We start from the raw sequence: 288,358 nt of genomic DNA, 5'->3' as shown, positions 1-288,358 counted from the left end.
GGTCTGTACCATTGGACTGGCGTATAGCAAATGTGGTGCCAATATTCAAAAAGGGGACAAAAACTGAACTTGGAAATTATAGGCCAGTAAGTATAACCTCAACTGTGGGTAAAATCCTGGAGGGTTTTCTAAGAGGTACTATACTGGAGTATCTGGAGAAGAATAACCTCATGACCCAATATCAACATGGGTTAACGAGGGACCGTTCCTGTCAGACTAATCTGATAAGCTTTTATGAAGAGGTAAGTTCCGGACTGGACCAAGGGAATGCAGTGGACGTGGTGTACATGGACTTTTCAAAAGCTTTTGATACGGTGCCACACAAAAGGTTGATACATAAAATGAGAACAATGGGGATAGGGGAAAATATGTGTAGGTGGGTTAAGAGCTGGCTCAGGGATAGGAAACAAAGGGTGGTTATTAATGGAGCACACTGGGACTGGGTCACAGTTAGCAGTGGGGTACCACAGGGGTCAGTTTTGGGCCCGCTTTTTAACATATTTATTAATGACCTTGTAGGGGGCATAGAGAGAAGAATTTCAATATTTGCAGATGACACTAAACTCTGCAGGGTAATCAATACAGAAGAGGACAATTTTATATTACAGGAGGATTTATGTAAACTAGAAGCTTGGGCTGATAAATGGCAAATGAGCTTTAATAGGGATAAATGTAAGGTCATGCACTTAGGTAGAATGAACAAGATGTATAATTATGTGCTTAATTGTAAAACACTGGGCAAAACTGTCACTGAAAAAGACCTGGGTGTATGGGTGGATGGCAAACTCACATTTAGTGGCCAGTGTCAGGCAGCTCCTGCAAAGGCAAATAAAATAATGGGATGCATTAAAAGAGGCATAGATGCTCATGAGGAGAACATAATTTTACCTCTATACAAGTCACTAGTGCGACCACACTTAGAATACAGTGTACAGTTCTGGTCTCCGGTGTATAAAAAAGACATAGCTGAACTGGAGCGGGTGCAGAGAAGAGCGACCAAGGTTATTAGGGAACTAGGGGGTCTGCAATACCAAGACAGGTTATTACACCGGGGGTTATTTAGTTTGGAGAATCGAAGGCTTAGGGGTGATCTTATTACAATGTATAAATATATGCGGGGACAGTACAAAGACCTTTCTAATGATCTTTTTACTCTTAGACCCGTGACTGGGACAAGGGGGCATCCTCTACGTCTGGAGGAAAGAAGGTTTAAGCATACTCACAGATGCGGATTCTTTACTGTAAGAGCAATGAGACTATGGAACTCTCTGCCATATGATGTTGTAATGAGTGATTCCCTACTAAAATTTAAGAGGGGACTGGATGCCTTTCTTGAAAAGTATAATATTACAGGGTATATACACTAGTTTCCTTAATATTGCGTTGATCCAGGGAGCTAGTCTGATTGCCGTATGTGGAGTCGGGAAGGAATTTTTTTCCCCAATGTGAAGCTTACTGTTTGCCACAAGGGGTTTTTTTTGCCTTCCTCTGGATCAACATGTTAGGGCAGGTTAGGATAGGATATGGGTTGAACTAGATGGACTTAAAGTCTCCCTTCAACCTTAGTAACTATGTTACTATGGTGCTGACCTTTTCTTCTTCTATGGGTTGGATGTTATCTTGATCTTCCATTCTTTCTTTTAGCTGATCAGGACATAATTTCAAATGATCTCTTGAGATTGCTGTTGAGGTTTCCCCTCCATCTTTACTAATAAGGCACACCTCGGTATTGTCAAAGTTTGAGGGTAGAATGGTGTAGGGTTCAGCTTCCCATTGGTCATCCAATTTATGCAGTCTTCTTTTCCTCTGGAGAACTTGTTCTCCTGGTGACAAGGGAACTGCAGGTGCATGCTGATTGTAGTTCCTTTCTTGCTTTTGTCTTGCCTGAGCTAAACTCTTTTCCACACATTCTTGTACTCTTCTGTACTGTTGCTGCCTCTCTGTATCCCAGTCAGCATCTGGTGATGTTACTTCAGGTGTCAGGACTCCCATGTCCAAATCAATAGTTAGTTTCCCAGGCCTTGCTCTCATTAGGTAGGCTGGAGTACAGTTGGTGGAATTCACAGGAATGTGGTTGTAGAGGTCTACCGGATCTGGCAACTTTTCTGGCCACAGATTCCTCTCCTCCAAAGGCAAGGTCTTCAGTAGGTCAATCACTACCTGGTTCATCTTCTCACACATGCCATTGGTCTGTAGGTGGTACGGTGTGGTCCGGATCTTATTACAACCATACAAGTTACAGAATTCCTGGAACACTTCTGCCTCAAAGGCGGGACCTTGATCTGTAAGCACTTGCTCAGGATATCCATGTGGTCTACAGAAGTGCTGTTTGAATGCTCTGGCTGCTGTCCTGGCTGTTTGATCTTTGACAGGCACAACTACCAGGAATCTTGAGTAGTGGTCCACAATGGTAAGAGCATAGATGTAGCCTGACCAGCTTGGAACCAGCTTCACATGGTCCAGGGCTACCAACTTGAGGGTCTGTTTGGTTACTATTGGCTGCAGAGGAGCTCTCTGGCTGTTTTGATCCTTTCTGCGCAGGTTACATTGTCCACACTCCCGGCACCACTTTTCGATGGCTTTCCTGATACCAGCCCAGTAGAATCTCTCCCGGAGTAATGCTTCCAACTTCTTCCATCCGAAGTGTCAAGCTCCATTGTGGTATGCTTCCAAGACCATTGGTGCCTCTCTCTTTGGGATTATCACCTGCCAAATCAGCTCATGAATGCGGGCATTGATACTCCTCTGACACAGCTTTCCTTCATAAATGAACAGCCGACCTCTTTCCTTCCACAACCGCTGGGTTTCCTCAGGAGCATCCGGCTCTGGGCGAGAGTCAGCTTGTGACAGTAGCTCCTTCACCAGGCAGACTGCGGGGTCATTATCCTGAGTTTCTGCCCAATCGTGATGGGGCAATGGATTTAGGGTGACCTCTTTCAAGCCAGACCGTCTGTTTCTCACTCATTGAGCACACTGGGCCGCAAGTGGCCGGTGGAAGGGAGGTAACTCTATTTCTTCAAGAGCCTCAGGGTCTTCTCCTGCATCTGGCAGATTAGGCATTCTGGACAGCGCATCAGCATTGGCATTCTTGTGCCCTGCCCGGTACTTGATGATAAACTCATAGTTAGACAGCCGAGCCATCCATCGCTGCTCCAGTGCACCTAGTTTTGCAGTGTCCAAGTGAGTCAACGGGTTGTTGTCCGTAAAGATGGTAAACTTGGCTGAAGCTAGGTAATGCTTGAATCTTTTAGTCACAGCCCAGACTATGGTGAGGAACTCCAGCTTGAAGGAACTGTAGTTGTCATGGTTCCTTTCAGTGGGACGAAGCTTCCTGCTGGCGTAGGAGATCACTCTTTCTCTGCCATTCTGCACCTGTGACAGGACTGCTCCAAGTCCCACGTTGCTGGCATCAGTGTTATGATTGAGTCACCGTAGGAGGCAAAAACAGAAATGCTAGCTAAGTCCAGAAAACCAGAGAAGTTGGCAACTATCAGATTGCAGACCCCTGAACCTATCAACACAACTAGCAGTAGCCGTGGGGGGTTCCTACGATGACCTAGACCCCTCGATCACAGCCGGAGAGATACATAGGCCTAAAGAAGGAAAGGGGAAATCTAACTGCTCCAGAGCAGACCCCAAAGCAATAGGCAGCCCCCCACATATAATGACGGTGAAGCAAGATGAAAACACTTACACAGACAGAAAGACAGGCTGAGCAAAGACGGGGCCCAAAAACTACCTAGATAGGAACGGATAGGAAGGCTGCTGTCTGCAATCTGCCAAAACCCTATCAGAGACAAAAGCCAACAAGCTGATATAAAAATGGCCCTGAAGCAACTAAGCTTCAAAAACTAAATCAGCACTCAGGTCCTTTCAGAAGACAGAGCTAACTGAACACTGCACACTCCAGCAGGGAGTGGCAGAATCCAAAAAGCAAGAAAAACAAAAACAAATCTTAAATGCAAAAATGCAAAACAGAAAACTTAGCTTTAGGAGAGCAGGAATCAGACTGGTGTCCAAGAGTCCACAGAGAAATCACCCGCAGGGCAGAAAGGGCGTAGGCTGCCTTAAATCCAGTCAGTGACTCCACTCAGCCAATCGTCTTCATCAGTCCCAGGTGCCTGATAATCAGGCTCACTACCTTCCTTCACTAGAATAGGGAGTTCACCAGGCCTCAGTGACGGAGGGGAAAATGAACTCACAACAGTACCCCCCCTTGAGGAGGGGTCACCGAACCCTCAACAACACCACCAGGGCGATCAGGGTGAGCCCGATGAAAGGCACGCACCAATCTTTTGGCATGAATATCAGAGGCAGAGACCCAGGAATTATCCTCCTGACCATAACTCTTCCACTTAACCAAATACTGGAGTCTCCGTCTAGCCAGACGGGAATCCAGAATTTTCTCTACCTCATATTCCAAGTTACCTTCAACCAATACAGGGACCGGAGGTGCCACCTCAGGCATAACTGGCTCAACAAACCTCTTCAACAAGGACTTATGGAACACATTATGGATCTTAAATGTGACAGGAAAAGCCAAACGAAAAGAGACCGGATTAATAATCTCCAAAATCTTGTAAGGTCCAATAAATCTAGGCTTAAACTTAGGAGAAGCCACCTTCATAGCAATATTTTTTGATGATAACCACACCATATCACCAAACTTAAACTGGGGACCAATGGTCCTATGTCGATTGGAAAACCGCTGGGCCTTTTCCTGGGAGAGAGATAACTTATCCACCACTTGGTCCCAGATCTGGTGCATTCTCTCCACCACAGTGTCAACACCTGGGCAGGCAGAGGACTCCACCTGCCCTGAAGAAAATCGAAGATGAAACCCAAAGTTACAAAAAAAAGGTGACATCAAAGTGGCAGAACTAGCTCTATTATTTAAAGCAAATTCGGCCAAGGGCAAAAATGAAACCCAATCATCCTGATCAGCGGAAATAAAACATCTCAAATACGACTCCAAGGTCTGGTTTGTTCTCTCTGTCTGCCCATTGGTCTGAGGGTGAAAAGCAGAGGAGAAGGACAACTGAATTCCCAACTTGGAACAGAACGTCCTCCAAAATTTAGACACAAATTGAACTCCTCTGTCAGATATAATGTTCTCAGGAATCCCGTGCAAGCGAACCACCTGTTGTAAAAACAGGTGCACCAACTCAGAGGAAGATGGCAACTTAGGGAGTGGTACAAGATGAACCATCTTAGAGAACCTATCACAAATCACCCAAATAACAGTCATTCTTTGAGAGACCGGCATATCAGGGATGAAATCCATTGAAATATGGGTCCATGGCCTCCTGGGGACCGGCAAAAGCATCAACAACCCACTAGAGCGAGAACAAGATTTAGACCGGGAGCAAGTCCCACAGGACTGCACAAAATTCCTGACATCATGAGACAAGGTGGGCCACCAAAAAGAGCGACTCACCAGATCTCTAGTACCAAAAATACCTGGATGACCAGCCAATGCAGAGCAATGAACTTCAGACATCACTCTCTTCTTCCACTGGTCAGGAACATACAACTTTCCACTGGGGCAACGCTCAGGTTTGTCCTCCTGGAACTCTTGCAGAGCAAGTCTCAAATCGGGCGAGATGGCAGAAAGAACTACCCCTTCGCCTAAGATGGTAGCAGGCTTGGTCACCACAGGAGAATCAGCAAAGAAACTCCTAGAGAGGGCGTCTGCCTTGACATTCTTAGTTCCAGGAAGAAAAGAGACCACAAAATCAAAACGTGTAAAAAACAAGGCCCACCTAGCCTGTCTAGGGTTCAAGCGTTTAGCCGACTCTAGGTAAATCAAATTTTTGTGGTCAGTGAGGACCACAACTTGATGTTTGGCTCCCTCCAACCAATGTCTCCACTCCTCAAATGCCCATTTCATGGCCAACAGTTCCTGATTCCCCACATCATAGTTACGTTCAGATGAAGAGAACTTTCGGGAAAAGAAAGCACAGGGATTCATTTTAGATGTTACCGGATCCTTTTGGGACAACACTGCTCCTGCACCAATCTCAGAAGCATCCACCTCTACCTGAAACGGGAGTGAGACATCAGGTTGCTGCAGAACCGGGGCGGAGGTAAATCTACGCTTCAGCTCCTGAAAGGAAGCAACCGCCTCCGGAGACCAATTCAACACATCCGCACCCTTCCTGGTCAGGTCAGTCAATGGTTTGGCAATACTAGAAAATTTTGCAATAAATTTCCGATAAAAATTAGCAAAACCCAAAAACTTCTGGAGGGCCTTCAAAGAAGTGGGCTGAACCCAATCATAAATGGCCTGTACCTTGGCCGGGTCCATTTCAATAGTTGACGGAGACAAAATAAATCCCAAAAAAGAAATTCTCTGTACTCCAAAAAGGCATTTTGATCCTTTGACATACAGAGAATTCTCTCTCAAGATCCGGAATACAGTCCGAATATGTTCCACATGAGCATCCCAATCCTTGGAGAAGATCAAAATATCGTCCAGATAGATAATCAAAAATTTATCAACAAAGTCTCGGAAAATATCGTTCATGAAGCACTGGAAGACAGAAGGGGCATTAGTGAGCCCAAAAGGCATCACCAGGTACTCAAAATGTCCCTCCGGAGTATTAAACGCCATCTTCCATTCATCCCCCTGCTTAATGCGGATAAGATTATACGCCCCCCTGAGGTCCAGCTTGGTAAACCAGCAAGCACCTCTGACTCTAGAGAATAGATCCGAAATCAGGGGTAACGGATACTGATATTTAATAGTAATTTTATTGAGGGCACGATAATCAATACAAGGTCTTAAAGAACCATCCTTCTTGGCCACAAAAAAAAAAACGGCACCTAAGGGTGAAGAGGATGGTCTAATATGACCCTTCTCCAACGCCTCCTTAATATAGGACCGCATAGCCTCGTGCTCGGGTACAGATAAATTGAAGAGCCGACCCTTAGGAAATTTAGACCCCGGACTTAGTTCAATTGCACAGTCATAACTCCTATGAGGAGGCAAGGACGCAGACTCATTCTCACTAAATACATCATAGAAGTCCGCCAAATAGTCAGGAACCTCATGCGACTGAGGAGAGGTGGAAAAAACCAGAGCCTCACTAAAGGTACACCGGCAACCCCAACTCACCACAGACACAGACTTCCAATCCAAAACTGGATTATGAATCTGCAACCAGGGAAACCCCAGAACAACGGCATCATGCAGACCATGCAACACCAAAAATCTGCAATTTTCTTGGTGGTCTGGGGCGACCCGCATGACCAACTGGGTCCAAAACTGAGGTTTATTTTTAGCCAGAGGGGTAGCATCAATCCCCCTCAAAGGGATAGGCGTCTGCAGAGGTGTCAACAGAAATCCACAACGTTTAGCAAAATCCAAGTCCATTAGGTTTAGCGCTGCTCCCGAATCCACAAAAGCCTTGGCGGAAAATGTGGACAGGGAACAGATCAGAGTAATCGCCAAAAGAAACTTAGGCTGAACCCCACCAACAGAAAACGTGTGTGCGAAGCGTTTCTCACGTTTATGACAAACAGAAATAATATGTGAGGCATCTCCACAGAAAAAACACCGCTTATTACGCCTTCTGAATTCCTGACGTTGCGCCTTAGACAAAACTCTATCACATTGCATAGGTTCAGACGTCTGTTCAACCGGTGGCAACACCTCTTGTGTAATCCTGCGTTCACGTAAACGCCGATCCACCTGAATGGCTAAAGACATAGAATCGTCCAGACCAGAGGGAACAGGAAATCCCACCATAGTATCTTTTACGGCTTCTGACAAACCCTTCCGAAAGAGAGCAGCCAAGGCACTATCATTCCAGGTAGTAAAGACCGCCCACTTTCGGAACTTTTGACAGTACAACTCTGCAGATTCTCGACCCTGGTTCAATGCTAACAGGGTCTTTTCAGCCTGATCAATAGCATTAGGTTCGTCGTACAGCAACCCCAAGGCTTGAAAAAATGCGTTCACATTAGTCAGAATAGGGTCATCTGGTTTCAAAGAAAACGCCCAATCCTGGGGATCGCCGCGCAGCAAAGAGATGACAATTTTAACCTGCTGCGCGGGGCTCCCTGACGAGTTAGGCTTCAAAGCAAAAAATAATTTATAATTATTTTTGAAACTCAAAAATTTAGATCGATCCCCAAAAAATACATCAGGTGTGGGGATCTTTGGTTCAACAGCATGTGAACGAGCAAGATAGGCGGAAATTCCTCGCACTTCAGAAGCGAGCTGCTCCACACGATCAGACACTTGCTTTATCTCCATTGAGAGAAAAAAAAATTCCCCCTACGGCCTCAGAGATATAGAGGAAAGAATATACACACTTTTTTTTTTTTTTTTTTTAAACACAATTCTTTCCTGCTATTGAGTACCCAAGGATCTGCGGTTTGGCAGGTGATTCTGTTATGATTGAGTCACCGTAGGAGGCAAAAACAGAAATGCTAGCTAAGTCCAGAAAACCAGAGAAGTTGGCAACTATCAGATTGCAGACCCCTGAACCTATCAACACAACTAGCAGTAGCCGTGGGGGGTTCCTACGATGACCTAGACCCCTCGATCACAGCCGGAGAGATACATAGGCCTAAAGAAGGAAAGGGGAAATCTAACTGCCCCAGAGCAGACCCCAAAGCAATAGGCAGCCCCCCACATATAATGATGGTGAAGCAAGATGAAAACACTTACACAGACAGAAAGACAGGCTGAGCAAAGATGGGGCCCAAAAACTACCTAGATAGGAACGGATAGGAAGGCTGCTGTCTGCAATCTGCCAAAACCCTATCAGAGACAAAAGCCAACAAGCTGATATAAAAATGGCCCTGAAGCAACTAAGCTTCAAAAACTAAATCAGCACTCAGGTCCTTTCAGAAGACAGAGCTAACGGAACACTGCACACTCCAGCAGGGAGTGGCAGAATCCAAAAAGCAAGAAAAACAAAAACAAATCTTAAATGCAAAAAGGCAAAACAGAAAACTTAGCTTTAGGAGAGCAGGAATCAGACTGGTGTCCAAGAGTCCACAGAGAAATCACCCGCAGGGCAGAAAGGGCGTAGGCTGCCTTAAATCCAGTCAGTGACTCCACTCAGCCAATCGTCTTCATCAGTCCCAGGTGCCTGATAATCAGGCTCACTACCTTCCTTCACTAGAATAGGGAGTTCACCAGGCCTCAGTGACGGAGGGGAAAATGAACTCACAACACATCAGTATACAACACAAAGGGTTTGTCATAATCTGGGTAGGCCAGAACTTCATCTCCTGAGAGCCATCTTCAGTCTGGTGTAGGACCTCTCCAACTCCTCAGTCCATTCAAATGTGGAACTTTTCTGCTTGGCTTTCTTGGACTGTCCCACCAGGAGATTTTGCATAGGAGTGGCTATTTCAGTGAAGCCTTTGATGAACCTTCGATAGTAGCCTACCAACCCGAGGAATTGGCGTACTTCATGGAGGTTGCAGGGCTTCGGCCAGTCCCGGATGACTATGACTTTGTCAGGGTCTGGTGCCACACCTTCTGCACTCACTACATGACCGAGGTACTGTACCTTGGGCTTCAGGAGGTGGCATTTGGAAGGCTTCACCTTAAGGCCAAAGTTGGACAAGGCTTCAAACACTTCAGTCAGGTGCTCCAGATGGTCTTCATAAGTCTTGGAGAAAACAATGACATCATCAAGGTACAACAGGACTGTCTCAAAGTTCATGTGTCCCAGGCAGCACTCCATCAGCCGTTGAAATGTTCCTGGGGCAGTGCAGAGCCCGAATGGCATATAGTTGAACTCACAGAGACCCATTGGAGTGGTAAATGCTGTTTTCTCCTTGCCTGCCTCTGCCACGGGAACCTGCCAATACCCACTAGTGAGATCTGAGGTGGAAAAGTAGTTAGCAGTTTTAAGTGCGGCTAATGACTCTTCAATTCTGGGTAATGGGTGGGAATCCTTATGTGTAATGCTGTTAATTTTCCTGTAATCAACACACATACTCATGGTACCATCCTTTTTCTTTACAAAAACTATTGGAGCTGCCCTGGGGCTACAACTGTCTCTGATGACCCCTGCTTCCTTCATCTCTCTCAACATACCTTTGGCACATTGGTATTGTGTTGGGGGTATAGGCCGGTACCTTTCTTTAATGGGTGGATGATCTCCAGTGGGGATATGATGTTGAACCCCTTTTGCCTGCCCAAAATCTAGTGGGTGTTTACTGAATACCCGCTCATATTCTTGTGTCACTCTGTAAACCCCATTTCTCTTGTATGAAGGTGTAGAGTCAGTCCCCACCTGCAGTTGCTGGCACCACTCCTCCATCTGTTTCACAGAGCCATTGTCCTCCACCTGGTCAGATGAGACCAAGGGCTCTGCTGCCTGCAAAGAGTTGTTATTAACAGTGAGCAGCTTAGCAACAGTGGCGTACCAAGGTATTGTTGCTTCCTCCTCCCCACAATTCAAAAGGCGTATCAGTACTCTCCCTTTACATACATCAACCACCTCTCTGGCTGTCAGGACAGTGGGCCTGCTATCAGAGTATATTGGCTCTACCAATGCCTGGTAATCTTTTCCTCTGAGGCCTATGGCTGCCCGATACCAAATCAACATTTCACATCTGGGGGGGTTTTGCAATGGGGAAAGCATCACTCACTCTGATACTACCAATTTCTCCGCCAGAGAGTTCTACCTGCTGTCTTTGCATCAGGGCCTTGATCTCCTTCTGCAGGACTCATTGTTCACTGGAAACAGCAGTCTCAGCCACCTGTTGCAACAAGACAATAACCTCGGAAAGACAATTTTCAATTACATTCGTACCAAGAGTCATCATGGGACTACATTCACGTCAATCAATATCCACAACTATCAGACCTTGAGATTTTAACTCCACCCTCCCCACTTTAACAGTATTTTCTTTACATCCCACTTGTGGTAAAGACTGACCATTACTGGCAACTACTGTTAGTTCATCAGTTGGGCCACGGGTGAGTTCAGAGTCAGCCCAATACCTCTTGTAGAGGATATAGGACATAGTGGTCACCTGGGAGCCAGTGTCCAGCAAAACGTTCATGGGGATGCCGTCAATCACCACAGGAAGGACCGGTCTCCCTCCAACATACTTGGCTCGCCAGTTCCATGGGCCTTGTGGTCCTATTCCTGGGGGTTGGCCCTCTGCCCCAGGGGTTGCTCGTTTAAAGGACAAAATCTTGCAAGATGACCTGCCTTGTAGCAGCGACGACAGATGGGACATCCGTCCTGGTCATAGCGGTCGTTGTTCCTTCCTCGGAGTGGCGGGGTTCTCCTCCTCCGGAGCCACGGGACATCCTCTGGACTGGAAGCAAGCTGGATCTTCTCTTTGGAGGACACCTGCAGGGACTGCACGGTTTTAGTAATTGCAGCCATACCTCTAGTCAACTCCTGGACCTGAAGACGCAGCTCCTCAGTTGGATCTTTATCCAGAGTCTGTGCATGAGCCTCCACAGGGATGGAAGGAAAAGATGTTGCTTCCTGATGGTAAGTGATCACTGGGCGCCTAAGGGGCGCTGGATGGCTGTCAGTTGATTCCTGCAGGACCCAAATAGCCCTGTCCTTAAAATCAGCAAAGTCCAGATCAGGGTTTTGTAGGGTTATGATGCGCAACTTCCCTCTGTGGGTACTGGATAGGAGTCCTTCAATGAACTGCTCCTTTAACAGTTTATCTTCCTCTTTCACACTGTCAGGATCAACTTGCTTAACTGCTCGCAGCGCCTCCTGCAGGTTAAGAGCATAGTCCCTTATACTGTCCTGTGTTCTCTGCTTACATCCAAAGAATCGCATCTTGATTTCAGCTGCAGTGTGGGTGTCAAAGGTGCTTCTCAGCTTGGCTAGAATCATTTTAACAGTCTCTTTGTCAGTGCCCTGCCAGGCTTTCACCTCTCTCTGTGCTGCACCTGTTAGCTGTCCAATAAGGATGCTCACTTTCTGGCTTCCAGACAGAGGGTATACTTTAAACAAACTGCAGTCTCTCTTTAAATTCACTCAGGGTATGTGACTCACCCGAGTACTGCGGTAGCCAGGCCTCTCCCGGAAGATAGGGCATAGACAGCGGCATTATGGGGACCGCTGCGGTGGGCGCTACTCCTTGCAGCGCTGAGGGGTTGGCAGCGGCGTCCACCGCTGCATTGCTGCTTGGCACAGACATTCTCCCCCCCCCTAGTTAACGTTAGCCAGGGCCGGGGGTTGAGTGAGCTTACCGGCGGCCGCTTCGCAGGCCCAATGCTCCGGGCTGTAGGCCTCAGCTCCTCCCCTTCTCGCGCGCTGTCCTCTCTTCCCGCGTGGCACTTCACTTCTTCGCGCTATGCGTCAGGCTCCGCCCATGAAGGCCTACCCCTTTTCCTCCCGCACGCACCAATCAGCGGGATAATGGCGGCAATGGTGCCAATTTTGCACACAGTCTATAGCACACAACAGTCTCTGGCACATAGGACCCGGGGATACCAGGTTCCGTAATCCTGTTCGTGACGCCAAGTTTGAGTCGCCCTCCCAAGGCTGTGGGGTACTCGGTACCGGGCCGGTGTCAGCAGGATGTGTCACAGCAGTGGTGACCCGGTCCATGGCCCTGGGCGCCCAATTAATAGGGGAAGTTTGAATGGTGGAATGTAGTTGATTAAATAAATAGTTCGTGACGCCAACTGTGGTGATCGGCAAGTGAGATGTTAAGCCGACGCTACAAGCACATCCACTGGGACTGATGGTATGGTTCAGCAAAGATGTAAAATCTCCCCACAGGTGAAGCTGTAGTCCTAGGGCAGTGTAGATGTGGTTGGCACGGGGATGTGGCAGTGCCGGAAGGGTAGGAAGCAGACAAAGACACAGCAGGGTGCAATTTCTGTACCTTTACTTGATAAATGCAGTCCAGGGTCCTGGTACCGGAGCAGGCTAGCCTGGAAGCAGCTCAGGATTCTCTCTCAGCAGATGGGCTGTGCAGTCTCCTTCCCTAGCGCTTATTTGAGTGAAGTACTCCTAGTACTGAGTTACACTGAAGTTCCTCCTAATTCTCTTCTACTAGCACTCCTCGTATGGCAGACAGCTGTAGCCACTATTCCTCTCTTGGCTCACTCCATGCTGTTGTGCCTCCGAGTCTTAGATGGGGTTAGGGCATTTACAGCCTCCTACTTCTCTGGTGTTTGTTGCAGGACCATTAGTATCCGTACAACCGTGGAGACCAGGCTCCAGTTCATGCGCTCTCACTGGGAGGGAGCTCTCTCTTTCCTCAGCTCAACCTACAGCTTCTCTCCACACGTCTACACACGTGGCCCTCCTCACACTAACTGACCACTCCTTCCTCCTGGCCCTCAGAGAGCACTCCCTTCAATTCCAGTTCAGAGTCCCCCCTGCTGGCCTGGAGTGGAACTGTGTTGCATGTATAGGTTAACTGGGAGAGAGACCCTTCACTGCTTCCAAGCCTGGCATTACCCTCCCTGGAGGAAGGCAAAGCCACTGTGGCGGCTATACTCCTGGGGGCGCCACATTTGTCATGTTGGCGCTGCATACACCTCTGTTCTCCCAGTCTCAGACCATCTCGCTAAGCTGCCTTGTGCAGCACTGCTACATCCTCCTGTTGCTCTTTAGTCTCCACTGACTATAAGGAGGCATGGCCAGACTCTGCAGGGACTTGACACCACTGTGTGCTGCAGAGTTTAGCTTCCTTGGCCTATCCTCTGCCAGCAGTTGGCATTTTAGGAAGCTCATGTCTCCACACCTTGCCTGCGCATAGGCCCTCACTGTTGTGTCAGTAGTTCTTGTCAAGGAGCATTATTTTTCAGACTCGCCTATTACTGACCTGGCATGTCTTTCGTTTTGTCTGACCTCTCCACTATTGAACCTAGGCTACCCGCCCTGGCCTCGGACTGTCTGACCACATTTCTGTCTTTGACAGCTGTTGTTAGGTTGAACAATAAGAAATGTTCACTAGTTGCCTGCTCCTGGCCCAATGGATACGGATCAGTGCGCACTAAAGAAATCACACCAGAGAATGTGTCGGATGTAACCTCTCTTTGATCAATCTATGGCACAGCTTCAAGACAGCAAGAGAGAGAGCTTTATTAATCAAAACATAGGTTTATACATCCCCTGTAAGGGGGCTCGGTTAAGTCTAAAATGGGAGTGTTCGGATGTATTCCATTGGTTAGTGGGTTGGGCAGTGAGCTAGTCTGTGGGCGGATCCATGAGGTCATCTGACTGGGTTGGTCCACGATGTCATCAGAGTAGGTTCATTGTGGGCGGATCCATGGAGCACATGGTGTGTGGTGAAACAGGAAATGGCAGCCATCTTTAGTGTCACACTTTGATCTGAAAAAGCTCATGTAAGGTGAGATAATATACTTTTTGGGTAGTTCCCCTCAATCTCTTATGTCTTGAGGTTAATTAAGTATTTGATCTTAAGGCTCTCCTCAACAGTCCCCCCTAAATACTTTATTAACCTTTTTTCCTTGATCCTACCCTGGTTCCCTAACCCATCAGTGTAAAGTGTCACTATGACATGAGAGGCAGCATGGCAATACGGATGCTATAGACACCTAAGAATTTGTGACCAATTATGGGTATATCAGGAGGTATATAGGAGCGCGCTACCTGCGTACTCAGGACTTTCCTACCTGCTGGGTCCATTACTCTCCAATCTCCCATCACCATGGTTACAAAGAATACACCTGTGACTAACCCTGATGTACACATCCTAGATCTGACTGTCATCCGGGAGGGGGAAATTGAAGTCTTCACCAGTTTGAGACAAGTTTTCCCTTGTGGAAAACCTCCCTTTGTAGCTGGACTTTGACAAGCAGGTCAGACCCTACTCTGTCCCTACCTGTCTGACAAGTTTACAGTATGAGAGGTGGATCCAGGAGGGAGGGCCGGTTTTAGGCAAAGTGGGGCCCTAGACAAAGTTTAAAATGGGGCCCCAAATGCTAACATATTGCACATCACACAGAAGCATTTCGGTTGTATTTACATGTGCTGAGTTCAGGCCGCTAAACGAGTGTGATCGACAATATTGAAGTCGTTCAACACTTGTTTCCCGGTCTCGATCCACCATCTGAGGAAGAATGATGGGAACAGAACAATAACTAACAGATCATACAGTATCATGTTATCAGCAGCACATCTACAGTTTACACCCCATAGTCATCCATATAATATAATGTCCCCCACATTCCTCCATATTGTATAATAAACTCCCTATTGTCCTCCATATTGTATAATACACTCTCTATACATTAGTCCTCCATATAATGTAATGTGCCCCATAGTCTTCCATATTGTATAATACACTCCTCAGTCCTCCATATAGCATAATACACCCACCAAAGTCCTCCATTTATTAAAATACACTGCTCAGTCCTGCATACAGGTCTGCAAACCCTGTCTTATGAGGAAAGGTTGCAGGATTTGGGAATGTTTAGTTTGCAAAAGAGAAGACTGAGAGGAGACTTAATAGCTGTCTACAAATATCTAAAGGGCTGACACATTGCAGAAGGATCAACTTTATTCTCATTTGCACAAGGAAAGACTAGAAGCAATGGGATGAAACTGAATGGGAGGAGACACAGATTAGATATTAGAATCAGACGCCGATATAGTTCAATGCAGCGGCGGGGGGAGTTGGCACAGGGGGAAGATGGGCCCCCCTGCCTCACAGGGGTCCCATAGAGGCTGCGTGATGTGCCGCTAGCTGGGGGCCCCTGGGGGAGCAGGGGCACTAGGCAGCTGCCTGGTCTGCCTGCCCCTAACGTCGGCCCTGCCAGGAGGTCATCAGCCACCCTGAAAAGAAGTTAACAGGACAAGCAACATTATGTAGAAGGTTCTGATGGAAGTATGAACTTCTTGCAGTGAGAGGCGTGTATTCACGTAGGTCTTCCTTCAAGCTTGACTGGCGTAGAAGTTGTCAAAAGCACTTAGTAGGGACCCTAAAATCTCAACTCCAGGGAAGCCTTTCTGATCAACTTTACCAGCACGTAGTCATCAGGTTGGAAAGTATGAGTACCTTCAATGGAATCTGGATCTGGAATGGATGATAAAACTCGTGTATGTGTTAGTGACAGTTCTTTAGTAAGGATAATGACATAATTTACAAGAGTATTACTTCCTAAGGCTGGCTGTTGTGGAAAATATTGACCCAACCTTGGAGGCCCCCAAGAAGAATCTCGTATGGTGTGAGTTTACTGGGACCCTTTGGAGTGTTTCTGACTGAGTATAAGGCAATGGGCAAAAATGTCTGTCCAAGGAAGTCTGACTACCTGACTGGCTTTCAGTATTTTATCTTTCAAGGTGCCATTCAGTCTACTTTTCCACTTCTCTGAGGGTGATATGGAGTATGTAAACCTAAATCAGCCCCTACTAATGTCCATAATTCCTTAGTCAGTGCTGCAATGATTGTGGGTCCTTGGTCACTCTCAATTACCTCTGGGACCCCATATCTGCATACTACCAGGGCCGCACCTATAATGAGGCCATTTGAGTGATCTGCTCAAGCGGCAGGCAGCAGGGGGCAGCATTATGTGCTCTGCTACCAGCAGCACCTACAATTTAGCCTGAACGCTGGTGCTGCTTGCAGCGTGCAAAGGCTTGTAAGGGTATGTGCACACACTGCAGATTCAACCTGCGGGTTTTTTCCTGCGGAACCGCAGGTAAAACCGCAGGTAAAGTGACCTGCGGTTTTGCTGCGGTTTGGCCTACGGTTTTGCCCTGCGGTTTGACACCTGGACAATGGAATAGGTGGCAAACCGCAGCAGAATCCGCAGAAGCAATTGACATGCTGCGGAAAAAAAAACGCAGCTTTTCCGCAGGTAAAAAACCGCAGCATGAGCACTGCGGTTTTGAAAACCCATAGGCTAACATGGTAAAGTACCATGTCTGCGGAACTGCTGCAGTTCTGCAGGGCCAAAACCGCAGCAAAACCGCAGCGTGTGCACATACCCTAAGTGATGAGATCACAGGAGGGAAGAAGTCAGCCAGGGCCCCCGATCATGTGACCTCATCACAGGTCCTGTGCGCACAGCACAGAGCACTGAGAGCAGCCATATATGTGGAGTGCGGCTCTGCGGGTGGAGGTTGGTGCTGAAGGCTCCATTATTCTCTATGTGGAGTGCGGCTCTGCGGGTGGAGGTTGGTGCTGAAGGCTCCATTATTCTCTATGTGGAGTGCGGCTCTGCGGGTGGAGGTCGGTGCCGGAGGCCCCATTATTCTCTATGTGGAGTGCGGCTCTGCGGGTGGAGGTCGGTGCCGGAGGCCCCATTATTCTCTATGTGGAGTGCGGCTCTGCGGGTGGAGGTCGGTGCTGAAGGCTCCATTATTCTCTATGTGGAGTGCGGCTCTGCGGGTGGAGGTCGGTGCTGGAGGCCCCATTATTCTCTATGTGGAGTGCGGCTCTGCGGGTGGAGGTCGGTGCTGGAGGCCCCATTATTCTCTATGTGGAGTGCGCTCTGCGGGTGGAGGTCGGTGCCGGAGGCTCCATTATTCTCTATGTGGAGTGTGGCTCTGCGGGTGGAGGTCGGTGCTGGAGGCTCCATTATTCTCTATGTGGAGTGCGGCTCTGTGGGTGGAGGTTGGTGCTGAAGGCTCCATTATTCTCTATGTGGAGTGCGGATCTGCGGGTGGAGGTTGGTGCTGAAGGCTCCATTATTCTCTATGTGGAGTGCGGCTCTGCGGGTGGAGGTCGGTGCTGAAGGCTCCATTATTCTCTATGTGGAGTGCGGCTCTGCAGGTGGAGGTCTGTGCCGGAGGCTCCATTATTCTCTATGTGGAGTGCGGCTCTGCGGGTGGAGGTCGGTGCCGGAGGCCCCATTATTCTCTATGTGGAGTGCAGCTCTGCGGGTGGAGGTCGGTGCCGGAGGCCCCATTATTCTCTATGTGGAGTGCAGCTCTGCGGGTGGAGGTCGGTGCTGGAGGCTCCATTATTCTCTATGTGGATTGTGGCTCTGCGGGTGGAGGTCGGTGCTGGAGGCTCCATTATTCTCTATGTGGATTGTGGCTCTGTGGGTGGAGGTCGGTGCTGGAGGCTCCATTATTCTCTATGTGGAGTGCGGCTCTGAGGGTGGAGGTAGGTGCTGGAGGCTCCATTATTCTCTATGCGGAGTGCGGGTGGAGGTCGGTGCCGGAGGCCCCATTATTCTCTATGTGGAGTGCGGCTCTGCGGGTGGAGGTCAGTGCCGGAGGCCCCATTATTCTCTATGTAGAGTGCGGCTCTGCGGGTGGAGGTCGGTGCCGGAGGCCCCATTATTCTCTATGTGGAGTGCGGCTCTGCGGGTGGAGGTCGGTGCCGGAGGCCCCATTATTCTCTATGTGGAGTGCGGCTCTGCGGGTGGAGGTCGGTGCCGGAGGCCCCATTATTCTCTATGTGGAATGGGGCTCTGCGGGTGGAGGTCGGTGCTGAAGGCCCCATTATTCTCTAAGTGGAGTGCGGCTCTGCGGGTGGACGTCGGTGCTGAAGGCCCCATTATTCTCTAAGTGGAGTGCGGCTCTGCGGGTGGAGGTCGGTGCCAGAGGCCCCATTATTCTCTATGTGGATTGCGGCTCTGCGGGTGGAGGTCGGTGCCGGAGGCTCCATTATTCTCTATGTGGAGTGCGGCTCTGCGGGTGGAGGTCGGTGCCGGAGGCCCCATTATTCTCTATGTGGAATGGGGCTCTGCGGGTGGAGGTCGGTGCTGAAGGCCCCATTATTCTCTAAGTGGAGTGCGGCTCTGCGGGTGGACGTCGGTGCTGAAGGCCCCATTATTCTCTAAGTGGAGTGCGGCTCTGCGGGTGGAGGTCGGTGCCAGAGGCCCCATTATTCTCTATGTGGATTGTGGCTCTGCGGGTGGAGGTCGGTGCCGGAGGCTCCATTATTCTCTATGTGGAGTGCGGCTCTGCGGGTGGAGGTCGGTGCCGGAGGCCCCATTATTCTCTATGTGGAGTGCGGCTCTGCGGGTGGAGGTCAGTGCTGGAGGCCCCATTATTCTCTATGTGGAGTGTGGCTCTGCGGGTGGAGGTCAGTGCTGGAGGCTCCATTATTCTCTATGTGGAGTAGAGCTCTGCGGGTGGAGTTCGGTGCCGGAGGCCCATTATTCTCTATGTGGAGTTCGGCTCTGCGGGTGGAGGTCAGTGCTGGAGGCCCCATTATTCTCTATGTGGAGTGCGGCTCTGCGGGTGGAGGTCGGTGCCGGAGGCCCCATTATTCTCTATGTGGAGTTTGGCTCTGCGGGTGGAGGTCGGTGCCGGAGGCCCCATTATTCTCTATGTGGAGTGCGGCTCTGTGGGTGGAGGTCGGTGCCGGAGGCCCCATTATTCTCTATGTGGAGTGCGGCTCTGCGGGTGGAGGTCGGTGCTGGAGGCTCCATTATATTCTATGTGGAGTGGAGCTCTGCGGGTGGAGTTCGGTGCCGGAGGCCCCATTATTCTCTATGTGGAGTTCGGCTCTGCGGGTGGAGGTCAGTGCTGGAGGCCCCATTATTCTCTATGTGGAGTGTGGCTCTGCGGGTGGAGGTCGGTGCTGGAGGCTCCATTATTCTCTATGTGGATTGTGGCTCTGCGGGTGGAGGTCAGTGCCGGAGGCTCCATTATTCTCTATGCGGAGTGCGGGTGGAGGTCGGTGCCGGAGGCTCCATTATTCTCTATGTGGAGTGCGGGTGGAGGTAGCTGCTGGAGGCGCCATTATTCTCTATGTGGATTGCGGGTGGAGGTAGGTGCTGGAGGCTCCATTATTCTCTATGTGGAGAGGGGCTCTGCGGGTGGAGGTTGGTGCTGGAGGCACCATTATTCTCGCTGTGGAGGTCGGTGCTGGAGGCTCCATTATTCTCTATGTGGAGTGCGGCTCTGCGGGTGTAGGTCGGTGCTGGAGGCTCCATTATTCTCTATGTGGAGTGGGGCTCTGCGGGTGGAGGTAGATGCCGGAGGCTCCATTATTCTCTATGTGGAGTGCAGCTCTGCGGGTGGAGGTCGGTGCTGGAGGCTCCATTATTCTCTATGTGGATTGTGGCTCTGTGGGTGGAGGTCGGTGCCGGAGGCCCCATTATTCTCTATGTGGAGTGCGGGTGGAGGTCGGTGCCGGATGCCACATTATTCTCTATGTGGAGTGCGACTCTGCGGGTGGAGGTCGGTGCCGGAGGCTCCATTATTCTCTATGTGGAGTGGGGCTCTGTGGGTGGAGGTCGGTGCTGGAGGCTCCATTATTCTCTATGTGAAGTGCGGCTCTGCGGGTGGAGGTCAAGGCCCCCATTATTCTCTATGTGGAGTGCGGCTCTGCGGGTGGAGGTCAGTGCTGGAAGCCCCATTATTCTCTATGTGGAGTGCAGCTCTGTGGGTGGAGGTAGGTGCTGGAGGCTCCATTATTCTCTATGTGGATTGTGGCTCTGCGGGTGGAGGTCGGTGCTGGAGGCTCCGCTATTCTCTATGTGGATTGCGGCTCTGCGGGTGGAGGTCGGTGCTGGAGGCTCCGTTATTCTCTATGTGGAGTGCGGCTCTACGGGTGGAGGTCGGTGCCGGAGTCTCCATTCTCTATGTGGAGTGGGGCTCTGCGGGTGGAGGTCGGTGCCGGAGGCGCTCCGGACATCCTGGTGTTACACGTCGGGGGTAACGACTTGACGGTTCGGGAATTGATAAGCGACATTAAGCAGGACTGTTTGCTCCTGTGGTTGCTATACCAAGGGGTCACTATTGTTTGGTCTGACATCGTTCCTCGTAGGCGATGGCGTTCCATGAGGTCTTTAACAAAGGTCAACAAGGCCACTATAAAGGTAAACAGGGCCGTCTCTTCTTTTGTCATCAGGAATGAGGGAGTGGCTGTGCGACACTTTGATTTGGAAAAGGGCAAGGGTGATTTTTGGTTGGCCAATGGGGTCCATCTGAATTCAGTGGGCTCCGATATTTGGGCTCTCGGTCTTCAGTAGGGCATAGAGCAGGCCATAGCATGGCGTGTTGGGGGGGCCTCGGGCCGTTGAGGTGTTCAAGGGCTCTCGTTGTGGCGGTTTGGAGAGGTGGGGAATCCTTGAAGTCGGGTGAAAATTGGTTTTGGAGACTCAGTGTCTAGGGTCTCCTTCGTTCAAATGTATGTTGGTGGTGATCTGGTGAAAGGTGGATGGGGAGTTTCCAACAGAAGTGGGCGAATCCCCAAGTAGCTTAGTGGACAATATATATCGGTGTTGGTTCTCCCGAGCCAGTGGCTGGGAGCAATCATGATGGGTTTTGTCCACAGCATTTCGGGCTTCTTCACCAAGATCTTGGGGCTTCAAGGACTCCTTCTCAGTGTTCACGTTATTGTATTTTATGTGATTTATGATTCACTGTTTATTGTTTGGTGTTTAATAAAGGCTGCTATGGCCATAAAATTCCAAAAGAAATTCCTAGTCTCCGTGTTTTGGTGAGAGGCGTAATGAAGCTTACACAGGGGGAGGCTAGGTGATGCTGTGATGCTCGTTTCCAATCAGGTAAACAACTTGACACTACCAACGTCAAGGAATGGCCGGAGCTGAGCCTCCCCACCCTCCCACAGGAGGCATAGGCGGAGGCCAGCATGATAGGGGTGGTCAGGAGCAACAGGGGGAGTACCCGGGAGGAGGGGTGTTGGGGAGTATATAGGGGAGGGGCGGGGTGTCCCCCTCCCCTTTCGGATCCTGCTCCCCAGCGAACAAGCAGTCCCGCCCTCCCTCCCTGTTTCTTTGATATGTGATGATGGTTACGTTTATCTTGGGTCATGGCGGTTTGGAGAGGGGGGGGAGTCCTTGAAGTCTGTTGAAAATTGGCTTTGGAGACTCAGTGTCTAGGGTCTCCTTCGTTCAAAGGTATGTTGGTGGTGATCTGGTGAAATGTGGATGGGGAGTTTCTGACAAGTGGGTGGATCCCCAAGTAGCTTAGTGGACAATATATATTGGTGTTGGTGCTCCTGAGCCAGTGTGGTAACGGTTGGGAGCAATCATGATGGGTTTTGTCAACAGCATTTCGGGCTTCTTCACCAAGATCTTGGGGCTTCAAGGACTCCTCAGTGATCAAGTTATTGTATTTTATGTGATTTATGATTCACTGTTTATTGTTTGGTGTTTAATAAAGGCTGCTGTGGCCATAAAATTCCAAAAGAAATTCCTAGTCTCCGTGTTTTGGTGAGTGGCGTAATGAAGGTTACACAGGGGGAGGCTAGGTGATGCTGTGATGCTCGTTTCCCCTCAGGTAAACAACTTGACACTACCAACGTCAAGTTTTTGCTGTTTTGTTAGCAAAGAAGTTCACCCTTGCTTCTGGAGAATCCAATCTCCCAGGAGCTTGGATCTTGATCACTGCAACCTCCGAAGGTAGATCTAGAGTGACCACAAGTTCTTGCATGGTAGCAGCATGTTTTACAGGAGTTCCACTGGACGTTAGATATCCTCTGGCTGCCCAGATACTGCTGAAGTCATGAGCCACTCCGTAAGCATATCTTGAATCTGTGTAGATGTTGACCACCTTCTCCGTCGCTTCCTGACAAGCCAGTGTCAAAGCCTTAAGTTCCGCTTCTTGTGCAGACATGTGCGATGGTAGGGATCTGGCTGAGATGACCTGGTCATGTGTAACCACGGCATATCCCATATGGAGCCTTCCTGTTTCGTCTGCAAATCTAGAACCATCAGTGAAGAACGTCAGGTCAGCATGTGAGAATGGGTCTTCTTCAGACATGTTTTTCTTGGACACAAACAAAAAGCACAGAATGACAAATGTGCAAAAATACCTTGCAATAAGACATAACAGTAGTCAGCAAGTGCTGATAAAAGGTAATAACAAACACAGGGTATTTAGTCTATACGTTTTTTTGCAAAAAAATGTATACCAAGCTGCCTCACCAACGTCAAGGTAACCCGTATTGAAGCAGTCCCTATCTAATGTATTTAATACCTGAACATATGAACTGTGTCTAAATGAGCAGGATTAAGATAGGCGCTTTCTGGTATGGGCACGTGATGCAAGACAGCTCCTTATGTCACATGTGTGTTTTTTATCCATGTTTTTCTTGGAGGCTGCTTCTTCCTGCATTTGTTCGAGACAGTCATGATCCTCTAAGCGTGTAAAGGTGTCTTCACCAAGAGCATCAGTATCATCCACATCCACCCTGGAAAGAGGAAGCAGCATGGACGGGTTGAGGATGGTGCAGCGGATAAAAGTGACATTATCCGGAGTCAAGATGGAACATTGAAGTCTCATATGACGCTGTAGCGACAGGTGTTTAGGTTGGTGTCCTCAAACAGTCCCATCAGATAAGCCACGCTGGCCTCCTGCAGGGCCATCACTGTCAAGCTCTGAAAGCGCAGGGCGGTCTTGAAGTCCTGGGCGATCTCCCTCACCAGGCGATGGAAGGGAAGCTTACGGATCAGCAGCTCGGTGAACGGTGATAACAACGGATTTCACGGAAAGCGAATGTTCCTGGCCGGTAATGGTGTGGCTTCTTCACTCCACCAGTGGCAGGAGCGTTCTTCCTGGTGGCCTTAGTGGCCAACTGCTTGCGGGAAGCTTTCCCTCCTGTGGATTTATGAGTGGTCTGCTTAATTCTGGCCATAGCTCTGTACAGAAGAGAACAGATGTAATCACTTGTGTATGAGAAGCAGAAGGAAGTAACAGTCCTGGAATGAGGGGCTCCATTTAGGCTGCTCCAATATCATGGGGGAGTCCAGGTGATGCAGGCAGTCTTAGAAGCTTTAACAATCCTGTCCTCATTACTAATTTACCTGATTTCGGAGAGGCATCAAATGCTTGTGGGGGCTACATTTGTTCATTATATTTCCAACAATTTCTCTTGTACATGCATGAACAGGGAAACCAAAAATGCCAACACCAATAGCACCAATCCAATAACATCAATGGATATTGATCAGTGCGCACTAAAGAAATCACACCAGAGAATGTGTCGGATGTAACCTCTCTTTGATTAATCTCCAAGAGAGAGAGAGTTTTATTAATCTAAACATAGGTTTATACATCCCCTGTAAGGGGGCTCGGTTAACTCTAATATGGGAGTGTTCGGATGTATTCCATTGGTTAGTGGGTTGGGCAGTGAGCTTGTCTGTGGGTGGATCCATGAGGTCATCAGGCTAGGTTGGTCCATGAGGTCATCAGAGTAGGCGTCATCATGGGCAGATCCATGGAGCACATGGTGTGTGGTGAAACAGGAAATGGCAGCCATCCTTAGTGTCACACTTTGATCTGAAAAAGCTCATGTAAGGTGAGATAAAACACTTTTTGGGTAGATCCCTTCAATCTCTTATGTCTTGAGGTTAATTAAGTATTTGATCTTAAGGCTCTCCTCAACACTGTGCCTCATATTTCTGCCTTGTTCATATGCTACAGGTTCGTGGACTGCCCTGTGACTACCCTAATGATGCAAACCTATCCTCGCCATCAGAGGCTAGTGAAAACCAGGCAGTCACTTGGTTGCATCCCTCCAGGGTAAGCCTGACCATTGGTGCGGAGGTTCCACACTGTCACGATCCATTTTTGGATCGATGTCAGATCTGGATCCTCATATATAACTTTTTTTCCTTTCAGGCCATTGGGTGTTAATATCAGTTTTTGCCCCAGGTGGCCGCTGGTGTAATTGCATGGCTGGTCTATCTGTTGAGGCAGGTGGAAACCACTTCCACCTTCCTATATAAGCTCACCAGGTGCACCAGCTAACTGTTGGTGATATTATTCCTCTTTGGAGACCAACCAAGCTGGAGTTCAGGAGCTGGCAGAGTTCTGTGGTGCTTCAGTTGTATGCTGTTTTCAAGTGGCTAACTCTGCTGTCCAGGAGCATTGCAGCAGAGCAAGCTAAGTGTTGTTTTATTTTACCCTGTCTGTTATTTTCCTTGGTGTTTTATTAGTACAGTGGTGGGACCAGTGTCTGCACTTGCCAGTTCCCTAGTAAGGGATAGGTGCAGGGCAAGTGAGGGACTGAGGTATCCTGGTCGGCGACAGGTTGAAAGAACCTGTATAGGGAACGTAAGAAGAGTTCAGGGCACTTCCTTAGGAGAGTGCAGGAGGTGTCCATTTCCCCGTTCCTTATTGCAGGGCCCAACATTGTAATAGTGTCCCCTTGTTTGTCTTTGTTGGTTTTGTGACCTACCGATCGTTGGATCGCGTCACACTGGGCAAGTCACTTCATGACATTATCACCAACCTGCACAATTTTTTTTCTGGTGAGCCATGGCTCAAATGAAGGCTTTTGCCCAACTGCTTCAGACCCTCACTGATGAGCTTAAGGTGCTGTGGGGTGAGGTGGTGCAGCAACTGCAGCAGATGGTGGGGTTCTGGGCCTCGGCTCAGGTACACTGTAACGGGGTCTACCAAGCTGGGGTACCCCTTTCAGTAACACCCCGTGTTTTCGGAGGTCCGCTCTGCATTGGCTGGAGTCTGAATGAATCACGCTGGCTGGAATTCCTCTGAGTGCATGGGCGCATATAAAAGATCACTGCTTCTCCATGTATTTCCAGTCTGACAACACTTTACTCACAGGACACAGAATATATCACACAGATACAGAGGGCCGGCCAATAGACAAGCGTCAAGCCAGACATGCATTACAAAAGCCGCAGGTGGCCGGAGCCTGCGGATGATTACTGTGGGAATTACAAAGGTGGGGGGAGGGCGGACACTGCTGATACATTAGGGACATGCATCTCACATGGAACCTATTATATATACATATAACTGCACAACATATTCTGGGCGCTGAGTGGTTCTGTAACACGGCTCCCCTTTTCAGCGACGCGATTGGCATACACAGTCTGATCCTCATCGGATCGGTTTGGGGATGACCGAAGTTTATGGGGTTGGTACAAGTTCTGTTTGTCGACTTAGTCCATCGGCGTTACCATTTTCTTTGCCGGGTCTGTAGTGGATGGTGAAGTCCAGAGGTTGTAGGGCTAAATTCCACCGCAGCAATCTGGCGTTGTCTCCAGAGACCCGATTAAGCCAGACTAGGGGATTATGGTCCGTTAGGAGGGAAAACTGTCGTCCATACAAATATGGTTGCAACTTTTTGAGTGCCCATACTACCGCCAGGCACTCCTTCTCGATGGCCGCATAGCTTACTTCACGGGGCAGTAGTTTCCGACTCAGGTAAGCTACCGGGTGTTCTTGGCCGTCCGGCCCAACTTGGCTCAGTACTGCCCCCAATCCAAACATAGAAGCGGCTTTATGAACAAGGAAACGTGTAGTTGGATCGGGTGTGGCCAATACAGGGGTATTGGTGAGGGTGTCCTTTAGTTTGCGGAAGGCTTCCTCACACTCTGAGGTCCAGGTTACCTGGCGGGGTTGGTTCTTACGGGTCAAATCAGTGAGGGGCTTGGCTACGCTGCTGTAATTGGGAACGAATATCCTGTAATACCCCGCTGTCCCTAGAAACACCATGACCTGGGTTTTAGTGCATGGCATGGGCCATTTGGCTATGGCCTCAATCTTGGCTGGTTCTGGTCGCTGTTTCCCACTTTCCACCCAATGCCCTAAATACTGAACCTCTGCTTTGCCCACGTGACACTTGTTTGGGTTCAGGGTGATTCCGGCCTGGTGGATCCTGTCCAATACTGTTTCTAGGTGATTTAGATGCTCTTCCCATGTCGCACTGTAGATGGCGATGTCGTCCAGGTAGGCACAAGCATAGTCCTGGAGACCATCCAGAAGCCGGTCAGCCAGCCTTTGGAAGGTCGCCGAGGCATTCTTCATCCCGAATGGCATAACTTGAAACTGGAATAAACCGAACGGGGTGACAAATGCCGACTTGGGAATAGCGTCAGGACTAAGGGGAATCTGCCAGTAGCCTTTGCATAGATCGATGGTGGTCAAATACTTTGCCCCCGCCAGCCGGTCTAACAACTCATCCACACGCGGCATGGGGTATGCATCTGTCACTGTTTTCTCATTGAGCTTACGATAGTCTACACAAAACCGTGTAGTCCCGGGGATGCCCAGGGACTATCTGACTCTTCAATGACCCCTAAACGCAACATCTCTTGTATCTCTTGTCGCATCCCCTCTCGTACAGACTCAGGGACGCGGAAGGGGTTTTGTCGCAGGTGGGTCTGATCCTGGGTCTCAACCTTGTGTTGTGCCAGGTGAGTGTACCCCGGTCTCTCTGAAAACATCCTCTGTCACAGCCTCAACAACGCCTCCGCCTGCTGTCTCTCCCGGGGGCCTAGGTCTTCACCCAAGTGTACCTGGTCCCATGTTTTAGACTGAGTCCTTTCCCCTAAGTCATCCGGCAAGGGAAGTCCGGCTAAATCCTCTGCTTCAGGTGCACAGATGGCCACTACCTCTTCAGGGCGCTCCCGGTAGGGCTTCAGCATATTCACGTGGAACATGCGGATAACCCTGGGTCGTCACAATCGGCGACATTATAGGCTGTGTCGGCTATTTTCCCCACTACCTGGTAGGGCCCCTGCCATGCAGCTTGAAATTTATTCTGCTTAGTGGGCTCTAACACCAGGACCTTCTGTCCTATTTCCAAGGTGCGCTCTCTGGCCCTCCGATCGTACCATATGCGCTGGCGCCGCTGGGTCGCCTGCATGTTCTCACGTACAGCCTGAGTCAGCTCCTGTAGGCGGTCCCGGAATTCCAGCACATAGGGTACAATCGGTACCCCTTCTATGAAGCCCTCCCCTTCCCAGTGTTCCAGCACTAAGTCTAGGGGTCCCCTTACCCGTCTCCCGTATACCAGCTCGAACGGGGAGAACCCTGTGGATTCTTGGGGCACCTCCCGATAGGCAAACAGGAGGTGTGGCAAGAATTTCTCCCAGTCCCTGTAGGTCCTGGTAAAAGTCCCAATGAGCTGTTTTAATGTCCCGTTAAAGTGTTCACACAACCCATTGGTTTGCGAGTGGTACAGGGCACTTCTAATGGACTTTACGCCGCACAGCTTCCACAGTTGGTTGGTCACCTCTGCTGTAAACTGGGTACCCTGGTCCGAGATAATCTCCCGGGGAAATCCAACCCGTGAGAAAACCTGGAGCAGGGCGGCCGCCACCGTCTCTGCCAGTATGTTAGGTAACGCAACCGCCTCTGGATACCGTGTGGCATAATCTACCACTGTCAATATATACTTTTTCCCGGACGGACTGGGTTTGGCTAACGGCCCTATCAAATCGACCTCTACTCGGCTAAATGGTTCCTCCACAATGGTGAGGGGGCGTAATTTGGCCTTGCATCGATTCCCCCCTCTTGCCAATGCGCTGACAACTGTCACAGGTCTGGCAGTACTGACGAACATCATAGGTTACCCCTGGCCAAAAGAAGTTTTGTGTCAGACGATGCCTGCTGCGACTGACGCCGAAGTGCCCGGCCAAGGGTATATCATGAGAGATTCGCAGTAACTCCTGCCTATACTTCTTGGGAACTACCAGCTGTTGTTTTATAGTGGGGCTCGTCCCTGTGTGGTGCTGCTCTGTTATCCGGTAGAGGAGTCCCTGCTTCCATACAAACTGTTCCCCTTCTAGTACTCCTCTCCCCTCCTGTGCCTTCCCACGATATCCCTCCAATGAAGGATCCTCAAGTAACTCCCTCTTAAATTCATCTGGGGTGGCCCAAGAAATGTGTCTGGCTATGGGAATACGTGCAGGGCTGGGATGTCTTACCTGGGCCTTCTCTGAGTGTGATTCCGCCTCCGCAACTCGAGCTTGTCTCCGGGTGGTCACAGGATAGGTCTCAGCCAGAGGGGCCACCGAGAATGCAGACAACATGGGCCCCAAGTCATTTCCCAGCAAGACGTCTGCAGGCAAATCCTCCATCAAGCCGTCCTCAACAAGGCCATCCCCGACTTCCCAGTTCAGGTGAATCCTGGCAGAGGGTAGTCGATGTATGGCTCCCCCTGCTACACGGACTGCCACTGTCCGGTCCGTCTTCTCTTTTTCCCGGACGAGATGAGGCTTCACAATGGTCAAAGTTGCTCCGGAATCTCTTAGTCCCTGCATACGTTTCCCATTAACCCACACGACCTGTCGATGCTATTGTCGATTATCTGCCCGGGCTGCCTGCACGGGGTCTACTTCATGCAGCACTTCCTCCATCTCTTCCACCCCTTGGTTAGTCGTAGCCCCCAATGCTGGGTCAGCTTCGCCTTGGTAGCAGTGTACAGCAGCCCGGCTGAAGGTAGCTGTTCCCGCCTTTGGCCACTGGGTATGCTGAGTCCGGTTGGGGCATTGTCTTTGCATGTGGCCCAGCTGACGGCAGGTGTGGCATCGCGCCCCAGGGGGACTGTGGTAGGCCGGGTTTCTAGCTGATCCCCCTACAATCTTCGGTGGTTTGGGGCCCTCCAGGTCCATGGGCGGGCCCCTAGTGACCACCTTTGATCCGGACAACTGCGGCCTCCTGGCATCATGATGTTCATTGGCCAGACGAGCGACTTCCTCATGAGTCGTTGGCCGCCTGTCCCGAAGCCATTCCTGTGTCTCGGGGTTTAGTCCATTAAAGAATCGTTCTAACAGGAAGAGCTGGAGGACGTCCTCCTTAGTGGTTGCTTGGCTCCCTCGTACCCACTGTAGCAGTGACCACCGTAATTTACAGGCCCATTCAGTGTGAGTATCGGTTACGCGTTTTATAAGTTCGCGGAACTTTTGGCGATAGGCCTCTGGTGTCAGCGCATACCGGGCCAAGATAACTTCTTTGATCCGCTCATAGCCCATACAGTCCTCATCAGGTACCGTGCGATAGGCGTCCGCTGCCCGGCCTGTCAGCTTGCTGGCCAGAATCTGAACCCGTTCCTCCGGCTTCACTTGATGAAGGGCACACTGCCGCTCAAAGTCCTGCAGAAAGCCATCAATGTCTTCCTCTGCCTCCCCCAACTGTCGAAAGGCATTGTACTGGATCTTTTTGTGGCTTACTGTTGAAGGTACCTGGTCGAAGGCCAGAGCTCCCCCTGCTCGCTGACTCTCCTCTCTCCGCTCTGCCATCTCCATCTTGGCCAGCTCCACTTTGGTCCGCTCTGCCATCTCCATCTTGGCAAGCTCTATCCTGGTCCGCTCGGCCATCTTTTCCTTCAGATCAGTACGCACATCAGCCATCACCTCTCGTATGATCTCTACTGCAGGGTTTGGGCCATAGAACGCCAGTCTGTTCTTTACCTCCCTCTGGAATTCGGTCTCCTCCACGTTCACATTGGGGGCGCTGCACCGTCGTGTTCCATGATGGCTGCTATCAAATCCGCTTTTGTTTTGTTGCTGGCGATCAACCCTCGGGCTTCCACCAGATCTTTTAATGTAGTCCTCTTTAACTTCTGGTAGTTATTTTCCATTCATTCCTTTCCTCCTGTAGAAGGGGTATCAAATCCCGTTGGCTGCCACCAGTGTAACGGGGTCTACCAAGCTGGGGTACCTCTTTCAGTACCACCCTGTGTTTTCGGAGGTCCGCTCTGCGTTGGCTGGAGTCTGAATGAATGACGCTGGCTGGAATTCCTCTGAGTGCATGGGCGCATATAAAAGATCACTGCTTCTCCATGTATTTCCAGTCTGACAACACTTTACTCACAGGACACAGAATATATCACACAGATACAGAGGGCCGGCCAATAGACAAGCGTCAGGCCAGACATGCATTACAAAAGCCACAGGTGGCCGGAGCCTGCGGATGGTTACTGTGGGAATTACAAAGGTGGGGGAGGGCGGACACTGCTGATACATTAGGGACATGCATCTCACATGGAACCTATTATATATACATATAACTGCACAACATATTCTGGGTGCTGAGTGGTTTTCAAGTGGCTAACTCTGCTGTCCAGGAGCATTGCAGCAGAGCAAGCTAAGTGTTGTTTTGTTTTACCCTGTCTGTTATTTTCCTTGGTGCTTTATTAGTACAGTGGTGGGACCAGTGTCTGCACTTGCCAATTCCCTAATAAGGGATAGGTGCAGGGCAAGTGAGGGACTGAGGTATCCTGGTCGGTGACAGGTTGAAAGAACCTGTATAGGGAACGTCAATAGAGTTCAGGGCACTTCCTTAGGAGAGTGCAGGAGGTGTCCATTTCCCCTTTCCTTATTGCAGGGCCCAACATTGTAATAGTGTCCCCGGTGTCCCCTTGTTTGTCTTTGTTGGTTTTGTGACCTACCGATCGTTGGGTCGCGTCACACTGGGCAAGTCACTTCATGACATTATCATCAACCCGCACAATTTTTTTTCTGGTGAGCCATGGCTCAAATGAAGGCCTTTGCCCAACTGCTTCAGAACCTCACTGATGAGCTTAAGGTGCTGTGGGGTGAGGTGGTGCAGCAACTGCAGCAGATGGTGGGGTTCTGGGCCTCGGCTCAGGTACACCCTCAACCAAAACCCAAGAAATCTCCTGTACAGGTTTTCTGTGGGGGGAGATAAATTTCTGGTTTTCCAGGAGGCCTGTAAATTGTACTTCAGGCTCCGCCCCCGTTCTACAGGGAGTGAGCAGCAGCGTGTGGGGATTATTATCTCCCTTCTCAAGGGTGATCCCCAATCCTGGGCCTTCTCCCTGCCGACCAATTCGCCATCTCTACGGTCGGTGGATGGGTTTTTTGTGGCTCTGGCGCTGGTGTGTGGAGATCCTGATGGCGTCTCCCTGGTGGAAACCCGACTCCGTAAGATCAAGCAGGGGGGCCGGCCTGCTGAGGAGTACTTCTCAGAGTTTAGGAGGTGGGCCACTGGCACACAGTGGAATAACCCTGCCCTTAGGAGTCATTTTGTGCAGGGTCTGTCCCCAAAGTTGCAGGATACTCTGGTGCAGTACGCCACCCCCAGGTCGTTAGAGGCCGCCATGTCCCTTGCCATCCAGGTGGATAGATATCTCAGGGAGAGGCATACACCAAATGTGCCCCCTGTAGTCATTGCTAGGGAGGAGGACTCATCGGTGCAGATGGACGAACCCATGCAGGTCGGAGTAGTTGGTCCCCAAACAGGGTTGACTGCAGTTCACCGTGGTGTGGGGGCATGTTTTTACTGTTGGCAGACTGGTCATTTCAGCAGAGTCTGCCCAGCACTCGCCAAATCTTCTGTACCAGCTAAGAAGCTGCGTCCCCCTGGTCGTGTGGAAGGAGGCAACCAGGGAGTGTATATTTCCTCCATTTCTTCCCCTCACTGTAACCTGTCTGCGGAAGTGGTGCTTTGCGGGGAAACTGAGGGTCTACCAGTGCTTGTGGACAGTGGAGCAGGAGTCAATCTGGTGGATGCTCACTTTGTCCGGACCCATGGCCTAAGGTGTAGGATGCTAGCCAAACCCCTAAGTGTCCAGGCCATTGACTCTGTCCCACTTAGCCACAGGAGGTTGACCCAAGATGTGGATAACATACATCTGCGTATAGGGACTCATCATGAAGAGTCCCTGTCATGCTATATCAAGGAAGGAATGCCAGCACCTATCATTTTAGGTCTCCCGTGGTTGAAAAAACAACCCGGTAATAGATTGGCGGTCTAGGAAAGTAGTCGGCTGGGGTCAGTCGTGTCAGGGCTGTTGCCTGGGGTCTACTGTCTCTGCCGTCTTTCTACAACCGTCCCCTTCTTCTCCAGTGGGGGCAGCAGAGGTGCTGCCAGGGAGTAGGGGCAAGTCTCAACCCTCGCCATTAGCCAACCCTGAGAGAGGAGTCCTCATAGGAGGAGGGGTCGGAGGAGGGTGGTGGTTCCCTCTGTGAATTGTAGGAATGTGAGTGTTGTGATACAGGGGGACGCCTCTGTTGTCAGTTCCTGGAAGAGTTCACCGCCTGTGGCAAATGAGTGTGTGGCAATAGATGTTCAGGTCCGGACCTGTGTGTGAATGAGTATGTAGGGGTGTCCACCAAAAACATCCGGTGGAAGTGTGTTGCTGGGGTCTGGCGTTCTCGGGTGATCGGGCTGTATTGGGTGTCGGCCATTCTAGGCCTGGGGACTTACCAGCTGGAGTTACCCCCAGTAATGCCCGTACACAACTCACTCCCCAGGTTGGCGCTCTGGAGATTTGTGGCGCCTCCGGAGCATACGTTGCCACCTCCATCAGTCCATGTTTGTCATGAACCTGAGAGTCAGGTGGTTGCTGAGGTGGACTCTGGTGGATCTAGTCATCCTCATTTTAGGTTTTCTGGTGAGGTGCGGTGTTGAGGGTCCAGAAGCGATCGATGTCAGATCTGGATCCTCATATATAACCTTTTTTCCTTTCAGGCCATCGGGGGTTAATATCAGTTTTTGCCCCAAGTGGACACTGGTGTAATTGTATGGCTGGTCTATCTGTTGAGGCAGGTGGAAACCACTTCCACCTTCCTATATAAGCTCACCAGGTGCACTAGCTAACTGTTGGTGATATTATTCCTCTTTGGAGGCCAACCAAGCTGGAGTTCAGGAGCTGGCAGAGTTCTGTGGTGTTTCAGTTGTATGCTATTTTCAAGTGGCTAACTCTGCTGTCCAGGAGCATTGCAGCAGAGCAAGCTAAGTGTTGTTTTGTTTTACCCTGTCTGTTATTTTCCTTGGTGTTTTATTAGTACAGCGGTGGGACCAGTGTCCTCACTTGCCAGCTTCCTAGTAAGGGATAGGTGCAGGGCAAGTGAGGGACTGAGGTATCCTGGTCGGCGACAGATTGAAAGAACCTGTATGCGGAACGTCAGGAGAGTTTAGGGCACGTCCTTAGGAGAGTGCAGGAGGTGTCCATTTCCCCATTCCCTATTGCAGGGCCCACCGTTGTAATCGTGTCCCCGATGTCCCCTTGTTTGTCTTTGTTGGTTTTGTGACCGACCGATCGTTGGGTCGTGTCACACTGGGCAAGTCACTTCGTGACACACACCCACCGTTGTCACAACAATATTTCAGTACTAATGGTTCAGAGCATCAAAAGAGTTGAGTCTGAGGATGGGAACATCGATGTAATCTCCAAGATAGGGCAGCATTTTGGATGTTCAAGATAAACCTTGGCAGTCCGACCAATATAATGGCACTTTATATGGCAAACTTATATTACGATTACCACATTTCTGTTTATGCCGAATGCATCCACGTGCTCCATATTCACAATGGGCAGTGCTTGGGCCACGTGACGACAAGTGCCACATTGCCGCTAATGTGTTTTTCTGGTGCTGCGCTGCAAACTGCAGAGACTCGAATGTTTCCAAATGTGAGGATTGTCAGTCACAGTCTCAGTCCGCAACTCAGCCTGTCAGGGGTTTGGTGTGGGTTAGATATTGCCACATCATGGGCATAACTAGATGTCTTTTCATCCATTGGTTTTAAATGTTTTTATTGAGCTTTGCTGTGTTTTTTTTGCATGTGTTGTCATTGTTCAATAAAATTTAAAGCTTTTTGCCTTTCATAAATTGTGGGTGTTCCCAAGGTTCTATGCATGCTTCTTTGCTCTTTTGTTTCCTTCCACATCCAGATGGATGATGTGACTGTGATATTTATGATGTCACTGTGATATTGATGGTGTCACTGCAATATCCAGATGGATGATGTCACTGTGATATTGATGGTGTCACTCAGTGGAGTAACTACAAAGTTATGGGCCCCGGTGTGAACTTTCAAATGGGCCCCCCATGCCAAAATACATGCACATCTCCGCTTCGCACATCTTGTACATGGGCAGCTCCGCACACCTAGTACACACGCGGCTCCGCTCTGTACACCTCGTACACACACATCTCCGCTCCGCACACCTCATACACGTGCGGCTCCGCTCCGCACACATCGTACACACGCGGCCCCACACACCTCGTACACATGCGGCTCCGCTCCGCACACCTCGCACACGCACAGCTCCGCTCTGCACACCTCGTACACATGCGGCTCCACTCCGTACACCTCATACACGTGCGGCTCTGCTTCACATTCCTCATACCCGCACGGCTCCGCTCCACACACCTTGTACATGCGCGGATCCGCTCCGCAGACTTCGTACACGTGGCTCCACTCCGCACATTTCGTACACGCATTGCTCCGCACTCTTCGTACACGCACATCTCCGCACACTTCGTACACGCGCGGCCCCGCTCCGTACACACGTGGCTCCTCTCCGTCCACCTTATACACATGCGGCTCCGCTCAGTACACTTTATACACACACGGTTCTTCTCCGTCCACCTCATACACATGCGGCTCTGCTCCGTACACTTCGTACACACACGGCTCCTCTCCGTACACCTCGTACACACACGGCTCCACTCACATCGTACACACATGGCTGCACTCCATACACTTCGTACACACATGGCTCTGCTACGTACACCTTGTACACACACAGCTCTGCTGTGTACACCTCGTACACACACGGCTGCGCTCCATGCACTTCGTACACACGGCTGCGCTCCATACACTTCGTACACACATGGCTCTACTGCATACACCCTGTACACACATGGCTCTGCTTCGTCCACCTCGCACACACACGGCTCCACTCTGTCCATCTCGCACACACACGGTTCCACTCTGTCCACCTCATACACACACGGCTCCACTCCGTCCACCTCGTACACACATGGCTCTACTACATCCACCCTGTAAACCCCTCCTGACCCCACACATAAACTTACCCTCATCCAGCACCATGACAACCAGCACAGCAGAGTCCTGCATACATGGAGGCTCCTGATCATGTGACCTCTGACTCCTCCCCTCCTGTGACCTCATCACTGGTCCTGTGTGCACAGAACAGCCATCGCATCAGGCCAATTGCAGCCTGGCAGCCAATCAAAGCACAGAGCTGCTAGCCAATGAGCGGCTGCAGCTTCCAGAGGCTGCCACTCCCCTATCACACCCACTACACAGCTCACCTTGGGAGTGCAAACTCGCGATCGGCCCCTAAACACTCCTGGCCCCGTCGCAGCTGCAACCGCTATGACCACGGTAGTTACGCCCCTGGTGCCACTTCAATATCCAGATGAATGATGTCACTGTGATATTGATGATGTCACTGTGTTATCCTGGTGGATAATGTGACTGTGATATTGATGATGTCACTGCAATATCCAGATGGATGATGTCATACTGGTGGATGATGTACTGTCATATTGATGATGTCTTTGTGTTATCCAGAGGGATGATGTCACTGTTATCCTGGTGGATGTCACTGTGTCATCCTGATGGATTATGTCACTGATATTGATGCTGTCACTGTAATATTGATAATTTCACTGTGTTATTCTGATGGATGATGTCACTGTGATATTGATGATGTCACTGTGTTATCCTGTTGGATGACGTCACTGTTATATTGATGATGTCAATGTGTTAACCTGATGGATGATGTCACTGTGATATTGAAGATGTCATTGTGATACTGATGTCACTGCAATAGCCAGATGGATGATGTCACTGTGATAGTGATGATGTCACTGCAATATCCAGATGGTGATGTCACTGTGATATTGATGATGTCACTGTGTTATCCTGGTGGATGATGCGACTGTGATATTGATGTCACTGTGATAGAGATGATGTCACTGCAATATACAGATGGATGATGTCACTGTGATGTTCGTGATGCCACTGTGTTATCCTGGTGGATGATGTGATTGTGATATTGATGATGTCACTGCAATATCTAGATGGATGATGTCATACTTGTGGATGATGTCACTGTGACATTGATGACGTCACAGTCATATTGATGATTTCACTGTGTTATCCTGATGGATGATGTCATTGTGTTATCCTGATGGATGATATCTCTGTGTTATCCTGATGGATGATGTCACTGTGATATTGATGTCACTATGTTATCCTGGTGGATGACGTCACTGTGATATTGATGATGTTACTGTGATATCCTGGTGGATGATGTCACTGTGATATTTTTGATTTCACTGTTATCCTGGTGGATGACGTCACTGTAATATTGATGTCACTGTGATATTGATGATGTCACTGTGTTATCCTGATGGATGATGTCACTGTGTTATCCTGATTGATAATGTCACTGTGATAGTGATGATGCCACTGCAATATCTAGATGGATGATGTCACTGTGATAGTGATGATGTCACTGCAATATACAGATGGATGATGTCACTGTGATAGTGATGATGCCACTGCAATATCCAGATGGATGATGTCACTGTGATAGTGATGATGTCACTGCAATATACAGATGGATGATGTCACTGTGATAGTGATGATGCCACTGCAATATCTAGATGGATGATGTCACTGTGATAGTGATGATGTCACTGCAATATCCAGATGGATGATGTCACTGTGATAGTGATGATGTCACTGCAATATACAGATGGATGATGTCACTGTGATAGTGATGATGCCACTGCAATATCCAGATGGATGATGTTACTGTGATAGTGATTATGTCACTGCAATATACAGATGGATGATGTCACTGTGATGTTGATGATGTCACTGTGATAGTGATGATGTCACTGCAATTTCCAGATGGATGATGTCATACTGGTGGATGATGTCACAGTCATATTGATGATGTCATTGTGTAATCCAGATTGATGATGTCACTGTTATCCTGGTGGATGTCACTGTGATATTGATGATGTCACTGTTTTCCTGATGACTGATGTCACTGTGATATTGATGATGTCACTGTGATATTGATAATTTCACTGTGTTATCCTGATGGATGATGTCATTGTGTTATCCTGATGGATGATGTCACTGTGATATTGATGACCCTGCCCTTGCGGGCTTACATTCTACAGGATGGTGGGGAAGGAGACAGTAGGTTGGGGGGATGCAGCAGCTCCAGTGTTGGTGAAGCGGTAGCTCCGGTAGTGGTGAGGAGGAAGCGGGGTCATAGCAGGCTGTAAGTTTTCTTGAAGAGGTGGGTTTTCAGGTTCCATCTGAAGTATCCAAATGTGGTTGATAGTCGGACATGCTGCAGCACAGAATTCCAGAGGATGGGGGATATTCGGGAGAAGTCTTGGAGGCAATTAAGTGAGGAGCGAATAAGTGTGGAGGAGAGAAGGAGGTCTTGGGAGGACCAGAGATTACGTGAGGGAAGATATTGGGAGATTAGTTCAGAGATATATGGAGGAGACAGGTTATGGATGGCTTTGTAGGTCAGTATTAGTAACTTGAACTGGATACGCTGAGGGAATGGGAGCCAGTGAAGAGATTGGGGGGTTGCAGCAACTCCGGTGTTGGTGAAGCGGTAGCTCTGGTAGTGGTGAAGAGGCAGCGGGGTCATTGCAGGCTGTAAGCTTTCCTGAAGAGGTGGGTTTTCAGGTTCCATCTGAAGGATTCGACTGTGGTTGATAGACATGCTGCAGCACAGTATTCCAGAGGATGGGGGATATTCGGGAGAAGTCTTGGAGGCAATTAAGTGAGGAGCGAATAAGTGTGGAGGAGAGAAAGATGTCTTGGGAGGACCAGAGATTACGTGAGGGAAGATATTGGGAGATTAGTTCAGAGATATATGGAGGAGACAGGTTAAGGATGGCTTTGTAGGTCACTATTAGTAACTTGAACTGGATACGCTGAGGGAATGGGAGCCAGTGAAGAGATTTGCAAAGGGGATAGCAGAGGAGTAGCAAGAAGAGAGATGAATTAGTTGGGCAGCAGAGTTAAGGATGGACTGGAGAGGTGCGAGAGTGTTAGCAGGGAGGCCACAGAAAAGCATGTTGCAGTAGTTGAGGCGGGAGATGATGAGGGCATGCACAAGCATTTTAGTAGATTGAGGGTTAAGGAAAGGACAGATTCTGGAAATATTTTTGAGCTGGAGGCAACAGGAGGTGGAAAGAGCTTGGTTACTCCGAGGCACGGGGGTATGGTACGGGGGAAAGCGTGATGTCAATAATTGTGATAGATCAGGTAAGGAAGATCTGTGAGATGGAGGTAAGATGATGAGTTCATATTCGTCCACATTGAGTTTGAGGAAGCGAGAGGAGAAGGAGGAGGATATGGCTGATAGACACTCTGGACAGCGGAGAGGTGACGTCTGGGCCAGAGAGGTAGATCTGAGTGTCATCAGCATAAGGCTGTGTGCACACTCTGCGGATTCTGCTGCGGATCCGCAGCAGATTTGGCCCTGCGGATCCGCAGCAGTTTCTGCTGCGGTGTACAGTACCATTATTCCCTATGGGAAATGGAAACCGCAATGCAGATGCTGCGGAATTTTCCACGTGGATTTTCTGCGGTTTATAAACCGCAGAAAGAATTGACATGTCAATTCTTTCTGCGGATTCCGCAGCGGTTTACCATCTCCATTGTGGAGATGGTAAAACCGCAGGGCAAAACCGCAGGATAATCCGCAGATAAACCGCAGGTCTTTTGACCTGCGGATTTATCTGTGGATTTGGAAAATCCGTGCAGATCAATCCGCAGCATATTCCGCAGCGTGTGCACACACCCTTAAGGTGGCGCTAGAATCCATGGGACATTATGAGTTGTCCCAGACCAAGTGTATAGATTGAGAAGAGTAGGGGTCCTAGAACAGAGCCTTGGGGGACTCCAACAGAGTGTGGGAGTGGAAGACACTGAATGTGCAGTTGGAAAGGTATGAGGAGATCCAGGATAGGGCGAGGTCTTTAATGCTAAAGGAGGAGAGGATCGGTAGTAGGAGGCAGTGGTCAACTGTGTTGAAAGCAGAGGACAGGTCTAGAAGGAGGAGTATATTGTTTGTTAGCTTTGGCTGTCAGTAGGTCGTTAGTAATTTTGGTCAAGGCAGTCTCAGTGGAATGATGGGGACAGAAACCAGATTGTAGATTGTCAAAGAGCAAGTTAGATGAGAGGTGGGAAGAAAGTTCAGCGTGGACATGCTGCTCCAGGAGATTGGAAGCGAATGGGAGCAGCGATATTGGGCGATAGCTGGACATAGCAGTTGGGTCGAGGGTTGGCTTTTTAAGTATAGGCGTGATTGATGTCACTGTGTTATCCTGGTGGATGATGTCACTGTTATACAGTTCATACACACCGCAGTGTCAGGCATTTTCTCTCTTTTTCTGGAGCGGAGTTGTCAGACCGGTAGTAGTGACTCTGTGCAACACTCATTAGCAGGCCCATATCCGAGCTCACCTCTCTGCAGCCATTGATTTCAAACTCTTGGCAGACTTAGGAGCTGATAATGAAAACTGAAGAAAATTGGAGACAAACTCTGAAATAAAGATATAATAATATGCATAGTCTGACGCCGGTGGAAATAAATAAGACATTCTGTGACCGAGTAAGCAGCAATTTACTCCATAAGATAAGTGTTACCTGTAGTCACTGTCTGTGGTCACAAGCAGATCTGCAGAGACTGTGAAATATGCTGACGCTGTGGCTGTATGACAGTGTAATGTAAGTGATACATGCTGACACTGTGGCTGTATGGCGGTGTAAGGCTCGTTTCACACTAGCGCTTTTGAGCGCAGCGACGGCCTGCGCACGGCCGCCACTAAGCCCCGCCCCCTGCTGCGACTCCTCCGGTAGCTCCGCCTACCGGCGCATGACGCTGCATGCGTCCTGCATCCCCTATCTTTATCACTGGGGGCGCAGGCCGTGCGCAGTATGCGTTTGGCGGCGCATGCGCCTTTTTGACGGTGCACCGAGCGCAACCAAACTGCAGCAGGTTGCGTTTGGCGCAGGTCGGCGCACCGTCAAAAGGATGCATGCGCCGCCAAACGCATACTGCGCACGGCCTGCGCCCCCAGTGATAAAGATAGGGGACGCAGGACGCATGCAGCGTCATGCGCCGGTAGGCGGAGCTACCGGCGGAGGCGCGGTAGTGGGCAGGGCTTAGTGGCGGCCGTGCGCAGGCCGTCGCTGCGCTCAAAAGTGCTAGTGTGAAACTAGCCTTATGTATGTGATGCATGCTGGAAATGTGGCTGCATGACAGTGTAATGTATGTGATGCACGCTGACTCTGTGGCTGTATAACGGTGTAATGTATGTGATGCATAGTTGGGTCGCCCTCCCAGGGCCGTGGGGTACTCGGTACCGGGCCGGTATCAGCGGGATGTGTCACAGCAGCGGTGACCCGGACCGTGGCCCTGGGCGCCCAAGTAATAGGAAGAAGATGTGAATGGTGGAATGTAGTTAGATGAATAGTTCGTGATGCCACCTGTGGTGCTCGGCAAGGGAGGTGTTAAGCCGACGCTGCAGACAGATCCTCCGGGACAGATGGTGTGGTGCAGCAATGATGTTATAGCCCTCCACAGGCAGGGCTGTTGTCCCAGGGCAGTGTAGATGTGGAGACACTTAGATGGTGTAGTGTTTGGTGCAGGGGATGTAGCAGTGCCAGGCGGGCAGACGCAGGAAGGAATGGAGGACACCAGGGCATGTAGTTCCAAAGCTTTACTCAATCTGTAGTGCCCGCTTCTGTGCCGTGTCCTCCGGGTCAGGGACTCAGTCAACCTCCAGGCAAGATGGAATGCTCTCTTCCAACACTCCGCCAACTTATGTGCCTTTTCTGAACGTCTCCTCTATAGAGCCTTTAAGTGTGAAGATCTCCTAGTACTGAGTTACACTGGAATTCCTCCTGTCAGATGTTCCCAAGAACTCTACTTGTACGGCAGACAGCTGTAGCCTGCTTTGGGGACTCTCTACTCCAGAATCCCGGCACTCTATCCGTGTTGCTGTTGTGCCCCCAAGTCTTAGATGGGAGTAGTGCATTTACAGCCCACTACTCCACCGGTGTCTGCTGCAGAACCATTAGTGTCCATACAACCTCGGGGACCGGGCCCCGGCCTTGCGCTTAGAGCTTCTAGGCAGGGTTCTTCCTCTAACCCATGTCCACTGTGTTCCCTTTTACTCCTACGTTCCGTACTTGTCCTTTCCCTTCTATGGAAGTTCAGGCTTCAGTTCAATGTCTCTCTCCTTCTTTCCTTTCCCGTGCCAGCTGGCTCAGATCACTGAGGCAGCTGCAGCACTCCTTCCTCCATCCCTCTTCCAGGGATCCCCTCTCCCCTCCGAGTGGCTTCCTCCCTCAGACTCTGGCTGTATGACAGTGTAATGTATGTGATACATGCTGACACTGTGGCTGTATGTGTGGCGCCCCTGAGGGTTCAGTCGCCACAGAGGTACTGCACCTCCTCCTGAGGTGTGGTGCCCCATCATCCAGGTAAGGTGGAGACACCTGACCATGCTCCCAACAACTGCATCCCACACAACATAGTAGTGTAGCAAAGCACCTTTGGTGGCTCCCTGCTTGGAACACGAAGAGTACTGGCAGGTGGGTGGAGCTTAGTCTGCACAAGAGAGTGGGAGAATATTAGGACTAGGTCAGTCTGTGAGAGAAGATCCCCGGAGAGGGATGGATTAAAGGAGGTGCTGCAGCAGTCTTCAGTGACCTGAGGCTGCTGGCACGGGAAAGCGCCTGTCGCCACCTCCACGCTGCAACCGCCGCTGAGCGCTGCCTGCCAGGAGGAGTTACCCGAGGGCCGGGGAGCTGAGGAGGAAGAAGCTGTGCTCCTGCCTGGACCTAGCGTGGCTGCGCAGGTCCCGCTGGAGGCCCCTGCGGACCCAGAGACGCCATCCGATCCACCATCGTCCCCGGCCTCTGACCAGGCAGCTCCAGCAGCCACCGCTGCCACCGGCTGCTGTCCAGTACCGGCACCGGGAAGCATCAGGTATGACCGCCGCCATTGCAACCGGGTTGCCCCCTGAGTTCCTGTACACCGCGTGCAACGGGCCAGTACCCCGCATGGGACAAATGGAAGAGCTGTGTTCTCAATTCCAAGGCACTAAGCTGTCTGCGATGGGGAAGTGGAAGAAGGCTCTGCTAAAAAGTGCAAAGCTGGAGCGGGTGCTTCCCTTTCGACATCTTCTGATCTCAGCAGAGGAGTCTGAGCAGCTGATGGGTGTTACTATGCATCATGGGTTCCCCCTTCCAGAGATTCATGATCCTCGCGTTTCACCCTACAAGCTGCCACAGGCGAAAGTTTCACCCGCGGTCCGACCAAAAACCAAGGCAGCAGAGATACCACCTGAAGCTGAGGTACAACACCCCCAAGTACAAGTTGCCACCCCTGCTGTACCACAGGCAGCAGTTCAACCAGCTGCCACCTCATCTACACATCTACACAGGCAGCCACCAACCAAAGGAATACCAACAATTCATTAACCCACTAGGAGGTGGAAAAACAGACAGTCTTCCCTGGAAGCAAAATAAACCAGCTTCCACTACCCCAGGAGGGGACCACCAATAAAGAACATGCTATAATAATTGTTTAAACTGTTACCCAGGAGGGTATGGGCACCGTTGTGCCCTCATTTGTTTCTGTTTTCCCCAGTTGACACCAGTTTTTATTGAACGGAGAGATCATGAACAATGACTGATCCAAAAACTTTGTTGTAAATAGTTGCACCTCTTAAGGTGCCCTTTCTTGGTTTTACATAAGTCTTCTTTAGATAAGAACTACCTCAACCTGGAGCACTGCTCCAATCCTAAAGACACTGCAAGAAACCCTGGCTGGACCAGCATTTATATCACTTAATAATGATTGCACTTTAATGTCTTGATAAATAATGTTTAGTATTTTATAGTGAAAGCATTTCTTTTATAAGAATAGGCTATAGTGATAGTCTTTAAAAAAAAAAATAATATTGATCGCAATAAAACAGATTTTCTACAGAATTTAGCTGGTAGCAATGTTTAGGTATCTGATTAGGAGTGAATGTTTTCTAAAGCTTTTAGCCTCATAGTGATGTTCTAATGAAGATGTGAAACTCTGAATAAAAATTTTGAATAAAGATTTGAATGCAGGTGACGAACCAGGCATAAGCGGTTGTCACTCATGGTCTAGAGGGAGGAGTAAAATGTGAAAAATGTGAAAGACAAAAAGAAGAAAAATGTGTTGATGATGGTACTTGAATTAGCAGTAAACTTCTTAGTAATTATTATTATTATCCAATAGTACTTAAAATTAGGTAATATGTTAAGTTATAGATAGTCTGTTAAATTGTTCTGCAACGTTCAAAAGTCAGTGCCTCCCATATTGGGAAGTTTAGTTTAAGAACTGTTTATCAAGCATTTCAAAAAATTTGTATGTTCCTTATTTGTAACATCTTTGTTTCACTTGCAGCCCACGGACGTGCTGTGTTTAACGGCAGGGTATGTGGCACCCCTGAGGGTTCAGTCGCCACAGAGGTACTGCACCTCCTCCTGAGGTGTGGTGCCCCATGTTCCAGGTAAGGTGGAGACACCTGACCATGCTCCAAAACCTGCATCCCACACAACATAGTAGTGTAGCAAAGCACCTTTGGTGGCTCCCTGCTTGGAACACGAAGAGTGCTGGGAGGTGGGTGGAGCTTATTCTGCACAAGAGAGCGGGAGAATATTAGAACTAGGTCATTCTGTGAGAGAAGATCCCTGGAGAGGGATGGATTGAAGGAGGTGCTGCAGCAGTCTTCAGTGACCTGAGGCTGCTGGCACGGGAAATAGATATAGAAAGCCTGATTCTCCATAAGGAAGAAAGATTTGTACGGAACGTAAGGAGAAGAAGAGAACTAAGAACTATGGTCAGAGCAGAACCCTTCCTCAAGTTCTAAGCGCATGGCCGGGGTCCGGTCCCCGAGGTTGTATGGATACTAATGGTCCTGCAGCAGACACCGGAGGAATAGAAGTTGTCACCACTTTATTCCCACACAAGACTTGGGGGCACAACAGCAACGTAAGTGAGCCGGGACTTGATAGTAAGGAGTCCCCGAAGCAGGCTACAGCTGTCTGCCGTACAATTAGAGTTCAAAGGAACATCTTAAAGGAGGAACTTGGGTCTAACACACAACCACAAGTACTTCATTACAAGCGCTAGAAAGGAGACGTTCAAAGAAGGCATATGTTGGTGGAGTGTTGGAACGGAGTACTTCATCTTGCCTGAAGGTTGGCTGAACCCCTGACCCGGAGGACACAGCACCGAGGCGGGCACCTGAATGCACAACAGACTGTGAGTAAAGCTTTGGAACTATATGCCCTGATGTCCTCCGCTTATTCCTGCGCCAACCCACTCAGCAATGCTACATCTCTGTGCTTAACACTGCACCATTAGGCTCTCCTCACTAGCTCTTCATCTACACTGCCCTGGGACTACAGCCCTGCCTGTGGAGGGCCACAACAACATTGCTGCACCAAACCATCTGTTCCAGAGGATCTGTCTGCAGCGTCGGCTTAATATCTTCATTGCCGAACACCACAGGTGGCGTCACGAATCATCCACTTATAAACTTTAATCATCAGCCACACTATTTCTTTTACATGGATTACCATGGCCACGGACCGGGTCCCCGCCGCTGTGACAACGCCCATTGACATCCACCGGGCCCGACTCCGAGTACCCCATGGCCCTGGTGGGCGACCCATATGACGGTATAATGTATGTGATGCATGCTGACAATGTAGCTGTATGACGGTGTAATGTATGTGATGCATGCTGACACTGGTGCTGTATGACGGTATAATGTATGTGATGCATGCTGAAAATGTGGCTGTATGACAGTGTAATGTATGTGATGCACGCTGACTCTGTGGCTGTATAACGGTGTAATGTATGTGATGCATAGTTGGGTCGCCCTCCCAGGGCCATGGGGTACTCGGTACCGGGCCGGTATCAGCTTGATGTGTCACAGCAGCGGTGACCCGGACCGTGGCCCTGGGCGCCCAAGTAATAGGAAGAAGATGTGAATGGTGGAATGTAGTTAGATGAATAGTTCGTGATGCCACCTGTGGTGCTCGGCAAGGGAGGTGTTAAGCCGACGCTGCAGACAGATCCTCCGGGACAGATGGTGTGGTGCAGCAATGATGTTATAGCCCTCCACAGGCAGGGCTGTTGTCCCAGGGCAGTGTAGATGTGGAGACACTTAGATGGTGTAGTGTTTGGTGCAGGGGATGTAGCAGTGCCAGGCGGGCGGACGCAGGAAGGAATGGAGGACACCAGGGCATGTAGTTCCAAAGCTTTACTCAATCTGTAGTGCCCGCTTCTGTGCCGTGTCCTCCGGGTCAGGGACTCAGTCAACCTCCAGGCAAGATGGAATGCTCCCTTCCAACACTGCGCCAACTTATGTGCCTTTTCTGAACGTCTCCTCTATAGAGCCTTTAAGTGTGAAGATCTCCTAGTACTGAGTTACACTGGAATTCCTCCTGTCAGATGTTCCCAAGAACTCTACTTGTACAGCAGACAGCTGTAGCCTGCTTCAAGGACTCTCTACTCCTGAGTCCCGGCACTCTATCCGTGTTGCTGTTGTGCCCCCAAGTCTTAGGCTGGTTTCACATTTGCGTTTTTTAGCGCTGGAAAAAAACGCATACCTGCGCATGCGTTTTTTCCCCTATATTTAACATGGGTGCGCATACCTGCGCGCTGGTAAGCGCATGTATGCGATTTTCATGCGCTGCGTTTTTTTGGGGTGTGCGTTGGTATTTTACAGACGCAGCATGTTGCATTTTTTGGCCCTGCAAAAAAGCGCATGCGCACATATGCGCACGTTTTGCGCTAAAAATGGCCATTATAGCCTATGGATGCACATATGTGCGCACTGGCATGCTCATGTATGCGTTTTTTTGCATATGCGGTTTTTTTTTTTAACCATGGAATTTAGGGGTTTGGGTTAGAGTTAGGGTTAGTTAAGGGGTTTAGGGTTAGGGTTAGGGTCAGGGTTAGGGTTGGGGTTTGGGTCAGGGTTAGGGTTAAGTATGGTTTGGTTAAGGGTTAGGGTCAGGGTTAGGGTCAGGATTAGGGTTAAGTATGGTTTTGTTAAGGGTTAGGGTCAGGGTTAGGGTTAGGGTTAGGGTCAGGGTTAGGGTTAGGGTTGGGGTCAGGGTTAGGGTTAGGGTCAGGGTTAGGGTTAAGTATGGTTTTGTTAAGGGTTAGGGTCAGGGTTAGGGTCAGGATTAGGGTTAAGTATGGTTTTGTTAAGGGTTAGGGTCAGGGTTAGGGTTAGGGTTAGGGTCAGGGTTAGGGTTAGGGTCAGGGTTAGGGTTAGGGTCAGGGTTAGGGTTAAGTATGGTTTTGTTAAGGGTTAGGGTCAGGGTTAGGGTCAGGATTAGGGTTAAGTATGGTTTTGTTAAGGGTTAGGGTCAGGGTTAGGGTTAGGGTCAGGGTTAGGGTTAGGGTTAGGGTCAGGGTTAGGGTTAGGGTCAGGGTTAGGGTTAAGTATGGTTTTGTTAAGGATTAGGGTCAGGGTTAGGGTCAGGATTAGGGTTAAGTATGGTTTTGTTAAGGGTTAGGGTCAGGGTTAGGGTTAGGGTCAGGGTTAGGGTTAGGGTCAGGGTTAGGGTTAGTAAAGTCATGGTTTGGGTAGTGTGAGGGGCCACCTAAAAATGTTGGAAAAAAACGCAAACGCGGTAAAAACGCACTAAAAACGCATACAAACGCATAAAAACGCTGCGTTTTTTTCATGCATGCTCATAAAAATGCTTGAAAAAAACGCAGCAGTTGTATGCTTATGTATGCGTTTTTTCAATGCGTTTTTTTGCGGGAAAAACGCGCTGCAAAAAAAAGCAAGTGTGAAACTAGCCTTAGATGGGAGTAGTGCATTTACAGCCCACTACTCCACCGGTGTCTGCTGCAGAACCATTAGTGTCCATACAACCTCGGGGACCGGGCCCCGGCCTTGCACTTAGAACTTCTAGGCAGGGTTCTTCCTCTATCCCATGTCCTCTGTGTTCCCTTTTACTCCTACGTTCCGTACTTGTCCTTTCCCTTCTATGGAAGTTCAGGCTTCAGTTCAATGTCTCTTTCCTTCTTTCCTTTCCCGTGCCAGATGGCTCAGATCACTGAGGCAGCTGCAGCACTCCTTCCTCCATCCCTCTTCCAGGGATCCCCTCTCCTCTCCGAGTGGCTTCCTCCCTCAGACTCTCCGTCTGACTGAACCTTCTGACTCAATTGAACCTCAAACCTGGAACCATCCCGCTCTTTTATATGTATTCTCAACTCCACCCACCTCCCAGCACGTTTAGTGTTCCAAGCAGGGAACCACCAAAGGTGCTCTGCTTCTCTCTAAGCAAGGAGCCGCAATGTGCTTTTGCTGAACTACTCTACTGTGTGGGGTGCAGGTGTTGGAGCGTGGTCAGGAGCCTCCAACTTACCTGGATGGTGGGGCACCACACCTTAGGAGAAGGTGCAGTACCTCTGTTGCGACCGAGCCTCAGGGGTGCCACATACTGACAATGTGACTGTATGACGGTGTAATGTGTGTGATGCATGATGACACTGTGGCTGTATGATGGTGTAGTGTATGTGACGCATGCTGACAATGTGGATTTATGATGGTGTAATGTATGTGATACATGCTGACAATGTGGCTGTATGACTGCATAATGTATGTGATGCATGCTGACAATGTGGCTGTATGACGGTGTAATGTATGTGAAGCATGCTGACAATGTGGCTGTATGACGCTGTAATGTATGTGTGGACATCATACTGTGTGTGCGGGAATGTACTGAGGGGACATCATACTGTGTTTGGGGAAATGTACTGTGGGGACATCATACTGTGGGGGGAATATGCTGGGGGGAATGTACTGTCGGTACATCATACTGTGTGGGGGAATGTACTGTCGGTACATCATACTATATTTGGGTGGAATATACTGTGGGGACATCATACTGTGAGGGGAATGTACTGTGGGGATATCATACTGTTTGTGGGGACATTATACCCCACAAAGAAATATGATGTCATTGGAATCACTGAAAATTGCTGGGACAATACACATGATTGGAATACAAGGCTAGAAGGATACAACTTATTTGCTAGAAACAGACTTGATAAACGAGGAGGAGGTGTTGCATTGTATGTTAGAAACGCATATATCTGCACAGAGATTGAAGCTTCAGAGACTGGGAGTTCTGTGGAGACTGTTTGGGACACCATTGTAGGCATTTACTACAGGCCGCCTGTGTAAGCTGAAGATATGGATGAACTCTTTATGCATCAAATGGCCAAGTTCTCCAAAAAATATGACATAGTTGTCATGGGAGATTTCAACTATCCAAACATTTGTTGGGAATCTCTCTCAGGCAAAACTAACAGGTCAAGGAAATTCTTATCCTCTTGCTGACAACTTTATCTTCCAAAAGGTAGGGGAGAAAACAAGGGGAACTGCTACCTTGGATCTAATCCTTATAAACAGGGAGGAAATGGTTGAGGAGGTAAAAGTGGCTGGGACCCTAGGAGGTAGCGACCATGCTATTTTAGAATTTTGGATAAATAGAGGAGGAAGACCTGTGAAGACTCAGACGTCAAGGTTAGATATCAGAAAGGCAGATTTTAAGGGATTCAGAAAGAGAATTGGAGGGATCCAATGGCTGGATATCCTTAAGGGCAAAAATTTCCAGGAATGATGGGAAATCTTGAAAAATGAAATTCTCAAGGCACAATTGTTAACAATTCCGAAAAGAGGGAAGAATAGGAAGCATTTAAGAAACCAGGATGGATGAACACAGAACTTAAGCACATGCTAAAATGGAAGAAAGAAATGTTAATAAAATGGAAAGAGGGAGGCATATGTAAAGAAGAATATAATGCTGTCTGCAGAACTTGCAGGGCACAAATCAGATTATTAAAGCTGACAATGAATTGAGGCTTGCAAGAGATGTCAAAAGCAATAATAAAGGATTTTGGGGATATGACAAAATTAAAAGAAAAGTCAAAGATGCTATAGGATTTTTACAGGATGAAAATGATGAAATGGTAAGACAGGATGTTGAGAAGGCCGAACTTTTAAATTCCTATTTTGCATCTGTTTTCTCTCAGAAAGGAAATGTAACATCAACTGTTCTTCACTGTCTTATTAAGGGAATAAAAGAATCCAGGATATCTATAAACAGAAAGATAGTGAGGAAACACTTAGCTAACCTAAATGAATTCAAGTCTCCAGGTCCAGATGAATTACACCCCAGAGTACTGAAGGAGATAGTAGAAGAAATTTTTGAACCTCTCTCCATAATCTTTGAAAATTCATGGAGAACAGAAGTCCCTGAAGACTGGAGAATAGCAAATGTTGTTCCTATCTTCAAAAAGGGGAAGAAGGTGGACCCAGGCAACTATAGGCCGGTGAGTCTGACTTCTATACCAGGAAAGATCTTTAAACAAATTATTAAGCAACATGTATGTAAGTACCTGGATAAGAATTAAGTGATTAAACAGAGTCAGCATGGGTTTGTAACTAATAAGTCATGTCAGACTAGCTTAATTTCTTTCTATGACAGAATCACTGAATGGGTGGATCAGGGAAATGCTGTAGATATAGTATATCTTGACTTCAGCAAAGCATTTGACAAAGTATCTCACACAATCCTTAGTGAAAAAATGGCTAAGTATGGAATGGACAAGGCAACTGTTAGGTGGATTCATAACTGGCTTAGTGATCGGACCCAAAGAGTGGTCGTAAATGGCTGCACATCCAGTTGGAAGAATGTCTCAAGTGGGGTACCACAGGGCTCTGTCCTGGGACCTGTGTTGTTCAAATCTTTATCAACAATTTAGATGAAGGAATTGAGGGTAAACTGATTAAATTTGCTGATGACACAAAGTTAGGAGGGATAGCTAATGCTAGAGAAGAGAGAGAGGCTTCAAACAGATATAAATAAACTGTAGCAATGGGCAGCAACTAACAGAATGGTTTTTAACAGGGAAAAATGCAAAGTATTACATCTGGGCAATAAAAATGAAAAAAGCATATACAGAATGGGAGGAATAGGGCTAAGCAACAGGACATGTGAAAAAGACTTGGGTATACTAATAGATCACAGACTGAATATGAGTTAACAGTGTGATGCAGCAGCAAAAAAAAGCAAATGCAATTCTATGATGTATTAACAGAAGCATACAGTCTAGAACACGTGAAGTCATTATTGCCCTCTACTCCTTTTTGGTCAGACCTCATCTGGAATATTGTGTCCAGTTTTGGGCTCCACATTTTAAAAAAGACATTAACAAACTAGAGCAAGTTCAGAAAAGAGCGCCAGAATGGTGACCAGTCTGCAAACCCTGTCTTATGAGGAAAGGTTGCAGGATTTGGGAATGTTTAGCTTACAGAAGAGAAGACTGAGAGGAGACTTAATAGCTGTCTACAAATATCTCAAGGGTTGTCACGTTGTAGAAGGATCATCTTTATTCTCATTTGCACAAGGAAAGACTAGAAGCAATGGGATGAAACTGAATGGGAGGAGACACAGATTAGATATTAGAAAAAACTTTTTGACAGAGTGATCAATGAGTGGAACAGGCTGCCATGAGAAGTGGTGAGTTCTCCTTCAATAGAAGTCATCAAACAGAGGTGAATCCTGCTTTGAGCAGGGGGTTGGACCAGATGGCCCAGGAGGTCCCTTCCAACTATGATTCTATGATTCATACTGTGTGAGGGGAATATACTGTGGGGACATCATACTATATTTTGGGGGAATGTACTGTGGGGACATCATACTGTGTTTGGAGGGAATGTACTTTGGAGACATCATACTTTGTGTGCTGGAATGTACTGTGGGAACATCATACTGTGTTTTGGGGGAATGTAATGTGGGAACATCATACTGTGTGTTCTGGAATGTACTGTGGGGGCATCATACTGTGTATGTGTGTAGCAATGTACTGTGGGAACATCATACTGTGTTTTGGGGGATGTACTGTGGGGATATCATAGTGTGTTAAGGGGGAATGTTCTGTGGGGACATCATACGGTTTGGGGGAATGTACTGTGGAGACATCATACTGTGTGAGGGGATTGTACTGTGGGGACATACTTTGTGAGTGGGAATGTACTGTGGGGACCTCATACTATGTGTGTGGGAATGTACTGTGTGACATCATACTGTGTGTGGGGAATTATACTCTGGGATCATTATATTGTGTCTGTGGGAATATACTGTGTGGACATCATACTGTTTCTGGGGAATGTACTGTGGGGACATCATACTGTGTTTGGGGGAATGTAGTGTGGGGACATACTTTGTGAGGCGAATGTAGTGTGGGGACATCATACTGTGTGTGCGGGAATGTACTGTGGAGACATCATACTGTGTATGGGGGAATGTACTGTGAAGACATCATACTGTGCGAGGGGAATGTACTGTGGGGACATCATACTGTGTGTGGGGAATATACTAATGGGTCATCATACTGTGTGTGGGAAATATACTGTGGGAAAGTTATATTGTGTCTGAGAATATTCTGTGTGTGGGGGAATGTATCGTGGAGACATCATACTGTATGTGTCGGAATGTACTGTGTGGATGTAAGGAGGAGGACCGGGCTACGGGTTCCTGCACTGAGCCGGGTCCGGAACTGTCGAGGCTGTGTCCCATGTTGCCCAGGGGAAGGAATAGGGGATCGGACAGGCCCCATGACCTGGGACGAGGGGGCGTGTTTATACCAGAAACAGAACCGAAAGTGCGCAAAAGAGCAGTCGGTTTCCCGCCGTCAGGGAGAGGGTAGGAGGGTAAGCAGCTTGCTCCACACCCCGAGCATCTACGCTGTGAAGTACTGCAGCCAATACCTCCTGGTCACTCCAGCGGGATAGCGAGTGTAGAAAGCGCCATGCGCCCAGCTACAAGTAAGACCACGCACGTGCAAAGAAGCATGGGCCGGCTACAGGACACTAAGTTGCAGTCCCCTCTGCCGGACAGTACATATTAGCCCACGCTTTATCCCGGGATTTCGCCAGCTCTTTTCTTTAGCTGCACATGCTTATGGACTAGTGGCACAGGGGGTAAAACTGGTCACCACCCGCTGCCGCCAGAAGTTGGACTGTTATTTGTTTTACCCCACCTGAGGACATTCCACCGGCCGTTGCCAGTAGTACCATAGCTCCCAATCATCCCGGATTTCGCGTGACAGTCCCGTTTTTGCCCCGCCTACCCACTGTCCCGCCCAGGACTCTATTTTTCCCGCACTGCAGGGAGATAAGCCGCACGCTCCCCCATGCACCCCAATCTCGCCCTCCCGGAGAGTCCCACTGCAGCCCCTCACAGCCAGCAATGACATTGCTAGGCTGTTGTCTTCTGTGCACACAGGATCTGTGATAAGGTCACAGGAGGGGTGGAGTCAGGAGTCACATGATCATCATGAGCCTAGCGATGTCATTGCAGACTGTGAGGGGCTGCGGTGACCAGGAGCCTCGGTGTATGCAGGACTCTGCTGTGCTGGTCGTCATGGGCTGGATGAGAGAAGTTTATGTGTGGGGTCAGGACGGGTTTACAGGGTGGATGTAGCAGAGCCGTGTGTGTACATGGTGTACGGAGCGGAGCGTGTGTGTATGGAGCGGATCCGCGTGTGTACGGTGTGTGCGGAGCGGAGCCGTGAGTGTACGGTGTGTGCGGAGCAGAGCCGTGTGTACAAGGTGTACGGAGCGGAGCCATGTGTGTATGAAGTGTATGGAGCGGAGTCGTGTGTGTACGAGGTGTACGGAACGGAGCCGTGTGTACGAGGTGTGCGGAGCTGTGTGTGTACGAGGTGTACGGAGCGGAGCCGCGTGTGTATGGAGCGGAGCCATGTGTGTATGGGGCAGAGTCGTGTGTGTACGGGTTGTATGGCGCAGAGCTGCGTGTGTGCGGGGCTTACGAATCGGAACCATGTGTGTACAAAGTGTACGGAGCTGAGCCGTGTGTGTACGGAGTGGAGCTGCGTGTGTACGAGGTGTACGGAGCAAAGCCACATGTGTACAAAGCTTACGGAGTGGAGCCATATGTGTACAAGGTGTATGGAGTAGAGCCGCATGTGAACGAGGTTTACGGAGTGGAGCCATATGTGTACAAGGTGTACGGAGCAGAGCCGCATGTGTACGAGGAGCCGTGTGTGCGCCAGGTGTACGGAGTGGAGCCGTGTGTGTATGAGGCATACAAAGCGGAACTGTGTGTGTATGAGGTGTGCAGAGCCATGCGTGTACAAGGTGTATGGTGGAGAGCATTCATACCTCCCAACCGTCACGGATCCAGCAGGACAGTCCCGATTTTGAGTGTGCCCCACGGCCCCAGCCGGGAGATTACTATTCCCTCAGACACAGGAGTACACGGTGGAGCCCTGAGGAGCACTTTAAAATTCGCAAGTGACGTTCCACCGGAAGTGACATGCTGCAAACTGACTGGAAATTAGTTAATTTCAGGAGGAGATTGTGACAGAACCATGGAGGGACTTCAGGGAATGCTTCAGATCCATCACCGTGTCCTCCTCCGACAGCACGGACAGCGGGATTGCCTTGGACTCAGGGATGCCAGCCATGTGAGTGGATCATGATATGTCCTGCAGCGGGAGGCTCAGGTGGGCACTACAATGGGAGCTGGGCTGCTATAGTATGTTTATAGAATCTTTCTTTCTCTCGCTGTTTCTTTGTCCTTTCTTTCTTTCCCCTCTTCCTTTCTTTCTGTTCTTTCTTTTGCTCTGTTCTTTCTCTCTCTCTCTGTTCTTCCCTTCTCTCTGTTCTTCCTTTCTCTCTCTGTTCTTCCTTTCTCTCTCTGTTCTTTCTTTCTCTCTCTGTTCTTTCTTTGTCTCTCTGTTCTCTTTCTTTCCCCTCTTTCTTTCTTTCTCTCTGGTCTTTCTTTCTTTCCTTTCTTTCTTTTTTCTCTCTCTCTGTTGTTTTTTCTGTCCCCTCTTTCTTTCTTTCTCTCTCTGTTCTGTCTTTCCCCTCTTTATTTCTCTCCCTCTTTGTTCTTTCTTTCTTTCGCCTATTTCTTTTTTACTTTCTCTGTTCTTTTTCTCTGTCCCCTCTTTCTTTCTCTCTGTTCTTTTGTTCTTTCTCTCTCTGTTTCTTTCGTTCCCCTTCTCTTTCTTTCTTGCTCTCTGTTCTCTTTCCCCTCTTTCTTTCTCTTCCCTCTTTCTTTCTCTCTCTAATCTTTCTTTCTCTCTCTCTGTTCTTCCTTTCTTTCTCTCTGTTCTTTCTTTCTCTCTGTTCTTTCTTTCTCTCTGTTCTTTCTCTCTCTTTGTTCTTTCTTTCCTATCTTTCTCTCTATCTCTCTGTTCTTTCCCCTCTTTCTTTTTCTCTCCCTCTCTGTTCTTTCCTTATTCCCCCTTTTTCTTTATTTCTCTCTCTCTGTTCTTTATTTCTGTCCCCTCTTTCTTTCTTCCCCATTTTTCTTTTTCATTCTCTTTCTTCCTCTCTCTCTGTTCTTTCTTTCCCATCTTTCTTTCTCTCTATATCTCTGTTCTTTCTTTCCCATCTTTCTTTCTGTTTGTTCTTTCTTTCTCTCTGTTCTTTATTTTTCTTTCCCCTCCTCCTTTCTCTCTCTGTTCTTTCTTTCACTCTGTTCTTTCTTTCTTTCTCTCTGTTCTTCCTTTCTCTGTGTTCTTTCTTTCTCTCTCTGTGTTCTTTCTTTCTCTCTCTGTTCTCTTCCTTTTCCTTTCTTTCTCTCTCTCTGGTCTTTCTTTCCTCTCTTTCTCTCTCTGGTCTTTCTTCTCTTTCTTTTCTCTCTGTTCTTTTTCTGTCCCTTCTTTCTTTCTCTCTCTCTGTTTCTTTCTTTCCCCTTTCTTTCTCTCTCTGTTCTGTTTTTCCCCTCTTTCTTTCTCTCTCCCACTCTGTTCTTTCTTTCCCCTATTTCTTTTTTCTCTCTCTGTTCTTTTTTCTGTCCTCTCTTTCTTTCTCTGTTCTTTCGTTCTTTCTCTCTGTTTCTTTCTTTCCCCTTTCTTTCTCTTTCTTTCTTTCTTTCTCTGCTCTCTCTTTCCCCTCTTTCTTTCTCTTCCCTCTTTCTTTCTCTCTCTAATCATTCTCTCTCTGTTCTTCTTTTCTTTCTCTCTGTTCTTTCTTTCTCTGTTCTCTTTCTCTCTGTTCTTTCTTTCTCTGTTCTCTTTCTCTCTGTTCTTTCTCTCTCTGTTCTTTCTTTCTCATCTTTCTATCTCTCTGTTCTTTTTTCTGTCCCCTCTTTCTTTCTTCCCCATCTCTCTGTTCTTTCTTTCCCATCTTTCTTTATATTTGTTCTTTCTTTCACTCTGTTATTTATTTCTCTTTCTTCCCCTCTTTCTTTCTCTCTCTAATCTTTTTCTTTCTCTCTCTGTTCTTTCTCTCTCTGTGTTCTTCCTTTCTTTCTCTCTTTTCTTTCTTTCTTTGTTCTTTCTCTCTGTTCTTTCTTTCTCTCTTTGTTCTTTATTTCTGTTCCCTTTTTCTCTCTCTCTCTGTTCTTTATTTCCCCTCTTTCTTTATCTCTCCCTCTCTGTTCTTTCTTTGTTTCCCCTCTTTCTTTTTTCTCTCTCTCTCTGTTTTTTCCTGTCCCCTCTTTCTTTCTTCCCCATCTTTCTTTCTCTTTTTCTTTCTTTCTTTATTCCTTTCTTTCTTTCTCTTAATTTCTTTCTCTCTCTTTTCTTTCTTTCCCATCTTTCTTTCTCTCTATCTTTGTTCTTTCTTTCCCATCTTTCTTTCTGTTTGTTCTTTCTTTTGCTCTGTTCTTTCTTTCTCTTTCTTTTCCCTCTTTCTTTCCCCTCTTTCTTTCTCTCTCTAATCTTTCTTTCTCTCTCTGTTCTTTCTCTCTCTCTGTTCTTCCTTTGTTCTTTCTTTCGTTTTCTGCCCTCTCTCTCTGTTCTTTCTTTCTCTTTGTTCTTTTTTTCTGTCCCCTCTTTCTTTCTTTCTCTCTGTTCTTTCTTTCCCCTTTCTTTCCCTCTCTGTTCTTTCTTTCCTTCTCTCTGTTTTCTTGTGGACATTATACTGTGTGAGGGGATTGTACTGTGGGGACATCGTACTGTGCGAGGGGAATGTACTGTGGGGATATCATACTGTGTGTGGGGAATATACTGTGGGAACATATTGTGTCTGTGTGAATATACTGTGTGTGTGGGAATGTATTGCAGGGACATCATACTGTCATGGAGAGATGTACTGCAAGGACATCATACTGTTTCATGTTGAGATGTACTGTGGGGACATCATATTGTGTCTTACAGGAAAGTTCTGTGGGTACATCATACTGTTTTCTGGAGGAAACGAATGTACTGCCAGGACATCATACTGTGTGGGGGAGATGTACTATAAAGAGTAAGACATCATACTGTGTTGGGGAGATGTACTATAAAGACATCATGCTGTTTGGGGGGAATGTACTGTTTGGAGTCATACTGTGTGGGGGGATGTATTGTGGGGAAATCATACTGTGTCATGGAGGAATATACTGCATGGGGAAGATGTACTATAAAAACATCATACTGTGTGGACATCATACTGTGTGTGGGGAGAATGTACTGCGGTGACATTATACTATGTCTGGGCAAATGTATTGTGGGGACATCATACTGTGTCATGGATGGATGTTCTGCAAGGACATCATACTGTATCATGGAGGGATGTACTGTGGGTACATCATGCTAAGTGTGGGGGGATTTACTGCCAGGACATCATACTGTGTGTGGGAGATGTACTATAAAGACATCATACTGTGTGGGGAATGTACTGTGGACACATCTAAAGACATCCCCCCCAGTACACCCAAATCTATTTCAGTGACCGTTCTACCCTGTGTTTTACAATTTAGTACAAAAAAAGTATGCCATAATTAATAAACACAGTCTTATAACTAGTAAGTGAAGAAAACAAGCGTCAATATTTCGCATATATGTGTACACACAACCTCCTGAGAATCTGAGAATTATTTGGAGGCAAGATGAAAAAAACGCCCAAAAATTTTTTGTAAGATTAAAAAAAATCTTTATTTATTGAAATATAATAAAATGGTTAAAAAGTTTTTTACACATCAAGCTAACGGAACATGATGAAGAACAGCACTGGGAAATGTAAGGTGAGTAACAAGAACACACACAAATTACTTTAAAAATCAATGCATGAAAAATACAAAAATGTATGTAAAAAATTATTTAATGCAAAAGTGCATGTTACATGTGAAAGTACAAAATCTGAATATCTCAGAAAAATTGGTATTAGAATTACATCAATGATGATAGATATGCCCACCACATGCTTATAATGCAAAAATCATGCAAAAAAAACAAAAAGCAAAAAAACACTGAAAAAAAAATATCCTCATTGATATGCATCAAAGTGTAACTGCATGCAAACTGCTGCACAAAAAAAGGAAGGGGTGTGAAATAATGTTACAATCCAGATAATTAGAGGCTAAAAAGCCTAAAAATAAATATAAATTTGTTGCAACAATAAATCTTGAGTGTTCAGTGCACAAATGCAACAACTGCATGCAATTAAACAGTTAAATTAGACACATGCTTATGTGTCGGTAAAGTGAATTCAGGGTAACAAATGCACGAATATACAGAGCTTCAGTGCGCTATAATGATCTGTAGACTAAAAGGTACTAGGTAGTTTGCATGCAGTTACACTTTGATTAATGAGGAGTTTTTTCAGTGTTTTTTTGCTTTTTGTTTTTTTTGCATGATTTTTTCATAAGCATGTGGTGGGCATTAGAGATGAGCGACTTTACCTTTTTTCGGGTTGAGTCGGGTTTCATGAAACCCGACTTTCTCAAAAGTCAGGTCGAATGCAATCGGCCGATTATCGTGAAAAGTCGAAGGCCGACTGAAACACGAAACCCAATGCAAGTCAATGGGGAAGAAAAGTCAGCATTGAGTGGAGGACAGGAAACACACCTACAGTGCCCATTTTAATGCCAAAAACATCAATTCTTATTACTGAAGCTTGTCAACCTTAATTTACTTTATAATAATAGTTAGGCATTGAAAACTGGGGGTTATTTGGCTAAAGTTGTGGGGGGGGTAGGGCTGGCTCCAGATTTTCGTGGGCCCAGGGCCAAAGAGTACCACTGGGCTCCTTTAACACATGCCACAATTCATGATCCTCTGATACGGCAGAGAAATAGCGGTATAGTACAACAAAAAATACTTCACTTCTTACATCACATGACTGATATCCATTTTAAATTCTCCAATGGCGCCAAAAACGGACAGTATATTACTCCATACAGTATTATGGCCACCGCATAGTGCGCCATGCAGAATAATGAGCCCCATATATTTCTCCATACAGAATCATTGGTCCCATATAGTGTTCGATACAGTATATGATTATCTCCACATAATGCTACAGTATATGTTGGTCCCCATGGATGAAGCTCCACTGTCTTATGGGCCCAAATAATGCTCCATATATAATGGGCCCCATTTCTAATGCTCCAGTGTATAATGGGCCCTGTAAATGCTGCACCTGTGTCTGATGTCCACCTTTGGAATGCTTCAGTGTATGGTGGGCCCCAGATATCATTCTCCAGAGTATAGTGCTCCCCAAAAATTGCTCCCAACCTTTAAAACAATTAAATAAGTCTCCTCGCTAGGGAATCCCTGTACTCTAGACTACTCGTTGTCCCCATCTTCCATCTCTCTGCACTTGGACTGTTTAGGCAGAGGGCGTACAGACGTGATGTCATCGCGCTCTCTGACCAGAATGTCACTGTCAGGAAACACGGAAGATGTCACAGTGGTGGAGCAGAGAGAGGTAAGTATTTAAACTTTGCAAGTGCTGTAATCCTGAGCAAGCAGGAGTCCACTTGTTGGTGACGGCACTGGCACAGGGCCCCTCATAATACGGCGGTGTGTCTGATGGCGGGTGGGACCCACTCCCATGGGCAGAGACACTTGCGTACTATGAGGGGCCCTGTGCCAGTGCCGTCGCCCATGAGTATGCCCCCCCACCTGCTCAAGGAACCTGCACTTTCATCTGCACCATCCTCTTTGTCACCGTGTAAGGTGGTACAGTATGCGGGAAGGGGCACCTGAGTTTCATGAGGGTCAGATTCTGGCTCAGTACACTGCGAGGACAATGTAGTGCTCTGAGTGAATGTACCAGCAGAAAAATCTAGCAGTGGCTGTGCATCAGTGCACTCCATGTCAGATTCATCTTGGACTGGGAAATTCACGATTTGACTTGTTGGCGTGGTATGTGAAAAGAGCTCCATGGAGTAATCTGTTGTGAGCTCATTTTCTCGTTCACCTTTGATGTCCGATGAACTCCCTCTGCTGGTGAAAGGAGGTGGTGAAACTGATTTGGATGGGAGAAACCTGTCACCTGAACAGGTGGATTGCGATTGGACATCCGGAATCTCTGAGTGGATATAAGGCAGCCGGCGCCCTGTAGGGTTGCTGGTGATTTCTCTGCTCTGAGCTCTGGCCTCCAGTTCAATTCCTGTCTTCTAAAGCTAAGTTTTGCTCTGTAATTGTTCCATGAGATTTTGTCTGTTTTGCTTAGTTTTCAGTTCTGCCAGCCCCGGCTGGGGCTCGGCTGAATTTCCATTTTTGTCCCTGATCGGTTAAATCTCTTTTGCTCTGTCTTCAGAATATATCGGAGTGCTGATATAGGGATTTTGAAGTCTAGTGACTTCAGGGCCGTTTTTCCTATCAGACGTGTTGGGACATTTTTGGTAGGGTTTTTGCGGATTGCAGCCAGCATCTTTTCTGTCCTTACCTATCTAGTTAGTTGGGCCCCATCGTTTGCTCTGCCTGTCTTTCTGTCTGTGTTTTTGTTTTCATCTGATTTCACTGACAATACATGTTGGGGGCTGTCTATTGCTATTGGGTCTGCTCTGGGGCAGTTTAGATTTCCCCTTTCTTTAGGCTTATTTAGTTCTCTGGCTGTGAAGAGGCGTCTAGGACCACCGTAGGAACGCTCCATGGCTACTGTTAGTTGTTGTGAATAGGATTAGGGGTCTGCAATCCCCTAGCTACCAACCTCTCCGGTTTTCTGGACTTAGCTTGCATTTTTGTTTTTTTCTCCTCCGGTGACTCATTCATAACAGTAATCTGTAGTGTGGCCTGATGCATCCTTCACTTTTGGTATGGGTGAAGGACACAAGGAAAGGTGTTGTTCCTGACCAGGAGCCTCCACTGACGACTCAGTGCTTTTATTTTTTGAAACTTCAGAAGAGGAGGCGATAGAGCTGGAGGTTGTGTCAGCAATGTAAGCCAAAACTTGTTCCTGAAGCTCCGGCTTTAAAAGCGGTTTACCTACTCCCAGAAAAGGGAGCCTTTGAGGCCTTGTGGAGCCAGATGATGACGCAGGCTCAACACCTCCTGCCTTAGGTGCTATTGTGCTTTTGCCACTACAGCAGATGCACCACCACCACCATCAGTACCAGCTGGCAACCCCCGCCCACGTTTACGGCATCTTTCTCCATACTTCCTCATTTTTGGGAAAATGTACCCAAAATACCACCAGCTATATGGTACTGTAAAACAAGGTACAAGGTGTATATACTATTGGGGAGAATTTGATCCTAGAGATTTTGGGAGGCTGAACAATTATCTCAGGCCCACTATAGATTACACCTCAATTTAACAGGATGAAATTGGCTGGTGTATGACAAATTCCAAGGTGTATATAGTATTGGGGAGAATTTGAATCTCCCTAGAGATTTTAGGAGGCTGAACCATTATCTCAGGCCCACTATAGATTACACCTCAATTTAACAGGCTGAAATTCAGAATCGGCAGCAGCAACCTCTCCCTATGCTAAGATCGGCAGAAGTAAGATGGCAGTCGGCGTGCACGCCCTTTTATAGCCCCTGTGACGCCACACAAAGCAAGCCAATCACTTGCATGCCCTTCTCAAAGATGGTGGTGACAGATGCCCATGTGTTATGAGCTCATTTTCTCCTTCACCTTTGATGTCCGATGAACTCCCTCTGCTGGTGAAAGGAGGTAGTGAAATTGATTTGGATGGGAAAAACCTGTCATCTGAACAGGTGGAGTGTGATTGGACATCCGGAATCTCTGAGTGGATATAAGGCCACCGACGCCCTGCTGGGTTTCTGGTGATCCTCTCTGCTCTGAGCTCTGGCCTCCAGTTTAGTCCTGTCTACTAAAGCTAAGTTTTTGCTCTGCTTTTGTTCCATGAGATTTTGTCTGGTTTACTTAGTGTTTGTGTTCAGCTAGCCCTGGTTGGGACTGGCTGAACTCCATTTTTGACTCTGATCAGTTGATCTCTTTGCTCTGTTTTCAGAATATACCTGAGTGCTGATATAGTGATTTTGAAGTCTAGTGACTTCAGGGCCTTTTCTATCAGACGTGTTGGACATTATTTTTGGCAGGGTTTTTGCGTAATTGCAGACAGTTGCTTTTCTTTCCTGTCCTATCTAGTTAGTGAGGGCCCCATCGTTGGCTCAGCCTGTCTTTCTGTCTGTGTTTTTGTTTTCATCTGTTTTCACCGTCAATACATGTTGGGGGCTGTCTATTGCTTTGGGGTCTGCTCTGGGGCAGTTTAGATTTCCCCTTTCTTTCTTTAGGTTTACTTAGTTCTCCGGCTGTGAACGAGGTGTCTAGGACCACCATAGGAACACCCCACGGCTACTGTTAGTTGTTGTGAATAGGATCAGGGGTCTGCAATCCGCTAGCTACCAACCTCTCCGGTTTTCTGGACTTAGCTTGTATTTTTGTCTTTTCCTCCTCCGGTGACTCATTCATAACACCCATGTCATCGCGTTGCCCACAGTGTGCGTCCTCCATCATTGGCTGAAAAAGGGCACTGGAAGCATCATTTGAAACACGACTTTGGCGCTCTGGTCGCCGACCTCATGGCCGACCTCACGCTATGGTCGGGTTTCATTTCATGAAACCCGACTTTAGCGAAAGTCGGCGACGTATGAATTTGACCGACCCGTTTCGCTCAACTCTAGTGGGCATATCTATTATCACTGATATAATTCTAATACTAATTTTTCTGAGATATTCATACTTTGTACTTTCACATGCAACATGCACTTTTGCATTAAATAATTTTTACATACATTTTTGTATTTTTCATGCATTGATTTTTAAAGTAATTTGTGCGTGTTCTTGGTACTCATCTTACATTTCCCAGTGCTGTTCTTCATCATGTTCCATTAGCTTGATGTGTAAAAAACTTTTTAACCATTTTATTATATTTCAATGAATAAAGATTTTTTTTAATCTTACAAAAAAATTTTTGGCATTTTTTTCGTCTTGCCTCCAAATAATTCTCAGGAGGTTGTGTGTACATATCAAATGTATACCATAATTACTGTATTTTCTCTGTTCAAGTGCATGATCTTACGTTTATCTACATTAAACTTCAACTGTCATTTCTCAACCCAAGCCTCCTGTTTATACTAGCTGAAGAGCCCGGCTCTGCCCGGGCATAGTAACTAACTACGGTTAGTTATAACAAATTATAATGATTATATCTATATAAAGCCGAGTGTAAAGCCCCACCCACTCCGCATAGCCACAGTCACTATAATATCCCACATCATCCCGTCAAAGCCACCGGACTACTATCCCTAATATCCCACATCATTCCGTCAGTCAGAGCCACTGGACAATTACCACTAATATCCCACATCATCCCGTCACAGCCGCCAGACTACTACCCCTAACATCCCGCATCATCCCGTCAGCCAGAGCCACCGGACAACTGCCACTAATATCCCACATCATCCAGTCAGCAAGAACCACCAGACTACTACCCCTAATATCCCACATCATCCCATCAGCCAGAGCCACCGGACTATTACCCCTAATATTCCACATCATCCCGTCAGACAGAGCCACCGGACTACTACCCCTAATATCCCACATCATCCAGTCAGCCAGAGCCTCCGGACTACTCCCCCTAATATCCCACATCATCCTGTCAGTCTGGGGTCAGAACCAGAGTGCTGAGTGGAACGGTCCTAACTTCCATACCGGGGATCCTTTTAAGAGAGGCCTGGGGTCAGTACCAAAGCGCAGAGTGGATTTGCCCTCCCTTCCATACCGGGGATCCCTTTAAAAGGGGCCTTGGGTTAGAACCAGAGCGCTGAGTGGATTTGCACTTACTTGCATACCAATGATCCCTTTAATAGAACTCTGTAGTCAGAATCAGAACGCTGAGGGATTTGCCCTATCTTCCATACAGGAGATCCCTTTAAGAGAGCCTGGAGTCAGTACCAGAGCATTTGAAGGCAATTGCCCTGACTTCCATACCGGGGATCCCTTTAAGAGAGGCCTGGGGTCAGAACCAAAGCGCTGGATGGATTTGCCCTGACTTTCATACCTGAGATCCCTTTAAGAAAGGCCTGGGGTCAGTACCAAAGCGCAGGGTGGATTTGCCCTAACTTCCATACCAATGATCCCTTTAAGAGACCCTGGGGTCTCTCTCTCTCCCCTTTTCCAGAGTTCTGTTTCTTTAAATTTCATACACTGGCTGCTGCGACGGATCCGTCCAGAAACCAGATCCGGTGCATCAGTTTTTTGCAAATCTGCAACGGATCCGTTTTTTCACACTTTAACGGTTTGGTATAGTGGATGTGTGATGGGTATATAGGCACGGGCCGGAGGGGGGATTCATTTCTGTCATGTGCTCGCTGCTCCTTTCTGGGGGGAAGAAAATGGCTGGGAGCTTATGTTCCCAGGGATGCTAGATTTCTCCCACCATGTCAGTGTCTGCTGAGGTTTTGTCAAGTGGGAAAACTTGCTCATAGCAACCAATCACAGCTCAGCTTCTTTTGAACAGCTCTGGTGAAATGAAAGATGCTTCGTGATTGGTTGGTGACACACACATACATACATACATTCGGTTATTTATATATATATATATATATATATATATATATATATATACAGTATATATATCTGTATCAGTGCTGTGCAAATTAATTGGGACAAAGCATTTTTTTAAGTAAAATCGTAAGTTGGTTACCAGTCAGTGATCCAAACCAGTTTTAATTGCTTTGAACAGGCACTCACACCTGTTTGTTCAAAGCAGTTAAAACCGGTTTGAATCACTGGCTGGTTACCAACTTACGATTTTACTTAAAAAAATGCTTTGTCCCAATTAATTTGCACAGCACTGATATATACAGTGCATATATATATATATATATATATATATATATATATAATATATATATATATGTGTATATATATATATATATATATCTGTAACATTATCCTATTCTGTGCAAGTGATACTAAACTCTGCAAGTTAAGCAACAAATATGGATTTTCTACTCTGTAGAAAGCCATTACTAGATGTTAAAAGGGGCCCAATTATGACCCATTTGGTACCCCACTGTTAACTGTGTCCCAATCTGAGTGTGTTCCATTAATATCCACCCTCTGTTTCCGATTAGTGGGCCAGTTGTTAAACCAGTTGCACTTTCTCCCCGTACTCCATTGTATGAGATATTAGGGGGAGTAGTTCTCTGTGACGTGGCATTGTGTGATGTTAGGGGGAGTAGTTCTCTGAATTGTGTTGCTGTGTAATATTAGGCAGAGTATAATAATCTCACACTCCCAGAGGTTTTTTCCTGTAATTTCTGTATAATGGTGATTCCCACTAATAATCTCACTATCGTCTGTTTTTTCCCGTTGATATGTTTCGCTCTTTGATAGAGGCAGTCGGCTCCTGTGACCTCCGGCCTGACTTCTAGACAGTGCATCCTTTCACGTGTAGTGCTAATATGGGCGGCCCAAGTAATGATACAGAAGGTTAGCAGAAACTTCAGTTGAGATTGCTGATTGAACTAGAGACCTCGGATACGTGGTTACATCACAGAGACACAGATTTGTTAGGACAATATTTTATTCCTATGAGAATGTTAAATCTGTAATAAGGTCACGAAGGGCGACAAGTACACGGGTCATCAGGAAGCACAGAGAGGTGCACAATAAACATGGCATCAAGGTTCATACAAAAACCACTTCCATAGGAAGAAATGACCAATATAGAATATATTGAGAGTTCTCCATGTGTAGATAGTGAATCATTTGTTACACCGAGGACTAGCGGGATGTGAAGTATTGCATGCCCCTATGTGGACGGAATCACGTAAGCCAATATTCTTGCCCTGGAGGGGGATACAGCAGCTAAATATGAAGGTTCTCCATCCAGTCCTGGCACCTCTCCTACTCGCCAGTATGCAGAATTAGAGAGCTTGGGTCATACTGTGTGTCACTGGTAGTGCATAAATATGGCTGAGCCTTACACATCATCTACGAGCACATGCGGCACCATTCTGGTGGCTGGAACATCAGCCATGCTAAAATCATATTAGGAGTCAGGAGATTATACTGCACTATGTTAGAAAGCGGCACCATTCTGGTGGCTGGAACATCAGCCATGCTAAAATCATATTAGGAGTCAGGAGATTATACTGCACTATATTAGAAAATTGCAGGATGATAGTACTATTATCTCCAGCATGGATGCTCATGATTTGGGATGGCGACACAGATTTTAGGGTATTGAAATGAAGTCACTAAATCCCTTTTCTCGAACCTCCCTGTTACCGGAAGACTTTCAGAAATTTGAGATTTTAGTTAAAAGGAACCACATTTTGAGTAGAAGCTGATATAAGAGGTAAATAGCAACCATTCATCAATTTACCAATGTCAATTTAGCCTACAAGAAGAGTCAACATTTCAGACTATTGACCAACTGGTGAAAGGAACACATAAATTCAAAAGTCAACATATAGATGACCGCTTATGCCTAGTGGCTAACTGAAAATAAACACCTGGATAATTAAGACTAATAGCGTCACAGACATTTTTTAAATCAAACATAAAGATCAGAAGGCTGAATCCAGCAGCCACACGTATGTGCGGGACACGGCGGAGACCCTGAGCTGGTTGTGGCCTCAGAGTTGGCACCATCGTGAGAGCCAGAAATCCACCAAAGTGGCCTGGAGACTACGTAGTCTGCTTCTCTAACAGACTGAGACACCAGGGTGTCCTCTAGCAGTAATCAGGGACCCACAATCCTTCTCGACCAGAAAGTTCTCACCTTTCCCTATCATAGCCCCTATTGTTAGCAGCATGAATGTAAAGTAAAATGCATCAGGGAATGAGACAGCGATCCAACTGCTCACAACCTTGGTTAGGAGTCACTGTGTGTCCAGGGCATCAAAGGAGGTATCAAAGAGTAACCCAAACATTTGCAAAAAAAAAAGTTTATGTATTTCTTTATGTTCCTTCTATTGCCTGCAGATCAGTTAGGTCCAAGTTTTGAGACCTCCATTGATCTCTTGAAAGACCCTAAGAAGTACACAGCTCAGAATCCAGATCTCTGGCCGGCTTGAGCAGAGTAAACAGACTTTCTTTTGTCTCTGGACTCCACTTAGTGCACAGTCAGGAAGGAGCTGTGATCTTGTCTCTCATTATCTGTGCACTATTCCGTTATCAGTGGGGTCTCTACCTGCACCAAACTGATTTACAGGCAATTAAAGGGATAAAAAAATGAGAAAAAATGTTTTCTTGCTCTTCAAGTTTCTGTTGCCTAAGAGAAGCATGGAGGAGTCCTTAAGTGTCTGGGAGCTTGAAGGAGCCATTTATTGTCCATCTTCTTGCAGGCATCATTGAATGTCCACAGCCTTGGAGAAGTATTGTATCCAGTGGTTTAACAGATTTCACCTCCAGTGATGATTGTTGCTCAGTGGAGACGGTGTCCAAGGTGCACGTGATCCGAGTTTTCCAGTAGATGCAGCTCCAGACCATTGTTTTGCCACCATCAATCCATCAGTATTTTCAGTATAGAGAAATAAATGCAGACTCTGCTCTGCTTTGTGCGTTTGAACAGCATGAATAATCCCACCTCATTAATGTCATTGTGCCTTCAACAGAGATGCACGGCGGACATGGCTACACAGCACCATCTTCCAGTCATCTGATTTATATAAGACTGACCTGTGAATTTTAGAGAAAATCGATTGTCTGCTTCATCCTTACCTGAAAAGACGCTTGTCTAAAATGGGTGAGGTATCTCTGAACCTCAGCTCCTACTGGCTGAGGTCTACAAGCATCTGAAGACCCTTCTATTGTGTTACTGTACATACATTAGTATTACACACATTGCTATCTTGTGCATAATGCTCCATGATTTAGGGACATCATTATACACAACATGAAGTCCAAATATGTGCGGACTAAAGTGCAATGCCATCATTGCTCCTGGAACAGAATCCACAGAAGACTAACCCCCAAAACCCCCCCGCATCCCATAATAATCTCAATGAGATGGTTACCCTCCCATATACTCATGTGAAGACTATCCTGAACTCGGTGTGACTTTATGGCCAAAATACAAAACTTCCCTCATTCTAATCAAGATTTGGGGATCTCTCTATAGTCACCATTCAAGGACGTCTCTTCCCTCCAAACACAACATAAAATAAAAATCAATGAAATCTCCAAATCTACAGAATGGTCGAGCAGGAGCCAAAACCACAGGAGAAAATGTGCAAGTCAATCAGTGCAAGGTGAAAATCAACTAGACGTGTAATATCACAGAATCCTCACTACCCCGAGAAGGTGGTAGGTGACCGAGAGAACCGGCGTTCCTACACGTGTCTCTATAGGTACCGTACAAGAGAGAGCCAGCGTTCCTACATGTGTCTCTATAGGTACAAGAGAGAGTCGGCATTCTTACACATCTCTCTATAGGTACAAGAGACAGACGGCATTCCTACACATGTCTCTAAAGGTACCAGAGAGAGCTGGCTTTCCTAAAAGTGTCTCTATAGGTACAAGAAAGAGCCGGTGTTCTTACACATGTCTCTATAGGTACAAGAAAGAGACGGAGTTCTCACACGTCTCTCTATAGGTGCAAGAGAGAGCCGTATTCTTACACATCTCTCTATAGGTGCAAGAGAGAGTCGGCATTCCTACACGTGTCTCTATAGGTACAACCGACAGTCGGCGTTCCTACATGTGTATAGGTACAAGAGAGAGCCGGCGTTCCTACACGTGTCTCTACATGTACAGACCTCTCTATAGGTAGAAGAGACAGCTGGTGTTCCTACCTATACAGATCTCTCTATAGGTAGAAGAGACAGCTGGCGTTCCTACATATACAGACCTCTCTATAGGTAGAAGAGAGAGCCGGCGTTCCTACATGTACAGTCCTCTCTATAGGCAGAAGTGAGAGCCAACTTTCCTACATGTACACACCTCTCTATAGGTAAAAGAGAGAGCTGACATTTCTACAACTAGATATGTCGCTATAGGTAGAATAGAGAGCCGGCATTCCTGCATTTAGAGACCTCTCAATGATGATTCTCTATAGCTCGGTTCGTCAACACTACAGAAACCTCAGTCTATAGAGACCTCAATACATACAGAGACCTCCTACAGTTGTACAAAGAGACCTCTTACCTTCATTGCTCAAATAATGGCGAATACTAAAATCGCCACCCTATTGAAATGACTTTTCTGACACTGGCTACAGCCTGCACCCCATTTTGTCAAAAGGTAGCAGCTTGCATAAAAGCCTACAAAAGAGAAGTGTTACCTGTGACTATCCTCAATACAGGTGCCAGGTGCCGATTATCATAAAGTGTAAACAGGCCGCCACAGAACGACCAAAACAGAATGTGTGCAAGTAAGAACCTTGACCACTTACACGTGTTCGATTACCATTTGCTCTATGCACATGGGAAGCAAAGGCGGCCTGACCATTACCTGACCACCGGTCGGTCTCCATGTTGCTGGTTGACCACTGTAAATGCAGCTAAGTTAATATTTTAAATGATCCTGCACATGAAACATCTCTTTCCTTTCCTCTCCACTTTGGTCTGTGGATTTCCCTACGGATGTGTTGAGTAATACCCAGAATGATGATGTGTTTGAAGAACGAGACACATCTTTTGGATTGTCTATCGGAGCTCTATGGCCCCCCACAGCTGTGGTCTGAGGCTCGCTCCACCCTGTATACAGAAAGCACCCTGTAATTATTACACTGGACTATTGCTATAAGACTGCAGCACTAAGAGATATAAATGTAAACACAGCACACGGGAACCCAAAGACAAGATGCCTGGAATGAGTCCACAGAAAAGCCAACTCCTGCACGAGCTGCCCCATGTCTGGACCCCTGCGGAGGGACCCAATCTCAAGCAGAAGGTCTCCATAGTCTTGGGCTTCAGCACAATCAGTTTGCTCTGTTCGGCATCATCACAAATGCATTCTGGGTCCTAGAGTGTTGATGAGATGAGCCCTCATGATTTGGATGCTTGTTAGGATCTTCTTTTGATGTCCTATTAATGAGATGCCCAACCTCCTTATGTCACTGTGGAGACAGAGTACAAGAATTATGATCAACCTCCATCTTTTAAATGAGACCACAAAAGAGTCTGCATTTCTTAAAACAATACCCTCAACAAAGAACAGTAAAGGTGATGGGAATTATGCTTGATTTTTCAATTCCCTTGGATGGGTCAGCCATAACTCCCCAGCTCATTGTCTTGGGGTTATATTTGAAATAGAACTTTCCTTTACTCCCTATATCCAATTTCTCACTTGCTCATGTCACCTGCATCACAAAAAACAGACTCCGACCTTTTCTCACCTGAAACTGCATAAACCCTTATGATCGCTCTTATTCATTCACATGTGGACTACTGCAACTCTCTACTGATCGGTCTGAATGCGGCACCCTGGGTTGTCCAGCCACTTCACTGATTCTTCCACCATGTGCCAGTCATTACAATGGTTTCCCATCCGCTAAAGATTACAATATAAACTGATCCCTCTCGCTCACAAAGCTCTTCACAGCCCTGCATTGCTCTACATCTCCTTCTCATCTCTGTCTACCATCTTACCCATGCTCTCCATTCTGCAACTGGTCTGAGATGAACATCCTTCATAATCTGATCCTCCCACCTCCGTCTCCAAGACTTCTCTCATGCTGCACCAGTTTTCTTGAATGTACTACCCCTGATGATCCGGCTAATACCTAGCTCCTACATTTTAAAACATATTTTAAAAATATCTCTTTAGACAAGCCGATCACCTCAACTGACTAACTGAACTCTCCCTGTTCTTGATTTTCTAATATTTCATCAGAACCTTGTCCCTCATATTCATCTATCTCAATATCCTCGGTGCAGCCAGTAGAACTTGGTGACTGTATCAATACAGATCCTGTCTGTCCGAATCATCCTAAATGCCCGATTTATTACAATGATGACCGTACATTGAGGCACATTCTACCTACTGTGTCTCCCTTATTGCTTTATAGATTGGAGCTTGGACCCTCATGGCTCCTGTAACTGGTGAACTGTGTGTTACTCTGTGATGTCTTTATTGTTTGTACATGTCCTCGCTTATTGTAAAGGGCTGTGGAATATGTTGGCGCTATATAAATACAATTATTAGACAACTGCACCATCTTCCCAGTGTATATACTCATTATTCCCTCTATGTATGTGCTTTCCCTCCAAGGGTACATCAGGACAATTTCCACCATGTACGTTGGCACTATATACCCCAGGTAACATCTGCACCATGTACACCCCCCTACTTTGGGATGTCTGCACCAGTTCCTCCAGGATACATGTACACCATCACCCATGTGTTCCAGGGTACTCACTCTATGTTCATCCTCATAACCATGCCCAGAGAGCGGTATCCACCCATCAAAAAGTTATCCTTGTATTGACCCAGCTTGATGGAGTCCAGCCAGTCATCCACTGTGGCACAGCTGGTAAAATCAAACAGTCCCCGGTCCAGTCGTGGCTGGGCGATTCTAGAAGAAGAGAGATGCCTGTATTGAGAGCTACACTCGGTGACATCCATGGATGGGAATAGATGGCATCACATCATGCTATGGCCCCCGCCCGATATAAAGGGGCGACATTACCTTTACTGACTCACATTCACTTTTATCGTCTCATTATCCAATTTTGGGGGTTTATGTACATGGTTATGAAGGAGGTCACATTGGCTGAGCTGCTGCAGAACATCATGTACAGCAATGTCTGGGATTTGCTTTACTTCACATGGACATATGAAACTTAAGTAAGAAAATAGTTTGATGCAGTTGTGATAAGCATTCAGATTTATCCCCCCTTCCACTGTAAATCTATTCTAAATTTGGTTTATTAGTAACATTTCCAAATTTTCCACAGTTTCCAATGAAACTAGAACAATGCGAATAGCTGAGCACAACTGATACCACAACTCATTTTCCTCTACCTGGATGAGGCAGGAAGAGTAAGCTGTCAAAAGCTGCCACTAAGGAGGCAGGTGGTAAAAACCCTCCTGCGATGGCAGAAGATCTGCTGCGAGGGTTGGTGTCAAGACGTGCTGAGGTTTTACGACTGAACTCCAAGACATCACCTCTACTGACCCTGAAGTATACGAAAAGTCACCTCTAATCTGCTCAAAGTAGGGGAATAACCACAGAAGTTTTAGTATTCTGATCTGTGGAGTAACGAAACAAAACTGTAACGTTTTGAGCCTATGGATCCATGATATGTCTGGAGAAGCAAGAATGAAGCAGATTCTGAAAAGAACATCCAACACAATGGGGGGGGGGTCAGTGCTGAGTAAAGCAAATCGTAGAGGGGGCTTGGTGATGTGTAAAGTGAAGCATGGTGGGGATTGGTGATGTCTACATTGAAGCATGGTGTGGACTCAGTGATGTCTGAATTGAAGCAAGGCAGGGGCTCGATGATAACTACTGTGAGGTAGTGACCCATATCACAGGTAGGGGACACTGGGTGTACCCCCCAGGATACGCACAGAGGCTTATTGAGGCCATGAGTGGGTATTGCAGTCGCAGGTGTAGCTATGATTGCAATGGTGAAGCAGTGACCAATGTCACAGGTAGGGATCACTGTGTGCTCTCCCCAGGATGTGTATGGAGGTGTATGAAGGCCATAGCAGTGCATGGCAGTCACGGGCGTAGTTGTGACTGCAATGCAGACTAAAAATATAATAAGTGCAAGCCTTGGACATGCTAGTGTCCAAGACAGATGTAGGGAAAACCTGCTCTGGGATGTTGTGTTGTGAAACAGACTGCAGTAGAGTAGTCGTGTAGACTGTTTCATTCCAGGCCTGGGTTTTCCATGCTGCTAAAGGCCACAGGTTCTTTTGTTAAAAGCCCTGCAGGAAAGGGTATGGATGAGTCAGGTGTAAAGTCAGCATCAGTCTGGTGTATACTGTTGTGCAGAGCATTCGGCTTTGCAGAGCTATACCTGTGTGAGGCAACACAAGCCAGGAGCCAGGGCAGCTGAATAGCCTGGCACCTGCAGCGTACCTGCGGCAGCGGTGCTGCCATCCGCAGTAACTGGTCTCGGAGGTGGATGTCCTGTGCTCAGAAGTGAACCGGAGGTGGATGTCCTGTGCCCGAAGGAGGCCTAGCGTGTTTAACGGCTGCAAACAGGAGGATTTGGTTCCTGGCTGTAATTCGGAGGATATCAAGGACTGTGTACGGCTGTGAGTAAAGAGACACTGACACGATGGTGTAGTCGCCCACGGTAACTGGTCAGAAGAAGACTGGTGTGTTTAGTGACTGTGATCTAAAGTATATTGTGTACTGGGAAAAGCTGTGGGCAAGAGACATTGTCAAGGTGCTGCAGTCACCCACGGTAACTGGACAAAGGGAGGTCCAGCATGTTTAGTAACTGTGCAAATGGAAATATGCCGAGTAATATGTAGTGCTGTGTTTATGTGAACTGGGCATTAAGGCTATGCACTTGTGTGAACTAAACATGAATGCTATGCACCTGTGTGAAATGGACATTTAATGTTGTGAAGTAACACATTAAAGAGGCTTTGTGTTGGAATTTCTGGCTCACTGCCTCCTCACTGTATAAGTGTACTACCACTGCACTATACTACAGTGAAACGGTGAGAAGATGTCTACAGTGAAGTGAAGCTAAGTAGGAGCTTAGTAATACCTACAGTAAAGCATGGCAGGGGCTCGATGTCTACAGTGAATCATGGTGTTGACTCTGTGACATGTGCAGTGAAGCATGGTGGGGGCTCAATGATGACTACAGTGAAGCAATAGGGGCCTTGGATATGTCTACAGTGAAGCACGAGGGGAGCTCAGTAATGTAGACAGTGAAGCTTAAGGGAGGTTAGGAAATGTCTAAACTTAAGGTGGGGGCTCAAATATGACTACATTGAAGCATGGTGGAAGCTTACTGATGTCTACAGTGAAGCATGGTTGGGGCTCAGTGATGTATAAAGTCAATCATAGCTCGGATTAGTCTACAGTGAAACAAGGCAGAGGCTCAGTGATGTTTACAGTGAAGCATGGGGGAACTGTGATATCTACAGTAAAGCATGTGGAGGATTTGGAGATGTCTACAGTGAAGCTTAGGGGGAATGTGATATCTACAGTAAAGCATGTCTAGGGCTCGGAGATGTCTACAGTGAAGAATGGGGGGCTCGTAGATGACTACAGTGAAGCATCGTGGGGCTCAATGAAGTGTACAGTGAAGCATGATTTTGGTCAGTAATGTCTGCAGTGAAGCATTGCAGGGTCTCCGTATTCTTTACAGTGAAGCTCAATAGGGGCTTGGAGGTGTCTACATTGAAGGATGTTGGGGATGATGTCCACAGTAAAGCAAAGCATAGGAGGAGCACGGAAAGGTGTACAGTGAAGCATGGCAGGAGCTTAGAGATGTCTACAGTGAAGCATGGTGGGAGCACATTGAAGCATGGCGGAGGCTCAGTAAGGTCTACAGTGAAACTCAATGTTGGTTCAGCAGAAATGTCTAAAATGAAACATGGGGGGGGGCTCAAAGATGCCTACAGTGAAGCATGCCAGGGGCTCAGTGATGACTGTACCTGCTGACTGTGGCGCTCAGCTTCAGGTGCTCTGGATTACGAATAAGCTTATCCAGAATACTGACAATAAAGGAGAATCGTGGTCTTTCGTTGCGCTCCCGCTGCCAGCAGTCCAGCATTAGTTGGTGTAAAGCTGTTGGGCAACCCATTGGAGCAGGCAAGCGATAACCTTCTTCAACAGAATTTATAACCTGAAACCAATGAAAATATCTAGATATTTCTCCTGAAAAACTATAAAGGTTGCACCATGAGTTACCAAGAATGATTACTCTAGAACATTAAAACTGCATTACTGCCATAGAAAATGGGAAAAAAATGCTACATAATGTATATATGAAATATTCAGTAAAAAAGAAGGTACTTAGTGCATAGATTGGCCAATATATGTGAGCCCAACTGCAATGTCAAGGCGTCATTCAAAAGTTGGGTCCCTGTCCTGATATGTCACCTCTCCTGGGCAAAAAAGCCTGTAATTTATGGGGCAGGAATGGATAAAGGTTGCACCATGATTTACCAAGAATGATTACTCTAAAACAATGAAACTGCATTACTGCCATAGAAAATGGGAAAAAAAGGAAAATAAAGCACTATAAAATGTACATATGAAATATTCATCTGAAAAAAATTGCTATGAAAAATACAAGCACTATAAAATGTACATATGAAATATTCATCTGAAAAAAATTGCTATGAAAAATGCGGTAAAAAAGAAGTAGGCTTTTGTAGGCTTTTTTTGCCCAGGAGAGGTGACATAGTGACATGTACAGCACCATGGAATCGGTGGTGCTATATACGTACAGTGGGGCAAAAAAGTATTTAGTCAGTCAGCAATAGTGCAAGTTCCACCACTTAAAAAGATGAGAGGCGTCTGTAATTTACATCATAGGTAGACCTCAACTATGGGAGACAAACTGAGAAAAAAAAATCCAGAAAATCACATTGTCTGTTTTTTTTTCATTTTATTTGCATATTATGGTGGAAAATAAGTATTTGGTCAGAAACAAGCAATCAAGATTTCTGGCTCTCACAGACCTGTAACTTCTTCTTTAAGAGTCTCCTCTTTCCTCCACTCATTACCTGTAGTAATGGCACCTGTTTAAACTTGTTATCAGTATAAAAAGACACCTGTGCACACTCTCAAACAGTCTGACTCCAAACTCCACTATGGTGAAGACCAAAGAGCTGTCAAAGGACACCAGAAACAAAATTGTAGCCCTGCACCAGGCTGGGAAGACTGAATCTGCAATAGCCAACCAGCTTGGAGTGAAGAAATCAACTGTGGGAGCAATAATTAGAAAATGGAAGACATACAAGACCACTGATAATCTCCCTCGATCTGGTGCTCCACGCAAAATCCCACCCCGTGGGGTCAGAATGATCACAAGAACGGTGAGCAAAAATCCCAGAACCACGCGGGGGGACCTAGTGAATGAACTGCAGAGAGCTGGGACCAATGTAACAAGGCCTACCATAAGTAACACACTACGCCACCATGGACTCAGATCCTGCAGTGCCAGACGTGTCCCACTGCTTAAGCCTGTACATGTCCGGGCCCGTCTGAAGTTTGCTAGAGAGCATTTGGATGATCCAGAGGAGATTTGGGAGAATGTCCTATGGTCTGATGAAACCAAACTGGAACTGTTAGGTAGAAACACTACTTGTCGTGTTTGGAGGAAAAAGAATACTGAGTTGCATCCATCAAACACCATACCTACTGTAAAGCATGGTGGTGGAAACATCATGCTTTGGGGCTGTTTCTCTGCAAAGGGGCTAGGACGACTGATCCGGGTACATGAAAGAATGAATGGGGCCATGTATCGTGAGATTTTGAGTGCAAACCTCCTTCCATCAGCAAGGGCATTGAAGATGAAACGTCGCTGGGTCTTTCAACATGACAATGATCCAAAGCACACCGCCAGGGCAACGAAGGAGTGGCTTCGTAAGAAGCATTTCAAGGTCCTGGAGTTACCTAGCCAGTCTCCAGATCTCAACCCTATAGAAAACCTTTGGAGGGAGTTGAAAGTCCGTGTTGCCAAGCGAAAAGCCAAAAACATCACTGCTCTAGAGGAGATCTGCATGGAGGAATGGGCCAACATACCAACAACAGTGTGTGGCAACCTTGTGAAGACTTACAGAAAACGTTTGACCTCTGTCATTGCCAACAAAGGATATATCACAAAGTATTGAGATGAAATTTTGTTTCTGACCAAATACTTATTTTCCACCATAATATGCAAATAAAATGAAAAAAAAACAGACAATGTGATTTTCTGGATTTTTTTTTCTCAGTTTGTCTCCCATAGTTGAGGTCTACCTATGATGTAAATTACAGACGCCTCTCATCTTTTTAAGTGGTGGAACTTGCACTATTGCTGACTGACTAAATACTTTTTTGCCCCACTGTATATATTCGAGTATAAGCCGACCCCCCTAATTTTGCCACAAAAAAACTGGGAAAACTTATTGACTCGAGTATAAGCCTAGGGTGGGAAATGCTCCATAGATTATTCCCCCATATGGTGTCCCCAGAAGAAGTTCCATAGATTGTTCCCCCATATACTGCCCCCATAAGAAGCTCCATAGATTGTTCCCCCATATGCTGCCCCCATTAGAAGCTCCATAGATTATTCCCCCATATGCTGCCCCCATTAGAAGCTCCATATTGTTCCCCCATATACTGCCCCCATAAGCAGCGCCATAGATTATTCCCCCATATACTGCCCCCATAAGAAGCTCCATAGATTGTTTCCCCATATACTGCCCCCATTAGAAGCTCCATAGATTATTCCCCCATATGCTACCCCCATAAGAAGCTCCATATTGTTCCCCCATATACTGCCCCATAAGCAGCTCCATAGATTATTCCCCCATATACTGCCCCAATAAGAAGCTCCATAGATTGTTCCCCCATATGCTGCCCCCATTAGAAGCTCCTTAAGATTATTCCCCCATGTGCTGCCGCTGCTGCAGCATGTAAAAATAAAAAAAATGATATACTCACCTCTCCGTCGCTGGGTGGCAGATACTCACCTGTCCTGCGTCCATGGCTGTTCACCGCTATCTGCCACGTCATCGGTCAGTGACGTTCAGACTGCAGAGGGCGCAGCGCGCACTAATCACGTCACCGCGCCCTCTGCTGTCTCAAGTCACTGACCGATGACAGACAGCAGCAAGCAGCCATGGACGCAGGGCAGGTGAGTATCGCTATACTTACCCGTCCTGACGCTATCGCTTGAGCCCCCAGCTTCTCCGCGCTCTCTCTTCCTGCGTTCAGTGGTCATGTGATACCACCCATTAAAACTCATGAATATGCGCATATTCATGAGTTTTAATGAGTGGTACCACGTGACCGCTGAAGGCAGGAACAGAGAGCGCGGAGAAGCTGGGGGTTCAAGAGACAGCGTCAGGACGGGTAAGTATGACCTGACACCCCCGCCCCCTCTCCCCCTCCGACCCCCCGGTGTATATGACTCGAATATAAGCCGAGAGGGGGACTTTCAGCCCAAAAAAACGGGCTGAAAATCTCGGCTTATATTCGAGTATGTACGGTAAATAATATAATATATAAATAAGTAGAGAGGCCCGTGATAACACACTAAAAACCATTCTCCCCTCTGCAAATCTCTTCACTGGCTTCCATTCCTTCAGCGTATCCAGTTCAAATTACTAATACTGACCTACAAGGCCATCTATAACCTGTCTCCTCCATATGGGTACCGTTACACTTAGCGATGCACCAGCGATCCCGACAACGATATGGATCGCTGGTGCATCGCTAAGTGGTCGCTAGTGAGCTGCCACACAGGCAGATCTCACCAGCGACATGGCAGGGGTCGGGGGTTGCTACTTACCTGTCAGACGTGGCGATCCTGACGTCCTCCCGCCCGCGTCCACGCGGCGCTCGTCGGCGCCACAAGAAGCCCAGCAGGAAGCACCCGACGAGAAATGGTCCAGGACCTTCTTGCGCGATCAGCGATAACCAGCGGGGGAGCCGGTCGGAGGTAAGTATCACATGCAGCGATATTGCTAGTAATATCGCTGATACGTCACAAAACCAGTGACGTTACAGCGATATTGCTAGCGATATCGCTATGTGTAACGGGCCCTTTAGTCTCTGAACTAATCTCCCAATATCTTCCCTCACGTAATCTCCGGTTCTCCCAAGACCTCCTTCTCTCCTCCACACTTATTCGCTCCTCACCTAATTGCCTCCAAGACTTCTCCCGAATAGCCCCCATCCTCTTGAATTCTTTGCCCCAACACTTCCGACTATCAACTACATTCAGATCATTCAGATGAAACCTGAAAACCCACCTCTTCAGGAAAGCTTACAGCCTGCAATGACCCCGCTGCCTCCTCACCAACAAAGGAGCTACTGCAACCCCCGACCTACTTTCTCCTTCCCCACCATCCTGTAGAATGTAAGCCCCCCAGAGCAGGGTCCTCTCTCCTCTATATCAGTCTGTGATTGTTAGTTTGTTTGCTGTAAGTGATATCTGTAATTTGTATGTAACCCCTTCTCATGTACAACACCATGGAATCAATGGTGCTATATAAATAAATAATAATATCAGAACAGGTACCCAGCTTTTGAAGGACACCTTGTCATGGCAGTTGGGCTCACATACATTGGCCAATCTATGTGCTAAGTATCTTCTTTTTTACTGAATATTTTATATATATCATACATTATATAGCGCTTTTTTCCCCCATTTTCTATGGCAGTAATGCAGTTTAATGTTCTAGAGTAATCATTCTTGGTAAAACTTGGTGCAACCTTTGTCATTTTTCAGGAGAAATATCTAGTACCTTCTTTTTTTTAACTGTATTTTTCATAGCAATTTTGCAGATGAATATTTCATATATACATTAAATAGCGCTTTTTTCCCTTTTTCCCTTTTTCTATGGCAGTCAAATGTTCTAAAGCAGGGGTGGGCAATTAATTTTCCCGAGGGGCCACATGAGAGATCGTGACTGTTGTGGAGGGCCGAACCAATAGGCCAAAATTAATTCTACACAATATTAATATTGATTTATTATAATTATTACATTATTAATAATTATATTAATATTAATTGTATCGCTTAATATTGAGCAGAATTAAGTATGCTGACATCCCCCTATATATCATTTGAAGCCGAGCCCCCCCAACAGCCGCATATATACTGGAAGGGCCCCACACAGCCTCCCCCATATGCAACATGAGCCTCACACAGCTTCCCCCATATGCGGCATGAGCCACACACAGCCTCACCCATATGCAGCATGTGCCCCACACAGCCTCCCTAAACACAGTATCACCCCCACGGCCTCCCCATATACAGCATGAGCCCAACAAAGCCTCCCTATATAAAGCATGAGGCCCACACAGCCTCCCCATATCTAGCACATGAGGCCCACAGAGCCTCCCTAAATATTGCATGAGCCCCATACACCCTCCCTATATACACTGCATGAGCATCACACAGCCTCCCCATATACAGCAAGAGCCCCACACAGCTATCCCTTTATACAGCATGAGCCCCACCCAGCCTCCCCATATACAGCATGAGCCCCAGAGCCTCTCCATATACAGCATGAGCCCCCTACAGCCTTCCTATATACAATGCATGAGCACCACACAGCCTCCCTATATACAGCATGAGCCCCACACAGCCTCCCCATATACAGCAAGAGCCCCACACAGCTATCCCTTTATACAGCATGAGCCCCACCCAGCCTCCCCATATACAGCATGAGCCCCAGAGCCTCTCCATATACAGCATGAGCCCCCTACAGCCTTCCTATATACAATGCATGAGCACCACACAGCCTCCCTATATACAGCATGAGCCCCACACAGCCTCCCCATATACAGCATGAGCCCCACACGGCCTCTCCATATACAGCATGAGCCCCACACAGCCTTCCTATGTACACTGCATGAGCCCCACACAGCCTCCCCATATATACTCCATGAGCACCACACAGCCTCCCCATACACACTGCATGAGCCTCACAGCCTTCCCATACACACTGCATGAGCCTCACACAGCCTCCCCATACACACTGCATGAGCCTCACAGCCTGCCCATACACACTGCATGAGCCCCACACAGCCTTCCCATATACAGCATGAGCCCTACACAGCCTTCTTATACGCAGCATGAGCCCCTCACAGCATCCCCATATACAGCATGAGCCCCACACAGCCTCCCTAGTATACTGCATGAGGTCCCCACAGCCTCACTATATACAGCCTGAGGCACCACATAGCCTCCCTATGTATTGCATGTCGCCCCCACAGCCTCCCCATGTGCAACGTATCACCCCCATAGCATCCTCGTGTGCTGCATGACATCCCATAGCCTCTTCATGCTCTGCACAACACCCCCATTAGCCTCCCTGTGTTCTGCACGACACCCCCATAGCCTCCCCATGACCACCCAAACATCCCATAGATGTAAAGAAAAAGAACACCACATACTCACCCCGGTCCCATTCTCCGGCGCTCTGCTTCTGTTCCTGTCTCCGGTACGCTGACTCTTCGCAGTATACAGCTGACATGATGAAATGACGTCATCACGTCAGCTGTTTCACACGCTGATTGGTGGAGGATGTGGCGCAGATGGAGACAGCAAGCAGGCAGCACCATGCGGCCCGTGGACCTCTGTTTTCCAGCCCCATGGCTGTCTCGGTCCGTGAGCCGGACTGAGACAGCCAAAAAGCTGGATGTGGCCCGCGGGCCGCACTTTGCCCAGGTCTAAAGTAATCATTCTTGGTAAATCATGGTGCAACCTTTATGGTTTTTCAAGTGATATCAGTGGTTAGCACTGTTGCTTTGCAGCGCTGGGGTCCTGGGTTCAAATCCCATCAAGGACAACATCTGCAATGAGTTTGTATGTCCCCCCTGTGTTTACGTGGGTTTCCTCTGGGTTCTCCGGTTTCCTCCTACATTCAACAGATAAAACTAATAGGGAATTTATATTGTGAGCCCCAATGGGGATAGTTCTGATAATGCATGTAAAGCACTGTGGAATTAATGGCGCTATATAAGCGAGTAAAATAAATAAAAAATATATATATATTTTTGGGTGGCACCTGTTCACACTAGCTTGGATGTTCTGGTCTTTTTCTCTTCTTAGATATTTCTCCACATATCTTATGCTTTTCTTCCAACCCTTTTGAGATCTATGAAATGGCAGCTTACACAAAGTGCAGCTTACACTGATACATACAAAGCAAGACCATAGAACTGTATCTGGAGAGAACATGGTGGAGAGATTCCAGCCCTGAAAAGGGGTCCCAAGCCACTTATAGAAAATCTATGAATTACAAAGTACTCTGAAGGCCCTGCTTGTCCTTACGCCTCCTATGGGAATCGCAGGATAATGAGTGGATACATACATCTCGATTAGTCATGTTCCAATAGGGTCTCTCTCCGTAAGCCAAAACCTCCCACATTACAATGCCGAAACTCCACACATCGCTGGCAGAGGAGAATTTACGATAGGTGATGGCTTCCGGTGCTGTCCAGCGGATGGGAATCTTCCCTCCCTAAAAATACAAAATAGTGGTTGCATCATAGCTTATTTTGTTAACTTTATAGAATCATTTTGTACAGTTGTTACTTTTACAGTGTTTAGATATCAACTGGAAATTACTACTTGGTAGTAAATATTGTCACCATATGACCGAGTGAGCAGATGACGGCATAACCACAGGACATTGCAACCTGCTGACAGCACGACCAAAGAACAGGATGGCCAGACTATGGTGTGAACAGAAAACAATGTGACCAGACTACGGTGTGACCATAGAACAGTGTGAGCAGACTATGGTGTCACCACAGAATAGTGTGAGCAGATGACAGCATGACCACAGGACATTCTAACCAGATGACCGCGTGACAAAAGAACAGTATAACCAGACTATGGTGTGACCAAAGAACAGTATGACCAGACTATGGTGTGACCACAGAACAGAGTGAGCAGATGACGGCATGACCACAAGACATTGTAACCTGATGACAGCACAACCAAATAACAGTGTGACTAGACTATGGTGTGACCAGAAAACAATGTGACCAGACTACGGTGTTCCCACAGAACAGTGTGACCACACTATGGTGTGAAGAGAAAACAATGTGACCAGACTAAAATGTGACAAGATGATGGTGTGACTAGACAACAGTGTGTCTAAATCAGAAAATGACCAGCTGACAGCGGGAATAGACAACAGATGAAAGTCTGACTGTACAATAATATGACCAAAAGACATGAGCAGATGATAATGCGAATAAACAACAATATGACAAGAAGACAACATGATGATTAAGTAGTCAATGTGACGAGAGAAAAATCAGACTGTATGTGCAACTTGCAGGTCATCTCACCGTTGTTGTGTATGCAGCATCTGGGTCATCCTCAAGTATGCGAGACAAACCAAAGTCTGACACTTTACACACCAGGTTGCTGTTTACCAAAATGTTACGAGCTGCTAAATCTCGGTGAACATAGCCCAGGTCAGAAAGGTATTTCATTCCAGAAGCAATTCCTCTTAACAAGCCAACAAGCTGGATTATAGTGAAGTGACCATCTCGGCTCTGGAATAAACATTTGTGTCAAAGGCTTCATACAAGCCGTAATCTCCCTGCATGCCTATACATACACATATGGGCTCCAAACACGAACACACATGGACTTCAAATATGAACATATGCACAGGCACCAGGACTCCAGAGACGCACCCACACACATGGGCACCAGAACTCGATACACAACCACACACATGAGCACCAGGACTCCAGAGATGCACCCACACACAGGAGCACCAGGACTCCAGAGACACACCCTCATACATGAGCACCAGGACTCCAGAGACACAACCGGACACATGTCCACCAGGAATCCAGTGACGTAACCAGACACATGAGCACCAGGACTCCAGAGGACTGCAAAGACGCACCCTCACACATGAGCACCTGCAGTCCAGAGACACACCCTCATACATGAGCACCAGGACGCCAGAGACTCAACTGGACACACGAGCACCAGGACTCCAGAGATGCAACCAGACATACGAGCACCAGGACTCCAAAGAGGCACCCTCACACATGAGCACCAGGACTCCAGAGACACATCCTCATATATGAGCACCAGGACTCCAGAGATTCAACCAGGCACACGAACACCAGGACGCCAGAGACTCAACCGGGTACACGAGAACCAGGACTAGAGAGACGCAACCAGACACGAGCACCAGGACTCCAGCGACGCATCTTCACACACGAGCACCAGGACTCCAGAGACACACCCTCATACATGAGCACCAGGACTCCAGAGACACAACCGGACACATGTCCACCAGGAATCCAGTGACGTAACCAGACACATGAGCACCAGGACTCCAGAGGACTCCAGAGAAGCACCCTCACACATGAGCACCAGGACTCCAGAGACACACCCTCATACATGAGCACCAGGACGAGGACTCCAGAGATGCAACCAGACATACGAGCACCAGGACTCCAAAGACGCACCCTCACACATGAGCACCAGGACTCCAGAGACACATCCTCATACATGAGCACCAGGACTCCAGAAACTCAACCAGATACATGAGCACCAGGACACCAGCACGAGCACTAGGACTCCAGAGATGCAAGCAGACACACGAGCATATGAGCACCAGGACTCCAGAGATGAAACCAGACACACGAGCACTAGGATTCCAGAGATGCAACCGGACTCACTAGCACCAGGACTCCAGAGATGCAACCGGACACACGAGCACCAGGACTCCAGAGATGCAAGCGAACACACGAGCATATAAGCACCAAGACTCCAGAGATGAAACCAGACACACGAGCACCAGGACTCCAGAGATGCAATCGGACTCACGAGCACCAGGACTCCAGAGATGCAACCAGACACGAGCACCAGGACTCCAGAGATGCAAGCGGACACACGAGCATATGAGCACCAGGACTCCAGAGATGCAAGCACCAGGACTCCAGATACACAAACGGACACACGAGCACCAGGACTCCAGAGACACACCCACACACATGAGCACCAAGACTCCAGAGACGCACCCACAAACACTGGCACCAGGAATCCAGATACACACCCAAACACATGAGCACCAGGACTTCAGATACACAACCCCCACATGAGCACCAGAACTCCAGAGACACAACCGGACACACCCACACACATGAGCACCAGGACTTCCGGGGCACAACCGGACACACGAGCACCAGGACTCCAGAAATGCAACCGAACACACGACCACCAGGACTCCAGAGATGCACCCACACACACGAGCACCAGGACTCCAGAGACGCACCCGCACCCACGAACACCAGTATGCCAGAGATGCAACCGGACACACAAGCACCAGGTCACCAGCACGAGCACTAGGACTCCAGAGATGCAAGCAGACACACGAGCATATGAGCACCAGGACTCCAGAGATGAAACCAGACACACGAGCATATGAGCACCAAGACTCCAGAGATTAAACCAGACACACGAGCACCAGGACTCCAGAGATGCAACCGGGCTCACGAGCACCAGGACTCCAGAGATGCAACCAGACACACGAGCACCAGGACTCCAGAGATGCAAGCGAACACACGAGCATATGAGTACCAGGACTCCAGAGATGCAAGCAGACACACGAGCATATGAGCAGCAAGACTCCAGAGATGAAACCAGACACACGAACACCAGGACTCCAGAGATGCAACCGGACTCACGAGCACCAGGACCCAGAGATGCAACCAGACACACGAGCACCAGGACTCCAGAGATGCAAGCGGACACATGAGCATATGAGCACCAGGACTCCAGAGATGCAACCCGATACATAAGCACCAGGACTCCAGATACACAAACGGACACACGAGCACCATGACTCCAGAGACACACCCACACACATGAGCACCAAGACTCCAGAGACGCACCCACAAACACTGGCACCAGGAATCCAGATACACACCCAAACACATGAGCACCAGGACTTCCGGGACACAACCGAACACACGAGCACCAGGACTCCAGAAATGCAACCGAACACACGACCACCAGGACTCCAGAGATGCACCCACACACGAGCACCAGGACTCCAGAGACGCACCCACACCCACGAACACCAGTATGCCAGAGATGCAACCGGACACACAAGCAACAGGATCAGACATGAATAAACATGAGTGTCTGGAGTCCAGACACACCGACTCAAAACTCGAGCACCCTGACACCAGAAACTCACCTGCACTCCTCACTAACTTGTGCTATATAAGGTATAAATCATGAATATTAGACAGAGCGGTCCCTACTATTTACATACCCTGAGAAATGAGTCCAGAGAACCATTCTCCATATATTCTGTTATAATCATTGTTAATTTGCCTGTAAAGCAGAGGAGAATTTTCACTGTATGGAAGAGTGGGGATGATACATTTCAGTCATAGTATCTTATTATTGTTGTGCATTTAAAAGGGCTAATTTTGGCCAGATAATAAGCGCCGATCACCAAGTCATTCTTCGCTCATTTTCTGGCCTGATGGGAACAAATCAAGGGTTAATTACAATGGTTCTGCCCCTGTATGGCATCATGTTGTGGGCAATGGGCTGGCAATAATTATTATTTTTATTCTGGAATAAAACATCAGCCAGTGAATAAGCATTCTGCCTGTTTGACGTAGGCTTGCTATTATCTTCACATTCTCAGCACATCTAAGTGCATCTTTGAATCCAGACTGCTCTGACAGTATTCAAATACTGCACTTTATCTCCCATTCAAACGAAGCTCCAGAAAAAGCTTGGGATAGAATGGCGGAATCTAAGTTGGGTTGATGGATGAACACTCCTTTTTTATATTTGATTTAAATTGGTTTAAAAAAACAAAAGATATTTTTTTCTGAGTAAAAGAAAGGAATAAAACCCCTGGTACTTTATGTGGTTGTGTTGCTCTACTAGTGTGGTGCCCCTGAGGGTTCAGTCGCCACAGAGGTACTGCACCTCCTCCTGATGTGTGTTACCCCACCATTCAGGTAAGGTGGAGACACCTGACCACACTCCAACACCTGCATCCCACACAACATAGTAGTGTAGCAAAGTACCCTTTGGTGGCTCCCTGCTTGGAACACGAAGAGTGCTGGGAGGTGGGTGGAGCTTAGTCTGCACCAAAAGAGCGGGAAGACATTAGGAGTCAGTCAGCAGTCAGTCTGACTAGGTCAGTCTGTGAGAGAAGATCCCCTGAGTGGGATAGATGAAGGAAGTGCTGCAGCAGACCTCAGTGACCTGGGTCTGCTGGCACAGGAAAGAGATATTCAGAAAGCCTAATTCTCCATAAGAAAGATAGTTTGTAAGGAGAAGAAGAGAACTAAGGACTAGGGTTAGAGCAGAGCCCTTCCTCAAGTTCTAAGCGCATGGCCGGGGTCTGGTCCCCGAAGTTGTATGGATACTAATGGTCCTGCGACAGACACCGGAGGAATAGAAGTTGTCACCACTTTATTCCCACACAAGACTTGGGGACACAACAGCAACGAGAGTGAGCCGGGACTTAGTAGCAAGGAGTCCCCGAAGCAGGCTACAGCTGTCTGCCGTACAAGTAGAGTTCTAAGAACATCTGAAAGGAGGAACTCCAGTGTAACTCAGTACTGTGAGTACTTCACTATGAGCGCTAAGAAGGGAGACGTTCAGAAAAGGCACATATGTGGGCGGAGTGCTGGAACGGAGTACTTCATCTTGCCTGGAGGTTGGCTGAGCCTCTGACCTGGAGGACACAGCATGGATGCGGGCACCTGTATGCACAACAGACTGTGAGTAAAGCTTTGGAACTACATGCCCTGGTGTCCTCCGCTTATTCCTGCGCCAACCCACTCAGCACTGCTACATCTCTGTGCTTAACACTGCACCATTATGCTCTCCTGACTAGCTCTCCATCTACACTGCCCTGGGACTACAGCCCTGCCTGTGGAGGGCTACACCATCATTGCTGCACCACACCATCTGTCCCAGAGGATCTGTCTGCAGCGTCGGCTTAACATCTTCATTGCCGAACACCACAGGTGGCGTCACAAAGCATTCACTTATAAACTTTAATCATCATCATCCATTCAACATTCCCCTTTTACAATGGACGCCCAGGGCCACGGACCAGGTCACCGCTGCCGTGACATCTCCCATTGAAACCAACGGGCCCGGTACCGAGTTCCCCACGGCCCTGGCCCCACACACTCTGGGTGGGGGCAATCCACTAGTTCTCTGCTTCCTATAGATCAATTGCTGAGATTAGAGGACATCCTCTAAAAAAAGCTCCTTTCAGAATCATCCATACAGAAGGAGGATTCATAATGGTGTATACAATTGTATTAGGTGGAGTGAGTGGAGACATCTTGAACTCGGTTTTCTCTATCAAGGATGTGTATTGTTGTCAATGAGACTACTGGATTTTTGTATGTTACAATCTATTGCCACAATATGCCACATGTCAGCCTTCTCCGATATATGGACCCTACCCCATGCTGTATTCTATAAGAAAGCATTACATACTCCTGGTCACCACACCCTCCAAGTGAATGACATTTGGGTGGTCAAACTGGGCCATGATGCTGGCCTCACTGAGAAAGTCTCGTCTTTGCTTCTCGTTATAACCGACTTTTAAAGTCTTGATGGCAACTGGAATCTCGCGTTTCCCTGGTAGCTTCAACCGCCCATAGCAAACTTCTCCAAATTCCCCTAAAAATGCAGAGAAGAGATGTGAGACACAACAGACATACATGAGACTGGACAGTAGCAGATTTCTGTGAGGATACAATGGGTGGATAGGAGGAAGAAAATATCAGAGATCTCACCAGAACTTCAAATGGTATAAAGGACAACATTATTGAAAATGTGCCAACTACTGGGAAGGAGAAAAGGTGGCCTACAGGGGTTGGGATAATGGGAGTGAAGGTATATTGAAGAGCACAGTGGATAGAAGCTTCGGCCAATTAGTGATAGAAGAGATGTACTAAGGCCTACTGAGAATTTTTGGTGACAGAAGAAGGTGCACTGAAGACTACTAGCGACAAGAGATGAGGTACACTGAGGCCCAGATAGACTAGAACAGGTTTACTGATGATTACACGGGATAGGAGTAGAGGAGAAGTACTCAATGTGCCTCTTCTCTTATCATCAGTAGTGGTGTAAAGAGAAAAGGAATACTTAGGACTTCTGGAGAAAGAGGTGGCGTACTGAAGAAAACTGGTGATAGAAGGACTACTGATGATAGGATAAGGGTCATACTGAGAGTTCCTCTCCTATCACCAATGCTCCTTAGTGTGCCTCTTCTGCTATCACCAGTAGTACTAAGGACTACACTACCTCAAACTCCTGTGGTTTCAACACTGACTCCTTAACACTCTTCAGCACCGGCCACAGTATAATATTTCTTCGTAAGAGAGTATCTTGAACTGAAAGATCCTGATGCCTTACTGAAGGATTTTGTTTATACTGAGGTGAACAGGATCATTATCACACAAACTGTTGCAAACTGAGCCCAAACAGGAAAATCTTCAGATCCTGATGAAGAATGATGGATTGCCCTGGGAATAACTCTATTCTCCACTAAAGACAAATTAATTAATTGTGCCTATGTCTGTTTCCGTTGGTTCCTCTCTGTTCACAGTACAAGTGTTCAATGATTCTGGAGAAGCAGAGAATTTCATGGACTTTTCTCTGGTCACAAAGAATGATAATTCCTTCTGTTTGCAGATGCCCCTTAAGCTAATCTCCGCGAGAGGCTCCACAATTTTTAGAGTTTGTATACCATTCCGGCAGAGAATGTGACTCTTCAGATTTGTGCACTACACATTGAGACCATTTCTTTTTTTACTTTCTCTACTTTAAGATGTACAGTTTCTTTTTGGGCTTCATATTCTGGTTATTGACTGTTCATTTGATTAGATCACCTCATCATCCTGTTTTCGTAACTGCCTCAAAGCTCCATCTGAACCACCTTCTCTGCCTCCCTTTGGCCTGACTCCTATCAAAACATCGCAGATGTCTCTTCTAAGCAAAAGAGTATGGGAGAGTTTATCCTCTCAAAGACTAAGGCAATGCCCGCCTACATTAAAGAAAACATGGGAAGGGGAGTTATCTGAAAATAAAAATAGATTTTTTTTACTATTTACCTCTCTCATATGCCTCTCATTGTGAGTATTATTGGACTCTCTGGTGCCAATTTTATGCCATTGTTCTTGTTTGTACTCTTTACCTTTGGTATATGCCACATTGGCCATTCTATTTGTTAGATATTATTGTCGTGATGCTACTCCAACCACCCTCATTTCTTATACTATATTTACACCATTATGTAGACACTGCAACAAAACAACTTTTATGTCAAGTTGTAGAAAAGTCTCTTTGAGCGTCATGAACTGCCATTCCTTTGAATTATCATTTCATCTTGGGGTCTACGCATGGACCTACAGAAAGTTTCAACTATTTTGTATTTGCAACAACCCTTTGATCTCTGCAGTCCCTCCAAAGGTCACTGGAGCTTGCAAATTTTTACCGCCAGTTAATAAAAAACTGCTCACAAGTGGTTGCTCCACTTACAGCCATAACTTGAAAAGGTGTTGATTTCTGGAGCTAGTAGGAGTCTGCTATTCAAGCCTTCCAAAAACTTAAATCTTGTTTGTCTACGGCGTCTGTCCTACACCAACCTTATTCCTTTTAGTGAATTCTTCAGCATTAGGTGTAGGAGAGGTTGTCTTACAAAATTCCTCTGGAGATAGTTCTACTTGAAGGAGCTACCGTAAATTCCCAGTGACCATCTAAACTGACAAAAAAAATTAAAATCTAACACCAAAAATCTGTCTAACACCAGCTGAATTTCCACCAAGCTTGAATGCCCATCTTCTTCTCATTGACTTCATTTGACTTCATCCTTACCTACTGTCCTGCTGAAAAATGATATGATGTCCTCTAGATCTTTTGACCAATGTGATGTCTCTGAAGATGCTTCCTTACATGTAATTGAATCTATACGTATCCTTGCTGCCATCTCATCACCTTTCAATTCGTCACCTAACGGTCATTCTCCAGTCTTAAAAGCACTTCGCTGTAAAGTCTTCTCTTCTCTCTGGTTACCCAGTTAAATGAACTGCTGAACTCCTTTTTGGTTTCTAATGGTGACCCAAATGGAGGCCAGATACAAAGTACCTGGCACTCACTGTGTGCAGTTCAAATCCTCTTGGTTCTCTTCAACCATGTCTTATACCACAAGAACTCTGTGCAAATATTTCCATAGACTTTATTGATCTTCAAGAGGTGCGCTCTAAACTGACAAAATCTTGTTAAATTATAATGTCTTCCATTTTCTCTGTAGTTAGGTTAAGTGTTTTAAAATAAATGTTCTGGTACCACGGCCTCCCAGCTTTCATAGTCTCCCACCATGTTTGCCAATTCTTTCCAGGTTCTGGAGGGTGCTCTGAAAGGGTTCAAAGGCGGGCTACTAAAATGATAAATGGAGTTGGTTCACTACAATACCCAGAAAGGTTATCAAAATTAGGTCTATTTACTCTAGAAAAGAGAAGACTTAGGGGAGACCTAATATATATGTACAAGTATATCAGAGGGCAATAAAGAGATCTCTCCAATGAACTGTTTGTACCAAGGACTCTGACAAGAACAAGGGGGCATTCTCTTCGTTTGGAGGAAAGACAATTTCTGCACCAGCATAGAAGAGGGTTATTTACGGTAAGAGCAGTGAGGCTCTGGCATTCTCTTCCTGAGGAAGTGGTGATGGCCAACTCACTGAATGAATTTAAGAAAGGAATGGATGCTTTTCTTGTAACAGTATAGAAGGTTATGAATAACAATATTATAGGTAGATGGTTGACCCAGCTTAGGGGAAGGAATTTTTTTCCCTATGGAGAAAATTGGCTTCTACTCTGTGGGTTTTTTGCCTTCCCCAGGATCAACAATGCCGAACAGCTGCACTAAAAATAGGCTGAACTAGATGGACATAAGGTCTTCCTTCAGCCTTCAAAACTATGTTACTATGTAACTTAAAGATCTCCTCCTCTAAGTTTATCACTCCTAAAGTAATGGACAGACTGAGAGAATAAGTCCATGGAGCAATATTTACAAATTTTCTCCCAACTCTCATCAAGATAATTGTATGAATTTGCATCTTTGGACTGAATTCGCCCACAACAATTAAGTTTCAGAGTCGTCTGGGAGATCATCATTTGTTATAGTGTATGGCTGATAACCTCATCTTCCCCTGCCAATTACACCTAGAAGTCTACTTCTAGCTGTGAATAGCATTTATCTGGACATGGATAACATCAGGACTTAGTTGCAATCCAATTTGGCTGTAGCAAAGAAGAGTGCTGATAGACGCCCTCGAACTGTTCCGAACATTGTTCTCGGAGACCAGATTTAGCTTTCCACGAAAAATTTCAGATTTATGATTTGTTGCAAACCGTTGGCTACTAAGTTTATTGTGCTATTCCAAATTGTTTGGTATATTAAAGAGAACCTGTCAGCAGGATTTCGCCCTATAGACTAAAGACACGGCCATAATGGTTGTGATGGTGATTAAGCTGATACCTCATGTGAAGGGATACGCTCAGTGGCTGATGAATACTCACCTTGTGAAGTTTTCATTAAATGACGTCTTGTGTTCTTCAGGGCAGGACGTGGAGGCAGGGTCTTCATCTGATTCTCCGCACGCCAACCAGCCTCCTCTAGTCTTGTACAGGTCACTGATTATTCAGTGACCTGCCTCTTTTTAAAGTTCTACACTGCCATGATTGTGTGGACGGTGCGTGCGCATTGTGAGTTGGCGTCCTGTGTGCAGACCTTCAATAAAATGACACGGGATGCGGCACATGTGCAGATCGAGATTTCCACTTGGTGGAAATTTGCTGAGCCAAAATCTTGATCTGCCCATGGGCTGCCACCGCCAGCATTTTTTTTGAAGGCCTGCACACAGGACGCTGACTCTCACTGCATACGCATGGTCCATAATCAGTGACCTGTACAAAAATTAGAAGAGGCTGGTTGGGGTGCGGAAAACCAGAAGAAGACCCTGCATCCACGTCCCACCCCGAAGCACAAAAGACGTCATTTTATGAAAACTTCAGAAGGTGAGTATTCATCAGCCACTGAGCGGATCCCTTCACATCAGTTATCAGATTGATCATCATCACAACCATTATGGCCTTGCATTTAGTTCATAGGGCGAAATCATGGTGACAGGTTCTCTTTAATCTGGTCAGTTTCTGTCTAACACTAGGCATTCCTAATACTTTTCATGTCTCTTTATTATGTCCCTTGGTCCTCAACAAATTCTCTCCTACAGTCAAAACAGTTCTTGCTTCTGTATTTGACCAAGACACAGAGTATGAGATCAACCAAATTGTGGACGGTAAGAAGGTTCATGGGAATCACTCCTCCATAATAGACTGGAAGGGACATGGTTCTGAGAAGAGATTCTGGACCCCTAAAAAGGACATTAGTGCTTCAGTCTTGCTCTAGAGATTTTATGCGAAGTGTTCTCTTCCTTCTATCACTCACTCTTCTCGGAGAGCCTGAGTGGGACAAGCGCTGCACACTTTCTGAATATAGAATGCTGTTCTCCAAGTCAGGTTTTTCAAGTTGCCCAGTGAGTCTCTGTGACAATCTCCCTAGGCCTCTTAAGGTTTGGTTAAATACATACCTGTGTCTTGGTATTGAGCCTATAGAGTTCAGTTGCTATTTGGAGTGCTTAACCATCTGGTCATATTGTGTATTCATCTTGCTAAACTTCTGTGATCCGCTGTCTTTTTGGTTAACTCTCTGCTAGCCATTTCCTTGAGTAACTCATTGGTTGCAATAAGCTGCGATCTGTTAATGGACTTTGTTCAACCTCTGTATTCATCCTTGCAAATACACCTGAGGTTCCTCTGCCTCCCTCTGTGTACAGACATGCCGTTTCTCACTTTGTCTGCCCTCCTGGTCTTGTGGGTTACAGTATGTCCAAGTCCTTACTCCTGTCCGGTCTGCAACTAGGACTGTGTGTCCATTGTGACCTGCAGCTTCATGAAATCAGCTAAGCAAGTGAGGGTAATACTGGTGGCCGCAGAAGAGGAGTACCAGTAGTTTGAAATTATAGTGTGCGGGGTTAGGCAAGTGTCTCCCTGCAGCATAAGTATCACTGCAGCAAAAGTATCGTGAAGATGTAGTTATTACTACGGCCGATAATTAACATCAAGCTCCTCTCCTCTCTTCACAAAGGTACAATCTCTGCTTGCTGCCTACTGCTGTCTACTGCAACATTTCATTTAATGGTACAATGTCTACCGCTGTCTACTGCAACATTTCATTTAATGGTACAATCTCTGCTTGCTGTCTACTGCTGTCTACTGCAACATTTCATTTAATGGTACAATCTCTGCTTGCTGTCTACTGCTGTCTACTGCAACATTTCATTTAATGGTACAATCTTTGCTTGCTGTCTACTGCTGTCTACTGCAACATTTTATTTAATGGTGCAATCTCTGCTTGCTGTCTACTGCTGTCTACTGCAACATTTCATTTAATGGTATATAACAGTGCCTGCTGAATGTTTACTAAATTCATTTGTTGCATGTAACTCAATACCTACTACTGTATATCCATGTTGGGCCCAGTAGAGATGTTATCAGGTACAAGGTTTTACTAGCATATGGATGTAGCCAGGCCCTGTGCCTTTGATTGTCTAACATCCCCTGGTGTGCTAGGCAATTGGTAATTTATCCCAAACCAGTTCCCACAATCCCTCTCACCTGATCCTCCACTCAGTCCTATATATTCAGATGCTTCCTAGGGAGGGCACGTGTGCGGGGTTAGGCACGTGTCTCCCTGCAGCATAAGTATCACTGCAGCAAAAGTATCGTGAAGATGCAGTTATTACTATGGCAGTTAGTCACGGCACGAGTCAGGACCCCTCACTATACACCTGTCTCTTTTGGGTATGTCTGCTGAGTAAGCACTTTTTATTTCTTGGATCTAGCTTTTCTATTAACCCTCCTACTCCTCCACCATGTTTACATATGGCCTCACAGTGTTTGCTCCTTTAATCCTTACCCTCCTTCGCTATCCCCAAACCCCAGCACCTTCTAACCAAATAATCATCTCCCCTTCCCTCTTTCCTCCCCACCTAACCTCCTCTGCTGAACTGTTCCTCAACCTCAAACCAGTCCGAATGAAACATAAAACAAGCTGCCCGCTCTCCTTCTCCCATCTGCTCTCCCTTTCTCTGCTTCTCCTCATTGCTGGCGACATATCTCCCAATCCTGGACCCCCACAGCTCATACCCCCCATTACTACCCCTTCCTACCACTCCCAATCTAATAAGAACTACTGCAATCTTTCCAACTTAAAACCTGTGCAAGTGTCCAGGATTGCAGAGCGGTGCTGGAAGAAAACAAATTCGCAAGACGACTTCACCGCATTCAAACAGGCAACACTCGCTTTTAAATCTGCCCTCACCTGTGCTAAACAGGCCTACTTCACAATCCTCGTATCTTCCCTATCTTACAACCCAAACAGTTATTCAAAACTTTTAACTCCCTCCTCCGCCCACCACTGCCCCCTCCAACCTCCCTCATCTCTGCCGAGGACTTTGCCACACACTTCAAAAATAAGATTGATTAAAAAAGGCAAGTCTTCATCGTTCAACCACCACAACCCCTTTGTATACCAGACCAAAGCCCAAACCCTATAACCTCACTCTCCACCATCACTGAAGGGGAGCTTAAATGTCTCTTCTCCAAATTGCACCTCACAACCTGTGCACTTGACCCTATTCCATCCCACCTCCTCCCCAACCTCACCACCACACTTATCCCATCCCTAACCCACCTGCTTTCAAAGATGCCACAATCACGCCTATCCTTAAAAAGCCAACCCTCGACCCAACCGCTATGTCCAGCTATCGCCCAATATCGTTACTCCTATTCGCTTCCAAACTCCCGGAGCAGCATGTCCATGCTGAACTTTCCTCCCACCTATCATCTAACTTGCTCTTTGACAATCTACAATCTGGTTTCCGCCCCCATCACTCCACTGAGACAGCCCTGACCAAAATTACTAATGACCTACTTACAGTCAAATCAAATGGACAATACTCTATACTCATACCTTTCCAACCGCACATTCAGCGTCTCCCACTCCCACACCACCTCCTCATCCCACCCTCTCTCTGTTGGAGTCCCCCAAGGCTCTGTTTTAGGACCCCTACTCTTCTCAATCTATACACTTGGTCTGGGGCAACTCATCAAGTCCCACGGATTCCAGTACCACCTTTATGCTGATGACACTCGTATCTACCTCTCTGGCCCAGACGTCACCTCTCTGCTGTTCAGAATCCCAAAGTGTCTATCAGCCATATCCTCCTTCTCCTCTTGCTTCCTCAAACTCAGTGTGGACAAATCTGAACTCATAATCTTTCCTCCATCTCACAGATCTTCCTTACCCGACCTAGCTATAACAATTATTGACATCACGCTTTCCCCAGTACCGGAAGTCCGCTGCCTCTGAGTAACCTTTGACTCTGCCCTGTCCTTCAAACCGCACATCCAAACTCTTTCCACCTCCTGTCTCCTCCAGCTCCAAAATATTTCCAGAATCCGTCCTTTCCTCAACCCTCAATCTACTAAAATGCTTGTGCATGCCTTCATCATCTCCCACCTCGACTACTGCAATATCCTTTTCTGTGGTCTCCCTGCTAACACCCTCGCACATCTCCAGTCCATCCTTAACTCTGCTGCCCAACTAATTCATCTCTCTCCTCGCTACTCCTCCGCTTCTCCCCTCTGAAAATCTCTTCACTGGCTCCCATTCCCTCAGCGTATCCAGTTCAAACTACTGATACTGACCTACAAGCCCATCTATAACCTGTCTCCCCCATATGCCTCTGAACTAATCTCCCGATACCTTCCCTCACGTAATCTCCAGTCCTCCCAAGACCTGCTTCTCTCCTCCACACTTATTCGCTCCTCATCCAACCGCCTCCAAGACTTCTCCTGAATTGCCCCTATCCTCTGGAATTCTTTGCCCCAACAAGTCCGACTATCAACCACATTTGGATCTTTCAGACGAAACCTGAAAACCCACCTCTTCAAGAAAGTCTACAGCCTGCAATGACCCCGCTACCTCCTTTTCTCTCACCACTACCGGAGGTATCACCTCAACCAACACCGGAACTGCTGCAACCTACCAACCTACTGTCTCCTTCCCCACCATCCTGTAGCATGTAAGCCTGAAAGGGCAGGGTCCTTTCCTCTCTATATCAGTCTGTCACTGTTAGTTTGTTTACTGTAAGTGATATCTGTAATTTGTATGGAACCCCTTCTCATGTACAGCACCATGGAATCAATGGTGCTATATAAATAAATAATAATAATAATAGAAGAGGGACACAGAGGACTACTGGTAATAGGATAAGAGGAGTACCAAGGACTTCGAAGAGAAGTGCCAACGACATCTAGTGATAGGAGAATAGGAGTGCCAAGGACTTAGAATCATAGAATGGTAGAGTTGGAAGGGACCTCCTGGGCCATATGGTCCAACCCCCTGCTCAAAGCAGGATTCGCTAAATCATCCCAGACAGATGTCTGTCCAGCCTCTTTTTGAAGACTTCTATTGAAGGAGAACTCACCACCTCTCGTGGCAGCCTGTTCCACTCATTTATCACTCTAACTGTCAAAAAGTTTTTTCTAATATCTAATCAATGTCTCCTCCCATTCAGTTTCATCCCATTGCTTCTAGTCTTTCCTTGCGCAAATGAGAATAAAGATGATCCTTCTACAATGTGACAGCCCTATTCTAGTGATAGGAGAAGAGGAGTGCCAAGGGCTTCTAGTGATAGGATAGGGGGATTGCCAACAACATCTAGTAATAGGAGGAATGGCAAGGAATTCTAGTGATATGAGAAGAGGAGTGCCAAGGACTACTGGTCATAGGAGAAGAGGCGTACAGTGGACTACTGGAGAGAGGAAGAGTACTGAAGTAGTACTGAGGATTGCTGCTGATGGGAGAAGAGGCACACCCAGTACTAAAAGTGATAGGAGAAGAGGCGCAACAAAGATTACTGATAATTGAAGAGGTCTACCTGTGCCTTCAAGTGTTGAGGCATGAAGCTGTCTCTCACCACTGACTCGAGTTCTATATTAGTATGGGGATTTAGGGATCAGGCTTCCAGGTTAACGTTAGCATGCAAACAATAATTTGAGTGTAGCATAATTGTACAAACCAGATCCAATGATCTTTTCAATCTTGATTCTAGAAGCCTCGATCTCACGAGCAAACTCAAGGACAGCATGGCAAGGATCCTCGTATGTGTGAGGATCAACATAGAGCTTAGACTCTGCCAAGGTGACTGCAAGACAGAGACATGGAGAGTACACCATCAATTCTCATAGAACCCATTATATCTGACACCAGACTTAGTGATGACGTGAGGTGATCCAGCAATCCCCCTCCAAGACCTGCAGAGTAGTATTAAAGTGGTAATTATCCCACTTGCTCCTCCAGTTACTCTCAAAGCCACCTTTACTACAGAATAGATTAGAAGCAATATCATTATAAAGGATATTTCTAGATTGTTCTGGAGGTTAAAGAAGTTGAGATCCAATAGTTCAACTTTTTCTTCAGTAATTTTAATTCCTCAGCATGATAACTCCCAGCGATGCAAGCGACTAATGATATTAACTGATTTATCTTCTCCTTCCGCTGACCCAACGTACTTTGTCCATTCTGGTAATGCATTTTCTCTTCGTCAGAGTCCTGAAAAGCCTTGCTGTATCCACAGTGGCTATGGAAGGAGACACCCAAGGAAAGGAAAGAGACAGACAACACTCAGAGGGGCTTGCATGAGACCAGGTATAAATAGACAAGCATGCAAATCCCAAACCATGCGGCATCGCCCACAATCTCACCGTTTTTTACAGATCAGCACAGCGAGGAGAATAACAAGTCCGGTAATTAATGTCAGGCAAATCCAGACAATCGTCATGGTGTCATACCTAAGAGCCACTGAGACATAAGAACAATGCAAAAACCATGGGTATTGATATGAGAACAGGTATAATAACTATATATACCGTATTACAGTACATAACTGGGCAGATACAGTATGAAAAATGTCTAAAGATCACATAATACAGTATATAACGGGCAGATATGGAATACAATGATCACATATTATATTATATATAGGTTAGGTATGGAGTATAATGACTAGATATCACATATTACAGTATATAACGGGCAGATATGGAGAATAATGACTATACAGTGGGTACGGAAAGTATTCAGACCCCTTTAAATTTTTCACTCTTTGTTTCATTGCAGCCATTTGGTAAATTCAAAAAGTTCATTTTTTTCTCATTAATGTACACTCTGCACCCCATCTTGACTGAAAAAAACAGAAATATAGAAATTTTTGCAAATTTATTAAAAAAGAAAAATTGAAATATCACATGGTCATAAGTACTCAGACCCTTTGGTCAGTATTGGGTAGAAGCACCCTTTTGAGCTAGTACAGCCATGAGTCTTCTTGGGAGTGATGCAACAAGTTTTTCACACCTGGATTTGGAGATCCTCTGCCATTCTTCCTTGCAGATCCTCTCCAGTTCCGTCAGGTTGGGTGGTGAATGTTGGTGGGCAGCCATTTGCAAGTCTCTCCAGAGATGCTCAATTCGGCTTAGGTCAGGACTCTGGCTGGGCCAGTCAAGAATGGTCACAGTTGTTCTGAAGCCAATCCTTTGTTTTTTTTTAGGTGTGTGCTTAGGGTCATTGTCTTGTTGGAAGGTGAACCTTCGGCCAAGTCTGAGCACGTTTGTTTTGAACCAACAAACTAAATCCCTTGTGTGAACCAGCATCTACTGCAGAGCTGATCCCTCACACAGTATATAACCGGCAGATATGGAGTATATTGACTATACATTACATATTACAGTATATAACAGGGCAGATATGGAGCATAATGACTTTACATGATATATTATAGTATATAACGGGGCAGATATGGAGTATAATGACTATATATAACATATTATAATGATCACATATTACAGTATATAATAGGGTAGCTATGACGTACGGCTATATATCATGTAATTTCAGGTTTCCTGCATGTGTTTCTCACTTCATGTTCTAGATCACTTACATTCTTTACTAGTTTCCACCTCTATCATTTGGCTAAATCGTCCACATCCAGCAGAGGTGCGCGCCCTGACCTGGAACATATAGCGTGTTGAAGGCTTGAGTTCGGTCACTATCGCCCGAGTCTCCGTCGCCTTCAGTGTAGAATAGCTTTGCATCTCCTTATCCTAAAATAAAAAAATATATCACATGTAGCATTATCCTGATGAGAACAGGAGCAAATAAGACACATCGACGTCCAAGTGCCAGAGTGGAGTTAGAACGTATACACGAATACGGTGGATAAGTGAGGTGCAGTAAGGAAACGGTTGAAGATTTTTATGCTGATACTTGATATTCTTTGTAAGAAAAATATCATTTCTATATGTTATCTTATAACTACCCAAAGATATTATGGGCGTTGTGCTCCAAACGTGTCTGAAAAATGTTAGGCAGAGACAATAGCGAAGATGGAAAATGGTGAAGATGAAGGATGGCAGCAATCGAGCAGGGGATGCAGTGAAGTCAGAGAATGGCAGCACAGGAACAAGGGAAGCAGTGAATGACAGCACAGGAGCAGGGGAAGCAGTAAAGATGGAGGATGGCAGCACAGGTGCAGTGGAAGCGGTGAAGGCGGAGAATGGCAGCGCAGGAGTAGGGGAGGTGGTGAAAGAAGAGAATGGCAGCACAAGAACAGGGGAAACGGTGAAGATGGGGAATGGCAGCACGGGAGCAGGGGAAGCGGTCAAGGCAGAGAATGGCAGCGCAGGAGTTGGGGAGGCGGTGAAAGAAGAGAATGGCAGCACAAGAACAGGGGAAACGGTGAAGATGGGGAATGGCAGCACGGGAGCAGGGGAAGTGGTCAAGGCAGAGAACGGCAGCACAGGAGCAGAGGAAGCGGAGAAGGCAGAAAATGGCAGCACAAGAACAGGGGAAACAGTGAAGATGGGGAATAGCAGCACTGGAGCAATGGAAACGGTGAAGGCAGAGAATGGCAGCACAGGAGCAGAGGAAGCGGAGAAGGCAGAGAATGGCAGCACAGGAGCAGAGGAAGCGGAGAAGGCAGAGAGTGGCAGCACAGGAGCAGAGGAAGCGGAGAAGGCAGAGAATGGCAGCACAGGAGCAGAGGAAGCGGAGAAGGCAGAAAATGGCAGCACAAGAACAGGGGAAACAGTGAAGATGGGGAATGGCAGCACGGGAGCAGGGGAAGCTGTTGTGAGTTCATTTTCCCCTTCGTCACTGAGGTCTGGTGAACTCCCTATTCTGGTAAAGGAAGGTAATGAGCCTGATTATCAGGCACCTGAGACTAATGAGGATGACTGGCTGAGTGGAGTCACTGACTGGATATAAGGCTGCCGACGCCCTTCTGCCCTGCGGGTGATTTCTCTGTGGACTTCTAGGACACCAGTCTGATTCCTGCTTCCCTAAAGCTAAGTTTTCTGCTTTGCCTGTTTGCATTTATGTTTTGTTTTTGTTTTCCTTGCTTTTCTGGATTTTGCCTTTCCCTGCTGGGGTGAGCTGAATCTCCTTTTGCCTGTTGCTCTGTCTTCAGAATATTCCTGAGTACTGACATAGCTTTTTTGAAGCCTAGCGTCTTCAGGGTCTTTTTCACTGTCAGTCTGTTGGCTCTTATTTTCATAGGGTTTTTCACGGATTGCAGACAGCAGCCTTCCTGTCCTTTCCTATCTAGGTAGTTTGGGCCCCGTCTTTGCTCAGTCTATCTTTCTGTCTGTGTTAGTGTTTTCATCTTGCTTCACCGTCATTATATGTTGGGGGCTGCCTATTCCTTTGGAGTTTAGATTTCCCCTTTCTTTCTGTAGGCCTATTTAATTCTCTGGCTGTGATCGAGGGGTCTAGGGCATCTTAGGAACCCCCCACGGCTACTGTTAGTTGTTGTGATAGGATCAGGGGTCTGCAATCCGATAGCTGCCAACTGCTCTGGTTTTCTGGACTTAGCTAGCATTTCTGTTTTTGCCTCCTACAGTGACTCAATCATAACAGAATCACCCGCCATACCACAGATCCTAGGGTACTCAATAGCAGGAAAGAATTGTGTTTAAAAAAAAAAAAAAAAAAAGTGTGTGTATATTCTTTCCTCTATATCTCTGAGGCCGTAGGGGGAATTTTTTTTTCTCTCAATGGAGATAAAGCAATTGTCTGATCGTGTGGAGCAGCTCGCTGCGGAAGTGCGGGGAATTTCCGCCTACCTTGCTCGTTCGCATGCTGTTGAACCAAAGATCCCTACACCTGATGTATTTTTTGGGGATCGATCTAAATTTTTGAGTTTCAAAAATAATTGTAAATTATTTTTTGCCTTGAAGCCTAACTCGTCAGGGAGCTCCGCGCAGCAGGTTAAAATTGTCATCTCTTTGCTGCTGGCGATCCCCAGGATTGGGCGTTTTCTTTGAAACCAGATGATCCTATTCTGACTAGTGTGAACGCATTCTTTCAAGCTTTGGGGTTGTTGTATGACGAACCTAATGCTATTGATCAGGCTGAAAAGACCCTGTTGGCATTGAACCAGGGTCGAGATTCTGCAGAGTTGTACTGTCAAAAGTTCCGAAAGTGGGCGGTCCTTACTACCTGGAATGATAATGCCTTGGCTGCTCTCTTTCAGAAGGGTTTGTCAGAAGCCGTAAAAGATACTATGGTGGGATTTCCTGTTCCCTCTGGTCTGGACCATTCTATGTCATTAGCCATTCAGGTTGATCGGCGTTTACGTGAACGCAGGATTGCATGAGAGGTGTTGCCACCGGTTGAACAGACGTCTGAACCTATGCAATGTGATAGAGTTTTGTCTAAGGCGCAACGTCAGGAGTTCAGAAGGCGTAATAAGCTGTGCTTTTCTGTGGAGATGCCTCGCATATTATTTCTGTTTGTCCTAAACGAGAGAAACGCTTTGCACACACGTTTTCTGTTGGTGGTGTTCAACCTAAGTTTCTTCTGGCAATTACTCTGATCTGCTCCCTGTCCACATTTTCCGCCAAGGCTTTTGTGGATTCGGGAGCAGCGCTAAACCTAATGGACTTGGATTTTGCTAAACGTTGTGGATTTCCGATGACACCTCTGCAGACGCCTATCCCTTTGAGGGGGATTGATGCTACTCCTTTGGCTAAAAATAAACCTCAGTTTTGGACCCAGGTGGTCATGCGGGTCACCCCAGACCATCAAGAAAATTGCAGATTTTTGGTGTTGCATGGTCTGCATGATGCCGTTGTTCTGGGGTTTCCCTGGTTGCAAATTCATAATCCAGTTTTGGATTGGAAGTCTGTGTCTGTGGTGAGTTGGGGTTGTCGGTGTGCCTTTAGTGAGGCTCCGGTTTTTTCCACCTCTCCTCAGTCGCATGATGTTCCTGACTATTTGGCGGACTTTTATGATGTATTTAGTGAGAATGAGTCTGCGTCCTTGCCTCCTCATAGGAGTTATGACTGTGCAATTGAACTAAGCCCGGGGTGTAAATTTCCCAAGGGTCGGCTCTTCAATTTATCTGTACCCGAGCATGAGGCTATGCGGTCCTATATTAAGGAGGCGTTGGAGAAGGGTCATATTAGACCATCCTCTTCACCCTTAGGTGCCGGTTTTTTTTTTGTTGCCAAAAAGGATGGTTCTTTAAGGCCTTGTATTGATTATCGTGCCCTCAATAAAATTACTATTAAATATCAGTATCCGTTACCCCTGATTTCGGATCTATTCTCTAGAGTTAGAGGTGCTTGCTGGTTTACCAAGCTTGACCTCAGGGGGTCGTATAATCTTATCCGCATTAAGCAGGGGGATGAATGGAAGACGGCGTTTAATACTCCGGAGGGACATTTTGAGTACCTGGTGATGCCTTTTGGGCTCACTAATGCCCCTTCTGTCTTCCAGTGCCTCATGAACGATATTTTCCGAGACTTTTGGAACATATTCGGACTGTGTTCCGGATCTTGAGGGAGAATTCCCTGTATGTCAAAGGATCGAAATGCCTTTTTGGAGTACAGAGGATTTCATTTTTGGGATTAATTTTGTCTCCGTCAACTATTGAAATGGACCCGGCCAAGGTACAGGCCATTTATGATTGGGTTCAGCCCACTTCTTTGAAGGCCCTCCAGAAGTTTTTGGGTTTTGCTAATTTTTATCGGAAATTTATAGCAAAATGTTCTAGTATTGCCAAGCCATTGACTGATCTGACTAAGAAGGGTGCTGATGTGTTGAATTGGTCTCCGGAGGCTGTTGCTTCCATTCAGGAGCTGAAGCGAAGATTTACCTCCGCCCCGGTTTTGCGGCAACCTGATGTCTCACTCCCGTTCCAGGTAGAGGTGGATGCTTCTGAGATTGGTGCAGGAGCTGTTTTGTCCCAAAAGGATCCTGTAACATCTAAAATGAATCCCTGTGCTTTCTTTTCCCGAAAGTTCTCTCCATCTGAACGTAACTATGATGTGGGGAATCGGGAACTGTTGGCCTTGAAATGGGCATTTGAGGAGTGGAGACATTGGTTGGAGGGAGCTAAACATCAAGTTGTGGTCCTCACTGACCACAAGAATTTGATTTACCTAGAGTCGGCTAAACGCTTGAACCCTAGACAGGCTAGGTGGGCCTTGTTTTTTACACGTTTTGATTTTGTTGTCTCTTTTCTTCCTGGAACTAAGAATGTCAAGGCAGATGCCCTCTCTAGGAGTTTCTTTGCTGATTCTCCTGTGGTGACCAAGCCTGCTACCATCTTAGGCGAAGGGGTAGTTCTTTCTGCCATCTCGCCCGATTTGAGACTTGCTCTGCAAGAGTTCCAGGAGGACAAACCTGAGCGTTGTCCCAGTGGAAAGTTGTATGTTCCTGACCAGTGGAAGAAGAGAGTGATGTCTGAAGTTCATTGCTCTGCATTGGCTGGCCATCCAGGTATTTTTGGTACTAGAGATCTGGTGAGTCGCTCTTTTTGGTGGCCCACCTTGTCTCATGATGTCAGGAATTTTGTGCAGTCCTGTGGGACTTGCTCCCGGTCTAAATCTTGTTCTCGCTCTAGTGGGTTGTTGATGCCTTTGCCGGTCCCCAGGAGGCCATGGACCCATATTTCAATGGATTTCATCTCTGATATGCCGGTCTCTCAAAGAATGACTGTTATTTGGGTGATTTGTGATAGGTTCTCTAAGATGGTTCATCTTGTACCACTCCCTAAGTTGCCATCTTCCTCTGAGTTGGTGCCCCTGTTTTTGCAACAGGTGGTTCGCTTGCACGGGATTCCTGAGAACATTGTATCTGACAGAGGAGTTCAGTTTGTGTCTAGATTTTGGAGGACTTTCTGTTCCAAGCTGGGAATTCAGTTGTCCTTCTCCTCTGCTTTTCACCCTCAGACCAATGGGCTGACAGAGAGAACAAACCAGACCTTGGAGTCGTATTTGAGATGTTTTATTTCCGCTGATCAGGATGATTGGGTTTCATTTTTGCCCTTGGCCGAATTTGCTTTAAATAATAGAGCTAGTTCTGCCACTTTGATGTCACCTTTTTTTTGTAACTTTGGGTTTCATCCTCGATTTTCTTCAGGGCAGGTGGAGCCTTCTGCCTGCCCAGGTGTTGACACTGTGGTGGAGAGAATGCACCAGATCTGGGACCAAGTGGTGGATAAGTTATCTCTCTCCCAGGAAAAGGCCCAGCGGTTTTCCAATCGACATAGGACCATTTGTCCCCAGTTTAAGATTGGTGATATGGTGTGGTTATCATCAAAAAATATTGCTATGAAGGTGGCTTCTCCTAAGTTTAAGCCTAGATTTATTGGACCTTACAAGATTTTGGAGATTATTAATCCGGTCTCTTTTCGTTTGGCTCTTCCTGTCACATTTAAAATCCATAATATGTTCCATAAGTCCTTGTTGAAGAGGTTTGTTGAACCAGTTGTTCCTGGGGTGGCACCTCCAGACCCTGTATTGGTTGAAGGTAACATGGAATATGAGGTAGAGAAAATACTGGATTCCCGTCTGGCTAGACGGAGACTCCAGTATTTGGTTAAGTGGAAGGGTTATGGTCAGGAGGATAATTCCTGGGTCTCTGCCTCTGATATTCATGCCAAAAGATTGGTGCGTGCCTTTCATCGGGCTCACCCTGATCGCCCTGGTGGCGTGGTTGAGGGTTCGGTGACCCCTCCTCAAGGGGGAGGTACTGTTGTGAGTTCATTTTCCCCTTCGTCACTGAGGTCTGGTGAACTCCCTATTCTGTTAAAGGAAGGTAATGAGCCTGATTATCAGGCACCTGAGACTAATGAGGATGACTGGCTGAGTGGAGTCACTGACTGGATATAAGGCTGCCGACGCCCTTCTGCCCTGCGGGTTATTTCTCTGTGGACTTCTAGGACACCAGTCTGATTCCTGCTTCCCTAAAGCTAAGTTTTCTGCTTTGCCTGTTTGCATTTATGTTTTGTTTTTGTTTTCCTTGCTTTTCTGGATTCTGCCATTCCCTGCTGGGGTGAGCTGAATCTCATTTTGCCTGTTGCTCTGTCTTCAGAATATTCCTGAGTACTGACATAGCTTTTTTAAAGCCTAGCGTCTTCGGGGTCTTTTTCACTGTCAGTCTGTTGGCTCTTATTTTCATAGGGTTTTTCACGGATTGCAGACAGCAGCCTTCCTGTCCTTTCCTATCTAGGTAGTTTGGGCCCCGTCTTTGCTCAGTCTATCTTTCTGTCTGTGTTAGTGTTTTCATCTTGCTTCACCGTCATTATATGTTGGGGGCTGCCTATTGCTTTGGGGTCTGCTCTGGGGCAGTTTAGATTTCCCCTTTCTTTCTGTAGGCCTATTTAATTCTCCGGCTGTGATCGAGGGGTCTAGGGCATCTTAGGAACCCTCCACGGCTACTGTTAGTTGTTGTGATAGGATCAGGGGTCTGCAATCCGATAGCTGCCAACTGCTCTGGTTTTCTGGACTTAGCTAGCATTTCTGTTTTTGCCTCCTATGGTGACTCAATCATAACAGGAAGCGGTGAAGGCAGAGAATGACAGCACAGATGCAGGGGAAGTGGTGAAAGCAGAGAATGGCAGGACAGGTGCAGGGGAAACGGTGAAGATTTTTATGCTGATATTTGATCTTCTTTGTAAGAAAAATATCATTTCTATATGTTATCTTATAATTACCCAAAGATATTATGGGGTCTGTGCTCCAAATGTGTCGGAGAAATGTTAGGCAGGCACAATAGCAAAGGGAATCTGGTGAAGATAGAGGATGGCAGCAAAGATGCAGATGATGCGGTGAAGTCAGAGAATGACAACACAGGAGCAGGCGAAGTGGTGAAGACAGAAAATGACAGCACAGAAGCAAGGTAAGCAGTGAAGATGGAGGACGGCAGCACTGGAGCAGGGGGAGTAGTGAAGATGGAGGATGGCAGCACTGGAACAGGGGAAGCAGTGAAGGCAGAGAATGGCAGCACAGGAGCAGGGGAAGCGGTGAAGGCAGAGAATGACAGCACAAGAGCAGAGGAAGCAGTGAAGATGGAGGATGACAGCACAGGAGCAGGGAAAGCGGTGAGGATGGAAGATGGCAGCACTGGAGCAGGGAAAGCAGTGAAGGGAGAGAATGACAGCACAGGAGCAGGGGAAGTGGTGAAGATAGAGGATGGCAACACAGGAGCAGGGGAAGCAGTGAAGGCAGAAAATGACAGCACAGGAGCAGGGGAAGTGGTGAAGATGGAGGACAGCAAAACAGAAGCAGGGAAAGCAGTGAAGGCAGAGAATTATAGCACAGGAGAAGGAGAAGTGGTGAAGATGGAGAAGGAGGGAAGTGGTGAAGATGGAGGACAGCAAAACAGAAGCAGGGAAAGCAGTGAAGGCAGAGAATTATAGCACAGGAACAGGAGAAATAGTGAAGGCAGAAAATGGCAGCACAGGAACAGGAGAAATAGTGAAGGCAGAAAATGGCAGCACAGGAGCAGGGGAAAGGCAGAGAATGACAGCACAGGAGCAGAGGAGGCAATGAATGACAGTATAGGAGCAGGGGAAGTGGTGAAGTTAGAGAATCACAGAATAGGAGTAGGGGAAACGGTGGAGGCAGAAAATGGCAGCACAGCAAAAGGGCAGGGGAAACAGTGAAGACAGAGAATGGCAGCACAGGAGTAGGGGAAATGGTAAAGGCAGAGAAAGACAGCACAGGAGTAGGGGAAATGGTAAAGGCAGAGAATGACAGCACAGGTGCAGATGAAGCAGTGAAGGCAAATAATGTCAGCACATAAGCAGGGTGCAGGGGAAACAGTGAAGGCAGAAAATGGCAGCACAGGTTCAGAGGAATCGGTGAAAACAGAGATTGGCAGCACATGAGCAGGGGAAATGGTGAAGGCAGAAATTAGCAGCACATGAGCAGGGGAAGCAGTGAAAGCAGAATGGCAGAAAAGGAGCAGGTGAAACAGTAAAAACAGAGAATAGCAGCACAGGAGCAGGGGAAACAATGAAGGCAGAGAATTTCAGCACATGGGCAGGAGAAACGGTGAAGGCAGTCAATGACAGCACAGGAGCAGGGAAAGTTGTGAAAGCAGAAAATGGCAGCACAGGAGCGGGGAAAGTGGTGAAGGCACAGAATGACAGCACAGGAGCAGGGAAAGCAGTGAAGGCAGAGAATGGCAGCAGAGGAGAATAGGAAATGGTGAAGCGAGATAATGGCAGCACTTGAGTAGGAGTAACAGTGGAGACTGAGAATACTAGGACTGGAGCAGGGGAGGTGGTGAAAGCGGAGAATGGCAGCACAGGAGCAGTAGACATGGTGTCGAGTGAGAATGGCAGCACAGGGGCAGGGGACATACAGTGATTATTATTTAGAGGACTAGTGAAATATACTGTATTTCTCTGATTAAACACTTTGAGGCTATTTGGGACATCTGGAAGAATGATTGTCCAGAGAAGGAAAGGTTAGCACTTTCATAAGCACCCTGTGTGAAGAATATGGAGATAAAATTTCAGGTCAATCATGTGTATCCTTTGTGGGATGGAATTATAAACTCCTCTTCAGTGTGCAGCTATAAGGCCAGGGTCACATTGAGTTTAGCAGTCCGTTAGATGGACTGTGTTACACCGCAATATAACGCGGTGGAACGCAGTCCGTTAACTCTGCCATTGACCCCAATTATGTGGCGCATTGCGACGCATGCCGTAATGCGGCACGCATTCGCGATGTGCCGTCATTCACTGATGGAGCCTCGGACGCGGGCTGCAGCGTCTGAAGCTCCGTCACCGCTAGCGCTGATGAATCATCAGCGCTAGCGGGTATAGCATTAGTAGAGAACCATGTGCACTACTAAGGAAGGTGCCATAGTAGGATCCCACACCATAAAGTAATACAAATAAACTAGGCACTCAACTTAAAGGTGTATTTTTTTGTCTTTTAATGTAGTCAAGGCAAAATGCTTCGGCCGCATTTGGTTTATTTTTATTACTTTAAGGAGCGGGTATAGCATAACACAATCGCGTTATGCTATACCGTTAACGCAGCCCGTCAACGCTATGCTATAGATAAGCCCCTGATGGCGGTGCCGGCAGCTGATAGTCGAAAAATAGGGTGACAGATTCCCTTTAAAAGACAAGGGGATAATTTGTCCGAAAGGCGACTTAGATGCTGACAGCAACATTAAAGAGCTGCAGGAATTTCTGGCAACTCCTAGTTGCATACTGAATGTGAAAAAAATATCCTGTATTCTTCATATGTATGGCCTGTTGGGAAAGGTGACAAAATGGAAACCTTTTCTTACAATGAAAAACCTCCAAGCACTTTCAGCCCGGCAATGTTTTCCCGAAATTTACATTTTTTACATAAACTTACAAGTTTGCCAAAACCATATGGGAAAACGAGTTATGGTCTAATGAAATCAAGGATGAATTTTTTGGACATAATTCCAAAAGGTGCAAGGCAAACAGTGTGCATCACCAAAGTAATCCCAAACCCAGAGTGAGACATGGTGGATGCAGCATTATGCTTTGGGACTTTTTGACAGCTGGATCTTGGACTTAAGTCAAGGGGTAGTGTCATGACTCTGGACAGGATGGTTCCGCCTCCATCCTGGTCAGGTCAGGGTTAATTTTAGTTCACCTCTCTTTGGGCAGCTATTTAATGCTGGTAGTTCCTGGGTTCAGTGTCGGTGATACTTCCGTCTACTCGGTTCGTGGTCGCTGACCCAGGTTACTCTCTGTATCGTTGCTCCTCTTCGTGTGTTAGTTTGCTGTGTATGACCTGTTTTGCCCCTTGACTATTGCCTCTGTCTTTCTGCTCAGTACTGATTCGTCCCTACTGGTATTCTGACCCTTGGCTTTGCTCTCTGACTACTTATTGGTTTTGTCCTTTGTGTTCTGTGCCCTCGGCCGGCTCCCTGTCCTTGCGCAGGGTAGCCCCGCCCCATGTGGTCACGTGACTGTCTAGCTCTGCCTCTGTGATCACGTGACCAGCAAAGCTCAGGTCCTGTGCACACTGTGCTCCTCGGTCTCCGCACACCCTGTACATTGGCGCACGTTCCCTGTTAGTGCCCACAGGCTTAACCCCGGTGACACTGTCCCCATGTCACTACAGGTAGGAATTATGAAAAGTTTCAAATATCAGTCAATTTTGCAATGAAACCTTAATGCTTCTCCTAAAAAGATGAAGATGAGGAATTTAATATTTCAACACGACAACAACCTTAAGCAACCTCCAAATCACCAAAAGAAAGGCTTCACCTGAAAAAAATGGAAGTTATGGAACGGTCCAGCCCAAACTCAGACCTGAGCTCAAGTGACTGTGGTGACCTCCAGAGGCTGCTATACGCAGGTGCTGCCCCTGAAATTTGAAAAATGAGGAGCTACTGTAAGGAAGTGAGGGCAAAGATCGCTAAGTCCAGATGTGCCGCGCTGATAGAATCCGACTCAAAAAGACTGAATGCTGCCAGAAATTCACAAAGGATTGCACCAAAGTATTAGTGTAGGGTGTGCAGATTTATGCAACCACAATTTCAGTTTGTTTCTGAATGAATTTGGACAGATTATGAGTGCCATTAAAGGGGGAAGTTATATACAAATACACAGACAAAAGAGTATAATGCATTGGATAGCTATAATTAATCACCTTCTCAAAGTATTTGATCTCATACTCCAATATGATGCCGTTTGGCTGGTCTGGTTCTTGCCATATTAGGGTCACGCTGTTTTGCGACATCTTCTCCTTACGAATTACCAAAACTTGAGAAGGGGCTGATAGATGACAGAAAAACTACAATTATTTAACCTGCTAAATAATTTATCAAATATTATCCCAATAATCCCATATATCCGATAAATAATCTTCTTTCTCAGTTACCATCAATCATATTTTAGAAACATCTCTCCATTAGCAATGTCACTTTTTAGTGACCTCTCTCCCTCAGTGACCACTCGCTATCAGAAATCAATTTTGTCTTTGCAGCCACTCCTCTTAAGTATCCACTCTTCTATAGAGACCATTTTCCTTCAGCGACCACTATCCATCAGTGACCACCCTCCATCAGCGACCAATTTCCATCAATGATCACTGTCCATTGGCAACCTCTTCCCATCCTTGACTACTGTCCCTTAGTGACCACTCTAAATTAGGAAACACTCTCCCTTAGTAACCACTGTACAATAGTGACCTCTTTACATCAGTGATCATTCTCCACCAATGAACACTTTCCTTCAACATTAGTATCTACTCTCTCAGTGACCACTATCTATAAGCAACCAATTTCTCTCCGTGACTGCAGTCCATCAGCATCCACTCTACTTTAGTGACCATATCCCTTCAGCAAATCTGCATCAGCAACCACTCTCCCTTAGAGAACACTTTTCATCAGTTTCCACTCTTCTTTAGTGACCAGTCTTTTTCTGAAACCATTTTCTTTGGCCATTACTCTCCCTCAGCAAACATTCTCCCTCAGGGAATCACTCTGTATCAGCAAGCGTTTTCCCACAGCAACCGTTCTCCCTCATCAATCGCTCTCCAACAGGGAACCACTCTCCCTCAGGAACCGCTCTCCCTCAGGAACTGCTCTGCCCCAGCAACCGCTCTCCCTTAGTAACCGCTCTCCCTCAGCAACTGCTCTCCCACAGAAACCACTGTCCCTCAGTAATCGCTCTCCCACAGGGAGCCACTCTCCATCAGTGAGCGCTATCAGCAAGCAATGTCCCTCAAGAAACCGTTCTCCCCAGCAACTGTTCTCCCCAAGCAACCGTTCTCCCCCAGTAACCGCTCTCCCTCAGCAACCACTCTCCCCAAGCAACCATTCTCCCCCAGAAACCGCTCTCCCCCAGCAACCACTCTCTCCCAGCAACCACTCTCCCTCAGCATCCGCTCTCCCTCAGCAACTGCTCTCACTCAGGAACAGCTCTCCCCCAGCAACCGCTCTCCCTCAGGGAATATTTCTCTCTCAGCAAATGCTCCCCTCCCCTCAGTGAACAGCTCTCCCTAGTCGACCAATCTACATCAGCGACCACTCTCCCTTATTAACCGCTCTCCCTTAGAAACTGTCCTCTCCCAGCGACGGCTCTTCCAAGTGACAGTTCTCCCCCAGCAACAGCTTTCCCCCAGCGACCACTCTCCATCAGCGACCACTCTCTCCCAGCGACAGCTCTCCATTAGCGACCGCTCTCCATCAGGAAACCGCTCTCTCTTAGCAACAGTTCTCCCTCAGTGATAGCTCTCCATGAGCGCCAGCTCTCCATCAGCAAACGCTCTCCCCCAGCATCCACTCTCCCCCAGAAATCGCTCTCCCAAGCAATTACTCTTCCTCAGGGAATCACTGGCTCTCAGCAACTGCTCCCCTTCAGGGAACTGCTCTCCCTCACCGACTGCTCTCCCTCGTCGACCGCTCTTCATCAGCGACCACTCTCCCTCATCAACCACTCTCCCTCAGCAACTGCTCTCCCTCAACACCACTCTCCCCCATCATCAGGTCTTCCCCAGCAACAGCTCCTTCCCAACGACTGCCCTCCATCAGCGACAGCTCTCCTTCAACGACCGCTCTCCCCCAGCGACAGCTCTCCCCCAGTGACAAGTCTCCCCCAGCTCTTCATAAGCGACAGATTTCCCTCAGGAACAGCTCTCCCACAGCAACAGCTCCCCCCCTTTCACCTCTCCATCAGCAATCACTCTCCCCCAGCAACTGTTCTCCCCCAGTAACCGCTCTCTCCCAGGAACTGCTCTCCCTCAGCAACCGCTCACCCCCTGCAATCGCTTTCCCTCAGGGAATCACTCTCTCTCAGCAAATGCTCCCACTCAGTGAACCGTTCACTGAGACTACTCTACCTCATCAACCACTCTCCCTTAGCAATTGTTCTCCATCAGCGACCGCTCTCCCTCAGTGACAGCTCTTCCCCAGGGACAGCACTCCCCCAGTGACAGCTTTCCCCCAGCGACAGCTCTCTATTATCAACACCTTTACATCCGCAACCGCTGTCCCCCAGAGACAGCTCTCCATCAGCAACTGCTCTCCCTCAGGGAATCGCTTGTCCTCAGCAACTGCTCCTTCTCAGTGAACTGTTCTCCCTCGTCGACTGCTCTCCATCAGCGACCACTCTACCTCATCAATCGCTCTCCCTTAGCAACTGTTCTCCATCAGCAACCACTCTCCCCCAGCGACAGCTCTTCCCCAGGGACAGCTCTCCCCCAGTGACAGCTCTCCATCAGCAGCCACTCTCCATCAGCAACTACTCTCCCCCAGCAACTGCTCTCCATCAGTGACCGCTCTGCCTCAGGAAACTGCTCTCTCTCAGCAACCGTTCTACCTCAGTGATAGCTCTCCATCAGCGACAGCTCTCCATCAGCAAACGCACTCCCCCAGCATCCACTCTCCCCCGGCAACCGCTCACCCTCAACAATTGTTCTCCCAAACAATCGCTCTCCCTCAGGAAATCGTTGGACCTCAGCAACCACTCCCCCTCAGGGAACTGCTCCCTTTCACCGACTGCTCTCCCTCATCGACCGCTCTCCATCAGCAACCACTTTCTCTCATCAACCACTCTCCCTCAGCAACCGCTCTCCCAGCTACCGCTTTCCCCCAGTGACAGCTCTTCCCCAGCATCAGCTCTTCCCCAACGACTGCTCTCCATCAGTGACGGCTCTCCCCCAGCGACAGCTCTCCCCCAGCGACAGGTCTCACTCAGTGACAGCTCTTCATCAGCGACAGTTTTCCCTTAGGAAACCACTCTCCCTCACTCCCTCAGTAACTGTTCTGCCTCAGCGACTGCTCTCCCCCAGCAACAGCTCTCCATCAGCAATCACTCTCTCCCAGCAATTGTTCTCCTCCAGCAACCGCTCTCCCCCAGGAACTGCTCTCCCTCAGCAACCGCTCAGCCCTGGCAACCTCTATCCCTCAGGAAATCGCTCTCAGCAACTGCTCCTCCTCAGTGAACCGTTCTCCCTCATCGACTGCTCTCCATCAGCGACCACTCTACCTCATCAACCGCTCTCCCTTAGCAATGCCATCAGCGACTGCTATCCCCCAGCGACACCTCTTTGCCAGAGACAGCTCTCCCCCAGCGATAGCTTTCCCCCAGCGACAGCTCTCCATCAGCAACCACTCTCCATCCGCAGCCACTCTCCATCAACCACCACTCTCCCCCAGCAACTGCTCTCCATCAGGACCGCTCTCCATTCGTGACCGCTCTCCCTCAGGGAACTGCTCTCCCTCAGCAACCCTTCTCCCTCAGTGATAGCTTTCCATCAGCGACAGCTCTCCATTAGCAGACGCTCTCCATCAGCAACCACTCTCCCTCAGCATCCACTCTCCCCCAGAAACCGCTCTCCTTCAGCAACTTCTCCCTCCCAATAACCAATCTCACTCAGGAAATCGCTCGCTCTCAGCATCCGCTCCCCCTCAGGGAACTGCTCTCCTTCATCGACTGCTCTACCTTGTCGACCACTCTCTATCAGCGACCACTCTCCCTCATCAACCGCTCTCCTTCAGCAACCGTTCTCCCTCAGCGACCACTTTCTCCCAGCGACCGCTCTCTCCCAATGACAGCTTTTTCCCAGTGACAGCTCTTCCCCAAACAACAACTCTCCTCCAGCGCCCCAGCGACAGCTATCCATTAGCAACAGCTCTCCATCAGCGACCGCTCTTCCCCAGTGACAGCTCTCCCCCCAGCGAGAGCTCTCCATCAGTGATAGCTTTCCCTCAGGAAACCCCTCTCCCTCAACGACCGCTCTCTCTCTACAACTGCTCTCCATTAGTGACAGCTCTCCATCAGCAACTGCTCTCCATCAGCCAGTGCTCTCCCTCCATGACCGCTCTTTCCCAGCGACCGCTCTCCCTCAGGGAATCACTGTCTCTCAGCAATCGCTCCCTCTCAGGGACCCACGCTCCCTTGTTGATTGCTTTCCCTCGTCGACCACTCTCCATCAACGACCACTCTCACTCATCAATCGCTCTCCCTCAGCATCCACTCTCCTTCAGCGACTGCTCTCCCTCAGGGATCGCTATTATGATTGAGTCACCGTAGGAGGCAAAAATAGAAATGCTAGCTAAGTCCAGAAAACCAGAGAAGTTGGCAGCTATCAGATTGCAGACCCCTGAACCTATCAACACAACTAGCAGTAGCCGTGGGAGGCTCCTACGATGCCCTAGGCCCCTCGATCACAGCCGGAGGACTACATAGCCTAAAGACAGAAAGTGAAATCTAAACTGCCCCAGAGCAGACCCCAAAGCAAAAGGCAGCCCCCCACATATAATGATGGTGAAGCAAGAAGAAAGAACAAAACACAGACAGAAAGATAGACTGAGCAAAGATGGGGCCCACGCTAGCTTAGATAGGAAAGGACAGGAAGGCTGCTGTCTGCAATCCGTGAAAAACCCTATGAAAATAAGAGCCAACAAACTGACAGAAAAAAAAGGCCCTGAAGACGCTAGGCTTCAAAAAAGCTATGTCAGTACTCAGGAATATTCTGAAGACAGAGCAACAGGCAAAAGGAGATTCAGCTCACCCCAGCAGGGAATGGCAGAATCCAGAAAAGCAAGGAAAACAAAACACTAATGCAAAAAGGCAAAGCAGAAATCTTAGCTTTAGATGAGCAGGAATCAGACTGGTTTCCTAGAAGTCCACAGAGAAATCACCCGCAGGCCAGAAGGGCGTCGGCAGCCTTATATCCAGTCATTAACTCCACTCAGCGAGTCATCATCAGCCCCAGGTGTTTGACAATCAGGCTCACTACCTTTCTTCACCAGAAGAGGGAGTTCCTCGGGCCTCAGTATTGAAGGAGAAAATGAACTCACAACAGTACCTCCCCCTTGAGGAGGGGTCACCGAACCCTCAACCACGCCACCAGGGCGATCAGGGTGAGCCCGATGAAAGGCACGCACCAATCTTTTGGCATGAATGTCAGAGGCAGAGACCCAGGAATTATCCTCCTGACCATAACCCTTCCACTTAACCAAATACTGGAGTCTTCGTTTAGCCAGACGGGAATCCTGTACTTTCTCTACCTCATATTCCATGTTACCTTCAACCAATACAGGGTCTGGAGGTGCAACTCCCGGAACAACAGGTTCAACAAACCTCTTCAACAAAGATTTATGGAACACATTATGGATTTTAAATGTGACAGGAAGAGCGAAACGAAAAGAGACCGGAGTAATAATCTCCAAAATCTTGTAAGGTCCAATAAATCTAGGCTTAAACTTAGGAGAAGCCACCTTCATAGCAATATTTTTTGATGATAACCACACCATATCACCAACCTTAAATTGGGGACCAATCGTCCTATGTCGGTTGGAAAACCGCTGGGCCTTTTCCTGGAAGAGAGATAACTTATCCACCACTTGGTCCCAGATCTGGTGCATTCTCTCCACCACAGTGTCAACCTTTGGGCAGGCAGAGGGCTCCACCTGCCCTGAAGAAAATCGAGGATGAAACCCAAAGTTACAAAAAAAAGGAGACATCAAAGTGGCAGAACTAGCTCTATTATTTAAAGCAAATTCGGCCAAGGGCAAAAATGAAACCCAATCATCCTGATCAGCAGAAATAAAACATCTTAAATATGACTCCAAGGTCTGGTTTGTTCTCTCTGTCTGCCCATTGGTCTGAGGGTGAAAAGCAGAGGAGAAGGACAACTGAATTCCCAGCTTGGAACAGAAAGTTCTCCAAAATCTAGACACAAACTGGACTCCTCTGTCAGATACAATGTTCTCAGGAATCCCGTGCAAGCGAACCACCTGTTGTAAAAACAGGGGCACCAATTCAGAGGAAGACGGCAACTTAGGGAGTGGTACAAGATGAACCATCTTAGAGAACCTATCACAAATCACCCAAATAACAGTCATCCTTTGAGAGACAGGCATATCAGAGATGAAATCCATTGAAATATGGGTCCATGGCCTCTTGGGTACAGGCAAAGGCATCAACAACCCACTAGAGCGAGAACACGATTTAGACCGGGAGCAAGTCCCACAGGACTGCACAAAATTCCTGACATCACGAGACAAGGAGGGCCACCAAAAAGACCGACTCACCAGATCTCTAGTACCAAAAATACCTGTATGACCAGCAAAAGCAGAGCAATGAACTTCAGACATCACTCTCTTCTTCCACTGGTCAGGAACATACAACTTTCCACTGGGACAACGCTCAGGTTTGTCCTCCTGGAACTCTTCCAGAGCACGTCTCAAATCGGGCGAGATGGCAGAAAGAACTACCCTTTCGCCTAAGATGGTAGCAGGCTTGGTCACCACAGGAGAATCAGCAAAGAAGCTCCTAGAGAGGGCGTCAGCCTTGACATTCTTAGTTCCAGGAAGAAAAGAAACCACAAAATCAAAACGTGTAAAAAACAAGGCCCACCTAGCCTGTCTAGGGTTCAAGCGCTTAGCCGACTCTAGGTAAATCAAATTCTTGTGGTCAGTGAGGACCACGACTTGATGCTTAGCTCCCTCCAACCAATGTCTCCACTCCTCAAATGCCCATTTCATGGCTAACAGTTCCCGATTCCCCACATCATAGTTACGTTCAGATGGAGAGAACTTTCGGGAAAAGAAAGCACAGGGATTCATTTTAGATGTTACAGGATCCTTTTGGGACATAACAGCTCCTCCACCAATCTCAGAAGCATCCACCTCTACCTGGAACGGAAGTGAGACATCAGGTTGCCGCAAAACCGGGGCGGAGGTGAATCTTCGCTTCAGCTCCTGAAAGGAAGAAACAGCCTCCGGAGACCAATTTAACACATCAGCACCCTTCTTAGTCAAATCAGTCAATGGCTTGGCAATACTAGAAAATTTTGCTATAAATTTCCGGTAAAAATTAGCAAAACCCAAAAACTTCTGGAGGGCCTTCAAAGAAGTGGGCTGAACCCAATTGTAAATGGCCTGTACCTTGGCCGGGTCCATTTCAATAGTTGACGGGGACAAAATAAATCCCAAAAAAGAAATCCTCTGTACTCCAAAAAGGCATTTAGATCCTTTGACATACAGGGAATTCTCCCTCAAGATCCGGAACACAGTCCGAATATGTTCCACATGAGAATCCCAATCCTTGGAGAAGATGAAAATATCATCCAGATAGATAATCAAAAATTTATCGACAAAATCTCGGAAAATATCGTTCATGAAGCACTGGAAGACAGAAGGGGCATTAGTGAGCCCAAAAGGCATCACCAGGTACTCAAAATGTCCCTCCGGAATATTAAACGCCGTCTTCCATTCATCCCCATGCTTAATGCGAATAAGATTATACGCCCCCTTGAGGTCAAGCTTGGTAAACCAGCAAGCACCTTTAACTCTGGAGAATAGATCAGAAATCAGGGGTAACGGATACTGATATTTAACAGTAATTTTGTTGAGAGCACGATAATCAATACAAGATCTTAATGATCCATCCTTTTTGGCTACAAAAAAAAACCCGGCACCTAAGGGTGACGAGGATGGTCTAATATGACCCTTCTCCAACACCTCCTTAATATAGGATCGCATAGCCTCGTGCTCGGGTACAGATAAATTGAAGAGCCGACCCTTGGGAAATTTACACCCCGGGCTCAGTTCAATAGCACAGTCATAACTCCTAACGCAGACTCATTCTCACTAAATACATCATAAAAGTCCGCCAAATAATCAGGAACATCATGCGACTGAGGAGAGGTGGAAAACACCGGAGCCTCACTAAAGGCACACCGATAACCCCAACTCACCACAGACACAGATTTCCAATCCAAAACTGGATTATGAATTTGTAACCAGGGAAACCCCAGAACAATAGTATCATGCAGATTATGTAACACCAAAAACCTGCAATTTTCTTGATGGTCTGGGGCGACCCGCATTACCACCTGGGTCCAAAACTGAGGTTTATTTTTAGCCAAAGGAGTAGCATCAATCCCCCTCAAAGGAATAGGCGTCTGCAGAGGTGTCATCGGAAATCCACAACGTTTAGCAAAATCCAAGTCCATTAGGTTTAGAGCTGCTCCCGAATCCACAAAAGCCTTGGTGGAAAATGTGGACAGGGAGCAGATCAGAGTAATAGCCAGAAGAAACTTAGGTTGAACACCCCCAACAGAAAACGTGTGTGCAAAGCGTTTCTCGCGTTTAGGACAGACAGAAATAATATGCGAGGCATCTCCACAGAAAAAACACAACTTATTACGCCTTCTGAACTCCTGACGCTGCTCTCTGGAAAAAACTCTATCACATTGCATAGGTTCAGACATCTGTTCAACAGGTGGCAACACCTCTCGTGCAGCTCTGCGTTCGCGTAAACGCCGATCAACCTGAATGGCTAAAGACATAGAATCGTCAAGACCAGAGGGAACAGGAAATCCCACCATAGTATCTTTTATGGCTTCTGACAACCCCTTCCGAAAGAGAGCAGCCAAGGCATTATCATTCCAGGTAGTAAGTACTGCCCACTTTCGGAATTTTTGTCAGTACAATTCTGCAGAATCACGACCCTGGTTCAATGCCAGCAGGGTCTTTTCAGCCTGATCAATGGCATTAGGTTCGTCATACAACAACCCCAAGGCCTGAAAAAATGCGTTCACATTAGTCAGAATAGGATCATCTGGTTTCAAAGAAAACGCCCAATCCTGGGGATCGCCATGCAGCAAAGAGATGACAATTTTAACCTGCTGCGCGGAGCTCCCTGACGAGTTAGGCTTCAAGGCAAAAAATAATTTACAATTATTTTTGAAATTCAAAAATTTAGACCGATCCCCAAAAAATACATCAGGTGTAGGAATCTTTGGTTCAGCAGCATGTGAATGAGCAAGGTAGGCGGAAATTCCCCGCACTTCCGCAGCGAGCTGCTCCACACGATCAGACAATTGCTTTATCTCCATTGAGAGAAAAAAAAATTCCCCCTACGGCCTCAGAGATATAGAGGAAAAAATATACACACTTTTTTTTTTTTTTTTTTATACAATTCTTTCCTGCTATTGAGTACCCTAGAATCTGCGGTATGGCGGGTGATTCTGTTATGATTGAGTCACCGTAGGAGGCAAAAATAGAAATGCTAGCTAAGTCCAGAAAACCAGAGAAGTTGGCAGCTATCGGATTGCAGACCCCTGAACCTATCAACACAACTAGCAGTAGCGGTGGGGGGCTCCTACGATGCCCTAGGCCCCTCGATCACAGCCGGAGGACTACATAGCCTAAAGACAGAAAGGGAAATCTAAACTGCCCCAGAGCAGACCCCAAAGCAAAAGGCAGCCCCCCACATATAATGACGGTGAAGCAAGAAGAAAGAACAAAACACAGACAGAAAGATAGACTGAGCAAAGATGGGGCCCACGCTAGCTTAGATAGGAAAGGACAGGAAGGCTGCTGTCTGCAATCCGTGAAAAACCCTATGAAAATAAGAGCCAACAAACTGACAGAAAAAAAAGGCCCTGAAGACGCTAGGCTTCAAAAATGCTATGTCAGTACTCAGGAATATTCTGAAGACAGAGCAACAGGCAAAAGGAGATTCAGCTCACCCCAGCAGGGAATGGCAGAATCCAGAAAAGCAAGGAAAACAAAACACTAATGCAAAAAGGCAAAGCAGAAATCTTAGCTTTAGATGAGCAGGAATCAGACTGGTTTCCTAGAAGTCCACAGAGAAATCACCCGCAGGCCAGAAGGGAGTCGGCAGCCTTATATCCAGTCATTAACTCTCCACTCAGCCAGTCATCATCATCAGCCCCAGGTGTTTGACAATCAGGCTCACTACCTTTCTTCACCAGAAGAGGGAGTTCCTCGGGCCTCAGTAGTGAAGGGGAAAATGAACTCACAACAGATCGCTCTTCATCAATGACCGCACTACATCAGCAACCGCTCATCCCCAGAGACCACTCTCCCTCAGCGACCACTCTCCCTCAGCAACCACTCTCTATCAGCAACTACTCTCCCCAGTGACAGCTCTCCATCAGCAACCGCTCTCCTTCAGCGACCGTTCTCCCTCAGCGACCACTCTCTCCCAGCGACCGCTCTCTCCCAATGATAGCTTTTCCCCAGTGACATCTCTTCCCCAAACAACAGCTCTCCTCCATCGCCCCAGCGACAGCTATCCATTAGCAACAGCTCTCTATCAGTGACCGCTCTTCCCCAGTGACAGCTCTCCCCCCAGCAAGAGCTCTCCATCAGTGATAGCTTTCCCTCAGGAAACCCCTCTCCCTCAATGACCGCTCTCTCTCAACTGCTCTCCATCAGTGACAGCTCTCCATCAGCAACTGCTCTCCATCAGCCAGTGCTCTCCCTCCATGACCGCTCTTTCCTAGCGACCACTCTCCCTCAGGTAATCACTGTCTCTCAGCAATCGCTCCCTCTCAGGGACCCACGCTCCCTTGTTGATTGCTTTCCCTCGTCGACCGCTCTCCATCAACGACCACTTTCACTCATCAATTGCTGTCCCTCAGCAACCACTCTCCTTCAGCGACTGCTCTCCCTCAGGGATCGCTCTCCATCAATGACCGCTCTACATCAGCAGCCGCTCATCCCCGGAGACCACTCTCCCTCAGTGACCACTCTCTATCAGCAACTACTCTCCCCAGTGACAGCTCTCCATCAGCAACCGCTCTCCTTCAGCGACCACTCTCCATCAGCAACTTCCCTCCACACCGACCACTCTCCCCTAGCGATCGCCCTCCTCACCAACCGCTCTCCCTCAGTGACAGCTCTCTATGCGTGACAGCTCACCATCAGCCAGAGCTCTCCCTCAGTGACCGCACTCCATCAGCGACCGCCATCCATCAGCGACCGCTTTCCATCAGCCACTGCTCTCCATCAGGGAACTGCTCTCCCTCAGGGAACCACTCTACCTCAGCAACTGCTCTCCCTCATCAACCGCCATCCCTCAGCAATCGCTTTCCCACAGGGAAGCACTCTCCCTCAACAACCACTCTCCATCCGCATCTGCTCTCCCTCAGCTACTGCTCTCCATTAGCAACTGCTCTCCATCAGCAACAGCTCTCCATCAGCAACCTCTCCCCATCAGCAACCGCTCTTCCTCAGCAAGCGCTCTCTATCAGCAACGGCTCTCCATCAGCGGTCGGCTGTCCCTCAGGGAACAGCTCTACCTCAGGGAACTGTGGTAGGGGGCCGGATTGGGGGGTGGTCCACTGCTTACCACGTCCAGATAACACAGACACCAGACGATGCAAAGACGAGACGGAGGCAGATTTCAGTTGTAACAGATCCGGGTTTATTGACCGTCCTCCTGACGACCATAGCCATGCACCGCAGTTACTTTACAGCTCTCCGTTTCCAGGCCCGGGTACCTTCACCTTTCCTTCAGTCGTAGTGACGTTCCTCGTGGATCTTTCGCTGGGGCTGTCCTAGACCAATCTACCGCCAGCGCTTCACCTGCCCTCGTCTGTCCTGCAGTCCATTGTGTCAGGGCCACCCCCCTGACTGTCTCTTCCTGTTAGTCCCCTGGCCGAACTCTGCCACCGTTCTCAGTCTTCTGTCCTGAGTCTTCTCCTCCTGAGCTCCTCCCGGGACTAGCCTCACCTGGAACCCCACCCAACCTGTCCTATTTATCTCTCACTGGGAATTTCCCCCCTGGGTTCCTATCTCCTCGCCCCCCATGACTAAGCAGTTTCTATAGCCGTAAGCTGATGTCAAGTCCTGAACTACACTCCCCCCTGCCATCTTGTGGTCAGATTTCGGTACTGCACTCCCTTTTCTGTCTTTCCCTGCTGTTACCTTTCTGTCATTGCCAATCTCCGTCTATAGTGCACAAATCGTCCCCTCCTACTTCCAGTCAAGTCTGTCCGTCAAGTCACCTTCCCCACAGAACCACCTTCCATCAGTAAGCACTCTCCATCAGGGAGCGCTCTTCATCAGTGTGAGCTCTTCATCAGCGAGTGCTCTTCCTCAGAAACCACTCTCCCCAGCAAACGCTCTCCCCCAGCAAATGCTCTCTCCCAGCAACTTCTCTCCCCCAGCAACAACTCTCCCCTAGCGAACAGCTCTCTCTCAGGGAACTGCTTTTTCTCAGCGACCACTCTCCATCAGCAACCTTTGTCGATCAGCAACTACTGTACATCAGCAACCACTGTCCATCTGTGACCATTCTCCATTAGTAACCACTCATTTAATAACTATCATTTAATAACCACTCTCCATCAGCAATCACTCTTCATTAGAGATGAGCAAACCTTTCAAGGTTCGGTTCAGCGAACGTCCCAAACATACCTGAACCCCATTGAATTAAATGGGAGGCAAAACCAAATGTATAGACAATACCTTAAGGTGGTCCAAAATGCTTCATAAACAGCTAAAATAAGGGGCAAACACCATGAAAAGTGGCATCATAGAATCATAGAATCGTAGAGTTGGAAGGGACCTCCTGGGCCATCTGGTCCAACACCTTGCTCAAAGCAGGATTCGCTAAATCAATCCAGACAGATATCTGTCCAGCCACTGTTTGAAGACTTCTATTGAAGGAGACCTCACCACCTCTCGTGGCAGCCTGTTCCACTCATTGATCACTCTGTCAAAAAGTTTTTTCTAATATCTAATCTGTGTCTCCTCCCATTCAGTTTCATCCCATTGCTTCTAGTCTTTCCTTGTGCAAATGAGAATAAAGATGATCCTTCTGCAATGTGACAACCCTTGAGATATTTGTAGACAGTTATTAAGTCTCCTCTCAGACTTCTCTTTTGCAAGCAAAACATTCCCAAATCCTGCAACCTTTCCTCATAAGACAGGGTTTGCAGACCGGTCACCATTCTGGTCGGTTTTTTTTTTAACTTGCTCCAGTTTGTTGATGTCTTTTTTAAAATGTGGCGCCCAAAACTGGACACAGTATTCCAGATGAAGTCTGACCAAAGAGGAGTAGAGGGCAATAATGACTTCATGTGATCTAGACTGTATGCTTCTGTTAATATATCCTAGAATAGCATTTGCCTTTTTTGCTGCTGCATCACACTGTTGACTCATATTCAGTCTGTGATCTATTAGTATACCCAAGTCTTTTTCACATGTGCTGTTGCTTAGCCCAATTCCTCCCATTCTGTGTATGCTTTTTTCATTTTTATTGCCCAGATGTAGTACTTTGCATTTTTCCCTGTTAAAAACTATTCTGTTAGTTGCTGCCCACTGCTCCAGTTTATTTATATCTTTTTGAATCTTCTCTCTCTCTTCTCTAGTATTAGCTATCCCTCCTAGCTTTGTGTCATCAGCATATTTAATCAGTTTACCCTCAATTCCTTTATCTAAATCGTTGATAAAGATGTTGAACAATACAGGGCCCAGGACAGAGCCCTGTGGTACCCCACTTGAGACATTCTTCCAACTGGATGTGCTGCCATTTACGACCACTCTTTGGGTCCGATCACTAAGCAAGTTATGAATCCACCTAAGTTGCCTTGTCCATTCCATACTTAGTCATTTTTTCAATAAGGATTGTGTGAGATACATTGTCAAATGCTTTGCTGAAGTCAAGATATACTATATCTACAGCATTTCCCTGACCAACCCAATCAGTGATTCTGTCATAGAAGGAAATTAAGTTAGTCTGACATGATTTATTAGTTACAAACTCATGCTGACTCTGTTTAATCACTTCATTCTTATCCAGGTACTGACATACATGTTGTTTAATAATTTGTTCAAAGATCTTTCCTGGTATAGAAGTCAGACTCACCGGCCTATAGTCGCCTGGGTCCACCTTCCTCCCCTTTTTGAAGATAGGAACAACATTTGCTCTTTTCCAGTCTTCTGGGACTTCTCCTGTTCTCCATGAATTTTCAAAGATTATGGAGAGCAGTTCAAAAATTTCTTCTGCTATCTCCTTCAGTACTCTGGGGTGTAATTCATCTGGTCCTGGAGACTTGAATTCATTTAGGTTAGCTAAGTGTTTCCTCACTATATTTCTGTTTATAGGTATCCTGGATTCTTCTATTCCCTTAATAAGACAGTGAAGAATAGTTGATGTTAAATTTCCTTTCTGAGAGAAAACAGATGCAAAATAGGAATTTAAAAGTTCGGCCTTCTCAACATCCTGTCTTACCATTTCATAATTTTCATCCTGTAAAAATCCTATAGCATCTTTGACTTTTATTTTACTTTTGACATATCTCCAAAATCCTTTATTATTGCTTTTGACGTCTCTTGCAAGCCTCAATTCATTGTCAGCTTTAGTTAATCTGATTCGTGCCCTGCAAGTTCTGCAGACAGCATTATATTCTTCTTTAGATATGCTTCCCTCTTTCCATTTTATAAGCATTTCTTTCTTCCTTTTTAGCATGTGCTTAAGTTCTGTGATCATCCATCCTGGTTTCCTTAAATGCTTCCTATTGTTCCCTCTTTTCGGAATTGTTAACAATTGTGCTTTGAGAATTTCATTTTTCAAGATTTCCCATCCTTCCTGGACATTTTTGTCCTTAAGGATATCCAGCCATTGGATCCCTCCAATTCTCTTTCTGAATCCCTTAAAATCTGCCTTTCTGAAATCTAACCTTGATGTCTGAGTCTTCACAGGTCTTCCTCCTCTAGTTATCCAAAATTCTAAAATAGCATGGTCGCTACCTCCTAGGGTCCCAGCCACTTTTACCTCCTCAACCATTTCCTCCCTGTTTATAAGGATTAGATCCAAGGTAGCAGTTCCCCTTGTTTTCTCCCCTACATCAATTGATCCAAAGTACAAATAGTATAATTGTGCAGCATGGATGCATGAGACAGGGGTTGGATCAGCATTTCCATCTGAAACATTGATCACTAACAGATAGATGAGTGACAGGTGTAGGCCTCTGAGAGCCGAACCAAATGCAGGCAACACACATAAAGGAGACCCAACTTGGATTCCAAACATTCCCAAAAATTAGGGGCAGACATTAGGAAAAGTGGCATCAATTGACCCACAGTAGAAATTTAATAATGGCAAAGCAGCAGTCAGACATATGCTATGCATAAGGTACCAGGGTCTGGACCAGTATTTATTGTTTTTAATTTAAGTATAAATTAAAATGAGGTGGGTGAGGGATCGGTGTAAACCTTCTTTGCTGGGAGCTCTGATACTTCATGCAACAACTCAAACTAGATTATTGTTCAGCCACACTTAGGTGCCACAAACACCAGTTTAATAGAATACTACTAGTAGAAAAATTTAAGGACAGTAACACAGGTAGTTGACTAATGATCATTTCACTCACAGTAGAAATTTGATAATGGCATAGTAGCAGTCAGCCTTGGGCCATGCATGAGGTATCAAGGTCTGGACCAGCATTTACAGCTTGGAATTTAAGTTTAAATTAAACAAGGTGGGTGAGTGACTCATGAAAGCCTTTTTTGCTGGGAGCCCTGATACCTCATGCAACAGCTCAATCTGCTTTTCTGTGCAGCCGCACTCAGGTGGCACAAATATGAGCATGGTAGACCAATAATATTAGAAAACTTTTAGGATAGTATCACAGGTATCAATATACAGCAAAAAAATGTCAATAGTGATCAGAAATTGACAATTATTTCTTACCCAAAAATGTATAATGCATAACAGCAAGTAAGATAAAATATAACTTTTAATGCAAAACTTAAAAAAATACCACACCTAAAGTGTCACCAAAAAATGATTAAAATGAGATGCCCATACATTGGGTGATCCCTAAGGGATAATAGTATATACCCAAAAGCATCAGATAGGAATATAGAATGCAGCTAGTATAACATCCAAACAGCAATCTATATATATTGGATACAGCATAAAAAATAGCAGCAAAATGCCATAGCCAATTATACTCATATGTTTATATATACTGGCTAGACCAAAAAAAGGGGGAGGAGGTTCATAGCCACCAATAGATGAGAATAATAAAAGGAACAATCTCACCAATATTTTGCAGACGGTCAGGAGTCTCCAGGGATACTCATCGTATATGTGGGAAGGCAGCAGTGGGAGTACAATACCCTGTCACATCCCTCATAGGCTGACCATTACCTGATCCCCAGACTCCTGCCCTGACAACTTGAAGGTAAAGTATAGGGCTTGTGCAATCTAGGGCTAGTTGTGGACTGCCCTTGTCAGGGCAGGAGTCTGGGGATCAGGTAATGGTCAGCCTATGAGGGATGTGACAGGGTATTGTACTCCCACTGCTGCCTTCCCACATATACGATGAGTATCCCTGGAGACTCCTGACCGTCTGCAAAATATTGGTGAGATTGTTCCTTTTATTATTCTCATCTATTGGTGGCTATGAACCTCCACCCCCTTTTTTTGGTCTAGCCAGTATACTGTATATAAACATATGAGTGTAATTGGCTATGGCATTTTGCTGCTATTTTTTATGCTGTATCCAATATATATAGATTGCTGTTTGGATGTTATACTAGCTGCATTCTATATTCCTATCTGATGCTTTTGGGTATATACTATTATCCCTTAGGGATCACCCAATGTATGGGCATCTCATTTTAATCATTTTTTGGTGACACTTTAGGTGTGTTTTTTTTTAAGTTTTGCATTAAAAGTTATATTTTATCTTACTTGCTGTTATGCATTGTAGTATCACAGGTAGTCGACTGAAAGTCTGAAAGTGCAGGCCTACCAGTCTGGGAACCCCACTGTGACAGGCAACACACATGGAGACCCAACTTGAAGTCCAAACATTTCAAAGAATTATTGCAACACACCACTAAAGTGGCATCAATTTCCACAAAGTAGAAACAGTATAATGGGGCTCTGACACCCCTTCCACTACAGGCAATCCACAAGATGAAGGCACAACTTGGAGTCTCTACATTTCAAAAAACAGTTTTTAACATCAGCAGCAGTAGAAACAGCAGGTACAGAAGACACCACAAAGATACCACAGACTGCAATAACACAAGATCAATGCAGCACACTAAAAACTACACCATCACCTAGTCTGTACAGTCTGCGATTGGGGTGCAAAAGTCATTGAAGATCCATGACTTATTCATCTTGTTGAAAGTTAGGTGGTCTACACTTTCAGGGGAAAGCCAGATTTGCTTATCCGTTAGGATACCACCAGCAGCGCTGAAGACATGTTCTGAGAGAATGCTGTCTGCTGGGCATGATAAAATCTTCAAGGCGTGATAGGCGAGCTCGGGCAACTCTTCCATTTTTGAAGACCAAATGCAAAAGGGTCCAAATTCCCCCTGATGGCACTGATATTGAGCTCAAGATACTCCTGCACTATCCTTTCCAGTCGTTCATAACGTGTTAAACTTGTACTCTGTTCTGCTGGTGCACGGGCTGGTCTAAATAATGTGTGAAACGACTCACAGAAATTGCTAATACCATTATGAATGGAGTCACACTAGCGATTTTAAATTGGTCCAATTTTATTCCTGCAAAGTCAGAAGAGTGTAATGCAAGTGTCATGTATTTTTCATGCGAGTACAATCCGATTTTTCACACCTAGCATCCGATTTACAACCGAATGCAGTGTGATTGCTATCCAACTGCAATGTGATTTTAACATGAGCTTTTACATAGAGCAATTCTCTATGTTATTTACAATCGTATTATATATATATATATATATATATATATATATATATATATATAATAGATAGACAGATAACCAGCAAAGGCTATGCAGACAGCTGCAGGCTGGCATTAATAGCTTAGGAAGAGGCCATGGATACTGCCCCCCACCAGGCTATAAACATCTGCCCCCAGCCACTGGCTTTCTCTCTGCTGGTTACGAAAATTACGCGGGAGCCCGCACCATCTTTTTCAGAAAAATAATCTTTTATTAATTAGATACATGTACAGCAAGCTACACACACTGCACTAATTGTATTTGTCACTGACATCTATATAGCTACCTATTCTATATGTATATACTGAATATAATCCTCTTCTATCCTGTCGGCTCCTGCTGTGATTTTTGTCACGATCCATTTCTGGATCTGTGTCAGTGTGGGCTTCTCATATATAAACCTTTTTCCTTACAGACCATCGGGGGTTAATATTAGTTTTTTCCCCCGGTGGCCGCTGGTGTTACTACAAGTTTAGTGAATCTGCTGGTGGGTTTTTCCCCACGGTGGCCACTGGTGTAATTGCATGGCTGGTCTATCTGTTGAGGCAGGTGGAAACCACTCCCACCTTCCTATATAAGTTCACCAGGTGCACCAGCTAACTGTTGGTGATATTATTCCTCTTTGGAGACCAACCAAGCTGGAGTCAGGAGCAGGCTGTGTTGCAGTGGAGCTCCAGCTATATCCTTGTTCTGGTGCCTACTCTGCTGTTCGGTGTTTAGCAGCAGATAAAGCTAAGTTTTGTTTTTCAGTTGATATAACCCCATGGTGTCTGTTTTATCTTTCCTTTGGTTTGTGGTGCAGTTCACTGTTTTCCCTGTCAGGGCACCCCCTTAACCTGAGGGGCAGTTCGGGGCCCTAGTTCCTTGCCCCGTTTACCTGCTACTTCCTCGTGACAATTTTATACTACGCAGCTGCTGAATTGCCAGCATTTCTTCTATCTTTCTATCTGTAATATAAATACTTATGTATATGTGTGTCACTGACATCTATATATCTACCGATCTTATGTGTAAATATCTATTCTATCTATTCTGTTCTAACCTGTCACACTGTGATATTACTGTACACGGCAGATGAAATGCCAGCTTTTCTTCTATCTAGCTATGTAATATATACAGTGGGTACGGAAAGTATTCAGACCCCTTTAAATTTTTCACTCTTTGTTTCTTTGCAGCCATTTGGTAAATTCAAAAAATTTCATTTTTTTCTCATTATTGTACACACTGTACCCCATCTTGACTAAAAATAAAAAACAGAAATGTAGAAATTTTTGCAAATTTAGTAAAAAAGAAAAACTGAAATATCACATGGTCAAAAGTATTCAGACCCTTTGCTCAGTATTAAGTAGAAGCACCCTTTTGAGCTAGTCCAGCCATGAGTCTTCTTGAGAATGATGCAACAAGTTTTTTACACCTGGATTTGGGTATCCTCTGCTATTCTTCCTGTCAGATCCTCTCCAGTTCCATCAGGGTGGATGGTGAACGTTGGTGGACAGCCATTTTCAGGTCTCTCCAGAGATGCTCAATTGGGTTTAGGTCAGGGCTCTGGCTGGTCCAGTCAGAAATGGTTACAGAGTTGTTCCGAAGCCACTCCTTTGTTATTTTAGCTGTATGCTTAGGGTCATTGTCTTGTTGGAAGGTGAACCATCGGCCAAGTCTGAGGTCCAGAGCACTCTGGGACAGGTTTTCATCCAGGATATCTCTGTAGTTGGCTGCATTCATGTTTCCTTCAATGGCAACCTGTTGTGCTATTCCTGCAGCTGAAAAACACTCCCATAGCATGATGCTGCCACCACCATGTTTCACTGTTGGGATTATATTGGGCAGGTGATGAGCAGTGCTTGGTTTTCTCCACACAAACCGCCTAGAATTTTCACCAAAAAGTTCTATATTCGTCTCATCAGACCAGAGAATCTTATTTCTCATAGCCTGAGAGTCCTTCATGTATTTTTAGCAAACTCCTGACGACCTCAGCAATACACCGCAGCACTTCCACAGCTCTCCGTATTCAGGCCTGGGTACCTACACCTTTCTTCTGTCGTAGTGACGTTCCACACGGCTCTGTCACTGGGGCCGCCCTAGGCCTATCTACCACCAGCACTTGACCGGTCAGAGGTCGTCGTCAATTTGGTACCCCCGGGGCCTCGTCTGTTCTGCGGTTCTTCGTGTCAGGGCCACCCCCCTGACTTCTTTTCTCCTCAGTCCCCTAGTTGAGCTCCCCACACTGTTCGTACTCCTTCACTGACTCCTCTCCTACTGAGATCCTCCCGGGACTGGAACTTTCTGGAACCCTCCTGTCCTATTTATCACCTTCCCGGGTCCCTGTAACCCCGCCCCCATGACTAACGGTTTCTAGAGCCATAAGCTGCTGTCAAGTCCTGTACTCACACTCCCCCCTGCCATCTTGTGGTCAAACCAAGGTACTGCACTCATTCTACACTTTTTCCCAGCTGTTTCCCTTCTGTCATTACTAACATCTGTCTAAAGTGCACAAACCGTCCCTTCTTCCTTCTGACAAGTCCGTTCGTCCGGTCACCTTCCCCACATGTATACAGTATATATATTCTATCTATCTATCTACTGTATCTATCTATCTATGTAATATATATATATATATATATATATATATACACTCACTGGCCACTTTATTAGGTACACCATGCTAGTAACGGGTTGGACCCCCTTTTGCCTTCAGAACTGCCTCAATTCTTCGTGGCAGAGATTCAACAAGGTGCTGGAAGCATTCCTCAGAGATTTTGGACCATATTGACATGATGGCATCACACAGTTGGCGCAGATTTGTCGGCTGCACATCCCTGATGCGAATCTCCCATTCCACCACATCCCAAAGATGCTCTATTGGATTGAGATCTGGTGACTGAGGAGGCCATTTGAGTACAGTGAACTCATTGTCATGTTCAAGAAACCAATCTGAGATGATTCGAGCTTTATGACATGGCGCATTATCCTGCTGAAAGTAGCCATCAGATGTTGGGTACATTGTGGTCATAAAGGGATGGACATGGTCAGCAACAATACTCAGGTAGGCTGTGGCGTTGCAACGATGCTCAATTGGTACCAAGGGGCCCAAAGAGTGCCAAGAAAAAATTCCCCACACCATGACACCACCACCACCAGCCTGAACCGTTGATACAAGGCAGGATGGATCCATGCTTTCATGTTGTTTACGCCAAATTCTGACCCTACCATCCGAATGTCGCAGCAGAAATCGAGACTCATCAGACCAGGCAACGTTTTTCCAATCTTCTACTGTCCAATTTCGATGAGCTTGTGCAAATTGTAGCCTCAGTTTCCTGTTCTTAGCTGAGAGGAGTGGTACCCGGTGTGGTCTTCTGCTGCTGTAGCCCATCTGCCTCAAAGTTCGACGCACTGTGCGTTCAGAGATGCTCTTCTGCCTACCTTGGTTGTAACGGGTGGCAATTTGAGTCACTGTTGCCTTTCTATCAGCTCGAACCAGTCTGCCCATTCTCCTCTGACCTCTGGCATCAACAAGGCATTTCCGGCCACAGAACTGCCGCTCACTGGATTTTTTTTCTTTTTCGGACCATTCTCTGTAAACCCTAGAGATGGTTGTGCGTGAAAATCCCAGTAGATCAGCAGTTTCTGAAATACTCAGACCAGCCCTTCTGGCACCAACAATCATGCCACGTTCAAAGGCACTCAAATCACCTTTCTTCCCCATACTGATGCTCGGTTTGAACTGCAGGAGATTGTCTTGACCATGTCTACATGCCTAAATGCACTGAGTTGCCGCCATGTGATTGGCAGATTAGAAATTAAGTCTTAACACACAGTTGGACAGGTGTACCTAATAAAGTGGCCAGTGAGTGTATATATGTGTGTGTGTGTGTCACTGACATCTATATATCTACCGAACCTATGTGTATATATCTATTCTATCTATCGTATATACTCGAGTATAAGCCGACCCGAGTATAAGCTGAGGCACCTAATTTTGCCACGGAAAACTGGGTAAGCTTATTGACTTGAGTATAAGCCAGGTATGCATTATCCCCCTGTGGGGAAGGTGACTTGATGGACGGACTTGACTAAAAGAGAAGGGACAGTTTGTGCATTGTAGATGGATGTTTGTAATGACAGAAGGGAAACAGCTGGGGAAGATGGAAAAGGAGTGCAGTACCTAGATTTGACCACAAGATGGCAGGGGGTAGTGTAGTTCAGGACTTGACAGCAGCTTAGGGCTTTACAAACTGCTTAGTCATGGGGGGGAGATAGGAACCCAGGAGGGAAATTCCCTAGGAGGGGGATAAATAGAATAGTAGTGGGTTCCAGAGCGTGCTAGTCCCGGGAGGAGCTCAGGAGTAGAAGAATCAGTACGGGGAACTGACAACGGTGGAGAGCTCGACCAGGGGACTGATAGGAAGAGACAGTCAGGGGGGTGGCCCTGACACAAAGAACCGCAGGACAGATGAGGCCCCGGGGGTACCAATTGGACGACGATCTCGGACTGGTGAAGTGCTGGCGGTAGATAGGCCTAGGGCAGCCCCAGTGAAAGATCCGCGAGGAACGTCACTACGACTGAAGGAAGGTGAAGGTACCTGGGCCTGAATACGGAGAACTGTAAAGGAGTTGCGGTGTATGGCTACGGTCGTCAGGAGGACGGCCAATAATCTCGGACCTGTTGCAAACAAAATCCGCCTCCGTCTGGTGTCTGTGTCGTCTGGTCGCGGTAAGCAGTGGACCACCCCCCAATCGGGGCCCCCACCACATTTGGCGTAGTCAGCAGGATCGCCACCGCCAATACTACAACTTCAGCGGCAAGCCTGCGTCAGGAGAACTAAAAGGACTCGAGTTGCTTTACTTGTGGATTACAAATTTGAGACTTTTTTCTGGATCATTGGCTGTCATCAGAGGATCCGGGGCGGTACAAAAGTCGGACAACATGGCTGTGGTACTCCAACGCCAGGAAGAGGCACAGGCGTTTGCAGCTGTACTGGACGATGTGGGGCTAAATCAAATCCGCCCCCTCATGCTGGACCCTGGAAGATGGGTGGAGAGGCCGACCACCGCCCCACCCAAGAACGGGAGTGGCCCAGGTGGGAAGACCGTCTGCGGCTGTTTGGCGCCATTCGATTGCTGTACACCAGATGGGAAGCGACGTTGCAGCTGCCACGGTCTCGGACGCCTGGAATGGCGGTGGCATCAGGAGGTCAAATCTCATTAGGAGACCTGCCCCTGGGAGCCACTGACAGCACCCCAGACATCGGTCGGAGAAGAGGAGCGACTTCGGGCCCTGCTGGAGCAGCCGCCGAAGAAATCTCCTGGGATCCTCCCCGCGGGACCAACGAGCTTGGAGGCTAGCCCTGGCGGATGGCGGGGTGAAGATCGGAGGCTGCGAGAGGAGCTGCGGGGTGGCCTGCAGGAGGCGGTGGCGCCAGGGAAGGCGAGAGGTCCCCCTGGCCCAGCCGGCTGCTCCGCAACCGGCCCCCACCACGCGGCCTTCCCACGTGGCCTCCTGCTTTCCAATGGACCCGACTGTGGAGGGCTTTGTGGCCTCAACCGGGCCGAGCGACGCCTCTGCCCGTGTCCCCGAGCCACCCCGCCCGGCGGCACCACGTCCTGTGTCGCTGGTGCGGAACCCACCTGTGGCCGTCTTTGCCACGCTCCACCTTGAAGCAGCGGCCTACCCACCGAAGCCTGCCGCCACTCCGGCCCCACTCCAGGTCTCCGCGGTGGCCGGGCCACCAGCTCCCACGGCCTATCCACCGGCATCCGCGGCCATCGCTGCTCCATCTTCAGCTGCGGCCTGTTTGCCGGAACCCGCGGCTGCAACAGCCTCGCCTGTGGCCTCCTTACCAGTGACGGCAGTCGCCTCAGCCCCGTCTGCGACTCCGGTTGCGGCCTGCCCCGCGGCCGCATCTACTTCACCCTCGGAGCCGGCTGCGGCCCACTTGTTGGGCTCTGCGGCCTACCCACCGGGACTCATGGCTGCCCCTGCCCGTCTCCCGGCCCCAGTGGCTGCTGGGCTGCCAGAATCTGCGGCCGCCTCTGCCCCGCTCTCGACCCCGACCGCGGCCCACCTACTGGACTCTGCGGCCTACACCGGACCCTCCGCTTGGGTTGCGGAGGTCATTGAGCAAAAGAAGGCCAGAGAGCAGGAGATCTGGGGGCTGCTCCACGAGAAAGGGGAGGCTGACATGGCGGCTCCATGGTCCACCGGGCGGCTCGTGCACACAAACATGGAGAAGGGCTATGGGTTCATTCAGGACCTTGCAACCGGCCAAAAGGTATACCAGAATGTGGCTTCCATCCGTCACGGCTGGGCTCTGCGGGAGGGGGACTTGGTGTCCTACTATAAGGAGTACTGTCCCCGCGGCTATTATGCAGTAGCAGTGGTTGCCAAACACGAAGGCCACGAGCCCCAGTAAAGAAGGACCCCCAGAGACACTCCCGGCATCCCGGGAGCTCAACGGCTGTGGAGCCCCTTGATACTGGCGGGACACCGGCTATCAGGAGATGGCTCGGACTACCGGGATTTCGATGCACCGTTGTGCAGGCCAGAGGACAGTTCGACGTCCAAGATTAGGGACATGTTTTGTTGTTTATTACTTGCTCCTGACATAGTGGGAATGCGGGGGAAGAAGTGTTGGTGTAAAAGGAAGGGGGAGTACTCATTCTGTTTTGAAGTGTTACGTTTAAAGAAAAAAGGGGTTTCTCCGGTTGAGTCACCCTGATTGTTATTAAAGCAGAGGTAACAATATGTACGGTATACCAAAAGTTGATTTAATGTGTAGTATGTATAAGAGTGTGTAACAGATCCCGGGTACAGGGTATGATAAAAACGCTGACCATGACTTTCTTACTAGATGGACAAAGAGACGGAAGATATTGAACCAGACAGTGGTCCTTCAGTCAGGTCCCCAACACCACGCACACCCCAAAAGGACTGGTGTTGGGAGTTCATTTTCCCCTTCACCGTTGATGTCTGATGAACTCCCTCTGCTGGTGAGGAGAGGTAGTGAAATTGATTGGGTTGGGAAGAACCTGTCATCTGAACAGGTGGAGCCTGATTGGACACCCGGAATCACTGAGTGGATATAAGGTAGCCGATGCCCTACAGGGGTGCTGGTGATCCTTTCTGCTCTGAGCTCTTGCAAACCAGTTCAGTACCTGTCTTCTGAAAGCTAAGTTTTTGCTCTCTTATTTTTCCATGAGATTGTGTCTGTTTACTTAGTGTTTGTGTTCTGCCTGTCCTTGTTGGTACAGGCTGAGCTCCATTTTTGTCTCTGGTCAAGTTGATCTTTTGCTCAGTCTTCAGAATATACCTGAGTGCTGATATAGTGATTTTGAAGTCTAGTGACTTCAGGGCCTTTTTTCTATCAGACGTGTTGGACATTATTTTGGCAGAATTTTTGCGGATTGCAGCCAGCATCTTTTCTGTCCTTTCCTATTTAGTTAGTTGGGCCCCATTGTTTGCTCAACCTGTCTTTCTGTCCGTGTTTGTGTTTTCATCTGTTTTCACCGACAATACATGTTGGAGGCTGTCTATTGCTTTGGGGTCTGCTCTGGGGCAGTCTAGATTTCCCCTTTCTTTCTTTAGGCTTATTTAGTTCTCCGGCTGTGAACAAGGGGTCTAGGGCACCGTAGGAACCCCCCACGGCTACTGTTAGTTGTGTGAATAGGATCAGGGGTCTGCAATCTGATAGCTACCAACCTCTCCGGTTTTCTGGACTTAGCTTGTATTTTTGTTTTTTCCTCCTTCGGTAACTCATTCATAACAGATTGGCAGGCGCTAACGATGACCTGGTAGGCGAAAGGCCTCGGTCATGGCGTTCCGGACAGTTGAGGGTAACAGAAGGGGAGAGTAGTGGGAGGTACACTCCGTAGAGTAGTCTGGGTGGACCTAGCCAACCTGAAAGAAGTTGTCACATGGTGAGCGCGCCGGCGAGTAGCAGTAGGCTGCTCGGAGCATGGTGCTCCTGGTTTGGTTCGGCGCCCCGCGTGTGGCGGGTTTGGCCCAACAACCGGTCTGACAACAGACAGTGGGCAAGCTTTAGGAAGACGAAGGTAGGGAGTACAATTGGCGGGGATGACAATAGACAAAGGAAGGGGGAGTGTGGGGAAGGTGACTTGATGGACGGCCTTGACTGAAGGGAGAAGGGATGGTTTGTGCACTGTAGACGGATGCTTGTAATGACAGAAGGGAAACAGCTGGGGAAGATGGAAAAGGAGTGCTGTACCTAGATTTGACCACAAGATGGCAGGGGGGAGCGTAGAGTTCAGGATTTGACAGCAGCTTAGGGCTTTACAAACCGCTTAGTCATGTAGATAGGCCTAAGGCAGCCCCAGCTAAAGATCCGCAAGGAACGTCACTATGACTGAAGGTACACGGGCCTGAATAGGGAGAACTGTAAAGGATCTGCGGTGTATGGCTACGGTCGTCTGGAGGACGGCCAATAAACTCGGACCTGTTGCAACCAAAATCCGCCTCCATCTGGTGTCTGTGTCATCTGTGCGCGGTAAGCAGTGGACCACCCCCCAATCTGGGCCCCCACCACACCCTCATCCCTGTCCTGATATGTGTGGCTCCCCCTTTTGCATGCATGGCTTCTCCGCCCTCTCCCTGTTGTATGAATGGCTCCTCCTCCCTCCCCCTGTTGTATGCATGGCTCCTCCGTCCTCCCCGTTGTATGCATGGCTCCTCCATCCTCCCCCTGTTGTATGTGTAACAACCCTGCTGGCATCACTACATGGCCTCCCATCCCCCGCACACCAACTTACTTTCTGCTTCAAGCCATGCTGTGAATACTGTCTGTTGCCAGCCCTGTGCTCCATGTGCTATGCCTCGTGTTTTCCTGCTTGTTCTCCATGTTTACTGACTGTGTGTATAGGGGGGCGACGCTTGAACTCTCTGGTTCTTATGCAGTCAGGGTGCACCTGGGTAATCTGTCCCTGACCAATCACCTGGAGCCCTTGACTATTTAGTTTCACCACTCCCACTGAAACATTGCCTGTGCAATGTCTAAACTCAGTTAGCTCCTTGCTGCTGAGCCAGCCAGGCCCTGTCTTGCCTTCTCTGAAGGCTCTTACTGCGTACTCTTGTGTCTTGGTACCTTGCCTAGCATTTCTCTGTCCGCCTGCCAGGAGGCAGAATATCCTGGCCCTTGAGTCTTGGTCCTTGTGTCTTTGTGTCTCTGTCTGAACTCAGTCTTACCTTTGTCTATCAGTCTCCCTTTCTCCTTGTCCGTGGCTCCCTTCCTTGCTGTGTTTTTCCTTGTGTCCTCCCAGTCTGTGCATCTGCACTCTGGCAGCTTTATCTGTGCATCTGCACTCTAGCCGCTCTGTCTGCACGGCTCCTGCTGCCGCTGCAGAACCTCTTGCTGCAGCTTCTCTCCACAGACCTTGTGGTTCAGCTTTGCTCCATTCCTGCTGGCACTGCAGAACCTCTTGCTGCAGCTTCTCTCCACAGACCTTGTGGTTCAGCTTTGCTCCCTTCCTGCTGCTGCAGAACCCCTTGCTGCAGCTTCTCTCCACAGACCTTGTGGTTCTGCTTTGCTCCAGTCCTGCTGCTGCAGAACCCCTTGCTGCAGCTTCTCTCCACAGACCTTGTGGTTCTGCTTTGCTCCAGTCCTGCTGCCGCTGCAGAACCTCTTGCTGCAGCTTCTCTCCACAGACCTTGTGGTTCTGCTTTGCTCCATTCCTGCTGCGGAACCTCTTGATGCAGCTTCTCTCCACAGACCTTGTGGTTCAGCTTTGCTCTACTCCTGCTGCCGCTGCAGAACCTCTTTCTGCAGCTTCTCTCTCCACTCCTGCCTTCACCTGCACCTCCTGTGTGAACAGGTCCAAACTTGTTCCTTCTTATTTCACTCTTGCCTGCCTGCATCCATACCTGCACCTCCTGTGTGAACAGGTCCAAACCTGTTCCTTCATATTCCACGCCTGCCTGCATCCATACCTGCACCTCCTGTGTGAACAGGTCCAAACCCGTTCCTTCATATTCCACTCCTGCCTGCCTGCATCCATACCTGCTGTGTGAACAGGTCCCTACTTGTTCCTTCTCAAGCCGTGCCCGCCTGTCCTGTGTCTCAAGCTGTGCCCACCTGTCCTGTGTCTCAAGCCGTGCCCCCCTGTCTTGTGTCTCAAGCCATGCCCGCCTGTCTTGTGTCTCAAGCCGTGCCCGCCTGTCTTGTGTCTCAAGCCGTGCCCGCCTGTCTTGTGTCTCAAGCCGTGCCCGCCTGTCTTGTGTCTCAAGCCGTGCCCGCCTGTCCTGTGTCTCAAGCCGTGCCCGCCTGTCCTGTGTCTCAAGCCGTGCCCGCCTGTCCTGTGTCTCAAGCCGTGCCCACCTGTCCTGTGTCTCAAGCCGTGCCTGTTTGCCCAGTGTCTCCAAGCCACGCCTGCTTGCCCTGTATCTGTCGTACCTTCTTGCCCTGTGTCTCAGTCTGCCTGTCAGTCACATCTGTCCAAGTGACTTGTCTCCAAGTGGGATCAGCAGTCACAGCCAGACACCACCCTGGAGTGGCACCCGACAGCTATCTGCCGCACAAGCCTGACCTCACCATCAGAGGCTCCAGTGAAGAGCAGGGTAGCTGTCGCAGTCACGCCCCTTCCAGGGTAGTCTGGCCTGTGGCACAGTGGGGCCACAACCCCCGGCTCGCGCCATTCAGCCAAGGCGCGAGCGTGACAGTTTGCACAGGCCATGGTCCCCGCTGAGTCCCATGTCCTTCCGCTCACTGAGCGTCATGAACTCTCTCCCTGCCAGTGTGAGCCACCGGAAGAGTTTGTTCCGCCTTGTGTGGTTCCAATTGTGGAGACTTCTGAACCACTCATAGTCTCCAAGGCCATCTATGAGCAGCTCCTGGCCTACGAAGAGCACGACCCAGCAGATCCGCCTAGGTTCTATGGGGACCCCAAAGAGTGCCAAGGGTTCCTGAAAAAGTGCCTACACTACATCATGCAGAATGCAGTTTGTTTCCCCTCTGACCGGGTCAAGGTGGCATATATCATGTCCTACCTAGCTGGTGATGCCTTGAATTGGATCTGTCCCCTTTGGGAAGCAGGGGACCCTGTCGTCATGAGCCTGGGGGCCTTCCTGGTGGCCTTCCGTAAGGTTTTCGACATGCCTCGTCCAGCTGCTCTTGAGATGTCTTCCCCTTCAAGCTTCCAGATACAGACCAGACAAGAGGTACCTATGGGTGAATCCTCTCATCCGTCTGTGACCGTCCCTGACACTCCTGTTCCTCAGCCTGCTAAGGCGGCCTCCCGTGTAAGGTCCAAGAGGTCTAAGAAAAAGCAGCTGGCAAGCTTACAGCCGCAATCTGGTCTCGTGAAGGAACATCCCGACGGTCTCTGTCCTGTGAAGCCAATGACTGTTTCTCTGCCTTCTGGGACCTTTGGTGTGTATAAACCGCCAGCCATACGGAGTCAGTGTGTCGTCTCTGTGATACAGCTCCCGAAGCCGACGTGGGCGTTGTCTCGAGGTGGCCGAGCCCTGTTGGAAAACAGTCTAGTCCTGCAAGGACAACTACAGCTCCAGGTCAGAGCTTTATACATGAAGAAGTTCATCTTCCATCTACTGACTGGTATGCCCATGGGTCATTCTGAACCAGAGATCCTGATGCCCATTTATGTTTGGAGACCCAGCAAGGCACCACACTTGAAACAACCAAGGGACAAGAGGTGTCTGGTCCCCTTGCGTCGCATTCAGTCAGCAAGCTCGTCTTCTTCGCCTGGTTTGCTAGTCGCCAAGTCAAGGTGTGAGGATGCCTCTGAAGAGGGGGAGGCGGTCTCAGTCTCCTCACACATCCCCAGCGACTATACCAGTGTTCTGCTCCCAAGAGCACCCCTGCCTGTTGATTGTCTTCCCCAGGATAAAGGGCTGAAGATGGATCCAGAGTGTATGCCTTCAGCTCCCCTGTGGCCTAGGGGTGAAGGTCCCAAGACAGAGCTTCACTCATCCTCTAACCAGGAGGATGTGGTCCAGTTTTTTCAGGGTAACAGGCTGAAATGGTTCCCTGTATGTATGCCTCCAGCTTCCATTTGGCAGGTGGGTGAAGAGGTTGGAACAGTGACCTACGTATCTCCGTTTCTCACCAACCGGAAGGAGGAGGTCCAATTTTTCTGGCATATCGGGCTGAAGTTGGACTCGGTGAAGGTGTCTTCTGTTTCTAGCTGGCCAGCTGATGTACGGGTCAAGTCTGAAGCTTCCAGGTCCCTGCCTTTTGCCAATTTGGAGGAAGAAGTCTTTGTACCCTCTGTGTTGGAAACTGACTCCCTTTTGCACCAAGAAACCGGGCAATCTGGGATTCCTGATGGCACACATACTCCACCCTACCTTAAAGATGTCGTGTCAGCCTGGACTGTGTGTGGTTCCATACTCCTTCTTCAGGTCATTCTGGCAGGCTTGTGGAAGAGGGGCCGTAAAGGGGGGGGTACTGTAACAACCCTGCTGGCATCACTACATGGCCTCCCATCCCCCGCACACCAACTTACTTTCTGCTTCAAGCCATGCTGTGAATAATGTCTGTTGCCAGCCCTGTGCTCCATGTGCTATGCCTCGTGTTTTCCTGCTTGCTCTCCATGTTTACTGACTGTGTGTATAGGGGGGCGGTGCCTGAACTCTCTGGTTCTTATGCAGTCAGGGTGCACCTGGGTAATCTGTCCCTGACCAATCACCTGGAGCCCTTGACTATTTAGTTTCACCACTCCCACTGAAACATTGCCTGTGCAATGTCTAAACTCAGTTAGCTCCTTGCTGCTGAGCCAGCCAGGCCCTGTCTTGCCTTCTCTGAAGGCTCTTACTGCGTACTCTTGTGTCTTGGTACCTTGCCTAGCATTTCTCTGTCCGCCTGCCAGGAGGCAGAATATCCTGGCCCTTGAGTCTTGGTCCTTGTGTCTTTGTGTCTCTGTCTGAACTCAGTCTTACCTTTGTCTATCAGTCTCCCTTTCTCCTTGTCCGTGGCTCCCTTCCTTGCTGTGTTTTTCCTTGTGTCCTCCCAGTCTGTGCATCTGCACTCTGGCAGCTTTATCTGTGCATCTGCACTCTAGCCGCTCTGTCTGCACGGCTCCTGCTGCCGCTGCAGAACCTCTTGCTGCAGCTTCTCTCCACAGACCTTGTGGTTCAGCTTTGCTCCATTCCTGCTGGCACTGCAGAACCTCTTGCTGCAGCTTCTCTCCACAGACCTTGTGGTTCAGCTTTGCTCCCTTCCTGCTGCTGCAGAACCCCTTGCTGCAGCTTCTCTCCACAGACCTTGTGGTTCTGCTTTGCTCCAGTCCTGCTGCTGCAGAACCCCTTGCTGCAGCTTCTCTCCACAGACCTTGTGGTTCTGCTTTGCTCCAGTCCTGCTGCCGCTGCAGAACCTCTTGCTGCAGCTTCTCTCCACAGACCTTGTGGTTCTGCTTTGCTCCATTCCTGCTGCGGAACCTCTTGATGCAGCTTCTCTCCACAGACCTTGTGGTTCAGCTTTGCTCTACTCCTGCTGCCGCTGCAGAACCTCTTTCTGCAGCTTCTCTCTCCACTCCTGCCTTCACCTGCACCTCCTGTGTGAACAGGTCCAAACTTGTTCCTTCTTATTTCACTCTTGCCTGCCTGCATCCATACCTGCACCTCCTGTGTGAACAGGTCCAAACCTGTTCCTTCATATTCCACGCCTGCCTGCATCCATACCTGCACCTCCTGTGTGAACAGGTCCAAACCCGTTCCTTCATATTCCACTCCTGCCTGCCTGCATCCATACCTGCTGTGTGAACAGGTCCCTACTTGTTCCTTCTCAAGCCGTGCCCGCCTGTCCTGTGTCTCAAGCTGTGCCCACCTGTCCTGTGTCTCAAGCCGTGCCCCCCTGTCTTGTGTCTCAAGCCATGCCCGCCTGTCTTGTGTCTCAAGCCGTGCCCGCCTGTCTTGTGTCTCAAGCCGTGCCCGCCTGTCTTGTGTCTCAAGCCGTGCCCGCCTGTCTTGTGTCTCAAGCTGTGCCCGCCTGTCTTGTGTCTCAAGCCGTGCCCGCCTGTCCTGTGTCTCAAGCCATGCCCGCCTGTCCTGTGTCTCAAGCCGTGCCCGCCTGTCCTGTGTCTCAAGCCGTGCCCACCTGTCCTGTGTCTCAAGCCGTGCCTGTTTGCCCAGTGTCTCCAAGCCACGCCTGCTTGCCCTGTATCTGTCGTACCTTCTTGCCCTGTGTCTCAGTCTGCCTGTCAGTCACATCTGTCCAAGTGACTTGTCTCCAAGTGGGATCAGCAGTCACAGCCAGACACCACCCTGGAGTGGCACCCGGCAGCTATCTGCCGCACAAGCCTGACCTCACCATCAGAGGCTCCAGTGAAGAGCAGGGTAGCTGTCGCAGTCACGCCCCTTCCAGGGTAGTCTGGCCTGTGGCACAGTGGGGCCACAACCCCCGGCTCGCGCCATTCAGCCAAGGCGCGAGCGTGACAGTTTGCACAGGCCATGGTCCCCGCTGAGTCCCATGTCCTTCCGCTCACTGAGCGTCATGAACTCTCTCCCTGCCAGTGTGAGCCACCGGAAGAGTTTGTTCCGCCTTGTGTGGTTCCAATTGTGGAGACTTCTGAACCACTCATAGTCTCCAAGGCCATCTATGAGCAGCTCCTGGCCTACGAAGAGCACGACCCAGCAGATCCGCCTAGGTTCTATGGGGACCCCAAAGAGTGCCAAGGGTTCCTGAAAAAGTGCCTACACTACATCATGCAGAATGCAGTTTGTTTCCCCTCTGACCGGGTCAAGGTGGCATATATCATGTCCTACCTAGCTGGTGATGCCTTGAATTGGATCTGTCCCCTTTGGGAAGCAGGGGACCCTGTCGTCATGAGCCTGGGGGCCTTCCTGGTGGCCTTCCGTAAGGTTTTCGACATGCCTCGTCCAGCTGCTCTTGAGATGTCTTCCCCTTCAAGCTTCCAGATACAGACCAGACAAGAGGTACCTATGGGTGAATCCTCTCATCCGTCTGTGACCGTCCCTGACACTCCTGTTCCTCAGCCTGCTAAGGCGGCCTCCCGTGTAAGGTCCAAGAGGTCTAAGAAAAAGCAGCTGGCAAGCTTACAGCCGCAATCTGGTCTCGTGAAGGAACATCCCGACGGTCTCTGTCCTGTGAAGCCAATGACTGTTTCTCTGCCTTCTGGGACCTTTGGTGTGTATAAACCGCCAGCCATACGGAGTCAGTGTGTCGTCTCTGTGATACAGCTCCCGAAGCCGACGTGGGCGTTGTCTCGAGGTGGCCGAGCCCTGTTGGAAAACAGTCTAGTCCTGCAAGGACAACTACAGCTCCAGGTCAGAGCTTTATACATGAAGAAGTTCATCTTCCATCTACTGACTGGTATGCCCATGGGTCATTCTGAACCAGAGATCCTGATGCCCATTTATGTTTGGAGACCCAGCAAGGCACCACACTTGAAACAACCAAGGGACAAGAGGTGTCTGGTCCCCTTGCGTCGCATTCAGTCAGCAAGCTCGTCTTCTTCGCCTGGTTTGCTAGTCGCCAAGTCAAGGTGTGAGGATGCCTCTGAAGAGGGGGAGGCGGTCTCAGTCTCCTCACACATCCCCAGCGACTATACCAGTGTTCTGCTCCCAAGAGCACCCCTGCCTGTTGATTGTCTTCCCCAGGATAAAGGGCTGAAGATGGATCCAGAGTGTATGCCTTCAGCTCCCCTGTGGCCTAGGGGTGAAGGTCCCAAGACAGAGCTTCACTCATCCTCTAACCAGGAGGATGTGGTCCAGTTTTTTCAGGGTAACAGGCTGAAATGGTTCCCTGTATGTATGCCTCCAGCTTCCATTTGGCAGGTGGGTGAAGAGGTTGGAACAGTGACCTACGTATCTCCGTTTCTCACCAACCGGAAGGAGGAGGTCCAATTTTTCTGGCATATCGGGCTGAAGTTGGACTCGGTGAAGGTGTCTTCTGTTTCTAGCTGGCCAGCTGATGTACGGGTCAAGTCTGAAGCTTCCAGGTCCCTGCCTTTTGCCAATTTGGAGGAAGAAGTCTTTGTACCCTCTGTGTTGGAAACTGACTCCCTTTTGCACCAAGAAACCGGGCAATCTGGGATTCCTGATGGCACACATACTCCACCCTACCTTAAAGATGTCGTGTCAGCCTGGACTGTGTGTGGTTCCATACTCCTTCTTCAGGTCATTCTGGCAGGCTTGTGGAAGAGGGGCCGTAAAGGGGGGGGTACTGTAACAACCCTGCTGGCATCACTACATGGCCTCCCATCCCCCGCACACCAACTTACTTTCTGCTTCAAGCCATGCTGTGAATAATGTCTGTTGCCAGCCCTGTGCTCCATGTGCTATGCCTCGTGTTTTCCTGCTTGCTCTCCATGTTTACTGACTGTGTGTATAGGGGGGCGGTGCCTGAACTCTCTGGTTCTTATGCAGTCAGGGTGCACCTGGGTAATCTGTCCCTGACCAATCACCTGGAGCCCTTGACTATTTAGTTTCACCACTCCCACTGAAACATTGCCTGTGCAATGTCTAAACTCAGTTAGCTCCTTGCTGCTGAGCCAGCCAGGCCCTGTCTTGCCTTCTCTGAAGGCTCTTACTGCGTACTCTTGTGTCTTGGTACCTTGCCTAGCATTTCTCTGTCCGCCTGCCAGGAGGCAGAATATCCTGGCCCTTGAGTCTTGGTCCTTGTGTCTTTGTGTCTCTGTCTGAACTCAGTCTTACCTTTGTCTATCAGTCTCCCTTTCTCCTTGTCCGTGGCTCCCTTCCTTGCTGTGTTTTTCCTTGTGTCCTCCCAGTCTGTGCATCTGCACTCTGGCAGCTTTATCTGTGCATCTGCACTCTAGCCGCTCTGTCTGCACGGCTCCTGCTGCCGCTGCAGAACCTCTTGCTGCAGCTTCTCTCCACAGACCTTGTGGTTCAGCTTTGCTCCATTCCTGCTGCCACTGCAGAACCTCTTGCTGCAGCTTCTCTCCACAGACCTTGTGGTTCTGCTTTGCTCCAGTCCTGCTGCTGCAGAACCCCTTGCTGCAGCTTCTCTCCACAGACCTTGTGGTTCTGCTTTGCTCCAGTCCTGCTGCCGCTGCAGAACCTCTTGCTGCAGCTTCTCTCCACAGACCTTGTGGTTCTGCTTTGCTCCATTCCTGCTGCGGAACCTCTTGATGCAGCTTCTCTCCACAGACCTTGTGGTTCAGCTTTGCTCTACTCCTGCTGCCGCTGCAGAACCTCTTTCTGCAGCTTCTCTCTCCACTCCTGCCTTCACCTGCACCTCCTGTGTGAACAGGTCCAAACCTGTTCCTTCTTATTTCACTCTTGCCTGCCTGCATCCATACCTGCACCTCCTGTGTGAACAGGTCCAAACCTGTTCCTTCATATTCCACGCCTGCCTGCATCCATACCTGCACCTCCTGTGTGAACAGGTCCAAACCCGTTCCTTCATATTCCACTCCTGCCTGCCTGCATCCATACCTGCTGTGTGAACAGGTCCCTACCTGTTCCTTCTCAAGCCGTGCCCGCCTGTCCTGTGTCTCAAGCCGTGCCCGCCTGTCTTGTGTCTCAAGCCGTGCCCGCCTGTCTTGTGTCTCAAGCCGTGCCCGCCTGTCTTGTGTCTCAAGCCGTGCCCGCCTGTCTTGTGTCTCAAGCCGTGCCCGCCTGTCTTGTGTCTCAAGCCGTGCCCGCCTGTCTTGTGTCTCAAGCCGTGCCCGCCTGTCTTGTGTCTCAAGCCGTGCCCGCCTGTCTTGTGTCTCAAGCCGTGCCCGCCTGTCTTGTGTCTCAAGCCGTGCCCGCCTGTCTTGTGTCTCAAGCCGTGCCCGCCTGTCTTGTGTCTCAAGCCGTGCCCGCCTGTCTTGTGTCTCAAGCCGTGCCCGCCTGTCTTGTGTCTCAAGCCGTGCCCGCCTGTCTTGTGTCTCAAGCCGTGCCCGCCTGTCTTGTGTCTCAAGCCGTGCCCGCCTGTCTTGTGTCTCAAGCCGTGCCCGCCTGTCTTGTGTCTCAAGCCGTGCCCGCCTGTCTTGTGTCTCAAGCCGTGCCCGCCTGTCTTGTGTCTCAAGCCGTGCCCGCCTGTCTTGTGTCTCAAGCCGTGCCCGCCTGTCTTGTGTCTCAAGCCGTGCCCGCCTGTCCTGTGTCTCAAGCCGTGCCTGTTTGCCCAGTGTCTCCAAGCCACGCCTGCTTGCCCTGTATCTGTCGTACCTTCTTGCCCTGTGTCTCAGTCTGCCTGTCAGTCACATCTGTCCAAGTGACTTGTCTCCAAGTGGGATCAGCAGCCACAGCCAGACACCACCCGACAGCTATCTGCCGCACAAGCCTGACCTCACCATCAGAGGCTCCAGTGAAGACCAGGGTAGCTGTCGCAGTCACGCCCCTTCCAGGGTAGTCTGGTCTGTGGCACAGTGGGGCCACAACCCCCGGCTCGCGCCATTCAGCCAAGGCGCGAGCGTGACAGTATGCATGACTCCTCCGTCCTCCCCGTTATATGCATGGCTCCTCCGTCCTTCCCCTGTTGTATGCATGGCTCCTCCGTCCTCCCCGTTGTATACATGGCTCCTCCGTCCTCCCCCTGTTGCATATGTGGCGCCCCTGAGGGTTCAGTCACCACAGAGGTACTGCACCTCCTCCTGAGGTGTGGTACCCCACCATTCAGGTAAGGTGGAGAAACCTGACCACGCTCCAACACCTGCATCCCACACAACATAGTAGTGTAGCAAAGCACCCTTTGGTGGCTCCCTGCTTGGAACACGAAGCGTGCTGGGAGGCGGGTGGAGTTTAGTCTGTACCAAAAGAGCGGGAAGAGTTTAGGATTTAGTCAGTCTGACTCAGGGAGTCAGTGAGTGAAGATCCCCTGAGTGGGATGGATTGAAGGAAGTGCTGCAGCAGACCTCAGTGACCTGGGTCCGCTGGCACAGGAAAGGAAAATTGATAGAAAGCCTGACTCTCTCCATAAGAAGGATTTGTATGGAACGTGAGGAGAGGAGGACTAAGGATTAGGGTTAGAGGAGAACCCTTCCCAAGTTCACAGCGCAAGGCCGGGGTCCGGTCCCCGAGGTTTTATGGATACTAATGGTCCTGCTAATCAGACTACAGCTGTCTGCCGTACAAGTAGAGTTCATAGGAACATTTGACAGGAGGAACTCCAGTGTAACTCAGCACTGTGAGTACTTCACTATAGGTGCAAAAGGGAGACGTTCAGAAAAGGCACATATGTTGGCGGAGTGTTGGAAAGGAGTACTTCATCTTGCCTGGAAGTTGGCTGAGCCCCTGACCCGGAGGACACGGCACCGAAGCGGCAGGGCCGCACCTATCATGAGGCAACTTGAGTGGGTTGCTTCAGGCGGCGCCACCTGCTGATAAAAAGGGGGCGGCATCTGCGGGGGCCGCTCATTCAGATGCCGGCTTGTGCCTGCATTTGGCAGCTCTGCTCTCCCTGATGTCCTGCTCTCTCCTGCTGTGCTGTGGGAGTATGCACTTACCATTACAGGTGGGCGGCAGCTTTCACCCTCAGGATTAAGCAACTCAGAGGGGAGGTGTCCTGCAGGAGAACACTGGCCAATGAACGCTCTCATATCACTGACAGAAGAGCTGATTGGCCAGTGCTCCTGTCCTCCTGCATGGCGCATCTTTTAAAGGAAGAAGTGAGAGCCAGTAAATAACATCAGAGGAGCCACCTGTGCTGGAAGATAAGGAGGAGAAGCAGCTCCAATCCACAAGTTGACAGATCTCCTGCTGGGCAGTCCTGGCAGTGAGAGTGGGTGTGGGGCTCAGAGGCTGCGAGCAGGAGAAGCTGCACATGTACATCAACTCCCACCCCTGTAGCACAGAGGAGTCTGTGTCTCCATGTGTCTGTGTGGGTTGTGGTTGTGTCTCTGTGTTGATTGTGTGTGGGTTGTGTCTCTGTGTCTGTGGGTTGTGGTTGTGTGGGTACTATATCTGTGTGGGTTGTGTCTCTCTGTGGGTTGGGTCTGTGTGTGTCTGCGTGTGTGAAGGTTGTGTCTTTGTTGTGTGGTGTATGCATTGTGCTCTCTATGTGGTGTATGGGTTGTGTGTGTGGGTCGTGTGTGTGGGTCGTGGTTGTGTGTGGGTTGTTTGTCTGTGTGGGTACTGTGTGTCTGTGGGTACTGTGTCTCTGTGGGTTGGGTCTGTGTGTGTCTGCGTGTGTGTGGGTTGTGTCTTTGTTGTGTGGTGTATGGGTTGTGCTCTCTATGTGGTGTATGGGTTGTGTGTGTGGGTTGTGTCTGTATGTGTATTGTGTGTCTGTGTGGGTTGTGTCTGGGTTGTGGTTGTGTGTCTGTCTGTGTGGGTACTGTATCTGTGTGGGTAGTATCTGTGTGTGTGGGTTGTGTCTCTCTGTGGGATGGGTCTGTGTGTGCGTGTGTGTGGGTTGTGTCTTTGTTGTGTGGTGTATGGGTTGTGCTCTCTATGTGGTGTATGGGTTGTGTGTGTGGGGGATGTGTCTTTTTATGTGTGTGTGTGTTGTGTATCTGTGTTGGTTGTGTCTCTCTATGTGGGTTGGTTCTGCGTGTATGGGTTGTATCTGCATGTGTGTGGTTTGTGTTTCTCTGTCTTTGTGTATAGGTTGTATCTGTGTGTTGTGTGGGTTGTGTCTGGTGTGTCTGCTTGTGTGTGGGTTGTGTCTCTGTGTTGTGTCTCTGAGTTGACTGTGTGGGTTGTGTTTAAGCATGTGTGTGTGAAGGTTGTGTGACTGGATTGTATGTATGTGGGTTGTGTTTGTGTCTCTGTGTGGGTTTTGTGTATGTGGGTTTTGTGTGTGTATGTGGGGGTTGTATCTTTTTGTGTCTGTGTGGGGGTTGTGTCGGTGTGGGCTGTGTGTGTGGGTTGTGTCTCTCTGAGTTGTGTCTGCGTGTGTGTGGGTTGTGTCTCTGTATTTGTGAGTAGGTTGTGTCTGTGGTGTGTCTGTGTGTTGCATGTGGGTTGTGTCTCTGTGTTGTGTGGTGTATGGGTTGTGTCTCTGTTTTCTCTGTGTTGTGTGGTGTATGGGTTGTGTCTCTGTGGTCTCTGTGTGGTGTGTGGGTTGTCTCATGTGTGTCGGTGAGGGTGTGTGGGTTGTGTCTCTGTGTGGTGTGTGGGTTGTCGTTGTGTCTCTGTGTTAACTGTGTGTGGGTTGTGTCTGCATGTGTCTGTGTGTGTGGGGGTTGTGTCGGTGTGGGCTGTGTGTGTGGGTTGTGTCTCTCTGAGTTGTGTCTGCGTGTGTGTGGGTTGTGTCTCTGTGTATTTGTGAGTAGGTTGTGTCTGTGGTGTGTCTGTGTTGCATGTGGGTTGTGTCTCTGTGTTGTGTGGTGTATGGGTTGTGTCTCTGTGGTCTCTGTGTGGTGTGTGGGTTGTCTTGTGTGTCGGTGTGGGTGTGTGGGTTGTGTCTCTCTGTGGTGTATGGGTTGTCTCTCTCTGTGTGGTGTGTGGGTTGTCATTGTGTCTCTGTGTTAACTGTGTGTGGGTTGTGTCTGTGTGTGTGTGGGGGGGTTGTGTGTGTGTGTGGGGGGGGTTGTGTCTGTGTGTTTAGATATATTTTGTGTATACTGAAGTGTGTGTATATACACCTGTCCTGCATGCATGTTCTGTGTATATGATGTGTACCTGCTGTGCATCTGTTATATAGCTTGTGTGTACGAAGACCATGTATGATGTGTGTGTCTGTGTGACTGTATGATGTGTATGTAATGAACATGTGTTGTCCAGTATTATGTGCCCTGTATACAATGTAATTTAACCCCTTCACCACCTTTGACGTTCATATACGTCAAAGTTTGTATCCTTGTCTTTGATACAATATCACACGCTGGCAATATCCTATATTGATGACTATAGGGGTGCATTATGTTATATGGAAGACTATGGATGGTGCATTATAATATATGGAGGACTATATGAAGCTAATTATACTATATGGAAGTAATTATAACATTTGGAGGGCTGTGTGGAGGGCATGATATTACTTGAAGGGCTAGGTGGAAGCCTTTATACTTTATGGAGGGCTGTGTTGGGGCCATTACACTGTACGTTGGTCCTTTATACAGTATGGAGGGCTATGTGGGGCTCACAGTTGGGGATCATACTGTGGCGCGATAGTTTAGGGGGTCCAGTAAGGTCATCATACTGTGCGTGTGGAGGAATCACTGTGGGGGTCATATTGTTTGTGGGGCACCTTAGTTGGCATCATACTTTATGGGGGCAATGAAAGGAATCTGGGGGCTTCAATAGGAGGAAAATTACTTTGCAACGGAAGCAAAGTTGTGAGATTTGTAGCTATGTGACCCAGACAGTTTTTGTTTTGTTTTTTTGGAGGGGGAGCCATGAGAACTTCTGCTCTGGGGCCCCATGATCTCTTTGTACGCCCTGGTGCAGGATGCATTGTCCCTTTCACATACGTCTCTGCTGCAGGACTGATTGCCCATAACTTACACACCACGTCCAATGCTGCCCCTCGGTACATGCAGGCATTCAGCCATGTATCTTCTGAGCGTCGGTTGCGCTCATCCCCCTTCCCGCTCTCACATCCCTTACTCAACCCAGTAGGAAGGCCCCTGCTATTAGCTCCGGACAGCCCTGTGAGCGGCGCTTGTGATTGGCTAAGCGTTTTGGGAGGAGGCGTGGTCTGTTGGGGAAGACACGCCATTTTACCATCTTAGTGCAGTGGCGGCTTGTTGATGCTCAGACTCCAGGTCATTGTATGTGGACGATGCTGCATGGTGTACATGTCTGACTGGTCAGTGCCAGGCAGCGGCCACATTGGAGCTGCCCAGAGTTTTGTAGGCGTGTGCCAGAGATAATAGAATGGCAATCAGTGCTGACTCCTGTGTTATAAGGATGCAGGACTGCATCTGCCTACAGGGCTACCACTCTGCAGCCATCATTGTGTGTCTGTATGCTGTGCCCGGCCTGCCATTGCCACTAATGACCCTTGTTCTGGCTTCTTCTGTGAGGCTCTTGTATGTGTGTGTAATCATGTGACATCCTTGTGTTTGGACATCATTATTTTTCTATTAAAATTGTCCTCATTTTTACAGTATATGAACCAGATTAATTTCTACCGACTTTAAAAAATTTACTATGGGGGGGGCGTCATTCTGCACTTCGCCTCAGGCAGCACAGAGGCTAGGTACACCCCTGCGAAGCAGGCACCTGTACCTGCAACAGACTGTGAGTAAAGCTTTGGAACTACATGCTCTGGTGTCCTCCACTTATTCCTGCGTCAACACACCCAGCACTGCTACATCCTTGTGCCTAGCCCTGCACCGTTCATGTCTCTCCCCTATCTCTTCATCTACACTGCCCTGGGACTACAGCCCTGCCTGTGGAGGGCTACACCATCATTGCTGCACCACACCATCTGTCCCAGAGGATCTGTCCGCAGCGTCGGCTTAACATCTTCATTGCCGAATACCACAGGTGGCGTCACAAAACATTCATTAATAAACTTTATTCCATCACTCAACATTCCCCCCTTTTACAATGGCGCCCAGTGCAACAGACCGGGTCTCTGCCACTGTGACAACTCCCATTGAAATCCACCGGGCCCGGCTCTGAGTACCCCGTCGACCTGGCGAGACCCTGGGGGAGCTCCACATACATGGCTCCTCTGTCCTCCCTCTGTTGTATGCATGGCTCCTCTGTCCTCCCCCTGTTGCATACATGGCTCCGCCGTACTTCCCGTTATATGCATGGCTCCTACGTCCTCCCCCTCTTGTATGCATAGCTCGGCTCGCCTTGGCTCCCCCTCGTCATACTCACCCACTCCTGGTACAGTCGCTGCAAGTCCTACCTGCAGCTCTCTGTTGCCCCAGCGAGACAGCTTCTTCCTGTTCTCAGCGGTCACATGGTACTGCTCATTAAAGTAATGAATATGCGTTCCACGCCTATGGGAGTGGAGAGTCGTGCATGTTCATTACTTTAATGAGTGGTACCACGTGACCGCTGAACACTCCTGAAGCTGCTTCACTGGGACAACAGAGAGATGCAGGGAAGACTTGGTGAGTATGGTGTGACAGACACCAGCTCCTGCCGCTCTCCTTCCCCCGCCGACCCCCTGGGACAATGACTCGTGTATACTACTGTAACCTGTCACTCTGTGATATTACTGTATGAGGCAGATGAATTGCCAGCTTTTCTTCTATGAAATATATACACAAATCTTACATACAGTTGTGGCCAAAAGTATTGACACCCCTGCAATTCTGTCAGAAAATACTCAGTTTCTTCCTGAAAATGATTGCAAACACAAATTCTTTGGTATTATTATCTTCATTTAATTTGTCTTAAATGAAAAAACACAAAAAGAATTGTCCTAAAGCCAAATTGGATATAATTCCACACCAAACATAAAAAAGAGGGTGGACAAAAGTATTGGCACTGTTCGAAAAATCATGTGATGCTTCTCTAATTTGTGTAATTAACAGCACCTGTAACTTACCTGTGGCACCTAACAGGTGTTGGCAATAGCTAAATCACACTTGCAGCCAGTTGACATGGATTAAAGTTGACTCAACCTCTTTCCTGTGTCCTTGTGTGTACCACATTGAGCATGGAGAAAAGAAAGACGACCAAAGAACTGTCTGAGGACTTGAGAAACCAAATTGTGAGGAAGCATGAGCAATCTCAAGGCTACAACTCCATCTCCAAAGACCTGAATGTTCCTGTGTCTACCGTGCGCAGTGTCATCAAGAAGTTTAAAACCCATGGCACTGTGGCTAACCTCCCTAGATGTGGACGGAAAAGAAAAATTGACAAGAGATTTCAACACAAGATTGTGCGGATGTTGGATAAAGAACCTCGACTAACATCCAAACAAGTTCAAGCTGCACTGCAGTCCGAGGGTACAACAGTGTCAACCCGTACTATCCGTCGGCGTCTGAATGAAAAGGGACTGTATGGTAGGAGACCCAGGAAGACCCCACTTCTTACCCCGAGACATAAAAAAGCCAGGCTGGAGTTTGCCAAAACTTACCTGAAAAAGCATAAAACATTTTGGAAGAATGTTCTCTGGTCAGATGAGACAAAAGTAGAGCTTTTTGGGCAAAGGCATCAACATAGAGTTTACAGGAGAAAAAAAGAGGCATTCAAAGAAAAGAACACGGTCCCTACAGTCAAACATGGTGGAGGTTCCCTGATGTTTTGGAGTTGCTTTGCTGCCTCTGGCACTGGACTGCTTGACCGTGTGCATGGCATTATGAAGTCTGAAGACTACCAACAAATTTTGCAGCATAATGTAGGGCCCAGTGTGAGAAAGCTGGGTCTCCCTCAGAGGTCATGGGTCTTCCAGAAGGACAATGACCCAAAACACACTTCAAAAAGCACTAGAAAATGGTTTGAGAGAAAGCATTGGAGACTTCTAAGGTGGCCAGCAATGAGTCCAGACCTGACTCCCATAGAACACCTGTGGAGAGATCTAAAAATGGCAGTTTGGAGAAAGCACCCTTCAAATATCAGGGACCTGGAGCAGTTTGCCAAAGAAGAATGGTCTAAAATTCCAGCAGAGCATTGTAAGAAACTCATTGATGGTTACCGGAAGCGATTGGTCGCAGTTATTTTGGCTAAAGGTTGTGCAACCAAGTATTAGGCTGAGGGTGCCAATACTCTTGTCTGGCCCATTTTTGGAGTTTTGTGTGAAATGATCAATGTTTTGCTTTTTGCTTCATTCTCTTTTGTGTTTTTTCATTTAAGACAAATTAAATGAAGATAATAATACCAAAGAATTTGTGTTTGCAATCATTTTCAGGAAGAAACTGAGTATTATCTGACAGAAATGCAGGGGTGTCAATACTTTTGGCCACAACTGTATCTAATATATATACTTACCTTGCAATGTCTTCACATCCTGTTCCGTCCAGATGTCTTCGGATCCCAGAATTCCAAGCGGCGGAAGTTCTCCGACTGCCATATTGGGACACCCAAGTGATGGGTGTCTCAATATGGAAACTGCTGGTCGTACCAGCCTCTTGTGTGGCACCACTAGCGGATCACCGTCGCACCACACACACACACACTGTATACACCGTACGCACCACACACACACACTGTATATGCTGTACGCAGCCTCTTGCGAAGTACCACCAGCGGAACACCATTGCGAACACGCCGCCGGGATCAGCCAAATGATTCACTGACCGCAGCCATCTTTATACATTAGGAGCGTATGCGCAGTTTTAATGTGACCATCACTATCTGTCTGCACAAAGATGGTGGCGGTCTGATTTACTGCGCCTGCGCGAATTCCGCAAAGGCGCAGTGAATCATTTGGCTGATCCCGGCAGCAGATGCGCGACGTGTCTACAGGCAGAGGAAGCCGGTCACATTAAAGGGGTTTTCCCACGAACGAAAGTTCATTTTAAAAATTGTCTGTGTCTGACCGTATGGAGCATACCACATCTGGCTAGGGGTGGAAGCAAAAGACAAACCGCACATCCAAGCTCTTTCTACCTCCTGTCGGCTCCAGCTCAAAAATATTTTCAGAATCCGTCCTTTCCTCAGCCCTCAATCTACTAAAATGCTTGTGCACGCCCTCATCGTCTCCCACCTCGACTACTGCAACATCCTTTTCTGTGGTAACCCTGCTAACACCCTCGCACCTCCAGTCCATCCTTAACTCTGCTGCCCGACTAATTCATCTCTGTCCTTGCTACTCCTCCGCTTCTCCCCTCTGCAAATCTCTTCACTGGCTTCCATTCCCTCAGCGTATCCAGTTCAAATTACTAATACTGACCTAGAAGGCCAACTATAACCTGTCTCCTCCATATGTCTCTGAACTAATCTCCTGATACCTTCCCTCATGTAATCTACGGTCATCCCAAGACCTCCTTCTCTCCTCCACACTTATTCGCTCCTCACCCAACCACCTCCAAGTCTTCTCCTGAATAGCCCCCATCCTCTGGAATTCTTTGCCCCAACATGTCCGACTATCAACCACATTTTGATCCTTCAGACGGGACCTGAAAACCCACCTTTTCAAGAAAGCCTACAGCCTGCAATGACCCCGCTACCTCCTCACCACTACTGGAGATATCACCTCAACCAACACCGGAACTGCTGCAACCCACCAACCTGTCTCCTTCCCCACCATCCTGTAGCATGTAAGCCTGAAAGGGTAGGGTCCTCTCCCCTCTGTATCTGTCATTGTAAGTTTGTTTACTGTAAGTGATATCTGTAATTTGTATGTAACCCCTTCTCATGTACAGCACCATGGAATCAATGGTGCTATATAAATAAATAATAATAATAATACTGACATTACAGCAGTGGATCACAGAGTATTCATTTTGTGAGGTAATATATTTCAGTGACTGTTTTTAAACAATATTTTACCTCACAAAATGTATCCTCTGCGATCTCCTGCTGTAATGTCAGTATTGTCTTTCGCTTCCTCCCCTGCCCAGGAGATGTGGTATAGACAGGTCAAAGAAGAGAGCACAAACAGGAGAAGTCAGCAGATGGGGAAAGAGAGAGTGGATAGGTGGGTGAGCACATCAGGCCTCCATCTAGTGTATGTATATATATATATATATATATATATACAGTTGTGGCCAAAAGTATTGACACCCCTGCAATTCTGTCAGATAATACTCAGTTTCTTCCTGAAAATGATTGCAAACACAAATTCTTTGGTATTATTATCTTCATTTAATTTGTCTTAAATGAAAAAACACAAAAAGAATTGTCCTAAAGCCAAATTGGATATAATTCCACACCAAACATAAAAAAGAGGGTGGACAAAAGTATTGGCACTGTTCGAAAAATCATGTGATGCTTCTCTAATTTGTGTAATTAACAGCACCTGTAACTTACCTGTGGCACCTAACAGGTGTTGGCAATAACTAAATCACACTTGCAGCCAGTTGACATGGATTAAAGTTGACTCAACCTCTGTCCTGTGTCCTTGTGTGTACCACATTGAGCATGGAGAAAAGAAAGAAGACCAAAGAACTGTCTGAGGACTTGAGAAACCAAATTGTGAGGAAGCATGAGCAATCTCAAGGCTACAAGTCCATCTCCAAAGACCAGAATGTTCCTGTGTCTACCGTGCGCAGTGTCATCAAGAAGTTTAAAGGCCATGGCACTGTGGCTAACCTGCCTAGATGTGGACGGAAAAGAAAAATTGACAAGAGATTTCAACACAAGATTGTGCGGATGTTGGATAAAGAACCTCCAAACAAGTTCAAGCTGCCCTGCAGTCCGAGGGGACAACAGTGTCAACCCGTACTATCCGTCGGCGTCTGAATGAAAAGGGACTGTATGGTAGGAGACCCAGGAAGACCTCACTTCTTACCCCGAGACATAAAAAAGCCAGGCTGGAGTTTGCCAAAACTTACCTGAAAAAGCATAAAACGTTTTGGAAGAATGTTCTCTGGTCAGATGAGACAAAAGTAGAGCTTTTTGGGCAAAGGCATCAACACAGAGTTTACAGGAGAAAAAAAGAGGCATTCAAAGAAAAGAACACGGTCCCTACAGTCAAACATGGTGGAGGTTCCCTGATGTTTTGGGGTTGCTTTGCTGCCTCTGGCACTGGACTGCTTGACCGTGTGCATGGCATTATGAAGTCTGAAGACTACCAACAAATTTTGCAGCATAATGTAGGGCCCAGTGTGAGAAAGCTGGGTCTCCCTCAGAGGTCATGGGTCTTCCAGCAGGACAATGACCCAAAACACACTTCAAAAAGCACTAGAAAATGGTTTGAGAGAAAGCTCTGGAGACTTCTAAGGTGGCCAGCAATGAGTCCAGACCTGAATCCCATAGAACACCTGTGGAGAGATCTAAAAATGGAAGTTTGGAGAAGGCACCCTTCAAATATCAGGGACCTGGAGCAGTTTGCCAAAGAAGAATGGTCTAAAATTCCAGCAGAGCATTGTAAGAAACTCATTGATGGTTACCGGAAGCGGTTGGTCGCAGTTATTTTGGCTAAAGGTTGTGCAACCAAGTATTAGGCTGAGGGTCCCAATACTTTTGTCTAGCCCATTTTTGGAGTTTTGTGTGAAATGATCAATGTTTTGCTTTTTGCTTCATTCTATTTTGTGTTTTTTCATTTAAGACAAATTAAATGAAGATAATAATACCAAAGAATTTGTGTTTGCAATCATTTTCAGGAAGAAACTGAGTATTATCTGACAGAATTGCAGGGGTGTCAATACTTTTGGCCACAACTGTATATATATATATATATATATATATATATATATATGTGTGTGTGTGTCACTGACATCTATATTATGCATTCTATGTCTATATATCTATTTTATTCTACCCTGTTACGCTCTGATATTACAGTACACGGCAGATGAATTGTCGGCTTTTCTTCCATCTATCTATGTAATATACAGTTTTGCTCAAAAGTTTACATACTCCTGTAGAATTTTTGGTTTATTGGCCTTTTTTCACAAAATAATGATTATACCACCAAAACTTTTTTCCACTCAAGGTTAGTGGTTGGGTGAAGCTATTTATTGTCAAATTACTGTGTTTTCTCTTTTTAAATCATAATGGCAGCCCAAAACATCCAAATGACTCTGCTCAAAAGTTCACATACCCCATTTCTTAATACCATGTATTGCCCCCTCTAACATCAATGACCGCTTGAAGTCTTTTGTGGTAGTTGTGGATGAGGTTCCTTATTGTAAAGCTGTCCACTCTTTTTGGCAAAAAGCCTCCAACTCCTGTAAATTCCTGGGCTGTCTAGCATGAGCTGCGAGCTTGAGATCTCAGAGTGGCTCAATGATATTATGGTCAGGAGACTGAGTTGGCCACTCCAGAACCTTCACTTTGTTCTGCTGTAGCCAATGACAGGTCGACTTGGCCTTGTGTTTTGGATCGTTGTTATGCTGGAACATCCAAGTACGTCTCATGTGCAGCTTCCGGGCTGATGATTGCAAATTTGCCTCCAGTATTTGTTGATAACGTGCTGCATTAATCTTTCCTTCAACTTTGACCAAGTTTCCTGAGCCTTTGTAGCTCACACATACTTTGCAGTCTCAAAAAGGGCCCAGCTAGGCAACCCTTGCCGCTCCTGCGAGCTGCAGGCTCACGACTGCTGCTGGCCACAGCCAGAGTGGTGGTTGAGGATGCAGTGCTTGTTATGGTTGCATTACTCCATGTCTGTCCAGCAAGCCATAATGTAACCTCCTTATTTTCCTCCTCATCCACCTCCTTTGCTGAGCTGCGTGCCCCTGGGTTCACACCAAGTGGGAACTACAACCTCATCCTCTCTGTTCTCCCACTCCTCACCCAGAGAGTCCCTCTACTCCTCTTCCTACGCTGACAGCCCAGTACAGTCTGCGTGCATCTCAGTTATCTGAGTCTCATCATGATCACCTCTACCCCGGGGGTTAATGTCTAGTGACGAGTGTCTGGATTCTGCTCGGACCCTACTGCATCCGGTCCCCAATCCAACAGGAATTAATTTTGGCCATCGATGAAGAAGCTTCCTCCTCTGGATTCTGTGATTCTTTGGAGCAGACCTATGATACCCATGGAATACAATGTGTGAACAGCTCTGCAGAATGGCCCATCTGTGGTTTCCCACAGTCAGTTGGGCTGTTGGAAAGTTGTGATGTGGGGGGGAAACAAGGGTAATGAGGATTGTACTGTGTGTGATGTTTTTGGTGGAGGAAGAGGAGCAGAGGCCACTTGATGCAGCGCTTGCCATCTACTGGAGCACATGTTCTTTCTGATCCTCATCTACAAGGTTTACTGCTGTGCCTGTGTGGCTGCCAAAGAAAGGGAGTCAAGTAGCCAGTCCAGTAACAGATGTTGTCAGTGGTCTTTCGATAGAATGAGACGGTGTTTGTTCAGTAGAGCTTTCAGTAACATTAACAACTAACCCACGTACACGTTGAACACCAAGCCTATTCCCCTTTCCACCATGACCCAGCTTTTTATTACTCATGTTGGATGTATCCTTCCCCTCTTTTAATCTGCTGTTTCACAATCCAAGCCCAGACCTGTCAGTCACCTGTCACTAATTTAACAATCAGTACTTATTTTCTGAGATAGTGTACCTGCATAACAATATTAACCCAAATGACTTTGATTAAGAAATGGGGCCTGGTGCCTGTGCAACAATATTTGCCCAAACTATTATAAACAGGAAATGTGATCTCCTGCATGCACCCCAATATTACCCTGAACGATTTTGATTCGGAAATGGGGCCTCCTGCCTGCACCCCAAAATTACCCCAAATGATTTTGAATAAGAAATGGGGCCTGGTGTCTGCACCCCAACATTACCCCTAATGATTTTGTTTAGGAAATGGGGCCTCCTGCTTGCACCTCAACAGTAGCCCAAGTGATTTTGATTAGGAAATGTAACCTCCTGCCTGCACCCCAATATTAGGCCTTATGATTTTGATAAGTAAATGTGACCTCCTGAGTCCTGACTACAACACAGTATTAGCCCAAGCGAATTGGATTAGGAAATGTGGACTCCTGCCTGCACAACACTATTTGCGCAAACTAGTTAGATGCTGGAAGGTCGATTTCACACAGGACTGGATCCTATCTAACTATATGACAACTTGCAGCAGCAGTAGTGGCCTCTCTGCCCTGTTACACAGAGAAAATGGCACCTGCTAAACAACATGCCTGCTTTTTATATGGAGAGGAGGATGTGACTTTGGCAACCAGTGACAGAAACCCTTGTGTCTGGACATTGTGGATGGTTTCTGCACCCTGACTGGCTGCAGCTATCTACACTTAAGTTAATTAAAAAAAATACACTCCAATGCTCCTCCATACACACTCCCTCCCCTCAAAAACATGTCCCCCACGCTCATCATATAGCATCACTATCCTAGCCAAAGTCCTAGCAAAACCATCAGTGTAAGCGCGATTATTTACCGAACTATGAATCCGAATGAGCTATGTTAGTGCCAAATTTGAGATTGGTGAACATTTTCCAAACAAGTTTGCTCATCTCTACTCTCCATCAGCTACCACTTACCATCAGCAACCACTCTCTAATTTCCACTCTCCATCTGTGAATATTCTCCGTCAGTGACCACTTTCCTTTATTAAGCATTCTTCCTCAGCAACCAATCTCCATTGGTGACCACAAGTCCACAGCAGCCACTTTTTATCACTGACCACTCTCCATTAACTCTCCATATAAGTGACCACACTTCCTCAGTGACCACTCTCCATCAGTTTCTTCTCTTCTTTAGAGACCAGTACCACCCTCCTTCTGTAACCACTCACCTTCAGTAATCACTCTCCATCAGGTAACCACTCTCCATCGGACGAACACTCTCCATCAGTTTCTATTCTCACTTAGTGACCACTCTCCAGCAGTTTCTTCTCTTCTTTAGTGACCAGTACCGCCCTCCATATGTAACCACTCTCCTTTATTGACCACTCTTCCTCAGCAACCAATCTCCATTGGTGACCACACTCCCTCAGTGACAACACTCCATCAGTTTCTATTCTTACTCAGTGACCAACTCTCCTTCAGCGCCCACTCTCCATCAGTTTCTATTCTCACTCAGTGACTACTCTCCTTCAGCGCCCACTCTCCATCAGTTTCTATTCTCACTCAGTGACTACTCTCCTTCAGCGCCCACTCTCCATCAGTTTCTATTCTCACTCAGTGACCATGCTTCCTCAGTGACCACTCTCCATCAGTTTATCTTCTTTAGTGACCAGTACCACCCTCCATCTGTAACCACTCTCTTTCAATGATTACTCTCCCTCAGTGACCACTGTCCATTAGCGACTACTCTCCATTAATTTCCGCTGTCCATTTGTGCCCACTCATGATCAGTAACCCTCTCTTCCTGATATGACCTGCAGTTCTGGATTTTGGACCAAGAGATTTTGTATGTGAGGTCTTCTCTACTTCATTCTCTGCTGATTTTACATCCTAGTCATTTGGATGCTTCCATGGAGGCCTGTACAGACTCATTCTTAATTTCGTATTCGTACATTTGTACTCCACATCATAAGAGCTATCTCTCTGAATATACAGTATGTACACTTAGTCTTCGTGCTAAGTCAGAGGCACAGGAATTCATGTGTATATATATATATATATATATATATATATATATTGTGAAGTAGCACTGTCATTCAAGTAGGGGATACTCGCTTAGCCGCCACAAAACCAGATCCGGCACGGGTTTTCCACAAAACAATCATAGTCCCTTCGGTTTATTCAGCATCATAAACCATCACAGCAACAGAAAGCTGCATATAATCAGCATAGTGTCCATTACAGAGTTTCCCTCTGTTATCCTGTAGTCATATAAGTTGTGCACTGTTCAATGCGCAGGCTTCCTAGCCCCAAGTTATCTCACCCTGTCAGTTTTTCCTCATGCTGCTTCACCATGCTGCACACATTCATTCCCTCCAGGGAACTAACAGGCACAAGTCGCCATTACTCACAGCCACTTCACAGGCTGTTAGCCAGGAAGCCCCATCTCAGTGGGACATTCCACACTGGACTATCCGGGTCCCAGCATTCACCACATGTGACCTATCCTGGCCACCTTATACGGTCCGTAGCCACGCCCACTGGGTCACATGGCTATGACCTCATCACAGGTCCTTGAACCATTCACACATTTTTATCACAACATTCTCAAACACACCCCCTGGGTGGATTTGTAGGTAACTGGAGTTACCTGGAGACTTCTCCCTGACACATTGAAACAACACCTCAGCAATATAATTGGTGATCAACACACACACATAAGTCTCCATCTCAAGGCCACCCACCTTGAGATACATAACGTCCTTCAGGATTCTGCGACTCATCCTCTCTCTTGGGACATCCACACAGCGCCCCCTAGCGGACACAGTGGTCACTGCACCACTATATATATAATATCAAACAGCATAGCAACATTCAGCATAAGAAGTAGAAGAAAACCTTCTTGGGATTTAATGAAGCATTGATAGCAATTATCATACTAAAGAACAATATAGCCCCAGTTATAGAACACACAGGTTTTGCAGAGGGTCCTACCTGCCTGATTTGTGGTTATGTTCACTGTGGAGAACATCCTTTGCTCCAAGCTGAAGTCGGACACCCCATTGACAGCCTCCACCCAGAAGGTATAGTTCATATGGGCCTGAAGATTTGCCACTGTAAGGGAAGTCTTTGTGAGGCTCATTTGTTGGGGAGTATAACGAACGCCGCCCCCACAGGGCTCACATTGACCTGCATCCCAAGCACAACGACGGCAAATTACATTGTATGTGGCATCTCTGCGCCCACCTGTGTCCCTTGGTGGGTTCCACTCCAAGTTTATGGTAGTGCCATTAACACTGGAGATGAGATTGACTGGAGCAGAAGGTGGACCTAGAAGGGAAGACAGTGAAAAAAAGACAACATTGAACACTTCCTCCACTTTATGGACGTTTGTACAGAAGGAAAGGCCCTGCAATTAAACTTACAAGACTCCTTCCAGGTCATTATTCAAGGGAGCATTATAAATTCTGAAGGGTTTCACTACAGAACACTATAAAAGCAAGAAATGTGAACTAAAGAATTGACCTGGTGGATTGGAGAAGTGCAAGAGTGTTAGATCGGACCGGCCACACAGAAGACTGTTGAAGTAGGCCTGCTGAAGAAGGCGGCAGTGGTAAGCACCAGCATTTTAACCGCTTAGTGACAAGGCCAAGTTCTTCAAATCTGACACGTGTTACTTTAATAATGTTTCATCATACCTCAATTATTATGAGATTGTTTCTTCGTGGCACATTGTACTTTATGTTAATGGTATATTTAATATACGACGATATGTTTTGCATTTATTTATAAAAATGTTAGAGGTAGAATTGGATCAGAATTTTTTAATTTTTTTTTCAAGGAATTTTACAAGACTAATTTTTCTAGGGACCTATTCGGGTTTGAAGTGACTTTGGTGATCTATAAATCTGAAAACATCCGAAAATGATAGCATTTTAAAAACAGCATCCCTCACTGTATTCAGAACTGCTTTCATGTAGTTTATTAACCCTTCAGGTGCATTTCAGGAATTAATGTAATATGGCATGACAGGAATGAAAAATGCTATTTTTACCTCCTAAATGTTGTCAATTTCTGAACAGGTCCCTACAGCCGGCAGACTGTAATGCTGGTATTTGGCCGTAAATTGCCAAGATAACCATTGGCATCAGACAATCATGAACTCAGAGAGCCGATGGGATAAAGAAGGAGCCCCCACACTGTTAACCATCTATATGCTGTAATCACCCTTGACAGCAACCTCTGAGTGGTTAATCGGCCATAGTTGGTGACAACACCAATTGTGACTACTGCAGTAGGGTGTACCACCGGCAGCTGCTACATGTTCATCTGTCAGGGGAAGCTATTCACTTACCTCTCACTTCAGTTTTAAGTCCTATTGAAAGTCACTAGAGGATTAATTTCCAAGGTAAAGAAACCACTGGAGCCATAGTTTGAGGAGGGCATGACTTGGGGATGGGTGGACTTTTACTCCTGCAGCTTTTTTGGTATAGTGGTGTAGATTTTAAGCAAGAGTGATGTTTGTTTCAGAGTAAGGGTATGTGCACACGCTGCGGATTGAGGTGCGGATTTGGCCGCCGCAGGTAAATCTGCAGGTCAAAAGACCTGCGGTTATACCTGCGGATTAGCCTGCGGTTTTTCATCTCCACAATGGAGGAGATGGCAAACCGCAGCGGAATCTGCAGAAAGAATTGACATGTCAATTCTTTCTGCGGTTTAGAAACCGCAGGAAAACCGCGCGGAAAAATCCGCACCGTCTGCACTGCGGTTTTTAATATCCATAGGATATTATGGTACTGTACACCGCAGCAGTTTTTGGGTATGTGCACACGCTGCGGATTCCGCTGCGGTTCCGCAGCGGTTTTGGCCGCTGCGGACCCGCAGCAGTTTTAGCTGCGGTGTACAGTACCATTCAAATGAATGGTAAAAAAAAACCTCTGTGTAGACGTTGCGGAAAAATCCGCGCGGATTTGCTGCAGTTTTGAAACCGCAGAAAGAATTGACATGTCAATTCTTTCTGCGGAATCCGCAGCGGGTTCCTATCTCCACCATCCTATCTCCAGCGGATTCCGCAGCGTCTGCACACACCCTAAGAAGCACAGTATGTCTGTGCCTGGTGGGTTACTGTGAGGCGAGTGGGGCTTATATAGAACAGGAAATCTGTCTCTCTCCCTCTTTCTTACACAGGATGAACGATGAACAGGAGGAACCATGTCTGCAGTTTCAGGGAGTATAATACTGGGGTTATCACCACATGACAGATGATAGGAGCACATTCACCTCGGACATCATGCACTAGTGTAGTATCAGCTCCTACGTTATGTATGGGATCAATATTACCTCAGAAATTCATGTAGCTGCCATGTCCCTCATGTGCCTGCTACATTTTCCTCACAGACTGTGAGACAACTTCTGTGTGACCTCCCTGCAGACATGTTTGATATACTACTCTGCATTCACCTCAGACATTGTGTACTAGTGTAGTATCAGCTCCTACATTATGTATGGGATCAATATTACCTCAGAAATTCATGTAGCTGCCATGTCCCTCATGTGCCTGCTACATTTTCCTCACAGACTGTGAGACAACTTCTGTGTGACCTCCCTGCAGACATGTTTGATATACTACTCTGCATTCACCTCAGACATTGTGTACTAGTGTAGTATCAGCTCCTACATCATATATGGGATCAATATTACCTCAGAAATTCATGTAGCAGCCATGTTCCCTCACTTATTGCAGAGGCAGCTTTTGTGTGTCCTCCCTGCAGACATTTCTGATTTACCACATTACTGCTGTATTATACAGAGTCTTCATGAGTTCTGGGTATATGTATGATAGGACAGAGCAGGGACACATACAGTGTCTGCCATTACTATGGTGGAGCTGGGCAGTCACATGTAGACACTTGTGAGAGGAGCAGTCGGGGGATGGTATATATGTATGATGATGAAAGGCTGCACTTCATGTCAGTGCACTGTATACTGACCCTGCTGTGTGCGGATTATCCCCCCTTCCCAGTTATGGAGTCTGATGATCTGTATGTGACCTCATCTCTGTTACATACTGTGAGGCTGGGTGTGCAGATCCAGTGTAACCAGGTTACTCACTATATGTGGTATATGTGTAAAGGCTCTATTCCTGTGCTGTATACTTAACCTGTACCACAGGTCTGTATACATGATATCACTCCTCACTCTGCTATACACGGATCATTCTGGGTATAGACATCCTGTGTCTCCAGGTCATTTTCCTGGCCTTACATATAATCTGGACATGACTTCCAGCTTAGTGCTTAATTTCTGCAGCTATTGCTGCCTTTAGTCCTCCCCATCGTATGTTGCATGATCAGAGTATACCCACCAAGAGCTTATTTTATATTACCTAAGATGGTGGACAGCACAGGCTTGAATGGATTATGTTTTATCATGTGTAAAATAAATAATCGGGGAGTAACTCGGCACATTTGAGTGGGCACTAATAACTCAGCACATGGCGGGCAGTGATTGCCTGTCCCTCTTGTACTGCGCTACCTCTTGTGTATGACTCTCTGCTTGTGACCCGACTTCTCTCTGCTCTTCCCCTTGGTATCGCGTCGCCCTCTTGTGTATGACCTTTGGCATTGTCTGACCTCCCGTCTGTTTACCCCTTTTGTACCTCGCTGTCCGTACTGTGAATGACCTCTGTTTTGCTCGACTCTGAGTTTTCTGTCTTCTCTGAAAGCAGGACGCTAAGCCCCGCCCCCTTGCAGTCACATGACCGTAGGTCCCGTGTCGGCTTGCTAAACTTCATCACTCAGGTCCTGTGCACCTATACTTTCTGGCTATCCTGGTCCCCAGGGGTCCCTACAGTGCCGGTGAGTCCCTGCTCAGCGGAGGCTGTACGCCGGCGCTGTCAGGATCCTGATATTAACTGACCAATACCATTTTTTTCTCTGCTCTCTTTCTCCTGTGTGTGTGATGGATCCTATGCACGCTCTTTCTGAACAGGTTAAACACCTGACCCAGATGTCTCAGAAACTCCTTGGAGAACAACGAGTCCTGGCTCAGTCTCAGCAGCTGATGGCTGACACTGTGCAGGGGGTTTTATCATCGGGGGCTCGGGATGTTACATTAGTTTCCCCTGAGTCTCCAGTGAAGTTACCTGATACATTTTCTGGAGATAAAAAAGAGTTCAGATTTTCCAAGGAGGGCTGTAAGCTTTTTTTTTCCTTAAGACCACACTCTTCTGGGGAAGAAAGTCAGAGAGTGGGGGTCATTATGTCTCTGTTAAGGGGAGCCCCCCAAGCTTGGGCTTTCTCCCTTCCTACCACGGTCCCTGAGCGTACGACTGTGGATGCATTTTTTGAGGCTCTGGGGCATATTTATGATGAGCCTGATCGGATGCGTATGGCTGAGGACATGGTGATGAGTGTGTGCCAGGGGAAGCACTCAGCCGAGTGGTTTTGTACAGAACTCAGACGCTGGGCTGCTGAGGTCTGTTGGAATGATGCCGCCCTCCGGGGTTTGTTCCGTAGAGGCCTGTCTGAATATCTGAAAGATGCCTTGGCTCTCCACCCTCCGCCTGATTCCCTGGACGAGGCTATGACACAGGCCGTCCGAATGGATCGCAGGCTACGGGTGAGGGGAGTGATGCAACTGGAGACACCGCTATTCTCCCAAGGAAGGGGAGCCAGTCCTATATTTGAAACCATAGAGATGGGAACCATCGACCTCAAGGAGAAAGAAAGGAGACAACGGCGCTTGGGAAAATGCTGTTTTCACTGTGGCGATTCTGGACATTGGAAAAAGGATTGCCGCTCCTGTCCACTGACCAACAAGCGACTGAGCCCGGGTGAAAGTCGTGGAGGTCACCCAGGCTCTCAGGTACCTTTTTCTGCCTTCTCTAAAATGTTCTTGCAAGTGGAACTTTGTTGTGGGAGTGTCTCTACATCCACTTCTGCCTTCGTGGATTGCGGATCAGCATTGAACTTTATTGACTCTGATTTGGTATCCAAGTGTAAGATAGGGACAGTTAGGTTGGAGACTCCTATTCACATTGTGGCCATTGACAAAACACCACTGGTAAAGAATGACATTATGTTCCATACTGAAGAGTTTCTCCTTAAAGTGAGTTCCTTGCACCAGGAACGTATTTCATGTTTTGTGATGGACAACCAGCCAGCGGGACTGGTGTTGGGGTTCCCCTGGTTACAATTGCATAATCCTGTAATTAATTGGGAATGTCGGGACATTGTTAAATGGGGTCCCTATTGTTCTGAGAAATGTCGTGATACTGTGTCTGTGTCGTCCGTGGGTCTGGAAGGTATTCCGGAGTGCCTGATAGATTATACGGACGTTTTCTCCGAAAAGGAGGCTGAGGTTTTACCGCCCATTTGATTGTGCCATTGATCTGGTTCCTGGTTCCAGGTGCTAAATTGCCCAAAGCCCGCTTGTATAACCTTTCGGGTCCAGAACGAGCTGCGATGAAGTAGTATATTTCCGAGAGCCTCCGTAAGGGACACATTCGTCCTTCTGTTTCTCCTGTGGCGGCGGGGTTCTTTTTTGTAAAGAAAAAAGACGGTGGTTCACGCCCATGTCTCGATTTTCGTGAGTTAAATAAGATAACTGTGAGGAATACGTATCCCCTTCCACTTATTCCTGATTTATACAACCAATTGTCCGGAGCTAAGTGGTTTTCAAAATTAGTTCTACGGGGAGCGTATAACCTTATCCGAGTCCGAGACGGAGATGAATGGAAAACCGCTTTTCTCACTACTGAAGGGTTGTTTGAAAATCTGGTCATGCCTTTCGGCTTGACCAATGCTCCAGTGGTCTTCCAAAACTTCATAAATCACGTGTTCTCTGATTTTATTGGATGTTTTTTGGTGGTATATTTGGATGACATATTGATCTATTCTCCTGATAAACAGACTCACATTGGTCATGTTCGGGCAGTTCTCCAAAGGCTCCGGGAGAACTGTCTCTTTGCTAAACTGGAAAAATGTTTGTTTTTTGTTCAGGAACTGTCGTTTCTGGGGTTCATTGTGTCTGCTGAAGGGTATCGCATGGATCCTAATAAGGTGCAGGCCATTGTCGAGTGGGTTCAACCTTGTGATTTGAAGGCTCTGCAGCGTTTCCTGGGATTCGCCAATTACTATCGCAAATTTATAAAGGGGTTCTCACAGGTGGTTAAACCCCTCACAGACATGACTCAAAAGGGGGCCGATATCAAGAATTGGTCAACCGCAGCGATAGCGGCATTTCAGTTTTTGAAAACATGTTTCATGTCGGCCCCGGTTCTTGTTCATCTGGACCCGTCGGAACCATTTATTGTTGAGGTAGATGCCTCAGAGGTGGGGGTGGGAGCGGTATTGTCCCAGGGACCCGCCACTTTGACCAATTTAAGACCTTGCGCCTTTTTCTCAAAGAAATTCTCTCCTGCGGAGAGAAACTATGATGTGGGAAATCGAGAACTTCTGGCCGTTAAGTTGGCCTTTGAAGAATGGAGGCATTTTTTGGAGGGGGCTGTCCATCCTATAACCGTAATTATGGACCACAAAAACCTAGCTTATATTGAGTCAGCTAAGAAGTTGACTCCTAGACAGGCTAGATGGTCACTTTTTTTTTCCCGATTCAACTTCTCATTCACTTTTCGGCCAGGGTCCAAAAATGTCAGAGCAGATGCTTTGTCACGCAGTTTAGATCCGGTGTCCCCCCTGGAACCTCCATCCTCCATTATTCAGCCTGGGGTGGTGGTGGCAGGTATTTCGAATATGTTGGAACGAGAGATTCGGGAAGCCCAGTCTCTTGCACCGCCGGCTAAGCCGGTGGACAAACTTTTTGTGCCAGCTCAGCTTCGCCTTAAGGTCCTCCGGAAGTTCCATGACTCAGTTCTGGGTGGACATCCAGGGATCTCGGCTACCCGGAAGGCCATTGCTAGAGTATTCTGGTGGTCTGCTTTAGCCTCTGATGTTGGGGAATATGTGTCTGCTTGTGATGTTTGTGCCTGTGCAAAAACCCCCCCCATAACCGGCCAGCCGGGGAATTGGTACCACTGCCAATTCCTGAGAGACCATGGACGCATTTGTCCATGGATTTCATCACCAACCTTCCCCCCTCCAAGGGTAATACCGTCGTCTGGTTTGTGGTGGACAGGTTTAGTAAGCAGGCACATTTTATACCTCTGGCAGCTCTACCTAATGCGGAAACATTGTCCAGATTGTTTGTTGAGCATGTGGTGCGGTTGCATGGGGTACCCTTGAATGTGGTGTCTGATAGAGGAGTGCAATTTGTTTCCAGATTTTGGAGGGCTTTTTGTAAAAGGTTGGGTATTGGTCTGTCCTTTTCATCCGCTTACCATCCAGAGACTAATGGGCAGACCGGGCAGACCGAGTGGACCAATTAGTCTCTGGAGCAAATTCTGCGTTGCTTGACCTCAGACCGACAAGATGATTGGTGTTCTGTGTTACCGGTGGCTGAGTTTGCATTTAAGAACCACGCTAACCAGTCTACGGGTACATCTCCCTTTTTCTGCAATTATGGGTTCCATCCTCATTTTCGAGAATTTTCCCGTTTGAATTCTGGGTGTCCTGGAGCGGATGAGACGATCCAGCAGTTGGGGGAGGTATGGCGAGAGGTCCAGATTAATATTACGAAGGCCCAGGACAAATTTAAATTTTTTGCGGACAAAAAACGATCCGCGGGACCGGTGTTTCAGATTGGGGATAAGGTATGGTTGTCCACCAAAAATATAAGACTCAAGGTCCCTTCTGCGAAGCTTGGACCCAAGTTTATTGGTCCTTATGAAATTACCGAGGTAGTTAACCCGGTGGCTTTTTGGTTGCGTCTCCCGCCATCTCTGCGGATCCCAAATGTTTTTCATAAGGCCCTTTTGAAACCTGTGAGGTCTGCTGGGGAGGGATCATCAGCTTCCCCAACACCGGTTTTGGTAGACGGGCAGTCGGAGTACGAGGTGCAACGAATTGTCGACTCCAGGTTGGTCCGTCGTGCCCTTCACTATCTGGTACATTGGCTACGGTCCTGAAGAATGCTCGTGGGTTCCTGCTCGATCGGTTCATGCGGATCGGTTGGTCTGGGCCTTTCACACCAAGTACCCTGAGAGACCTGGGGGTCCAGTGGCCCCCCATTGAGAGGAGGCTACTGTCATGATCCAGGATGGGGTTTCGCTTTGGCCCGTCCTGGTCTGACTGGGGGTTAATTGTTCCGCCTCTCCCTGGCAGAGGGCGGCTATTTAATGCTCACTGGACCTAGGTCCGGTGTCAGTTATACTCCTGCCCTCGGCTGAGTTAGTTGACCTTGTGTGTACGTGTGCCTTGTGCCTGATATCTTGCTTGCTTGTTTGGTTTTGATCCGGTTCTGTCCCTATTACGAGTTCTGCCTGTCCCTCTTGTACTGCGCTACCTCTCGTGTATGACTCTCTGCTTGTAACCCGACTTCTCTCTGCTCGTCCCCTTGGTACCACGTCGCCCTCTTGTGTATGACCTTTGGCATTGTCTGACCTCCCGTCTGTTTACTCCTCCTGTACCTCGCTGTCCGTACTGTGAATGACCTCTGTTTTGCCCGACTCTGAGTTTTCTGTCTTCTCTGAAAGCAGGACACTAAGCCACGCCCCCTTGCAGTCACATGACCGTAGGTCCCGTGCCGGCTTGCTAAACTTCATCACTCAGGTCCTGTGCACCTATACTTTCTGGCTATCCTGGTCCCCAGGGGTCCCTACAGTGCGGGTGAGTCCCTGCTCAGCGGAGGCTGTACGCCGGCGCTGTCAGGATCCTGATAAATGTGTTGTGTATATATTCTAGTGCCTAGGTTTACTGTAGTTATGATGGTTTTAAGATGGAGTGGGGGTCCGTCCCATATCCAAAAGTCAAGAAACCACTGGAGCCATAGGCGGAGGAGGGCATGACTTGGGGATGGGAGGACCTTTACTCCTGCAGCTTTTTTGGTATAGTGGTGTAGATTTTAAGCAAGAGTGATGTTGCTTTCAGAGTAAGAAGCACAGTATGTCTGTGCCTGGTGGGTTACTGTGAGGAGGGTGGGGCTTATATAGAACAGGATATCTGTCTCTCTCCCTCTTTCTTACACAGGATGAACAGGAGGAAGCATTTCCCGCCCTCCCGCCCTGTTTATAATCATTGTACTAAAACGTTTTAATTATTGCTTGTATGATGAATGCTTTATTGTATTTTTGAAATTACCATTGTATAGTTTGTTCCAGGTTCAATTTTATCATGGCTATAAAGAGTTAACAGCAATAACCTTCTAAGCCCAAGGGAAGGGCCATCCTTCAGCCATGGTTCCCTAGAGCTTTCCGCCACACGGGGTTTTTCCTCTCCTGAGCGCTGTAGGATGACTCTTTGTGAGTCGGAGGTTTGCCAAGTTAGTCCCCTTAATGCTTTTGCAGGGACTTCTAGCTTATAAGTTTGCAAAAGTGATTTATTAAAAAGAAGAAAAAAAAAAAAAGTGTCAAATGTGAATTTATAACCAGTCATAGTTTTGCGGTTTAGGAGTCAGGTGGAAGTTGCAGACAAGTTAAGGTGGACTCATTTTAACTAATAGAGGATGTATAACCTCATGGTGGTGAACAGGCTCAGCTTTGGTGGCCAGCCTCAAGGACGTTGTAATGGTAATGTCAATCAGGGGCGGGCACAGTGGTTAAGCACAGGAGTGAGGATAATAGGGTCATTGGTGCCCTGAAAGTTTACTGGCTCTGCTTGAATGGCAAGCCAGTGCGTGCCGCCCCTTTATGGCTGTCTGTCCTGGTTCTGTATGTCAGACAGCTGGGGGTATCACAGTACTTGTGAATCCCAATGTACTAGCACTTCACCTGACTCCTACTGTGATTGTTTTAATCCTGTGATTTTAATAAAGCTGTGGCCATTTTGACAACCAAAATAACGTGTTGTGTATTTAGTGCCTAGGTTTACTGTAGTTATGGAGGTTTTAAGATGGAGTGGGGGTCCGTCCCATATCCAAAAGTCATGAGGAATCAGCTACAGTACCTTCAGATAAGTTTCAGATGTGGAGGTGGAAGCTAAGGTTCAGAATATGAGAAGTGAAGAACGAGGAAGCATCGGACTTGTGAAACTGGAGAAAACTGTGGAGCTGCTGTTGCTGAGAGTTCTTCTCACAGAAATGAGTGGTTTAGAGAACAACCCTGCACCTTTCTGATGGAGATCATCACAAAATTGTGCCATCTTGGCCTATACTCACGTGTGCATGGAACAGAAGGCGGATCCGTAGCAGAACGGTAATAGTTGTTATCACAATCACAGATCTGGGAAGCCAAGGTATCTGAATGACTAAATGGGGGGCACTTGGAGCAAAGTTGGTCTCCTGGTGAAGATTTGAAGTATCCAAGATCGCAGGCTGTAAGAAATAATAATCGCGTGTCAGTGTTACTACATTAATGAACTTCTCTATAGCGGCCGATTCTACTACTCACATGCGGTTATTATGGGTGGAGAAGAAATATGGGGAGAAGACATATGAGAAGACAGCATGGGGAGAGGGGTATGTGAAGAGACAGTATGGGGAGGCAGGAAGGGAGGGTGGGGGAACATGTGAGGAAACAGGATGAGGAGCAGGACAGGGAATGGGTGATGAAGCAGTTTGATAATGGGGAGTAGGGAGGGAATGTGTGGAGAGGGTATGGAAGGAGAAAAGTGCAGGGGCACAATATAGAGACTGGGTAGTGTGGGGGGCAGTATATAGAGGTGGAAGCATGGTGGGACAGTTGGAGGGCACAGCACATAGGGAACAATATGCCGAGGAGGGGACACAGAATAGAGACTGGACAGTAAAGTGTGGACACAAAATGAGAGGAGAGTGTGAAAAGGGGCCCATTATGAAAGAGAGAGGGCAGGGTAGAGGCCATGTGCCATAAAACAGATTGTGTAGGGGTCATATTTGTGCAGGAAGCACAATGAGGGGCAAATATTCAGGAACTCAGTGTAGAGTAGATATTTTTATTCAGGAGCATTATAATCACACTAATTTTAAGGACACCATGGCACAATGTGCTGCAGAAGAACAGAGAAGATGGAAGTTTGCAGAGCTGAGCTGTAGATGTGAAAAGTCACCATGGTGTTTACACAAGATGAGAAGGAAACAATAAGAATGACTCCATTCAGAGATGATGTCTCCTATAAAGTACCTGGATGTAAATGTTTATTTATGATATTGGCTATGTCTCATCAGTACTGTGTGGTTCATGTATGGTCCGCAGTTTGGTAATGACTGATCAACAAATCCAAGCATCTCCTTACCATTGTTAAGGACACACTGGGAGTTGTAGGTTCATACAATACTATTACATATGAGGCTGACTTTACATTGCAATGGTGGTTCTGGTGATGTATTCATGTACTAATTGGGGTCGTGATGCTGTATTTCTGTACTAATGGTAGCTCTGATATTGCATTTCTCTACTAATGGTGGTTCTTGTGATGTATTCCGGTACTAATGGTGGTTCTGATGGTGATGTACTGATGGTGGTTCTAGTGATGTTTTTATGTGCTGCAGATGGTTCTAGGGCAGCATTCTTGTATTGATGGTGTTTCTTGTGATGTATTTCTGTACTGATGAGGGCTGTGATGCTGTATTCATGCACTGATGGTTGCTCTGGTGATGTATTCATGTACTTAGCGTTGTTCTGATGATGTATTTATTTTCTAATTTTGGTTCTAGTGATGTTTCCGGTGCTGCTATTTGTTCTTATCCTGTGGTTCTGACCCTGAACACATTTAAAAATTCATGAAGGAGGTTTCACACTGCGTTCTTCGCCACATTCAGTGGTCCCATTGTAGCTTATGTCAGAACCCCTACAAAATGGGATTTGGGTAAATGCGCCGACAGGGATTTTGACTATAATGGTGCAGACGGAGTTAATGCGTTCTCTGTTTTGTTTTGCATCATTTTCGGGCGTATATACCTGCAGGAGACAGACTCCCAGATGTATGCACTAAGTCGGGGTGTCTGCCTCCAGTATACATATATGGTCAAAAATTATGCACGGCAGAGCACACATTGACTTCATAGGAACCATTATAGGTAATAGCCCCATTGGCAAATATGCCTGAATGTCGTTTTGCGGGAGGCTCAGAAGTAAATCCTGATGGGACCAACGAACTTAGGACAAAGTGCAGTGTGAAAGCACCCTAACTTGTATGATTACGTGATACATGGCTATGTTAATAAAGTTCTAACAATATAATAAGTCAGGTATATAGTTATACCCAAGTATATAGGAAGTGTATCAATATTTAGATTAAAAAATATTTTTATTAATATACACAGTAAAAACAAGTAAAAAACTCAAGAAAGAGACTGGATTAAGAAAAGAGGGACTAAGACATGAATAACTATTTCATCAGGAGGAATAATCACCAAAATAGTACAATAAACAAGCTAATGCCAACAATAGATAAAACTTAAATAGGCTATTCCATTGAAAATGCGTGGGTTGGATATATAAAGTGCTACCGTAAGTCCAGACTGTTATTCCTTAAAATATACAGACATTATCTATATATATGCTGACCAAAGGACAATTAGTCATGCAGACAGACATAAAATGCTCTGTCTCATACATGGTGACATTTGCATCAGAGCAACTAATTGAACCAACAATCAATGCTTAGCAAAATGAACATAATGGACTAAAGAGTCCCCCTCCGGAGAGGTCTTATGAATCTTATTTTTTCTCTATGACATTATGTAGCAGCATGTAAGATATAAGTACATACAGTCACGTGCCAACAATTAAACGTGCGTTGCCTTGCTTGATTCTCTTGCATTGAGCTATGTTGCACATATTTAGTTGGAATGTGGCATACTTGCTGGTACAAGACTGCCCACTTTTTCCATAGGAATGGGAGAATCCATATAGCGTGCAGTGTGCGCAATGTGAGGATTCAGAAGTCACAGTGTACCAAGAAGGCTCTCCCCACTGGAGAAATGACACGGGTAAAGAGAAAGTGCTCAAACAATTCAGAATGGGAGAATGAACAGAAAATAGTTTGTCACAGGTTTTAACAGTGAGGATATCCTCTTTGGACGATAGATTGAGCCATCAATATAGTAACTAATCAGGACAGAAAAGACATGTTAAAAAACGACAGTTTTTGAAGAAGTAGTGATCATTTTATTACATTTTTCTACTCCTATTAGTTTGGAATTTAATCTCATAAAATATATATGTGAGGACACACCATTGTATTTTACTTAACCAGATGTTTATTTTCCTCAAGCCGGAAAGAATAGACTGTTATGTATATGTTGACTTTAAATTTATGTGTTTCTTTCTGGCTGGTCAAGAAAACAGACTTTTGCTCATGTAAGCCTGTAATATTGACTTATAAGTTAACAATTTGTTGGAGCACATTGTGTTCTTATCCTGGATGACTAGCGATACAGGGTCATGGAACAATGATGTTTGTTGATAGGTTGATTACACATTGTCCAAGCCAGCCAGGTTGTTGACTTTTAAATAGAGGAGAAAAAAACTATGCAAATAGATTACATAATCAAATAATGCGACTTGATCTTGCTACCATTCTTCCCCTTTATCTATGAACACTGAATGAAGGACACTTGTTAATTATAAAAAGTGGTTATATGCCCCTGTATGATGAGACAGAGATTCCGTCAAGACATCCAGACATCAACAAAAAACAGAGACTATCTACAAGAGAGCAGCCAAGACATCAAGGCCCCATCACGAGGGACACAGATTTGTCATTCTACAGGATGCAAGCTTAGGGGACCACAGCCCTGGCTGTAAGAATGCAGATCTACTCCACTGACGATCACTGACCCATGGATATATTTTGTGACCCTCCAGTCAACTGGCCTTGCACCTGAATGGACTGTCATCTTCTTAAGCTTGTTGTTACCTTCTGCCTGTGCGTGCCACAGGAGGGGTAGTCGTCCCTGGAAGCTGAAACCAGGTTGTGACCCTCCAGTCAACTGTCCTTGTACCTTAATGGACTATGATCTTCCTAAGCTTGTCCTTACCTCCTCTCTATGTGAGTGCCACAGGAGGGGTAGTCAGCCCTGAAGGCTGAAGCCAGGTTGTGACCCTCCGGTCAACTGGCCTTGTGCCTGAATGGACTGTTATCTTCCTAAGCTTGTCATTACCTCCACACTTTGTGCGTGCCACAGGTGGGATAGTCGACCCTGGAAGCTCTGAAGGAACAGATATTCTTATCCTGGCGAGTCAGCGGAAGGGTGAGACTCTAATTTGCACTAGCTTATGTATTTTGAGGGGACTGTTCTATGTGTTACTTGCCTGTTTGTGGTTCAATAAAATATTGCCACACTGTTTTACCTTCAACCCCTGTTGTCTGAGTAGTATTAAGCCCAGGGTAAAAGAAGAGCGGGCGTTCAGTGGGATGATCCCTGGTCCATGAAGTTTTAGCTAGCGGACCTGGTCGCCACAATATAGTTTAAAAAAAAAATCACAATCTAATATATAAAGCTCAATGTGGGTGTGTGTGTATGTATGTATGTATGTCCGGGATTGGCATCCGCACCGTCGAAGCTACAGCCACAAAATTTGGCAATCGCACGTCTGGACCCCGAGAGCGTCATAGGCTATGTTGTAAGGTGAAATTTTAACCCCGCGCGTTCCAATTCACCAAACAATTTTACCCCTATCTACATAATGGGGAAAAAGTGAAAGGAAAAGTGTTGGAGGCAAATTGACAGCTGCCAGATGTGAACAAGGGGGACTTAAAGTATGAGAGCGATGGCGCCAAAGAGTATATACCATACAGTTGCTAAGGTGGAGCCCTGACATGGGATACTCACCACACACAGGGATATGAACACACACACAAAATGCACCACACACTACCATGTGTGTTGTGAATTCGCTTTCTGGCCTACCTCTGGTTACTACTGAAGGTAGTGGAGCTGGTCAAATTGACAGAGGGGTTGCGAGTTCTCTTTCTGGGCTCCCTCTGGTGGTTACTGGAGGTAATGGAGCTGATCTGATTGACAGAGGCTTGCCACCTGATGATGAGGATGACGATTGGAGATCTGGGGTTTCAGACTGGGATTTAAGACAGCCAACTCCCTCTATCCCTGCTGGTGATTTTCTTCCTGCCTCCTGAGGTCTTAGTTTCCAGTCCCTGCATGTTCAGCTAAGTGTTCATTTGCTATTCTATTACATTTGATCTGGTTTTGTCTATTTCAGTTTTGTGTGGGTCAGCCAGCTCCGGCTGGGGCTGTGCTGAATCACCATCCATATGTTACTGCTTGTGCCAGTTTGTTTTTGTCCCTTATTAGATTGGCCTCTTTTTGCTCTGCTTTCAGAATATACCAGAGTGCTGATATAGTGGGCGAAGTCGTGCGACTTCAGTATTTTTTGCATCAGACGTGTTGGACTTTTTTGCATGGTTTTTTGCGTGATTGCAGACTGTATCTTTCCTTTCCTGCCCTGTCTAGTCAGTGTGGGCCCCATCGTTTGCTCAGTCTATTTTCCTGCCTGCGTTTGTATTTTTCATCTTGTCTCACCGACAATATCTGGAAGACGGCGTTTAATACTCCGGAGGGACATTTTGAGTACCTGGTGATGCCTTTTGGGCTCACTAATGCCCCTTCTGTCTTCCAGTGCTTCATGAATGATATTTTCCGAGACTTTGTGGATAAATTTTTGATCATCTATCTGGATGATATTTTGATCTTTTCCAAGGATTGGGATTTTCATGTGGAACATGTTCGGACTGTGTTCCGGATTTTGAGGGAGAATTCCCTGTATGTCAAGGGATCGAAATTCCTTTTTGGTGTACAGAGGATTTCATTTTTGGGATTTATTTTGTCTCCGTCAACTATTGAAATGGACCCGGCCAAGGTACAGGCCATTTATGATTGGGTTCAGCCCACTTCTTTGAAGGCCCTCCAGAAGTTTTTGGGTTTTGCTAATTTTTATCGTAAATTTATAGCTAATTTTTCTGGTATTGCCAAACCATTGACTGATTTGACTAAGAAGGGGGCTGATGTGCTGAATTGGTCTCCGGAGGCTGTTTCTTCTTTTCAGGAGCTGAAGCGAAGGTTCACTTCTGCTCCGGTTTTGTGGCAATTGTCTCACTCCCGTTTCAGGTAGAGGTGGACGCTTCTGAGATTGGTGCAGGAGCTGTTTTGTCCCAAAAAGATCCTGTAACATCTAAAATGAATCCCTGTGCTTTCTTTTCCCGAAAGTTCTCCCCATCTGAACGTAACTATGATGTGGGGAATCGGGAACTGTTAGCCATGAAATGGGCATTTGAGGAGTGGAGACATTGGTTGGAGGGAGCTAAACATCAAGTCGTGGTCCTTACTGACCACAAGAATTTGATTTACCTGGAGTCGGCCAAACGCTTGAATCCTAGACAGGCTAGGTGGGCCTTGTGTTTCACACGTTTTGATTTTGTGGTCTCTTTTCTTCCGGGCACTAAGAATGTCAAGGCAGACGCCCTCTCTAGGAGTTTCTTTGCTGATTCTCCTGTTGTGACCAAGCTTGCTACCATCTTAGGTGAGGGGGTAGTTCTTTCTGCCATCTCGCCCGATTTGAGACGTGTTCTGGAAGAGTTTCAGGAGGACAAACCTGAGCGTTGTCCCATTGGAAAATTGTATGTTCCTGACCAGTGGAGGAAGAGAGTGATGTCTGAGGTTCATTGCTCCGCATTGGCTGGTCATCCAGGTATTTTTGGTACTAGAGATTTGGTGAGTCGGTCTTTTTGGTGGCCCGCCTTGTCTCGTGATGTCAGGAATTTTGTGCAGTCCTGTGGGACTTGCTCCCGGTCTAAACCTTGTTCTCGCTCTAGTGGGTTGTTGATGCCTTTGCCGGTGCCCAGGAGGCCATGGACCCATATTTCAATGGATTTTATCTCTGATATGCCTGTCTCTCAGAGAATGACTGTTATTTGGGTGATTTGTGATAGATTCTCTAAGATGGTCCATCTTGTACCACTCCCTAAGTTGCCATCTTCCTCAGAGTTGGTGCCCTTGTTTTTGCAACAGGTGGTTCGCTTGCACGGGATTCCTGAGAACATTGTATCTGACAGAGGAGTTCAGTTTGTTTCTAGATTTTGGAGGACTTTCTGTTCCAAGCTGAGAATTCAGTTATCCTTCTCCTCTGCGTTTCACCCTCAGACCAATGGGCAGACGGAGAGAACAAACCAGACTTTGGAGTCGTATTTGAGATGTTTTATTTCTGCTGATCAGGATGATTGGGTTTCATTTTTGCCCTTGGCCGAATTAGCTTTAAATAATAGAGCTAGTTCTGCCACTTTGATGTCACCTTTTTTTTGTAACTTTGGGTTTCATCCTCGATTCTCTTCAGGGCAGGTGGAGTCTTCTGCCTGCCCAGGTGTTGACATTGTGGTGGAGAGAATGCACCAGATTTGGGACCAAGTGGTGGATAGGTTGTCTCTCTCCCAGGAAAGGGCCTAGCGGTTTTCCAACCGGCATAGGACCATTGGTCCACGGTTTAAGGTGGGTGATATGGTTTGGTTGTCATCAAAGAATATCTCTATGAAGGTAGCTTCTCCAAAGTTTAAACCTAGATTTATTGGATCTTACAAGATTTTGGAGATTCTAAATCCGGCCTCTTTTCGATTGGCTCTTCCTGATACATTCAAGATCCATAACGTGTTTCATAAGTCTCTGTTAAAGAGGTTTGTTGAGCCAGTAGTTCCTGTGGTGGCACCTCCTGACCCTGTATTGGTTGAAGGTAATGTGGAATATGAGGTTGAGAAGATACTGAATTCTCGTCTGGCTAGACGGAGACTCTAGTATTTGGTTAAATGGAAGGGTTATGGCCAGGAGGATAATTCTTGGGTCCCTGCATCTGATATTCATGCCGAAAGATTGGTTCGTGCTTTTCATCGGGCCCATCCTGATCGCCCTGGTGGCGTGGATGAGGGTTCGGTGACCCCTCCTCAAGGGGGAGGTACTGTTGTGAGTTCATTCTCCCCTTCACCTTTGATGTCTGATGAACTCCCTCTGCTGGTGAAGAGAGGTAGTGAAATTGATTGGGATGGGAAGAACCTGTCATCTGAACAGGTGGAGTGTGATTGGACATCTGGAATTTCTGAGTGGATATAAGGCAGCCGACGCCCTGCAGGGCTGCTGGTGATCCTTTCTGCTCTGAGCTCTTGCATCCAGCTTGGTTCCTGTCTACTAAAAGCTAAGTTTTTGCCCTGCTGTTGTTCCATGAGATTTTGTCTGGTTTGCTTAGTGTTTGTGTTCAGCCAGTCCTGGTTGGGACGGGCTGAATTCCATTTTTGTCTCTGATCAGTTGATCTCTTTGCTCTGTTTTCAGAATATACCTGAGTGCTGATATAGTGATTTTGAAGTCTAGTGACTTCAGGGCTTTTTTCCCTATCAGACGGTTGGGACATTTTTGGTAGGGTTTTTTGCGGATTGCAGCCAGCATCTTTTCTGTCCTGTCCTAGCTAGTTAGTTGGGCCCCATTGTTTGCTCAGCCTGTCTTTCTGTCTGTGTTTGTGTTTTCATCTGTTTTTCACTGACAATACATGTTGGGGGCTGTCTATTGCTTTGGGGTCTGCTCTGGGGCAGTTTAGATTTCCCCTTTCCTTCTTTAGGCTTATGTAGTTCTCCGGCTGTGACGAGGGGTCTAGGGCACCGTAGGAACCCCCCACGGCTACTGTTAGTTGTGGTGTATAGGATCAGGGGTCTGCAATCCGATAGCTACCAACCTCTCCGGTTTTCTGGACTTAGCTTGTATTTTTGTTTTCTCCTCCGGTGACTCATTCATAACAGGCTACACTTTCTTCTGTGGAGGGAATGGGAAAAAATGTGGAAAAGTTCATGGGGGGTGAATACTGTTTCAAGGCACGATGCATGAAGGTATCACTTGGCCGTCCACACCTTCCTACTTCCCAGAATAAAAGGCTATTCCTATTTTCATAAATGGGTATTGTCATATAATGTTCAGAAGTTCAGGCAATTTTGTAATTTTTTTGGTTAATAATTTCGGTTATTTTGGATTATTTTTTTTGCTTACAGCTTGTTGCCTTGGAGACCGACCACTGCTGCTAGCCGAACATGTGCAGCGCTTCCAAGCTCTTTTCTTTTGAGATTATAAAACACTGCTGTGACGCCAACCACCATTAATGGAGCGTGCTCCTAGCTTGTACTGCTGGCCAGCCTCAGCACAGCGCTTACAAGGTGTACAGCAGCGGTGGTTGGTCTCCTAGGTGACAAGCTGTAATAATATCGAACAAACGGCTGCAGATCTTACTAGGCAGTAAATGACAGACATGCACGCCTCTACAAGCGCCAACAACACCCATCTGTGATGACGGTAACAGCCCTTTAATGCAGCGTCGTCCAGGAGGTGATTATCACTGATGTCGTTAATAAGAGGTCGGACTCCACCATCAGTATTAACCTTGGATAAAGTTCTGCCGTAGGACGTCTGGGGAGATGCCGCCAATCTGCGCAAACATAATTTTCATGTTTGAAGATGAGGACACCTTTCCAATAAGTAGCCATTATAGAGCTGAACAAACAAATAACTCTCTAAATCATCTCGCTGGGACACAGCTCATTCATTTATATCAGCAGCCTGCTCCACAATGACAGGATGGGGCCCCGTGGCAGTCAGGTGCCAATCTATCAGCATTTACACAGCTGGAGCCGGGGCAGCACGGGCTGTATGAGAGTGGAGATGTAATGTTCCCTCCATACAGCCTCCTACGGGAGCCCGAGGAGCAGAAATAGAATGTCTGGATGCTACATCACAGGTTTGTCCTACAGCTCCGATCATTAAAAATACAATATTCGCAGTCCACAGAAAAAAGGCGATACTAGGATACAAGCTTCATCTGGTACAATAAGATGTTCTAGGCCCGTGATCAGGACATGTGCTAGAAATAAGTACGATACTAGGAGACGAGCGTCAAGGGTCCAGTGAGGAGCATCACCCTCATCCCAAACACCATTTATCCTTGAACTGTACTGTTGAGTGGTCAATTAAGTAAACGGCCAACTTGTAAGGGTATATATCACGTTACATTGCTTACATCTCAGGACATAATAATAAAACTTCTGGTCTTTAGATGTTCTCAGAATTCTGTAAATTCAACCTCAGATGAAGAACAGCACGTGACAAATGACACCCAAAAACTAGGCAAAATGCAGGAGCAGTGTGTGAATAATTAAGTACCCTCCTGAATCCACAGCTTGTAGAACCTGGTTTAGCAGTAATATATCCCAGTAATTAGGAAGAAAACATATGTGGGTGAAGTTTCACTTGATGCATGCTGCTAAAATTTGACCAACGAATAATTTCCTTGAAAAGTTTATTTTAACAGATTTACGGAGTCAATTTTTTTCGAGGTCAACGCAGGACCTCTTCATCAGGACAAAAACTTAATGACTAAGTCCTAACGACTCATGTCCTGCAGCAGCTGATACATGCAATTTATACATGTTGCTTAGGTGCAACCCTACCAGGTGAGCAGATCCATTTCTGTTTCTCTTCATGTTTTACAGTTAAAAACCTATTTGGCGCTCTTTTATCTCCCAGAGTTTCATTTGGGAGAAGGTCTGGACTTTGGGCCATGGCAGGACTTGATTCTTTTCCAGCCATTTTGATGTAGATTTGCTGATGTGCTTGGGGTCTTTGTCCTGTTTCATGACCTTGTTTCGGCCAGGATTTAGCTTTTGAATTGATGGTCACACTTGAGTCTAGAATATTTTTGCATATAGAAGAGTGCTTGGTCAACTTAATGACTGCATGGTGCCCAGAGTTCTGTGGCTGCAAAACAAGCACAAGGCTTCCCCCCTCCATCACCACAATGATGGCTGAAATGAGGGGTTTGTGCTGATATGCGGGATTTGGTTTTCGCCAAATGTGGCGCAGGTCATTATGGCTAAACATCTCCACTTTGGTCTCATCTGTCCAAAGGACATTGTTCCAGAAGTCTTGTGGTTTGTTCAGAGGCAAATTTGAACATTTTATCCATTCTGCCATCTTCTCTATAGAAAGAAGAGGCTTTCTTCTGGAAATCCTGGAAAACCATACTTTCCCAGTCTTTTTTCTAATTGTAGTGTCATAATCTTGAACCTTTAACATGGTAAGGCCTTTAGAGTTCAAGCTGTATCTCTTGGGTTTTTGAAGTTTCTCTGAGCATTGCACACAGTGTGACCTTGGGGTGAATTCACTGAAGGTATTGTCACACTTAGCGATGCACCAGCGATCCCGACCAGCGATATGACGCGGTCAGGATCGCTGGTGCATCGATAAGCGGTCGCTAGTGAGCTGCTACACAGGCAGATCTCACCAGCGACATAGCAGTGGTCAGGGGTCGTTACTTACCTGTCAGACGAGGCGATCCTGACGTCCTCCGCCCACGTCCATGCGTCGCTCGTCTCCACAGCAGGAAGCCCAGCAGGAAGCGCCTGACGAGAAACGGTCCAGGACGTTCCCGCGCGATCAGCGATAACCAGCGGGGGAGCGGTCGGAGGTAAGTATCAGACATAGCGATATCGCTAGCAATATCGCTATAACATCACAAAAAACATATTGATAGCGATATCGCTTAGTGTGACAGGCCCTTGAGACGTCTACTCTTGGGAAGATGTCAGCTGTCTTGAAAGTTTTCTACTTGTTAATAGTCTTTCTCACTGTAGAATGATGGACTCTAGTTGGTTTGAAAATAGCCTTATAAACCTTCTGCCCTTTTAAAAATTCTCATACTGATGAACAATTAACTAAGGGCATTTGATGATCGGTTTCTTCATTTGTGTCTAGTGATCACTTTGTCACCTCCTTAGTTAGATAAAAAAAAATTTTCATTTATTCCATTCTTTTCAGTTAGGGTTAGGAATAGGGTTAAAGCTGGGGTTAGGGTTGTGTTGGGGTTATGGTTGGGTTGGTGTTAGGGTTTTGGTTAGGGTTGGGGTGTGTTGGGGTTAATGTTGTATTGGGGATAGGGTTGTGTTGGAGTTAGTGGTTAGGGTTGTGTTGGGGTCAGGGTTATGGTTAGGTTTAGGGTTATGAATGTGTTGGGATTAGAGTTGGTTTGAGGGCTGTGTTAGGGTTGTAGTTACAATTTGGGGATTTCCACTTTTAGGCAAATCAGGACCTCCCAAACTCGACATGGTGCCTGCCATCGATTCCAGACAATTTTCCGTTCAAAAAGTCAAACGGTGCTTCCTCCTTTCTGAGCCCTGCTATGTGCCCAAACATTGGATTTCCCCCTCATAAGGGGTATTGATGTACTCAGGAGAAATTGCACAACAAATTTTGTGGTCCATTTTCTACTGACACCCTTGTGAAAATAAAAAAGTTTGAGTCTAAAATACAGTACATTTTTTTCCTTCCACATTGCTTTAGTTCTTGTGAAGCACCTGAAAGGTAATAAACGTCTTGAATGAGGTTTTGAACACCTTGAGAGGTTCAGTTTTTAGAATGGTGTCACTTTTCAGTGTTTTCTGTCATGTTGACCCCTCAAAGTCACTTCAAATGTGATGTGGTCCCTAAAAAAATGGTTCTGTAAATTTTGTTGGAAAAATGAGAAATCGCTGGTCAACTTTTAACCCTTATAACTTCCTAACAAAAAAAAATATGTTTCCAAATTTGTGCTGATGTAAAGTAGACATGTGGGAAATGTTATTGTGAGGATATGACCGCTTAATAAAGACTATAGGACAAGTGGACACAGAGCGGAGTCCACAGCTCTAAGAGAAAGAGACTTTTTCCAGCAAGGAGCACTGATATTGTCTCACATCAGCCTCAGGTGATGGAATATGTTTTGTTCTGTGAACTAAAGAAATAGACACAGGGGTTTCATCAGGCAGTTTGGAAGTGACTTCGATGTGAGAAGATCCGAGCTGGGATAAATGGATGGACTATGGAGGTTTGGAGATCTCAGATCGGGAACTTGTGGACTGAGGACATTGTATGTTGGCTATCTACATGGATTTGTTGTATAACCATAGAGTTATGGAATAATAATAGTTACATCGTTAACCTGCCTAGGTGATTTTTATAACCCACAACCTCAGATCTTCACAGGTATTTATTAACTATTTTATGTGACATAACACTGAATTAAGGGCACAAAAATTAAAAGTTTGAAAATTGCAAAAGTTTCAATTTTTTTTTCCAAATTTCTGCCAAATTTCTGTTTTTTTTCATAAAAATGCAAGTCATATCAAATAAATTTTGCCACTAACAAAGTACAATATGTCAAAACAGAATCTCAGAATCAATGGGATACGTTAAAGCATTCCAGAGCTATAAACTCATAAATTGACAGTGGTCAGAACTGTAAAAATTGGCTTGATCATTAAGGTCAAAATTGGCTCGGTCGCTAAGGGGTTATTCCCGAAAGGTAGACAGTGTTTATTAAAATATACAAAAAGATACAAAATTGGAACAAAACAATACAATATGCACAATTACATAATATAAAAGGTATAACAAAAGGAAAATGACTAAATGTGATATCATGGAAATGGCTCAGAGCTTAGGGGAGGGAGATGCTCCTTAGGAAAACAGACAGAACCCAGAACAAGCTGTACCTTCCGGGACTGATGAATGACCCAAACCCAAATTCAGCTTTTCATTAGATCAAGGTTCCATCCACATATTTCCCCTTAGTAAGCTCATGTGGAGGCTGGTTGTGGGATATGATAGGTTCTTTAGTTACATAGGTACATGGGTTGACAAAACACCTAGGTCAATAAAGTTCCTTCAATTGTATACTTTTGGCAATAACTTATCTATAACCCACAATGTTATGTGTACTGAGGAAATCATCCAGCCCTTGTATAAAAGCTGTTATAATGTCGGCCATTATTACCTCTTGCGGTCGGCATTCCACAGTCTGACTTCTCTAACAGTAAAGAATCCTTTCCTATTTATCTGCCGGTATTGCCTTTCATCCACCCGTAATGAGTGTCTCCTGGTCCTTAGTATGGTCTTGGGAACGAATAAGTCATTGTCCAGTCCTTTGTATTGACCACACATGTATTTATACCTATAAATGAGATCCCCTCTGAGACGTAATTTTTCTCCGAGGGCCTCCCATCCCTTGTAATAATCTAGTTGCTCGACTTTAAACTTACGTGAACTTCTGAATATAATTTTTAAATGTGGAGCCCAAAACTGGATCCCATATTCTAGATGTGGCCTTAGGCCTCTTTCACACATCAGTTTTTTGCCTTCAGGCGCGATCCGGCTTTTTTTTGTAAAACCGGATCCGGCAAAATGCAATGCCGGATCCAGTTTTTCCCCATTGACTTGCATTAGCGCCGGATCGTGCCGGATGGCATTGCGTTTCATCCGTTTTTTGCCGTATCCGGCAACTTGTCTCATTCCGGCGTCTGGAAAAAACGGCTACTGTAACGTTTTTTGTCTCCGGCGAAAAAGCCGGAAGCGCCGGATCCGGCGCTTCCAGCTTTTTGCTACAATGAAAGTCTATGGGCGCCGGAATGCGCCGGATCCAGAAAAAGACGGATCCAGCCACCGGATCCGGTTTTTTTAAGTCTGCGCATGCTCAGATCCAATTGGCCAGCCCCCAGGAACAGATATAACCTGCTAGACGGATCCAGCAAAAAAACGGATCCGTTTCTACAGTTCTCCAAAATTTATGCCGGATCTGTTTTTTCTAAAAATAGCCGGATCCTGCCTAACGGCAAAAAACTGATGTGTGAAAGTAGCCTTACAAGTGATTTATAAAGGGGTAGCAATACATTGGGATCATAGGATTTTATGCCTCTTTTCATACAGCTTAAAATCTTCTTTGCTTTTGCGGCTGCTACTTGACATTGAGTACTTCTGCCATCTTACTTGTAAGCAGAATACCAAGCCCTTCACCTGTTCTGTAGTCCCAAATATACTTAAAGGTAAAGGAAATATTTTTTGAGATTCTCAACTTTCAGGATATCTTCACCCTTGGAGGTCCCAGGTGGTAGATTTTGTCAACATGCTTCTTATCTGGATTTTAGCTGTCTATAGAGATGAAACATGGCATGGACCAATATTAAGTTGGAGGGGTTCTGACGGCCTTACAGTGATGTGAATGAAGGAGTTATGTTTGTCTATTCCCTACGATGCCGAAAATATAGGTTCCATAAACATCCAATCAAAGCTAATCTCAAAATTAATCACTGTCCACTACCTCCAAAAGGTCTGGGAGCCTGGCTTTGATGAGAGGAAGCATATGCCTGAGAAGGGTACTTTCCTGCCTTTGTGTACATGAATCTCATTTTTGCTGTCTTTTTTTCCAGAACAAATCTTCTGTTGTCATTACCTATTCACTGCAGGATGTCATATTTCAATGGAGGTTGTAGTGTCAGCTCCCTCCCACTTGCATAGTTATAATTAGTTTTTCTCTTTCCCAGCTATAATTAATGCCATATGTACAATGTGGAGTCTTACGTCAATTGAGGTTAAAGTGTCAGCTTTTTCTCCCTTCCCCAGTTATAATTAATCCTACATGTTCAATGTGAGGGTGGTATGTCTTCTCTCTGAAAAAGTCTTATGGATTTTAATTTTTCTCTATGACACTGTTGACCTGAGAAAATTAAATGAGCTGTGTGACCTGAGTACATGGGAGAAGCTCTATGGTCTGAGAGCAAACATGGGATAAGCTGTATGATTTGAGAACATTGAGGTTTGAGATTACATGAGAAGCTGTGTGGCTTCAGAACATGGGATAACATGGGATAATCATTGTAATCAGATAAAATTGGATAAACATAATCTGAAAAAATGGGAAAAGCTGTGTGACCTCAGAATTTGGAAGAAGCTGTGTGGCCTGGGAACATGGAGGAGGGAGGGGGAAACTGGGCAACCTGAGAATGTGGAAGGAGTTGTGTAACCTGAGAACATGAGATAATTTGTGTAATCTGACAAGATGGGAGGAATTGTGTAGCCTGAGAATGTGGGAGGAGATACATAATCTGAGACTGTGGGAATAACTGCATAACCAAACAATGTGGGAGCAGTTGCTTAACCTGAGAATGTGGGGGAAGCTGTGCAACTGGAGATTAAGGGAGGAGCTGTGTGAGCTGGAAACATAGTAAAAGCTGTATAACCTGAGAAATTGCGAGGAGCTATGTAACCTGAGAATGTGTGAGGAGCTATGCAGCCTGAAAATGTAGGAGGAGCTGTGTGACCTGAGAACTTGGGAGGAGATGTGTGACGTGAGAATCTAGGAGTAGCAATTTGACTTGAGAACAAGGGCATAGCTGTGGAACCTGAGAATATTGGAGGAGCTATGTAACCTGAGAACGTGTGAGTTGTATGACCTGAGAATGTGGGAGGAGCTGTGTAACCTCAGAAAGTGGGAAGAGCTGTGTAACCTGAGAAAGTGGGAAGAGCTGTGTGACCTGAGAATATGGGAGGGACTGCATAACCTGAGTACATGTGAGGGGCTGTATGACCCGAGAACGTGGGAGGAGCTTTTAGCCTGAGAACATGGGCGGAGCTTGTAGCCTGAGAGAGTGAAAGGAGTTTTTTGGCATGAGAACAAATGGAGGAATTGTGTGAACTGAGAACTATGAAACCTGCCTGGGATCACAGGAGAGCTGTGTTGCTTAAGAATGTGAGAGGTGCTTTGTGGTCTGAAAAAGTGTGAGGATCAGTGTGTCTTAAGACAGTGGCAGAAACTATAAACTGAGACCATAATAGCAGTGGTCCTGTGTTCTAGGAGGAGCTGTGGCCAGAAATCGGGCAGGAGCTATGACCTGAGACCTAAGAAGGAGCTGTGGCCTGAGATCTAAGAAGGAGCTGTGGATGGAGATATAGAAGGAGCTGTGGTTAGAAATCTAGGAGGAGCTGTGGCTAGAAATCTAGGAGATGCTATGGCCGGAGACCTAGGAAGACCTGTGGCCTGAGAACTAAGAAGGAGCTGTAGCCGGAGATCTAGGAGGAGCTGTGGCCTGAGATGTAAGGAGGAGCTGTGGTTGGAGATCTAGGAGGACCTTTGGCTGGAGATCAAGGAGGAGCTTTGGCCGGTGATGTAGGAGGAGCCATGGCTAGTGTCGTAGGAGGAGCTGTGGCCAGAGATGTAGGCGGAACTGTGGCTGGAGAGTTAGGAGGAGCTGTGGTTGGAGAGCTAGGAGGAGCTGTGGTCGGAGACCTAGGAAGACCTGTGGCCTGAGAACTAAGAAGGAGCTGTAGCCGGAGATCTAGGAGGAGCTGTGGCCTGAGATGTAAGGAGGAGCTGTGGTTGGAGATCTAGGAGGACCTTTGGCTGGAGATCAAGGAGGAACTTTGGCCGGTGATGTAGGAGGAGCCATGGCTAGTGTCGTAGGAGGAGCTGTGGCCGGAAATCTAGGAGGAGTTGAGGTCAGAGATCTAGGAGGAGCTGTGGCCGGAGATCTAGGAGGAGCTGTGGCCGGAGATCTAGGAGAACCTGTGGCCGGAGAGCTAGGAGGAGCTGTGGCCGGAAAGCTAGGAGGAGCTGTGGCCAGAGATGTAGGCGGAACTGTGGCTGGAGAGTTAGGAGGAGCTGTGGTTGGAGAGCTAGGAGGAGCTGTGGTCGGAGAGCTAGGAGAACCTGTGGCCAGAGAGCTAGGAGGAGCTGTGGCCGGAAAGCTAGGAGGAGCTGTGGCCAGAGATCTAGGAGGAGCTGTGGCTGGAGATCTAGGAGGAGATGGCTGGAGATATAGAAGGAGATGGCTAGAGATCTAGGAGGAAATGTGTCATGGGATCTAGGAGGAGCTGTGGCCAGAAATCTAGGAGGAGTTGAGGTCGGAGATCTAGGAGGAGCTGTGGCCGGAGATCTAGGAGGAGCTGTGGCCGGAGATCTAGGAGGAGCTGTGGCTGGAGAGCTAGGAGGAGCTGTGGCCGGAGATCTAGGAGGAGCTGTGGCTGGAGATCTAGGAGGAGATGGCTGGAGATGTAGGAGGAGATGGCTAGAGATCTAGGAGGAAATGTGGCATCGGATCTAGGAGGAGCTGTGGCCAGAAATCTAGGAGGAGTTGAGGTCAGAGATCTAGGAGGAGCTGTGTCCAGAGATCTAGGAGGAGTTGTGGCCGGAGATCTAGGAGGAGCTGTGGCCATAGATCTAGGAGGAGCTGTGGCCGGAGATCTAGGAGGAGCTGCGGCCATAGATCTAGGAGGAGCTGTGGCTGGAGATCTAGGAGGAGCTGTGGCCGTGATGTAGGAGGAGCCGTGGCCAGTGATGTAGGTGGAGCTGTGGCCAGAGATGTAGGCGGAGCTGTGCCCAGTGATCTAGGAGGAGTTGTGTCCTGAGATCTAAGAAGACCTGTGGCCTGAAACCTAAGAAGGAGCTGTGGCTTGAGACCTAGGAGGTGCCATGGCCGAAGATCTAGGAGAAGCTATGGCCGGAGACCTAGGAGAAGCTGAGGCTGGAGATCTAGGAGGAACTGTTGCCTGAGTAGTAAGAAGGATTTGTGGCTGGAGAGATAGGATGAGCTATTGCCAGAGATCTATGAGGAGCTGGGTCCAGAGATCTATGAGGAGCTGTGGCTTGAGAACTAAGAAGGAGCTGTGGATGGAGATCTTGGAGGAACGATGGCCGAAAATCTAGGAGGAGCAGAGGTTGGGGATCTAGGGAGAGCTCTGGCCTGAGAATAAGAAGGAGCTGTGGATAGAGATCTAGGAGGAGCTGTGGCCGTAGATCTAGGAGGAGCTGTGTCCGTAGATCTAGGAGGAGCTGTGGCCGTAGATCTAGGAGGAGCTGTGGCCATAGATCTAGGATGAGCTGTGGCCGGAGATCTAGGAGGAGCTATGGCCGGAGATCTAGGAGGAGCTGTGGCCATAGATTTAGGAGGAGCTGTGGACTGAGACCTAAGAAGGAGCTGTGGCCTGGGATCTTGGAGGAGCTGTGGCCTGAGATCTTGGAGAAGCTGTTGCTGATATTGATGAGTTCAGCTGTAGCCCAAGACCAGAATGAGTGAGCTGTTACATGTATTGTGAGCTTCTCGTGGCATGAGGCAGAAAAAGAACTTGCCCTACACCAACTTAAAATGTCCAGGCGTCAAAGATAGTAGGTGCTCTGTTCAAGTGAGGATACTGATGCAGATAAATCGCTCCAAACCCTCAAAAACCTCCCTGAAATGTTATTGTTCTCCTCTTGTCTTGACCTCACACATTCTGCTTGACCTATGTTCACTCCTCAGCACTTATTACCCCATTACAATAAGATATAGGTTATTGTTACAGTCTCAAAAGTTATACTGAAGATACTGAAAATAATTTTTTTCCAGTTTTTCAAACTTACCTACACAAGAATCACTTCGTTCTTCAAAGCCAGCGCTGCACACACACTTCCCAATGGGAACAAGCCATTCTCCTTCTGCACTGCAATACATTTTTGGGGTGTCTCTCTCCTCTGAGTGCCCCACACATTCTCCCCGGACTTCCACCAAGGATGATGAGTCAGCTCCGGTCACTGCTTCTGAGAACGCAGCCAAGTTACGAACCATTGGAGGACACTTCTTATAATATACTCGCACTGATACAATGGCAATACAGGCTCCTATGTCCTGAAATGCCAAATAAAATCCACGTCTGCTCAGGGGCCCCACATCTCGGACTTCTGTATTAAGCTTGAGTCTCCGTACCCCAAGATCCACATTGGTAAAACTCTCATCTGCAGCTATTGTGTCGATCTTCATGAATTGATTCTCTCTGGTGCTACTGCCGAGGTCCCGGTCACTCTCCATGTAGTACAAGTTGAAGGTCTCTTTACAGGTGCCCAGCACCCCTGGCATACTGTTACAATCTCTCAGTGTGAACTTGATCTCCACATATACCCGTCGAGCACCATCTCTTTGCACCCAGTTTGTCCGCAGCCAGTTGTTTTGGTTTGGAGCCATGACATTACACACTTGGTATGTGTGGATGGGGCTGAAGGACTCATCCATTTCATTGATCGAGTCCCACTGTGAAAGATAGAAAAAGAAATCTGTGTGACATGCAAAATTGATAGCAAACACAACTCCAAAACAGGCAACAGATCCCCTTTCACAACTATTCACCCAACTATTAAGATAGAAACTGCTATGTTGGAAGATATTCATCCTGACAACTTGGCTTCCTCATGTCCTGACAGTCTGCACCCCAGTGACTGAGCCTCCCTGAGTTGCAGGTGCAGGCACCATGACAGGGAATTATAGCTCCACTGACTGTTAGAGATCTCTTAGGAAATCATGGTTGCGGGATTCTTTTTTGTTTGGTAATGGGGCACTATGATACTGGTGCATTCCCTGGACTGGACAGCTGGACATGAACCCCTTCTCTATGAAGGTCACCAGCTGGAAAGAGGCATCACCTCAATACAATGATTGTCCAGCAGAAGACTGTGAAGAAGACAAGTCATCACCACTGAAAGATGTCTGGACAAAAGGCAGAGACGAGAAAGCTGATGGTATGCGGTGCGAGCATGGCAGGGCAACACTGGTGACACCATGGCTTCCAGCTCTCTACATCAGGGAGTTGGTGCATTCTTGGGTTATATCTCCTGCTGCAGGAAGATTTTATAACATACTTGTATTTTATGTGAAAGCCTCGTGACTAGAAGGATCAAGAAAGGATTTATGAGAAACACCACTCATTAAAGATCAGAGATATGATCTCAGACCAAGCGCATTTCATGTGTCTCACAAAGCCATCTATGAAAGTAGTTCCTACAGGAGTCCACAGTGTATGACAGGCCCTCATCAACCACATCAGAGTCAATGGGGTTCAAATCCAGGTAGTGACTTCTCCTAGAGATACCCAGCCCTTTGTAGGACAGATCTCATTGTCATAGCCGAGCACAAATCTGTTCCTGGACTGCAGGGCGGAAAGAAAACTACTGGAGACACACATCCCTCCATATAACGTGCATGCTGTGCTATAACACAGAAAACGCTACAACATAAGTGCTGCACCCAGTAAACTGAGTGACACATTGCTGGAATCAGGGACTCTTTCCCTACATTACACTGCTCTCACTTGGAGTAGAAAACACTTGGTGACAGACCCCCTAACAGTAGGTGACTTTCTGCATTTTGGATTGTTTCCAGCTTCGGTACTGACATCTCTGCAGATTAATCTGCTCTGACTGTTCTCGCAATCTTCGCATAATGATATGATTATTTCCGAGCCTCGTCGTGGATCTCTTGTTTTGGAAATGAAATGGGCTGAGAACAGCAGGTATCAATCCTAAGTCTATAAACAGGGAAGGAGTGGCCGGGTTTATGTAGCGTAGCTTGTGTCATCAGAAAATAGCTATGTGCATCCCACTGCAGAATTAGTGATATCAATCTGTCTTATTAGGTGAAATGCTGGGCAAGGGAACGGGGAAGAACGTGGCATGTTTAACACATTCATTGCAGCAATGTGGCACTAGTGTAGGAGGAAGGGCCCCCGCCGAGTGTCTGGGCAGGAACCAAGGGGACTGTCATCTAGGTCCGGGCTTGGGGAACGCCACTCGGGGCCAGAAGCCACGACATGGGGTGGTGGAAGTCCCGAAGATCTGGTCGCAAAGTGTCCAGTGGTATGGGCAGAGGTCGAGGGCCGTGCTGTACAGTGCCTAGTGGACACGGGGTCGCAAGTAACAACCATGCCTGCCACTTATTTTTGGCAGCATTTTCCAGAGGCAGCGAGACCCCAGTGGGGGTCCATGATAAGATTGGTATCAACTACCGGTCCCTGTCGCCGTAGTGGTTTGGATGCAGATGACGCTGTGTGGCAAATCCCTTGGCCGCCAGGGAGTGATCCTGACCCAAGGGGAAACCAATATCAAACATCCAGTCATCCTGGGTATGAACATACTGCGGGAGTTTGGCAATTTACTCTTCAATGACCCCACGCAAGAGACCCTGAACCAGTGGGGTTCCCGCACGGCCAAAGGGCAGGTCTTCCAGCAGTTGGTGCGGGAGGCGCGGTGTCTTCAGGACTGCCAGGAGGACGAGGCACTGGGCAAAGTCATTGCGCCAGTGGCTCCCCCGCTCATGCTGCCCCCCGGGCAGACAGTGGTGGACCTGCCTATCTGGGCCCCGGTGCCTTTGGAGGGTGTGGAGATGCAGGTGCTACTCGGAACGCCTGCAACCTGGCATACTGGTGACCCCCTCCCTGACCACGGTGTGGAGAAAGACCGTACTGGTGCGCTGCGTCAACCTAGAAGACCAAAACATCGCCTTAAAGCCCCGGGCCGAAATGGCCAAGCTGGTAAGGCCTCTGGAAGAGGTGCTGCCAGCCCCTACGGTCCAATTAAAGGTGCAACCCGAGGACCCTTGGGCAGTGACTATTTGAACTCTGCAGACTGCCGAGTCCCCGACCTAGGAAAAGGGCCGAAACATCCTGGAAAGAATGCGGGACGAACTCTCCGGCCTGACTCCAGCCCAACTTCTTCAGGTAGAAACACTACTCGGACAGTACCACGAGGAATTCGCCAGCCACGAGGATGATTTTGGATGCACCACAGCCATCACGCATGGAATTCCCGTGGCAGGAACGGCCCCCATCCGGGAACGATATCGGCAAATCCCTCCACAGCTATACCAGGAGGTAAAAACTTTACTGGGCCAAATGCTACGGAAGGGGGTCATACGAGAAAGCCAGAGCCCCTGGGCGGCTCCCATCGTGTTGGTCCGCAAAAAGGATGGCACCCTGCGGTTCTGTGTGGACTATCGGAGCTGAACGCCTGCACCATCAAAGACTCGTACCGACTGCCCCGCATAGAAGAGTCCCTGTCCGCCTTGGGGAAGGCAACGTACTTCTCAACTTTAGATCTGGCCAGCGGGTACTGGCAGGTGCCGATGTCGGAGGAAGACAGTGCCAAGACGGCGTTCATTCTCCCCATGGGACTGTTTGAGTTTAATCGGATGCCGTTTGGGATGGCCAACGCCCCGGGAACCTTTCAGCGGCTGATGGAGCGGTGTCTGGAAGATCTCAAATTCGAAGCCACGCTGATATATCTGGACGATATCATCATCTATGCTGCCACATTTGAGGACCACCTGCAGTGATTGGGGCAGGTGCTCGGCTGGCTGCAGAAGTACTGGATGAAGGTAAAACCCCAGAAATGCTACCCGTTTCACACTCAGATCGAATATCTGGGGCATATCGTCTCTGCCGAGGGCGTTAGACCATCCCTGGAAAAGGTTGCCGCCATCCAGGGATGGCCTACCCCCGAGACGGTAAAAGACGTGCGGGCCTTCCTGGGGTTGGCCAGATACTACCGTCGTTTCGTAAAGAATTTTGCATGCCGAGCCCGAGCCCTGTAGGACCTGCTAAAGGGGGCTCCTGCCAGGGTGAATGGGTGGAAAATTCGATGGTAACAACCACAAGAGGAAGCTTTCCAAGACCTTAAGGCTGCACTCTCGGGTGCCCCGGTGTTAGCTTATGCGGATTTCTCGCAACCGTTCATACTGCACACCGATGGGAGCCTCCACGGGCTAGGGGCTGTATTGTCACAAGTTCAAGATGGCCGGGAGAGAGTGATCGCGTATGGTAGCCAATCACTTCATGACTCCGAACGTAACCCTGACAATTACAGCTCCTTTAAGCTCGAGCTCCTCGCGGTAGTGTGGGTCATGACGGAGCGGTTCGCAGAGTACCTGGCGGGCTCCGAAGTGGTGGTACGGACCGACAAAAACCCGCTGGCCCATTTGGAAAATGCCAGACTAGGGGCTCTGGAGCAGCGATGGGTGGCCCGGATGGCCAAGTTCAACTATAAGATCATCTAAAAAAGAGGAGCAGAAAATGTACACGCTGACGCCCTCTCCAGGATCCGGCATACAACCTCAGGGAAAAGTCGAGACGACGAATTGGAAGGGGAAGAGATGCCGTTCGCCCTCACCGCTGCCATGCTCACGGCTGCCACACAGGAAGAATCGCATCTAGGACCCCCAAGGGGTATTGTGGAGGAACACACAGACCCGTTCCTCCCACGTCACCAACATGACGTATCTACACAGGCACAGCTCTCTGGCGCCCCCTTTGTCTCTCAGGTCAGTAAGGGAACTGCACCTAGAGCATGCTCCTAGGATGGAGCCAAAGCGTCTGGGACACCCAAAGGACGTATATTCCTGCGTCTGCTAGCAGGTACATTCTAATTGAAGCCCTAGGCTTTTTTCCGGCCCCCTGCTGGCACGGCTCCGTACTTGAGCTTTGAAGCTCTGTTTTGGGCCTATCCTCATTATCACACCAATGGCCCTGGCTATTTAGCATTGGAACACTAAATCCTGCTTGTATTTACTAAGTACACAGCACCTGGGGGTATAGAAGCCGTTAGCTGCCTGTAATTCCTGAACTTAGACCAAAATGGATGCCAAGCTCAGACCTGTGGCCCCATATCTAAGATGGCGGCTGCTCCTTCATCACAGGTATGCTGGAACAATCACGTGACAGATGGATCCAACAGCAGCAAGAAGATGAAGAAATTGGGCTCCTACGCCGATGGGTGACCACTGGCAGATTACCCACCGACTCTCAGAGACAGACCTTGACTCAGGATATGTTGCTGATGTTACGCCAATGGGAGAAACTAGTCATCAAAAAAGGACTATTGTATCGTAAGGCAGTATCACGGGCGCCGTCTGCAACATCTTGGCAGGTAGTCATGCCCAGAGCCCAACTCAGTGAACTGGCTCGGGAAGCCCACGAAAAGGGGGCTCACTTCAGAGCGCAAAAGACCTTGCAATGGTTGCAGCAGATAGTTTACCATCTGCGCTTGCATACTGCTGTGGACGAAACTTGCCGGGCCTGCCGCCTATGCGAGCTAGCCAAACCACCCTCACAACGGGCACCGGTGCAAACGATAGTGACATCAGCACCCCTTGAGCTCTTGACGGTGGACTATTTGACCATTGGTCCCGCATACCAGGGGTGTGAACATTGTCTCGTCATGATGGATCATTTCACCAAATTTGCCGTGGTATCCCCCACCTGAGATCAAACTGCGGAGTCGGCCGCCTATGCAATCTGTAAAAACTTTATCCAAGTGTACGGCTGCCCTCAACGGATACATTCGGACCAGGGAGCGTACTTCCTGAGGAGTTACATTGTCTCTATGGTATCAATAAATCCCGGACCACGCCGTACCACCCGCAGGGAAACGGGGCCTGCGAACTATTTAATCGGACGCTAATTCAACTGTTGCGTACCCTGGAGAGTGACCTGAACTAGTGTAGGTCTATAACAACCGGGTGCACCGGATTACTGGCTATACCCCCTATTCACTGCTATTTGGGCGAGAAGGCAAAGGAATCACAGAGGTAGAATTGAACCCGGAGGAACCCCAACCCTGGACTGGGATGTCATCATGGGTCCGAAACCACCGACACTGGCTACAAACCCTCCACCGAATCGTCCATACAAAACTCCAGGACCTAGAACACCCAGAGGGAACTCTGCCTCTGCCCACCGACCTTCAGACTGGGGATCGAGTACTCGTAGTAGACCAGCGCCCCCAGAACAAGTTGTAACCTCGGTGGGAAGAAAGTCCTTACCGAGTATTGCGCCGAATAAGTTCCGACGAGCCCGTGTACGAGATACAACCTGAAAAAGACGGGGCACTTCCCACTCGTACTGTGCACCGTAATATGTTGTGGCCCTGTACATCCACCGACCCCATGCGACCCGAGCCTACTCCTCAGGTCCCCGAACCACTGCCAACGGTCTGACCTGGATGACGAAGAAGACTTCCCAGCAGTACCCGCGGGCTTTCCAAGAAATTACATCTCAGTAGGCCCAGTCAGCCTGCCAGAATCGACCAGCCCACCACCTTCCACCACCCCAGAAAGCTCCACAACAGTCGAACTAAGACGCTCCGAGCGGTCAACAGCTGGCAAACCCCCTGAACGTTACAAACAGGACCAGTTCGTATGGCAACGAGAACTTTAGTCTCCAAAGGCCAACCCGAGCCTACTAAGGCCCTCTCCCGAGGACTGGCGAGCATACAGGATGGGGGAGTGTAGGACAAAGGGCCCCCGCCGAGTGTCCGGGCCGGAACCAAGGGGACCGTCATCTAGGTTCCTAGGGGGTCTGTTTCCGGGGAGCAGAGTTAGGGGATGGACCGCTGAGACTGACAGGACGGTTGGGGGAGGAACCTATATAAAAGGGGCGGAGGACGCCAGTCAGAGTGAGTCAGCAGAATGGGAGAGAAGGAGCAGGAGACCGTGGAAGCGCCAGGGAGCCAGAACCACGAGCAGTAACCAGAGAGGAGGACTGTGACAGGAGGGAGACTCACGGTGGACTGCAGGGAGACGGCGCCAAGCTGACCGACAGAAGACTGCCGCTTCACTCCAGCCCACGGCCGTTGCCGCCTCGCTTCAGCCCGTGGCTGTGGCCTGCCCGCAGCCACCCGCGGCCGTTGCTGCCTCACTCCAGCTCACTGCCACCTCACTCCAGCTCACAGCAGCGGTCTGCCTGCTGCTGCCCGCAGCCGCTCCACTCCTGACCGCGGCTGCAGCCTGTCCATTGTCGCCCACAGCCGTCACCACCCCGCTCCCGGAGGACGCCAGTAAGAGTGAGTCAGCAGAGAGGGAGATAAGGAGCAGGAGACCATGGAAGCGCCAGGGAGCCAGAACCATGAGCAGTAACCAGAGAGGATGACTGCGACAGGAGGGAGACTTACGGTGGACTGCAGGGAGATGGAGCCGCTGCCGCCTCACTCCAGCTCACGGCTGCGGCCTGCCCGCAGCCACCCGCGGCCACTGCCGCCTCACTCCTGCTCGCAGCTGCGGCCTGCCCGCAGCCGCTGCCGCTCCACTCCTGACCGTGGCTGCGGCCTGTCCATTGCCGCCTGCAGCCGCCTCCACCTCGCTCTCATCCGTGGCAAGGGCCGGGTCGTCGCCCGCCGCGGGTTCCCCAATGCAGCCGCTGGCTGCGCCGATGGCCTACCAACCACCACTCAGCACTGCTGCTGCCCGCCCCTGTTCGGGGGCTGCGGCCTCGACTCTCCCACTCCCAGGCAGTATCCCACTGCCTCTGTTGGGGGACATTCCGCCAAAGAACTCTTCTAGGGCCTGCTGTGCCCCTGCTTCGCCTGGGCGTCGGAACACTCGAAGACTACGCCAGATCCTCAGCTGCTGGGCCCAGCGGCTGCGACGCCGAAGCACCATCGTCCAGGACGCCGAGGGACGTCAAGACAGATAAGTGACAGAACATAACTAAGGACCCATTGCCAGAGTAGTCGTGTTCTCATAACCAGTGTTTGCTTGTATTGGGTCCCTGCGAGGACAATTTCTGCTATTTTGTTTGGTTGCTTAGTATAGCCCTAGCGGCATCAATCTGTAAAAGTTACTACCTAAAGTTCAATCCGTCTCGCGTCTCGTCACTGCATCCCGCGTACCTGCCATGACCACACTAGCAATACTTTACCCTTGAAAAAAAATAACTCTGAACAGTTATAAACACAAATGGCACAAAGAAATAGGAGAAATGGGAGAATACCATGGTCTATGGAAGGAAGCCACATACAACGGGAGGAGGCCATGCTCTACAGGACCAGACTGCTCTATGGAAGGAAACCACGCTCTACAGGATAAAGCCATGCTCTACAAAGATGATGCCACCCTCTACGGGATGAATGCATGCTGCATGCTCTAAAGGACAAGTCCTCGCTTAGTGGGAGGGAACCACTCTCTACAAGATTAAACCATGCTCTACAAGAAGAGACCACGCTCTACAAAAGGAGGCCTCCATTAACAGGATGGGGCTACTCTCTATAGAAGGAGGCCATTTTGTAAGGGAAGAGACCTCACTCTATGAGAGAAGGCTACTCTCTACAAAAAGAGGATATGTTTAGTGGGAGGAGGCTTGGTTCAAAAGGAGAAGGCCACTTCAATAGGAGAAGGCTACGCTCAATGAGAAGAGGTTACTCTTTACTGTAGGAGGACACACTCAATGGGAGAAGACTATGCTGAACCACTGCTAGCCACCCTTAATGTCAATGTGCCACAATCTACAGGAGAAAACCATGGCCATCAGGAGAAGGTTGTGTTCAAAGAGAGAAGGCCACACGTAACATGAAGAAGCCTCAACAGAAAGAGGCCAGGCTATATAACAGGAAGCCACACTCAATGGTAGAAGGCTATCCTCAGTGATAGAGGACACGCTCAATGTGAGAAGGCCATGCTCAATGAGAGGACTCAAGTCTCTATAGGAGGAAGCCACAGGACTCCTGCAATGTAATATGAACAAGGATGGAAGTGTGCTGCTGGGGGGATTGACTGGGGGTGAAGCTAGGTCCTGAACTCCTAGCAGGGATAGTGGGACCCAGCAGAGCCGGGAGGAATAGTCAGTAAAGCAGAGGTCAGACCAGAGGGCAGCGCAGTAACAAGCGGGTAACACGAATAGAGTGGTAAGAAGCAAGCTGGGAGTCAGAAACCAGAGAGAGCAATGCAGTACCGGGGGAACAGGTTGACGGGAAGTCAGGGACGTAGCTGGGGTAGAACCAAGAGTAACACAGAAAGTACAGAATCAGCAGACGAATATCAAAGGGAAACAGACCAAGTCATACACAGAACAATCGTACAGAAGCAGGTAATATACACAGGTATACAAGGGTCAGCTACTCAGCCAGGAACGGACGTATCACTGACAATGAGCATAGCACCAGTGCGGTTACTTATAGCCCTCCCCAAACCAAAGAGAGGCCACATAGGATTAACCCCAGAAGGACCATAACAGAAATTCCAGGCAGAAGGTGGCAGTAAAGAGGCCATGCTCTGTGGGAAAAGGCCATGTTCTACGGGAGAAGGTAAAGCTCTACAATAGGGGGCAATGCTCTATGAGAGGATAAGGCTTATGTGGCGAACTAGGCCGAGAATGCAGGTAAGTCAAAGAATGAAGAAGTCAGGGTGATCAGTTGTGACCATCAATTTATCCTGACAACCATCGATGAGAAGTGCATTTGCACATCTCTTTCCTTCCTTGAGGCCATTATATTATGTAGTGCTCGGGAGCCTTGACCATTGAAAGAAGATTAGCCAAGCATTTCCTTTAAGATGGCCATACCATTGTGACTCTTCTGGAGTATCTGTAGCCTGCTGTACCAGGTCATGACCATGGTCTAGAATCAATACTACCCTAGATTTGAAGCTTTCCTCACATAAACTAGGTGGAATCAGATTTGGCTACAATGCACCCAGCTAGAAGTGCAAGCGCCTGAGCCCCACGCCAACTCTTGGGTCGTGTCATTAAAATTGGAAGCACAGAGCAGACGTCTGGAAACCATCCCGTCCTGTTTATCTGCAGCAGTAATATTGTGTGCATTCCTCTGAAAAGTTCTTATCTGTTATTAGATTCATGAAACTAATTTGATTCCTGTATTTTACAGGTGAATTCTCCTAAAATGTATTATGAAATGAAGCCGCACGGCCAGACATAGAGGCTAATTACAGCTGAGGAGACTCCCCACCGTAACATTTTGCCGTAGGCAGAAAAATAATCACATATTTAATACCAACAAGCGCAAGACGTGTGGAGTCCACACATCTAGAGTCACAGCCCAGCAGCCTGCACTTAAAGCCTTTCCTCCATGGACTGACAAAAATTAAAAATGAACCAAGTGCATGTGATGGACTAGACTAGAGGGTAGGAGGTGCTTCTGGCCACTACGTGTGATGGACCAGAGTTTAGGAGGTTCTGCTGGCCACTCCATGTGATTGACCAAAGGGTAGGAGGTGCAGCTGGCCACTATATGTGATGGACTAGAGGGTAGGAAGTGCTGCTGTCTGCTCCATGTGATGGACAAGAGAGTTGTAGGTGCTGCTGAGCTGACCGCTCCATATGATGAACCAGACAGTAAAAGTTGCTGCTGGCCACTTCATGTGATTGACCAGGTGGCTGGAGGTGCTGCTAGCTGCTTCATGTGATGGACTAGAGGGTAGGAAGTGCTGCTGGTTATTCCATGTGATGGAACAGAGGGTAGAAGGTACTGCTGGTCACTCCATGTGATGGACCAGAGAATAGGAGGTGTTCCAGGCCACTGCATGTCATAGACCAGAGGGTAGAATGTGCTGCTGGCCACTGCATGTGATGGACCAGAGGGTAGAATGTGCAGCTGGCCACTCCATATCATGGACCAGGAGGTAGGATGTGCTGCTTATTGCTCCATGTGATGGACTAGAGGGTAGGAGGTGCTTCTGTCTGCTCCATGTGATGGACCAGAGGGCAGAATGTGGTTCTGCCCACTCCATATAATGGAGCAGGAGGTAGGAGGTGCTGCTGGACACTCCGTGTTATGGGCCAGACGGTAGGAGGTTCTGCTGGCCACTCAATGTGATGTACCAAAGGGTATAATGTTCTGATGGCAACTCCATGTGATGGAGCAGAGAGTAGGAGGTGCTGCTGGCCGCTCCATGTGATGGACCAGAGGATAGGAGGTGCTGCTGGCTTCTCCATGTGATCAACCAGAGGGTAGGAGGTGCTGCTGGCTTCTCCATGTGATGGACAAGAGGGTAGGAGTTGCTGCTGGACACTCCATGTGATGGACCAGAGGGTAGGAGGTGCTGCTGGATACTCTATGTGATGGACGAGAGGATAGGAGGTGCTTCTGGCTTCTCCATGTGATGATCAGAGGGTAGGAGGTGCTGCTGGCTGCTCCATGTGATAGACCAGACAGAAGGTGCTGCTGGCCACTCCATGTGATGGACCAGAGGATAGGAGGTGCTGCTGGCTTCTCCATGTGATGGACAAGAGGGTAGGAGGTGCTGCTGGACACTCCATGTGATTGACCAGAGGGTAGGAGGTGCTGCTGGATACTCCATGTGATGGACGAGAGGATAGGAGGTGCTTCTGGCTTCTCCATGTGATGACCAGAGGGTAGGAGGTGCTACTGGCTTCTCCATGTGATGGACAAGAGGGTAGGAGGTGCTGCTGGACACTCCATGTGATGGACCAGAGGGTAGGAGGTGCTGCTGGATACTACATGTGATGGACGAGAGGATAGAAGGTGCTTCTGGCTTCTCCATGTGATGACCAGAGGGTAGGAGGTGCTACTGGCTTCTCCATGTGATGACCAGAGGGTAGGAGGTGCTGCTGGCTGCTTCATGTGATAGACCAGACAGTATGAGGTGCTGCTGGCCACTCCATGTGATGGACCAAAGGGTAGGAGGTGCTGCTGGCCACTATGTGATGACTAGAGGGTAGGAGATGCTGCTGGCTGCTCCATGTGATCATGTGATGGACCAAAGAGTAGGAAGTGCTGCTAGCCGCTCCATGTGATGAGCCAGAGAGTAGGAGGTGCTGCTGGCTGCTCCATGTGATGGACCAGGAGGTACGAGGTGCTGCTGGCTGCTTCATGTGATGCACTACAGGGTAGGAGGTGCTGTTGGTTACTCCATGTGATGGAACGGAGGGTAGATGGTGCTGTGGTCACTCCATGTGATGAACCAGAGAATAGGAAGTGCTCCTGGCCACTCTATGTAATGAACCAGGAGGTAGTAGGTGCTGCTGGCTGGACCATGTGATGGACTAGAGGGTAGGAGGTGCTTCTGACTGCTCTATGTGATGGACCAGAGGGCAGAAGATGCTGCTATGCACTCCATGTACTGGACTAGGTGGTAGGAGGTGCTGCTGGCTGGTCCATGTGATGGAATAGATGGTAGGAGATACTTCTGGCTGCTTCACGTGATGGACCAGAGGGCAGAAGGTGGTGCTGGCCACTCCATGTGATGGGTAAAAGGGTAGGAGGTTCTGCTAGCCACTCCATGTGATGAACCAAAGGGTATAAGGTTCTGCTGGCCACTCCATGTGATGGTCCAGAGGGTAGAAGGTGCTGCTGGCCAGTCCATGTGATGGACCAGAGGGTAGGAGGTGCTGCTGGCCACTACATGTGATTGACCAGAGGATAGGAAGTGCTGCTGGCCGCTCCATGTGATGGATGAGAGGTTAGGAGGTGCTACTGGCTGCTCCATGTGATGGACCTGAGAGTAAGAGATACTGCTGGACGCTACATGTGATGGACCAGAGGGTAGGAGGTGTTGCTGGCTGCTCCATGTGATGGGCCAGAGGTTAGGAGGTGTTTCTGGCCACTCCATGTGATGGACTAGAGGGTAGGAAGGTCTGCTGGCCACTGCATGTAATGAACCAGGAGGTAGGAGTTGCTGCTAGCTGCTCCATGTGATGGGCCAAAGGATAGGAGGGCCTGCAGATTAGGACAGAGAGACTCATTGCCAGAGAAAGTAAAAATAATCCCAAAATATTCTTTAACTACATAAATAATACAAAAACTAAAAAATGTTAGTAATAGCCCCCTTACAAATAGTCTGGGTGAATTGGTGGATGAGGATGAGGAAAAAGCCAATATGCTAAAAGACTTTTTTTCTACAGTATATACACAAGAAAATCCCATGATGGGTAACATGATCAGTGATAACAAAACTTCTCCATTAAATGTCACCTGCTTAACACAGCAGGAAGTACGGCGGTGTCTAAAAAACACTAAAGTTGAGAAATTCCCAGGCCCGGATGGGATACACCCCCGAGTACTGCAGGAATTAAGTACAGTCATAGATAGACCATTATTTTTAATCTTTAAAGATTCCATAATAACAGGGTCTGTACCACAGGACTGGTGTATAGCAAATGTGGTGCCAATATTCAAAAAGGCGACAGAAACTGAACTTGGAAATTATAGGCCAGTAAGCTTAACCTCTACTGTGTGTAAAATCCTGGAGGGTTTTCTAAGAGATACTATACTGGAGTATCTGAAGAAGAAAAACCTCATGACCCAATATCAACATGGGTTTACGAGGGACTGTTCCTGTCAGACTAATCTGATGAGTTTCTATGAAGAGGTAAGTTCCGGACTGGACCAAGGGAATGCAGTGGACGTGGTGTATAAGGACTTTTCAAAAGCTTTTGATACGGTGCCACACAAAAGGTTGATACATAAAATGAGAACAATGGGGATAAGGAAAATATGTGTAAGTTGGTTAAAAGCTGGCTCAGGGATAGGAAACAAAGGGTGGTTATTAATGGAGCACACTCGGACTGGGTCACGATTAGCAGTGGGGTACTGCAGGGGTCGGCGTTGGGCCCACTTCTTTTTAACATATTTATTAATGACCTTGTGGGGGGAATATACAGTAAAATTTCAATATTTGCAGATGACACTAAGCTCTGCAGGGTAATCAATACAGAGGAGGACAATTTAATATTACAGGAAGATTTACAGTCATATGTTAAAGTTTGGGCACCCCTATTAATGTTAACCTTTTTTCTTTAAAACAATTTTGGTTTTTGCAACAGCTATTTCAGTTTCATATATCTAATAACTGATGGACTCAGTTATATTTCTGGATTCAAATGAGGTTTATTGTACTAACAGAGAATGTGCAATCTGCATTTTAACAAAATTTGACAGGTGCAAAAGTATGGGCACCTCAACATAAAAGTGACATTAATATTTCGTAGATCCTCCTTTTGCAAAAATAACAGCCTCTAGCCGCTTCCTGTAGCTATTAATGAGTTCCTGATCCTGGATGAAGGTATTTGTGACCATTCCTGTTTACAAAACAATTCCAGTTCAGTTAAGTTTGATGGTCGCCGAGCATGGACAGCCCGCTTCAAATCATCCCACAGATGTTCAATGATACTCAGGTCTGGGGACTGGGATGGCCATTCCAGAACATTGTAATTGTTCCTCTGCATGAATGCCTGAGTAGATTTGGAGCGGTGTTTTGGATCATTGTCTTGCTGAATTATCCATCCCCTGCGTAACTTCAACTTCGTCACTGATTCTTGCACATTATTGTCAAGAATCTGCTGATACTGAGTTGAATCCATGCGACCTTCAACTTTAACAAGATTCCCGGCGCCGGCATTGGCCACATAGCCCCAAAGCCTGATGGAACCTCCACCAAATTTTACTGTGGGTAGCAAGTGTTTCTCTTGGAATGCTGTGTTTTTTAGCCTCCATGCATAGTGCCTTTTTGTATGACCAAACAACTCAATCTTTGTTTCATCAGTCCACAGGACATTCTTCCAAAATGTAACTGGCTTGTCCAAATGTGCTTTGCATACCTCAGGCGACTCTGTTTGTGGCGTGCTTGCAGAAACGGCTTCTTTCGCATCACTCTCCTATACAGCTTCTCCTTGTGCAAAGTGCGCTGTATTGTTGACCGATGCACAGTGACACCATCTGCAGCAAGATGATGCTGCAGGTCTTTGGAGGTGGTCTGTGGATTGTCTTTGACTGTTCTCACCATTCTTCTTCTCTGCCTTTCTGATATTTTTCTTGGCCTGCCACTTCTGGGCTTAACAAGAACTGTACCTCTGTTCTTCCATTTCCTTACTATGTTCCTCACAGTGGAAACTGACAGGTTAAATCTCTGAGACAACTTTTTGTATCCTTCCCCTGAAAAGCTATGTTGAATAATCTTTGTTTTTAGATCATTTGAGAGTTGTTTTGAGGAGCCCATGATGCCACTCTTCATAGGAGAATCAAATAGGAGAACTACTTGCAAGTGGCCACCTTAAATACCTTTTCTCATGATTTGATACACCTGGCTATGAAGTTCAAAGCTCAATGAGGTTACAAAACCAATTTAGTGCTTCAGGAAGTCAGTAAAAAGTAGTTAGGAGTGTTCAAATCAAGAAAATGATAAGGGTGCCCATACTTTTGCACCGGTCAAATTTTGTTTAAATGCAGATTGCACATTTTCTGTTAGTACAATAAACCTCATTTGAATCCAGAAATATAACTGAGTCCATCAGTTATTAGATATATGAAACTGAAATAGCTGTTGCAAAAAACAAAATTGTTATAAAGAAAAAAGGTTAACATTAATAGGGGTGCCCAAATTTTTACATATGACTGTATGTAAACTAGAAGCTTGGGCTGATAAATGGCAAATGAGCTTTAATGGGGATAAATGTAAGGTCATGCACTTGGGTAGAACAAACAAGATGTATAATTATGTGCTTAGTTGTAAAACACTGGGCAAAACTATCACTGAAAAAGACCTGGGTGTATGGGTGGACGACAAACTCACATTTAGTGGCCACTGTCAGGCAGCTGCTGCAAAGGCAAATAAAATAATGGGATGCATTAAAGAGGCATAGATGCTCATGAGGAGAACATAATTTTACCTCTATACAAGTCACTAGTGCGACCACACTTAGAATACTGTGAAAAGTTCTGGTCTCCGGTGTATAAGAAATACCTAACTGAACTGGAGCGGGTGCAGAGAAGAGCGACCAAGGTTATTAGAGCACTGGGGGGTCTGCAATACCAAGATAGGTTATTACACTTGGGGTTATTTAGTTTGGAAAAACGAAGGCTTAGGGGTGATCTTATTACAATGTATAAATACAGTATATGCGGGGACAGTACAAAGACCTTTCTAATGATCTTTTTACTCTTAGACCTGTGACGGGGACAAGGGGGCATCCTCTACATCTGGAGGAAAGAAGGTTTAATTACCGTATTTTTCGGACTATAAGGCGCACCGGACCATAAGACGCACCCCTATTTTCAGAAGGAAAATAGGGAAAAAAATAATAATGTGTCAAATGGGGGTCCGTCTTACAGTCCGAATTCAGCTTACCTGGGAAGGGATCCGGCACAGGTGGAGAAGTAGTCACAGGGGTCATTCAGTGGTCCAGGCTCGTGCGGTGGCGGCGGCTCTGTGCTGGGGCAGCTGCGCTGGGCCGGAGGCAGCTGTGCTGGGGTAGGGGCAGCTGTGCTGGGGCAGGGGCAGCTGTGGCAGGGGCAGCTATGCTGGGGCAGGGGCAGCTTTGCTGGGGCAGGTGGGCTGGGGCAGGGGCAGCTGTGCTGGGGCAGGGGCAGCTGTGGCAGGGGCAGCTGTGCTGGTGCAGGTGGGCTGGGGCAGGGGCAGCTGTGCTGGGGCAGGGGCAGCTGTGCTGGGGCAGCTGTGCTGGGGCAGGGGAAGCTGTGGCAGGGGCAGCTGTGCTGGGGCAGGGGCAGCTGTGCAGGGGCAGGTGGGCTGGGGCAGGGGCAGCTGTTCTGGGGCAGGGGCAGCTGTGGCAGGGGCAGCTGTGCTGGGGCAGGTGGGCTGGGGCAGGGGCAGCTGTGCTGGGGCAGGGGCAGCTGTGCTGGGGCAGGGGCAGCTGTGCTGGAGCAAGTGGGCTGGGGCAGGGGCAGCTGTGCTGGGGCAGGGGCAGCTGTGCTGGGGCAGCTGTGCTGGGGCAGGGGCAGCTGTGGCAGGGGCAGCTGTGCTGGGGCAGGGGCAGCTGTGCTGGGGCAGGTGGGCTCTGCGGTGGTGGCAGCGGGCGGCGCTCTGCGGTGCGGTCGTGGCAGCGGGCTGTGCCCCGATGCAGGGGCGGCGGCTCCGCCGGCATTTCTTCGCAGCCCGGAGGCCCCCGCACACCCCTTGCTGGGCGCCGCCATGTTGCGGTGGCCTCCGGGAGCATGGACGCCGGCAAGATGGCCGCCGGTCCGGGGACGGTGCATGCGCAGCTTCCGCTCTCGTGCCGAGATCTCGGGGGAAAAAAGTGCGTCTTATGGTCCGAAAAATATGGTATAATCACAGACGCAGATTCTGTACTGTAAGAGCAGTGAGACTATGGAACTCTCTGCCATATGATGTTGTAATTCGTGATTCACTACTAAAATTAAAGAAGGGACTGGATGCCTTTCTTGAAAAGTATAATGTTACAGGGTATATGTATTAGATTTCTTGATAGGGCGTTGACCCAGGGAACTAGTCTGATTGCCGTATGTGGAGTCGGGAAGGAATTTTTTTCCCCAATGTGGAGCTTAGTGCTTGCCGCATGGGTTTTTTTTCCTTCCTCTAGATTGACATGTTAGGCTATGGGTTGAACTAGATTTACTTAAAGTCTCCCGCCAACCTTAAATACTATGTTACTATGTGATGGACCAGAGAGTAGGGAGTGCTGCTGGCCACTCCATGTTATGGACCAGAGGTTAGGAGGTGCTGCTGGCTGATCCATGTAATGGACCAGGAAGTAGGAGGTGCTGCTGGCCACTAAATGTGATGGACCAGAGGTTAGGAGGTGCTGCTGGCTGCTCCATGTGATGGACCAGAGAGTAGGAGGTGCTGCTGGCTGCTCCATGTGATGAACCAGAGAGCAGAGGGTGGTACTGGCCACATCATGTAATGGACCAGGAGGTAGGAGGTGCTGCTTGCCACTCCATGTGATAGACCAGAGGATAGAAGGTGCTGCTGGCCAATGGGAGCAAAACATCTATAAAAATATATATGGGGTCTTTATATCAATAAACAAACCAAAACAGGGAAAATAAAAACCCCTAAAAATTAACTTTTATTGTTATATTAAAAGTACTCAATATTAAAAAGGTGCTAAGATCAGCCAAAATACAGTGTTCACACCAAAAAAGTATAGTAACCAGAAATAATAGGGAAGGGGGGCAAATCTCACCCTGTAAGGTCCTGAGAGAGGCCCTACCTACCAGCGGAAGTTGGCACCCTAGTTGTAGATGTAATGACGCCCCCGCTCAACGTCGGTAGCCCTGTAAACGGTTGATCACACTAAAACATACCAAAAATGGAACACACACAGAAAGAGACCAAAAAAATACATTGTCTCATAGGAAATTAGATATCTATTAGCTGAAGAGACCGGCATTACCTGGGCATAGTATCCAACTGTGGATAGTTATAACAAATTATAATGATTATATTGCACATAAAAACATTTCACATCATATATTCAACACTACAGATTTGCAACACAAATTAACTAAACGATTACCCAAGTATTGATAGTATGATAGTATTTTATTTTCAACTCATTCAAGAGTCTTTTGATAAACAACATGTGTATCTGTGTATCTAATCCTATCCTGTGTAATGTCTACTGAGCTGTGTACCTAATCCTATCGTGTTACTGAATGCTCAGCCGTGTATCTAATCCTATCCTGTGTGATACCGTCTGCTGAGCCGTGTATCTAACCCTATCCTGTTTGATACTGACTGCTGAGCCGTGTACCTAATCCTATCATGTGTGTTACTCACTGCTCAGCCGTGTATCTAATCCTATCCTGTGTGATACTGACTGCTCAGCCGTGTATCTAATCCTATCCTGTGTGATACTGACTGCTGAGCCGTGTATCTAATCCTATTCTGTGTGATCCTGTCTGCTGAGCCGTGTATCTAATGCTATTCTGTGTGATACTATGTGCTTAGCTGTGTATCTAATCCTATCCTGTGTGATACTGTCTGCTGAGATGTGTATCTATTCCTATCCTGTGTGATACTGACTGCTGAGCCGTGTATCTATTCCTATCCTGTGTGATACTGACTGCTGAGCTGTGTATCTAATCCTATCCTGTGTGATACTGACTGCTGAGCCATGTGTCTAATCCTCTCCTATGTGATACTGACTGCTGAGCTGTGTATCTAATCCTATCCTGTGTGATACTGACTGGTGAGCCGTGTATCTAATCCTATCCTGTGTGATACTGACTGCTGAGCAGTGTATCTAATCCTATCCTGTGTGATACCGTCTGCTGAGCGGTGTATCTAACCCTATCCTGTGTGATACTGACTGCTGAGCTGTGTACCTGATCCTATCATGTGTGTTACTGACTGCTCAGCCGTGTATCTAATCCTATCCTGTGTGATACTGACTGCTGAGCCATGTATCTAATCCTATCCTGTGTGATACTGACTGCTGAGCCATGTATCTAATCCTATTCTGTGTGACTCTGTCTGCTGAGCTATGTATCTAATACTATTCTGTGTGATACTGTGTGCTGAGCTGTGTATCTAATCCTATCTTGTGTGATACTGTCTGCTGAGCCGTGTATCTATTCCTATCCTGTGTGATACTGACTGCTGAGCTGTGTATCTAATCCTATTCTGTGTGATACTGACTGCTGAGCCATGTGTCTAATCCTCTCCTGTGTGATACTGACTGCTGAGCTGTGTATCTAATCCTATCCTGTATGATACTGATTGCTGAGCCGTGTATCTAATCCTATCCTGTGTGATACTGACTGCTGAGCTGTGTATCTAATCCTATCATGTATGATACTGACTGCTGAGCTGTGTATCTAATCCTATCCTGTGTGATACTGGGATCCCCTGCAGTCTGTGTCAGAGGGTGGTCTGTGTTGGCACGGTAATAAATTGTGTTATTTCCAGCTTTACAGAAGGACGATAACAACATAGAAATGATAAGAATAATATGCAAAATTGTTTGGTGAATTGGATCGCGCAGGGTAAAAATTTCACCTCACAACATAGCCTATGACGCTCTCGGGGTCCAGACGCGTGACTGTGCAAAATTTTGTGGCTGTAGCTGCGACGGTGCAAATGCCAATCCCGGACATACATACATACTGTACATACATACATACTTTTTCCCAATTAGGTACATAGGGGCAAAATTGTTTGGTGAATTGGAACGCGCAGGGTTAAAATTTCACCTCACAACATAGCCTATGACGCTCTCGGGGTCCAGACGCGTGACTGTGCTAAATTTTGTGGCTGTAGCTGCAACGGTGCAGATGCCAATCCCGGGCATACACAAACACATTCAGCTTTATATATTAGATTACTTTGGAGTGCTAAAGTGCAGATGTGCTTTAAACGGCTGTTGTGAGGTAGAGCCAGAGTCCACAATCACTTGCGAGGTATGTCAGTCCCTCTACTCTCAATAGTGTACCTCAAAACAAGTACATAAATAGGAAGCTAAATACATGAGAGGTTTAATAACCAAAGTATTGTGGACATGCCTCGACAAGCACCCTACAGACACCATTGTGGATACATATCCACTAAATGGGAAAAAAAGAAAAAGTATATAGAAATTAGTAATGATAAAGTCCTGTAGTGGATTCAGGACCATTTAATAATTAACTCCAATGCTCATCTCCTGAAATGATATATTGTGAAATTAGAAAGAGCCAATGGGGTCAGGGTATTTAGAGACCATAAATAGGTCTAAAGTCAAAACATAAGATATTAAATATCAAGAGGTTAATACTCATTTACCCCAGTTTCCATGACACAAGTCTCTCAGCAACCAATGATAAGCATAAATTCATAGGGATGCCATATTAGTAACACCAAAGATAATTTAGATATACTAATCAGCCATAGACAATCTTATTCCCACACATAGTACGTAAAAGTTCATGGAAGTGCCATATTGACAACACCAAAAACGATTTAGAAATACTTAAATAATCATATTCCCTAGGCATAGGTTAATAGAAATGCCATGCTAATAACACCAAAAAATGATGCAGAAATACTTATCAACCATAAACAGTCATATTCCCGACGCATTTCCCCCTCTACAAATCCAAGGGTTCATCAGGGGATCAAAAGTGGGGCTTCCATCTCCACCAAGGCCAAAAGTTCAATGCTGTGTATTTTTCTTGCATGTCCCATTTTTTTGGTATGTTTTAAGGTGATCTAGGGTTTACAGGGCTACCGATGTTGAGTGGGGATGTCCATTACGTCTACAATCAGGGTGCCAACCTCGGCTGGTAAGTAGGGCTTTTCTCAGGGCCTTACAGGGTGAGATTAGCCCCCCTTCTCTATTATTTCTGGTTACTATACCGTTTTTGGTGTGAACACTGTATTTTGGGTGGTTCCTGGCTAATCCTAACACCTTTTTAATATTGAGTACTTTTAATATAATAATAAAAGTTTTTGTTTTCCCTGTTTTGGTTCGTTCACTCCATGTAATGGACCAAAAGGTAGGATGTGTTGGACCAGAGAGTAGGAGGTGCTGCTGGCTGCTCCATGTGCTGTTCCAGAGGGTAGGAGTTGCTAGTGGCCACTCCATGTGATGGAACAGAGGGTAGAAGGAGGTCCTGGCCACTCCATGTAAAGGACCAGGAGGTAGGAGGTGCTGCTAGCCACTCCATGTGATGGACCAGAGATTAGGAAGTTCTGCTGGCCACTCCATGTGATGGAACAAAGGTAGGGGATGCTGCTGGCTGCTCCATGTCATGGACCAGAGAGCAGGAGGTGCTGCTGGCTGCTCCATGTCATGGACCAGAGAGCAGGATCCGCTGCTGGCTGCTCCGTGTGATGGACCATAGGGTACGAAGTGCTGCTGGCAAATAATTGTTATGAACCAGAGAGTAGGAGGTGCTGTTGGCCGCTCCATGTGATGGACCAGAAAGTAGGAGGTGCTGCTGGCTCCATGTGATGGACCAGAGAGTAGAAGGTGCTGCTGGCCGCACCATGTGATGGACCACAGGGTAGAAGATGTTGCTGGCTGCTCCGTGTGATGGACCAGAGGGTAGGAAGTGCTGCTGTCCACTCCATGTGATGGACCAGAGGGTAGAGGGTGGTGTTGGCCACATCATCTAATGGACCAGGAGGTAGGAGGTGCTGCTGGCCACTCCATGTGATAGACCAGAGTAGAAGGTACTGCTGACCACTCCATGTAATGGACCATAAGATGGGACCAGAGGGTAGAAGGTAGTGCTCGCCACTCCATGTGATGCACCAATGGGTAAGAGGTGCTGCTGGCCACTGTATGTGATGTACTAGAGGGTAGGAGGTGCTGCTAGCTGCTCCATGTCATGGACCAGAGAGCAGGAGGTGCTGCTGGCTGCTCCATGTGATGGAAAAGAGGATAGGAGGTGTTTCTGGCTGCTTCATGTGATGAACCAGGAGGTAGGAGGTGCTGCTGGTTGCTCCATGTGATGGACAACTAGGTAGTTGGTTCTGCTGGCCAATCCATGTAATGGACCAGAGTGTAGAGGGTGGTGCTGGCCACTCCATGTAATCGAAAAGGAGGTAGGAGGTGCTGCTGGCTGTTTTATGTGATGGACCAGAGCTAGCAGGTGCTGCTGGCTGCTCCATGTGATGGACCAGAGAGTAGGAGGTTCTGCTAGACGCTCCATGTGATGGACCAGAGGATATGAGGTGTTGCTGGCTGCTTCATGTGATGAACCAGGAGGTAAGAGGTACTGATGGCTGCTACATGTGATGGACCAGAGGGTAGGAGGTTCTGCTGGCTGCTCCATGTGATGGATCAGAGGGTAGGAAGTGCTGCTGGCAACTCCATGTGATGGACCAGTGGATAGATGGTGGTGCTGGCCACATCATGTCATGGTCAAGGTGGTAGGAAGTGATGCTGGTCGCTCCATGTTATGGACCAGAGAGTAGGAGGTGCTGCTGGCTGCTCCATGTGATGAACCAGAGAGTAGGTCGTGCTAATGAACAATCCATGTGATGGACCACAGGGTTGGAGCGGAGGTGTTGCTGGCTGCTCCTTTGTGATGGACTAGAGGGTAGGGAGTGTTGATGGCCACTCCATGTGATGAACCAGAGGGTAGGAGGTGCTGCTGATCACTCCATGTGATGGACCAGAGGGTAGGAGGTTCTACTAGCCACTCCATGTGCTGCTGGCTGCTCCTTGTGATGGACCAGAGGGTATGAGGTGATGTTGGCCACTCTTGATGATGGAACAGAGTGTAGCAGGTGCTGATGGGCACTCAGTGTAATGGACCAGAGGGTAGGAGTTGCTGCTGATCACTCCATGTGATGGACCAAAGGGTTGGAGGTTTTGCTAGCTACTCCATGCAATGATCCAAAGGGTAGAAGGTGCTTCTGGCCACTCCATGTGTTGGACTAGATGGTAGGAGATGCTACTTGCTGCTCCATATGATGCACCAAATAGCAGAAGGTGCTGCTGACTGCTCCATGTGATGGACCAGAGGATAGGAGGTTTTGCTGGTTGCTTCATATGATGGACCAGAGGGTAGGAGGTGCTGCTGACCACTCCATGTGATGGACCAGAGGGTAGAAGGTGCTGCTGGCCACCATGTAATTGACAAGGAGGTGGGAGATGCTGCTGGCCACTCCATTTAAATGGACCAAGAGGTAGGAGGTGCTGCTGGCTGTTCCATGTGATGGACCAGAGGGTACGAGGTGCTGTTGGCCACTCCATGTGATGGATTACAGGGTAGGAGGTGTTGTTCACTCCATGTAATGGACCAGGTAGGATGTGCTGCTGGCTGCTGCATGTGTTGGACGAGACAGTAGAAGGTGCTGCTGGCTGCTCCATGTGCTGATCCAGAGGGTAGGAGTTGCTAGTGGCCACTCCATGTGATGGAACAGAGGGCAGAAGGTGGTCCTGGCCACTCCATGTAAAGGACCAGGAGGTAGGAGGTGCTGCTAGCCACTCCATGTGATGGACCAGAGATTAGGAAGTTCTGCTGGCCACTCCATGTGAAGGAACAAAGGGTAGGAGGTGCTGCTGGTTGCTCCATGTCATGGACCAGAGAGCAGGAGGTGCTGCTGGCTGCTCCATGCGATGGACCAGAGAGCAGGATCCGCTGCTGGCTGCTCCGTGTGATGGACCATAGGGTACGAAGTGCTGCTGGCAACTAATTGTTATGAACCAGAGAGTAGGAGGTGCTGTTGGCCGCTCCATGTGATGGACCAGAAAGTAGGAGGTGCTGCTGGCTCCATGTGATGGACCAGAGAGTAGAAGGTGCTGCTGGCCGCACCATGTGATGGACCACAGGGTAGTAGATGTTGCTGGCTGCTCCGTGTGATGGACCAGAGGGTAGGAAGTGCTGCTGTCCACTCCATGTGATGGACCACAGGGTAGAGGGTGGTGTTGGCCACATCATCTAATGGACCAGGAGGTAGGAGGTGCTGCTGGCCACTCCATGTGATAGACCAGAGAGTAGAAGGTACTGCTGGCCTCTCCATGTAATGGACCATAAAGTGGGACCAGAGGGTAGAAGGTAGTGCTCGCCACTCCATGTGATGCACCAATGGGTAAGAGGTGCTGCTGGCCACTGTATGTGATGTACTAGAGGGTAGGAGGTGCTGCTAGCTGCTCCATGTGATGGAAAAGAGGATAGGAGGTGTTTCTGGCTGCTTCATGTGATGAACCAGGAGGTAGGAGGTGCTGCTGGTTGCTCCATGTGATGGACAACTAGGTAGGAGGTTCTGCTGGCCAATCCATGTAATGGACCAGAGCGTAGAGGGTGGTGCTGGCCACTCCATGTAATCGAAAAGGAGGTAGGAGGTGCTGCTGGCTGTTTTATGTGATGGACCAGAGCTAGCAGGTGCTGCTGGCTGCTCCATGTGATGGACCAGAGAGTAGGAGGTTCTGCTAGCCGCTCCATGTGATGGACCAGAGGATAAGAGGTGTTGCTGGCTGCTTCATGTGATGAACCTGGAGGTAAGAGGTACTGATGGCTGCTACATGTGATGGACCAGAAGGTAGGAGGTTCTGCTGGCTGCTCCATGTGATGGATCAGAGGGTAGGAAGTGCTGCTGGCCACTCCATGTGATGGACCAGTGGGTAGAAGGTGGTGCTGGCCACATCATGTCATGGTCAAGGTGGTAGGAAGTGCTGCTGGTCGCTCCATGTTATGGACCAGAGAGTAGGAGGTGCTGCTGGCTGCTCCATGTGATGAACCAGAGAGTAGGTCGTGCTAATGAACAATCCATGTGATGGACCACAGGGTAGGAGCGGAGGTGTTGCTGGCTGCTCCTTTGTGATGGACTAGAGGGTAGGGAGTGTTGATGGCCACTCCATGTGACGAACCAGAGGGTAGGAGGTGCTGCTGATCACTCCATGTGATGGACCAGAGGGTAGGAGGTTCTACTAGCCACTCCATGTGCTGCTGGCTGCTCCTTGTGATGGACCAGAGGGTATGAGGTGATGTTGGCCACTCTTGATGATGGAACAGAGTGTAGCAGGTGCTGATGGGCACTCAGTGTAATGGACCAGAGGGTAGGAGTTGCTGCTGATCACTCCATGTGATGGACCAAAGGGTTGGAGGTTTTGCTAGCTACTCCATGCAATGATCCAAAGGGTAGAAGGTGCTTCTGGCCACTCCATGTGTTGGACTAGATGGTAGGAGATGCTACTTGCTGCTCCATATGATGCACCAAATAGCAGAAGGTGCTGCTGGCTGCTCCATGTGATGGACCAGAGGATAGGAGGTTTTGCTGGTTGCTTCATATGATGGACCAGAGGGTAGGAGGTGCTGCTGACCACTCCATGTGATGGACCAGAGGGTAGAAGGTGCTGCTGGCCACCATGTAATCGACAAGGAGGTGGGAGATGCTGCTGGCCACTCCATTTAAATGGACCAAGAGGTAGGAGGTGCTGCTGGCTGTTCCATGTGATGGACCAGAGGGTACGAGGTGCTGTTGGCCACTCCATGTGATGGATTACAGGGTAGGAGGTGTTGTTCACTCCATGTAATGGACCAGGTAGGATGTGCTGCTGGCTGCTGCATGTGTTGGACGAGACAGTAGAAGGTGCTGCTGGCTGCTCCATGTGCTGATCCAGAGGGTAGGAGTTGCTAGTGGCCACTCCATGTGATGGAACAGAGGGCAGAAGGTGGTCCTGGCCACTCCATGTAAAGGACCAGGAGGTAGGAGGTGCTGCTAGCCACTCCATGTGATGGACCAGAGATTAGGAAGTTCTACTGGCCACTCCATGTGATGGAACAAAGGGTAGGAGGTGCTGCTGGTTGCTCCATGTCATGGACCAGAGAGCAGGAGGTGCTGCTGGCTGCTCCATGCGATGGACCAGAGAGCAGGATCCGCTGCTGGCTGCTCCGTGTGATGGACCATAGGGTACGAAGTGCTGCTGGCAACTAATTGTTATGAACCAGAGAGTAGGAGGTGCTGTTGGCCGCTCCATGTGATGGACCAGAGAGTAGAAGGTGCTGCTGGCCGCACCATGTGATGGACCACAGGGTAGTAGATGTTGCTGGCTGCTCCGTGTGATGGACCAGAGGGTAGGAAGTGCTGCTGTCCACTCCATGTGATGGACCAGAGGGTAGAGGGTGGTGTTGGCCACATCATCTAATGGACCAGGAGGTAGGAGGTGCTGCTGGCCACTCCATGTGATAGACCAGAGAGTAGAAGGTACTGCTGGCCACTCCATGTAATGGACCATAAGGTGGGACCAGAGGGTAGAAGGTAGTGCTCGCCACTCCATGTGATGCACCAATGGGTAAGAGGTGCTGCTGGCCACTGTATGTGATGTACTAGAGGGTAGGAGGTGCTGCTAGCTGCTCCATGTCATGGACCAGAGAGCAGGAGGTGCTGCTGGCTGCTCCATGTGATGGAAAAGAGGATAGGAGGTGTTTCTGGCTGCTTCATGTGATGAACCAGGAGGTAGGAGGTGCTGCTGGTTGCTCCATGTGATGGACAACTAGGTAGGAGGTTCTGCTGGCCAATCCATGTAATGGACCAGAGCGTAGAGGGTGGTGCTGGCCACTCCATGTAATCGAAAAGGAGGTAGGAGGTGCTGCTGGCTGCTTTATGTGATGGACCAGAGCTAGCAGGTGCTGCTGGCTGCTCCATGTGATGGACCAGAGAGTAGGAGGTTCTGCTAGCCGTTCCATGTGATGGACCAGAGGATAAGAGGTGTTGCTGGCTGCTTCATGTGATGAACCAGGAGGTAAGAGGTACTGATGGCTGCTACATGTGATGGACCATAGGGTAGGAGGTTCTGCTGGCTGCTCCATGTGATGGATCAGAGGGTAGGAAGTGCTGCTGGCCACTCCATGTGATGGACCAGTGGGTAGAAGGTGGTGCTGGCCACATCATGTCATGGTCAAGGTGGTAGGAAGTGCTGCTGGTCGCTCCATGTTATGGACCAGAGAGTAGGAGGTGCTGCTGGCTGCTCCATGTGATGAACCAGAGAGTAGGTCGTGCTAATGAACAATCCATGTGATGGACTACAGGGTAGGAGCGGAGGTGTTGCTGGCTGCTCCTTTGTGATGGACTAGAGGGTAGGGAGTGTTGATGGCCACTCCATGTGACGAACCAAAGGGTAGGAGGTGCTGCTGATCACTCCATGTGATGGACCAGAGGGTAGGAGGTTCTACTAGCCACTCCATGTGCTGCTGGCTGCTCCTTGTGATGGACCAGAGGGTATGAGGTGATGTTGGCCACTCTTGATGATGGAACAGAGTGTAGCAGGTGCTGATGGGCACTCAGTGTAATGGACCAGAGGGTAGGAGTTGCTGCTGATCACTCCATGTGATGGACCAAAGGGTTGGAGGTTTTGCTAGCTACTCCATGCAATGGTCCAAAGGGTAGAAGGTGCTTCTGGCCACTCCATGTGTTGGACTAGATGGTAGGAGATGCTACTTGCTGCTCCATATGATGCACCAAATAGCAGAAGGTGCTGCTGACTGCTCCATGTGATGGACCAGAGGATAGGAGGTTTTGCTGGTTGCTTCATATGATGGACCAGAGGGTAGGAGGTGCTGCTGACCACTCCATGTGATGGACCAGAGGGTAGAAGGTGCTGCTGGCCACCATGTAATCGACAAGGAGGTGGGAGATGCTGCTGGCCACTCCATTTAAATGGACCAAGAGGTAGGAGGTGCTGCTGGCTGTTCCATGTGATGGACCAGAGGGTACGAGGTGCTGTTGGCCACTCCATGTGATGGATTACAGGGTAGGAGGTGTTGTTCACTCCATGTAATGGACCAGGTAGGATGTGCTGCTGGCTGCTCCATGTGTTGGACGAGACAGTAGAAGGTGCTGCTGGCTGCTCCATGTGCTGATCCAGAGGGTAGGAGTTGCTAGTGGCCCTCCATGTGATGGAACAGAGGGCAGAAGGTGGTCCTGGCCACTCCATGTAAAGGACCAGGAGGTAGGAGGTGCTGCTAGCCACTCCATGTGATGGACCAGAGATTAGGAAGTTCTGCTGGCCACTCCATGTGATGGAACAAAGGGTAGGAGGTGCTGCTGGTTGCTCCATGTCATGGACCAGAGAGCAGGAGGTGCTGCTGGCTGCTCCATGCGATGGACCAGAGAGCAGGAGCCGCTGCTGCCTGCTCCGTGTGATGGACCATAGGATAGGAAGTGCTGCTGGCAACTAATTGTAATGAACCAGAGAGTAGGAGGTGCTGCTGGCCGCTCCATGTGATGGACCAGAAAATAGGAGGTGCTGCTGGCTGCTCCATGTGATGGACCAGATAGTAGGAGGTGCTGCTAGCCGCACCATGTGATGGACCACAGGGTAATAGATGTTGCTGGCTGCTCCGTGTGATGGACCAGAGGGTAGGAAGTGCTGCTGTCCACTCCATGTGATGGACCAGAGGGTAGAGGGTGGTGCTGGCCACATCATGTAATGGACCAGGAGGTAGGAGGTGCTGCTGGCCACTCCATTTGATAGACCAGAGGGTAGAAGGTATTGCTGGCCACTCCATGTAATGGACCATAAGGTAGGAAGTGCTGCTGGCCACTCCATGTGATGGACCGGAGGGTAAGAGGTGCTGTTGGCCATTCCATGTGATGGAATAGAGGGTAGGAGTTGCTGCTGGTTGCTCCATGTGATGGACCAGAGAATAGGAGGTGGTACTGGCTGCTCCATGTGATGGATCAGAGGGTAGGAGTTGCTAGTGACTACTCCATGTGATGGACCAGAGGGTAGAAGGTGGTGCTGGCCACTCCATGTGATGCACCAGAGGGTAAGAGGTGCTGCTGGCCACTGTATGTGATGTACCAGAAGGTAGGAGGTGCTGCTAGCTGCTCCATATCATGGACCAGAGAGCAGGAGATACTGCTGGCTGCTCCATGTGATGGAAAAGAGGATAGGAGGTGTTTCTGGCTGCTTCATGTGATGAACCAGGAGGTAGGAGGTGCTGCTGGCTGCTCTATGTGATGGACCAGTTGGTAGGAGGTTCTGCTGGCCACCCCATGTGATGGACTAGAGATTAGGAAGTTCTGCTGGCCAATCCATGTGATGGACCAGAGCGTAGAGGGTGGTGCTGGCCACATCATGTAATGGACCAGGAGGTAGGAGGTGCTGCTGGCCACTCCATGTGATATTCCAGAGGGTAGGAGGTTCTGCTGGCCACTCCATGTGATGGACCAGAGGGTAAAAGGTACTGCTGGACATTCCATGTGATGGACCAGAGGGAACGAGGTGCTGTTGGCCACTCCATGTGATGGATTAGAGGGTAGGAGGTGCTACTGGCTGCTCCATGTTATGGACCAGAGCTAGGAGGTGCTGCTGGCTGCTCCATGTGATGGACCAGAGGATAAGAGGTGTTGCTGGCTGCTTCATGTGATGAACCAGGAGGTAAGAGGTACTGATGGCTGCTACATATGATGGACCAGAAGGAAGGAGGTTCTGCTGGCTGCTCCATGTGATGGACCAGAGGGTAGGAAGTAGGAAGTGCTGCTGGCCACTCCATGTAATCGACAAGGAAGTAGGAGATGCTGCTGGCCACTCCATGTAATGGACCAAGAGGTAGGAGGTGCTGCTGACTGCTCCATGTGATGGACCAGAGGGTAGAAGGTGATGCTGGCCACTCCATGTAATGGACCAAAAGGTAGGAGGCGCTGCTGGCTGCTCCATGTGATGGAGCAGAGGGTAGAAGGTGATGCTGGTGTGGCGCCCCTGAGGCTCAGTCGCCACAGAGGTACTGCACCTTCTCCTAAGGCGTAGTGCCCCACCGCCTAAGTAAGTTGGGAACTCCTTTCCACACTCCAACATCTGCATCCCACACACAGGATAGTTCAGTAAGTCCGCCTAGCAGCTTCAGGCTGGGGGTAGCAGAGCACCCTTCGTGGAACCCTGCTTCGTAACACGAGATGTGCTGGGAGGTGGGTGGAGTTAGTATAAAAGAGAGGGAAAGTTGAGAATTGTAGGTCAGTCTGACAGGAGGTCAGGCGACAGGAGTTCAGTTCTGAAGTTAGTTTAGAGTTCAGTTTAGAAAGAGTGCTGCAGCTGCCTCAGTGATCTGAGCCAGCTGGCACGGGAAAGAGAAGAGAAGGAGAAAGACGTAGACCTACAACCTAAGCTTCCATAAGAGAGAGAAGGAACAGCGCGGAACGAAGGAGTAGGAGAACAGAGAGGAGTTGTGGGTTGGAAGAGGAACCCTGCCTATAGGTTCTCAGCGCAAGGCCGGGGCCCGGTCCCCGAGGTTGTATGGACACTTATGGTTCTGCAGCAGACATCGGTGGTGTAGTTGGCTGTAAATGCACTACTCCCATCAAAGACTTGGCACACAACAGCAACTGGATAGAGAGCCAGGACTTCTGAGAAGGGAGTCCCCCATAGAGGCTACAGCTGTCTGTCATACAAGTAGAGTTGATAGGAACATCTAACATGAGGAACTTCAGAATAACCACGGTACTGGAGTTCTTCACACTAAAGGCGCAATAGAGGAGTCGTTCAGGAAAAGTACATGTTGGCAGAGTGTTGGAGAGGAGAACCCTGACTTGCCCGGGAGGTTGATTGAGTCTCTACCCCGGAGGACACGGCACGGAGGCAGGCACCAGTGGGTACCATGAACTGTGAGTAAAGCTTTGAAACTGCAGCCCTGGTGTCCTCCATTCATTCGCCGCTAACACCTTCAGCACCGCTACATCTGGGTACCAGCATCTATACCATTCTGCGCCTCTCCTCATCCATTGCACCCACACTGCCCAGGGACTACAGCTCCACCTGTGGGGAGCTACACCATATTTACTGCACCACACCATCAGTCCCAGTGGATCTGCATGCAGCGTTGGCTCAACATCTTACTTGCCAAACACCACGGGTGGCGTCACGAACCATCTAAATAAACTATTACACTATTAACATCACCGCCATTGATATTGGGCGCCCAGGGCCAAGGACCGGGTCACTGCTGCTGTGACACATCACTCCTGACACCGGCCCGGTACCGGGTACCCCGCTGCCCTGGGTGTGAGGGCGACCCACTGGCCACTCCATGTGATGGAGCAGAGTGTATGAGGTGCTGCTGGCTACTCCATGTGGCGGACCAGAGAGTAGGAGGAGCTGCTGGCTGCTCTATGTGATGGACCTAAGTGTGAGAAGGGGTGCTTTGTATGATGGACCAGAGGGAGGGAGATAATGCTGGCCCTTATGTGTTATGGACTGGAGGGCAAGAGAGGGTTGGAGGTGGTGCTGACCATTCTGAGTGATAGACCAGACCACATGATAGGAAGTTGTGCAGGCCAATTTGTATAATGGAGCAGAGTAGGGGATGGTGTGCTTGTCGCCCTTAGTAATGGACTGGATGGTTGGAGGGTGCTGGCTTTTCTATGTAATGAACCAGATGATGGGAGAAGATACTGGCTGCTCTGTTTGATGGACTGAAGAGTTGGAGAGGATACTGACTGCTTTATGTGATTGGAACAGTGAGAAGGAGAGCTTGTTGCTCTGTGTGATGACCCAACATTTGGGATGCAATGTTGCCTACTTTTGTATGGCTCAGAATGCAGGAGAGGGTGCTGGCTGCTCCTTGTGATGAACTAGAGGGTGGGAGAGGGTGTCAGCTGCTCCATTTGATAGACTGGAGGGTTGGAAGGAGTGCTGGCCATTCAGTACAGGATAGGGTGCTGGTCACTCTGTGATGAACCAGAGGTTGGAGAGGGTGCTGTCTGATCCATATGAGAGAGCACAGTGCAGAATAGGGTGCTGGTTGTTCTTTGTGATGGACCAGAGGTTGGAGAGGGTGCTGGCTGATCCATATGAGAGAGCGCAGTGCAGGATATGGTGCTGGTCGCTCTGTGTGATAGAGCAGAGGTTAGAGGTGGTACTGGCTGCTCCATATGAGAAAGTGCAGTTCAGGATAGGGTGCTGGTTGTTCTGTGATGAACTAGACGTTGGAGAGGGTGCTGGCTGCTCCATATGAAAGAAGAGCGCAGTGCAAAAAAGGTTGTTGTTTGTTCTTTGTGATGGATCAGAGGTTAGAGGGGGTACTTGCTGCTCCATATGAGAGAGCATATTGCAGGATAGAGTGCTGGTTGTTCTTTGTGATGAACCACAGAGGTTGGAGAGGGTTCTGGCTGCTCCATATGAGAGAGCGCAGTGCAGGATATGGTGCTGGTTGTTCTTTGTGGTGGACCAGAGGTTGGAGAGGGTACTGTCTGCCTCATATGAGAGAGCGCAGTGCAGGATAGGGTGCTGGTCGCTCTGTGTGATGGACCAGAGGTTGGAGAGGGTGTTAGCAGCTCCATATCAGAAAGCGCAGTTCATGATAGTGTACTGGTCGCTCTGTGTGATGGACCAGAGATTGGAGAGTGTGTTGGCTGCTCTATATGAGAGAGCGCAATGCAGGAAAGGGTGCTGGGCATTTTTTGTGATGGACCAGAGGTTGGAAAGGGTGCTGGCTGCTCCATATGAGGGAGCGAAGGGCAGGATAGGGTGCTGGTTGCGCTGTGTGTTGGACCAGAGCTTAGATACCGTGCTGGCTGCTCCATATGATGGAGCGCAGTGTAGGATAGGGTGCTGGTCATTCTTTGTGCTGGTCGTTCTTTGTGATGGACCAGAGTTTGGAGAGGGTACGTGGGTCGCCCTCCCAGGGCTGTGGGGTACTCGGTACCGGGCCGGTGTCAGCGGGATGTGTCACAGCAGTGGTGACCCGGTCTGTGGCCCTGGGCGCCCAATCAATAGAGGAAGTTTGAATGGTGGAATGTAGTTGATTAAATGAATAGTTCGTGATGCCACCTGTGGTGTTCGGCAAGTGAGGTGTTAAGCCGACGCTGCATGCATATCCTCTGGGACTGGTGGTGTGTTGCAGCCAAGATGGTGTGGCTCCCCACAGGTGGAGCTGTAGTCCCAGGGCAGTGTAGATGTAGGGGTAGAGGAGAGGCACAGGCGGTGTAGAAGCCGGCACCCCGATGTAGTGTTAGCGCCGGAATAATTGGAGGACACCAGGGCATGTAGTTCCAAAGCTTTACTCACAGTCTGTAGTACACACAGGTGCCTCCCTCCGTGCTGTGTCCTCCGAGTCAGGGACTCAGTCAACCTCCAGGTCAGATGGAATGCTCCCTTCCAACACTCCACCAACATGTGCCTTTCTGAACGTCTCCTCTTATAGCGCCTTTGGTGTGAAGTACTCCTAGTACTGAGTTACACTGGAGTTCCTCCTGGCAGATGTTCCCAAGAATCATACTTGTACGGCAGACAGCTGTAGCCTGCTTCGGGGACTCCTTACTCCTGAGTCCCGGCTCACTATCCAAGTTGCTGTTGTGCCCCCAAGTCTTAGATGGGAGTAGTGCATTTACAGCTCACTACTCCACCGGTGTCTGCTGTAGGACCATTAGTATCCATACAACCTCGGGGACCGGGCCCCGGCCTTGTGCTTAGAACTTCTAGGCAGGGTTCTCTCCTAACCCACGTCCTCTGTTCCCTTTTACTCCTTCATTCCGTACTAGTCTCTCCTTCTTATGGAAGATCAGGTTTCTGTTCAATGTCTTTCTCCTTCTTTCCTTTCCCGCGCCAGCAGACTCAGGTCACTGAGATCTGCTGCAGCACCTCCTTCCTCCATCCCTCTTCCAGGGATCTTCTCTCCTCACTCTCTCACTGACTGACTGACCTCCAATCCTAAACCTTCCCGCTCTTTTATGTATTCTAACTCCACCCGCCTCCCAGCACGTTTCGTGTTCCAAGCAGGGAGCCACCAAAGGTGCTCTGCTACACTCCAAGCAGGGAGCCGCAATGTGGCTTTGCTGAACTACTGTGTTGTGTGGGATGCAGGTGTTGGAGTGTGGTCAGGAGCCTCCAACCTACCTGGATGGTGGGGTACCACACCTCAGGAGGAGGTGCAGTACCTCTGTAGCAACTGAATCCTCAGGGGCGCCACATACTGGCTGCTCCATATGAGAGAGCGCAGTGCAGAGTAGGGTGCTGGTCATTCTTTGCGATGGACCAGAGGTTAGAGAGGGTGCTGGCTGCTCCATACAAGGGAGTGCAGTGCTGGATATGGTGCTGATCACTCTGTGTGATGGACCTGAGGTTGGAGAGGGTACTGACTGCTCTCTTTGAGGGAGTGCTGTTGTGAGTTCATTTTCCCCTTCACTACTGAGGCCCGAGGAACTCCCTCTTCTGGTAAAGAAAGGTAGTGAGCCTGATTATCAAACACCTGAGGCTGATGATGATGACTGGCTGAGTGGAGTTACTGACTGGATATAAGGCTGCCGACGCCCTCCTGCCCTGCGGGTGATTTCTCTGTGGATCCTTGGAGACCAGTCTGAATTCCTGCTCCTCTAAAGCTAAGTTTGCTGCTCGGCTTTTTGCATTGGTGCTGTGACTTTGTTTTGCTTTGTGTTTCTGGATTTCTGCCATTCCCTGCTGGAGTGTGCTGAATTCCTTTAGCTCTGTCTTCTGAAAATACCTGAGTGCTGATTTAGTTTTTGAAGCCTAGCTGCTTCAGGGCCTTTTTCATATCAGCTTGTTGGCTTTGTCTTTGATAGGGTTTTGGCAGATTGCAGACAGCAGCCTTCCTGTCCTTTCCTATCTAGGTAGTTTTGGGCCCCGTCTTTGCTCAGTCTATCTTTCTGTCTGTGTGTTTTCATCTTGCTTCACCGTCATTATTTGTTGGGGGCTGCCTATTGCTTTGGGGTCTGCTCTGGGGCAGTTTGGATTTCCCCTTTCTTTCTTTAGGCCTATTTAATTCTCCGGCTGTGATCGAGGGGTCTAGGGCATCGTAGGAACCCCCCACGGCTACTGCTAGTTGTGTTGATAGGTTCAGGGGTCTGCAATCTGATAGTTGCCAACTTCTCTGGTTTCTGGACTTAGCTTGTATTTCTGTTTTTGCCTCCTACGGTGACTCATTCATAACAGTGTGCATTGCAGGATAGGGTGCTGGTCGCTCAAAGTGATTGAGCAAAGATTGGAGAGGGTACAGGCTGCTCCATATGAGACAGCGCAGTGCAGGATAGGGTGCTGGTTGCTCTGTGTGATGGACCAGAGGTTGGAGAGGGTGCTGGCTGCTCCATATGAGGGAGCGCAGTGCAGGATAGGGTGCTGGTTGCTCTGTGTGATGGACCACAGGATATAGGGGTACTGGCTGCTCCATATGAGAGAGTGCAGTGCAGGATAGGGTGCTGCTCATTTTTTGTGATTGACCACAGGTTGGAGAGATTGCTGGCTGCTCCATATGAGAGCGCGCAGTGCAGGATAGGGTGCTGGTCGCTCTGTGTGATGGACCAGAAGATAGAAGGGGGTGCTGGTTGTTATGTCTCATGGATTGGAGGCAAAGAGGGGGTTAACTGATCGATTTGATGGTCCGGAGGATAGAATGAGATGCTGGCTGCTGCGTGTTACAGACTGGAGGGAAGGAGGGGATGCTGGCTGCCTCGTATTATGAACCATGGGGAAGGAGGGGGCTGACTGCTTTATGTGATAGACCTGAGGCAAGGGGTTCTGGCCACGCTGTGTGATGGAGCGAGCAAGAGGCATGTATAGTTTAATTAGTCAGTTCAGCAACTGAAGGGGCAGAAGCAGAAGACAAAACCATGGTCAAAGGTATAGCTGGATGAGGAACTAGATGGTCAGTCAGTAGATGACATCTGGATTAAGACAGGACAGCAGATACCAGACACAAACCCTCGCTGGCTGGCCAGCACGACAAGTTGCAGCTACACTAGTCTTCTTAGCTGGACAGCGCCTGTAGATGTAAGAAGCATCACATCTCTGTTCTGTAGCCTTCATGTTTGTTCCTGTGTTTGAATAAAGTTGTGTCATCCTCTTCCTGAGCTTCCAGGAACTCTGGTAATATTATTTCTTCTTGGTTTTCTACTTTAGGATGTAAAATATTGAAAATATCCTTGTAAAGGACAAACTATACTGGTTTAATTGAAGGCTGTAGTAATGGGTCACCCTCACACCCAGGGCTGCGGGGTACTCGGTACCGGGCCCGTTGAACTCCAATGGGAAATGTCACGGCAGCTGTAACCCGGCCCGTGGCCCTAGGCGCCCATTGTAAAGGGGGTTGTTGCAGTGTGCTTATAGTGATGAAAGTTTATAAGTGATTCGTGACGCCACCTGTGGTGTTCAGCAATGAAGATGTAAGCCGACGCTGTAGACAGATCCTCTGGGACAGATGGTGTGGTGCAGCAGTGATGTTATAGCCCTCCACAGGCAGGGCTGGAGTCCCAGGGCAGTGTAGGTGAAGTGACACTTAGATGGTGTAGTGTCAGGCGCAGAGGTGGCAGCTGTGCTAGTCGGGATGGCGCAGGGAATAAGTGGAGGACACCAGGGCATGTAGTTCCAAAGCTTTACTCACAGTCTTTTGTACAAACAGGTGCCCGCCTCCGTGCCGTGTCCTCCGAGTCAGGGACTCAGTCAACCTCCAGGTCAGATGGAATACTCCCTTCCAACACTCCGCCAACATGTGCCTTTCTGAACGTCTCCTCTTATAGCGCCTTTAAATGAAGTACTCCTAGTACTGAGTTACACTGGAGTTCCTCCTGTCCGATGTTCTTATGAACTCTACTTGTACGGCAGACAGCTGTAGCCTGCTTCGGGGACTTCTTGCTACTAAGTCCCGACTCACTAATATGTTGCTGTTGTGTCCCCAAGTCTTGTGTGGGAATAAAGTGGTCACTACTTCTATTCCTCCGGTGTCTGCTGCAGGACCATTAGTATCCATACAACCTCGGGGACCGGGCCCCGGCCTTGCGCTTGGAACTTCTAGGAAGGGTTCTCTTCTAACCCACGTCCTCTGTTCCCTTTTACTCCTCACATTCCATACTGACTTTTCCTTCTATGAAGAATCAGGCTTTCAGTCTATGTTGCTCTCTATCTCTTCCTTTCCCGTGCCAGCAGACCCAGGTCACTGGGATCTGCTGCAGCACTTCTGTGGCGCTCCTGAGGCTCAGTCACCACAGACTTACTGCACCTTCCTCTCTCCTAAGGTGTGGTACCCCACCATCCAGGTAAGTTGGGAGCTCCTGACCACGCTCGAACACTCGCACCCCACACAATAGAGTAGTTCAGCACAACCACATTGCGGCTCTTTGCTTAGAGAGAAGCAGAGCACCTTTGGTGGTTCCCTGCTTGGAACACTAAACGTGCTGGGAGGCGGGTGGAGTTTAGGATACATAAAAGAGTGGGATGGTTTAGGATTACAGGTCAGTCTGACAGGAGGTCAGTGAAGAAGGAAGCCACTCGGGAGGAGTGGGGATCCCTGGAAGAAGGGATGGAAGAAGGAGTGCTGCAGCTGCCTCAGTAACCTGAGCCAGCTGGCACTGGAAAGGAAAGGAAAGAAGGAGAAAGACGTAGAACTGAAACCTGAGCTTCCATAGAAGGGAAAGACAAGTACGGAACGTAGGAGTAAAAGGGAACACAGAGGACGTGGGTTAGAGGAAGAACCCTGCCTAGAAGTTCTAAGCGCAAGGCCGGGGCCTGGTCCCCGAGGTTGTATGGACACTAATGGTTCTGCAGCAGACACCGGTGGAGTAGTAGGCTGTAAATGCACTACTCCCATCTAAGACTTGAGGGCACAACAGCAACACGGATAGAGAGCCGGGACTTAGGAGTAGAGCGTCCCTGAAGCAGGCTACAGCTGTCTGCCATGCAAGTAGAGTTCTTGGGAACATCTGTCAGGAGGAACTCCAGAGTACCACGGTACTGGAGATCTTCACACTTAAAGGCGCTATAGAGGAGACGTTCAGGAAAGGCACATAAGTTGGCGGAGTGTGGAAGGGAGCTTTCCATCTTGCCTGGAGGTTGACTGAGTCCCGGACGCAGAGGACACAGCACAGAAGAGGGCACTACTGACTGTGAGTAAAGCTTTGGAACTACATGCCCTGGTGTCCTCCATTCCTTCCTGCGTCCGTTTGCCTGGCACTGCTTCATTCCCTGCGCCGGACACTACACCACCTAAGTGTCCCCCACATCTACACTGCCCTAGGACAACAGCCCTGACTGTGGAGGGCTATACCATCACTGCTGCACCACACCATCTGTCCCGGAGTATCTGTCTGCAGCGTCGGCTTGCCGAACACCACATTTGGCATCACGAACTATTCACCGTTAACATATCTCCCCACTGCTTGGGCGCCCATGGCCATGGTCCGGGTCACCGCTGCTGTGACACATCCCACTGACACCGGCCCGGTACTGAGTACCCCACAGCCCTGGGAGGGCAACCCAACTTTGGCGTCATGAACAGGATGACGAGACCCAATGCCATCGGGTTCTGTGCGCCTAAGATTTGTTGGACTTAGAACTTTTGAGAATGTGCAGAAGACCCAGTTTAATAGACTGTGAAATGAACCTTAAAAATGGCCATTGGCGTGGAGAAGAAGGGCGTGAAGAGATGGGAGGTCCTAGGAAAAGACAGCAAAGAGTCTTGGGCCTCTCCTGCCTGAATTACTATGTAACAGCAATATGGCCCACCCCCGAGGGGTTCTTATACTGACTTGGTATGGAGGCGCTGGAAGAAGACGCCGCCCCCGGAAGGAGGGGCAAAAGCCAGTGGCGGGAAAGGGGCCGAGAGAGGAGGGAGAAGAACGCCAGAACGCCATGATGAAAAGAGAGGAGAAGACAGAAGAATGGGGGGAGGAGAAGCCACTCGCCCCCAGGCCGCCCCTGCGGAGGCTGCAACCGCTGATACATCCTCTGCAGCGGCCGCCACCACCTTACAACCGATATTGCCATTGGGTGAGTCCCGTCCGGAGGAGATATATGAGGGCTCTGGAGCAGAACGGAGGGCCGGAACCGCGTCTCCGTCTGGAGCGGGCGCTGTTGCACCGGCCCCCACCGACGACCCCGGCCAAGGCCAGCCTTGCCACTGGCCGGATTCTACTGCGGCCCATCCCATCAATAACTCCGGAGTTGCCGCTGCCGCCGTCCACTACCCGGTGCCGGGACCGGAACCTCGCCCGGAGGCACAAGGTACGATCACCGCCCCCGACCTGACCCTAGTCTTGGGAACGGAACCCACAGATAGGAAAGGCCCAATTGACCTCCGCCGGCAGCCCCAGACTGCAGCGCTGCTGGCCCAGGTCCCGATGGACACCGAAGAGTCAGACCCCGAGGAACCAGTGACAGCGCCGGCTGAGTCACCAACGGCAGCAGAAGAGCAATCGGAGGTGGCAGATATGCTGTCCCCGCAGGCGGAAGACGTTTCTATGGCTCTTTCAATTACCCCGACTAGTCCCTATCTCACCCTTTGGGAAGCAGAGTACATGCGACTAGCAAGTAACCAGCAGGATGAAGACACCCAAAGTATTTCATCTGGTAGCAGTACATCAGCAACAGCTTCCAGAACCCAAGGAGGGGACCAACACTAATAATTTGCAGTAACTCTCGTGACCCAGGAGGGTTTGTTTGCACCGTTGTGCCTCTTGTTTTATTTTTGACCATCATGGTTAGTTTTTGTTTTCCTAGTGTTGCCCTGTGTTGTTGGCAGCCTTCCTATTGAACTAGCGATCATGAACTTGGAGTGATCCAAAAACTTTTACTTGTAAATAGTTGCACCTTTTTAGGTGCCCTCTCTTGGTTTTACATATGGACACTTTGCGAAGATTAAGTCTACCTCATTGGAGCATGACTCCAATCAAAGGACACTGCAAGAGATCCCAGCTGGGAGCGGTGTCCAGCACTTACAAGAATAATTGTTGAAAGTTTTAATGTGAAGTATTTGATAATGTGTTTTATGATAGCTTTTATATAGAATGAGAAATGTTTTGATACAGAGATGAGAGATTTGAATAAAGAGCTGAAAATGTAAAAGGTGAACCAGTTATCACGGGTGTCACTTGAAACAAAGTAGAAAATGTGCACTAGAAAGAGAAGAAGAAATGTGTACTAGAGAAAGAAAGATGAAGAATACGGAAGTGATAGTGAGTCATAGATAATAGCACTTAGAATTACGCATAGTATGAAAAATTGCACTTTTTGACTTAGAATTGTAGGTAGTTAATTAATAACTGTTTGCAACGTTCAAGAATGAGTGCCTCTCATATTGGGAAGTATAGTATAAGAAATATTTATTCAGCATTGCAAAAAAAATTTGTATGTTCCTGTACTGTCAACTTTGTTTGCCTTACAGCCCGCGGACGTGCTGTGTTTAACGGGGTGGTATGTGGCGCCCCTGAGGCTCAGTCGCCACAAAGGTACTGCACCTTCCTCTCTCCTAAGGTGTGGTACCCCACCATCCAGGTAAGTTGGGAGCTCCTGACCACGCTCCAACACTCGCACCCCACACAATAGAGTAGTTCAGCACAACCACATTGCGGCTCTTTGCTTAGAGAGAAGCAGAGCACCTTTGGTGGTTCCCTGCTTGGAGCACTAAATGTTCTGGGAGGTGGGTGGAGTTTAGGATACATAAAAGAGTGGGATGGTTTAGGATTACAGGTCAGTCTGACAGGAGGTCAGTGAAGAAGGAAGCCACTCGGGAGGAGTGGGGATCCCTGGAAGAAGGGATGGAAGAAGGAGTGCTGCAGCTGCCTCAGTAACCTGAGCCAGCTGGCACTGGAAAGGAAAGGAAAGAAGGAGAAAGACGTAGAACTGAAACCTGAGCTTCCATAGAAGGGAAAGACAAGTACGGAACGTAGGAGTAAAAGGGAACACAGAGGACGTTGGTTAGAGGAAGAACCCTGCCTAGAAGTTCTAAGCGCAAGGCCGGGGCCCAGTCCCCGAGGTTGTACGGACACTAATGGTTCTGCAGCAGACACCGGTGGAGTAGTAGGCTGTAAATGCACTACTCCCATCTAAGACTTTAGGGCACAACAGCAACACAGATAGAGAGCCGGGACTTAGGAGTAGAGAGTCCCCGAAGCAGGCTACAGCTGTCTGCCGTGCAAGTAGAGTTCTTGGGAACATCTGTCAGGAGGAACTCCAGAGTACCACGGTACTGGAGATCTTCACACTTAAAGGCACTATAGAGGAGACGTTCAGGAAAGGCACATAAGTTGGCGGAGTGTGGAAGGGAGCTTTCCATCTTGAGTCCCGGACCCGGAGGACACGGCACAGAAGCGGGCTCTACTGATTGTGAGTAAAGCTTTGGAACTACATGCCCTGCTGTCCTCCATTCCTTCCTGCGTCCGTTTGCCTGGCACTGCTTCATCCCCTGCGCTGGACACTACACCACCTAAGTGTCCCCCACATCTACACTGCCCTGGGACAACAGCCCTGCCTGTGGAGGGCTATACCATCATTGCTGCACCACACCATCTGTCCCGGAGGATCTGTCTGCAGCGTCGGCTTAACACCTCCCTTGCCGAACACCACAGGTGGCGTCACAAACTATTCACCGTTAACATATGTCCCCATTGCTTGGGTGCCCAGGGCCACGGTCCGGGTCACCGCTGCTGTGACACATCCCACTGACACCGGCCTGGTACCGAGTACCCCACAGCCCTGGGAGGGCGACCCACTTCCATCCATCTATCCCTCTCTCCAGGGATCTTCTTCTTTCCAACTCTCTAACCAACTGACTTCTCATCCTAAACCCTTCCCGCTCCTTGTAATGCAATCTAACTCCACCCACCTCCTAGCACGTTTCGTGTTCCAATCAGGGAGCCACCAATGGGTGCTTTTCTATACTCCAAGCAGGGAGCCGCCGAAGGTGCTTTGCTACACTACTTTGTGGTGTGGGGTGCAGGTGTTGGAGCATTGTCAGGAGTCTCCACCTTACCTGGATGGTGGGATACCACACCTCAGGAGGAGGTGCAGTACCTCTGTGGCGACTGAGCCTCAGGGGCGCCACAGTAAGAACTGGATATGATGCCAGTCAATGCCACCATAAATGATTCATGTGAGGCCAAGCACTGTACACTATCTGCCTGTGATCCACTGACATTTATTTATGGTGCCTGGAAGGGACTGGATTATCTTCTCCTGTAGAAAGTCTGAAGCCTTCCACCCATCTGATTCCAGGGGGACATCTGACAAAGTACCCACCATCCGCTGAGCAAGAATTTGTGAATATCCTAGGGAGTGGGCGCTCAGCAGTTAACGTGAGGAACTGAACAGAACGATCTTTTGATGTTTATTATACACCTTAAAATAAAACATAATAAAAACCTAATTAATGGTCTTTAAAAAGCCCTTCATATCCTGATTGGATGCTGTAAATTCCCTTTTTGCAGAATTGAGCCATCTTCTCAACTGAAGAGAAAGCTGAGATTCTGATAAGCTTCATATCTCTGGCCCAATACTTGGTCTTTCTATGTCTTTCATCCACAATTCCTCACTCTTAGCTTGGAATTTTTTTAATAAATGAGGTTCAGCCTGTCTTGTCTGCTGCTATTGTGACAGCATCCCCTAGCGGGACGCATATGAGGACATCTTAATTAACCAGAGGAGGTTCTAATTCTGTCGACATCAGGTCTTTTCTAATGACTTCAGTTAATGTCCACACACAAGAAGGAAACTATGCTGGAGGACATGGTGAGAATACAAGGTCTGCAACTGGTGTAATTGGCCTGGCTGGAAGACTGGGGGTCCTCAATCTCCCCATCAGCTATGTCTGCATTTCCATATAGAAAGGGCATCTTCGTGCCTTGTGCTTGGACTTGACACAACAGATGAGATGAACTCTGTGCTACATGCACAGCTTCCTCCAGCCAATCTCTGGTTCTATCATCAGCTCTTTGGCATGTCCAGGTTATTCCATGTCATCTTTGTGACAGTTTCAAGGTTATTCCACCATACTGGAGAGGGTCTATTCTCTACATATGATGCAACAATATCTTCCACCACCTTTGTAGCGATGTCCAAATTATTTCTTCATACTGGAGAGAATGCAATTTCCACTATTGTGCGCCAGTATCTACCACCACCTTTGTAACGATGTCCAGGTTATTGCCCCATCCTGGAGAGGATCCATTCTCTACAGACAGAGAGCCAATAGCTTTCACCATCTTTGTGACAGTTTCCAGGTTATTTCACCATACTGGAGAGGATCCATTCCCTACACATGGTGCGCCAATGTTTTCCACCACCTTTTTTGACAATGTCCAGGTTATTCCATGATACTAGAGATCATCCATTCTCTACACATGGAGAACCAATATCTTCCACCACCTTTGTGACAATGTCCAGGTTATTTGACCATACTGGAGAGATCCATTCTCTATTCATGATATACCAATGTCTTGCATCACTTGGGTGGTAATGTCCAGGTTATTCCACCATACTGGAGATGATCTATTCTCTACATATGGTGCGCCAATATCTTCCACCACCTTTGTGATGATGTCCAGATTATTCCTCCATACTGGAGAGGATGTAATTTCTACTATTGTGCGCCAGTATCTTCCACCACCTTTGTAACGATGTCCAGGTTATTCCCTCATCCTGGAGAGGATCCATTCTCTACACATGGAATGCCAATGTCTTCCACCACCTTTGTGACAATGTCCAGGTTATTCCTGCATACTGGAGAGGATCCATTCTCTATTCATCATGTACCAATGTCTTGTACCACTTGGGTGACGATGTCCAGGTTATCCGACCATACCGGAGAGTATCCATTCTCTACACATGGAGAGCCAATATCTTCCACCACCTTTGTGACAATATCCAGGTTATTCCTTCATACTGGAGAGGATCCATTCTCTATTCATGATGTACCAATGTCTTGTACCACTTGGGTGACGATGTCCAGGTTATTCGACCATACTGGAGAGGATCCATTCTCTACACATGGTGCGCCAATATCTTCCACCATCTTTGTGACAATGTCCCGGTTACTCCATGATACTGGAGAGGATACATTCTCTACACATGATGATGGCGGCCAATGTTTTTCACCAATTGAGTAATGATTCTGTGAGGTTTTTATTACAAGAACCTTTCATTTTCAGTTATGTATCAATACATACAATTTCTAGTTCTTCACACACTGCGATGCGCATTGTGATAGGAATGCTTAGTAGATATATACAGTAGCGCTGCATCACACACAGGTCTTTGTGTCCATCATCTCACAGCTCTGTCTCTAGACAGAAATATACAGAGCCATCATCAGATGGCAACCTTAACCCTGCTGAACTTACCGGGCGCAGCTGCTGATGTATCGGGCGCAGATATCACCACAGACCGCCTCTGTGCCGGGAGCATGCTGCCGGCTGGGGAGAATGAGGGTCCTCCTCGCTGTCACTCGCTGGTGATATCTTCTCACGGGTCACTGAAGTTTTGGACTGAGGTCTCGCAGGAGGAGAATGAAGGGATCAGGCATAAGTCAGTGACCTGTTTTCCCTCCCCGAGGCTGCACACAGACACCACAATTGCTCTCCTCACACAATTTCTACTCCAATTTTACAGCCAATTACACCTGAAGTGTTGTGAGCTATTGCACCAGAGCTCTCGCCATCCTCCAACAGACGCAACGCTTGCTCGCTGCCGTTAGTGTACTTACCCCATGAGGGGGGTAGGTGAGCCAGCCCCAGTCCCCAGGTACCACCGCCGTGTCTAATAAATTCACTAGAAAGAAAGAAAAGGTGACATTAGCATCAGCACCACCAACATCCATCTAATGTCTGTTACATATCCATGTGTCTAGCAGAATTATCTCTCTATCGGCAAACAAAGGAAGACAACAACGTCTGTATCGTCTGCGAAAATCCATATGTGACAGATCATAGAAAACAGCCTTATACCATTACTATTAGCTATCTATCTACCATCTATCTACTAACATCTATTTTATATCTATCTACCGTCACCTACAGTATTATCTATCTATCTATCCTTACTGATAGAGCTGCTATAAGGGATAATGGACACTCAGTCCGAACTTTAATGAGAGCATTTTTATAACCGCCAGCTCTACGGTCAATGATGTAGGAACTGTCCCCTCCAGCTACAAATTGCACACGATTAAAACTTCAAAGGTTTCCCGAGAGACTTCCCGGCAGCTTCAGCTCCTTTGGAACAATTCCCTTCACATTGATAATTAAACCATTATCGGCCCATGTTCCAGGAATAATGCAGAATATGAATGTGGAGCTTTCCCTCCCTGTGACCGAGTTCACACCAGGTTCATGTGTGATGTCAGTAGTGTTTATGGGAGGTGATTGCTTTTACTCTATTTTCTATCTATCTATAATCTATTATCTATCATCTGTTATCTATTATCTATATATTATTTATGATCTAATATCCATCATTTATCTATTATCTATCATCTATTATTCATTAATCATTATCTACCATGCATCTATTATCTATCATCTACCTATCACCTATTATCTATCATCTATCTATTATCTATTTATGATCCATTTATCTATACTGTTATCTATCATCTGTTATCTATCTATATATAGTCTATTATCTATCTATAATCTCTCTATCCATCTATCATCTATTAACTGTCTATTATTTGCCTATCCATCTATCTATCTATCATCTATTATCTGTCTAGTATCTATCTATTATTAATCTATCTATTATATATTATCTATCTATTATACATATATTATCTATCTATATATTATCAATTATCTATCTAGCTATATATCTATTATCCATCTAACTATTATCTATCTATATCCATCTATCATTATCTATTATCTATATATCTACAGTATCTATCTATCATATATATATATATATATATAGATATATAGATATACACTCACTGGCCACTTTATTAGGTACACCATGCTAGTAAGGGGTTGGACCCCCTTTTGCCTTCAGAACTGCCTCAATTCTTCGTGGCAGAGATTCAACAAGGTGCTGGAAGCATTCCTCAGAGATTTTGGACCATATTGACATGATGGCATCACACAGTTGGCGCAGATTTGTCGGCTGCACATCCCTGATGCGAATCTCCCGTTCCACCACATCCCAAAGATGCTCTATTGGATTGAGATCTGGTGACTGAGGAGGCCATTTGAGTACAGTAAACTCATTGTCATGTTCAAGAAACCAATCTGAGATGATTCGAGCTTTATGACATGGCGCATTATCCTGCTGAAAGTAGCCATCAGATGTTGGGTACATTGTGGTCATAAAGGGATGGACATGGTCAGCAACAATACTCAGGTAGGCTGTGGCGTTGCAACGATGCTCAATTGGTACCAAGGGGCCCAAAGAGTGCCCAGAAAAAATTCCCCACACCATGACACCACCACCACCAGCCTGAACCGTTGATACAAGGCAGGATGGATCCATGCTTTCATGTTGTTTACGCCAAATTCTGACCCTACCATCCGAATGTCGCAGCAGAAATCGAGACTCATCAGACCAGGCAACGTTTTTCCAATCTTCTACTGTCCAATTTCGATGAGCTTGTGCAAATTGTAGCCTCAGTTTCCTGTTCTTAGCTGAGAGGAGTGGTACCCAGTGTGGTCTTCTGCTGCTGTAGCCCATCTGCCTCAAAGTTCGACGCACTGTGCGTTCAGAGATGCTCTTCTGCCTACCTTGGTTGTAACGGGTGGCAATTTGAGTCACTGTTGCCTTTCTATCAGCTCGAACCAGTCTGCCCATTCTCCTCTGACCTCTGGCATCAACATGGCATTTCCGGCCACAGAACTGCCGCTCACTGGATTTTTTTTCTTTTTCGGACCATTCTCTGTAAACCCTAGAGATGGTTGTGCGTGAAAATCCCAGTAGATCAGCAGTTTCTGAAATAGTCAGACCAGCCCTTCTGGCACCAACAATCATGCCACGTTCAAAGGCACTCAAATCACCTTTCTTCCCCATACTGATGCTCGGTTTGAACTGCAGGAGATTGTCTTGACCATGTCTACATGCCTAAATGCACTGAGTTGCCGCCATGTGATTGGCTGATTAGAAATTAAGTCTTAACACACAGTTGGACAGGTGTACCTAATAAAGTGGCCAGTGAGTGTATATATATATAATAATAATAATAATAATTTTATTTCTATAGCGCCGACATATTTCGCAGCACTTTACATTTCAGAGGGTACTTGTACAGACGATAGACATTACAGCATAGCAATAATCACATAGATCATAACAGATACCAAGAGGAATGAGAGCCCTGCTTGCAAGCTTACAACCTAGGAGGATATATATACTAGCTGAAGAGCCCGGCGTTGCCTGGGCATAGTAACCAACTGTGGTTAGTTATAACAAATTATAATGATTTTATTGCACATAAAAACCGTGCATCTAATCCTATCCTGTGTGATACTGACTGCTGAGATGTGTATCTAATCCTATCCTGTGTGATACTGACTGCTGAGCTGAGTATCTAATACTATTCTGTGTGATACTGTCTGCTGAGCTGCGTATCTAAACCTATACTGCGTGATACTGACTGCTGAGCCGTGTATCTAATCCTATTCTGTGTGATACTGTCTGCTGAGCCGTGTATCTAATACTATTCTGTGTGATACTGTGTGCTGAGCTGCGTATCTAATCCTATCCTGTGTGATACTGTCTGCTGAGCCATGTATCTAATCTTACCCTGTGTGATACTGCCTGCTGAGCCATGTGTCTAATCCTCTCCTGTGTAATACTGACTGCTGAGCTGTGTATCTAATCCTATCCTGTGTGATACTGACTGCTGAGCTGTGTATCTAATCCTATCCTGTGTGATACTGACTGCTGAGCTGTGTATCTAATCCTATCCTGTGTGATACTGACTGCTAAGCCATGTATCTAATCCTATCCTGTGTGAAACTGTCTGCTGAGCCATGTATCTAATCCTATCCTGTGTGATACTGACTGCTGAGCCATGTATCTAATCCTATCCTGTGTGATACTGACTGCTGAGCTGTGTATCTAATCCTATCCTGTGTGATACTGACTGCTGAGCCATGTGTCTAATCCTCTCCTGTGTGATACTGACTGCTGAGCTGTGTATCTAATCCTATCCTGTGTGATATTGACTGCTGAGCCGTGTATCTAATCCTATCCTGTGTGATTCTGGGCTCCCCCTGCAGTCTGTGTCAGAGGGTGGTCTGTGTCGGCACGGTAATAAATTGTGTTATTTCCAGCTTTACAGAAGGACGATAACACCAAAGCAATGATAAGAATAATAGGCCTCAGTTACCACAACTGTCTGCAAAGAAAACTGTTGCTGATCGCAACCAATCACAGCTCATTTTTCATCTTTTAAACAGCTCTGGGACAGCGTGGCAAGTTTTGAGTGGCGACTTTTGTGTTTCGACTTTTATGTGGTGAGGTTGGTGTATGTGTGGTGAAATGTGTGCTGAGGGTGGTATATGTGTTGAAGCACCTGGTAGTGTGTGGCGCATTTGTGTGTGTGTTCATTTCCCCGTGTGTGGTGAGTATCCCATGTCAGGGCCCCACCTTAGCAACTGTGAGGTATATACTGTTTGGCGCCATCGCTTTCATTCTTTAAGTCCCCCTTGTTCACATCTGGCAGCTGTCAATTTGCCTCCAACACTTTTCCTTTCACTTTTCCCCATTATGTAGTTAGGGGCAAAATTGTTTGGTGAAATGGAACGCGCAGGGCTAAAATTTCGCCTCACAACATAGCCTATGACGCTCTTGGGGTCCAGACGTGTGACTGTGCAAAATTTTGTGGCTGTAGCTATGACGGTGCAGATGCCAATGCACGCACTTTTTCCCCATTATGTAGATAGGGGCAAAACTGTTTGGTGAATTGGAATGTGCGGAGTTAAAATTTTGCCTCACAACATAGCTTAGGACGCTCTCGGGGTCCAGACATGTGACTGTGCCAAATTTTGTGGCTGTAGCTGCGACGGTGAGGATGCCAATCCCAGACATACACACACATTGAGCTTTATATATTATATATATATATATATATATATATATATATATAGGTATACTGTATATTATCTATCTATTATCTATCTATCATATACAGTATCTATCTATTATCCATCCATCCTTCTCAAATCCTCAGGTCAAAATGCACAATCTTGAATTTTTAAAGGATTATCCAATAAAAGTTTTCTAATTTTTAAATAAGCCCTGTGAGTGAGCTGGATCCATTTCTATTTTTCCTATTGCCTTGGACGCTGTGCAGCAGTGAGAAAGCCGTGCTCCTTCTCGTACCTGGAATTACATCTCAGGGGTGAGCTGAAATGTTCTCATTTTTTTACTGTTTCTAATTTGCCTGCTTTATCTGCCTCAGCGCTCCGCAAAGACCGCGTTTTCCTTTTTCTTTCTCATTCCTCTTCCCTCATTGAGGGTACGCGGCAGGAGCCGCTCCAGGCATGCCTTTCCATCCGGACACACAGACCACTGGCAGGGGGTTTTGAGGACCTGTGATCTCGTGACTCGAGGACCTGCAGTGAAGTGCACAGAGCGCAGCTTCGAAGGTGTCCATCAGCCTCCACGTGGTGACCTCCACATCTCCAGCTACAAGAGTCCACAGGACAGACATCGCTCCTCACTCCCACGCTCACACCGTGGTTATGCAGGGGTGCATAACCCTGTGAGGTTAGCGGCCCCTTGACGTTTGTCCAATTGTTTTTATGGTGCATACAGAGTCTGCTCATGTGTGCTCCCGCCTCGCTCTCTTCTGTTGTGCACCTGGAATATAGACATGCCAGAGTCTCTATCCTAATGGAGACTGCCTAGGACAGCTGAGCAGTCCGTGTGTGGAAGCTGCAGCCTATTCAGTGTGAACTGTGCCAGGAGTTGAACATTTCTATTTGGCACTGGAGGCTGTTGGAGCTCAGGCTGAAGGTGACACCGAGACTAGTGGGACTGTACGTCCTCGGTGTATGAAGTCTGCTCCGGGAAAAAGGACTGTTCGCTGTCCGGGTGAACCAGACTGACATATATGTGCTGCTTAACGGATGCATTTGTGCTCAGAAAATACACTTTTTGGTTTTGAATCCCTTGGAGTTTTATGAAAGCAATAAAAACTGCAAGTTTGGATCAAATCACATTGCCTGTGTGAATGCTACCTAATGTCTATGTGACAGAATGCAAGCTGTATATATATATATATATATATATATATATATATATATATATATATATATATAAAGCTAAAAGTGTATGTCCGGAATTGGAATCTGCACCGTTGCAGCTACAACCATAACATTTTGCACAGTCACACGTCTGGACCCCGTGAGCGTCATAGGCTATGTTGTGAGGCGAAATTTTAACGCCGCGCGTTCCAATTCACCAAACAATTTTGCCCCTATGTACATAATGGGGAAAAAGTGTATGTATGTGTGGCGCTCCTGAGGGTTCAGTTGCCACAGAGGTACTGCACCTCCTCCTGAGGTGTGGTACCGCACCATCCAGGTAGGATGGAGGCTCCTGACCACGCTACAACACTTGCATCCCACACAACACAGTAGTTCAGCAAAGCCACATTGCGGCTCCCTGCTTGGAGTGTAGCAGAGCACCTTTGGTGGCTCCCTGCTTGGAACATGAAACGTGCTGGAAGGCGGGTGGAGTTAGAATACATAAAAAGAGCGGGAAGGTTTAGGAGTGAGTTCAGTTGAGTCAGTTGAGTTCAGAGTCGGAGAGTGAGGAGAAAAGATCTCTGGAAGAGGGATGGAGGAAGGAGGTGCTGCAGCAGATTTCAGTGACCTGGGTCTGCTGGCACGGGAAAGGATAGAAGGAGAAAGACATTGAACAGAAACCTGATCTTCCATAAGAAGGAGAGACTAGTACGGAACGTAGGAGTAAAAGGGAACAGAGGACGTGGGTTAGGAGAGAACCCTACCTAGAAGTTCTAAGCGAAGGCCAGGGCCCGGTCCCCGAGGTTGTATGGATACTAATGGTCCTGCAGCAGACACCGGTGGAGTAGTGAGCTGTAAATGCACTACTCCCATCTAAGACTTGAGGGCACAACAGCAACTTGGATAGTGAGACGGGACTCAGGAGTAAGGAGTCCCAGAAGCAGGCTACAGCTGTCTGCTGTACAAGTATAGTTCTTGGGAACATCTGTCAGGAGTAACTCCAGTGTAACTCAGTACTAGGAGTACTTCACACCAACGGCGCTATAAGAGGAGACGTTCAGAAAGGCACATGTTGGCGGAGTGTTGGAAGGGAGCATTCAATCTGGCCTGGAGGTTGACTGAGTCCCTGACCCGGAGGAAACGGCACGGAGGCAGGCACCTGTGTTTACTACAGACTGTGAGTAAAGCTTTGGAACTACATGCCCTGGTGTCCTCTAATTATTCCTGCGCCAACACACCCTGTACCACTACATCTGGGTACCAGCTTCTACACCGCTTGTGCCTCTCCTCTACCCCTACATCTACACTGCCCTGGGACTACGCTCCACCTGTGATGAGCTTCACCATCTTGGCTGCAACACACCACCAGCCCCAGAGGATCTGCATGCAGCGTCGGCTTAACATCTCACTTGCCGAACACCACAGGTGGCGTCACAAACTATTCATTTAATCAACTACATTCCACCATGTCAATTCCCCCATTACTTGGGCGCCCCGGGCCACGGACCGGGTCACCGCTGCTGTGACACATCCCGCTGACACCGGCCCGGTTCCGGGTACCCCACAGCCCTGGGAGGGCGACCCATATGTATGTAGGTATGTGTGTATGTCCGGGATTGGCATCTGCACCGTCGCAGCTACAGCCATAAAATTTTGCACAGTCACACGTCTGGACCCCGAGAGCGTCATAGGCTATGTTGTGAGGTGAAATTTTAACCCCGCGCGTTCCAATTCACCAAACAATTTTGCCTATTATTCTTATCATTTCTATGGTGTTATCGTCCTTCTGTAAAGCTGGAAATAACACAATTTATTACTGTGCCAACACAGACCACCCTCTGACACAGACTGCAGGGGGAGCCCAGAATCACACAGGATAGGATTAGATACACAGCTCAGCAGTCAGTATCACACAGGATAGGATTAGATACACAGCTCAGCACACAGTATCACACAGAATAAGATTAGATACATGGCTCAGCAGTGAGTATCACATAGGATAGGATTAGATACACTGCTCAGCAGTCAGTATCACACAGGATAGGATTAGATACACGACTCAGCAGTCAGTATCACACAGGATAGGATTAGATACACAGCTCAGCAGTCAGTATCACACAGGATAGGATTAGATACACAGCTCAGCAGTCAGTATCACACAGGATAGGAATAGATACACGGCTCAGCAGACAGTATCACACAGGATAGGATTAGATACACTGCTCAGCAGTCAGTATCACACAGGATAGGATTAGATGCAGGGCTGAGCAGTCAGTAACACACATGATAGGATTAGGTACACGGCTCAGCAGTCAGTATCACATAGTATAGTATTAGATACATGGCTCAGCAGATAGTATCGCACAGAATAGAATTAGATACACGGCTCTACAGTCAGTATCACACAGGATAGGTTTAGATACACGGCTGAGCAGTCAGTAACACACATGATAGGATTAGGTACACGGCTCAGTAGTCAGTATCACACAGGATAGGGTTAGATACACGGCTCAGAAGACGGTATCACACAGGATTGGATTAGATACACAGCTGAGCAGTCAGTAACACACGATAGGATTAGATACACAGCTCAGCAGAAAGTATCACACAGGAGAGGATTAGGTACACAGCTCAGCAGACATTATCACACAGGAGAGGATTAGGTACACAGCTCAGCAGACATTATCACACAGGAGAGGATTAGGTACACAGCTCAGCAGACATTACACAGGATAGGGTTAGATACACAGATACACATGTTGTTTATCAAAAGGCTCTTGAATGAGTTGAAAATAAAATACTATTAATACTTGGGTAATCGTTTAGTTAATTTGTGTTGCAAATCTGTAGTGTTGAATATATGATGTGAAATGTTTTTATGTGCAATATAATCATTATAATTTATTATAACTAACCACAGTTGGTTACTATGCCCAGGCAACGGCAGGCTCTTCAGCTAGTATATATATATATATATATATATATATATATATATATATACACACACACTGTATATCTATGGTGATTGGGTCACACCATACACTGATGCCATATCCATAATATTACGGTATATGCAGAGTATGGAGGAGCAGCAGATACAGTGGTTGCTGCACTTTACTGTGAATCTACACTGTCATGTATGAATAAAGTTATGGGGCTCACGATCCGTTAGTGAGATATCATCTGCAATATGCAGCTCAGTTTTGGGGACTATCTCATAGAAAGGATGCCCTAAAGCTAGAATAAGTTCAAAGAAAGATCCAGAAAACTGATAAGCAGCATGGTGCTTGGTTATTTTTTTATTTTATTTTACTCATTTATATAGCTCCATTAATTCCACAGCGCTTTACAGACATTATCATCCCTGTCCCCAATGGGTTATGGGGAAAGACTAAAATAATTAAAATACTTTTAGTGTTGAGAAGATACGTCTAAGGGGCAACACGATTAACTTGTGCAAGTACATACAGTAAATGGCATAAACAAAAAGTTCAGTCAAAAGCTGTATCACATAAAGGGGCATGCCGTCTGGAAAAAAAGGTTCATTCACCAGAAGATACAAGACTTTTTTACCATGAGAACTATTAGACCAGGGTCACACAAGTATAGATTCCATCCTCCGAGAGACACTCAGAGCAAACTTCAATCAGAGCATGATCAGTGTCAACTTACTGTGATCTGATTCTCTCAGATGAGACATTATAGCACAGGTGAGAAGATGGAAAACAAGATCTCTCCATCTTCTATATTGTCTATATAGAGTGTGAGGATGTCACCTGAGTACAGTCTGATGTTTCATACACACCCATAGACTTGAATGGGTGAGTGCAATCCAATTTGTGCAGCAACTCGGATCGGCATCAGAAAAAAATGCTGATTGGTAGTGCCCCATAGAATAACATTGGTCAGAGTGCTATCCGATAAAACATCATATCGTCCAACTTATATATGCTTGTGTGAGCAAGCCCTAAGCCTGTGGAATAGTCAACCTCAGTAGCTGGTCACAGTGGGAACAGCTGACGGCTTCATGAAGGCTTACATGCTTTACTAGAAGAATTTTGTACATATGTATAAAGTTCTTTTCTGAATGTTTGGTCTAACAGATTGGCGATTGGGATCAGGAGGGAAAGATTGGCTCTTCTGGGCAGACTGGATTGCGCACTGTGGTTATATATACCCTTTCCCTTTAACCTGTCCCATACCTCGGTCAAAATTGATGGCCATTTGAATTTACTATATAATCATTCTCCTTTTGTTGATCATCATAATAATCATTATCTTTATTTCCTTTTTTAAAAAAGTCTGTTACCTTAAAACCCCATTCCAGACTCCTCTGTCACCTACAGATCCTTTTCTGTGTGTTGCCTTCAGAATCTTTGTCCTCCTACAGGCTCCTCAGTCCAGTTTGGTCCTCTCCTTCATACTTCTCAGTTTTTCTTCAAACAGATATGTATTCCTCCTCTTTCCATACTGGGTTGTCTGATCCACATTCCTCTTTCTCCCTCTGTTTCGGTTTCCCCCAAACCTCTATCACCTACAGGCCCCTCTTTTCTTTTCAAACCTCTGTCGCCTCCCACCTCTTCAGACTCCTCTGACCCCATTAGAATGCTCTTCCTCAACTCTTTCAGACTTCTCTGTATTCTCTAGTGTACTCTTTTCACCTAAAACTTCTTTCCCCCCTAGACTCTTATCTGTTGCCCTTTGGCTTTCTTCTTCCAGACTCCTCTGTCCTTCTCTTCCTCCAGGCTCCTCCACACTACATGGACATTACATGACAAAACCCTCAAAAATGCAGTACATTAAATGTCCAAGACCTCTACACCCGGGATATTACATGATCAAGACCTCCACATCCAGGACACTACATCACCGAAGACGTCCACCACATGAGACATTACATGACCAAGACCCCCACATGCAGGATATTACATGAACGAGATCTCCAGGACTCAGGACATTACATGACCAAGACCTCCACATGCAACACATTACATGACCGAGGACATCAATGACCCGGGAAATTACATGACTGAAATCTCCACACTCAGGACATTACATGACCAAAGACCTCCACCACATGGGACATTACAGGACCAATGATCTCCACCACATAGGACATTACATGGCTGAGATCTCCAGACACAGGAAATTGATTGCAACCAGGGTTTAGAAGAAATGTATCATTTTAAAGGAGGCAGAGTGATCTGTAGGTGCTATAGAAGTCTGGAGTTCATGAGTTCATATTATTCTGCTGGGAGTAATGAATCTGGAGAGGAGCAATTGATACTAGAGTAGCATGTTCTAGAGAGAGCAAAAAAGTCTGCATCATGGAAAATATGGGTTTAGAGTGGGACACAAATCTATAGAAGGAACAAAGGGATCTAGATAGGGCAGGGGTTTATGGAGAGGAGAAAGGAATCTGAAGAGACTGATAATGTAGAGGAGACTGAAGAGTCTCATGAGAGGACACAATCATTTGGAAGAAAAAATGTCTAGAGGAGACAAAGGAATTTGAAGGAGACCAACATTTCTTGAGGGGGTAGTTAGGTCTTGAGAAGAGACAGAAGTTTGGATGGGGACAGAGTGGTCCCTATCAAGGTAACCTTATCTTGAAATGACGGAAGAGTTTGGAGAATACAGAGGAGTTTGGAGGAAGGACAAAGGGATGTTAATCGGACAGATAAGTTAGGCGAGGAAGGAAAAGTTTAGAGTGGACACAGGATTCTGGAATGCACAAAGGGGTCAAAGGAATGCAGATGGTCCTGGAGGAGATATGTGTCTAGAGGAGAAGGTCAGAGGAGTCTGGAGGGGGGCAGAGAATTTGCAGTGAAACAGATGGGTCTAGGAAGGAAAGAGGATTCTGGAGGGGACAGCAGTGTTTTGAAGCCGCACTCTCCTTTTTTGGAAACACATAAATGCTCAGCCAATGAGCATGTATGTATGCGGGGGGAAAAATAAGGATCACTATCAGACTAATGATCCTTCACCTGATAGAAGAATATTTAGAATTGAAAGTCCTCAGTGGTTGCTACCTTTTAATGGCTAACTAAAAAGATGGTAACACATTGAATGCTTTCGAGACTACTCAGGTCTCTTCATCAGGATTTTTCAGTTAGCCATTAAAAGGTATCAACTACTGAGGACTCTCAATTCTAAATATTCTTCTTTCTACTGGCTAACACGGTACAAAGATATATATCTTTCCTGTACCTTCACCTGATAGTCATTTAAGGCGTTTGTCCAGCTAAAGCGCTAAATGTGGTGATCAACGTAAAGGAATGAGGATTGTATACACACAGATCCATCAGTCTCTGACTGTAGAGTTCAGATTGGGAGGAAGGCATCGAGGGACAGCACACAGTTTTATTCTCATATGGCAGTCCTGCTAATGGGTGAAAAACAGTTGTGTGTATGATCGCAGGGATTTCACTCACACAAAGGCATAAGGGGCTACCTTCACTGGCATGGGTCAAACATGGTGGTGGGAGCAGGCACATTCTACCTTCCTCATTACAGACACATAATTTCTTCTTGACCGACTGTACATTTTGGATTACCAGCACCAGTAATTTCTCCCAATTCTGGCATAAACCAGCCCAGTCGGATCATCTGAGCTGCACATTTACTGCCACAGGGAGACAAGCGGCTGCAGAAGTGTCCGATGCTGCGTATCTCCTGGGATGTAAAATATCAGTAATCATTCAGCATGACCAATGCTTGGCAGACTGCAGTCTATACTGTCCCCATGGGCAGACTCCATATAACTTCCATATATATGGCTATCAGTTCCCGGCCAGCGTGGCGTTTCCTGAGGGCAGTGAAATCCACACCATTGTATCAGAAGACTATAATGTTACCTGGCTGGGTTCTTCTGCAGAGTCTGTCTAATGGGAAATAAGTTGGATGTGACTAAAGGGAGCGACAAGGAGTCAAGTGTCATGGACACAGCTGTGATGGTGTCAGTCATCAGATAGAGATATCAAGTTTGTCAGCTCCCCAGTCAATGTCCTCACTTCAAAGAAGCTATCACACCTTGTGGCCCCAGGCAAAGTCCAGCCGACATTGTCTGGAGGACCTCAGAGGATTCTACGAACCTGCAAGGCACCCCGCATCAATGACAGATGCAACTTTAGAGTGATAGAGCATTGCATCTATCGGTCATGTCATGGGGATCTTGGCGGCTTTGTAATAAATGAAAAATGCAGTAAATAACGATTACCTCTGCCAAAAGGAATAAAATAAAGAACGTCTGCATGCAATACAACATAAACTCTAAATGAAAGTGTCAGACCAGAGCAAATTGACTCTTACCTTCACTGCCAGCAGAAGAGACATAAGAGAGAACAGAGACCCCGATACACAGCATGCAAGCAATCCCAGACGCCTGTGCCATTGGAAGCAAACACTGCCTGGATCTCTGGCTGTCTCTCTCTACAAGCTGACAGGATCACTGTGATACAGACGCCAGCAAATCCGAGAGCACTTTAAAACCATTTTGTCACATACACATAGGCAGGCAGCAAGGAGGAGGAGGGGGCAGCCTGCCTGTCAAAGCCAAGCAGCCAATGGTGCAGGAAGCATCACTCCATCCTACATCTGCTGCCCACCACACACTGCTCACTTAACAGCTGTGGCTGAACAGAAAGGTGAAGCCATGCTCTCACTGAGAAGAAGCCATTCCTAACCCTAACCCTAGGGCACGGTATGATGGGAGTTTGCTCCCAGTCTGCAGAGCACATTTCATGATGGTGCTCAGATGTCTCAATCACCAGAGAAACACAAGGAATAAGATAAATTCTACTGAGCACCAAGAACAGTGGACAATCAATGAGCAGAAAAGTGACAATCCATTAGAGTACGAGTCCTCCATGCTCCATCATATTACAAGTCCTCCATGCTCACAGTACGAAACCTCCATGCTCCATCAGATTGCGAGTCCTCCATGATCCATCACAGTATGAGTCCGCCTTGCTCCATCACATTGCGAGTCCTCCATGCTCCATCACAGTACAAGTCCTCCATGCTCCATCACAGTACGAGACCTCCATGCTCACAGTACAAGACCTCCATGCTCACAGTACAAGACCTCCATGTTCACAGTACGAGTCCTCCATACTTCATCACAGTACAAGTCCTCCATGCTCCATCACAGTACGAGTCCTCCATGCTCCATCACAGTACGAGGCCTCCATGTTCACAGTACAAGACCTCCATGCTCACAGTAAAAGACCTCCATGCTCACAGTACGAGTCCTCTATACTTCATCACAGTACGAGTCTTCCATGCTCCATCACAGTACAAGTCCTCCATGCTGCATCACAGCACAAATCCTCTATGCTGCATCATAGCACGAGTCCTCCATGCTCCATCACCGCACGAGTCCTCCATGCTCCATCTCAGTATGATACCTCCATGCTCCATCACAGTACGAGTCCTTTATGCTCCATCACATTGTGAGTCTCCATACTCCATCACAGTAAGAGTCCTCCATGTTCCATCACAGCACGAGTCTTCCAAGCTCACAGTACGAGTTCTCCATGCTTCATCACAGTACGAAGCCTCCATGCTGCATCACATTGCGAGTCCTCCATGCTCCATTACATTGCAAGTCCTCCATGCTCCATCGCATTGCAAGTCTTCCTTGCTCCATCACAGCACGAGTCCTCCATCACAGTATTAGTCCACCATGCTGCATCACAGTACGAGACATCCATGCTCCATCACAGCACAAGTCCTCCATGCTCCATCACAGTATGAGACCTCCATGCTTCATTACAGTACGAGACCTCCATGTTCACAGTGCAAGACCTCCATGCTCACAGTAAAAGACCTCCATGCTCACAGTACGAGTCCTCTATACTTCATCACAGTACGAGTCTTCCATGCTCCATCACAGTACAAGTCCTCCATGCTGCATCACAGCACAAATCCTCTATGCTGCATTATAGCACGAGTCCTCCATGCTCCATCACCGCACGAGTCCTCCATGCTCCATCTCAGTATGATACCTCCATGCTCCATCACAGTACGAGTCCTTTATGCTCCATCACATTGTGAGTCTCCATACTCCATCACAGTAAGAATCCTCCATGTTCCATCACAGCACGAGACTTCCAAGCTCACAGTACGAGTTCTCCATGCTTCATCACAGTACGAAGCCTCCATGCTGCATCACATTGCGAGTCCTCCATGCTCCATTACATTGCAAGTCCTCCATACCCCATCGCATTGCAAGTCTTCCTTGCTCCATCAGAGGACGAGTCCTCCATCACAGTATTAGTCCACCATGCTGCATCACAGTACGAGATATCCATGCTCCATCACAGCACATGTCCTCCATGCTCCATCACAGTATGAGACCTCCATGCTTCATTACAGTATGAGTCCTCCATGCTCCATCACAATATGAGTCCTCCATCACAGTATTAGTGCACCATGCTCCATCACAGTACGAGTCCTCCATGCTCCATACAGTACAAGTCGTCCATCACAGTATTAGTCCACCATGCTCCATCACAGTACGAGTCCTCCATGCTCCATCACAGTATGCGTCCTCCATCACAGTATTAGTCCACCATACACCATCACAGTATAAGACCTCCATGCTCCATCACAGTACGAGACCTCTATGCTCACAGTACAAGACCTCCATGCTCACAGTACAAGACCTCCATTTTCACAGTACGAGTCCTCCATACTTCATCACAGTACAAGTCCTCCATGCTCCATCACAGTACGAGTCCTCCATGCTCCATCACAGTACGAGACCTCCATGTTCACAGTAAAAGACCTCCATGCTCACAGTACGAGTCCTCTATACTTCATCACAGTACGAGTTTTCCATCCTCCATCACAGTACAATACCTCCATGCTGCATCACAGCACAAATCCTCTATGCTGCATCATAGCACGAGTCCTCCATGCTCCATCACTGCACGAGTCCTCCATGCTCCATCTCAGTATGATACCTCCATGCTCCATCACAGTATGAGTCCTCCATGTTCCATTACAGCACGAGACCTACAAGCTCACAGTACGAGTTCTCCATGCTTCATGACAGTACGAGTCCTCCATGCTCCATCACATTGCGAGTCCTCCATGCTCCATTACATTGCAAGTCCTCCATGCTCCATCGCATTGCAAGTCTTCCTTCCTCCATCACAGCACGAGTCCTCCATCACAGTATTAGTCCACCATGCTGCATCACAGTACGAGACCTCCATGCTCCATCACAGCATGAGTCCTCCTTGCTCCATCACAGTATGAGACCTCCATGCTTCATTACAGTATGAGTCCTCCATGCTCCATCACAATACGAGTCCTCCATCACAATATTAGTCCACCATGCTCCATCACAGTACGAGTCCTCCATGCTCCATCACAGTACAAGTCCTCCATCACAGTATTAGTCCACCATGTTCCATCACGGTATGAGTCCTTCATGCTCCATCACACTATGAGTCCTCCATCACAGTATTAGTCCACCATACACCATCACAGTACAAGATCTCCATGCTCCTTCACAGCATGAGCCCTTCATGCTCCATCACTAGTGTTGAGCATTCCGATACCGCAAGTATCGGGTATCGGCCGATACTTGCTGTATCGGAATTCCGATACCGACTTCCGATATTTTTTCAATATCGGAATTCGGCATCGGAATCGGAAGTTCAGTTGATTGACGGCCTGACGTCATCATGATGCGCGGTGTGTGCGCATCATGATGCGCCGTCATTTCGGGCCTTCCGGGGGTCTCTGCCGGCCTGCCGGGGGGCTGTGCCGGCCTGCCGGGGGGCTGTGTGGACTGCCCGGGGTCTCTGCCGGCCTGCCGGGGGGCTGTGCCGGCCTGCCGGTGGTCTGTGCACCCTGTGGGGGTCTGTACCGGCCTGCCGGGGGGCTGTGCCGGCCTGCCGGGGGGCTGTGCTGATGTCCGGGGGTCTGTGCAAGCATCGTCCGATGGGACTACAAGTCCCATCGGGCGATGCCTGCTACCATGACAGTGATTGACACATTAGCCAATGATGGGACAGTAGTAGTCCCATCATCCGGCTAATGTGTTAAATGTTAAAAAAAAAAAAAAAAAATACTACATACATACTACATGCATGCTACATACATACTACATGCTACATACATACTACATATATACTACATACATACTACATACATGCTACATACATACTACATATATACTACATACATACTACATACATGCTACATACATACTACATATATACTACATGCATGCTACATACATACTACATGCTACATACATACTACATGCATGCTACATACATACTACATGCTACATACATACTACATATATACTACATACATACTACATACATGCTACATACATACTACATATATACTACATACATACTACATACATGCTACATACATACTACATATATACTACATGCATGCTACATACATACTACATGCTACATACATACTACATATATACTACATACATACTACATACATGCTACATACATACTACATATATACTACATGCATGCTACATACATACTACATGCTACATACATACTACATATATACTACATACATGCTACATACATACTACATATATACTACATACATACTACATACATACTACATGCATGCTACATACATACTACATATATACTACATACATGCTACATACATACTGCATGCTACATACATACTACATACATACTACATACATACTACATGCATGCTACATACATACTACATGCTACATACATACCACATACATACTACATGCATGCTACATGCATGCTACATGCATACTACATGCTACATACATACCACATACATACTACATACATGCTACATATATACTACATGCATGCTACATACATACTACATGCTACATACATACCACATACATACTACATACATACTACATATATACTACATGCATGCTACATACATACTACATGCTACATACATACTACATATATACTACATACATACTACATACATGCTACATACATACTACATATATACTACATACATACTACATACATGCTACATACATACTACATATATACTACATGCATGCTACATACATACTACATGCTACATACATACTACATATATACTACATACATACTACATACATGCTACATACATACTACATATATACTACATACATACTACATACATGCTACATACATACTACATATATACTACATGCATGCTACATACATACTACATGCTACATACATACTACATATATACTACATACATACTACATACATGCTACATACATACTACATATATACTACATGCATGCTACATACATACTACATGCTACATACATACTACATATATACTACATACATGCTACATACATACTACATATATACTACATACATACTACATACATACTACATGCATGCTACATACATACTACATATATACTACATACATGCTACATACATACTGCATGCTACATACATACTACATACATACTACATACATACTACATGCATGCTACATACATACTACATGCTACATACATACCACATACATACTACATGCATGCTACATGCATGCTACATGCATACTACATGCTACATACATACCACATACATACTACATACATGCTACATATATACTACATGCATGCTACATACATACTGCATACTACATACATACCACATACATACTACATACATGCTACATATATACTACATGCATGCTACATACATACTACATATATACTACATGCATGCTACATACATACTACATATATACTACATACATACTACATACATACAATACATACATAGACATACAGTACATATAACATAGAGTAACATACTTACCAATACTTGTCACATTGTTCCCCGAAGCCATTGTCTTTCCGGAATAAATATTAACATAACAAACCACAAAAATACTCACCCACGATCCGAAGCAGTCCACGAGTGTGTCCCACGACGATCTTGGGTAGAGAACGGCAGCATCAGATGATGCTGCCGTTCTCTACGGGCTGCAGGAATCCAATGACGGAAGGTAGGTATCCTTCCGCACTGTATTCCTCCGCCACTTAAAAAAAAAAAAGTCCCTAGTCTCACTTTATGCCATTGCTGCGTGGGAATTTCCCACACAGCAATGGCATAAAGTGAGACTAGGGACTTTTTTTTTTTTTAAGTGGCGGAGGAATACAGTGCAGAAGGATACCTACCTTCCGTCATTGGATTCCTGCAGCCAGTAGAGAACGGCAGCAACAGCTGATGCTGCAGTTCTCTACCCAAGATCGTCGTGGGACACACTCGTGGACTGCTTCGGATCGTGGGTGAGTATTTTTGTGGTTTGTTATGTTAATATTTATTCCGTAGACGACAATGGCTTCGGGGAACAATGTGACAAGTATTGGTAAGTATGTTACTCTATGTTATATGTACTGTATGTCTATGTATGTATTGTATGAATGTATTGTATGTATGTAGTATATATGTAGCATGCATGTAGTATATATGTAGTATGTATGTAGCATGTAGTATGTATGTAGCATGCATGTAGTATATATGTAGTATGTATGTAGCATGTAGTATGTATGTAGCATGCATGTAGTATATATGTAGCATGCATGTAGTATGTATATGGTATGTATGTAGCATGTATGTAGCATGCATGTAGTATATATGTGTTATGTATGTGGTATGTATGTAGCATGCATGTAGTATGTATGTAGCATGCATGTAGTATGTATGTAGTATGTATGTAGTATATATGTAGTATGTATGTAGCATGCATGTAGTATATATGTAGTATGTATGTAGTATGTAGCATGAATGTAGTATATATGTAGTATGTATGTAGCATGCATGTAGTATATATGTGTTATGTATGATGCATGTAGCATGCATGTAGTATGTATGTAGTATATATGTAGTATGTATGTAGCATGCAGTATGTATGTAGCATGCATGTAGTATATATGTAGTATGTATGTTGCATGTAGTATGAATGTAGCATGTATGTAGTATGCATGTTGTATGTATGTAGCATGTAATTTTTTTTTTTTTTTTACATTTAACACATTAGCCGGATGATGGGACTACTACTGTCCCATCATTGGCTAATGTGTCAATCACTGTCATGGTAGCAGGCATCGCCCGATGGGACTTGTAGTCCCATCGGACGATGCCTGCACAGACCCCCGGAGCCTGCACAGACCCCCGGAGCCTGCACAGACCACCGGCAGGCCGGCACAGACCACCGGCAGGCCGGCACAGCCCCCCGGCAGGCCGGCACAGCCCCCCGGCAGGCCGGCACAGCCCCCCGGAGCCTGCACAGCCCCCCGGCAGGCCGGCACAGCCCCCCGGAGCCTGCACAGACCACCGGCAGGCCGGCACAGACCACCGGAGCCTGCACAGACCCCCTGGCAGGCCGGCACAGCCCCCCGAAAGGCCCGTACAGACCCCAGAGAGGCTGTACAAGGGCAGGAAAGGGTTTTTCTTATTCCGATACCGGAAGTCCCATAGACTTGAATGGGACTTCCGGTATCGGAATCGGCGATACCGATACTTTTTTTAAAGATCGGCCGATACCATCCGATACGATACTTTGAAGTATCGGACGGTATCGCTCAACTCTATGGACCATCACAGTATAAGACCTCCATGCTTCATTACAGTATGAGTCCTCCATGCTCCATCACAATACGAGTCCTACATCACAGTATTAGTCCACCATGCTCCATCACAGTACGAGTCCTCCATGCTCCATCACAGTACGAGTCCTCCATGCTCCATCACAGTACAAGTCCTCCATGCTCCATCACAGTACGAGTCCTCCATGCTTCATTACAGTACAAGTCCTTCATGCTCCATCACAGTATTAGTCCACCATTCTCCATCTCAGTACCAGACCTCCATGCTCCATCACAGCATGATTCCTCCATGCGCCATCACAGTATGAGACCTCTATGCTTCATTACAGTACGAATCCTCCATGCTCCATCACAGTAAGAGTCCTCAATACTCCATCACATTATGAATCCTCCATCCTCCATCACAGCATGAGTCCTCAATGCTCCATCACCGCACGAGTCCTCCCTGCTCCATCACAGTATAAGACCTCCATGCTCCATCACAGTATGAGTCCTCCATGTTCCATCACAGCTCGATATCTCCATGTTCACAGTACGAGTCCTCCATGGTTCATCACAGTACGAGTCCTCCATGCTCCATTACATTGCAAGTCCTCCATGCTCCATCACAGCACGAGTCATCCATGCTCCATCACAGTAAGGGACTTCCATGCTTCATTACAGTATGAGTCCTCCATGCTCCATCACAGTACGAGTCCTCCATCACAGTATTAGTCCACTATGCTCCATCACAGTACGAGACCTCCATACTTCATCACAGCACGAGTCCTCCATGCTCCATCACAGTATGAGACCTCCATGCTTCATTACAGTAAGAGTCCTCCATACTTCATCACAGTACGAGTCCTCCATGTTCCACCACAGTACAAGTCTTCTATGCTGCATCATAACACGAGTCCTCCATGCTCCATCACCGCATGAGTCCTCCATGCTCCATCTCAGTATGAAAAATGAGGATGAATGAACTCATGGAGATCAACATCCAACACTGCGGAGACACCATCACATGTTTCTCAACGCAGTGATTCTAGGGCAATGCCCCCACCCTTATGGGAAATATGTAAGTATATGCAAAACACAAGCCGCGGAGACACCATCACATGTTTCTCAGTTTCTGAGAAACATGTGATGGTGTCTCCGCGGCTTTTGTTTTGCATATATTTACCATCTCAGTATGAGACCTCCATGCTTCATGACAGTATGAGTCCTCCATGCTCCATCACAGTACGAGTCATCCATGCTCCATCACAGTACGAGACCTCCATGTTCACAGTATAAGACCTCCATGCTCACAGTACCAGACCTCCATGCTCACAGTATGAGTCCTACATACTTCATCACAGCACGAGTCCTCCATGTTCCATCACAGTACAAGTCTTCCATGCTGCATCACAGCACAAATCCTCTATGCTGCATCATAGCACGAGTCCGCCATGCTCCATCACAGAACGAATACTCCATGCTCCATAACAGTACGAGACCTCCATGCTCACAGTACAAGACCTCCATGCTCACAGTACGTGTCCTCCATACTTCATCACAGTACAAGTTCTCCATGCTCCATCACAGTACGAAACCTCCATGTTCACAGTACAAGACCTCCATGCTCACAGTACCAGACCTCCATGCTCACAGTATGAGTCCTCCATACTTCATCACAGTACGAGTCCTCCATGTTCCATCACAGTACAAGTCTTCCATGCTGCACCACAGCACAAATCCTCTATGCTGCATCAGAGCACAAGTCCTCCATGCTCCATTACCGCATGAGTCCTCCATGCTCCTTCTCAGTATGAGTCCTCCATGCTCCATCACAATACGAGTCCTCCATCACAGTATTAGTCCACCATGCTCCATCACAGTACTAGTCCTCCATGCTCCATCTCAGTATGATACCTCCATGCTCCATCACAGTATGAGTCCTCCATGTTCCATCACAGCACGAGACCTCCAAGCTCACAGTACGAGTTCTCCATGCTTCATCACAGTACGAGTCCTCCATGCTCCATCACATTGCGAGTCCTCCATGCTCCATTACATTGCAAGTCCTCCATGCTCCATCGCATTGCAAGTCTTCCTTCCTCCATCACAGCACGAGTCCTCCATCACAGTATTAGTCCACCATGCTGCATCACAGTACGAGACCTCCATGCTCCATCACAGCATGAGTCCTTCTTGCTCCATCACAGTATGAGACCTCCATGCTTCATTACAGTATGAGTCCTCCCTCCATGCTCCATCACAATACGAGTCCTCCATCACAATATTAGTCCACCATGCTCCATCACAGTACGAGTCCTCCATGCTCCATCACAGTACAAGTCCTCCATCACAGTATTAGTCCACCATGTTCCATCACAGTATGAGTCCTTCATGCTCCATCACAGTACAAGTCCTCCATGCTTCATTACAGTATGAGTCCTCCATGCTCCATCACAATACGAGTCCTACATCACAGTATTAGTCCACCATGCTCCATCACAGTACGAGTCCTCCATGCTCCATCACAGTACAAGTCCTCCATGCTCCATCACAGTACGAGTCCTCCATGCTTCATTACAGTACAAGTCCTTCATGCTCCAACACAGTATTAGTCCACCATGCTCCATCTCAGTACCAGACCTCCATGCTCCATCACAGCATGATTCCTCCATGCGCCATCACAGTATGAGACCTCTATGCTTCATTACAGTACGAATCCTCCATGCTCTATCACAGTAAGAGTCCTCAATACTCCATCACATTATGAATCCTCCATGCTCCATCACAGCATGAGTCCTCAATGCTCCATCACCGCACGAGTCCTCCCTGCTCCATCACAGTATAAGACCTCCATGCTCCATCACAGTATGAGTCCTCCATGTTCCATCACAGCTCGATATCTCCATGTTCACAGTACGAGTCCTCCATGGTTCATCACAGTACGAGTCCTCCATGCTCCATTACATTGCAAGTCCTCCATGCTCCATCACAGCACGAGTCATCCATGCTCCATCACAGTATGGGACTTCCATGCTTCATTACAGTATGAGTCCTCCATGCTCCATCACAGTACGAGTCCTCCATCACAGTATTAGTCCACTATGCTCCATCACAGTACGAGACCTCCATACTTCATCACAGCACGAGTCCTCCATGCTCCATCACAGTATGAGACCTCCATGCTTCATTACAGTAAGAGTCCTCCATACTTCATCACAGTACGAGTCCTCCATGTTCCACCACTGTACAAGTCTTCTATGCTGCATCATAGCACGAGTCCTCCATGCTCCATCACCGCATGAGTCCTCCATGCTCCATCTCAGTATGAAAAATGATGATGAATGAACTCATGGAGATCAACATCCAACACTGCGGAGACACCATCACATGTTTCTCAACGCAGTGATTCTAGGGCAATGCCCCCACCCTTATGGGAAATATGTAAGTATATGCAAAACACAAGCTGCGGAGACACCATCACATGTTTCTCAGTTTCTGAGAAACATGTGATGGTGTCTCCGCGGCTTTTGTTTTGCATATATTTACCATCTCAGTATGAGACCTCCATGCTTCATGACAGTATGAGTCCTCCATGCTCCATCACAGTACGAGTCATCCATGCTCCATCACAGTACGAGACCTCCATGTTCACAGTATAAGACCTCCATGCTCACAGTACCAGACCTCCATGCTCACAGTATGAGTCCTACATACTTCATCACAGCACGAGTCCTCCATGTTCCATCACAGTATAAGTCTTCCATGCTGCATCACAGCACAAATCCTCTATGCTGCATCATAGCACGAGTCCGCCTTGCTCCATCACAGAACGAGTACTCCATGCTCCATAACAGTACAAGACCTCCATGCTCACAGTATAAGACCTCCATGCTCACAGTACGTGTCCTCCATACTTCATCACAGTACAAGTTCTCCATGCTCCATCACAGTACGAAACCTCCATGTTCACAGTACAAGACCTCCATGCTCACAGTACCAGACCTCCATGCTCACAGTATGAGTCCTCCATACTTCATCACAGTACGAGTCCTCCATGTTCCATCACAGTACAAGTCTTCCATGCTGCACCACAGCACAAATCCTCTATGCTGCATCAGAGCACAAGTCCTCCATGCTCCATTACCGCATGAGTCCTCCATGCTCCTTCTCAGTATGAGTCCTCCATGCTCCATCACAATACGAGTCCTCCATCACAGTATTAGTCCACCATGCTCCATAACAGTACTAGTCCTCCATCACAGTATTAGTCCACCATGCTCCATCACAGTACGAGACCTCCATGCTGCATAACAGCACGAGTCCGCCTTGCTCCATCACAGAACGAGTACTCCATGCTCCATCACAGTACGAGAGCTCCATCACATTGCGAGTCCTCCATGCTCCATCACAGTGTGAGTCCTCCATGCTCCATCACAATACGAGTCCTCCATCACAGTATTAGTCCACCATGCTCCATCACAGAACGAGTCCTCCATGCTCCATCACAGAACAAGTCCTCCATGCTCCATCACAGTACGAGTCCTCCATGCTTCATTACAATACGAGTCCTTCATGCTTCATCACAGTACGAGTCCTCCATGTTCCATCACAGCACGAGTCCTCCATGCTCCATCATGGCATGAGTCCTCTAAGCTCCATCACAGTATGGGACCTCCATGCTTCATTACAGTACGAGTCTTCCATCACAGTATTAGTCCACCATGCTCCATCACAGTACGAGACCTCCATGCTCCATCACAGCACGAGTCCTCCATGCTCCATCACAGTATGAGACCTTCATGCTTCATTACAGTGTGAGTCCTCCATGCTCCATCACAGTATGAGTCCTCCATCACAGTATTAGTCCACCATGCTCCATCACAGCACGAGTCATCCATGCCACATCACAGTATGAGACCTCTATGCTTCATTACAGTACGAGTCCTCCATGCTCCATCACAGCACGAGTCCTCCATGCTCCATCACAGTACGAGACCTCGATGCTTCATTACATTCATTACATTGAGTCCTCCATGCTCCATCACAATACGAGTCCACCATCACAGTATTAGTCCACCATGCTCCATCACAGTACTAGTCATCCATGCTCTATCACAGTACGAGTCCTCCATCACAGTATTAGTCCACCATGCTCCATCACAGTACGAGACCTCCATGCTCCATCACAGCACGAGTCCTCCATGCTCTATCACAGTATGAGACCTCCATGCTTCATTACAGTACGAGTTCTTCATGCTCCATCACAGTACGAGTCTTCCATCACAGTATTAGTCCACCATGCTCCATCACAGTATGAGACCTCCATGCTCCATCACAGCATGATTCCTCCATGCTCCATCACAACATGAGTCCTCCATGCTCCATCACAGTATACGACCTTCATGCTCCATCACAGTATGAATCCTCTATGCTCCATCACATTGTGAGTCTTCATACTCCATCACAGTATGTCCTCCATGCTCCATCACATTACGAGTCCTCCATGTTCCATCACAGCACAAGACCTCCATGCTCACAGTACGAGTCATCCATGCTTCATCACAGTACGAGTCCTCCATGCTCCATTACATTGCAAGTCCTGCATGCTCCATCACATTGCGAGTCCTCCATGCTTCATTACAGTATGAGTCCTCCATGCTCCATCACAGTACGAGTCCTCCATCACAGTATTAGTCCACCATGCTCCATCACAGTACGAGAACTCCATGCTCCATCACAGCACGAGTCCTCCATGCCACATCACAGTATGAGACCTCTATGCTTCATTACAGTACGAGTCCTCCATGCTCCATCACAGTAAGAGTCCTCAATACTCCATCACATTACAAATCCTCCATGCTCCATCACAGAATGAGTCCTCCATGCTCCATCACAGTATGAGTCCTCCCTGCTCCAGCACAGTATGAGTCTTTTCCATGCTCCATCACAGTACAAGTCCTCCATGCTCCATCACTGTATGAGACCTCCATGCTTCATTACAGTATGAGTCCTCCATCACAGTATTAGTCCACCATGCTCCATCACAGTATGAGTCCTCCATGCTCCATCACAGTACGAGTCCTCCATCACAGTATTTGTCCACCATGCTCCATCACAGTACGATACCTCCATGCTCCATCATAGCACGAGTCTTCCATGCTCCATCACAGTATGAGACCTCCATGCTTCATTACAGTATGAGTCCTCCATGCTCCATCACAATACGAGTCCTCCATCACAGTATTAGTCCACCAAGCTCCATCACAGTACGAGTCTGTGGCGCCCCTGAGGCTCAGTCGCCACAGAGGTACTGCACCTTCTCCTAAGGTGTGGTGCCCCACCATCCAGGTAAGTTGGAGGCTACTGACCACGCTCCAACACTCGCACCCCACACAATAGTGTTGTTCAGCAAAACCACATTGCGGCTCCTTGCTTAGTGAGAGGCAGAGCACCTTTGGTGGTTCCCTGCTTGGAACACTAGACGTGCTGGGAGGTGGGTGGAGTTGAGAATACATAAAAGAGCGGAAAGGTTTAGGATTACAGGTCAGTCAGTAGGTGAGTCAGACGGGGAGTCTGAGAGAGGAAGCCACTCGGAGAGAACTGGGGATCCCTGAAAGAGAGATGGAGGAAAGAGTGCTGCAGCTGCCTCAGTGATCTAAGCCAGCTGGCACGGGAAAGGAAAGAAGGAGAAAGACATTGAACTGAAGCCTGAGCTTCCATAGGAGAGAAAGACTAGTACGGAACGTAGGAGTAAAAGGTAATACAGAGGACGTGGGTTAGAGGAAGAACCCTGCCTAGAAGTTCTAAGGGCAAGGCTGGGGCCCGGTCCCCGAGGTTGTATGGACACTAATGGTTCTGCAGCAGACACCGGTGGAGTAGTGGGCTGTAAATGCACTACTCCCATCTAAGACTTGGGGGCACAACAGCAACACGGATAGAGAGCCGGGACTCAGGAGTAGAGAGTCCCCGATGCAGGCTACAGCTGTCTGCCGTACAAGTAGAGTTATTGGGAACATCTGTCAGGAGGAACTCCAGTGTAACTCAGTACTAGGAGATCTTCACACTTAAAGGCGCTATAGAGGAGACGTTCAGAAAAGGCACATAAGTTGGCGGAGTGTTGGAAGGGAGCATTCCATCTTGCCTGGAGGTTGACTGAGTCCCTGACCCGGAGGACATGGCACAGAAGCGGGCACTACAGACTGTGAGTAAAGCTTTGAAGCTACATGCCCTGGTGTCCTCCATTCCTTCCTGCGTCCGTCCGCCTGGCACTGCTATACCCCTGCGCCAAACACTACACCATCTAAGTGTCTCTTCACCTATCCTGCCCTGGGACAACAGCCCTGCCTGTGGAGGGCTATAACATCTTTGCTGCACCATACCACCAGTCCCAGCGGATCTGCATGCAGCGTCGGCTTAACACCTCCCTTGCCGAGCACCACAGGTGGCGTCACGAACTATTCATCTAACTACATTCCACCATTCACATCTTCCTATTACTTGGGCATCCAGGGCCACGGTCCGGGTCGCCGCTGCTGTGACACGTCCCACTGATACCAGCCCGGTACCGAGTACCCCACAGCCCTGGGAGGGCGACCCAAGTCCTCCATGCTTCATCAAAGTATGAGTCCTCCATCACAGTGTTAGCCAACAATACTCCATCACAGTACGAGACCTCCGTGCTCCATCACAGTATGAGACCTCTATGCTTCATTACAGTAAGAGTCCTCAATACTCCATCACATTACAAATCCTCCATGCTCCATCACAGAATGAGTCCTCCATGCTCCATCACAGTATGAGTCCTCCATGCTCCATCACATTATGAGACCTCCATGCTTCATTACAGTATGAGACCTCCATGCTCCATCACAATACGAGTCCTCCATCACAGTATTAGTCCACCATGCTCCATTACAGTACGAGTCCTCCATGCTCCATCACAGTACGAGTCCTCCATCACAGTGTTAGTCCACAATGCTCCATCACAGTACGAGACCTCCATGCTCCATCACAGCACGAGTCCTCAATGCCCCATCACAGTATAAGACCTCTATGCTTCATTGCAGTACGAGTCCTCCATGCTCCATCACAGTAAGAGTCCTCAATACTCCATCACAGTATGAGTCTTTTCCATGCTCCAGCACAGTACAAGTCCTTTCCATGCTCCATCACAGTACGAGTCCTTCATCACAGTATGAGTACTCCATTCTCCATCAGAATACAAGTCCTTTCCATGCTCCATCATAATACTAGCTCACCTGTGGGGCACAGCACTGCAATAAATTTCTCACCTGTTGAGATCACCTCTGCAGTAAACTGCTCACCTGTCGGCCACAGCACTACAGTAAACCACTCATTTGTCGGGCACAGCACTGGAGTAAACCACTCACTTGTCAGGCACAGTGTCATGAAATATGACGTAAGCGTTTTTGTTCAATCACACATACGAAGCTATCAGCTGCAGTTCCTTGGTTTGTGAATCAGATGCTCCAGCAACGATCCTACTTGCACCTTCCCCCCACTATTAGGTGTGCCGTACACACACAAGCTGCAGCATCCATCCCCTCTTTCTCTCCCTGCCTGCATGTAAATCTATCTCCTTCTTTCCCCCCTCCCTCAGGAATGTGTGTGTGATTCCCCTCACCCCTCCCTCGGGAATGTGGTGTGATCAGAAACCAGCCTTTGTCAAAGAGCACATGGTTCCATTGTGTATCTCAGATCCAATATAATGGTGCAGATTATTCATATAGGCAGGAAACATATATTTGGAAAGCGAGAAAAGGTTTTCTGCTTCACAGTAATAAATAGAATAAATAGACCTATGATGAGTGGTCTTAAATGAAAGAGAAACTTGTAAGCAAACCTATGATAGTCCTGCTGTCACCCTACGGGCTTCCCCCCAAGAGTTATGGCTTATCGGTTTTTAATAGCTTCCAAAAGGGGAGTGCATTCCCTAGCTCTGCCCACCTAGTGAGGTCATTGGACAGAGGGTATAAGGCAATGAAGCCCAATTAGGCATTTGTATTTTTGCATGGGGACCAGCTGTGGCAAGCTGTGCATTTTGACCTGCCACTCTGAGAAGGTCCCATCCCCCTACTCCGAATGGTGTGCCATTGACTGAAATGTACAAGTTCATATTTAATCCATGTTATTTTGTAATTGCCTGTATATATTGTAATTGTCTCGTTTGAAACATCTTTTTATATTTTTGTAAACACTGCTTATCTTTTCTGGAGGAAAACTATAAAACTTTACTAGCTTTGTTTTCCTTGCTCTAAACGTACCCCCACATCCTCCTTGCTAAAACACGCTACTGTTGGGTTGGCTCCTGACCTAACATTGATTTTAATATCAGAACTAGGAGTTGGTGTCAGCAAAGTGTGTTGTGGGGTATTTGGTAGATTCTGACAGGGACAGAATGGAGGTTTTACATGTGTATTTCCTGCCTGGGACTGAGAATATACATACCACCCTCCCTTAAATACAAAAGGACGTAGATCACCAAATAAATATAAGTATAAATACAAGAAAGGAAATCATGAACTATTAGAGAATATATTAAATATTACATATTAGATAGTGGATCCACATCTCCAAAAAAGACTGAATAGCAGACCATCCGGACTAGAGAAGGACAAAGAGAACCACCAGGTATGGAAGGAAGGAAGTAGAAAAGACAAGTAAAATAGTATAAAACTATATATATATATATATATATATATATATATATATATATAAATATATACATATATATCACAAAAGTTAATAAAACCACAAAAAGACCGCCAGCACAAAGTGTATAATAAATACATTGTAAAAATTAATAATTGAGCACCACCAAATGGCTAAACAGAATTATAGAATTATGTAATAAAATAGATCCAAGGTGGCACAAAATAGATTTCAATATTATGACCAGGTAGATAGCGTGGACATAGCCGTAATGAAAATAAGTATTGCACATATACTGTATATGTCCAAATAGACCAAATAAATAGCGTCAGACAGCAAAGCACTGCAGGAATTCACTCACCTGTCGGGCACAGCATTGCAGTAAACTGCTACAACTCACCTGCTGGGCACAGCACTGCAGTAAACCGCTCACCTGTCAGGCACAGCACTGCAGTAAGAAGTTCTCCTGTCAGGCACAGCACTGCAGTAAACCGCTCACCTGTGGGACACAACACTGCCGGAAATAGCTCACCTGTCAGGTAAAGCACTGCAGTTAACCACTCGCCTGTTGTGTACAGTAGCACAGTAAACCTTCCACCTGTCGGACACAGCACTGCAGGAAACCATCAACCTGTCAGGCAAAGCACTGCAGGAAACTGCAACCTCTCACCTGTCAGGCACAGCACTGCAGGAAACCGCTCATCTGTCGGGCAGAGCATTGCTGTAAACTGCTACCGCTCACCTGTCAGACACAGCACTGCAGGAAACTGCTCACCTGTCGGGCACAGCACTGCAGGAAACTGCTCACCTGTCGGGCACAGCACTGCAGGAAACCGCTCAACTGTCGGCCACAGCACTGCAGTAAACTACTCATCTGTCGGGCACAGCACTGCAGTAAACCGCTCATCTGTCGGGCACAGCACTGCAGGAAATAGCTCACTTGTCAGGATCAGCACTGCAGTAAACTGCTCACCTGTGTGGCACAGCACTGCAGTAAACCACTCACCTGTGGTACACGGCACTGCATTAAACCGCTCACCTGTGGGGCACAGCACTGCAGGAAACAGCTCACCTGTCTGGCACAGCACTGCACGAAGCCACTCACCTGTCGGACACAGCACTGCAGGAAATAACTCACCTGTCAAGCACAGCACTGCAGTTAACCACTCACCTGTCTGGCACAGCACTGAAGTAAACTGCTCACCTGTTGGACACAGCACTGCAGTAAACCGTCAACCTGACAGGCACAGACCTGCAATAAACCACTCATCTGTTGGGCTCAGCACCGCAGGAAACCGCTGCCGTTCACCTGTCAGGCACAGCACTGCAGGAAACCACTCACCTGTCTGGCACAGCACTGCAGGAAACAGCTCACCTGTCGGGCACAGCACTGCAGGAAATAGCTCACTTGTCAGGATCAGCACTGCAGTAAACTGCTCACCTGTGTGGCACAGCACTGCAGTAAACCACTCACCTGTGGTACACAGCACTGCATTAAACCATTCACCTGTGGGGCACAGCACTGCAGGAAACAGCTCACCTGTCTGGCACAGCACTGCACGAAGCCACTCACCTGTCGGACACAGCACTGCAGGAAATAACTCACCTGTCAAGCACAGCACTGCAGTTAACCACTCACCTGTCTGGCACAGCACTGAAGTAAACTGCTCACCTGTTGGACACAGCACTGCAGTAAACCGTCAACCTGACAGGCACAGACCTGCAATAAACCACTCATCTGTTGGGCTCAGCACCGCAGGAAACCGCTGCCGTTCACCTGTCAGGCACAGCACTGCAGGAAACCACTCACCTGTCGGGCACCGCACTGCAGTAAACCACTGTCGCTCACCTGTCATGATCCCAGTGCAGGTTTTGACCTGCACGTCAGGAGTTAATGTCTTGAGCCAAGTGCAGGCTTTGACCTGCATGCCTAGGGTTAATTATTGTGGCCTCTCTTTGGTTCAGGGAGAACTTCTTATAGCCCTGGGAAACTCCAATCCCTGTCAGTTATACTTTTGCATTTGGCCGAGTGTGGTGACCCCTGTGCGCCTGTGCCTGTTCGTTGTCTTCTAGCTTGCTTATATGGTTTTGACCCGGTTCTGTCCCCCTGTTGTGAGTTTGCCTGTTGATTCTGTACTGTATATCTGGTTCTCTGGTTTCTGACTTCTTGGCTACCTCCTGAATATCCGTTCTGTCTAATCCTTAGGTATTGTCATGCTATCTCGTGCTTTGACCCCAGCCTGATCTGTTTACGTCCCTGTCTATGCCCCTTGGTAACTTTGTCCCATAGTTACCATTCTAGGAGTTTTCCTGCAGCTCCTAGCTCTCTGGAGTTTAGGCCACGCCCCCAGCAGTCACGTGCTTTAGGTCCTGCTGGTCTGAAGCACACATCTTCACTGCTGCTGCCCGCTCCTCAGGTATCTTTGAGCACAGTTTGTCTTACTCAGGACACGTGCACTGGTTCAGTGAGCAAGTGCAGTGTGGTGTTCTTCACATTATAACTGACCGTGAACTTGTGGCAATTGACTCGTCCCCTCTTACCCAGGACGGTATCTGTTTCAGGTCTGAACTTTTTTCTCTAAAAGTGGGTCCCACTCATGTGCAAAAACAAAGCTGTCTTGTGTCAGATCACTCAATGGGGATGCAAGGATAAATGTTGTAACCTGGGACCTGGAAGGTATTCCGGAGTACCTCAAGGATTTCAAAGACGTTTTTTCCAAAAGTGAGGCTGAGGCGCTGCCACCACATAGACCCTACGATTGTGCCATTGAGTTAGTACCCGGAGCCAAGTTACCTAAGGCTCGGTTGTTCAATCTGTCCTGGCCTGAGCGAAAGCCATGAAGGAGTACATAGCTGAGAGTCTCTGCAAAGGGCATATCAGTAGAGTTGAGTGAAACAGGTCGGTCAGATTCAAAAATCGCCGACTTTCGCCAAAGTCGGATTTCGCCGATCGAAACTGGACTCTAGCGTGAGGTCGGCCATGAGGTCGCCGATCAGCGCGCCAAAGTCGCGTTTCAAATGATGCTTTCAGCTCCTTTTCTCACCCAGGATGCACACTGTGGGCAACGCGATGACATGCGCAGCGGCCAGCACCATCTTAGAGAAGGGCATTGAAGTGATTGGCTGGCTTTGTGTGGCGTCACAGTGGGTATAAAAGGCTGTGAATGCCGACCGCCATCTTACTTCTGCTGATCTTACAATAGGGAGAGGTGCTGCTGCTGATTCTGAACAGGGAGAGCGTTAGGCAGGGAAGAAGAAAAAAAAATCTGCTTCTGCTGATAGCGCTTTTCACTGTACTGTTAGTGTGCAGTGAAAGGGGAGGATTTTTGTTGTGTGCAGCAGCGCTGGTGGTGATTAGGCTGCCTTTTAAGGCTACCTACTAGCTGCATTGCTGTGTGCACACTGCTGTTCAAACTGCTTTTTTCAAACCACTCCAAATTTTATTATTTTGTCCTAGTGAGTTACTGAGCATTTTTTCACACACCATCTAGCAGTGTACGCTCCTCACACACTACTGTGTACCGGCTGGTATTACGGACAAATAAAAGTTATCTGGGTGTGACTCTAGAAGAAAAAGCCGAGGAGTTTGTCCATTTTTCCAGACCTACACCTTAGAGTTGTGTCCGTTTTTCAAACAGTTTCGTATATCTGCTGTTTGATTACAATCAAAACTAGACAGAGACAGTGTGTGTCAGTCCGTATACAAATACACGGAGCTTGACAATTTTCCGTACAGACACCGTCTAGCGGTGTACGCTCCTCACACACTACCGTGTACCGGCTGGTATCACGGACAAATAGAAGCTATCTGGGTGTGACTCTGGAAGAAAAAGCCGAGGAGTTTGTCCGTTTTTCCAGACCTACACCTTAGAGTTGTGTCCGTTTTTCAAACAGTTTCGTGTATCTGCTGTTTGATTACAGTCAAAACTAGACAGAGACAGCGTGTGTCAGTCCGTATACAAATACACGGAGCTTGACAATTTTCCTTACACACATCGTATAGAGCTGTCCGATTCTCCAACAGTATTGTATATCTGCCGTTCGCATTACAGTCACTTTTATACCTAGTCAGCGTGTGTGTGTGACACTCCGTAAATACATATACGGAGATTCTTAGTAGCACAAAAATCGTATACAGCTGTACATTTCTGATACAGTTCCGTATATCTGCTTGTTGGTTTACGGTCCAATACATACTGTGAGAGCGTCTGTGACTAACATAATATATACGTTGATTTCATTTGTTTAATACACCTTACACAGCTGGACGCTCCTCATACAGTACCATCTCTCTGCTGGTATTTTTGGTACATTTTCCCAAACATGAGGAAGTATGGTGGAAGAGGCCGCGGACGTGGGCAGGGGGGCGCAGCTAGTACTGATGGTGGTGGTGCATCGGCTGGTTCTGGCAAAAGCACAATAGCAGCAAAGGCAGGAGGTGTTGAGCCTGCGTCATCCTCTGGCCCAAGAAGGCCTGTAAGGTTGCCTTTTCTTGGAGTAGGAAAACCGCTTTTAAAGCCGGAGCATCAGGAACAGGTTTTGGCGTACATTGCCGAAACAGCCACCAGCTCTATTGCCTCCTCTTCTGAACGGTCGAAACCTGCAAGCACGGAGTCGTCAGTGCAATGTTCTGGTCATAAAAAACCCCTTTCCTTGTGTCCTTCACCCCCACCAAAAGTTAAGGATGCTGCAGCCCACACTTCAGATTACTCTATGAAGCTCTTTTCACATACCATGCCTGGGTTATCCAGTGAAATCCTGATTTCCCCAGTCCAAGATGAATCTTACATGGAGTGCACTGATGCACAGCCACTGCTAGATGATTCTGCTGGTACATTGACCCACAGCACTACATTGCCCTCGCAGTCTATTGAGCCAGAATCTGACCCTGATGAAACCCAGGTGCCCCTTCCCGCATGCTATACCACCTTACACGGTGACACAGAGGAAGGTAAAGAGGAAGGTGCAGATGACTTTGAAGAGGAGGGGATGGATGACCCAGGTCTGGTACCGAATAGGCATTCATTGGGGGAGGAGGGTGGCGCTGGCAATAGTTCAGATAAGGAGAAGGATCCGCAGCAGGCATTGACATCGCAGCAGCGGTTATCTAGCAGGCCCGTAGCTGTCCTAAAACGTGGAACAAAAACTAAGAGTTGCAGGACAGCTTGACCAGACGGTCAACTTAGCACAGCGTGCAAGGACAGAAAATGTTTACCATAGTAGGAAGAATGCAGTGTGGCACTTCTTTGTCCAAAATCCTACTGATGAGGCAAAGGTTACCTGTAAGAAGTGCGGAAGGACCTTTGGCCGAGGTAAACAACTCAGAAATTTGAATACCAGTTGCATGCTTAGACATTTAATCAACATGCACTTGCAAGCGTGGACGGACTACAAAACCTCAGGTAGCACATGTGCACCTGCTCCGACTGATGGTAGCCAACAACGCTCTATCACTACCCCCACTGTAAGACCACCGCCACCATTAAGCACACCACCAGCACTAAATGTGGAGGTGTCGTTGCAAGGCTAAAGCACTCAGGGAATCACAATTGTTTTGCAACACAACACTGAATGTAGGCCATCACCACCAATACCATCACCAACCCCCTCTCACTCCATCCGGTCCACCGCTACTTCACCCATATGTAGCTCTCCAGTCCAACTCACCCTACCAGACACTCTGAGTAGGACAAGAAAGTACTCATCCTCTCATCCGCGTACACTGTTTTTGAACGCCTACATTGCCAAACTAATCTCATTAGAGATGATGACCTACCATTTGGTTGAAAGCGAAGCTTTCCGCGACCTCATGGCCTACGCTGTCCCACACTATGACCTACCCAGTCAGCACTTCTTTTCTCAAGAAGCCATCCCTGCCCTCCACCGGGATGTGAAAGACCGCATTGTCCATGCACTAAAACAGTCAGTGAGTGGAAAGGTGCACCTCACAACGGATGCATGGACCAGTAGGCATGGCCAGGGCCGTTACGTGTTCATCAACGTGCACTGGGTTAATGTGGTGGATGCAGGCTCCACTGGGGACAGCGGCGGTGGAACAGTGCTGCCTAGCCCACGATATAGGAAACAGTTGGCTGTAGGCTTTCGCGAGGTGTCCCACTATCGAACAGCTAGTGGTAAGCGTCAGCAGGCTGTGTTAAAGATGATGTCTTTGGGCGACAACAGACACACCGCGGAGGTACTGGCTTATTACTTGCAGCGACAAACAGAGTCATGGCTGAGTAGTCTACATCTTGAGGAAGGCAAGGTAATCAGTGATAACGGCCGTAATTTTGTGGCAGCCATAGCCCGTGCAAAATTCACACACATACCTTGCCTGGCTCACACTTTGAACCTAGTGGTGCAGTGCTTCCTTAATAATTATCTGGAGTTAACATCCCTGCTCCATAAGGTGCGAAGACTGTGCTCGCACATCCGTCGCTTGGCCGTACACTGCAGTCGTATGCAGAAGCTGCAGAGATTGCACCACCCCCCAAAGCACCGCCTAAACATAGATGTTGCAACAAAGTGGAACTCCACCCTTTACATGGTTGAGAGGCTGTGCGAACAGAGGCACGCTGTAATGCATTTGTGGGAGGATACACGGGCAGGCAGTTTGAGGGAATACATGGAATTGTCGGGTGTGCAGTGGTCAAAGCTGAAAGACCTATGTAAAGTCCTTCAGTGTTTTGAGGAATGCACACGGCTGGTAAGCGCAGACGACGCCATCATAAGCATGAGCATCCCACTTTTGTGTCTGCTCATGCAAAGTTTGACGCACATTAAGGATCAAGCGTCTGTAGCGGAGGAGGAGGAGGGAAGCCTTGATGACAGTCAGCCATTGTCTGGTCAGGGATCTGTCCTGGATGAGGTGGAGGAAGAGGAGGAAGAGGAGGATGAGGATGAGGGGTATGATTATTTTGGGCAGGAGGATGTTTCTCAGGTGGCAAGAGAAAATTTTGGCGTTCCAAGGTCAGGGACAGTGTTTGTGCGTGACTGTAGGGATGTGGATTTGCCAGTAACTGCTCCTCCACCCACCACGGGCAGTGCATCATTGACATCTGGAACATTGGCCCACATGTGTGATTATGCCTTGCAGACCCTAAAAAGGGACCCCCGCATTGCCAAAATGATGAGGGATGACGACTACTGGCTGGCCAGCATCCTCGATTCATGCTACAAAGGCAAATTACACAACATCATGCCACAGGAGAACCTAGAGATAATATTTGGAAAACAAACAAGCAACTCTAAACCGTTTGTTTGAAGCTTTATCAGCACACAGCAGCGGTGCTGGTTCTCCCACGAGCCATAGTGGGCACAATGGAAGAGGTGTTCATGGTGCACACAGCAGAAGTGGTGTTGGAGACAGGGGTTTAATGACCATGTTGTGGAATGATTTCTCGTGTACCGCTCACACGACTGGTAATACTGCATCGATTGAAAGTGACAGGAGGCAGCAGTTGTCAACTGTGGTTACAAACTACTTTTCCTCCCATATCGATGTTCTCCCTCACAGGTCATTCCCCTTTCACTATTGGGCCTCTAAACTGGACGCCTGGCCTGAATTGGCACAATATGCCTTACAGGAGCTCGCTTGCCCTGCTGCTAGTGTGTTATCTGAAAGAGTCTTCAGTGCTGCTGGATCAATCCTGACAGAAAAAAGGACCCGTCTGTCGACCCAAAATGTTGATAATCTAACCTTCATTAAAATGAACCATGCATGGGTTTCAAAGGATTTTGTCCCACCTTCCCCTGATGACACATAGGTTACCAGAAAAGTGCCTCTGTTTTTTCCTCCTCTTCCCCGGACTTGCCCAATTACACCCTTTGCAGTAGTTGAATGTCCAGCCAACACATCTACATATGCCAATTTTTAAACCTCCCTAACTGGTCTGCCCACCCCTCCCCAACGGCTGGGGTCAAGACCTGGCGCACCCGGGCAAGTGTCGTTGCTCTGAACAGGTGGATGGGCCCACTGATGGCCGACGGCAATGGCACAGGGACCCTCATAGTACAATACAGTGTCTCAGACGATGGGAGGGCCCACTCCCGTCAGACACACCAGCGAACTATGAGGGGCCCTGTGCCAGTACCGTCGACCACGATTGTGCCCCCCCTGCTTGGTCATGGCCACAGCAATTGCAAGTTGCAATACTTACCTCTCCCTGCTCCACTGCTGTGTAGTCTGTGCAGTTAAATCCTTCACAGGGACAGCCACTAGAAATTTGGTGTATTGATCAATGATGGTTAAGATGTAGCTATGGCCTATCCTGCTGGCCTCTTCCTTCAGATGATCAATGAGTACCATTTGAAATGGACGTCAACTTACAAGCGGATGCAGTGGTGGTTTGTGATCACCTTTCACAGTTGTGATAGTCACAGACGTGTGACATTCCTGCCACCATTTTTCAATGTCTCCTCTCATGTCAATCCAATAGAATCGCCTACAGCCTGTGGCTTCTGTCTTTTGCACTCCAAAATGACCAGACACATCATGATAGGCAGTGAGGACCATGGGTACATCTCTCCCTGTGATCACAATTTGATGGAGATGAGTAACAGTGATGTGATCCACACTACTGCGATAAAGCAATCCTTTCTTCACAAAGAACCTTTTTAGCTTTCTCCACAGACACAGTAATTGAGGGTCTGCATCGCCTCTGCAATATCTACCGGGAGGTTTTCCCGCGATGAGTAATTCCCAAATTTCTGCTAACACTCGACTTTGCGTCTATACTTGTATCCATGTAGCTTCCAGTAGCGGAGATTCTTGACTGGCTTACTGAGATTGAAATATATACGAAGATTTAAAAGTACCACAACACTGTATACTGGTGTACGCTATGAATACCTTTCCCTTTTTCTACTTTTGTAATTCAGGTGTAATACATAGTGAGCCTGTGAGTGTCAGTGTCTGACTCCAGAAGTATAGACGGAAATTTAACCCTAGACTGGACACACCTGATATGTGCTGATACAGTATCTTGTTTCAAAAATTTGTATTAAGGTATCATCTGTAGGATAACCAACTGTGGGGGGGGACCCTCTTCTTGCCACAGACAAACAAGAGACTGAGACAGAGTTTGTATTGAACAGGTCCGTTTTTAGTGCCCATCTTTCTGTCAACAACAGCAATTCACCACAGCCGTTTCACATTTCTCTGTACACAGGCCCCGGTACCTTCTCTTACTTTGTAACTATAATCGTGGCGTCCTCTGTGGCTCTTCCACTGTGGCTAGCCTAGGCCCAACCACCACAGCGCTGCACCAGTCTGAGCACACTGTCTGCATGATAGCCCCACACCATCTTCATCTGCGGCTACCATCCTTTGGGCCACCCCCCCCATGACCGCCTCAACTGTCAGTCCTCTCTGGAGCCTTTCCACTGTCTCTATTTCCTCAGCAGAACTTCCTCTTTACTGTGCTCCCTTCGCTGACTGACTCTTCCAGAACCTTCCCTCAGCCTTTTATACTTCCAGTTCTGTAACTCTGCCCACCATCACCTAACAGTTTCTCTGACCAATGGCAGATATTCAGTCCCACTCCTACAATCTCCACTGCCCTCCAATGGTCAAGCTAAAACACTGCACCCTTTCTCTTTATCTTAGCGGATTCACACCTACACTGCGCTACACCTCTGCTTCTCACTACAGGCTGGTTTGTCTGTCAGTCCACCTTCCCTACATCATCCATAGTGAGTGAGCGTGTGTGGGTTATGCCTTCTATATATACGGTGAATCGGAGAAACCAATTTTTACACTATACTCGATACAGCTTGTATCTTGTTATACAGTACCTTTGCTCGACATTTAGCTTTACGGTCAAATCCATACTGTGTAAGCATCTGAGAGTGACTACGAGACTATTTATACGGACATCAGGGGTGTTCATTGAAATCATGGGGCCCCATAGCAAAAGTCTGAATGGGGCCCCCCCCCTCCAAAAAAAAAAAATCAACAGGTGCTCTTAACTCCAGGCATGCATGTTAGGCCGGTTTCACATTTGGGCACAGTGACGGCCTGCGCACGGCCGCCGCTAAGCCCCGCCCCCTGCCGCACCTTCGCCGGTAGCTCCGCCTCCGGGCGCATGATGCTGCATGCGTCATTTGTCCCCTATCTTTATCACTGAGGACGCAGGCCGTGCGCAGTATGCGTTTGGTGGCGCCTGCGTCCTTTTGACGGTGCGCCGAGCGCAACCAAATTGCAACAGGTTGCATTTGACGCTGGTCGGCGCACTGTCAAAAGGACGCAGGCGCTGCAAAAACGCATACTGCGCACGGCCTGCATCCTCAGTGATAAAGATAGGGCACGCATGACGCATGCAGCGTCAAGCGCCCGGAGGCAGCGCTACCGGCGGAGGCGCGGCAGGGGACAGGGCTTTGCGGTGGCCGTGCGCAGGCCGTCGATGCGCCCTAAAGCGCAAATGTGAAACCGGCCTTATAGGTCAAACGATTAATTTTATAGCTAGTCTTTGATTTTTTTCAGTTCTCGGCATGAATGTGCTGCTGAGAACAATAATAATCTATGCACACAAAACAATCTATACTGATCATCCTGTGAGCATAAGAAATGCCAAAATGGGCTATCAGCTATTGGCCAACAAGTAGCTGATTGATTGTCAATATATATAACACAGACATTTAGCAAGGCAGAGTAAATCATTGGTGGCTCAGTGGTGTATATATATACACACACCTGCAGTGCATGCAGGGCCCCCTCCACCCTCCACAGTGCGTGCAGCCGGGCCCCCCTCCCTAAGGTGCAAAGTGCAGCCAGAGCCATTGTAAATGTAAAATGCCAGGCTGCCAGCAGACGCTGTATATCGCACACAGGACGCTGTATATCGCACACAGGACACTGTATATCGCACACAGGATGCTGTATATCGCACACAGGACGCTGTATATCGCACACAGGACGCTGTATATCGCACACAGGACTCTGTATATCGCTGTATATCACACACAGGATGCTGTATATCGCACACAGGATGCTGTATATCGCACACAGGACGCTGTATATCGCACACAGGACGCTGTATATAGCACACAGGACGCTGCATATCGCACACAGGATGCTGTATAATGCACACAGGACGCTGTATATCGCACACAGGACGCTGTATATCACACACAGGATGCTGTATATTGCACACAGGATGCTGTATATCGCACACATGAAGCTGTATATCACACACAGGACACTGTATATCGCACATAGGACACTGTATATCGCTGTATATCGCACACAGGATGCTGTATATCACACACAGGATGCTGTATATAGCACACAGGACGCTGTATATCACACACAGGATGCTGTATATCGCACAAAGGACGCTGTATATAGCACACAGGACGCTGAATATCGCACACAGGACGCTGTATATCGCACACAGGATGCTATATATCGTACACAGGACACTGTATATAGCACACAGGACGCTGTATATCGCACACAGGACGCTGTATATCGCACACAGGATGCTGTATATCGCACACAGGATGCTGTAAATCACACACAGGACGCTGTATATCGCACACAGGACGCTGTATATCGCACACAGGATGCTGTATATAGCACACAGGACGCTGTATATCGCACACAGGACGCTGTATATCGCACACAGGATGCTGTATATAGCACACAGGACACTGCATATCGCACACAGGACGCTGTATATCGCACACAGGATGCTGTATATCGTACACAGGACGCTGTATATAGCACACAGGACGCTGTATATTGCACACAGGATGCTGTATATCGCACACAGGACGCTGTATATCGCACACAGGACGCTGTATATAGCACACAGGATGCTGTATATAGTACACAGGACGCTGTATATCGCACACAGGATGCTGTATATCGCACACAGGATGCTGTATATCGCACACAGGACGCTGTATATCGCACACAGGGTGCTGTATATCGCACACAGGACGCTGTATATAGCACATAGGACGCTGTATATCGCACACAGGATGCTGTATATCACACACAGGATGCTGTATATCACACACAGGACACTATATCGCACACAGGACGCTGTATATCGCACAGAGGATGCTGTATATCGCACACAGGACGCTGTATATAGCACACAGGACGCTGTATATCACACACAGGATGCTGTATATCATACACAGGACTCTGTATATCGCACACAGGACGCTGTATATCGCACACAGGACGCTGTATATCACACACAGGATGCTGTGTATCGCACACAGGATGCTGTATATCGTACACAGGACGCTGTATATCGCACAGATGATGCTGTATATCGCACACAGGATGCTGTATATCGCACACAGGACTCTGTATATAGCACACAGGACTCTGTATATAGCACACAGGACGCTGTATATCGCACACAGGACACTGTATATCGCACACAGGATGCTGTATATCACACACAGGGTGCTGTTTATAGCACACAGGACACTGTATATCGCACACAGGATGCTGTATATCGCACACAGGACGCTGTATATCCCACACAGGATGCTGTATATCGCACACAGGACGCTGTATATCACACACAGGACACTGTATATCGCACACAGGACACTGTATATCGCTGTATATCGCACACAGGATGCTGTATATCGCACACAGGATGCTGTATATAGCACACAGGATGCTGTATATCGCACACAGGACGCTGTATTTAGCACACAGGACGCTGTATATCGCACACAGGATGCTGTATATCTTACACAGGACGCTGTATATAGCACACAGGACGCTGTATATCGCACACAGGACGCTGTATATCGCACACCGGATGCTGTATATCGCACACAGGACGCTGTATATCGCACACAGGACACTGTATATCGCACACAGGACGCTGTATATCGCACACAGGATGCTGTATATCGCACACAGGATGCTGTATATCGCACACAGGACGCTGTATATCGCACACAGGACGCTGTATATAGCACACAGGACGCTGCATATCACACACAGGACGCTGTATATCGCACCCAGGACGCTGCATATCGCACACAGGACGCTGTATATCGCACCCAGGACGCTGTATATCGCACACAGGACGCTGTATATCACACACAGGATGCTGTATATCGCACACAGGACGCTGTATATCACACACAGGACGCTGTATATCACACACAGGACACTGTATATCGCTCACAGGACACTGTATATCGCTGTATATCGCACACAGGATGCTGTATATCGCACACAGGATGCTGTATATAGCACACAGGACGCTGTATATCGCACACAGGACGCTGTATATAGCACACAGGACGCTGCATATCGCACACAGGACGCTGTATATCGCACACAGGATGCTGTATATCGTACACAGGACAATGCATATAGCACACAGGACGCTGTATATCGCACACAGGACGCTGTATATCGCACACAGAATGCTGTATATAGCACACAGGACGCTGTATATAGCACACAGGACGCTGTATATAGCACACAGGACGCTGTATATCGCACACAGGATGCTGTATATCGCACACAGGATGCTGTATATCGCACACAGGACGCTGTATATCGCATGCAGGATGCTGTATATCACACACAGGATGCTGTATATCGCACACAGGACGCTGTATATCACACACAGGATGCTGTATATCATACACAGGACGCTGTATATCGCACACAGGATGCTGTATATCGCACACAGGATGCTGTATATCACACTCAGGATGCTGTATATCGCACACAGGACGCTGAATATCGCACAGAGGATGCTGTATATCGCACACAGGACGCTGTATACCGCACACAGGACGCTGTATATAGCACACAGGACGCTGCATATAGCACACAGGACACTGTATATCGCACACAGGACACTGTATATCGCACACAGGACGCTGTATATCGCACACAGGATGCTGTATATCGCACACTGGACACTGTATATCACACACAGGATGCTGTATATCGCACACAGGACGCTGTATATCGCACACAGGACGCTGTATATCGCACACAGGATGTTGTATATCGCACACAGGACGCTGTATATAGCACACAGGATGCTGTATATCACACACAGGACGCTGTATATCACACACAGGGCGCTGTATATAGCACACAGGACACTGTATATCGCACACAGGATGCTGTGTATCGCACACAGGACGCTGTATATCGCTTTATATCGCACACAGCACAGTGAGGGGACACATTTAACAAAAAAAATCCACCCCCAGCCGGGCTCACCGAGTTACCGTCTTGTGTGTGTCCCTGTCCCTGAGTGAGAGAGGCTCATGATGAATGTTTTCTGCTTCCTGCAATGCACGCTGCTCTCTGGCTGCCAGGAGGCATGCAAATCCAGCCAGAGACTTCAGCCAACAGCTGGCCAGGAAAAAAGGAAAGGGGAGCTTCAAGGGGCCCAGCCAGGGGGTATACAGCGCCGGCAACCGTCGCTTACATTTAATTAAAGGAGATAGTACTGTGTCAGCACAGCACAGCTGCCAAACCGCAGCGGCCGTCGCGGGCCCCCTCACCTCTCCGGGCCCCATAGCAGCTGTGTAGTCTGCTACTATTGATGGTACGCCCCTGACGGAGATTTCAATTGTACCCTAAAAAGCATATACTTGCTATCTTGTTATCCAGGACCTTTTTTACAACATTTTTGATTATGGTCAAAACCAAACTGAGTGAGCGTCTGAGGGTGACTACGGAAATATATACCGATATTTTGAGCCTGTAAACGTCTGTCTGTTACTCCGGCAATATATTTGGAACTTTAAGATTACCCCAACACTGTATACAGCTGTACGCTTGTGTTACATAACCCATTTACAGCTTTTCATATTCTTGTGTAATCCATACTGGGCCTGAGAGCGTTTGTGTCTGCCTCCTGAAATCTATACGGAGAATCAGAATGTTTACACTATACTATGTATACCTTGTATCTGGTGATACTGTACCCTTTTTCAACTTATTTTATTGGGTAATCCATACTGAGCCTGTGAGCGTGTGTGTATGCTTCATGAAATATATACGGAGATTTACTGTTATCCATAGACTGTATAGAGCTGTACGCTTCTGATACAGTACCATATATCTGCTGGTATTTTGGGTCCATTTTCAAAAACATGAGGAAGTATGGTGGAAGAGGACGCGGATGTGGGCGTGGAGGGCCACCTGGTACTGATGTTGGTGATGCATCTGCTGGTAGTGTCAAAAACACAATAGCAGCTAAGGCAGGAGGTGTTGAGCCAGCGTCATGGTGTAGCTCTGGAAGGCCTGTAAGGCTCCCTTTTCTGGGAGAGGTAGACTGCTTTTAAAGCCGGAGTATCAGGAACTGTTTGTGGCTTACATTGCTGAAACAGCCTCCAGCTCTATCTCCTCCTCTTCTGAAGTTGTAAAAAATGCAAGCACTGAGTCATAACTGCAGGCTTCTGGTCAGGAGCAACCCCTTTCCTTGAGTCCTTCATCCACACCAAAAGTGAAGGATGTGGAAGCACACACCTCAGATTACTCCATGGAGCTCTTTTCACATACCATGCCTGGGTTAATTAAAAATAGGGCCCATCATGTACTGGAGCAATGTAAATGGGGCAGATCAGACACTAGAGCAGCATCTAAGGGGCCCAATATATACTGGAGCATTACAAATGGGGCCCATTATATATGGAGCATTATTGGTGCCCATCATACACTGGAGCATTATCCATGAGGCCCATCATGTACTGGAGCATTGTAAATGGGGCAGATCAGACACTGCAGCATCTAAGGGGCACATTATACACTGGAGCATTACAAATGGGGCCCATTATATATGGAGCATTATGTGGAGCTCATCAGATACTGTATGGAACATTATATGTGACTAATTATTTGGTATGGAGAAATATATGGGGCTCATTATTCTGTATGGCGCACAATGTGGTGGCCATAACACTGTATGGAGTAATATACTGTCCTGTTTTTGAGCTATTGTACAATTTAAAATAGATCAGTCATGTCATGTAAGCAGTGAAGTATGTGTCATTGTACTATACCTATATTTCTGTGGCGTATCGGAGCATCATGAGTTGTCATATGTGTTAAAGGGGCGCACTGACTCTCTTTGGCCCAGGGCACACGAAAACCTGGAGCCAGCCCTACCCCCCCACAACTTTAGCCAAATAACACCCAGTTTTCAATGCGTAACTATTATAAGGAAGAAAATTAAGGTTGACAAGCTTCAGTTATAAGAATTGATGTTTTTGGCATTGAAATGGGCACTGTAGGTGTGTTTACTGTCTTCCACTCCCTGCCGACTTTGCTTCCCCATTGACTTGCATTGGGTTTCGTGTTTCAGTCGGCTTCCGACTTTTCCCTATAGTTGGCCGATTTCGATAGACCCGACTTTTGCGAAAGTCGGGTTTCATGAAACCCGACTCGACCCGAAAAAAGGCAAAGTCGCTCATCTCTACATATCAGGCCTTCTGTGTCACTCGTGGCAGCAGGATTCTTCTTTGTGAAGAAGAAAGATGGTGGTTTGCGGCCTTGCCTCGACTTTCGGGAACTTAACAAGATAACGGTTAGGAACACTTACCCGCTTCCCCTCATCCCAGACTTATGTAACCAGTTTTCTGGGGCCCAATGGTTCTCCAAGTTAGATCTCTGGGGGGCCTACAATCTGATAAGGGTTCGGGAAGGGGACGAGTGGAAAACTGCATTCCTCACATCAGAAGGACTCTTTGAAAATCTTGTAATGCCGTTTGGGTTAACTAATGCACCCGCTCTTTTCCAGAACTTTATCAATGTTGTGTTTTCTGACCTGATAGGTCGTTTTGTTATCATTTATTTGGATGACATTTTGGTGTATTCCCCGGACAGTCAGTCTGTGAGGCTAGGTAGACTCCAAGGGTGAACCCACAGGACCGCGATGATGAACCTGCCCCCAGGCGAGCTGGCCAGGTGTACCACCCCCTATACAGGGAGCGTTAGGGGCAGGCCCGGAGGAGACTATCGCCGCGGAAGCTGATACCTGGGGACAGTAGGAGGAAGAGTTAGATGGATACCGGGCTGGAAGGCGGACAGGGGAGACTGGCGATCACAGGACAGACTGCTACAGGACAGGTAGGAGGAGAGGGCAGGAGACATAGGAGCAGGCAGGAACGGACTGGAAACGGCGGACTCTGGAAGGAAAGACAAAGGAGGTCACCAGGAGAGACAAGACAGGCTATAGGCACAAAGCAGGGCGCTAGGCAGGGAATACGCAGGAGAATGTGGACCCGAAATCAGTCGTGGGACACAATTGATAGTCAGGCAGCGATCAGGGGGCGAAGCTACCTTATATAGGGAGTGTAGCAGGACTTCTGGGTCAGGGTCCTCCAGGGTCACGTAGGAAGTGAGATAGAGCGGTCCAGCCTGTGCTGCAGTCTATGGTGTGAGGTGCGCATGCGCACCCGACGGAGCACCGAGGATGACCACGGGACAGGAAGCAGGGCAGCAGGCGGACGCGCGCCCGCTGCAGTTGCGCGCCGGTAGCAGCGAGCGCGCCAGGGGGTCGCGGGCAGCGCGGGCACACGAGCGGAGGGAGAGGCTGCAGGAGCCGCGACCGCGGCGATGGAGGAGGCAGCGGGAGTGGGACCCACGGTGACGGTAAGCGTGACACAGTCTCACTTGCAACACCTACGGACAGTTCTCCAGAGACTCAGGGAGAACCAATTGTTTGTTAAATTGGAAAAGTGTTCATTTTTTGTACAGGAACTGTCTTTTTTGGGGCTGATTGTGTCCTGTGAGGGGTTTCGTATGGATCCTAAGAAGGTGCTGGCGATCGCTGACTGGGTTCAGCCTCGAGATCTCAAGGGGCTCCAGCGCTTCTTAGGATTTGCGAACTATTACCAGAGATTCATTAAAGGTTTCTCACAAGTGGGTAAACCCAGAGGCGTATCTAGACTTTCTGGCACCCGGGGCAAGAATTCGGGGCAAGAATTCGGTTCGGCGTCCCCCCCCCCACCCAAGTACATATGCGACTTGCACACTTAGTCATGTACCCACTAGCTGCTCTCCCTAATGCTCTCAATGTTCAGTAAAAAACTGAGAGAAGCAGGAAGAGAAGCTCGTTGTCACAGGACCATAACTATGAAAATTGCATATGAGTGAAGTGTCTATGTGATGCCAATGGAACCTGCAGAGCTGAATCCTGGCATTGCAGCTTCTGAATTCTTACAACGAATGCACCGCACACGTTTAGGATTCTCCCTTGCCGATGTACAGTCATGTCAGCACAAGTATGTGATTTATATACTTCTGGCCACACTCTGACTAGACGTGCCCGGCCTCGCTCTGTTCATTTTCATTGAGTGAGGCCACACACGTCTAGTCAGCATGTGACCGCATGTATGTATATTATCGGCATGAGAGAATCCTAACAGCGTTCAGTGAGCACTGTGAGAATTCAGAAGTCTGCAGTCACATAGAATGTCTGCAGACTCAGCACAAACCTGGACAACCCTTTTAATGCTCCTAAATAAAAATGTCTGCAATATACTGTCGCCTCACACTATTCCCCTCCATCCTCATACTGTCTCCTCTAACATCCCTCTGTTCACCATACTGTCTCCTCATATATTTACCCACTCACTCTCTATACTGTCTGCTCACACATACCCCTGACTCCCCATACTGTGTCTGCACACATCCCATCACCCTCACTCCCCATACTGTGTCCACATACATTAACCCGTTCGCTCCCCATACTGTCTGCACCCATCCCCCATACTGTTTCCTCATACATACTGTGTCCTCAAATCTCCCCACACACATTAAATCCCCCCATCATCACTACAAATCCCCCCACACATTAAATCCCCCATCCACACTCCAAATCCCCCCCAGACATTAAATAACCCCCCATCCACACTCCAAATCCCTCACACACATTAAATAACCCCCCTCCACACTCCAAATCCCTCACACACATTAAATAACCCCCCATCCCCACTCCAAATCCCCCCACATTAAATAACCCCCCATCCCCACTCCAAATCCCCCTACACACATTAAATCCCCATCCCCACTCGAAATCCCCCCACACATTAACCCAATCCCCACTCCAAATCCCCCCACACATTAAATAACCCCCATCCCCACTCCAAATACCCCCACACATTGACCCTATCCCCACTCATTAACCCCCATCCCCACTCATTAACGCCCCCTCACATTAACCCCCATCCCCATTGATTAACCCCCCACTCATTAACCCCCATCCCCACTCATTAACGCCCCCACACATTAACCCCCATCCCCACTCATTAATGCCCCCACACATTAACCCTTATCCCCACTCATTAACCCCATCCCCACTCATTAACCCCCCCACACATTAACCCCCATCCCCATTCATTAACCCCACACTCATTAACCCCCATCCCCATTCATTAACCCCCCCACACATTAACCCTTATCCCCACTCATTAACCCCTGTCCCCACTCATTAACCCCCATCCCCACTCATTAACGCCCCCACACATTAACCCCCATCCCCATTCATTAACCCCCCACACATTAACCCTTATCCCCACTCATTAACCCCCATCCCAACTCATTAACCCCCCACTCATTAACCCCCATCCCCACACATTAACCCCCATGCCCTCTACAAATCCCCCCCCATCTCCCATCTTCAGCGGTTCTTCAGCTCCACAGTGGAGCACACTTACCACCAGGGTTCTCTCTGGGCACCGGGGAGTGACGTCAGCAGCGTGATCACATGACCTGATCACGCTGCTGATGTCGCTCTGACCCGGTGGTCAGAGCTGCAATTGCACTGGCGTCTGCATGGACGCCAAGTACAATTGCTGCCTGGGAGCCGGCACGCGCATCTTCTCTGCGCCGGCTGTCAGCTGACATAGGGAACCGCCGACTCCCAGGCCGGGGGGCGGCAGAACGCAGCCGCCAGGGAGGATACTGCAGACCGCTGCATTCGGCGGTCCGACTGCGTCCCCCTGCTGGCTGCGCCCGGGGCAAATGCCCCGGCTGCTCCCCCCCTAGATACGCCGCTGGTTAAACCACTCACGGATCTTACCCAGAAGGGGGCTGATGTAAAAAATTGGTCTGTACTCGCTAAGGAGTCCATCTCAGCTCTTAAGAAGTGTTTCATGTCCGTCCCGGTGTTGGTCCAACCCGACCCGTCCAAGCCATTCATTGTGGAGGTGGATGCTTCTGAAGTGGGGGTGGGAGCTGTGCTGTCCCAGGGTCTGGCCACCCTTACTAATCTCAAACCCTTTGCCTTCTCCAAGAAGTTCTCTTCAGCCGAGAGAAACTATGATGTAGGCAATAGAGAACTTCTTGCGGTCAAGCTGGCAATCGAAGAATGGAGGCACTTTTTGGAAGGGGAGGCTCACCCTATCACTGTTATCACGGATCACAAAAATTTGGCATACCTTGAATCTGCTAAGAGGCTTACTCCTAGACAAGCCCGATGGTCACTTTTTTTTCATGAATTCAATTCTCCATTACTTTTCGACTGGGGTCCAAAAATGTTAAAGCGGATGCCCTGTCCAGAAGTTTTGACCCTGTGTCTCCCCCCGAGCCGCCGTCCTCCATTCTTCCCCCAGGGGTGGTAGTGGCAGGGGTCTCATCAGAGTTGGAACAAGAAATTTTAAGGGCTCAGTCCCTAGCTCTGGCAACCAGGCCAGGGGATAAATTGTTTGTTCCAGAGTTATTGCGGCCTAGACTTCTGCAGGAGTTTCATGAGTCTAGGCTGAGTGCTCATCCCGGTATCATGGCCACTAGAGAGGCTGTAGCCAGGGTTTTTTGGTGGCCTTCCCTGTGGTCAGATGTCAAGAAATCCATTTCTGCTTGTGGTGTGTGTGCCCGTTCCAAAAGCTCGCATAACCGGCCGGCTGGGGAACTCATACCTTTACCGGTTCCTGATAGGCCATGGACTCATCTCTCCATGGACTTTATTACCGGTCTTCCACCTTCCAGGGGCAATACCATGATCTGGGTGGTGGTGGATAGGTTTTCAAAACAGGCCCATTTCATTCCCTTGGCAGCATTACCCTCAGCAGAAACATTGTCAAGGTTGTTTGTGCAGCATGTGGTCCGATTGCATAGGGTACCCCTGAATGTGGTGTCTGACAGAGGTGTGCAGTTTGTGGCCAAATTTTGGAGGGCATTCTGTATGAAATTGGGCATCTCACTCTCCGTCTCGCCGGCATATCACCCGGAGAGTAATGTCAGATGGAACGCACCAATCAATCCCTGGAACAAATTCACAGGTGTCTGACCTCCGCCAGACAGGAGGATTGGTGTGATGTGTTACCGTTGGCGGAATTCGCTTTTAATAACTGGATGAGTCAGTCCACCAACCTGTCTCCATTCCTGATTAATTATGGGTTTAATCCTCATTTTGGGGAGTTTTCACGGGTGAATTCCGGTTGTCCAGGGGCAGAGGGGTCCGTTCAACGGTTAAAAAACCTCTGGGCTGAAGTCCAGCGTAATATCTCTCAGGCCCAGGGGAGGTACAAATATTTTGCTGACAAAAAGAGAGCCCCGGGACACATGTTTCAGGTGGGGGAGAAGGTTTGGCTTTCAAAACGTAACATCAACTTGAAGGTACCATCAGTTAAATTGGGACCAAAGTTCATTGGTCCGTACGAGATTATGGAGATAGTCAACCCAGTGGCATATAGGTTGCGCCTTAAAAATATCCAATGTGTTCCATAAATCTCTGTTGAAACCCGTGGGGTCTGTCAAGGAGGACTATGAGTCGGTTGTTCCTCCAGTGTTGGTGGAGAGTCACTTGGAGTATGAGGTCAGACATATTGTGGACTCTCGGTGGGTGCGCCGCTCCTTGCCCGTACCTGGTCCACTGGAAGTGATATGGACCAGAGGATCGCTCATGGGTCCCTGCTCACTCTGTAGATGCAGATCGCCGGGTTCGGGCTTTCCATACCAAATACCTGGGGAAGCCTGGGGGTCCAGAGGCCCCCCGTTGAAAGGGGGGTACTGTCATGATCCCAGTGCAGGTTTTGACCTGCATGTCAGGGGTTAACGTCTTGAGCCAAGTGCAGGCTTTGACCTGCATGCCTAGGGTTAATTATTGTGGCCTCTCTTTGGTTCAGCGAGAGCTTCTTATAGCCCTGGGAAACTCCAATCCCTGTCAGTTATACTTTTGCCTTTGGCCGAGTGTGGTGACCCCTGTGCGCCTGTGCCTGTTTGTTGTCTTCTTGCTTGCTTATATGGTTCTAACCCGGTTCTGTCCTCTGTTGTGAGTTTGCCTGTTTATTCTGTACTGTATATCTGGTTCCCTGGTTTCTGACTTCTTGGCTACGTCCTGACTATCCGTTCTGTCTAATCCCTTGGTATTGTCGTGCTATCTCGTGCTTTGACCCCGGCCTGATCTGTTTATGTCCCTGTCCATGCCCCTTGGTAACTTTGTCCCGTAGTTACCATTCTAGGATTTTTCCTGCAGCTCCTAGCTCTCTGGAGTTTAGGCCACGTCCCCAGCAGTCACGTGCTTTAGGTCCTGCTGGTCTGAAGCACAG

The 288,358-nt window shown here is 47.8% G+C and overlaps 1 protein-coding gene across 2 annotated transcripts; it reads right to left on the bottom strand.

The window, feature by feature from the left end:
* Positions 1 to 65,209: 65,209 nt before the first annotated feature.
* EPHA8 (EPH receptor A8) lies at positions 65,210 to 249,036 on the bottom strand. Of its 2 annotated transcripts, XM_073570085.1 has the most exons (17): positions 248,878 to 249,036; positions 236,091 to 236,155; positions 191,337 to 192,000; positions 172,333 to 172,488; positions 162,115 to 162,450; positions 110,405 to 110,529; positions 99,403 to 99,565; positions 98,171 to 98,267; positions 97,979 to 98,046; positions 97,486 to 97,611; positions 87,768 to 87,953; positions 85,558 to 85,619; positions 82,598 to 82,807; positions 81,610 to 81,759; positions 74,224 to 74,414; positions 71,012 to 71,167; positions 65,210 to 69,709 (listed from the first exon to the last, which is right to left on the bottom strand). In XM_073570085.1, the coding sequence occupies exons 1-17, from the start codon at positions 248,957 to 248,959 to the stop codon at positions 69,595 to 69,597; spliced, it is 2,952 nt and encodes a 983-aa protein (XP_073426186.1). In that variant the 5' UTR covers positions 248,960 to 249,036; the 3' UTR covers positions 65,210 to 69,594. The 2 variants fall into 2 exon arrangements, with proteins under 2 accessions (XP_073426186.1, XP_073426187.1); XM_073570086.1 differs by lacking the exons at positions 65,210 to 69,709; positions 74,224 to 74,414 and having other exon boundaries at positions 71,026 to 71,167.
* Positions 249,037 to 288,358: the final 39,322 nt, after the last annotated feature.

Source organism: Dendrobates tinctorius, unplaced genomic scaffold (genome assembly GCF_039654945.1).
Source record: "Dendrobates tinctorius isolate UK_male_01 unplaced genomic scaffold, ASM3965494v1 ptg000028l, whole genome shotgun sequence".
Taxonomy (NCBI): Eukaryota; Metazoa; Chordata; class Amphibia; order Anura; family Dendrobatidae; genus Dendrobates; species Dendrobates tinctorius.
The sequence above is the reverse complement of the archived record's forward strand: the minus strand, read 5'-3'. Positions and strand labels throughout refer to the sequence as shown.

Excerpts from the sequence above, each read along its gene's own strand:
- EPHA8 (XM_073570085.1), bottom strand. The coding sequence starts at position 248,959 with ATGGCACAGGCGTCTGGGATTGCTTGCATGCTGTGTATCGGGGTCTCT. Across the intron at positions 98,268-99,402 it reads GGTGGAAACTAGTAAAGAAT|TGGCTCTTAGGTATGACACC; the intron begins GTAAGTGATCTA and ends CTTATGTCTCAG. Across the intron at positions 71,168-74,223 it reads CTGAGCGCCACAGTCAGCAG|AATCGCCCAGCCACGACTGG; the intron begins GTACAGTCATCA and ends CTCTTCTTCTAG.